At 37.1% G+C, this 267,626-nt stretch overlaps 2 protein-coding genes and 1 long non-coding RNA gene across 8 annotated transcripts; 2 read left to right on the top strand and 1 right to left on the bottom strand.

Annotated features, from left to right (window-relative positions):
* The first annotated feature begins 11,071 nt into the window (after positions 1 to 11,071).
* LOC132108179 (transcription regulator protein BACH1-like) lies at positions 11,072 to 16,439 on the top strand. Its single transcript, XM_059514782.1, has 4 exons — positions 11,072 to 11,821; positions 12,723 to 13,937; positions 14,125 to 14,331; positions 15,323 to 16,439. The coding sequence occupies exons 1-4, from the start codon at positions 11,582 to 11,584 to the stop codon at positions 15,674 to 15,676; spliced, it is 2,016 nt and encodes a 671-aa protein (XP_059370765.1). The 5' UTR covers positions 11,072 to 11,581; the 3' UTR covers positions 15,677 to 16,439.
* Positions 16,440 to 18,059: 1,620 nt separating this feature from the next.
* LOC132108471 (uncharacterized) lies at positions 18,060 to 19,476 on the top strand. Its single transcript, XR_009424457.1, has 3 exons — positions 18,060 to 18,349; positions 18,651 to 19,010; positions 19,107 to 19,476. It is a non-coding gene; the product is annotated as an uncharacterized LOC132108471 (long non-coding RNA).
* Positions 19,477 to 26,169: 6,693 nt separating this feature from the next.
* On the bottom strand, positions 26,170 to 256,501 carry LOC132108181 (cell adhesion molecule 2-like). Of its 6 annotated transcripts, XM_059514784.1 has the most exons (12): positions 256,181 to 256,501; positions 97,089 to 97,115; positions 79,111 to 79,260; positions 59,119 to 59,271; positions 57,556 to 57,693; positions 52,416 to 52,577; positions 51,530 to 51,620; positions 47,620 to 47,798; positions 39,466 to 39,492; positions 27,711 to 27,833; positions 27,487 to 27,592; positions 26,170 to 27,013 (listed from the first exon to the last, which is right to left on the bottom strand). In XM_059514784.1, the coding sequence occupies exons 1-12, from the start codon at positions 256,239 to 256,241 to the stop codon at positions 26,908 to 26,910; spliced, it is 1,323 nt and encodes a 440-aa protein (XP_059370767.1). In that variant the 5' UTR covers positions 256,242 to 256,501; the 3' UTR covers positions 26,170 to 26,907. The 6 variants fall into 6 exon arrangements, with proteins under 6 accessions (XP_059370767.1, XP_059370772.1, XP_059370768.1 ...); XM_059514789.1 differs by lacking the exon at positions 27,487 to 27,592; XM_059514785.1 differs by lacking the exon at positions 39,466 to 39,492 and having other exon boundaries at positions 256,181 to 256,500.
* Between the last annotated feature and the right edge of the window lie 11,125 nt (positions 256,502 to 267,626).

Below are 267,626 nucleotides of genomic sequence, written 5' to 3'. Positions count from 1 at the left end.
GTTATGAAAATGCCCAAAAGTACTTTTTAATTTTTTTTATATGAAATATACTGTATATTTTCCAAAACATGTTTTTTATTTACTCTAAAACTTCAACAAAATCAAATCCATACATTTAAAGTTATATTCCAAATTTGAAGTTGATATTTCAAAAATTTGCTTTCATTAAGATTTTGTTTATGTGCAGTACCAAACGTTTCCACTTGATTATTATTATTTTTTTAAATTCATTTCCAATGTGGTCATGTTTGACTGTGAATATTACAAGCATTTTACAAGGCTATGTTAGAAGCACATCTTTTAAAGATTAATTAGGAGTTTTATGTGATGCAGGTTTATTTTTCTTTAAATCGTGTCAATCTTGTTCTGTGACTTTTTTGTGATATTGTGGAGGGCTTTGGGCAACTTGGTGTTGTATTAACTGTGCTAAATAAACAAGAACAATACAAGCATGACTAATTTTTCTTGACCATTTAACTTTTTCGAATCATGTCCATGATTTTATATTTTTGTTTGTTCACATAGCAAGTGCTGAAAATTTTTCCCAAGTTTTGTGCCATTACAAAGAAGAAAAAACAACATCATCAACAACAAAAAGCTAAAAAGAATTACTGTCAAAAATGACCGAACAACTCCAGAGGGTAGTGGCTTTAAAAATTATGCATATGTCTTTCACAAACCTGTTGAGAGTGTCTTTATAGAAACACTACTTCCACACCATGGAGGCCACCGACTGTGACATCAGGTACGAGTAGTACTTCGCCCAATAGCCGACAAGATGACTGAACCTCAGCTGCCAGGCCTGCAGAGACAGGTGCAGGTGAACTAATCACAAGCTGCCACAGGAATATTCCTGTTACATCTCTGTAAATGCTTGCCAAGTTATTTCCTAACCTGGAAACATGCTGATGCTACCAACATTCAATATCTCAGCTGCAACTGTGACCCAATTAAATGGAAGAGTCTAGTTATTGCCACATCATGCCTTCGAGACCATTTTCATCACTAAATATTTACATTCCCAGAGCACAAATGGTGCAAAGCATATTCCCATGGGTACTTTACTCTGTGCTAAATGAAAGAGCATGATAATGTTTTGGGTGGGTGCAAGTTGGGAAGTATTTTGCTATTAAAACACAGGCTAGACTTGTTTTGAAAGAGCTCAGTAGTTCAAACACATCGCTTAGGGATGGAGACGTGCTTAGACACCGGCTGTTACCATTATCCCTGCAGGAAATGAACCGAGTACACTATGCTTGATATGACAGTAAATAGGGGCAACAAACCTGTTGGTATATGATAATATCAGATTATAGCTACTGCTAATCTAACTGGGTGTCTGGGTTCATAAAGTCAGCAAGTAAGATGGATATGAGTGTGATTGGTTTTGGATATACTGAACAAAGAAAGACATTCTTCATCACTGTCATTAAAGGTGTGATGAAGCCAGTGAATGTTAAGTGGATGCCATTCAAATCCACAATACCTTTAATGGTAGTTTCTGTTCTGTGGATCTCACATGCTATCTTGACACAGCACAAGCACTCATGCAGGACACGCATACCTGAATTTGAATAAATTTAAGGCAATCTCAAACCCCCACCCGCTAAAATTGTGTGACTCTCCACAGTATCTGACAAATAAAACACAAAACACACAAGTATTAACATTTAAATGTTCATTTCAATGTTATTTTAATATAAACAACCCAAACAACAACAGAAAAACACAACAAACCTAAAACACACCATTGAGAACCAATTAATAATAATAATAATATTCAAACCAGGAAAAAAAGTAAACAATGAACCAAGAAACAAAATAAACTAAGAGGCCAAAAAAAAAAAAAAAAAAACTAAACTAAACTAAACCAGCAAACAAACCAAACAACAAAAAGAAAAATCAAGAAACCAAACAAAACTAAAAAGCAAAACAACCCAAACCTGTTAACAAATAAAACCAAATAAAGAAACAAGCAAACAATCAAACCAGCCAAGTAACTGACCAAACAAAATATACTAAAATGTAACAAGAAAAGCTAAACAAGAAACAAACAAATCAAAGCAAAAAAATAAAATAAAAATAATAATAAATAAATAGATAAATAAACAAACAAACAAATAAATAAATAAATACAAATCAAGAAACAAAATAACAAACCCAGAGGCAAGAAACAAATCAAAACAAACCATTTAAGAAAATAAAACTGCACAACAAGAACCAAACACAAAAGACAAATTAAGAAACAAAGAAAGCAAGAAACGAACAATAATAATCAAGGTAACAAATCAAGAAACAAAAATTAAAAAAAAAACAGACAAAACAAATAAACCAACAAAAACAAGTAAATATGAAACAAACAAATCAAATAAACAAACATAAACATCAAAGTTTGAAACAAACAAAACAAATAAACAAAACAAAACAAATCAAACCAACAAACAGAATACCAACAAAAACAACAAAGCATGAAACAATGCAAGAAAGACAAATCAAGAAACAAAGAAAGCAAAAAATGAACAAACCAAACCAAGAATCCAAACAAAAACTTAAAAGGGAAAGAAACCCAATCAAGGTAACAAATCAAACCAAATCACACACACACACACACACACACACACACACACACACACACACACACACACACACACACACACACACACACACACACTCAAAAGTAACAAAACAAACAAAAATAAACAAAACAAATAAACCAAAAAAATCAAAGCATGAAATAAAACACAACAAGAAACAAATAAAAAACAAACCAAGAAATACAAAACAAGCAAAAGATACTCTAGATTCTAGAAAAATAAAAAAAGTAAATAATAAAATAAAAGTGAATAAGTCTCAAATCTGGTAAAAGTTACACATTGCTCTTTGTTTTTTGTTGTAAAATACATTATTGAAAAAACAAGTATTTATATTGAAATCTAAAAGACGTTTATTTTAAATCTATAGCACAGTCATAAAGGCAGCAATGTATCATAGATAGGACAGAACAATAAATACTACTAATAATCTTTGATTTCACAGAAAATATTATAATACTGAAGGCGCCCACATAGAGTGCCACAGAGCACTTATGCACATCATGTGCGCAGAATGATGAGCTTGAAACAACAGGGAGTCACAGTGCGCAGGCTGCTTATCCCTCAGAGTCCGCATAGAAAGCTGCTCGGCTCGTGTTCATCTTCAGTTCTCTCTTCACAACAGTTCAGTCAGTGTACTGTTTGAGTAAATGAATTACTTCATAATTTTATTATTTATGGTTTATTTAGAGTCCGAGGGAGTGTTGGCCACGTTAAAAAAGTAAATAAATTGTGGATTAATGCTTACTGGAGACGCGTACCGTTTCAAACGATTAAGTCTGATTTGGTTCAACCAGTTCAATAAAAAGAACCGGTCATATCAAACGATTCGATGCATCCCTAGTCTGGATGGGAGCATATATTGTTCTAAAACTTTGATATACCTTTCAGCATTGATGGTGCCTTTCCAGATGTGTAAGCTGCCCATGCCACACACACTCATGCAACCCCATACCATCAGAGATGCAGGCTTCTGAACTGAGCGCTGATAACAACTTGGGTTGTCCTTGTCCTCTTTAGTCCGGATGACATGGCGTCCCAGTTTTCCAAAAATAACTTCAAACTTTGATTCGTCTGACCACAGAACAGTTTTCCACTTTGCCACAGTCCATTTTAAATGAGCCTTGGTCCAGAGAAAACACCTGCGCTTCTGGATCAAGTTTAGATATGGCTAGGGCTGCTCCGATCACGCCCGGCCGATCGTTAATGCGCATCTCGTCAGTAAAGCTGGGTTCTCTAATCAGCGGTTAATTCCATTAGGTGCGTGATTTCACATAGAGCAGCTGTTACTACACAGAGCCGTTGTTAACTGAGAAGATGCGCAAATAAACGCTGAAAATGAAGTGGATTTGGTGATCGGAGCAGCCCTAGATATGGCTTCTTTTTTGATCAATAGAGTTTTAGCCAATGGCGAATGGTACAGTGGATTGTGTTTTCTGGAAGTATTCCTGAGCCCATGTTGTGATTTCCATTGCAGTATCATTCCTGTATGTGATGCAGTGCCGTCTAAGGGCCTGAAGATCACGGGCATCCAGTATGGTTTTCCAGTCTTGACCCTTACGCACAGAGATTATTCCAGATTCTCTCAATCTTTGGATGATATTATGCACTGTAGATGATGATAACCCTAAACTCTTTGCAATTTTTCTCTGAGAAACTTCTTTCTGACATTGCTCCACTATTTTTCGCCAAAGCATTGGGGGAATTGGTGATCCTCTGCCCTTCTTGACTTCTGAGAGACACTGCCACTCTGACAGGCTCTTTTTATACCCAATCATGTTGCCAATTGACCTAATAAGTTGCAAATTGGTCCTCCAGCTGTTCCTTATATGTACATTTAACTTTTCCGGCCTCTTATTGCTACCTGTCCCAACTTTTTTGGAATGTATAGCTCTCATGAAATCCAAAATGAGCCAATATTTGGCATGACATTTAGAAATGTCTCACTTTCAACATTTTATATGTTATCTATATTCTATTGTGAATAAAATATAAGTTTATGAGATTTGTAAATTATTCAATTCCTTTTTTAATCACAATTTGTACAGTGTCCCAACTTTTTTGGAATCGGGTTTGTACCATTGAGGGCATTTGCTCCTCTCGCAGGGCAACCTTCTCCACTGTTCCATTGTGAGTGCAAGTACATTTTTTTTTTAACAGATACAAGTTTCATATCTATGTACTTTTGTAGGTACCTTATAAAAGCATTGCTATCGTGCTACAGGATATAAAGGACTCGGCAAAGACATCTGGCTCTAATTTTTACAAAGGGACATGCTGGACAGTCTGCAGTATGTGTGCGTTAAGTGTTCCTCTGCAAAGTTATTGAAGAGAGCCAGGGTTGTGTAAACAGCATTATGAGAGACACATTATGGTTGGAGAAAGTGAAACTGCTGTATAATACAGAGCTAAGCCCTGGAGTATCAGCAAAACATAACCCATATGGCCCCTAATGACTTCAGTAAGCTCAAATGCACTCCTGTAGAGATGTAACATCTGAAAAATAAACCTCAGCAAAGCAGAGCAGCTACTTAACTATCAACACTCATCTAAAATCTGTAATCGCTTATGGAAATATTTTCACTGCAGATGGGTCCTTTCAGGCTGCTGGCCATAATATACTTTAAGGGTAGGTTTATATGAATTTCACCTTCACAGAACTTTACATAAAGACTTTAAATGAATAAATCTAACATAGTATTACTATGCTTTTTGAGCTTGCTCTTTGCATCCCACTCTGTGTCTAAGCAGCCAGAGGAATGTAACGCTGTGTGTGAATGTTCCCAAATATAAGCAACAGGACAAGAACTTCCATCTGGTCCATGTTTCTAACAGCTGACATTATCTTCCAGAACACTATTAATGCCCTAGTAAAACCAATCAACGTCAACGAAAGTCAAACAACTGTAAATTCAGCTCTTTCTGTGAATCATAAACCATCTCCATCAATGGCTGCAATCTTTATTAGTGGTCAGGCATCACTATTCTTACTCATATTAGGGGGAAGTGAGTCGAACAAACCCCAGTATGAAACTCCTGTGCCATTTGTGGTAAGACATAAATGATAAACACTTCAAATTGCAGGGCTTGTTGAGAAGGATGTTATTTTTGTAAAGCAATAAGACTTCCCCCAGGTGGATGTTAAATAAGGCAAAGCGTATACTTTATTAAATTTTCTTTTATTTAGCTTTATATTAATAATAATAAAAAAAAAAATATCACGATTTTCACAAAAACATTTAAACACTGTTAAAAAAATAAAAATGTGTCAAAACAGCTGTCCTTCTTCAACGGAGTTGCATGCGGAGGGTTTTATGGCCATATGTGTGCTGAGGAAGGCTTTCAGTTGTTCTTTAATAGTCACTAAAACATTCATCCTACATCAACGAAAGACATGCACGCATACTATTAGCTGCGTTCCCGTGAGAGGCAGTAATAACGGATAAAAAGGGGGAAGCTGGGTGATTTAGAGGATGGTAAAGACATTATGGCTGAAGCAATTAAAGAGAGAAGGGAATATTTAGAGTTGGGGGGGAGGCCTGATTCCCAGTGGCTCCACATAATTATAGGCCAGGATGACGGTTTATGAAGGCCATTCCGAAATAAAATATGTGTTTTAGATCGCTCCATCTCTCAAGCGGCCCTCTCTACAGCTGCCGAAGTGCTGAGAAAAGCATTTCAAACTATGTTTTCCCTTCCAAAGAGACTCTGAAAGAAGAGTTTCAAATATTTCCCCCAGGGAGTGCTTCTTCAAAGTATATCTCTGCTTTGTTATTGCAGAAAAGGCCACCGAAAAGGGCCGGAGAGCGGAGAAAAGCATTTTAATCCTTTAACCATGCAGTGTCTGTGAAAGCTGTAGAAATACACACGGCAGGAAAGAGACCAAAACTAAACTACCTTGGTGTGTTGATGTGTTTTTGTACTTCAGAAGCGGGAGTATGAGATGTTATTAAGGATTAGTCAAGGAAGGATTCCCAAACATTCATTAACTTCAATAACAGCAACAGATCACTTCATCTCAGGGCAGTAGACCACCTTTGGAGATGTGCTTTTAGTGAAATACTGATTTATAAGAAGCCCTTAATAACTAGCAAATAACTCAGTTATACTTAAGACCATGCATAATGTCTAAGAAAAGATTTCCTATATCTTAAACCTTATATATTTTTGTAGTTCTACTATATGGAATAACAACAACAACAACAACAACAACAACAACAAAATAATTATTATTTAATTTAAATAAATCACACTTACTGTGTTGGTGACTTATGGCAGGCCATAATACCACTTCTGCATATCTATCATGATATCTGTCGTTGATCGATTTTGTGGTTTTCCTTGATAAACTTGATCCAGGATTGCACAGAAAACCTAAAGAGAACCATTTATAGAATCCTTGAGTTTAGAACAAACCATTTATGAATTAACCATTTATGCTGGATTTGTTTAAATATAAACATTTTTATTTTTGTTTTGGGAAGACGGAAATATCAGATCATATTTTTTCCCCAAAACAATTCTTCCTAACAATATTTATTAAATTAACATTTTTTTTTAAAGTACATAATTATTACCTAAATTGTTTAGAATTAATTTGATTCAATCATTCAAATGTTTTATTTACTAATTTTACAATCTACATTCAAGCTTCACTGTGAATAATCCTAAAAAAAGTAAAAAAAAAAAAAAATAATAATCTCAGTGTGAAAGCTGCTATAGAAGTTAAATCGTTTCTTTCCTCAATGAATCAGTGTTTTTAAATGAATTAGTTGAATGAATGATTCAATGATTCATTTATAAAGATTGTAATTTCTTTCCTTAATAAATCAGTGTTTTTGAATGAACCGCTTGAGCGAATTATTCAATGACTCCCTCATAAAGACAGTAATTTCTTCTTAATAAATCAATGTTTCTGAACAAATTAATTGAATAAATGATTCAAAGGCTCACTCAAATAGATAGTAACTGGTTTCTTTCCTTAATGAATCAATGCTTTTGGATAAAATGTTTGAGTGAATTATTGTATAATGTCGTATAACAAATACTAATTTGAGTTGGAAAAACTAATGACACTAGAAGTACGTAGATGGCTTATCGGATTGCTTCTTTACTTGGTGAGGTTTGTCTGGTCTGTAGAAGAAGTCACAGTAGATAAATCCCAGCAGTACCTCTGTTTCATGCACCACAGCCTGAAGGAACTATTCAAAATGTCAAGTGACATTAGAAATGATGTTGGCTTGACCTGAAGATGAGCTCTCATTTAAGCCCACTGGGTTTGATAATCGAGCACAGAAGTGTGATCTTCACTCCAGACCTCACCCACACTGGGCTGCTCAGCCAGCAGTGATACAGCTGTGTTAAAAGACCATTCAGACCTTCCATACACGCTCCCAGCGAGAAGTACGGACTGTACAGACTTGGCTCTATGTTGAATCTGACAAGACAAAACACAACAATCCGGCATGCCATGTTAATAAAGGCTGAACTTCAATGAACAAATGTTACTCACCGAGAGCACAGACTACAAAAGAAAAATGTTGAGAATGTGCAAAGAAGCATAGAAATCTTGTATCAAAAAGCTTTAAAGTTTCAAAAACATTATACATACCCACTGCTGTTTGGGATCAGTAAGGTTTTTAAAAGGAGTCTCTTCTGCTCATCAAAGCAGCATTTATTAGATCAAAAACAGAAATTGTAATGTGAAAAAATAATTTTTAATCTAAAACAAATATTTTCTATTGAAATATACTTTAAAATATAATTGATTTCTGTGTTGGCAAAGCTGATTTTTCAGCATCATTACTCCAGTATGAAGTGTCACATGATCCTTCAGAAATCATTCTAATATGCTGATTTATTATCAATGTTGGAAACATTATAATACTGCTTATTATTTCATTTTTTGAATAACCTGAACCGGAACCTGTGATGCTTTTTTCAGGATTACTTAATGAATAAAAAGTTCAAAAGAACAGCAATCATTTTAATTAGAATACTAGAATTTGCATTTAATGAATTCTTTCAAAATAATTGTAATAATTAAAAAAAATTACAATCTTACGGATCCCAAACTTTTGAACAGCACTTGCAGCTTATTTTAAGAAAATTAATCTTCCTCATGCTCTTCTCAGATCTCTTACCTTTCTGCACGTATCACACCACTGAAATGTGGATGGTCCAATGGCATTAGCTCCTACAGAAAATGAGTTAATTCTGGTTTAATTCTTGGGCAATGGACTATTTCTCACTTAAACTTGCATGTATTAGAAAGTTTCTAACATTTTTCAAGATGAAAATTCATAGATAATTAAGTGCTTACAGGATTTCTGGGGTTGAGTTTTGTCTTCATTTCCCTCATCAATACAAAATCCTTCTGCGTCCTAAAGTTTACATAAATGCCTGTTCATATATTATATAACATACATAAGCATTACAATTTATATTATAAAATATGCACAGTATACAAGCATCAAATAGAGACATACATATATATATATATATATATATATATATATATATATATATATATATATATATATATATATATATATATATATATATATATATATATATATATATATATATATATATATATATATACACACATCTCATAATCATAAACAAATATCAATCCAGTTTCTCTATTATTGCCACAATGGCATATATAATGTAGTTGACAGTGACACCTAGTGGCATCTGCTAGAATAAGATTCTGACAATAGTGCAGGAGATTAATTAATCTTCTTAAAACCATTTAAACTTTTGCACATATATTCGTTATTATGTACCGGCGGCTTGAAGCAATTGGCAAAATATTGAAGAGGGAAATCTCAACCTGTCTGAGAGCTTGTCTGTGATCTGCTGTAAAAAACTGCCTCTGTGGAGAAATAGACTGTACAAGAATATTCAATTGAATTGAATACATTATTTATACAATATTAAATAGGCCTAATCGTTGTTATTGCAGTTTGTTGTAGCTAGTGGTAACAAAAACAACACATTTCAAGTTTAAAGGTAGAAAACAAAAATAAGTAAACTTGAAAAAATAAAAAATGAGAGACTCGGAACAGTTCCAGGACAACAGTTCCTCAAGTATGTGCATCACATTTGCATTCTGGTACAGGAAAACATTGTACACAACTTCAGTGACCTGAAAAATATGTGCACATACCAAAAACAAAAAACTGGTTACTCCACAATAAAGCAACCTAAAAATGTACATCAATGTAATCTAAATCAATCTTTATGCAACTTTAAAACAGTTTCTACTTATCAAGCAAAGCGATTTACCAGATCATCAGGTGCATCGGCATTCAGGCCTCCGATCTGAACATATTTCCCTTCTTTAATGAAGTGCTGGTGAATGTATTCAGGAAGAGCTTGAAAACTGTTTGTTATCCAGCAGGTCCTTTCAGCTCTTACACAATTAAAAATGTGTACTGAGCCTGTAGGACTGATTGAAAACCATAAAAAAATAACTAAGTGGATATAAATTCAAGGCCCACCTCTCCACCATAGTGCCAAGTCCTTTCTGCAGCCTCTCTGTACGATGGGTCATACATATTTACTCACAGAACCAGTTAAAAGTTGAAAATCATTAAGATTTTATTAATGTTTTTGAAAGAAGTCTCTTATGCTTTACCAAGGCTGGATTTATTGATTAAAATACAGTAAAACAATTATATTAATTTTAAAACAACCATTTACTATTTGAATATGTTTTAAAATTTAATTAGTGTCACATGATCATTCAGAAATCATTCTTATATGATTTAGTCAAAATTTTTTAGACAATTTTTTGATTAAAAGTTTTTTTTTTCAATGCTGATATACACTACAAAATCAAACATACCATTTAATTATTATTATTATTATTATTATTATTATAAATTATATATATATGTATATATATATTCAAATAGAAAACAGTTATTTCAAATTGTAGCTCACAATATTACTGTTTTTATGGTATTTGTGATCAAATAAATTCAGCCTTGGTGAGCTTAAGAAACAAAATAAATAAATAGATAATAAAAAAAAATATATAATATTGTGAAAAGTTCTTTTTTTCAAAAAGAGAAACTATAATATATATTAGAGACATTGAAAGTAAATCATTTCTAAAGTGTTTTTTTTTTTTTTTTTGGTCTGTTCTAGAAGTGGGCGTGTCTCTCAAAGACGTGGGTAGCAGATGCATGACGCAGTACGTTCTGTGCGTGCTGTGTGACGCGCACTCACTGCCGCACTGGACAGTCACATGACAGGCATACAGACGTTATGGAGCTGTTTCGCTGTCAAACTTGAATCCGATTTCACTTTTAAACTGCAAAAGCGATGGACGGAGTGCGACTTTTGACGGCTTCTGATCTCCAGTTCTGATATGTCAGGTCGGTTTCTATTCCTCTTCAAACAGACAAAGCCCACGTGTAAACACGAGAGTGTGTTAAAAAAAGAGTCAATTTCACAAGAGTCAATTTCACAGTAAACAACTATCTAACGTTAGTTCCTACTTTTGTTGTATTGTCTTAAAGATTATGTCATATTGAGAAAATGAAATATCCAGGTATTATACTTAAGCATTGTTTATTTGATGCCAGCTGAAAAACAAATGTTTACACAGTTGCTTAACACTCATTTTGACTTATGTTGACATATCCAGTGAAAACATACAGTAATAATAACGATCTTTTGTCTAGTTATTAACTGAAAACATGTTTTTAATGTTTTGCAGAGTCATGCACAAAGTCATTATGTCATTACTCAAAAGTTTAACCACTAAAAAAGTATTATTATGGTCCTTTTACATATTCCTTTCTTCATATTTTTGCTTGGTGTAATTGTAAATGTATCTGAGTACTCTATGTGTCCATCATCATCATGTATTAAGCCGGACATCACTCCACCCAAGTGTAACTTGATGCATCTATTTCTGTATTTCCTCTTTGTTACACTATGTATCTGTTATTTTGTAGCTAAACCGCTGCGTCATGTCTGTGGATGGCCCCCGGACCTCTGTTTTCACCTTTCAGTCCGCTGTTCACAGCCGTCATGTTCTGCGCTCGCTGGAGGAGCTGAGACTGAAGGAGCTCTTGTGTGACGTGACGGTTGAAGTGGAGCGCAGGAGCTTTCGAGCGCACTCTTCAGTGCTGGCTTCCTGCAGCGACTATTTTTACACCAGACTTACAAACCACAGCCGACCAAACCCCACTGTCAGGTTACCGGATGAGGTAATGCTTGATATGGTGGATGGCTTGAATCTGGAGGTTTTGAGAAATCTATGGTTAAGCCGTCATCCCTTTATGATTTGTTGTAATTATTAACAAATTAACACCCATACATACATTTATAAGAAAATAAAAAAAAGAAACATAGCTTGAGCAATCCCTAAAAAAAACAATATATGGTTCAACAAGGTCAATATGAGGGTCAATGACTTGATGTATTTAAATTTTGTAGATATATTTATTCAAAAATACATTAAAACTGATAATACATAGATATACTGATTTGAATACATGGCATGTTAAATAACATATATATATATATATATATATATATATATATATATATATATATATATATATATATATATGATATAGCTATCCAGATACCATGTTTTAGAAAAAAAAGGCATCAAATTAATAAAATGTTTGAAATAGACCTTTTTTTTGTATTTTTGTCTTAATATTTACAAAACTGTATTTATGTTTGTCAAGGATCCCTACAGACTCCCATAACTGTGTTTCAAGGTCTATACATTTCTTAAAATGCTAGATAATATGACCTTTTTATGACAAGTCAAAGTTAATAAAACATCATATCATTTATGAATTAGTAATCACGATTGCTGCACCACATTTTAAGCATCTTAATTTATTTTTGATGCATTTTTTTTGACTTTGATTTTATGCAAATTGTCTTTTAAACACTTTATTGAGTGTATGATGGAAGTGTTCATTATCGTGTGAACATGTTCCTTTAAAAATGGTTTACATTGCAGTGCTGTCAGATTAGGCTTTATATATTAATATTCAATTGAGTAAATGAAGTTACAGCAATAACCCGGTAATGTGATTTGCAGATGATTTATTCATGCAGTAATCGTAACTACATCATTAATCTCTCAAGGTCACGGTGGAAGGATTTGAACCTCTTCTGCAGTTTGCCTACACTGCAAAACTTCACTTCACGAAAGAAAACATCCTGGAGATCCACAGATGCGCCGAATTTCTCGGATTTCAAAACCTCGATAAAGCCTGCTTTGAATTCCTTGTCCCAAAGTTTTCCACTGGTGGTGGAACCTCCAAAAAAGTGAGGGGTAAAAGCAAGGGCCGTGAGAGATCCCGAACCATCTGCAGTCCAAATGACCAAAACCCTGAAACCGGAGAAGATCGCGTACCTCAAGATGCAAGCACTGTCATGCAAGCTGCATGCGCGACATCCTCTGAAGAAAGTCCTAAAGATTGTCCCCCCATCACAAATGACAAGGCAATGCAGTTAGATTTATCCACGCTTTACGCAAGAAGCACTGCATACCACATGGGTGACGGCCAAGATCAGTTTTGCCTACAGAACTGTGGCCCACCGTTGCCTTCCTCTTCCATGGCGGCCGCTGAAGTGTGTCCTTTCCTGTCTATTTCAAGCACCGGAGACAATGAGAAACTGCACTCTTCTGCAGCAGGGGACATTTTAGCAATGGAGGACGATTTCCAGAAGGATCTAGCAATGGATGTGCATTGTGAACCACCTACTGATAAAGACCTGGACATAGCCAGTATCACCGAGGGCCACTTTGACCAACGTGAAGGGCCTCTAATGTCGCCTTCCGACGCCAGCCACCTATGTCCTCTGAATTCTGCGCAGTCAAGCGGGGATTTGGACAGCATTTCTGGTGCGCCAGACCTCAGCAACATTGGCATCGAAGACAACCAGGTGTTTGATTCCAACGAACAAACCTTCTCTGAACAGACCCCCAAAGATTGCGCCACAGAACGAAGCACAGTGGAAAGGGAAGTGGCTGAGCATCTCGCGAAGGGTTTTTGGCCCGATTTGAGCGTCACGTTAAATGAGCAGCTACCTTTGGACTCTATCGACCAGTCATCTGCAGGAAATGGCTCGGACTTTCACTGGTTAAAGCATCTGGATCTGGGCGCCGCGCCTGATGATTGCCCCTTCCTGCGAGACCTGAGCTCCAATGATAGACAGACCTCTGGAGGAGACACTCTGTCCAAAGAGGACACTGAAGACAGTCCCTGCATGTCCCCCATTAACTCGAGGGAAAACTCGGAGTGCGAATCGGATGGAGACTGTGCGCAGTGTGACAGCAGTGAACAAGTGCAAGAGGTGAGCTTGCTTGTAAGTTTAAGTTTGGTTCCAAATTGCAGACCTTTATTTCAACCTCGACTGAGATTCCCTGACGTTCTTCAATTAAAAGTTTTAGTCCATACTGAAAAATGTAACCGAACTGGAGAATGAACACAGTTGCAGTCCTCCATAATGCAGAGTTGACATCTCGTTTTTTTCTTCCCAGGTGGATTTGCCATTCCCTGTGGAGCAAATTTCCAGCATGACCCGGAGAGCGTTCCTGCAGATGTTGAAACGCGAGCAGCTGACCCCAGAACAGCTGGAGTTTGTTCAGGATGTGAGACGGCGGAGTAAAAACCGCATGGCTGCACAGCGCTGCCGCAAGAGAAAGTTGGACTGCATCTACAGACTGGAGGGAGAAATTAAGAAACTGGTATATCCGTTTGTCAGATCTACTGAATCTAAAATAGTATTTTGTATTTGAACAGGTTCGAACAGTTTAAGTCTGATTTACTCCATTAAATTCGACTGAATCAGTGTAGTGTAGTGCAATCAAACCACGCGCAGCTTGATCATTGTACTCTCATTTATACAGAAAAACCACATGAAGTTCACATGGGCGAATCACGTGAAATATGTGAAACGCATGTAGAACACATATGAAACGCACATGAAACATTCCCCCTTACAGAAAAACCACATGTGAAAATCACGTTAAAATCACATGTGAAATTAGACTAGGCTGTAAAAAATAATAATAATAAAAAAAAAAATATATATATATATATATATAAATAATATTCTGCATACATAATTTGTACAGATATACAGAAATTATAAATTATTTCTTTTTTTGCAACATATTTACAATAAATTATAATTAATATTGCTGTCAAATCGATTAATTGCAATGAAATATATACATACAGTGTGTATGTATATGTATATATATATGTGTGTGTGTATACACACACACACACACACACACACACATAAATAGGTACTCTGTACACACATCTAGTATGTAAACACAAACTTTTATCTTGGATGCGATTAATCACGATCAATATTACAGCAGTATTGATTAGTTTTAAGTATTTGAAATGAGTTTATATGCCTTTTTAAAACAGATTATTAAAAGTTGGTTGTTCTTCCTCTAAAGTACGGCAAAAGTTCCCTAAGATTCCCATCCCTAACTATGACCACAATGTGTATGAGCATACAAGGTATACACGTGTTTCTTTTGACAGAGAATAAGAAAACTAATCAGACATATACTATGCAGTTTTGCACACATTACACAATGCTGCAAATCAACAGACACCAAAAAAATTTTTTTATGATTTGTGTTTTTCTCCATAAGGAATGTGAAGTCTGTAAACGCAAACTGAAATGTAATCTTCTTCTGTTTCCACATTTATCAGAGGAGCGAAAAGGAGAAATTATTGGACGATCACAACCAGCTGAAGCTCAGCATAGAGGATGTGCGTCAGAACCTCTCAGGCCTGTGTCAGAGTCTCTCTACAGATGCCGGGCCACAGTCCGAACAGCTGCAAGCACTGGCCAGGTACTTCTCCTCCGACTGTCCCACCTCCGTCCTCCTCACCCCCATGGCCTCTCCTAGCCTGGCTGGCCCAGACCAGGATGCCCATGCGAACTCCTCCCTGGACACCTTTCTTGCAGACACATGTCCTGAAGGAGACACTGTCGCACTCAGGTCGCCCACTGCCTTCCTGCAAGACAACGTTCAGAGCACTGATACAGATCTAGCTCCGTGATGTATAACAGAGCAAAGCAGCTTGGGAATGGTCTGATATTTCATTTTTACTCAGGAGTTTAGCTTTCCGCTGCCGTCAGTTTGACTTTTTAGCATGACTTTCTTATTAGGAGCACTTTCGTAATGTTTCCAAGTATGGACGTGACTAAATTTGCACTATTACCAGAAGTTTCATTATACAGATGCATTCGGATATGCCTTTCATTCCTTGTTTGCTGTTACGCCACGGGGTCATTCCTGTTATGCCACACGTTTTTAAAACTTAAGAAAATGAATTGTATTGTAATTAAGTATTTCAGAAATATGCTCTGCTAAGCTCAGGCTCATAAACGTTTATAAATTATAACTTGTATATAAAAAAGAACAAGATGTGTAACGGGGTGGAACATAATGGGGTGGAAATAAAGGGCTAAATGCTTTGTTTAATTACAGATTGATAGTTAGCTCAAGTTAATTAGGACATGTTTTAGTATTTTGATTCCATCATACCCATTTTTTTAAATATTGTACAACAGGGTGGAATATTTTGAAATGAGACAAACAAACTAAAAGCACAAGACACCTTTGAATTAATTGCTCATGCTTTAAGATGTATATGATGTATGTTTTCCCACCAAAAATGTCACTTCCGGGACGATTGTGTCATTAAGGAACTGGCTTTTGTTAGTTAAAGGGATTTTTCAGCAGACTAACAGGGTGGAAAGTAATATCGAAGACAAAGTAAATATCTATAAAACGATTAACAATCAAAACACTACAATCAAGTTTGGTTTAAATATTTTGAATAAAGAAAGAAAAGCACTTGGAATATTTCTTAATAAACTGACTTGTGCTTTTTAGTGCATTTATTGTAATATTTTCATAAAAGAAAATGAATGACTTCAATCTGGAACAATTGTCAATTTTATGTTTTTTATTCAAAAGTAGACTTATGTAAATGTACTACATAACAGGAATGACCTGGGGATTCATTTCCAGTCCTAGCATTAATTTCACGTACACTGCCGCAAAGGACAATCATTGTTATTCTCTTTATTATGTTTATGGATTATGATTTTTGTTATGCTATGTAGAGCATATAAGTACATTCCAGTGTAGCCTAATACGTGTTTGGCATTACCGGCATGAGAATTGTGCATTTGTGAAAAATACATAGAATCCATAGTCTCTCTTAAGGGAAAAGAAATAGTTTAGATATTTGTTTGTAGAGATTTGTTCACTTTTTGCTTGTGAAAGTGGAGTGAGTTTGGAAAAGATCGATTTCAAGGTCAACATAAAATGCAAAACTTGCTCCTGATTTTATTGAGCATGATTCTTAATTACACATAATTTCAATTAAATGTTTTGTATTATTTAATCAAAATGTAATTTTCTTCTGAAATGGCTTTCCTTTTTAGCTGATGATGTCATCAAGACCATGCACATAGTCTATTGGCTGTTGGATTACGAATAGATATAATGGCATTATTTTAACTCTAACCTACATTTTTAAAAAAAAATATATATCTTGATTAAATTATTAATGAGCTAATGTTCATTTCGGTATAACATTAGTCTAAACAACATAACCTGTTCATTTTGCCATGTAGCACCCATACAATGTTCTATTTTTACTTTTTTTGCGCCTTTTTTAACCCTGTAACCAAAATACTGTCATGTAAACCTGGAATGCACTGTATAGTTCACTATTTGATTCAGATTTAACAAATAGTTGCAAATAAAATGTCAATAATATTTTCTTTTTCACTCAATGTGTAAATGTAAAGGTTCTTGCTAATAGGAATGTGCAAAAAGATAATATACAAATCAATTTTTGTGTTAATTTACAATTGAAATTGAAATATATATATATATATATGTATGTGTGTGTGTGTGTGTGTGTGTATATGTACTGTACATATACTGTACATATATACATATTGCCGTGCATTAAAATGATTTTAAATGCACTACGTGAGGCCAAGAAACAATCGACGCGAAGCAGAAGTTGATTATCCCGCTTATTCCATGGTCATTTGTCATGTTAAAACTAGTATTGCTCTTTGCAGCGCAATGTTTGAGCGGAAGGGTAAAAATGACTCTTTGTCAGTTACAGTTCTCTGTATGCCTCACACTATTCTTAGTTACTGTCTTCCTCTAAACTGTGAAATTGAAAAAAGTGCACAGTAGCGAACCGGGTTCAACATAATGTTTCAAAAGAGTCCATCAATATCACAATACACGTCTAAAATAAGAACATTTTTATATTTATAGGGGTGTGGGTGTCTATATATATTTTAAGATACATTTGGAATTTTTTTTTTAAGTGGTTAAAAAACGTAACAAAATGTGTCAGCAATTGACTAATCTCGCCACAAGAGGTCGGGATAATCATGTATTATTCATAGGCCTCGTGCGTTCACACAAGAAGCAAGCAAGCACAACTTTAAGCTCCGCGTTTTAATAATTCCGTGTTTACATCGAAAAACATGAGAAAAGCACCGAGGATGAATGCAACTAACTGTGTGAACGTCCTCATTCCTGTTGTGTTGCTTGGACACTTCCAGTACGTGGAGCACCAGCGGTAGAGCTTGACGCATTATGACGCCATAGTTCAGTGGAATCTGTTCAGAGCAGTTCATCTGTGAGTGAAGTTGTTCAGACCATTTTAACTGTTCGTGATCGCAATGAAAAGGTAAGCACTATAGCACCAGTCGATTTATTTAATGAATGCCTCTATTAATATTTTTTTATAGCCTATTAATCAATAATTTTTCATTAGGCTAGCCTATACTCATTTGTTAGTCATTTTTAAATAAGGTCGATATGTTGTGTATTGTAAAAAAAAAAAAAAAAAACATTAAGAGTAAAAGAACAAAGTAGACATGTTTATGACTTTTATTCATTCGTGTAGCACGTTATGACTTTTCTGAAACTAAGGTACACTTTAGATATTTTTAACTGACTGAATAAAGTTGATCAAATTGTTTCCCAAGCCGAAAAAGCAAGAAGCTGACAAGGCCAAGCATTACTCCTGCTATTGAGAGCCCTTCCCAGACCCAGTTACCTCAATTTATACCTTCCTTGCCTGGCCCATCTTCTAACGCGAGGCCTCCATCCAGGCGCATGAAGGGAAGACAAAGAAACGTTGTATTTCCTGACATTGGAAATGCAGTGAATTCTGTGACCAGAAGAAACGGCACCGGAGACCCTTTACCCTCCGTCCCGGTCATTCCAGCCGTGCCAAAAGGTGACCAGAATGAGAAGACCATCTGCAGTGATGCTGCGACCTTTCTCTCTGCCACGGACAGGGCAAGACTTTTTGGCATCAACAAGTGGTATTAGTCTCCAGGTTAGTCATCTTCCACATCCTTCCAGTTTTCATATATGACATATTTGACAACTTAGACACGTTTGGTTATGTTTTATGGTTTGTTATTTACAGGGAGGAGATGAAATCATCAGAAAAAGAAGAAATCTGTTCAAAAAAATAAAACCATAAATAAATCTGTCTTTGTAAAATAATAACTGTGCATTAAAAACAGTTGTTTCAGCTTCAGTGTCATATTACTTGAACTATAGTCTATGGAAACTTATTTCAATCATGAAGTAACAAAATATAAACGATAATCAGGACTTTTTAATTTCACAATTCATACTCTGTTGATGCAGTTATGAGAAAAAATGGCCAGTATTATAAGATATATATACTGTAGTCAGGGCTTTGAAATATAAACTCGCATTTCTAAGAGAAGTCATAATTGAACGTAGCTTGTTTCCTTGTGTTTTTCTCGCAGTTTATAAAATGTATCTATAGAACTATGAAATTGCTCAAGATTAAAGATTAAAAATTAATGCCTTTTTCACTCTGAGTTATATCTCAGAATTCAGACTTTTCACCTTGTAATTTTGAGTTTACAACTTGAAAATTAGATTTTTTTTTTCTCAGAATTCTTTTACATCTTGCAAATCTGTTTTTTTTTTTTAACCATGAATTGCGAATTGTGAAATGCAAACTTCACTGGCGAAAAAATTTTAAATGCAAAAATGTAAACTCAAAATTGCAAGAAAAAGTTACTTTTTAGAAAAAGTTTAGGTCTCACAATTCAGACTTTTTTTCTCAGAATTGAGGGGTTTTCTCAAACACAATTCACTAACAATTTTTTCTCAACCTTTTTATTTAGCTCTTTATTTTGTGATTGAAACGAAAACGATGTGCAGTAATATGAGTTTGAAGATCTCATCACAAACATCTGAATTTCTAGCATGCTGTGTACGAAATAAGAGTACAACAGTCTTATTCTCTGCAGGAGGGTGAATCTCCATCTTCTGCACCACAGTCTCAGTAAACATATTTTAAATCTCCATATTAAGATAAAAGTTGTGTTTGGTTTGCCCTCTTTCACTGAATTGAAATAATCTTCTATGTCTAGGGAACACTGGTTTATATCAGTAGAAAAGCCCATTTTCTGTTGGTCTGCTCAAGGTCATCGTGCCAGTTGTCATTGCCATTTCAGCGTCCTTCATTAAGCTAAACACTGCCAGCTGGGTACATTTGTGGTCTTCTGTGAGTATATCGATTGTTCCTTGTTTTGTTTAAACTAACTCGATTCAGATCACCATTAAAAACTCAATCATTTATCTTTTAAGTTGTAATTACTCTGTGCAGTCCGGCAGGTTCTTAGCTCTCTTCTTAATTGTCCTTTCAAGGTGATCTCATTTGTTTACATCCTCCATGCATACTTAAGATCACCAAATTACTTGTTTAGTTTTGTTTTCCCCTCAAAGGACTTTAACGAGGTGTGCGCTTAAAAATATTCCAGCGGCGTAGCCAATATGCCATTCAATGACATGTTGGAAAATCATGTGATTAGAATCATAGATGACCGAACAATACCACAGCAGTATATTGATACAATGCAAAGAGAAATCAAGTGCTAATTTGGTTGTTGGGTTCATTTTAAAATATATATATTTTTCTCTGAACAGTTGTGTTGCTTTGAAGAAGTGGCATAAAGGGCCATCGATGATTGGTCTTCTCAATTAAAAGCTGACCGAATATACAGATGTTGTGAAAATAAAACAATATAAATAACCACAACACAGATATTGTGTATATATAGTTTGTAATGTGTATTTTTACAATAAATAAATAATAATCATATGATTCGATTCAAATCATTCTAGTAAATTGGTAAACAGGAAAATCTGATTCTAGTGAATCGGTTCATCTTAAACGTACCTCTCTCTCTCATATATCGCTTTGGAAATTTGGATTAATTTTAATGAATCAGTTTATCGTAAAAATACCTCTCTCTCATTTTGAGTTTTGGTAAGTTTGGTTTATTCTGAATCAGTTCATCCTAAATGGACTTCTCTTTCAAACAGTAAAAAAGTCAAATTCCTCCTAGTGAATCAGTTCATAGTCCTACTTTCATATGTGGGTTTGGAAATTCTGATTCATTTTGGTGAAAGAATCAGTTCATCCAAAATGAAGCTCTCTTTCATACAGTATTTAGCTTTGGAAAGGTTTGATTTCTAGTGAATCAGTTTGCTCTAAACATACTTCTCTTTCATATGTAACTTTAAAGAGTTTGGTTCTAGTGAATAGGTTCGTACTAAATGAACCACTCTTTTGTGTAGTATGTAGCTTTAAAAATTCAGATTCATTGTAGTGAATCAGTTCATTTTAAATGGTTCTCTTTCTCCCCTATTTACTGTAGCTTTGGAAAAGTTTGATTCCTTCTAGTGAATCAGGTTGGTCCTGAACTAACCTCTCTCGTGCAGTATGCTTTGAGAAGTCAGATTCATTCTAGTGAATCAGTTTGTTTTAAATTGCCCTCCTTCTCTTCTACATATAGTGTTGGAAAGCCTGATTCATTCTTTCCTGAACTAACCTCTCTCATACAGTATGAAGCTTTGAAATCAACTTGTTTTAAACTGTCCTTCTCTCATTTGTGGCTGATTCTAGTGCTTTAATTAATTCTAAATTGACTTCTTGTATACACAGTACAGTATAAAGCTTTGCAAAATCAGGTTCAGTCTAGTGAATGAGTGTTTTTTTTTTTTTTTTTAACAATTCGTATATGTATCTTTAGAAAGCCTGATTCATTGATTCTTTCAGATAGTTTTTGTAAATTAACAGATTCTGAAAAGATTCAGAATTTTGGGTCCTTACATGGCAATTTATGTTTTTTTGTTTGTTTGTTTTTTAATGCAGTGAATATTTCTCAGGGTGGGTTTGTTTAATGAATTACTACATTCCAGTGGAAAGATATTGACTATTTAACCAATGTTGTCCAGGGGAAAAGATACAGCTCATTAAACACTCACACAGTGTTTGTTACACTCACAACCTGCCATTAAATATCGAAATATTTAGTTTGCTGAATATAATTTGAATTAGAATGACTGGAATTATGATAAGTTTGAACTAGATGTTTAAACCTATAATTCAAATCTTTATAGTTAATGTGATAAATGTGTTTGTCAACTAGTAAGAACTTGTAACTAAACACCATGACAAATTTGCTGACATGACCAATATTTTGAAGATTATGGTGAATATTAGTAGTATTAGTGATAGTAATACGGTTACTAAACATAATCAACAACTGCAATAGCTCATGTTCTGTTTATAGTCAGTGAGATTTTTGATTCACTACAACTCCAAACTTGTCCATACATGTAAAAACACACCTGAAAATAGATCAGTTTCCATTGTTGTGTTGTCCAAGTCTATCTGTTTTTAATGGTTGATTCCATCTTCTGAAGTTGGCCAACCAGCATTAACTAACATATAAACACACAGCAAACCATCTTTGAGAGCGCAGAGAAATGTACTGGTTTTGTGTCGGTTATTCTGTTAAGCCTCAGTCTAGATTTAAGGCTGAACACACTGCTTTGCTCCTTCCCAATTTTTTGATCTCCTCAAATCCTTCCCTGTAATTTCTCTGCCAACTCGCACTATGGATTACGTAAAGCTGTCGCCATGATGGCACAGTGGAAAGAAAGACAGGATTTGAAAGTTTCAGAAGAAAGCCACTTAAAGTTGGAGACAATAAACAAAGCCTTAAGAGAGGAAGAACCTCCACATACTCGTGCACTGAGAGCGCCCGGCTCTTGGGGGCAGCATGTAGCCACAAATTTCATATAGTATAAACCCACTTCAGCATGTGTAAAAAAAAAAAAATAATAATAATACATAATTGCAACTCAATGATCTGATTTAATCACATATATAAAGCACCTAAACACTACATTGCAAATAATTTTACTGCTTGTAATTTATATATATATATATATATATATATATATATATATATATATATATATATATATAATTTTTTTATGTTAATTAATATGGTAATTATTTTTTTATATATTATATTTCATATAATGTAATGTATAATTAATTTACCATAAAAATACATATATTTTGTTTAAATCAAATACTATACTAAATTATGAATTATATGCCTTTTTATATTATTATTACAGGATATTTATTTTATGTATTATATAAGTCTTTATATTACAAATGTTTGTAAATGTATGTGTATATATATATATATATATATATATATATATATATATATATATATATATATATATATATATATATATACACACAAACAAACATATATATATGTATATGTACATTGTGTGTGTGTGACAGACTTATGTGTTGCATGAAGAAGGAAACACAAATCTTTATGTTTGTGCATATTTTACTCAGTACTCTGAGTTTTGTTTTCTTTTTTTTACAGAGGCATAGTTTGAAAAAGTCGGATATTTAATGTAAAAGCAACCTCACACATATTCCCAGACAGCAAAAAAACAATAAAGCAAATCAAAAGCTTTTAGAAAAATGTCTTCTTTCTAGCTGATGTTATAAAGAGTGAAATAAAGTATGAACACTGGACACATTTTTCATAAAAACGTACATTGAAGATTACGCTTCTCCAGAGCTTCAATGTGTGGTCGTATGTTCTGTTGCAAACACAAAGGCAATAATGGTGATTGTTGTTCTGACCTTCTCATGAACAAATGGTGCTTAGAAAAAGCACTAATAGTAATGTATTGTGTTTGTCCATCAGATTTACCCAATAAATTAGTGTTATTGACAAGTATCCATCGGGATGTACCTAGTATTGAGAGGCTAAAATGGAGTTGTACACATGTAGCATAAAACAGAGCAATAAAGAATTCAAATTCAATTAAATAAACAGCTTAATAAATGCTGAAGTATACACATTATATACAGTCGTGGCCAAATGTTTTGAGAATTACATAAATATTAGTTTTCAAAAAGTTTGCTGCTAAACTGCTTTTAGATCTTTGTTTCAGTTGTTTCTGTGATGTACTGAAATATAATTACAAGCACTTCATACGTTTCAAAGGCTTTTATCGACAATTACATGACATTTATGCAAAGAGTCAGTATTTGCAGTGTTGGCCCTTCTTTTTCAGGACCTCTGCAATTCGACTGGGCATGCTCTCAATCAACTTCTGGGCCAAATCCTGACTGATAGCAACCCATTCTTTCATAATCACTTCTTGGAGTTTGTCAGAATTAGTGGGTTTTTGTTTGTCCACCTGCCTCTTGAGGATTGACCACAAATTCTCAATGGGATTAAGATCTGGGGAGTTTCCAGGCCAAAATTTCAACATTCTGGTCCCCGAGCCACTTAGTTATCACTTTTGCCTTATGGCATGGTGCTCCATCGTGCTGGGAAATGCATTGTTCTTCACCAGACTATTGTTGGATTGTTGGAAGAAGTTGCTGTTGGAGGGTGTTTTGGTACCATTCTTTATTCATGGCTGTGTTTTTGGGCAGAATTGTGAGTTAGCCCACTCCCTTGGATGAGAAGCAACCCCACACATGAATGGTGTCAGGATGCTTTACTGTTGGCATGACACAGGACTGATGGTAGCGCTCACCTTTTCTTCTCCGGACAAGCCTTTTTCCAGATGCCCCAAACAATCGGAAAAGTGTCACGGTTGGTAAACCGTGATCTCTGGGTTTATGCACGTTGTGGTGAAGTCTGTGTGTTTCGCGTCGGCACTGATTAGTCTGTGGGCGTCTCCGTTAATTGTCATCAGCAGCAGCTGTCACTCATTACACACTCCCTATATATTGGCTTGTCTTGTGTTTTATCTTGTGTTTGTGAGAACGTTGTTTAATGTCACTTCCTCTGTCTGTTGGCTTCAGTGTTGTATGCGTTTGGATGTCCGTGTTTTCCCCGGAACCTCATCCACTCTCCGCACTTTCACTCAGCAACAAAGACTTACCTTCGGCTCTATTCCCCGCAGTTCCTGTGCCATCCTCTCCTGCTGCCTTCTCACCGTCATCACCCGGATTCCTCATCACCTCACCGCCTCGAGTCCAGAATACGATTTACCGAATAAGTCGGTTCCCCATCTACAAGATGCGGCGGCGGGGGAACCGGAGTAGGCGGATTAAACCCATGTTTTATGCACGTATTAATCCACCTACTCCGGTTCCCATTAAACAACGTTCTCACAAACACAAGACGTGAGACAAGCCATATATAGGGAGTGTGTAATGAGTGACAGCTGCTGCTGATGACAATTAACGGAGACGCCCACAATCTAATCAGTGCCGACGCGAAACACACAGACTTCACCACAAACCCAGAGATCACGGTTTACCAATCGTGACAGAAAGGGGCCTCATCAGAGAATATGACTTTGCCCCAGTCCTCAGCAGTCCATTCACTATACTTTCTGCAGAAGATCAATCTGTCCCTGATGTTTTTTTTGGAGAGAAGTGGCTTCTTTGCTGCCCTTCTTGACACCAGGCCATCTTCCAAAAGTCTTCGCCTCACTGTGCGTGCAGATGCGCTCACACCTGCCTGCTGCCATTCCTGAGCAAGCTCTGCACTGGTGGCACTCCGATCCCGCAGCTGAATCCTCTTTAGGAGACGATCCTGGCGCTTGCTGGACTTTCTTGGATGCCCTGAAGCCTTCTTTACAAGAATTGAACCTCTTTCCTTGAAGTTCTTGATGATCCTATAAATTGTTGATTTAGGTGCAATCTTAGTAGCCACAATATCCTTGCCTGTGAAGCCATTTTTATGCAACGCAATGATGGCTGCACGCGTTTCTTTGCAGGTCACCATGGTTAACAATGGAAGAACAATGATTTCAAGCATCACCCTCCTTTTAACATGTCAAGTCTGCCATTTTAACCCAATCAGCCTGACATAATGATCACCAGCCTTGTGCTCATCAACATTCTCACCTGAGTTAACAAGACGATTATTGAAATGATCTCAGCAGGTCCTTTAATGACAGCAATGAAATGCAGTGGAAAGGTTTTTTTGGGATTAAGTTAATTTTCATGGCAAAGAAGGACTATGCAATTCATCTGATCACTCTTCATAACATTCTGGATTATATGCAAATTGCTATTATAAAAACTTAAGCAGCAACTTTTCCAATTTCCAATATTTATGCAATTCTCAAAACTTTTGGCCACGACTGTACATTCCCTGGGTTGGGACAATACAAACTAACGAACAAATATTTTCCTTACTAATATGAACTAAAAGTATGGGACACTTGAAATAGATATTTTGACATTTGTTTTTCTCATATACATATAAATATATATACATATATGGGATCCTACAGTTTAACAATTTTCCACCAATAATCACTGTAGCAAAGTAATATACAGCAATATTAACAAGGGTCGGTCAGCGAATCGAAATTAAGCAATGGTGAACATCCATTCAAACGTCGAACAAATGGCCGTTTAGATCAATTCACAAAGCGAGACCAAAAATTCATTCACTCCAGTGATAAAAGACAAATTCAGTTAGGCTCTTCTTTTCATCCTGAGACTGTCTAAACCAATGACATTTTACATTGACTTTGTGCTTACATTTGATACATTTTCAGGGTTGTAATAAACGCTTGGGGGGGGAGGGGGGGGCTGATATTAACAGTGCAAGAATATACAGACAGGTATGATGGAGATAGAAAATAATCTTGCTTCTAATGGTTACACACCAATTCTCATTTGTGCTTCATCGAGTTCCTGCCATTTTCAATCGGCCGGCTTGTTTCGGGTCTCCGTGCATTACATAATTGTCCGTATCTCCTGGGCACATTCTTTATTACAGGGCGTACTTCAAATAAATAAATAAATAAATAACAAAAACACCCACTTTCACAAAGGAAAACAACAGACACGCACACAAAAACAAAGACAGTACATGATATTTACATTATACATCTCACGTACTCTTGTCTTAAAGCGTAATTATTGGCAAAGCCAAGGTTTTCCGACTTGAGATGAACCACATTTCTTGCCGCTCCCTGGTAATATCTGTAAAAAGGTATATAACAGGCACAGTGAGGGTGGTTGAGAAATCAGTATTCACTGGGAAATTAAATGAATAAACACAGCAACAAACATAACAAGCACATGTCTGTATATTTTGGCACTTGGCAAATCAAACGGGGGTCATTTTGGAAGGGTGGGATAGGGTGTTTTGGCCTAAATGGACCTGGTGTTACAGTTACAAACTCAACAGATTTTTTTTTTCGAAGTATTTAAATTTTTTTGTGTGTGTGTTTGTTTTTGGTCGATTAGGATTGGTTTAACCAAAGGCAACATTCTTTTGCAGCAGGTGGCGTGTCGAATTTGGCCTTAAAGAGGTTGGCGAAACGACTCCAGACAAACAGACAGAAAAGCCAGACCAGACTAGTGCTGTGAGGGACTATAACGCCTCCTCTGCTGGCTCGCAGTGTTGCCGTGAAAATACTGAACAGAAAAAACAGAGGTGCTAAATGAAGTACTCTTTCTTTTCCTCTGCATGTGCGTGGTTCCCCTCCGCATTGATGATGGCAGTGTCTGCGTCAGGGGCATCCTCCGCTCCTTTGGCCTCATTGGTTAAGTATGTCCCTGTCCACACAGTCCCACATAGGTCACATAGACACATACGGTACAACAGTGGACATGTTGAAGCATTTTGCACACTATAGGTGAGGGGGCGAGAGGAGAGGGGGGAGGGAAGCCGTACCTTTGTGCCTGGCCAGATATCGGCCCAGGACGATGATGAAGCACAGGGTGATGAAGACCACCACGGCCACCACTCCACCGATGAGCGCGTGGTCAGGGCCGGGCTGCGTCAGCGCATTGGGATCTGGAGGAGGAGGAGACGGAGAGAACGGTGTGAGAAGATGCTTTGGATTTGTGCTCTAAACACCAAAGGAATAACCGCTATAATTAGCCAATTATGGGTCGGTGTGTTAATATAAGACGCGCAGACTCATTACTTCCCACAGTTCACTGTGCTTCCCACAGTTTACAGTGCTAAGCTGGAGCAGGCAGTCATTTCATTTCTTTGTTGATACCACTCATGGTTTCACTGAGAAACAGCACAGCTTTGCTGAATTGAAAACATTGATTTAATACAATTTACAATCCAAGGGCCAGATTTACTAAACGGGGCACATTTAGCGTTAGAGCGCAATTCCATAAAATAGTCGAAGGGAAGGGAAAATTCTGTGAGTGATTTACTTACAATGCACCAGCAGCCAGATTATTGACAAAATGACCCAAGAGCTGCGCTAATTAACGTCTACTTTTAAGGCATGGTGTTCAATAATGACGCGAATACCAGTGACTTGACAAGCGCAAACATTGCATCATTCATTTCAATACTCTCCTTCCACAAATTTTGCGCCTGAAAGAAAAACTCCTACAAATGCATATTCAATGAGGTCAGGCGCAAAAATAACTCCACATCTTTTCAATGCTAATTCTTCACTGCGCGTCTGTAGTAAATCCTGGCAGTACTATTTTAACGTCGAAAGGCGATTTGCACTGGTGCAAGCTTTTAGTAAATCTGGCCCCAAGTATGTAGGCCTATGAACTGTATCCCAGAAATCATACTCTAGGCCACACCATTTGTGCTACATAACTTATATCTTAAATCATGCACATTGTTGAGAAGTGATCAGACTTGCTGCTTACTTTTGTCTGCTGGATGATAAAACAGGAAAACAAAGGATATTCAGTCCAGAATATCATAAACCAGGTTTCTGTTCTTTTTATGAAAACTGTGGAATATTGGATTTAAAATGCTGGCTGGAAAGACCAGGGTACAAATAAAATTTCTAAAATGCACATAAAAAAAAACAAATGCTCTTTTAAGGGGGATAAACATATTATTTGGAAAAAAGTTTATATTTTTACTGATTAACATCTAGTATTAAGATAGTGTTTTGGTCGATCGCACCACAAGTAGACACATTCCTGTTTACACCTGGTGTTTTAATCCATCTCTTTTTTTCAATTTTGACCAATTAAATGGCAGGTCTATAGGCAGGTATAATGTTGCGAAATAAGCATGCACAATTTATGTAAGAACAATATAGAAGAAAATGGAAAATGATACAGAGCAGCAGCTCTCAGTCTACTCTGATAGCCACAAAAGTATATGCCAAATGCTGTGGTTTTGTGTTAGAATACCAAACTATGATTTCAGTTAGCAATGTTTAAATACTGTCTGGTTAGCGCACTTCAATAGCACACTTCAAATTTGTAGCATATCATACGACTTTGATGTGCTTATTTTAGTAATCATGGTTAGGTTTGGGTTATTTGTTTTTGTATGACTCGACTTCGACAACTGATTTAGTAAAATCATACATTTGGCTTCTTGTTTTCTCTACGAGAATTTAAAGAGCATTTACAGGCATTTAGCGTATAAGTAGTTCATTACATATAATAAAGGGATGGAAATGCTGCTTTATAATGCCCGTTTATATATATATGTGTGTGTGTGTGTGTGTTTTAAATATTACTGCCATATTGCATCCGCATGCAGTCAAATCGAGGAATTTCAAACCGGTGTTTACACCATTCCAGATCACAGAAACATCCTCAGTAAGTCATGCTGCTTCGAGTTTTGGAGCCCAAGCAACATCAATTCAAAACCAATGTTCTATACTGACTTTCAATAGGCAGCAGGAGGGAGGGGGATTTATCATTACAAACAAATGTTGAACAGCTACCAAAGACCTGTCATATCTCACACAGCCCTGCGAGGACCAAAGTGACTCAATCCTTGGTGAATACAACAAGTTTAAAAACGGCAGGGGTTGTGGCAGGCTGATTTGTCTCCTGGGTTTAACTTTGAGTGAGCGAGCGCAGACTGGTGTGAATTCGGTCGCCTCTGAACTTCTACTGAATAAATCGCCACCTGGAGTTGTGCCCCCACTGTGGATAGCATAGTATGCTAGACAGCTAGTGCTGCCACTACCTGCCTCAATTGTGTAGAAGGATTAGTTCACCCCGAAATTCTCATTCTTTCTTCTTCACATTCTTAAAATGTGAATATTCGATGAATATATTGGCCAGTATTTTTCTTATAATGAAAGTAAATGAGGACTGCGAAAGAACGTTATGTTGTAATTCACTGAAAATTTGGTCCTAAACCAGATCAGTAAGATAACGAACAAATCATTCAGAATATGTTTACATGACAACGAAGGTTATCTTTTGCCCTTTTTTATGTACTGATGACAACTCTGTCAAAACAATTTCTGTTTATACGCATCTACAAAAATTGACCTAGAATGCTGTATTATCCATGCCAGGCCAGTAGTTGGCGATCATAATCATGACCATTTTAGCTAATCAACATTTTTGTAGTTCACATGGAGACGATAAGGCTGCATTAAAAAAAAAAAATTGTACCTTGAAACTGTTTTAAAAAACTTTGTTTTCACATCCCCCAAAACATTTTTGTTATGCAAATGAATGGCCAAAATGCATAAAAAGTTTTCTATTTCTAGTTACAAACAGTGACGTTTAGACACTCCCCTCAGATCCTTTTTGTGAACTGGAGCAATTGATTCACTTAAAAAAAAAAAACAACAAAAAAAAAACCCTGTTCTAAAGTGTTAATTCATGATAATTCTTACAAGATGATTTTCTGTGAGTAAAGATTTACATTTTGCATTGTGTCTCCACTTTTATGATACTTTGATGGGACTGAGCGATAAAATTATATCATATTGAGCAATAAAAATTATGTTGATAAAGACAATAATTTACATTCACTCTCAGGTCTAATAAAGCATTTCCTTCCCCATTAAAGGGAGAGTTCACCTAAAAAGTAAAATTCTGTCATTAATTACTCACCCTCATGTCGTTCCAAACCCGTAAGACCTTCGTTCATCTTCAGAACACAGTTTAAGATATTTTTGATGCATTCCAAGTGCTCTCTGACCCTCCTATAGACAGTACATGTTTAAAGTTTAGAAATGTAGCGAGGAGGTCACTAAAATAATCCACGTGACATCAGGGGTTCAACTGTAATTTTACGAAGCTACAAGGATACTTTTTCTGTGCATCCCCCTATATCGCCATTTTGAAGAGTATCACATACATAAACAACGTATGTTTACATATGTTATACTCTTCAAAATGGCGATATAGGGTGATGCCGAGGAGACGAATTGTAGAATAAAGTCTTTATTTTTGTTTTCTTTGCGTACAAAAAGTATTCTCTTAGCTTCGTAAAATTACGGTTGAATCACTGATGTCACATGGATTATTTTAACGATGTCCTTTCTACGTTTCTGTTCCTTGATCGTGTTTGGATTCTTGCTGTCTATGGGAGGGTCAGAGAGCTCTCGGAATGCATCAAAAATATCTTAATTTGTGTTCTGAAGATGAATGAAGGTCAATGTTGTGTGATATGCAGATAAATATAACTTAAAAATAACCTTTTATGTTAGGAAGAAAGTCATACATGTTTGGGAAAACATAGGGGTGGATGGGATTTTCATTTTTGGGTAAACTATCCCTTTAACCTCACTTGAGGGGCTCAAGACAAAATGTTTTTTGTTTGACCTGGAGCGATTGTGTCCTGACACAGCACCTTTGGCCCTACATTAGGTGCCATTTCAGTGCTTTTGCAAGGATGTAAACTTTAACTATATGTCTTTATTGCTCTTCGACCTTGCTCTTATTAGCTCATAGTGATGAATGGCTCACTTCTGCTGCGCTTGGCAAAGTGACCCTGGGAGATGTGTACACCAGGGACTTCTGCAGACCCATTTCTAACACATAAATGAACCCATTTAGTTCAATTAACATTGTGCTTTGTTTTGAGGCAAAATAAAGCCACGTGGAAACTGAGTTCAAAGTATAATACATGGGAGGCTATTCAGAATGTTGAACACTAATCTTGACTTGGTTTGCGAATTGTTATACTCCACTCCAATTTGGACAGACTAAGGTATATTGTACTGTTTTTGCTGCCCAAATACACATACAAAACACTATAATATAAAAAGTTCATACTTTATATAAAGCTAAAGCACTTTTTGTAAGTTGCTATGGATAAAAATGTCTGATTAAATGCTTTATATTGCAAATCTAAATACATTTAAGCAATCTGTAATGCTGGACCAAAATAATAGTAAAAGAGAAACTGTACTAGAAAACCAGCACCAAGTAGTAACTTGGCATCACCGTCTGATATAATCACTACTACACACTAAAAATATTCTACTTCTATTTTGTCAGACACTCTGTTTTCATAAGATCAATTGAACTATCTAATGTTTAAGTGTACCTTTTCATATCTATATCTACATCTCGCACTTGAATTCAATTTGGTGTGTTTGGCCAAAACATTGGGATTCATGAGGATGTGTACATTTATGAAACAATAAAACACTGATGTAGTGTTATTGAATATGGTTTATATTCAAATATTTTCACAATTTGGTTTGTTCAATTAAGCATATTTAACCTATTCTACCACTTTAACTTTCAACAAATACTTATTGCCGAGGAAGGTTGCTTTAATTTAAATTGTTATTTTGAGTGAATAACTAGAATAACTTTAAAAACAACTACATATTCAGAAGTTGAGACAGCTCAAATAATGCATTACAGCTGGTTGCTTGGTCTTTTTAAGTTAACTCATCTTTTTATTTTTTCACAGTTTAGTGCCAAAACAGTATTTAGGTTGTGGTACCCTATAATAAACATGGACATGGGCTACAAAATGGGCTTTAGTTTCCAAAAATAATACCAGAAAAGCCATTATTGCTGCAGATGTCTTTCATTTTCTCATGAATATGCAGTTTGATAATATAGTTCAATTTATGGACCGCATTAAGTGCTTCCAGCTCGAACTGAATAAGCTGTGTAGCGGTTACATGCTTTCATGCTGCTCTTCCAATTTCATTTTTCTCATTTAAATGAGCCCCAGGAATTATATACATTTACAATTTAAAAAGTTTATTTATTTTCTTGCAATATTGCTCTTTCTCATTTCGGCGTTGTAGTTGGCTGTTGCTTAGAAATGCAGAGTTTTGCATATCTCTTGATAATAAGGATATTGCCTGTTATTGCCTGTGCATCTTGTGAATGAACCGTTTTAAAGCATGGGGGGAAAATAATGATGTTTGTCTTGTTTTGCAATACATCGTCTTTAATTAAAGGCAGGATTCGCATTCTTAGCTAATGTGCTACTGTAGTGTATCCTTATTTATTCACATACACTAATTACTTAAATTATTTTCATAAAGGCCCTTTAATATTTTCATGATTTTGTATGTGGGAATGTACTGTATTTGACCTTGGTTGTGTCAAGCTAGAAAATAAATGACTGCATTTATTTCAAGAGCTTCCAGTGATAGATGAAAGAAAAAAAAAACATTTTATATACAGTATATATATATATATATATATGTGTGTGTGTGTGTGTGCGCGACCAATATCACCATAGCAACTATTGCTATCCACCATATTATCAGACTTTTGCTCATTTTAAAATAGATTAATGATTGTTCTGTATGTTGGAAATGTTGAATACAGAATGTAAAAAAATAAATAAACTAAATTTACAGTATTTTTTTCCTGTGGCACTTAGAAAGTGACAAAAGAATCTAGAGATGATATTCTCTATTTTTTTTATTATTTTATTTTGTTAAATACATTAAAACAACAAAATGCAACATAAAGTATAATCATGCAGTCCAAATATTAGAACATGTACACTACACTACTATATAGTTACACTTCACTACTATATGTCAAGGTAAAATATAAAATATTTTTGAAAAATATTTAAAAGTACAAAATATCTTTGAAAGAAGTATCTTATGTTCATCAAGGCTACATTTATTTCATAAAAATACAGTAAAAACTATAATATTGTGAAATATTATTACAATTTAAAATAACTGTAATTTTATTTGAACATATTTTAAAATGTAATTTATTCCTGTGATGCATAGCTGAATTTTCAGCATCATTACTCCAGCCTTCAGTGTCCCATGATCCTTCAGAATTCACTGTAATATGCTGATTTGATGCTCAATTTCGGATGATTATAACTGTTAAAAAACGTGAGGACAGTGTTGGACTGTGAAAGGCTTTTGTAGTTCACAGTAATATTAATACCAATTGCTTATTAAAAAAAATAAAAATAAAATACTAATAATAATTTTATCACTTTATAAACAACCCCCCCCCCCCCCAAAAAAAAAACAAACAAACATCCTGTAAAGTGAGTATCAGCAAAGGGTCGAACAGACATGCCAGAATAGAAAACACTTTGATATTTCCAAATGTATCTGATGACAGAGTGACAGCTGGCCAGAAGAGGTCAGAAGCATGTGCATCTCTCTGTTGATAGAGCAAAGACACACTTCACTCTTCTGGAAATGGAGCTTGTTTGTGGAAATAAATCAGTACTCAGTCAGTAGAAATTCCATTAGCAATCATTAGTCTCATTCAAGGATGGTGACATGTGGCCAAAGACGTACGTCATTTCACTTGAGCATTAATGAATTCCATTAAGATCTCGCATGTGAAAGGCCGGAGGCACAGAACGGATGTGTTTTATGGCACACACATACCCAATCAGAATGTTTTAAATGAACATTTGCATCAAAATAAATCACTGTGCAATTAATTACTGCTTGCTTTACAATTTGTGGCAAAGAATCTGTGAAATTATACATAGAAATGTCTGTGAAGATAAGAAATTGAGGTCTATACGCAGCACTTTCCATTTGCATCATTATTGGAATGTTTCAGATTCAAAACAAGTTAAGGTCTATTGACAGGATCTGTGGCACTTTGTTGATTAACACAGAGTGCAGTCTCTTTGTTCGGAAAAACACGCATAAATTGTGTGATGTACGACATTCTGTAGGGTATTTTGTAATTTTTATTACAAAGATACTTAATTATTTTATCCAAAAGTTTTAAATCATTCTTATAACTTTTAAAAAGTTAATACACTTCCATTATTAGTGTCCATACTATGGTGGCTCAGTAGTGCACAACACAACAAAATCCTTGTTTCCAAGGATTTTACTTCCTTCTGTTTTTTGTGTCTTGTTTCCATTGTGTTGTGTCTTGTTTCAATTTGTGTTGTGGCTTGTTTCCATTTGTGTTGTGGCTTGTTTCCATTTGTGTTGTGGCTTGTTTGCATTGTGTTGTGCTAATTTTGTGTTGTGGCTTGTTTGCATTGTGTTGTGGCTTGTTTGCATTGTGTTGTGGCTTGTTTCCATTTGTGTTGTGGCTTGTTTCCATTTGTGTTGTGGCTTGTTTGCATTGTGTTGTGCTAATTTTGTGTTGTGGCTTGTTTCCATTTGTGTTTTGGCTTGTTTCCATTGTGTTGTGGCTTGTTTCCATTGTGTTGTGGCTTGTTTCTATTTGTGTTGTGGCTTGTTTCCATTTGTGTTGTGGCTTGTTTCCATTGTGTTGTGGCTTGTTTATATTGTGTTGTGGCTTGTTTCCATTGTGTTGTGGCTTGTTTCCATTTGTGTTGTGGCTTGTTTCCATTGTGTTGTGGCTTGTTTATATTGTGTTGTGGCTTGTTTCCATTGTGTTGTGGCTTGTTTCTATTTGTGTTGTGGCTTGTTTCCATTTGTGTTGTGGCTTGTTTCCATTGTGTTGTGGCTTGTTTCTATTTGTGTTGTGGCTTGTTTCCATTTGTGTTGTGGCTTGTTTCCATTGTGTTGTGGCTTGTTTATATTGTGTTGTGGCTTGTTTGCATTGTGTTGTGGCTTGTTTCCATTTGTGTTGTGGCTTGTTTGCATTGTGTTGTGGCTTGTTTCCATTTGTGTTGTGGCTTGTTTGCATTTGTGTTGTGGCTTGTTTGCATTTGTGTTGTGGCTTGTTTCCATTTGTGTTGTGGCTGGTTTCCATTTGTGTTGTGGCTTGTTTCCATTGTGTTGTGGCTTGTTTGCATTGTGTTGTGGCTTGTTTGCATTGTGTTGTGGCTTGTTTCCATTTGTGTTGTGGCTTGTTTGCATTGTGTTGTGCTAATTTTGTGTTGTGGCTTATTTACATTTGTGTTTTGGCTTGTTTCCATTGTGTTGTGGCTTGTTTGCATTGTGTTGTGGCTTGTTTCCATTGTGTTGTGGCTTGTTTCCATTTGTGTTGTGGCTTGTTTGCATTGTGTTGTGGCTTGTTTCCATTGTGTTGTGGCTTGTTTCCATTTGTGTTGTGGCTTGTTTCCATTTGTGTTGTGGCTTGTTTCCATTGTGTTGTGGCTTGTTTGCATTGTGTTGTGGCTTGTTTCCATTGTGTTGTGGCTTGTTTGCATTGTGTTGTGGCTTGTTTCCATTGTGTTGTGGCTTGTTTCCATTTGTGTTGTGGCTTGTTTCCATTGTGTTGTGGCTTGTTTCCATTGTGTTGTGGCTTGTTTGCATTGTGTTGTGGCTTGTTTCCATTTGTGTTGTGGCTTGTTTGCATTGTGTTGTGCTAATTTTGTGTTGTGGCTTATTTACATTTGTGTTTTGGCTTGTTTCCATTGTGTTGTGGCTTGTTTGCATTGTGTTGTGGCTTGTTTCCATTTGTGTTGTGGCTTGTTTCCATTGTGTTGTGGCTTGTTTCCATTTGTGTTGTGGCTTGTTTCCATTTGTGTTGTGGCTTGTTTCCATTGTGTTGTGGCTTGTTTCCATTGTGTTGTGGCTTTTTTGCATTGTGTTGTGGCTTGTTTCCATTGTGTTGTGGCTTTTTTGCATTGTGTTGTGGCTTGTTTCCATTGTGTTGCGGCTTGTTTCCAGTTGTGTTGTGGCTTGTTTGCATTGTGTTGTGGCTTGTTTCCATTTGTGTTGTGGCTTGTTTCCATTGTGTTGTGGCTTGTTTGCATTGTGTTGTGGCTTATTTGCATTGTGTTGTGGCTTGTTTCCATTTATGTTGTGCTAATTTTTAGTTGTGGCTCGTTTCCATTTGTGTTGTGGCTTAATTCTATTGTGTTGTGGCTTGTTTCCAATGTGTTGTGCTAATTTTGTGTTCTGGCTTGCTTCCATTTGTGTTGTGGCTTGTTTCTTTTTGTGCCGTGACTTGTTTCCATTGTATTGTGCTGATTTCATTGTGTTGTGGCTTGTTTCCATTGTGTTGTGCTAATTTTGTTGCATTGTGGCTTGTTTTCATCGTGTTGTGCTAGTTTCATTGTGTTGTGGCTTGGTTCTGTTGTGTTGCGACTTGTTTCCATTGTGTGATTTTGTTGTATTGTGCACTACAGGGCCACACTACCATACACATATTTTGCAAAAGTTTCTGTGTTTACCATCGACTGACAGACCGGTAATAATTTTCTATGGTAATCAACATCTTGTCACAAATAAATCTTAATTTGTTTGGAACTGATATATTTCCTCAAAAGTATGTACTGCATTCTAAATAGAGATGACACCTGCGATACTATCTTTACGCGCTGTACATAATCGCTGTCATCTCCACACACTCATTTCGCAGCTCATGTTCACTGCACTCCCAGTAGAATATGGTGTGGGTGGCATAAAATATGATTAGGTTTTAAAAACAAATTACAGTTGCTAATTATTAAAATCAATTCCCTCATGGGAGAGCAGTCTATGGAAAACTGACCTAAGACAAATAGTTAGAACACATCGAGGTGGAACATTCAGCACAGAGACTGCAGTGAAAGAGACGATCAAGCTGAAAAATCAATGGTTCACAAAACAAAAACAGGACAGAAACTGCACATACAAAACAAAACATGTTTTCAAAAGGCATACCATGCATAGACTGATGACTTATAATATATTTTTTTTATGTCAGCAATTCGACAGTCACTGCTGCAACTCGGTTCTAGTGAGCTTAACAGGAACCTGAAGCTTTGTGTTTATGCCTTTTCAGATGTTCTACAAGGACACTGAGCTATCTTCTCAATATACAAGAGTCAGACTTGAAAATAAGCCCCCCCCCAATATGATGTTTTATCAGAAATGTGAAAGTTTTTTATATTTTTTGTGCTTTTGCTCAAATCTTTTCTGATCAATGGCATAATGAATTGAATATACAGTTATATATATACAGTAATATTTAATATACATATATAGATATATATTAGGGCTGGGCAAGTTAACGCGTTATTATCGCATTAACGCATTAATTGATTAACGCCGACAATTATTTTATCGTGCATTAACACAGTTTTTTATTATTACGAAAGTCCGTTACTCACTGGCTCTGAATACACATACAGACAAATCACAGGTCACAGAATGCAACGAGCTCGTAATCATGACTTTATAAGTTGGAAATAGGAAGTTTCCGATAGGACATGAAGACAGCAGAGAAGCGCTCTCGCTCAACAGAGTGAAGTGAATCATTTTGTTAGCTTTGTGGTTTGTTATTTTGAGTCGTATGGGACGCTGTAAACACCACCCTCTCACAATATATTGCTATACAGATCTATCGCTTTTGCCGCTCTGAAATATTCACGAAATCATGCAGCACGAATCAGAAGATCTGCACTCTGGTGCGGTTAGCACTCACACGCACTGATCTATATAGAACTGAACTGCGCTCTTGCCCTTCTCTTCCAAACAAGCCAGGGACTGCTAAACGGAACGATCACACTCCGGCACGGTTAAGATTGTCTAGTGTGAGCACACTCTAACTATTCTCCCGCATCCCGCACACATGAATCTCTACCCGCACATCAAGTGTTGTCCCGCGCCGCACTCTGCTGCGATGGGGCCCATAATCGTGCAGGTCTCTAATAGGATGGTGCCTGTTATAATGTTATGATCGAGGCTCTAGACTGTGAGAATAACTTGTTTTTCTATAACAAACCATAAAATATTTTCTATAAAAACGTTAATATCCTGGCAGTGACAAATAGCTTGTTTTATATTTAATTTAATTACGTTAATGTTGTGAGTTGAGACTTAGGCTACAATAAATATGTTAACTGCTACTATGTAAAAGGAAAACTGCTGTAAAAAGCGTTCGCAAACAAAATGTTATTACACTTTTGTTCATATAGCAGTAGGCCTACTTTTAAATGAAATAAAGTGGACAATATACTACTTTTGAGTGCATAAAAATGTGATTAATTGCGATTAATCATAGTCAATAATGTGATAATAATCGATATTAAAAATTGTAATCGTTGCCCAGCACTAATATACATATAAAGATCTAGAGATCTATCCTTGTGCCATTGACCATTATGTAATATAAACAGTATTTCTAACTCTTCTAGATTCTTCTTAACCATAATAAGATTCATTTCCTTTCACTGACGACAGTAAGCGGGCCAAAGGTTTAAGCATCCCTCATGTGAATGACAGCACCATAGAGCACCATGACATTTCACAAAGATCAGCAGTGCTCCCATGCAAGGCAATGGCTCCCAGCTCATGCTATGGAGGAGGTTAATTGGCATAACCCGTCACCCCACTCCACAAGCCACATTACAGCACCCTGTCTCGCAATGATGATGTCAGCACTCCAGCAAAAAAAATATTTACCTGTGGTTGTACCTGGGAAATCTTTAGCTGTTGCCATGGACGCAGACAGAAAGGGGCAGTAAGGGAAGACAAGGGTGAGGACATCACAAGGGGAGAGAAGAAAAAAAAAAACTGGCCACAAAACTCAAAACCATTAATGAAGACACCAACTGACTGCATTAACCTGCAGTCAGAATGATGGAACATGAATGACTGGGACGACATGATGGTTTCAAGTTCAAGTTCAGTGTACAAACATACACATCCTGCAAAACATTTCCATTTGGACATATTGAGAATAATACATCCCCGCTAATCTCCGATATCTACTACATCCTAATGGTTAGAGAGTCGGACTCCCAATCGAAATGTTGTGGGTTCGAGTCCCGGGCCGGCAGGAATTGTGGGTGGGGGAAGTGCATGTACAGTTCTCTCTCCACCTTCAATACCACGACTTAGGTGCCCTTGAGCAAGACACCGAACCCCCAACTGCTCCCCGGGCGCCGCAGCATAAATGGCTGCCCACTGCTCCGGGTGTGTGTTCACAGTGTGTGTGTGTGTTCACTGCTCTGTGTGTGTGCACTTCGGATGGGTTAAATGCAGAGCACAAATTCTGAGTATGGGTCACCATACTTGGCTGAATGTCACTTCACTATCCCGCTGCACTGCTCTGTAATGATGCTACTTATCATTTAAATCGCTCCGTATTTCAAGCCAGTGAAGCTGAAGATATTTTTACTATATTAATGCCAGTTTAGTCATTTGAGTTACTAGCCTCTTTATCTTATGCAGATTGAGAGAACCAGCATGACAAATTGGGACACTAGGTCTCATTCAGTGTGCGTACTTGAAATTGTGTGTGTGAAATCTGTATATGAATGTTTTCACAAACAAATCATGGTTCATCAATACATTTTGTACTCAAATTTATTCTGAATTTATGATTTTTTTTTAACTGTAATAATAAAAATGCATAAAAAAAGGATCGTCAATTAAATAAATAAATAAATAAATGATTGTCCATTTTTTTAAGAAAAAAAAAATTATATTAAGATTTACTTGGTCACACCACTTGATATTCGATTTAGAAAATTACCTAAAAGTTTTTAAACTGGCATAAATTTGCACAAAAATATATACTAACTAACTAACTAGCTAACTAACTCTTGTCCATTGTACGTGTAAGACAATTATTTTCTTGGTTACACCACTTGACATTTGGCAAAAATGCTTTTCATTTTATAAAATTTTATTGTTTGTATTTTTAACAACATTTATTGAGTTTTCTCCTATGATAGTATATCCTTGACCCTTTCACAATATGAAATTTGAGATCCCAAAGTCGGTCATTACTGACTGTTCCCTCCTTCAAAATTCATTAATATAATAACCATTTCATGCGTCCTGCAATTATTAGTAAACAAGACCTGATGTCTTAGTGATGACTTGCAGTGTCTATGGACATTTTTAAAGGTACACAATGTCAGTGTTGCTTGTCCCCATGTGCTTGTTTGTCCACACTGGAGTATTACATCTGCCCTTCGATTTACTGAAACAGAGCAGATGTCTGATTAGAAATGCCTTTTATCTCTCACCTCTTTGACAGCCTGACAACCAGAATTTCATCTTTGGCTAGCTTTTTTCCCCTCAACACAAAAACCAAAAACCTTTTAGTCCAATATGCACAATGAGGAAAAAAAGAATGTCTGATGTAAAAAGGTGGAGGTGACGTTAAGTGGCAGCGAGAGAGATGGAGAAAGACAGAGATGGGAAGATCAACATTCGTGCTGTAGTTCAAACGCAGCGTGACTGTTCCCGCCTCATTTCTGCTGCAGGCTGAGTGTGTTTACCACAGGGTTTCCGATCTGGGTGAATCTCACAAACCTGTCAAGAGCATGTCTAGGCCACGTTTCACTTCAAATTCAAAATATATACAAAACTACATTTTGATTAAAGAAAATTACGTTTTTAGTGTTGTTGATGGGGATTTTGCCAATAATGCTACCACAAGCTACTAGCGTTATTATTATTTGTTTAAGTATATATATATATATATATATATATATAGGTGCATCTATATAAATTAGAATGTCATGGAAAAATTAATTTATTTCAGTAATTCAACTCAAATTGTGAAACTTGTGTATTAAATAAATTCAGTGCACACAGACTGAAGTCTTTGGTTCTTTTAATTGGGATGATTTTGGCTCACATTTAACAAAAACCCACCAATTCCCTATGTCAACAAATTAGAATATGTTGACATGCTAATCAGCTAATCAACTCAAAACACCTGCAAAGGTTTCCTGAGCCTTCAAAATGGTCTCTCAGTTTGGTTCACTAGGCTACACAATCGTGGGGAAGACTGCTGATCTGTGTATTCATCTTTCACAAGGAGGGTTAGCCACAAACATTCATTGCCAAAGAAGCTGGCTGTTCACAGAGTGCTGTATCCAAGCATGTTAACAAAAAGTTGAGTGGAAGAAAAAGATGCACAACCAACTGAGAGAACCGCAACCTTATGAGGATTGTCAAGCAAAATCTATTTAAGAATTTGAGTGAACTTCTCAAGGAATGCACTGAGGCTGGGGTCAAGGCATCAAGAGCCACCACACACAGACGTGTCAAGGAATTTGCTGAACCACAGATAATGTCAGAGGCGTCTTACCTGGGCTAAGAAGAAGAAGAACTGGACTGTTGTCCAGTGGCTCAAAGTAATCTTTTCAGATTAGAGCAAGTTTTGTATTTCATTTGGAAACCAAGGTCCTGGAGTCTGGAGGAAGGGTGGAGAAGCTCATAGCCCTAGTTGCTTGAAGTCCAGTGTTAAGTTTCCACAGTCTGTGATGATTTGGGGAGCAAGGTCATCTGCTGGTGTTGGTCCATTGTGTTTTTTGAAAACCAAAGTCACTGCACTGGTTTACCTATATATTTTGGAGCACTTCATGCTTCCTTCTACTGGCCAGCTTTTTGAAGATGCTGATTTCATTTTCCAGCAGGATTTGGCACCAGCCCACACTTCCAAAAGCACCAAAAGTTGGTTAAATGACCATGGTGTTGGTGTGCTTGACTGGTCAGCAAACTCACCAGACCTGAACCCCATAGAGAATCTGTGGGGTATTGTCAAGAGAAAAATGATAAACAAGACACCAAAAAATGCAGATGAGCTGCAGGCCACTGTCAAAGAAACCTGGGCTTCCATAGCACCTCAGCAGTGCCACAAACTGATCACCTCCATGCCACGCTGAATTGAGGCAGTATTTAAAGCAAAAGGAGCCTCTAACAAGTATTTAGTACATTTACAATAAATAAACATACTTTCCAGAAGGCCAACCATTCACATTTTTTTTTGTATTGGTCTTTTGAAGTATTCTTATTTGTTGAGATGTTAATTGTGAGCCCAAATCATCACAATTAAAAGAACCAAAGACTTAAACTACTTCAGTCTGTGTGCATTGAATATATATATATATATATATATATATATATATATATATATATATATATATGTGTGTGTGAAGGTTTGTCAAGTTTCGGACAATCGTTAAAAAATTCTTTAGGGTTGAAACAAGACCTGGATATGTTTTTGTGCAATTCTCCCATCAGCCCTGTTATACACATCACCTTGCCCAAAACAGCTTTATTTACATGTTTATTTTCAGTTTTTCTTGTTGGTCAAGGCTTCCCTTTTGGTTCCCTAATATTTAATGCTTAACTTCTAGATCAGAAACGTGAGTGTTTGCTCGTTTCCTCTGCTTGGACTTCAAACGCGAGCTGTTTTGATCAGTCTTTGCCTCCTGCGCCCTTTCTTTACTCTTCTCCAAAACTGATTACCGATACATAATTAGCCATTTTAAATAAGACCTAAGACTGGAGAGGAGGAAAAAGTTAAAAGAAGCATAAATACAACTCAGCATTTTCAAGCTATTTGGCAAGGATTTCGTTTAGGATCAAATTGCCTCACAAGTGCCTCTGGAAGCATTTCATCTCCAGCAGCAGGGCGTGCTTCATAAAACACGTCAATTTTATGGATGTTTGCATGCTTTTCCAAGCAAGTAAACGAAACTCTTTTTCATCTGTTCTCATGGTTTTAATTGAGAGGGGGTTGGGATTGAACACATGCTGATTATATGAAGCAAGCAATAAATATTTTACATTTCCAAGCAAGCACCGGATTAAACCCACGAGACGTAAATGCTGATGCTCATTTAAAAGTCAGAGGAGAACTCGGGGCTCCGAGTAGCCAGAAGGAGTCTCGTCTGCTCAGACCTACTGCTGGGTACAATTAGACTATACATTACACTTGCAGGAGAGATGTCACAGGTCTCTCAGCAGCTCAATAACACTCACATAGGAGCGTGCAGACCAATACTTGGATTTTCCCATCCAGCGGAGCAATCGGATTGGTCATGGATGCTGCTGTTTTCTAGGCTCATGCTTGTCTTTCTGCAAACTCTCTGCTGCTCCAGGCTTGACTTCTGAGGTTTCGCTTTTGTCTTTATGGGCTTTTTAAACTTTGATTAATACAATAGCAGAGTGGAGAGAGTGGAATGTAAGGGGGAAACCTGTGAGTGCATGGCTCTATGAGTTATATTGTTACTACCTATGCCAGCACAACTCTAATGAATACACTATAGCAGTGGTTTTCAACCTGTGGTCCGCGTGGTATTCCGGTGGTATTGCAGGTGGGCCGCCAATTATTTTCTGTTCATTTCCAGTCCATTCTAGGGCTGTGCGATTAACAGAAATCATCATAAAATCACGATTTGAGCGTGCGCGATTTCTAAATCGCTTTATAGCACAATTTTCCGCGGCCCTGACCTCCCGTAGTATGCTGTCCAATCCAATCAGAAAGCATTGCGCCTAGCGCGAGAACAGAACCGACTGGGCATATGCCTTTAACTCCAGGTTTACACACTGTCTGTGATGCGCCTTTTTTCCGAGCCCATGTTAACGGATCAGAGCGTTCACACTGCACGCGGTAAAAGGCTAGAAATAAAAACGTGCGAAAATAATTAATATCTAACACATGAGCATAGAGAGAATTGTGAGTGCACAGGACGCAGTTTAAGTGAGAGGAGACATGTTTTAAGTGTGCACACTCTCTCCGCGCAGAGCAGCGGATCTGTATCTGAGCAAGCACGTCTGGTTTTGTGACAGAGCAAAGGAAATCTGCGTGCGAACAGAGAGATTCGCGCTCGTGCATTATTTTAATGTGCTTTCGCATTATATTTATGCGCTCTCGCTGCTGACCGCATACATATACTGTATAAACACTGCAAACACCTGAGGCACCACTACAATTAATGAGCTCTATGAACAATGCATGGCAAAAAAAGAAAAAAAAAGTCCCTGTACACAGGATTTTTTTTTTTGCCATAAGTCTATATATTTTGTTAGGCCTAAATAAATCTTTAGGCCTACTGTAGTGATAATTTTGACTTATGTCTGTTCTAGAGACGTTACAACTTTTTGATAAAGCTCTAATTGGTTTTCTTTTGGAAATATGTTTCAAATTAATCCTGAATGCATTTATGACTGTAAAAGCATATCGGTATGTGTCACAATCGCAAAATTTATCATAGAAATTGCGATAAGTTTTTTTTTTTTTTCTCCATATCGCACAGCCCTAGTTCATTCAATAAATACAGTTAACAATCTAGCTTCTGAGTACTAAGTTATTAACCCAACAATAGCGGGGTCAGTTCATTTTTTTGATGTGGGCCGCGCAAACATATGTGTGTGGTTGTGTGGGCCGCGAGTTGAAAAAGGTTGGGAACCACTGCACTATAGAGCTACCCATATACAGTATAGTGGTCTCCAGTGACTACAATATATATATATATATATATATATATATATATATATATATATATATATATATATATATATATATATATATATATATACAGTTGTGCTCATACTCCCCAGGTCTTAATGCATTGTGTTACTTGAGCATCAGTATGTTTTCACCTTATATAATAGTTATGTATGAGTCCCCCAGTGGTCCTCCATGTGAAAATATAATATGGATCTCAAAATCATACAGTCACTGTTGGAAAGGGTTCAAATAGGCAGAAAATGTTGGAAAACTAAAGAATGTGCAGGAGCTGGAGGATTTTTCTGAAGAACAGCAGGCAGTTGAACTGCTAAGGACAAACAAGGGACTCATAAACAACTATCACAAAACAGAAAGACAGTCGTGGATCATCCAGGAAACAACACAAAATATTAAGATTCATGGGTGTGTGTGTGTATATATATATATATATATATATATATATATATATATATATATATATATATATATATATATATATATATATATATATATATATATACTGTACTACATGTGCTGTAGCATAGTCAACACATCAAAATGTGTGTACTTTATTAATAAACCATGACAACAAATTTAAAGTAATTATCTAAAATGAACTTTAAAATTTTTCATAATATTACAAATTGCAGTTTTTATAACTGTACTTAAGTGTCTTAAGAAACATACACTAAGTACATTTAAGTATGTATTAAGGAGGGTGGTGTTGGCGAAGTGGATAAGACACATGCCTTTGGTGTGAGAGACCCGGGTTCGAATCCACTGTGAGACACCAATGTGTCCCTGAGCAAGACATTTAACCCCTAGTTGCTCCAGAGGCGTGCGACCTCTGACATATATAGCAATTGTAAGTTGCTTTGGATAAAAGCGTCAGATAAATGTAAGTAGCCTTTTAATTTCATTAATGTTATATTATCTGCAAGTGCACATTCAGTAGAATTAAGCACACTTTATTTTCACAAGGGTTAGTTCTATCTACACATATATATATATATATATATATATATATATATATATTATTTATTTATTTATAATAGTTCAGTTGAATCAGAACCGGAATCATTAAATTCCTTATGATACCCATTTCTAAGGATAAGACACGGAAAACAAAACTGAGTAATGTTACACATCACAGCCCGATTTGCCATCCTATTGAACATATTACTAACATAACACAATTTGCCATCCTACTTTGTTTTTTTTGCCTCTTCTAAACACCAGACATTCCCATTTCTTTCTGTCCCTGCAAAAAAAAAAGTGTACCTACCAGCAGACACATTAATACATGGGAATTAATATGGTAACTGGAGATGAATTGGGAGTGCGTGATTTCAAATGACATTTATTGCCACTCGGCAGTCATACCATTAGCAAATTAGGTTCATTCGAGAGCCGAGTTGGACAACTCATCCTGAAAGGAAGGGCTTAATAAATATCACTCGGGTGAAGTAAGACATCTAGATGAATTAGAAGGTAATGAGTCATGTGAATGAGATTCTCCCTCTCTTTTTCTCTCTACACCTGCCTGTCACTCGCTTCCTCTCGTCTCTTTAACCTGAGGGTCGAGGTTTGAATGGTTAGTTTTTGCTATAGTAAATATTGCAACAAAAAGTGTTCATTTCAGTCGAAGACTATTCAAAAGTAGTTAAAGTGTCACTATTATACTGTTATGCTAACAGATAACTCTCTGTAACCTGATTCATTCGAAGAGCTTCTACATGAGTCTTTCTTTTGTGTGTCTGTTTGTCTTGTAAAATTTTTCCAAATAAATCTGGGGTAAAGGAAATGCATGGAGAGCTTTGGGCTCGACTTTCAAAAGGCATCTGTTCATAAAGGCCCCTCCTGTTGAGACAAATCCCTTGTCTTTGTTTTTAGTACAACAAATGTGTACCTTCCAAATGATTTCAAAGATTGCTGTTTGGGCCTATTAAAAAGCGTTGCTACAAATCCATCTCTGTCCCAAGCGTTCTCTATCTTTCTTCCAATTTTAGCTTGACAAATGTTATCTGCATTAGCAGTGGACCCTTAATTGTGTGTTCTTCTCTTGCTTTACTTCCTGTTTTGAAGAACCAACTTATCATTTCTGGCTCTGGCTCATTTTGGTGGCAAATACTGCAGCCACCAGCAGTTTCTGCTGTATACCCTCAAACACACAAACCCCTGATAAACTAAGGCCATGAAGAGTTTACTGAGTGCGTATGTGTGTTTTGATGCGTATTACAATGGATATTAACAAACTTTCACAAATAAACTAAATAATGAGAACATATGAGAATATAAATAAATAATCTCATGGATTTATTGCCCTCCAGAGGTTATGATGATCCAGAAGTACTTACCGTACACATACAGTGTAAATTCATCCCTGTTGGTGCCGAGGTGGTTGCTGGCCTCACAGCGATATGTGCCGTTGTCTGTTTTGTTCAGTGTGGTTATGATTAGATCTCTACCCTCCACAATCATTCGTTCAACATCAGGAAGCTCACCTCCATCTTTTGTCCAAAAAACTGGCTCAGGCCTGAAAATGAAAGAGTAATATAGCTTGATGTCTCAGAAAATTCAAAAACTCTGAAAACACTGGTATGTCTGTACATAAGAAGGTTCACAAACCTGTGATTTTTTTATGCATAGAAATGTAATTTAATTACATTTTACTGGGTCATTTTAAGTTTTATTTTGTGTTCATACATGCTACTGCAAAAAACTATAGAATTTAACAAAGGATTCACGCATTCCCAAAACTGCAGGGAAGCTGTTATTTTATTAAAATATTATATTAAAATATTGAAATTGGCATGCAGTGCCAGGAAACGTCTCCGTTTACGCATGTAACGCATGGTTCCCCAGAGGGAATGAGATGCTGTGGCCCCTAGTGGGCACATTGGGGAATGCAGCCTGCATGACTGGTGTCTGAAGCATATGTGAAACAACTCCAATCTATTGGCCCACTTGGCCCATGCTGTCATAGGCGGGATGCCTGGAAGTATAAAAGGCCACCTGCTGAATATGTCATCCTCTTTAGTTGTCTGAAGGAGACATAGACAGGCCGAATGTGTGGCAAGGGGGCGCAGCGTCTCGTTTACTCTCGGGGAACCATGGTTACATGCGTAACCTGAGACGTTTCCCTTTTAGGAAACTCAACACTGCACCCCCTAAGGGGCACATTGGGGAACAAAATCCAAACACTGTGCCGAGGTGCATGCCTGTACACCTGGTGGGAGAGCTCCAAGGAAGCAACAGACATAAACAAAACCTTTCCTCAGAAAGGGGCCATGCCACTGACAACACAGGCCACTCATGCAACTTTACAGAAATGGGGGAACCACCCTCAGGTAGCTTTACTAAAGCCCCTTTCACACTGCCATTCCGGCAAATACACGGGCAAAGTGTTACGGCAATTGTTCCCGGGTTGCTAGATTTTGCACTTTCACACTGCCAGTGATTACCCAGGATATGTGCATGCTTTCACACACAACCCGTAAAGATCCCGTAACGACACCTGACATCAGGGCGTGACGTGTAATGTACAAGTCGAAAACGCTAGGCACGTTATACTTTCACTGAAGCAAGCGAACGATCTCGGCGTCAGCGCGGAAAGTGAGGAACTAACTGATCTCTGCTTCATTATAGTTTGCACATATTTATTCGTCGCAAACGTTGATCTTCCTTCAAAACAGCCGGTAAAAGAGTCGCGTGATAACGCGCATCATCACTTCGACACGGCATTAGATCTTGCTTTTGTTCACACAGCGCTCGTCCCGGGTTGAACCCGGCAATGTTACTAGGTCCCTGACCCGGGTTCAATGCCGGAATCAATCCCGGGACGTGTTTGCTTTCACACAGAAGGCGACCCGGCAATGTTCCGGCAATTTGCCAGGTCCGACGTGCAGTGTGAAAGGGGCTTAAGAAGGACCCTAAACCGTGTCAGTCCCAAGTAAACAATTAACAGCTAGCCTAGATAGCTTTCCCGCAGAGCTGCCCAGACCACAGCGAGTGGGCTATCTACTTACTACCCCAGCAGGGGAGATAACACTGTCTAGGCAAGGGCTCAAAGAGACCGCTACTTAAAAACCCTAGGAAGAGGACCAGTCACTGAGCTAGCACAGATATCTTCAGATTGGTATGCACCTAGAAAGGGTTACCAGAAGGGGGACCTACTGAAACTACCCAGACCACAAAGAGTGGGCTGTCTACTTACGACCCAAAGAGGGGAGACAGCACTGTCTAGGTAAGGGGGTCGATCACTGAGCTAGCACACAGCTATCTTCAGATAGCTAGGCTCTAGGAAAGGGGCCAACTCCACGAGAGGGCTCACTGCAATTACAGTAGAATACAGCTAGCCAGAAATGGCTGAAAGCCAAAAACAATGGCTGGAATATAACCACCCTCAGAAGGCTATATTAAGGAGGTCCCCCAATCCGTGTCAGTCTCACAGTAGGCTAGCAAAAGCATTGTGCTATTGACTAAGATCTCACAAGAGGGAGATCCACACCATCAGTAAATGATTCACTAAAGAGCAAACACAAACATCATAGTCCGAGATCAAGTCTGATGTAAGCAATAGCCATAGCACCAGAGGTCTGGACTCAGCTATCCTCAAATAGCAATTCTCTCAGATAAGGCTGAAGATTGCCCAGGCCACGGAAGTGGGCCATCTATTTAAAACCCCGAAGGGGAGACAGACAGCACAGTCCAGGCAAGGGGCTCGCAGAGACCAAAATCTAAAAACCCTAAAAGGGAAGCGGTCTCCACGCTGGAACACAGCTATCCTCGAGTAGCAGACTCCTAAACAAAGGCTTCAGCACTTACTCGAAAACTTGTGCCAAGGGGAACCCAACCTAGTTATTAGAATCTAGGCTAGAATATAGCTGCCCTCAGACCGCCATATTCCAGAGCAAAAATATATTCCTCATAACCACTCTAGGTGCTAAAAATCCTGGGAGAGAAACCTCGCAAGCCTCTCTTTCTGCAGAATATTTACATATATTCAGTGAGACTCTCCACAGAAAATAACATGCATATTAGAGAGGCATGGCTGAGCTGAATATAGCTCCACCCACGATCTCGCAGGATCAGGGCTAAAAAGACTCCGTGCTCAGACTTCATCGTCATAACAACCCAACAATATCTGTGGCATCTGACAACCCATATAGAGAGGGTGTACAGATGCCGCAGATCAAAACGATGACCGTGAGGTGAGATAAACTGTGCCACAGAAATGATGGAACCGGGCCCCAAAACACAGTCACTCTGCTCCATATCCCTTTGGGAATAGGAACAAACATGAGCGGAGCTTGGACATTGTGACTTATCACAATGAATGCGTAACTCTGAACGCATGTGCTCTTTGCTGAGACAAACGCAAAAGCAGAACATGCCCTTAAGTGTTAGAATTCAAACACAGAGGAACACATTTCCTAAGGCGTTGCTCGATTTGAGCACTATGCTCGGGATCTGATAACCCAAAAAAGGGCATCTCAACCCTGTCAATCCTGCGATCTGGGTCTCTGCCGTGCCTCGGCAACAGCAGGACCAAAAACATGAGATGCAAACACTTGTCATTCATCTCTCGAGAAGAGAGACAGACGCGAATGGAGCTTCTCATTGGATAACACTCACAACTCAAGGGCTCTGAATGCATAAGCTCCTGACTAAAACAGATGACAGATAGATTGTGCGCATCCTCAAGTGCCAGAAACCTCTGGAACGGAGACACACACTTCCACACTGCTCACCTGGTCTATAACACGCAATAGATTGGCGTTGTTTCATACTTGCTTCAGACACCGGTCATGCAGGCTGCATTGATTCCCCAATGTGTCAAGCTTTTTTTGAACACAAGAACACATCTAATATAAATGCCCCCTGTTGTACTGCCATTGTAAATATATGGAACAAAAACAAAGATTTTGTTGAACCTAATCCTTTAATCTGTTTAGGGAATAGGTTTAGTAGGCTGGTGCTAGAAAAGATTTGGCTCTCATTTTGTTATCATTTCTGTTCAAGGAACTTTTTATGGTTTTGTTCTCTACCTCTGGAAGGCCACTCTAAAAGAGTTGTCTCTAGACGATTATATGACTCACCAAATCCCTCCCAAATTTCACAATCTGATTTAGTATTATTGCTTTTTGTTCTCAGCATGCAGATAAGGGCTGCCTTTAAATGTGATGATTCTGCAACTTCAACTTCATAAGACAAACCATATTCAAACAATGTTCACGTAAGTGATTAAAAGAAAGCTGCACTCACAGTGGGTTGCCTTTGGATACACACTCCAGTTTGAAGTATTGTCCTTCCTGAGGTACTATTACTGAGCGCACAATCTGTACCTGAGGAGGATCTGGATTGAGAACAAAAAAACACAAAATAAAAAAAGCAAACCAAAGACAAACAAAACAAAGAATAAAAAAATAAAAATAAATAAATAAAAAAGTAAAACACAACCCCCCAAAAAACAAAAAGAAACAAACACAAAAGACAAGAAAAAAAATCACACAAAATGAAACAAAAGGCAAAACGAAATAACCAAAACATTAAAAAAAACACCAAACCGCAAAAAAAAAAAAAAAAAAAAAATGCGAAACATAACAAAAACACAAAAATCACGAAGCAATACAAAAACACAAAATAAAACAAAATCACAAAACAACCAAAGTAAAACAAAAACACAAAATTTAAACAAAAAGTCAAACAAAAACAAAACAACCAAAGCAAAACAATAACACAAAATGACCAAAACATAACAAAACACAAAATAAAACAAAAAACAAAGTAAAATAAAATAAAAACACAAAACAACCAAACCACAAAATGTTAAAAATGTATGCAGAAAAGGAATCTTCATTGTAAAAATGATATCCACATAGAATGAAACATTGTAAGCTACTAGCATTTTGTATCACACCACATCTACTTTCTGGACAAAAATAGCTTGTTAATAGAAATGTTTTACTATTTTTTAAAATTGTAACTTAGCTACTGTTACACTACTGCAAAACATTACTAAATTGTGGTTACTGTACACACAACCCTGTCTCTGCTGCTTTTTAAACTACAGTAATGCTGACAGACATCCTGTTTCGGCTAATCTGAGAGGGAAAGTCTGGAGGGAAACTGATCCAAAAATATGACTTACAGTGAACCTCCAGCACTTCTGTAACCTGGTGCGGCAAAGAGCCCAGAGCTATGTGCTCCACCACACAGGTGTAGGCTGCTCCATCGTCTGTCCTGTCCACCTTGAGGTGTATGGTGCTCCTGACCATGAATGACCTCCCAGTGGCATTTACCTCCTTCTGACCTGCCAGAACACAGACACAAGAAAACCTATCAGGCTATTGTTAAACATACAGCACTGTACATAGTATGTTCCATTTATTATATTATGCATTATGATAATTAAGTGTTCTGTGGTACCCAAGACTGCAACAATATATAGATATACAGGCATGGAAGGTTTTACGGGAAATTTTTTTTTTTTTTTTCAGGAGCACATTAGTAGGTGAGGGCAGAGGGGCAGTAGCGCTAGCCACTGGGCCACCCTCCTGTGCACTCCCCTCTATTCAGCAACTCAATCAAGGACACTTATTCTGCTCCTAAACAAGTTTCTTGAATTAATCGGTTGAGTGAATAATTCAATCATTTACTACTCATTTTCTGTCTTCTTAGGATGAATTGCTTGTTGTAATATGTATTTATAAGTGACATTGGATAAAATTCTCCACTACTGAAAATTTAACTCACTCATAAAAACAATCACTTGTGTGTTCCTGAATGAATCAGTGTTTTTGAACTAATTAGTTAAGTAAATCAGTTAATGACTCTGATAAAAAAACAATAACTTCTTCCACAATCACAACAACATGAAATTCTTCTGTTTGCAGAAAAGTTTTTGTTTGCAATCACACAGACAAAGAACAGCAATCCACCAATAGAAACTATCCTAATATCCAATACAGCTCAAAACATAGTCCCTTTCGGCCTGGAATTTATTGGAAAGCCTGTGGAAATGCGAAGATCAAAACATAATTTAAAGCTTGTAAGGAATCCTTATAATGCCTGTGAGAGGAACAGCACAGAAAGTGATACAGAATCAGTAACCAGAGACAATAGCAGTTAGAGTCATGTCTGCGTGCCGTGAAAGCCCTGGATCAGTAAAACATCACCCTGAAGGATTGCCTCCAGCAAACATCTCACTACACATATACATGCATGACCTGCCCAGATAAAACATGGGAGTAACTCTCTTTCCCTTGATGCGCACACACACGTTCAGAGCATCTGTGTAGTCTTTGCTTTTGATTTTTTTTTTTTTTTTAAAAACATCAGTATAGCACTGAAGAAAAACACTAAAATGGTAAACCCATTTTACTTCTATAATATGCTCAACTGGTAAAGCATTGCGCCGGGAACACAAAGGTTGGAGGTTAAATTCCCAGGGAACACTAGTATTAATAAAATGCATTTCCTGAATGTGCTGTAAGTCACTTTGGATTTAGCACCTGTCACATGTAATGTAATGTATTTCTGAGTGAAACAGGATGATGTGAGCCGAAAAGGAAAGTCATTTCAGAGGTGAAGCAAACTATTACCTTTTGATACAAAAGATGCGTGTTGCTTGGAAATAATGCACTTCTTGTATTCACTCACAGTAAGACTACAACTATTGAAGTCAATTGTTTTCATATATATATATATATATATATATATATATATATATATATATATATATATATATATATATATAAATTAATTACATCATACAATGAATGATTAATTGACTGAATCTGTCAATAATGTGTCAATATAATTAGTAAAACTTTAGAATTTTGATTAAATTAATTTTAAATTTAATTTAATTATTTACTATTTAGGAAAGGATAATAAATAATGATTACATTACCCCAAGCTTTTGAACAGTAGTTTACATGGAACTGTATGTTACAGTGTTCAGACACACACGTTAATACCATGATACAATTTAAGTTATCGTAATGATTTGTTGGTGAGTAAAGGATGAATATTTGGTGAACTATCCCTTAGTTTTAAAGTAGTTTTAAAGTGTCTCTATAACAGAGGGACATTTGATGCCAATGATGTAGTTGTATGAAGGATGTTTATTTTGATTACTCACTCTAATGAGTGTATGTTGTTTATCTCATTCTCTCAGAAGAACTGCAGACAACTCCAATCTGCTGTTTCTCACCCTCCTCCAGAACCGACCTCTGTAACTCTTCTGGTGTGTAGGTAAAACTCTAGCAGCCAAAAGCTATTACATTTCTCAGAGACTAGCTAAAAAATATATAATGTTTTTGATTACACTTTAATGTTGCAAGTGTTGCCAAGGAGCTGCTATGTGTTACTAAGGTGTTCTAAAAGTGCTTCTTGTGCATTCCGAAGCTGTTGCTAAGGCGTTCTGAGTGTCATGACACATGGTTTCTAGGGTATTCTGAATTTTTTCTTTTCTAATTACGAATCTGATCACGAAAACTAACAGGACATCTCTACTCAATAAGCCACATGACTGAAGTTATTTGTTATTCAATATGATTAATATTTAGTTCTTAGGCGTGATGTTTGCTCAAATCCCCTACAGTAAGCATAAATATACAGTAGCTCAACTGGTAGAGCAACTGGTAGAGCAAGGTTGTGGGTTCGATTCCCCGGGAACACATGATAGGTAAAAATTGATAGCCTGAATGCACTGTAAGTCGCTTTGGATAAAAGCGTCTGCTAAATGCATACATTTAATTTAATTTAAATTTAATATAAGAATGTAGGTGTGTGCGTGTATTTACGTATGTTAGTGTTGTCTAATGAATAATCATGATTAATCACATCCAAAGTAACAGTTTTTTAATGTAATATATGAGTGTGTACTGTGTATATTTATTACATATATATATATATATATATATATATATATATATATATATATATATATATATATATATATATATATATATATGAATATATATATATGAATATAAACACATGCATGTATATATTTAAGACAAATATTTTATGTTTATGTATTAAATATATTTATATAATAATATAAAATATAAATAGTTTCAAAACATATATTGTATGTGTGTGTATTTATATTTACATAATAAATAAACAGTACACATTTTATGTAAACAAAACTTGTATTTTGAATACGATTAATTACAATTAATTGTTTGAAAGCACTAGTTTATATACATATGTATGTATAAAATGTAAATTTTGACTTCATTTTCTCACCTCTTCATTTTTCTTCTGTCAAACATTACAGATATTTTGAGAGAACTTTCAGTTTGGTGTTGTTTCGTTGCACATATAATAGAAGTTACCAGCATTTTTCAAAATATCCTTTGTGTTCTGCAGGAGAAATAATTTTTGTGTGATCTGTCCCTTAAAAAACTAATGGTGCACCCAAATTAAGTACAAATTTAGGTACACATTAACTAGTAGTTACTAAACCCCTGCTGTGAACTTTATGTCCCATTTTAAGAAAGTCTTCAGGAACGGCTGGTGCAATCCCATCCAGATGTGGCAGAACAGCATAAAAAGCAAGTGAAAGATTGGCCCAGAGGAAATTAGAGTAGTATATTTAGCACAGATCTAGATATAGTAAACTGCATCTATCCCCGTGGTAGATAAGCTCTCAGGAGGTCCTCGATTTGTGCTGAAGTTTCAAGAGTTGCAAGCACAGGCCGCACTGGAAGTTCTGTCGACGGCAGCCAGGGTATCCATTAACATGACCTGTCCACAAGGCTTCGTATCTCCCTGACCATCCTAGAAAGAGTGGTATCGCACCGTGTTACATATTCTGTTTGGGCCTGTGTGCTGGTCTCCAGAAGCACATCCAATCCGTCTCACAAGATCAGATCACAGAGCAAGATTCTTTTGAATCAGAGTGAGTGACAGGCGGTCCGACTGTGATGCTCTGTTCCCGCGTGCCACTGGCCTTTAAGTGCGGCTTGCGTGAATGCCATCTCTGAGTCTGGCCTGTCTGATGGAGTCTCAGGCCATCAATCACCAGCACCAGATCAGCCGACTGAGGCTTCTGCCTGAGATGTGCATGTCTCAGTCCTCAGAGGGGTGTCTCGGGTAACATATTGGTTAAAGTTGAACTGATGTGTTACCGTATGCTCTGCTCAGGATTGACTCAAAAACACAATTCCTTTTTAAAAAAATCTTTCCTGTCTGATAAAGTACATTGTTCGGATAAATATGTAGTCTTGTTTTGCATCATAGGTTGAGCCAGTGAAAAAAAACAAAAACAAATCTAATTTATTTATCATGTAATCAATCAAAAGATTTGGTAAAACATTTACATGAGCACAATAGATTTGCAATTAAAATATATATATTTTTTAATTAAAAAAAAACACAACAGATGTTTCTTAAGAATTCAGAAGGATCATGTGCCACTGAAAATGTAGCATTGCATTACAGGAATAAGTTACATTTTTATATATATTAAAATAGAAATCGTAAATGCAAAATTTTGTCATTTAAACAAATTCATAATATTTCACAATGTATTATTATTATTATTTAATTGTATATTTGATTAAATTAATACAGCCTAGAATTAGAGACTTCTTTAAAAAACATTTTATATAATTTTATATATGTATATTTTTTTATACTTTGAAATATCTACTTTATTTTATTTTGAACTAGATTTTTTTTTAAAGACTTTTCAGTCATACGTTATTCTAAGTTCAAATTCTCAGTTGAACTCCTCATTTGCTGCTAATTAATAGTTAGTAAGGTAGTTGTTAAGTTTAGATATAAGATAGGATTAGGGATGTATAATAATGTCATGCAGAATATATGTACTTTAATAAACAGCCAATATGTTAATCATAGGCATGCTAATCAGCAACTAGTTAATAGCAAGAATTGGTCCCTATTCTGAAGTGATTTTTCTTTAAGAATTGTCTTTGTCATGCACACAGCCAGACACTCCCACCTTAGAAATGCCTAGACAGATCTCTGAATAATTGCATGAAGTCACATCATTTGTTAATAATTGGACCTCAGACATGGTTTGCAAAACGATATCTGTCCATGCACATTAAACTGGTAGATGACACACTTCACTTTTAATGCATAGAAATGCAGTTTTCTACTGTGAGATGGATTGTAAAGAGCTGAACAATTCATGAAGATGCTGGTGTAAAGATACACATTACGCACCATGTACCACTTGCACATTGACAAATTGTGCAACTGTTCATTGCACACAATCAGCTCTAGGCTATCGGGGGGGATTTGTTTACCTTGCACCTCCTTGTCGTTTCTGAACCATCGGATGTCAGCAGCCGGTTTGCTTCCAGATGTGGTGCATGTCAGTGTGACGTCCTCCCCCTCCTGGGCAGGTCTCGAGAGGCCTGTGATTTCTGGTTTTGCTGGAACACCTGATATACAAACAGAGGCGGAGGATTATAAGCAGCGCTGATGGAAACACGCGTCATTCTACGATTTCAGGGCTTAGACCCCGCCTGAACATGATGTGGTTCAGAAGAATATTTCTTGGCTGAAATTCTAATTTTGCTTGACTGACAATTTTTTTTATAGAAAACATGTTTGTCAGTTTATATATAAGTTTGTCAGTAGATATATATCAGTACAGTGACATTCTGCTGTATAGTATTTTGTGATTTTACTGGAAAAGGAAGCATTTGTTGAGCGATAGAGATAGAGAACACAAATGTGTTTTCGTTCCTACCACAGTCTTTTCTACATCAAATCAAACCACTTACAAAAACGGGGTTACAGTAAAATGTACAAATTACAAAACTGACTTAAACTTTTACGTTAACATGTAAAAGATTTAACGCATTATACAGAAACAAAAGCTTATTAGTCTATATAAATAATCCCAGGATTGCTGGATAAACAAAACAAAGAAAAAGTAGTCCCAATATTATTTGATGATTTAAAACAAAACAAATACTTAACAAAACAAAACTATTGTCTGTAAAGCTGAATATAAAAATAAGGTTAAAGTAGTCCCACCATTGTTTATGCATCACAACAAAACAGAAAATTGTTGTTTATAAAGTTACATGTTTAAAAAAGAAAAAGGAAAAAAGAAAAACAAGCAAAACAAAACAAAACCATTATAATAAAATACACTCAGAAACAAACAAACAACATCAAAAGCAACAACTATTGTCTGTAAAGGCACTTCGAAACAGAAATAGTATGTGCTTTACAAATAAAGCTGTGCATAAACATACATAAAATGTTTTCACACCACTGTTGATAAAAAACGTGTTTATAAACAAAGACAAATTTGTCCCAATATTGTTTGATGATTTAAAACAAAACAAAATAAAACTATTGTTTGTAAAGTTGAATATAAAAATAAGCCAAAAGTAGGCCCGGCACTGTCGGACAACACAAAACAACAACAACAATTGTCTGTAAAGGTACTTCTAAATAATATGCGTTGTGTAAAAAAACAAACACAACCCCCCCCTAAAAACAAGCAAAACAAAAACAATTTGTTTTTCAATGTACTTGAAAACAATAGGTATTGTGAAAAGCTGTATATAAAAATAAGTTAAAGTGGTATATGAACATACAGTGTACAGAGTGAGAACAGCAGATTCTAGCACAAGCTGATCATAAACCTATGCACACAGTGACACATCTAATGGCTCCATCAGCCAGAGTGAAATTCTCTCATTTACATCACTCCCTGTGCCACCAAAGTGCAAAAACAAGATCATGTGATGGGAGAGAACTCACTGACCCCAGATCAGTGATGAGTGTGTTGACCTTAAAAGCACAGATTGATGAGGATGAGAGGGAGACCGATCTACGAGAGGTCTTACCTAACACAGTCAGGAAGGCCTTGGAGGTCTTGACAGGCATGGTGAAGAGCGAGCATGTATACTGTCCTTCATCTGACAGAGTAACATCACTGATGCTTATGGTCAGCTCCTTCCAAGAGGCTCGAACCAGTTCAATCCGGTTGTCCCTTAATGCTGAGACATAAGAAATTTATCATTAGTGATCAATAACTAATCAGTAAGGTAAAAAGTACTTTTTTAAAAACATCCGGCAGTCACATTGCCTTAAATAGTGTTTGGATGGTACCATGGTAAAGTGATGGTATCAGAATATCTCAGCATGTGTACTGGAGCTGATTAAATGAAGGATTCGGGACACAAATATAAGCAGAAAAGGAAAGAGAATTTTATTTTTGTATCTTTAAATAACATACAGGGTTATACATTCAAAAATAATATCTCAAATAAAAAAGTTATGAAAGAAATAAAAATCTTGATGCAGTGAGCAGCTCATAAAAATAATCTACTGTATACCTCTAGATAAAATATAAATCCTGCTCCTGGGGAGACACGGCCAAATAACTAAAAGACAAAGAACGACACCCTCTAGCTCAAACAAGGATTATACAATAAATAAGGGACGTCACATTTCTTACTCTAAATATTCCTCAGTGTGGGTTTATTTTTCAAAGTCAACAAGCAGGCATTAAATATAGAAGAATATAACAATAACATATGCAAGTTTCTGCATATACTAAAGTTGATATGCTAAAGTTCTTAACAGCATTGCTTTAAAGCACTATGTTGGTGGAACTATTCATAAAAATAATTAACTGTAAATGTGCAATGCATTACACTTCTGTCACACAGTCAATAATGTTTTTACTTGGACACATATTGAAATCATCCCAGCTGAAACTGCTACTCTTCAGCTCAATGCTGGAGGATCAAAACAACATAGAACAACAACTAACTATTGTAAATGAGTAAGATAAAAGACAAAATTATTGTATGTAAAGTTGCATTAAAAATAGGTAAAAGCAGTTCCACTACTGTTAGATAGTCAAACAAAAACAAAACAAAACGAACAAACAATAAAAAAACCCAACAACAACTATTGCCTGTAATGTTACTTTAAAAACAACATGTATTGTGCAAGATGGTATATAAATATTTAGTGTTTCATCTGAGAACTGCAGATTAAATATCAAAGAATATAAGGAAACAAACAAAACAAAAGGAAGAGTATAACAAACAAAGTCTTGCTTATTTTCTTTGTTTTAAAGAGCAGACTTAATATTTTTCTATTTTGGGTCCTAATTAGGAAACAACGAGCACATGAAGCTTTGTGCCATGCTACGGGACTGCTGGGACATTGTTCTGCTCCACTTCATAGAGATTGCATGTAAATGTAGCAACTTTATGCACCATGGTGTCACATGGTATTTTTATGTACTTCAAAGAATATTCATCCTGTAACTCTTGCCGGGAGTCTGGTCAATACCTGAATGAGAGACCTAGAAAAATTAGGTTGCTTCTGGAGGACATGGTGGGCCAGCAGGGAGTGCCCAATCTGTGATCTGCATGGATCCTAATGGCCCAATATGATGTGGAAAACATATATTAAAAAAATCTTTTGGATCAAAAGGTAAATCGAGGTCCTGATACTCTTTAGGGAATTGAACTTCTAGGGTTTCTCTTGAAAACAACCCCTGGACCCTGACCAGATTTGAGAAAAGTACACAGATACTGTATACAAACATAGCAGTTAGTATTAGTGTAAGTGAATCACAGTGTCATTTTGTTAATATTAGATATTTTCGAGCTTGAAATACCTTGGAGGTAAAGCTTAGGACTTATGTTTGCTTACTAATTCATGGCATTGTGTATAATTCATGAGTTTAGTCACACAGTAGTGACACAAACATTTTCAAAACTCCCACTGTTCTGAATATAAACTGTGATTGACTCTCACCGTCAAACTGAAACCGTTTGTTGTCTCTTAACTGGAGTTTCAACACTTTCCACCTGTCTGCCAAAAGCAGCCATTCATCTATTTTGTTTGCAATTTTCAAGAAGAGTTCGTGGCAGCCTAGAGACTGATGAACAGAAAGGTCACCTTATACTCATCACCTCACTCCATCTAAAAAGGCACAATATACTTGTATTGTATCATTTGAAAAAAGTAATAGAGACTAAGATTTTTCATTCTAGAGTTCACAGACTTTATACAGTATTTCACCTGAGTCTGCCAATTGACATATATATAATCCATTTTAATTGCCATTGTAATTTTGGTGGCCTTAACTACTATGTACTTACATAAAAAATTGCATTGCATCAAATGATTCATTTAAATGTAATTACATAGTAGTTAAGGCCAGCTAATATAAAGTTGAACCCGTAATTTTTAAGCCAGTTAAGCAGTTGTATACAGATCTGCATCTATTCTGATATGCAGTGCTCACAATCCAAAATTAAGTACCACCCTTTTTCTTATTCATCAGGTACCTCAGGATACAGTTACAGTTACAGTTTTCTGTAACACTGATTTTATGTACCTTACGGCACATTTCGCTGCAGTTTCAAAGAGAAATGTCCACTGAGTGGTGCTAAAACACGAGTTACGTGAAACCTGGAATGTTTTTATTATGTTGATATACTGTAGGTATGTATTGCTGTGTTTTTATTATGTTGCTTCGGTTACATGGCATTTCAGAAATAAAATATCTCGGGACTTTCGCTAAAAGACGTAAAAATACATACAAATTAATGCTCTATCATGTTGGTACCCAGCCCTAAACCTACCTGATCGTGTAAACAAATTCAAAACTGATATAAAAATGCATCTTGTTGATACAACCATGCCATTTGAACTTCCTTATGTGCAGATTTGAACTGTTTTGACGAACCGTAGTTACACAGGATTGGGAAGGTGTTTTAAGTTTTACTGCATTTAGTGTTAACTTCTTTTGGAAACTGCAGTGATATGTTCTTATTGGTATGCATTTTGCGTCTCGTGAAAAAGTACCCCCAGGTACGTTTATGCTATGAGATTAGGTAGTGGAAATATGTCAAAGTACAGTAGTAAAGTCAGTTTTGTGGTCACAACAGACATCATGCTATGAATTGTATATGGTGTCCCAATATGGTTTAATTTAACCAAAATTGTCTCTGTAAACTCTGTAACACTGGGGAGTTCCTCATAGGCGTATACACTGCACTTTTGGGAACATTGTTACATGTAAACAATGACATGTCATATCAGAAAAATTGATTTACTTACATGTCAGCAGAGACAACTGTTTCGTCTTTTGAAGCCTTTTAGATGTACATTAATGTTAAAAAAGACGTGTCTCCAAACAATAAGATCTGACGCTACAAGACAGCATCTTTCTAGAGGATATGTCAAGACTGTTTAAATATTCCTTCTGAATGTGTGCTGAGTTATGAATTGAGAATGAATATAGGGTTTGTGGAGATGGCAAATGCCTTGGGGCTTTTTTGGCAAGGAGACACAGCGGAATTGGATAAAGGGAGGAAAGGTGATCAGGTCTGGGCTCGTTCTCACATGGGCCTGCTGATAGAGTCCAGTGAAACCCGGTGAGACAAGGACCATCAAAGCTTAGAAACAGATGACACATTTCCACCAGCCCATATCCCTCTATCTTCCTCAGACACAGAGGGAGGAACGGAAGAAAAGAGTCGCTCCCTTGTTGTTTACAGAAAAGACAAACACATACACACTCATACACTGAACATCACAAAGGTGATGATAAGCTGCCAAGACGAGGAACAGTCACTGTTTGTACCACATCCAAGGGTTGATGGTACAATGCCTGGACTCTAAAAGGCTTGTCGGTTTCCATTCAAGCCCTACAATGATAACATATAGGGATGTGGGCGTTGAAAAGAAAGACAGAGAGGAGAAGATAGATACTGAGAGGAAGAAAAAAGATTCACCCACACAGAATCTGAAATCGACTTCCTTCAGTGGTCAAATCTGTCTCTGCACTGGGGTCAAATGAAGAGGTGAATACTACACTCATAAAGAACTTGTTATAACAATCTCGTGATGCACTGGTTCATTTCACTTACGCTGAGACTTTGTGCTACGTCTTATTCTGACACAATGGTGTCAAGCTCGAAACATTATCCCAAATCCATTGACAGAAACAAGTACACAAAGGTTTGAATAACCCCAAAGACAACTGTTATCAATTCAACGCAGGCCAACAGGGGCTGGCACAACTCCGCATCCACATTTCCAAAAAAAGAATCGAAAGCCTGCCAGATGCCCAGAGTTAGCTCCAATCTGTCACAACCTCTGTGAAATGCCAACGTCTGACAAAGCTCTTTTTCCCAGAGCTTAAAGAAGTCGACTTGATGAAATGGTTGTTTTCCAACATCCCTCTGACTTCTTCAACGCAGTTTATTCCAGCAGCATAAATCCGTCGGTCTGACCTTGCGCCCTCATCTATCTTTTTTGGGGAAGAAGGCAACTCTGCATGGCTGACTTGTAGATGGCCTGACAGACATCCCAGGATTCCCTTGGGCTGGAGCAGTCTGACAACTGCCTAATGATTCGGATCCATGTTTTAGTATGTTTAGGTGGTGTTTTTCTCCAATAGCGGCATCGATTTAATCTAAGACTCTTACAAATAAAACTTGGCGAGAAGAATTACGGCCCGAATTGAAGAAGACAGCAGTGGGGAATAATGGAGCAGATTGTAATTGTTATTTTCAAGGTCCTAAGGGCATGTGGATACAGGCGTGTTTGGATAATATTGTGTGTTTAGATATATTTGGTGTTGTTGCTCTTGGAAGAAAGAGAGCCGCCGACAAAATGTCTTCGCACCTTACTTATGAACAATCATTTGGCAGTGCACTTTGAGAGGCTCCCAGCACTTTTCCACATGAGGCTCTGAAACCACATTTAACATCCAACTTTGGAGCAGAGCTTCTACTCTGACATAATCAGACCACTCCATCTGATGAGGAGACGGCGGCATGAGCGACAGGCCCCGCGGCTGTGACTGTCCCGCAGCTGGCAATGTCGGTCTTGGCACTGACACGTTTAGAGAAGCCAGAAGTCCCACTCTCTGCAATTAAACTGCTTCAATGGCCAGCTTTGATTGGTCACTATCTGGACAGGCTGAGATTATTGCAGGGATGTAAGTTTGTGCTTCCATCGCAGACAGGAAGCTACTTCCTAGCAGCTCTCAGGGGCCAAGAAAATGCTCTACTGCAGGTGGCCAATGATCAGAGGTTAAAACAGATCCAGGTGCAAGGGACAAACTGGGCAACATCTGACATGATAACATATGAGCACTTGTGGAATTATTAGAGACTTTTCTACACCAAGTCATATCAGGTCAAATTTGACATTAGACGTTTGCAGCTAACAATGGGGAATAGCTAGTGCGCATAAAATAATCTAATTATCTCTGACAGATCTCTAAGGTTTAGTTTCCTATGCTGCATCACAAAGAGTTAGCCTTTGTTCATCAAGCTTGTTGCTATATCAAAACACAAGACAAGACATTTTTGGGTCAGTCGAAGAACACAATGCTTTCATGTGCGCTGTGAGCATGTAAAATTGAGAAGCAGAACTTACAATATCCACAGCTTATCCAGAAATGCAACTGCACACAGAATATGCAAACATGCGGAGTTTGTTTCATCAGATAGGACTGGCGGCTGTTTACCCTTTGGAGGAGAAACACTGTTAAAAACATTCCAGGTAACTAAATTTAAATTAGACCAGAAGATTTAACGTTTAGACGTTTGAAGGTCACTATAGGTGTTTAACCACTGATCGTTCACTCTGAGAACATCAAGCTAAATGGTCATTGGTTAATAATCCAGCATACTTTAAGCTTAATCAACCTTTGTCTTTCTTCACATTCATAAACAACAAAGATGTACGACCTTAATGAGTTTAATACAGTCATATTAGAAACCATCTCTTATTTCTACCTACCCTTAATGTTAAGCCACAAATAGAGACTTTCTGAAATGTCACACAGCACTTAACATTTCATTTATCGACTGGTAATGCTATAATGAAAGGAGCCCATTAGAGGACCATTTGGCTCTATGTGAGGTGTTGAGCTTTAAAAATGACATTTAAGTAAGTGTGGAAATGTTAGATGGGGATGACTTGTTTCACTTGTTTTGGAGTCAAAATCATTTTTCGGGAAATAAGTAAAACATTTTATAACTTTTATAAAATTCACAACATTTACAGTCTGTAACTGTAGAAGCATTTTATTGAATGAAGCACTTAAGCTGGAGTTTGATTTCTTTTACATTGGAACAGAGATTTTTCAGTGCTGTTGATCCTGCTGAAAGCAGAGAAATGCCTAGAAGTGATATGCAACAGAAAGGGGAACAATGTTGCAAGCCAAATTTGATCCCACATTTCCCAAATGAGCACCATAACTCCGTATAACAGATTCTGTATTCTTATATTCACTTTTCTGCATATTGCAGACACTTTTATCCACAGCAACTTTTTCATTTATGTTCAATGTACAAATTTAATCAGTTCATGCATTTCCTGGGAAATCGAACCCATGACCTTGGCAGTGCTTTAAATAATCATTTAATATGTGCCTGAAATATGCCTGTAATGTAAATATAATTGAAAATTAAGAAATTACTTATAAAGTAATTCTCACTTTTTGTACTTTTAAAAAAATATCCTGGACATCATCCTTGTTGTCTGAGTTGAATGTGTATTGGATTTTTTCATCTTATTCCTGAGTAGGATTTTGCCCCACACAGATAATATCTAGTAAATGATCACATTCTCACATTTATTGTCCCACAGCGCTGAATGCTAATATAAATCATGATGGCCTCAATAGTACACAAGGGACAAACTGGAATTGACAAAGCAGAATGTGCTGATACAGAAAAACCCGAAAATACGCATTAGAGAGATGCATTACATAAACCCCTTCAAAAAGTGTAAGGAAAGACAATTTACTGATATAAACTTACAGACCTTTGTAGTCTTAAAAATAACCAGATGACTGTACAATGTCACAGCGCCTGATGTCGCTCCTCTGCATTTTGAATCTTCTTATCTAATGAGCAATTTAACAAGTCCATTAATGCAGTAATTTAGAACATAACAACATTTTGATTGCCGCAGGCCAATTAAGAGCCCACTCTGCAATTTGACCTTTTGCAATTTGAGCTGAACATCTCTAATGAATGTCAGGAATTATGCGCCAGAAGCATTTGAGATACCCACTGAAAAAGCAGTTAATAGTGCCGCAGCTAAAAAAAAAAAAAAAAAAAAAAAAAAAAAAACAATAAGGAAAGAAAAAAGACATCAATATGTATACCGTAAATGGCATAGACCTTCTCAGATTCAAAGAGTTGTATTTCAGCTCCAATTCATCTACCTTTCCAAACACATCTGGGAAAGATACATACAGTATGACACAACACAAGATAGAGTCCTAAATTATTCAGGATCTGTGAGGTTACATTTCACAATAAATGGTAGTTAGGTCTCTCATTATGAAGGGCAAAATGAATACCTTCTACAGGTTCTGTTTTCCCATACGATGGGTTTTACATCAAGTTACGGGGGAGCAATAGACATATGGACATATACACTCTAATTTATCCTGCTCTAGTATGATGAATCATCCACTGCGATCGCATTGTAATTACAATAATGCACGATAAGGGAGACATATGGTGCTTATCGATTTTTCAGTGGCGGCGACACATTATCGCAGCACTTCTCTCCTAATGGCCTTGGGCTAAAATGGATACACAAGCTCTTGAGGTACAGGACTGTACATCTGGTCAACCACACCAGTTGGACGGATGCTTTTATTCAAAGCAAAGTAAAAAGTACACTTATTGCAGTAACAGTCCCCATGGAGGGAAGGTTAAAGGTGCCATCTGTCATGTCAGGTAAAAAAATCAAGTCATACTCCACATTCCATACCAGATGGGGGCAGTATGCCTCAATAAAGTGAATTGGTCTACTCTAGAGTAACAAACGAGAAACGGCATAGTCTCTATGCTCCGCCCCTACCTTCACAACAACCCTACAGCCATAGCCGAAGCCTTGAGAGGACGTTTTGCCTCCAGAGGAACGTTGGGTGATGTTAAGTGATTTTGAAACATGATCTTCAAGCTACTCCCCTTCACCTTTACCAGTAAATATGTTCCTATTCGTTTTGTTCATATTACATTTTGAGTTGTATATACACATTATTTGAATTAAATTAATTTGACAGACAGCATTCTGTCAACATCATTGGTCAACATCAGACAGCTGATGTTGACCAAGCTAGCGCCAACCAACGTAACCAGAGCTGCCAACTCTCAAGCATTCACCGTGAGACACACGCAATTGACTCTTTTCACACGCTTTCACTCCACACATCAATTTTCTCACGTACAGAAAAACCACGAAGCAAAGAGGACACGTAGACCAACAGACAGAGTTAGTTAGACAGAGCAGGTTAGTTATGATATAAAAAAATGGGTAAGTTATAGCTAACGTTAGCTAATTATCAAACGCAGCTACGGTTAACCATCGCTAACATTAGCACGTTCATCGAACAGCCTTCGATACATTTCTATGTTATAACTTCCCGAAAAAAAATACACAAACATTTAAAGCAAACTTCTAGCGAAATACTAACAGCATCTAACTTACCAATCCAAAAGAAATGTTGGAAGTTCGGTGTCGAACCTCATTTCTTTCAGGTCCATCAGTTGTCTCCAGCGACAGAAAGCAGTGCCGATGTTTACTCTGGCTCGGCTCCTTTTCTTATCGGATTTGATTTGTGATTCCGAGCGCGGTTGTTTCCCTGTAGCGGGTGGTGGTCTCTTGCCAAGGGCTTAAGTCATCCTTCCACTCTCTTCCCTGAACTGAAATGAAGTAGTGGGCTGTACTTTCCACACGATTGACATCAGGTATTAGTACGCCCACAAGCCGTGTGAGTTATTCGTGTATTGCAGGTTGGCTGGTGGTTATGTTGCTCGCATACCGCCTCCCATGGCCGAAACTGGGATTACGACAACTGTCGGGCCGGGGCTAGTAATGCTAATGCTAATTAAGGTTGATATCTCTGCAGCACTATAACTTGACATTTTTTTAATGAAATCATAGCCCTTATTTCTTCTCATTCTTTTGATGTGTGTAGGTCATTTTTTGGATATTTTTACCTCAATTTTTGCACATGGCACCTTTAAGCACCACTCTGGGATGCTTAGGGCAAGGCAATTGTAATTTTGTATGCTATTATAGTACTATTCATATTTTGAATTCTAGTTTTTATTTGTATATGTTTTATATTTGTTTTTTCATATTTTCATATTATTTTAGTTTAAGCATCAGTGATTATTTTATGTGCATTTGTCATTTTTATTCGTTTTTATATTTCTGTATTGTTTTAATTTGTTTCAGTCAGACAACATTATTATATATTTTTTAAGTTTTTGTTTTTTACATTTATGTTTCACCTAATATTAATTTTTATTTAATTTAATTTAATTTAATTAAATTTTATAGTTTAGTATAGTTTAGTGTTTAGTTTAGTTAACACTGGGACTAAATATTTTTCAGTTACTGTACTTTAAGAACTATCTGAATCTTTAAATACAGTGAAAATGGTAATTTGAGTACAAAATAAAATTTTTATTTGATTTAATTATAAAAGCATTTTTTCCCACAGTTTTCAGTTAATAAATACAATAATTTTCATTTATGCCCACCAATATAACAATACACAGTTTTAGAATGAATACAATTGTCACACTTTATTTAAAAGTCCAGTTCTTACTGTTAACTAACTATTAACTATGACTTTTGCCTTAATAAACTTCTAATTACTGCTTATTAGTAGTTAGTAAATTAGTTGTTAAATTTAGGTATTGAGTAGGATTAAGAATATAGAATGTGGTAATTCAGATTATGTGCAACTGTACTGTATGTACTAATAAACAGCCAACATGCTAGTAATATGCACGCTAATAAGCAACTAGTCAATAGTGAGATTTAGTCCATATACTAAAGTGTTACTAATAAATTATATTTAAATATATAAAATAATACATACATTTTTACTAACACATTTCATATAAAAATGGTTCAACTGGGACTTCTATAGAAAAATGGAAAAATAAACTAACCGAATCTAATAGTGTTTATCTGTTGACTAATAATGAGTTTAAACAACTGAAGGATAAATTAATCTGTCTTAATGTTCTCATAATGACAAACTTCATTGCCAAAAAAAAAAGCACATTAAAACTATATATGTCAATATCAACGTCCTTCTATTAGTCTATTCAATTGTGTGTTGCATTAACAATACTTTTTTTCCCTAATCCTATAGTACAATGAAAATGCTCTGAAGAAAGTAAAAACAAATTACATATAAAAATAGTGTATAAAATAATTTGAAGCTGCCGGTGAAATCATAGCAATCAATCAGGCTTAGGCACTCTATCACACAGGCTGCACACAGGGCATTATTATGGATAAGCCACTAATATATAATTCAGAGGAGTAGTGGGTGTCTGTATAACGCAGACTTCCTGTGTCTTCACTTGGATACATGCAGAAGAGAAATGTATCTGGTAATCTAGGCGGGGTGGATTTAGGATTTAGCCCAGAATCACACAACCCCGAAGATTCACAGTGTGTTGTGTATGTGAATCACACACACATACACACCACCCTTCATATTCAGGCTCTACCAACGCTCTGTTTCACAGGCTGTTCTCAGATAAAGCCCTCATGTAGGAGTTGCCTCACACAAAGGATTGATGATGAGGCCAAATGACAATGAATGAGGGTTATCTACTCATCTCTCTTCTTCACCATTGTATAGTTAGTAAAAAATTGCAGGCTATTTCTGTTGTGGTCAGCAGTATCACTCCGGAGAACCAGAATGTCACTCCATCTGTGAACCTATAGGCCGCCCACTGGGTTGTTGGCATGCTGGGAACTAAAGTCTTGTTAAGGGTTTAGTGCAGAGGAGGAGAGTAAACTTGATCCACCCATCCTCTCTTGGTCTGAAGGCTGATAATTTGTAAGAAACAAGTGTAAGAAACAATGTAATTTCTGTTGTTGCAGGCATGATAACTGCTGCAAAGCATAAAGTCTATCCATATCTGTCGATATCTAACAGATTTTGTACATATTCTGAAGACGATATAAGTGAAACTTTCAGTGGTGCTCTAACCCAGGTGGAAGTGAAGTTTACTGGGGTGAATGTAACAGAGGCCAGCTAGAAAGAACTGTGTAGCAAGTAGGACCAGTTGCATTGGTGCCGTGACCCGGATAAGACTTACTGGGGTAAGTGAAACAGTGGCCAACTAGTACAAGTTATGCAGATAGTAAGGCCAGTTGCAGTGCTGCTGTGACTCAGATGGGAGTGAGGTTTACTGGGGTGAGAGTAAAGGAGGCCAGCTAGCAAGAGCTGTGTGGGTAAACCTGGGATTTTAGCATCCTTGTTTGTGTCTCCCATGTCCCTTGTTGGTTTACACTGGTAAGAATAGTGAGAAAGTAGTTATGTTTGTGTTATACTGTTGCCATGACCCAGATCCGGGTGTGTGTTCACGGTGTGTGTGTGTGCATGTTGGATGGGTTTAATGCAGAGCACAAATTCTGAGTATGGGTCACCATACCTGGCTGTATGTCACGTCACTTTCACTTTCAGATTGGAGTGAGGTTTACTGGGGTGGGTGCACAAAGTTGCTTTTTAGACTGGCATAGAATTTTTGGCATTTCCACCTTAAATTTATCTGTTTTGTAGTTTGATCAGAACAACACAATAAGGCTGTTTGCAAATATAATTCAAGCCACATTAATATATAACTTAATTTGTTTTTCAACGTAGAAGTATGATATTTCCTATGAATGAAAAAAAAACTTTCTGTCTAGTTAGCTGCTATATATAAATAGGCTAAATAGAAAGTTCTGTCACAAAACTCTAAAGTGAAGTGAAGTGAAAAAGTGGCGCAGGCCATAGGTTCTACCTCAATCTGTTTTAATTACATCATTCATTCACATGATGCAGCCACTTGGTTTCTTTTCACATCAGCAGCCAATGAGCTTGTTGCTCAACATTCAAATGCTTAGATAGCGCTTGCTGTAGCAGATGTAGCACACTTCAGAAACCCTCCTCTTTCCCCAGCTCCACCTGTATTGATGTGCTACGGGTTGATTTCAATATATGTTATATATGGGGGTTATTTCATATATGTCATATGTGCAGCAGCAGTATTTCTTACAGGCCCACAGCAGCATGTTGTGGATGTATTGGCAATAGCAGGTATTGGTACTAGAAGAACAGTAGGAGAATAACATAGTGAATGGCAAAACTATTTGCACCACACATAGTATGTTTACGATTGCAACATTTAATTAAAATATCACAAAAAATACCAGATTGTAATACCAAGAAGCAAATTGGCCTGTTAATAACAGCTCATTTTATGTCTATGCAATTTCACACATTTTAGTGTTCATCAGTTAAGAACCAAAAGGCTGATTTTTTTGAAAATGAATAGCACACCTTTTCTCAAAATCTGTATATGACATATCATTCAAGTGCAAATGATGCACAATGACTTCCAATCATATTTGTTCCAATCTCTAGCACTATAAGTATGGGCCATAGAAATAGTGATGGTTGACTTATCCTTTTCAAATCTGGTGTTTTTGCACAAACACAAGTTCCACATATTCCCACTTTCACAACTGACAGTCTTTTTCAAAGAGGATGTGCTCCTAGTTGCACAGTAACATTATAATTCCTTTGAATCTCTTTGAAATTCAGCGTAATCGCCCATAAGCAATCTTCTTTTCCATTTCCTCATTCCATTGGTCCAGAATCCATATATAATGGACTGTACCTAAGCACATCAGTAAAAAAATATATATCACACACCCTGACTGGTCTAAAGCCACATCTCGCTATCATTGTGTATGATTGAGGATTAAAGCCATTCTTCAAATGATGGTCCAGTGACATTCACTACTGTATCCTGCGCACAAAACAGCATAAACACAGAGCATCCAAGTTGTTTTTGATTCAAGAGGCTTTTCAATATATGGATAACGGACAGATTGGGATAAAAACATTCTCTGTTGCTTTACGGTGCAAAGGTTACGATTAACAAAGGTTAATCAGAATGACCGATTTAGACAATGGATTGAATCAAATATGAACAATATCTGATCAAAAGGAATATCAACCCACCAAATCAAACTTATTATAGCACACTGAATGAGACACCAACTCCTAAATCCTTTAATACTGATTGCAGAAAAGTCTCCAGTCACACGAGACCAGACCATTCATTTCCCAAGGCCACTGGAGATTCAGTCTCAGTTTACAGACCTAATTGTGACCACAGTCAATTTTCGCTCGACTCACTCTATGTCTTTGCCCTCTTCTCTCGTTCAATAGTGCACACTATTGCCCTGAATCTCCTGATGCCAAACGTGCTCCCACACACTGCTGACAATGACTGTTTTATTCCCTCTGAGAGCGCTGCGTTTAAATGATGCACTTTAAATTGTTCACCTTGCACGTTTCCCCCAGCATAATGACGTTCCCAAAATAACAAGCACAATCCTTATGAAAAAGGACGTATGCAAATAAAAGGTACTCAAATCAAATAATAAGAACTACATTATGTTGAGCCGTAGTGTTATTACAACAAATAGCATCTGCTAAATAAGCAGCAACTCCACAAACATAGTAAAACTTTTTTTTTTCTTAACCAAATTAAATGAAATAAATATACAGTCAAGGCCTAACTAAATGCCAGCCATAAATATAAATTATATATCATCATAAGTAAACATCATAAGCATCACAACAATTCATAAGTCCTTTTCCTTGTCATGAAAAATAACGATATCATTTTATGTTGAATATCAAAGTTTTTTTTTTTTTAATCTATTTGTTAATGATGGATTTGTGGACATAGTGTAAGTTAAATATAAATTAAATATTTGCAATTTAATATTTAAATATACATATGCCTGTATATACAGTAATTTTTAGATAAATCTCTAGGCACGTTTCCATTACAGATTTGCATAAAACTTTAGCGATATTTTATAAATGTCGATAAAAAATTATTACGAAATGAAAGCATTTCCATTAACCAATGTAATGCGACTAAAACCTAACCTTTTGTCTCTTGCAATAAGTCGTGACAACAGATTTTGGTGGGATTTTGACGGATTTCGGCTATATTTATCCAAAGGAGGCGTATGAGTGTATCTTTACAGAAGCAGCACAGAGAGGAATAAACACAATCATTGAGAGTGGCCACATCAGAGCCACACTGCACGGCAGTAGTGTGCAGTGGAAATTCTCTAAGCATTAATGGTAGGGGAAGCCCCTTATACAAGAGAGCGGCCATGTATGAAGTGTTTCTTAGAGGTTTTAGTACACTGAAGAAAGATCATATGACTTGTGACCTGTAAATGTGAAATTCTTAAAATTATTCCTAATTTTTCCTTTTTAGCGTTGCCTGAAAAACCACCTCATGCGAGCATAAAAACTTTTTGCAATATATGGTCATTTTTGCGAAATTGACTACTTCTATCTCCTGGTTATGTTCTGAAACGAAGTCAACATGAAATCAAAAATGACCCCCATTGGGCGTTTTTTAAATTTGCAATTTCAATTTGCGCAATTTGAAAGGTAATGGAAACGCACCTTCCTTTACCTACTGTGATTCGTCTTTGTCTTTCATTGGCCATAGCCTTTTTTTTTTAATTCCTGCCAACAACTAAATTAGCAAATGTTTCTATTTATTTTCATTAAACTCCTAATGCTGCTTATTAAAAGTTAGTAAGTTTAGGTATTGGGTAGGATTAGGGATTTATAATATGGTCATGCAGAATAAATGCTTTATAAATACAAATAAACAGCCAGTACAGTATGTTAATAATGTGCATGCTAATAAGCAACTAGTTAATAGACAGAATTGGTCCCAATACTAAATTGTTACCAATCATATCAACCTCAAACTATTAAACAGTAAAGTGCAGCTTTTCTACTCACTGACCGTTTTGCAGTCACAGATGGCTGGTGTTAGCAGCACACAAATTGATGAATGGTGCTGAAATGAATTCACTTTTACATAACACTAAATTTTTTATGGGTGCTTGAGCTCCTGAGCACCTATGGGAATTGGCGCCTATGTCAACTGCGATGTGTGTCCGCACCTTCAATCCACCACAACAAGTGCCAACACAACTTTTCCTTCAATCCCTAAATTCACATGCTGTTCATTCTATTATCATCATGTTCCAAACAATTATCTTAATTAACATCTGGCGTGGTTAATGTACAATTTGAAGCGGCCACTTCCTACTACAGAATAACCACCATTACTTCGCCCTCAACAACAGCACATCTGTCCACTCCAAGGGAGGTGGGTGAAGGACCGGTGCCAGGAGGGCATTATGTTGGCTGAACGCTGGCAGAATGATGGCTGATCTTGCCAGCTTGCTCACTTCCTCCAATCTGTATCAGTGTCACATCAAACCCCCTCGACTGGTTTGTCTGTCCCTCTTGGCGACTGCAGTGGCCGTGCCAGATTCAGTACCCGGGTGTTTGCAAACACGGAGCAAAAGAAAGTGCTCTACCCATATTCCTTGTAGTCGGGACAGCTTGCCAAGAACTGGCGCATGTAGTTCACTTGGGAGATGTGAAAAGAAAACATGACAAAATACAAATACGGATCGTTTAGTTTGACTTGTACATGGAAACCCTCGGAAAAGAACTGGATGAGGTCCAAGATGAGATCGGATCATTTCATCATTCAAACCACTCTGCCTTCATAAGAATCATGTGAACAAATAAAACTATATATATAAAGATGTGAAAGATAAGTTCACCTGAAAATAAGAATATTGTCATTATTTAGGCCTCATTTATTTTTTTTATCAACCATGCTAATATTAAAAAAGGGTTTTTAATGTTTTAGAAAGAAATCTCTTATGCTCAACTATGACAATACTATGATTTCTTTCTTCAGAATTTATATATTTTAATACAAAATTTAACATAACGGGAATAATCTGACAATTAGAACATTTTTAATTTACTTTAAAATTGTATACTACTGTGCTACAGATTTCCAGAAGAGGTTTTTTTTTTCCCCATTAAACTGTGGTGTGCATGTACAGTAAATCTGTTCTGAAGTGCTCCTGCACTCAAGGCCATGGGTTTGATTCCCAGGGAATGCATGAACTGATATAATGTATACCTACAAAGAAATGCAAGTCATTTATGTCTGCATAATGCATACATGTAAATTAAATCATCAGTTGGTGCTCAGTTAAGGTTAATTAATGCATAAGAATTCCTATGTTTGAATCATGGAGGGAGTCATCTTTGCTTTGGAAGAATTACAGTAATTGAGTTCTTGTGGTGTTTTTTACTGTAGATTCCTTCAAACATTTATAAGAAAAGGAAGTTTAAAATAATGTCATGTTCATGTAATGACTAATACTACAGACTAATACAAGTTCTGACAACACTAGATAGTACAGACTGACAGACTCATAGCATCCTGGTTATTAAAGGGGTCATAAAAAGAACATTATTTTTTTTGTATTTGGTGTAATGAAATGTGTTCATGCGTTTTAAGGTTAAAAAACCAGATTATTTTCCACATACTGTACATTATCGTTGCTCCTCAATGCCACGCATTGATTTTTACAAAGCCAGCTATTCAGTCCGTTGTGATTGGCTGAAATGTTACGTCCCTTAACATACTTTGATGCCATGTCCCGGTGTTCTAACAAATAATGCTACCTATCAGATTATGCTACCAACACTGCATTTATCCTACTGTAAGGGTAGGTTTAGGGTTGGGGTAGGTACACCTAAATCCCAGTCCTCGTGCCCCACATTTGAAATGTTTCTCTTATGGCTTCAGACGTGTGTTCTATTCGAACGTAAGTACCCTGTGAAGTGAACATCACAGGATATTCCACCATGATTCCAGTTTGAAGCAATCGCATACGTTCCATTCAAAGTGCATTGAAGTGTGCAAGATGTGAATTAAAATTTTATTTATTTAAAGAGCTATTTGATGTCACACTTCATTGCGTCTGAAGACGTTGTGCAGCGCAAATCTGTGAACGACTGTTCTGAAGTGAGGTAAACTTCAACAGATTTCCCCTGCTCAGGGAGTAGGGAGCAATGAACACTGTGTAGGGAGCATGTCAATGGGAACACAGTTCATGCACAGAGCTCAATTCTAATGAGCTGATAATCTGAATCACGTGTGTTAACAAAGAGAGACATGCAAAATATGCAGAGCAGGGGGGTGCGAGGACTGGAATTGAGAACCGCTGGTGTAGGTGTACATGTTAGTAAAGGATATTGCTTCCGAATTATGCTACCATCTGTTTTAATGACAGGTAGCAAAATCTGACCGGGTAGCATAAATGATCAGAACACCAGCGCGACAAGACAAAGCCAATAAAACCCATTACAAACGAGGCATTGGTTAAATCCAGTGGGGACATAATTACTGATTATAATGACTTATAATTTATTTTTACGCTTTGCGTCGAGTTGCGAAAACATAAAACCATGTCTGCATTTGTGATCAGAGAAATGACAAACAACAAATGCTACTCTAATACACTGCTCAAAGTCATCAGTGGCAAATCCTTTAAATATGAAAACATATTTACAGTTTGAAAGTCAGAACAGCTGGCATAGTAGTCTACTCTCCATGGATCAGGAAACAGTCGTCCATAAAATGTGCTGCACACATCTGAATATTTGGGTTGAACTGTTCCGGAACAGTGTTGTAAGTACAACTTAACCACTGATTTCTAGTCGTGTCCTCTTTTGGAAAGCCAAAGTATTTTCACTTTCACAACGAAACACACAGGGTTTCCACAACATAGTGGTGGCATTGGCAGAAACAATAAAGTTACGCATGAAAATTTTTTTGCATGAAAATTTAGGCGGCATTATGCAAATCTTAGGCGGCATTATGCAAACCTATGCATCATATGACCCCTTTAATGTAAACAGTCAGCTTGGCCTTGGAGTGTTCATTTTGCCTTATGCATGACATTTCAAACCCATTTGACTTTCACAAAACAGATGTTTAGCAGAATGTTCACGCTGCTCTTTTTTCTTCTAATAAAAAGTGAAATATTGCCAGAATTTTCATTTGTAGGTGAACTATTCCTTATGAAGTTGAAAGAATAGCTTGGAGCTCCTCACAAAGCCTCACAATTTCAAGATCGTCAATTACTGTAAAATGTGAATTGACATATAATCTCAGATCCAAGGAGAAACCAAATGAAGAGAGAAAAAAAACATTTCAAAGCATTGTGCTCCCAAAAATATGACAGCAGTTGTTTTTGCAAGAAAACTAGAGCAAATACCTGCACATATAGAGAGATAATACATTATTTCAAGACTGCACTCTCCCACACACGAACACACACGCAGTCGTAAATGTCAGTGATGGTACTGCTCTCTACTGCAGACTAATGAAGCGACTTATTTTCATCACACAAACTAAAGCCCTGCCGTTACTAATATCAGATAACAAATGAAAGCTCCTTCTATCTCCTGGTTATGTTCTGAAAAGAAGTCAACATGAAATCAAAAATGACCCTCATTTGCTTCCTAAACACATGTTAGTGGTCTTATTGTAAATGATTCATCTGCACATGTTATTTCCTAGAAAATTCCTGTCCTTGTCAATTAAAACATAACTTGCACCATCTCAGATATTCCTGTTTTTTTTCTCTATTATGCCACCAGTAATCCTTATTTCTCCTCTTAACACATATCATAGAGATTTTTTTGCCATCCAGTCCATCCAAAAAAGCCTTCCCTGTCTGAATAATGTGATTGTTAACACGTCAATCAATCATTCAATTTTAGCAATGCAAATGTGTTGCAATAGACAGACAGACAGACAGACAGACAGACAGATAGATAGATAGATAGATAGATAGATAGATAGATAGATAGATAGATAGATAGATAGATAGATAGATAGATAGATAGATAGATAGATAGATCATCAGTCTATCAATAGTTTATGAGTCTGTGCACTTGTCAGACTGACGTTGCATCTTCCTGATTTTTCGGAATCTTGCGCCATATTTTTAAGGTGCCATGTCAAGTTAAAAGTAGTTCAGCTTTGAAAATGCCCCCAGGGAGCCCTGATTTGTGCTCCATTCTGCTGTGCTTCATCTAGCAGTCTTTGAACACAAGAACACATCCTGTGTGAACAGCTTCTGCTCACAGTAAATGTGCTTTACATGGTGCCCGTAGCTCAGGTGGGACTGTGCTGACTGCAGACACAAAAAACACAAACCAACAACAAAATACCTTCTCTTTCATTATATATGTATATATATATATATATATATATATATATATATATATATATATATATATATATATATATATATATATATATATATATATATATATATATATATATATAATATTATGTAAATTAAACAATAGTTTTATTAAACTCTTTAATAATACTTTAAAATATAACAATTAAACATAGATAAATACCAGCCCAGCACTTCACAGTATTTATGTTCGCAATATGTATTTATGAAACTGGAATAAACCACTTTGGTTTGCATTAGGGAAGCCATAAAATCAGCTGTAAAACAAACTGTTGTGCAGTGAGTACGTATCCTTAAAGACTTGAAGTGAACCACTCCATCCTTCACCACTGGGGAACCTTTAATGATGCTAAATGGCTTTTGTTATTGCAGTGCTGATGTGGATGCTATGAATCGAATAAGTGATTGGTTTGTTTGTGCGCCTGGCCTGTCTGAGAGAGAGAAAGAGAGCGACACACTTGAATGTTAAGTCTCATTAGTCTGGAGCCCAAAATCATCCTTACACAGCAGATTTCCACTCGACCCGACCCAGTAACACACTCTGGTTCTGCTGCTGGCTCACCACACCAGACCGATTTACGGCTTATCCTGCCAACACTCACCTTTCTTGTCCCCGAAGAAGAGGGTCTGTTGTGCTGGATTTGACCACTGGAGGGAGGTGTTATCATTATAATCCACTCGGCAGGTCATGTTAGCCGTGCTGCCCTCGACCACCGTCACATTCTGGGTGATGGGGAACTGAGCCTGGCTACCTGCAGAGAGACAGACAAGGAGAGAGAGACAGAGAAGGGTCTATAAACAAAGCACTGTTACACAGGAAAGAGGACAGAGGAGGACAGAAAGCATTCAGGTACTAGTGGGAAAACCGATCTCGATATAGTGACTCATAATCATGCCGTAGGGTTGTCATGGGGGTATATTATTATAAAATAGACATTTTCATTCCTAGATGATGATTGGTTAATAAAGCATTCAAACCAGGCAGTGTTGAGAATGCTACTTTACTGTAGCTTGCTAAGGTAGATGCACTGTGCCTTGAATCTGTTTTAATCTAAAAGATGGAAAACAGACATTTTCCCATGCTGTGAGATAATAAAAAAACATATATGGCATATATAAGCACGTTCACACAACAAATGATAACTATAAAGATAACTGTAAAGATAACTAAAAATGTTTAACTCAAAATGATGGATAATTGCACACATTTAGCACAGCGTTTGGGTATAGAAAGTGAAACAATGGTGTAATTCTTTGCCTCTCTCTCATTCTGTTCATTCTGACTTGGGATCACCAGTAATTGGTAGCATGGCCTAATTAGAGCTAGTCATGTTCGGCAAGGGAGACGCTGCCACTGCAGCTGGCTAGCAAATTGACACATAATCCAGACTATGGTGGGCCTTCGATCCGAGTTAGCGACTGTCTCGTGTCTCATCAGGGAAAGGGGGATGGAAAGCATGTGTGTGTGTGTAAGTGTGTGCAAGGGGGATAGGGGACATCCAAGCCAGGCTTAATCACCCAGCATCAGTGGATTCTGCTCGGACTTATTCCACATTTGTTTTCCTTGTCTTGCTGAAAAGTCACCTAATTGCATTCCGCCTGCATTTCAACTCCGTCTTCCTTTGTTTTAAAGATATTTAACTTGAAAGAAAAAAGAAATCTATTTTTCTTACCAGTGTTTCTTACCGGTGCTGTTGTACGGCAGTATTTAAAAGTGAAGATTGTAACTTTTCACATTTATTATATAAAAATACTGTAAAATCAGTTATTCTGTGAAATATTATTACAATTTAAAAGAACTGTTTTCTATTTGAAGATATTTTAAAATGTAATTTATTCCAGTGATGGCAAAGCTGAATTTCCAGCATCATTACTGCAGTCTACAGTGTCACATGATCCTTCAGAAATCTTTCTAATATGCTGATGTGCTGCTCAGCAAACATGTCTTATTATTATCATGTATAATGATAATCAGATGTATCACACTCGCACTGACTCTTATTCTGCCTGAAAGAATGAAAAGACTGTGCTGAAGGTGGAGCGATTCGACCAATCAGATGAAAGGAGCGCTTCAGCGCAAGTGCGAATGAAATATTGAAGCCAATAACCAAAATGATCAAAACGTACACGGACCAACGGTCTTATACATGTTCTCTCACTTGAATCCTCTTCTTGAGATTTGAGTCTCTGACCTTCTGCAAGCCCCGCCTTGTTCACGCAGTGATTGACATGGCGCGAGGGGGCGGACACGTGATCGGCTCGGAATGCATTTTCATTGTGCACATTGAATTTTGCTACATTCATTGCGGGACACTGAATGAAAATGTAATCGAAGTGTTTTGACTGTGAGTGTTAATGCATTTAAGAAAAATAGAATTTAAATGATAATTTTGCCACAGTTTTTGCTTGAACATGTTATACATATCTAATCATTTCTGTAATACATTTTCATTTTAATTTTGCAACTTATAAAGCGTTAAAATTAGTATTCATTTTACATATTAAAACTGGTGTATGAAATGGCAAATGAAAATTATGTAATTTAATTTTTCATTTTCATTTTGCACCAAACGTTGCACAAATGTATTGGAAAATGTAAATTTAAATACAGAAATGCATTGCCATTTTACATATTGCATTGTCATTTTGCATATTACATTCCAAATTGAATATCGCTACCCATATGCTTCCATAGTCATCACCTGGGTGCTGATAGCCCGCTCACAGATGAGACCTGAACAGCACACGTTAATATGTGTTTAAAGGGACACTTCACCCATTTGCATTTAGCTTTGTATTGTTAGAAACCCAGTCATATATTATAATGATCATGGATTTTCCCTTTATTTTTCCCTGAGATGGGAGAAATAAGGATTTAAGTGTTTTACTTCCTTCTTATTATGACGTAAAAATCGTCATTTTGCGTCATAATAAGCAGGAAGTCAAAATTCATTGAAAAGTGTAGAGACTACAGAGACTAGCTTATTATTATTCCAGGGGGTGGGACCCACTCACCCTACAGGCCTATTACAGATCAGTGGGTGGGACTAAACTTACAGAAACGAAAATGAAAATCCGCCATCTTGTTTGGAAGCTATGTAGCTAAGCTAACAAGCGCTTATGGAGTCAGATTTACGAGAATGGCTGGAGGAACAACTCATGATACGGAAGAAGAGGATTTTCTGTTGCTCGAAATAGATGTTCGTGGCTATCTATATGAGCCACAATATAGCGCAGAGCAGCTGAGGCTGATGGAGGAACAGGAGGCGGCGGCTGCAGCCGAGGCCGGAGACCTGCCTGTCGCGTCCGAGGAGCCCGGGCGTGCTCGAGCTGGTGCGGACTGGTGGTGGCTGTGCTCTCGTTGTGCGCCTACGGACACAGAGCTCGAGTCCGTCTGCTGCAAGAATTTGAAAGATGCCAATTTCTCCTCGAAGAAATGTCTGAGGCAGACAAGGACACGGATGTTTGCGTTGTGAACCATCCTAGTTTCGCCCCGCATATGGACAGAGGCGTCCTGGAGACATACTTCAGAATTCCGAAGGTAAACTGGAAACGCCAGCCGAAGCCTGCACAAATGGACGTCTAACTGTAAAATAAGTGTTTCAATTTTATTTATTATTCATTTCGTGAAATGTACACAATTTCTTCAAGCATTATTATCACGAAATGATTCCCGGTTAATAAGTTACGTAACGTCAACTGTAAACTGTTTGTGCAGTACCTTTTTTAATGCACAAAAAGCTTACTGTGGCATTGTTTACTACTGTGGCACGTAAATACCATACATCGCTAACTGTGTCCTCAATGTATTGTAGACAATATCGCCTAACAGCCTAACAGCGGTGTTCTGGATTAGTGGGAGTGGCTTGTGGAGCTGTGCAAATGTGTTGCATTGTGGGAGTTGTGGTTTTACATACAAATGAGCCCTAAAGTTACTTTCTGTAATAACTCGGTCAAAAAGGCACCAAGTTCGAAAGTTTTAATAGATTTCGACTACATATATGACCCACTTTCAATGAAGATCAATGTTCCCACGGGTGAAATGCTCCTTTAAACTAAACTCATTTAAACAGTTCAGAGCCAGAGAGGACGCGAGCTCGCGCGCGCAGTGAGAAGATTTGTGGGTGCGCTTATACGAAGTGCGAAAAACCCGCGACTCAGAACCCGCGCAGATATTAAGCTCTCTCTGAAGTATTGTGTTTAAATGGACAAATTCAGACAAAAATAAAACAAATTATCAAAATGCTACAGCAGACAACAGGTGTCCTGACTTTGACCAACTGGATCAGTGCATTCTCTTAAAGTGACAGTCTTTATATTAATCGAACAGCAACAACAAAGAACTCACTCACTGCTCTTTATTAAAAAGCTTTTGTAACTTTAATGAAGAATAATCTTTAATTTATACAGTCCAATATGCAATGCTGTTTTACATTTGATTACTTTATTCAATTTCTGTAACTAAAAACTAATGCTAGACCTCCGTCAATAAAAAAATAAAAATCACTGTTTATTTTTTGTATCTTTACTCTATTGTATTTATTTGTGCTGTTGCTTGTAGTTGGACAGAATAATCTTTTTTTGTTTTTTTTGTTTGTTTTTGTTTTTTAGAAAGTATAGTTTTTCCATAAACATCCGAACTGTACCGAAACCTTGACTCTAAAACCATGAAACAAACTGAACCGTGAAAAAGTTGAACCGTGCCACCCCTAATATATATATATATATTGGAGCATTACTGTGGCCTTTGATCAATTTAATGCATCAATAAAGGTAATTTATTTTCATACAAATTAGCACGTTTAATGTGCATTTTACATAATTTAACATTCTGTCTAAAATATAATTTTTGTATTTAAATAATATAGTAAAATCAATTCAGATGTTCCAGATCGATTCGATTTCGATTCACAAGCTCTCAAATTGATTCGATTTCGATTCTCGATTCGATTTTCTATTTCGATTCGATTTTCTATACTCGATTCTCGATTCAACTCAATGAATATAGATTTAATACAAATACTATATTTATAAAAAAGAACAGTGAACATAAGTGTACAATTGGGTAATTAATAAAAATAAATTAAGAGCCACAAACCTGTATATTAAACTCTTTTATTTTAGGTACACTTGGGTACATTAAAACAGAACCCATCTCTAATTTTCAAATGCATACAATTATGTTAAATAAATACAATACAATTTTGACGCAAGATGAAAAATGCTTTGTCGTTCTTTGCTCTTTTCTTAAAGAGAAACTTAACTCCAAGTCCTCCAGAGTCGCGGCCAAAGCCGATTCAAAAGATCGTTGTTCGACAGCTGCAGCCGCCATTCTTTGTTTTCAAGTGGCAGCCGATGTCTATGGTCGCAACTCTCTGTCGTCATATGTTAAGCCCGCCCTGCCTGCTCTATACACGACGTGATTGGCCTGACCCAATCTGGGTTTTTGCTGCTAGAAGGTGTATTGAGAGTTGCTAGACTGTAATCTAGGCTGCGAAATACATTTTGCTGCCGCTAGGGTGCGTCTAGATTTCTAGGCTAATCAACGTCGACAAAGCACCTGAAATGGCCATTTTAAGCACTGAACGAATGAATGACAAGTTCGCCTCTCGCTCCTTGGTAACATCGCACAAGGCAAATAAGACGGTGACATCTAGTGGAGAAGACTTGTAATTAGATTAATGTTAATCGTACGTTCAATGTTTGCGGAAATAAATTTGGGAAAAAAATCGATTCATGGCCTTTGAAATCGATTTTGAATCGACCACATTTTTAAAAACGATTAATCGAAAAATACATTTTTTTACCCAGCCCTAATGGTGACCCATACTCGGAATTCGTGTGCCCGGGGAGCAGTTGGAGGTTCAATGCCTTGCTCAAGGGCACCTTATTCATGGTATTGAGGGAGGAGAGAGCGCTGTACATTCACTCCCCCACCTACAATCCTTGATGGTACGAGACTCCAACTTGCAACCTTTGGATTACGAGTCAGAATCTCTAACCATTAGACCATGACTTCCCCCAAAGGAAATGCGTTGGCCAGGAAACTATATATATAAATTTGTATAATATATTTACTAAATATAATATAGTAAATATATTTAATTTATAAAGTAATATATAATATAAAATAATGTTAACTATTAAATACATATAAATGTTTTTAGACCGAGGATCCTGTTCTATTTACAGCTAAATGGCAGGAACTGTAAAGAGGCTCGTAAATCAGCGTGTTAGCATGCATGAAATTATTCACAAGCTAATACTCCATCTCGTGGCAGTAGGGGATCACTGTGTGGGCTTCCCAAAAGCGCCAGGCACTGCTGCGTTCTCCTGAAGGTGACATTGGGATCTGTCTCATTCAAGGCCCACATGCTATGGACGTGTTGTACCGACCGCGGCGTCAACTGCCTCCTTCATTATTCTAGAACAACATGAGCACATGAGGTGTGAGGTGTGCTAGAAACTGACCTGGGGTGTGAATGTTAAATAGTGATGCTGGCTGACAAATCAAGTGATTAGACTAAAAGGAAGAAGAAACGAATCAAGAGGAAGGTCAGAACAGACACTGGGTTTATGGTGTTTTACTTTCATTACCAGCAGAGGAGTACTTTAAAGGAGAAGTGTGTGTTTTTTTTTTCAACTTGAAATAGATTCTCCTATCCAAACTTAACAGACAAACACCCATAAGTGAGCCAGCTGTAGGTTAATTTTCGCAAGAAGTGTATCAAAACATTCCGTCCCAACCAGACCCAGCAACGGTGACTCAGCCAATAGCACCAATTTGGGTGGGGCTAATTGTTTTTCCATCCAATGGCAGCAGGGGGAGTATTTAAAAAAAAAAAAAAACAACTATATGTTTTCGCAATTCCACAGGTGCTGTTTTTATGGTTGTTTAACAACTTTTCGCTGTGGTGGGAAATTGAGTAATTTCAATGTGAATCCCAAACCAATCTCACAGCAAATCGTGCACATTTTACAAGGTGGCTAATTTGTACAATTTATGAGAAATTGTGTGTATTTTATGAGGTAGCTAATTCGTAGAAATTTGTATGAAGGACCATGCCTAACCCTGCCCCTAAAACTACCCCTCACAGAAATCGTAGCAGTGAGGTCATATAAAGCTCATCGGAATTCTTGGCCCAAGTTTTTATTTTTATTTTTTACCTTCTCCCAAAACAGCTTACTATACTACTGTTTCAGCTATTAAGATTATTAGGTTCAGTTTTGTATGTAATGGTAAAGTACATAATATATATATATATATATATATATATATATATATATATATATATATATATATATATATATATTTTTTTTTTTTTTTTTTTTTTTTTTTTTTTTTTTTTTTTTTCGTTAATTATAAGTTTTTTTTTTTAATATATTATTGACCAAGTTGCCAGTGGCAGTAAGTTGATCATAGCTTATGTTTGATCAATTTAGAGAAATCCGTCATTTCAATGCTTTCAAAATTAGAGATCTTTTGGAAATGGAAGAAAGTTCAAATGAGTACTTTAACCCAAATATACTACCATGTTATTTATCCTAGTCCAAATCTTTTGTAATTACATTTTAAAACAGCCTTTTCCCAAATCCCATATTTCCTGATCTAAACAAAAAGTGTTATCCTTTGAGACAGGCTGCTGATGTAATACACTTACCCTAACTGAACTACATTCCACACAGAAACTGAGTTTTATCTAACTGTATAATAGTTGAGAAAGAACTTTAAAAGTACTTATAAAAGTCCATAAATCTCAAGTGTGAATATTCATGTTGCTCAAACTATAAAGCATGGTGCCAGTCATGTTTGATTCCCAGAACATGCCTTAAAGGGATAGTTCACCCAAAAATCAAAATTATGTCATTAATAACTTACCCTCATGTTGTTCCAAACCCGTAAAACCTCCGTTTATCTTTGGAACACAGTTTAAGATATTTTAGATTTAGTCCCAGAGCTATTAGTCCCTCCATTGAAACTGTGTGAACGGTATACTGTCCATGTCCAGAAAGGTAAGAAAAACATCATCAAAGTAGTCCATGTGACATCAGAGGGTCAGTTAGAATATTTTGAAGCATTGAAAATACATTTTGGTCCAAAAATAGCAAAAACTACAACTTTATTCAGCATTGTCTTCTCTTCCGTGTCTGTTGTGAGAGAGTTCAAAACACTGCAGTGATATCGGTTTAGTGATATCCGGTTCGTAAACGAATCACTCGATGTAACCGGATCTTTTTGAACCAGTTCACCAAATCGAACTGAATCATTTTAAACGGTTCGCGTCTCCAATAACCATTAATCCACAAATGACTTAAGCTGTTAACTTTTTTAGTGGCTAACACTCCCTCTGAGTTAAAACAAAACAATATCCCGGAATAATTCATTTACTCAAACAGTACACTGACTGAACTGTTGTGAAGAGAGAACTGAAGATAAACACAGAGCTGAGCCAGATAATGACTCGTTCACGAAGTCAAGAACCGTTTCTGTCAGACGTGTCCGATTCGAGAACCGAGGAGCTGATGATACTGCGCATGTGTGATTCAGCTTGAAGCAGACTGACACAGAGCGTCTGAACTAAACTGATTCTTTTGGTGATTGATTCTGAACTGATTCTGTGCTAATGTTATTAGCGCGGGTAAACCGAAGGCTTGAATCAAGGGCAATCATCGCCAGTGACGCCATTACGTCGAGCACAAAAGAACCGGTGAACCGTTTTCTTCAACCGGTTTATTGAATCGAACTGTCCGAAAGAAGTACTGGTGATCCGAAAACCGATGCAACCGGTTCTTGACTCGTGAAAGAGTCATTATCTGGCTCGGCTCGGTATTCATCTTCAGTTCTCTCTTCACAGCAGTTCAGTCAGTGTACTGTTTGAGTACATTAATTGCTCCGGGATATTGGTTTGTTTGAGCTCATAGGGAGTGTCAGCCACATTAAAAAAGTTAACAGCTTAAGTCTTTTGTGGAGTAATGCGTATTGGAGACGTGAACAGTTTCAAATGATTCAGTTCAATTTGGTGAACTGATTCAAAAAGATCCGGTTACATCGAATGATTCGTTCGCGAACCGGATATGACAAACTGATTTGTTTTGAACTCTCTCTCACAACAGACACGGAAGAGAAGACAATGCTGAATAAAGCTTTTTGCTATTTTTGGACCAAAATGTATTTTTGATGCTTCCAAAAATTCTAACTGACCCTCTGATGTCACATGGACTACTTTGAAGATGTTTTTATTACCTTTCTGGACATGGACAGTATGCACACAGCTTCAATGGAGGGACTGAGAGCTCTCGGACTAAATCTAAAATATCTTAAACTGTGTTCCAAAGATAAACGGAGGTTTTACGGGTTTGGAACAACATGAGGGTAAGTTATTAATGACATAATTTTAATATTTGGCTGAACTAACCCTTTAAATGCAGAGTACAGTATGTTGCTTTTGGATAAAAATGCTTGCCAAATGCGTGAATGTAAATGTCCTTCCATTTGATTTAAACGACATCCAATCAGTAAACATGATAGTCTATGCATTCAGAAAAATATCTAAATACTTGCTGTATTTTTTACTATTACCTTGATGGCTTTAACCTCAGATCTTCTTGATCTGTTTTTATTGTTGCTCTTATGCCATGAAAATAAAGAAAGCAGTTTGTGTACGGACTGTTAAACACTTGTCCCTGTGAGAGCAGACGCTGCTGTGCTGGTACAGGTGGACGATGGGTCAGCAGCTTACGTTTCACTTTTTAGTCCAAACCACTTAAAACAGATCCCAGATCAGCTATTTGCTCCATTTGGCCCTTTATTACAACAGGGCAAAGCTTTAGCATCAGTTAAATACTGCCTAAAGGGCCTTTGTGTAGTTGTGGCCTGTAAATGCAGTAAGCTGACCTGAAATCAAATTACAAAAATAAAAAATAAAATATATAAATAATAATACAAATGCACCATTATATGAAAGCTGTTAAGCGACTAAAAAATAGTCATTTATCAACTCGCAATCAATCAGACCGTAATATTGATTCTGCTCATAATAGATACACGATTTTCATAACTAAATTTTTTTTCACAAGTAGAGATGCTATTAAATACATTTTCTAAATGTTTGTATGGTTACTAGGTTCAAAAACCAATTCATTGATTCATTGTAAATCTCTATACAGAAACCGATGTCTCCTTTTTGTGTGTGTGCATGTGTTTTGTCTAGTCAGTGATTGTCTAGTCCCTTGTGAAAAAAAGGGTTTAATTGTAGTAAATATGCACTTGTAGTGTTATCTTAAAAGTAGATTCAAAGGCATTCAATCTTACATTATATATATATATATATATATATATATATATATATATATATATATATATATATATATATGAAACTAACACTTAATTAAGTGTCCTAAAACAGTACATTAAGTATATTTTTGAATTATGCTAAAGTGTACTTCTTTTTCAGAAAGCTGCATTTATTGTTAATTATCTGTTCAGTTAAATAACTGCACATCCACATTGTTTTTTTTTGTGCCAAATATATATTGCTTTAATGTAGTTAGCTACTTTTTGATAGCTGTTCTAACAGACTAGATTGACTGCTTGTAGCAACCGTTTTTCCCAACACTGTTCTTATTAAATAAACTTAAAGACTCAAATCTCTCAGTAGGGAATTAAAGTGATGACATATCTCATAAACACTTGTGCTTACTGTAAGTTTAGCAGGAAGCAGCAATGAATGAATGAATAAATGAACCACACATCCAGAAAAGCTTTTTTCTGTTTCAGCTGAGTGCACCACATAATGGAAATCACTCGTTGATGAATGACCAGAAAGCAGCCAAGCAAGCCACTGTAGAATACATTGTCTGCTTTGGGCACCATCAAAAAAGCTAACAAATAACCACATAGCAGCCAGAGGAACAACCATCTCAATTCATTACACAGCGATAACACCCCCTATCTGGACTAATGTGTCTGCCTTAGTCTTCAGCGTTAAAGCCAGCAGTAGCATTTGTAGTGTAGAAATGTTGCACAACAGGATTCAACGACAGCTCAGGGCGAATCTCTCTGCGGCAGCTGCTTTGTGATTCTCAATAACCCAGAGGAAAACAGTATGGCTCAGTGCTTGCATTTTCATAGCTCATGAGACGTCTCACTCATGTCTTATTATGTGAGACTAACAAAGTAAACTATACAAAACTTGGGTTAAAGGAATAGTGCACCTAAAAATGAACATTTGCTGAACATTTACTCACCCTCAGGTCATTCAAGAGGAAGCATTATATAGATTAAGGAGTCCATATTTCGTCCAGCTAAGCAACAGTTTTTTAAGTTATAAATAGTAAAAATTACTTTGTGATAGAGTTGTTTCTTGGAAACATGTAAACTGATGGACTGGAGTTGTGTGCATAACTTATGGATTAATTTGTTTTATCTTTTTATCAGCTGTTTAGACTCTCATTCTGACGGCACCCATTCATTGCAGAAGATCCATTGGTGAGCAAGTGATATAAAGCTAGATTTCTCCAAATCTGTTTAGATGAAGAAACGAACGATGGTGAGTACATTTTAAGCCAATTTTAGCCAATTTTTTTTTTTTAAATCATTAACCCAAGATCAAATTTATTACATTTACTTTGCCATACAATGGTGTTTCTCAATGATTTTGACCCAAACACCCATTATATTAAAATAATGTGACAAATTCAAAGGATTTTGAATCCCCTTGGCACAATCCTCCACTTCGAATTTTCTTAATGTCCCGGTTGAAAACCACTGGAACTTTAAACCCCATGTTCACCAAACTTGGCAAGGTCCTTAAGCTTGTTCTCATGTATTATACATCTTATTTTTTAACCAGTTGAACTCAAAATAACTTGTGCTCAGCTACACGTTGACAAAATTAATTTTTAGCAGACATTTTTATAATTTACAGTCTTTCTCTGCTGTAAAAATGGACCACAAATACAGATGGCTCATCTCTTGAATCTCAAAGACGCTCTATAAATGCTTAATGCTTCATAACCTTCAAACTTCAAAGCTTTGTAAAACTTTTCAAAATTCTCAGACGTTTCAGACTAGGCTTTGCCAAACCAGCTTTCAAAGTATGTCTTGAAAAACTTTCCAAAATCTTTTAACTCTTAGGAGACATTAAAACAATAGATACAAATGAGTCCTGCACAGCTCATATCATCATTTAGTTTTTGGAAGAATTTGTTGAGAAACGTTTACATTTGTACTTTAAATGAGACTTGTGAGTATTTTGTAAGAGTAAAATGTGAGAATCAGGATCAAGATCAAGTTCCCATTTTTCATCTGCATGAATGTGTGTCAATTGTTTGAAAAACTATTCTTTACATGAATTTAGAGAGACATTTATTCTATTTGCGTTCCACGACAGGCATATCAATGTCAAGTGCAAAACAATTGAAAATTTTAAATGATCCTGCTGTTTGGAACTGTAAAAGATTAGAATTGAAATACTTATGGCAATAGAAAGCAGTGGTATTTTCTGCAGACTAGTAAGATCTTTAATATTGCTGTACAATATATAGGGTCACAGCAGGGGTCAAAGACAGATCCATCAAGGTATTTCTAGCACATATTTCTCCCAGATCAAAAGACAACCACTGAAAAACAAGTCGTCCAGCTGTTATTTTTATTTATTTATTTTTTCCTGTGTGCACTTATGATTAGTGCCTTTGGAATGAAAAGCATGCTTATCTGATCAATTCTCTTTTCACAGCGAGTCTGTGGCTTTAAGCTGGCAGAAGATTAAATGAGAACTAATGCGAAAGGTAATATCTTTTTGAATGCTATGTGATTGGTATGTCTGTCAACCTTTGCTGGGCACGGGAAAATTAAAATTCATTACTTGTGAAAGAGCCCCCATGCTGAGGTAATAAGAGTGAGGATGAATTAGCTTTCATGCAAGGCTTCATTTCAGTATTAATACACGTGCGCCTACACAAGCAAAACAAGATCAAATGGTCCAAATGCACCAAAAACATCCCAAATTATTGTTTGAGATGTTGCACATGTGATGAAATTACATAAAATCTCATCTTGCAATTGCTACACTTTCTACTTCATAGATATTGCAATACTTGCATGGACATGTTTTCGACAGAAACATTCTCGTTTTTTTTATACCTGGCCATATTTTTCACTTACAAGTGATGTAAGCTGAACCAGAAATGGGAATTATGAGAATATGAGAATCAAGAAGGGCTGCATTTCATGTCCAAACCATGGTTGACACGATACCGTTTTTGATGAATGATGTTAAGATTCTCAATTTGGATCCTGCAGCTGGGAGTGCAAAAAGAGTATGCAGCACATTGGGATGATACATAAAAAATTATATTTTTAGGCTATATAAGAGACGTAAATATGAGCATAAAAACAGTAATTTCTGTTTCCGCCCTTTTGCATTTTTATTGCATTTTTATATGTATCAATTTGGTACTAAAATACCAATACTTTTGACATTCAGAGTCTGAATGTCTGCTGAGGAAGAAAAAGAGAACATAGAAACTACAGGGACACAGACGACCAAGTTGACAACCTAATTTTTAATCACTGAACATACAGCAACATCACATACTTTAATTAATTGGCTGACCATGAAAGTAACCATGGCCTATTTGCTAAGATGTTTGGGGAGTAAGTCTTAGTATATTGTGGGCTGTAGATTAATATATTTAATTAGGACTGGAGGCCCTTTTGTTGTGGCGGTCTACAATGGGATCGAAGGGTCTAATCATCCCGGGAGAGGAAGAGCTTGTGTAATTTTTCAGGCCACCCTTTCACGTACAACGGCAAATTCTTAGTTAAATCGGAAAGCACATGCAGAGCGAACGCTGAGCTGGCGGTTTCTCTGGGGACGCTCTGTTTTTGAGTCTCCAGCTTTTCTAGCGGAAGACAGATGCATTAGGGGCTCATTAAAACCTCGCCGTGTCTTTTGCTTCCTCCAAAGCAGCCTCATGTTCATTAACAACTGAGGAAGAGGTCAGAACAATGCAGAATGACACTTATCCGGACTTCAATGGAGCTTAAAAGCTGATAGATAGAGAGGAAGTAGAAGTTCTTCAGATATGATGAGGTGACCCAACATAGTACCTTAATTATTTATAGCTGAAACATCACCAAAATATCCATACATTTTGGACACATATTTTATATGACGATGACACTCCATATTCCTCAGTTTGAGGACCACTATAACATTCTACAACATCAAGGCTATTTATATCTAAGTACATTATGTGCCAAGGGATATTCATCTTACGTAAATATAATGGATTCTTGGTATGAACACTTCAAAGTGATGGATACTAGGACACAATTATGAAAAAAAACTCTTCACATATAATCTCATGGTGTCCTTCTGCTTGCCATCTTTTTCATTATGATAGCCTTTTGAAATTCAATTTAGAAAATCCATAGGTAATTATCATAAGAGCGGAGACTGGATTACTGTTGCCTATGATTACTGTAAAGTGAATCAATCCCTGTTACTGATTTGTCATAAATAGGCCTGAATCTTTGCAGGTTTAGAAACTGGATCCACATGTTCAAAATGATAAAGCAATCATGTTTTCTCTGCTCTGACATACATTGTGTCACTTGTGTTGCTTCGCCATAATAATATAGGATAGACAGGATGTTCTGTGCACAATTTTCCATGTTACATCATAACCATTGTATGGAATTACTATTAAAAAAATGAATGCAATGACATGAGGGCAGAATTGTAACTGTGGGGCGTACTGTTCCTTTAAAGGTGAAGTAAGTTTTTAAATGTTAATATATTGTTAAACAGTGACTTTGCGACCACATTAGCAGATGCCATTCATTAATACCTAGTAACTTGTGCCATGAGAAAGAGCCATTGAAATGTTTCCATTGCCGCCATTTTGAGTGCTACTGTATATTGCTCTTTCTATTCACAGCTAAGCCTGGCAGAGAGAAGATGAGTTAGTGTTGACTGCACCAGGAGCTAGCTGCTAAAGAATAACCAGCAACTGCTCAGAATTCTGTTTGCTCATACACAAATAGCCTGAAACTGGCTGGGTGGATAAATCCTGCTGCAATCACTGCTGAGCAATAATAGAAGTGTGATGTAGCCCATCCACACAAACACACACACACACATGCACGCACACACAAACACACACACACACACGCAGATACACCCCTTTTAATGGTAGGACCATGGACTACCTTTCCCACTAAATTATCACCATGGGGTGCGAGGGAACAGACAGGAGAACAGAGAATGGATTTCCCCTCTCTATGTTTAAAAGCCTTAAAGTGCTTTTCTTTTCCCTTAAAGAGACAGAGTGACACACCAAAATACATCTAGAGCAGAGAATAGCTCAGAACGCTAATGGAAAAGCTTAAAACACTTAAGCAGTATGATATTGCAAAGACAGTCAGGCACTATCGGGGTTACACCTACAGCTCTTTCACCTGAATCATTTGAAATATGCAAGAAAACCAAACATCTCACAACAAAAACTGCAGCTCGCTCTCATACACCCCTTTCGAAGTCAACCTGAATCCAAAATGGCCCTATTTATTTATTTAAAACACATTCCTGCTCTTATTGTGCATGATTCATCAGTGCATGTTATTTGACATAAGAAAGGTCTTTGTAATCTGTAAACAACATACTTTACTTGCTCCATGTCTAAAAGCATCACCTAGATCAAGGGTGTACAACATTTCTTGTAAAGCAGGGGTGTCCAGCCCCACTTCTATAAGCCCACTGGACAATCAAGGGCTTCGGGATTATTAAAAACTATCATGCTACTATCATACTATCATCAAAACAGTATGGCAAAAATGTCAAAAAACTGTAGGCGAAAAGTTCTCAGATGACTTACTGTACTACCTCAGTCAAGATTCTGGAGAGTGCATTCATGGACACTTTACTATCCCATGATGCCACATGAGAGAAGTTGTGACTAATAATAAATTGATGCAACTAACGTCAAATCTGGTTTCCATTCGTACTCCACATATGCATACTATATGACATACTTGTTTAATGCTTAGTAAGTTCGTTCTTCACCAAATGACACACTTATTCAGACTATGTGATTTTGGACGGAATTGCATTAGAAATCACATACTTCCCTACTATATTCAAAAACACAATATGTGTGGCATGTTGTATGTATGATTTCGGTAACACTTTAGAATAGGGAACACATTCACTATTAACTAAGGGGTTTCCCTCAATAAAGTTCTAATATGTTGCTTATTAATAGTTAGTAAGTTAGTTGTTAAGTGTAGATATTGGGTCTGGTTAAGAGATCTAGAACATGGTCATGCAGAATAAGGCATTTATATGTGCTTTATAAGTACTAATATACAGGGAGTAAGCTTTTAATATGCATGTTAATAAGCAACTGGTTAATATTGATAATAGACCCTTTAAAATAAAGTGTTACTCCAAATCCTGTGGGGCAGGATTTAGAGAGTTTGACTTATAACATGAAGGTCGCAGGTTCGAGTCTCGGTGCTGGCGGGAGATGTAGGTGGGGGGGAGTGAATGAACAGTGCTCTCTTCCACCCTCAATACCCATGACTGAAGTGCTGCCCGGGTGCTGGATCTATAGCTGCCCACTGCTCCGGGAGGTGTTCAATTCTCACTGCTGTGTGTGTCCACTTGGATGGGTTAAATGCAGAGCACCAATTCCGAGTATGGGCTACCATACTTGGCAAATATCATGACTTTCACTTTCAAAAAATAGTAGGCAAAAAGTAACCAGTTGACCTACTTTTTCTGACCAGATTCTGAAGTGCGCATTTGATGGACACTTTACAATCCCATGAGGCCATGGGAGAGGATTTATGAATGGCAGCTAGGTCATGTGACAGTAACAATACGGCGGATGTAGTCTCAAATTGCCAAATCTCACCAAAAATGAATGACTTCTGGTTGCCTTGTCGCAGCAAATCAGTGTCAGTGTAAATCCCGCTTTACACAAGATAATTCAGCCAGGTGCTTCTTTTACCACTGCTATGCTGACAACAATCTCAAAATGCCAAGGAACTCTGTATGCCACTCTGACATATCAAACTGGATGTCCACCCAGAACCCTGAGCTCCTCTACCTCCAAGCTAAGACTTCAAATCTCAGTTGAAGGTCAAGTCGCTGTTTCCCGTCATTCTAGATCACCAGCTGTACTTTGTAGACTATGACACCTGCCTGGGCTTTGTGCCATTCCATTTCAAGGAAAATAATGCCTTTCCTTGACTTCCTCTAAACTCAGCTCCTCATTTAGGCCAAAGTGATTTTTATTGCAAGACTATTGCAACTCAATCTTTGCCTACAAGCAAATCGTGCATGTTGCAACGTCACTCAGACCTCTACAGGTAATTCATGTAATCAACTTAAAAATTACAGTTTCTGAGCTTCTGAGAGTTAGAGTCATCTTTAAAGACTCATCTGTGGGAACTCTGTAGTATTATTCTGCTTATGCATTGCTTTAGCACCAACTAAATAAACAGTTAAATGTAACTGCATTTGCGTTTTGTTACCGTTCCATATATTTGATTAGAATATATGAGTTTCTGTAGGTCTGGGCCTCAATTTGTGTAGACGTAGTCTGGCATTGACATCATCTTGACCTCAACTTGCTATGAACTTCATGTAAATATTTTAGATTTTTAAATATTATGAATGCTAAGACAAAATTGCCTTGTTTTATTGCCCAATTCACTAATCAAATTATGAAAATCAGGTATCATCTCAAGCGGTAGCTTTGTGCTTTTTTAAGTGATATGCTATGGATGATACACCGGACTACCTCAACTTTACCAAACCTGTATAGTGATCTAGACACCGGAATAGGTCTTTTATAAAAAGTGCGTTTGACTCACACAGTTGAATATATGCTCTTCTTCATCACTGGATGAATAACTGCTGCCATGATCAATATAAAATGCGTGCAAACTCCCTTTTAAATGAAATTCCATTTTGCCGCCTACTTTCTGTGGGTGGTAATAGCACAATGTTAATTGCTTTAGGCAAACAGCACTGAGTTTTGTGAATAAGGTGCCTTCTTTAATAAGCATAATTCACAGGCCTTTATTGAAGGAGGCGTGTTTGCACTAAAGGAAATTACAATAACTTAATTTAAATACGCTACAGCATTTAGCACCTGGTTAAACTGGATTGTGGGTGGTTTGTGAATAAGACGCAGGATTTTAGGCTGAAATACCACGTTAACCCTGTGCTACATACTCTAGACAAAGCACTTCCACCTGAGCTGTACAATGCATCAGCAGTGGTGACCATAACCTGTACAAAATCCAACAGCTACATCTTTCTCCTAATTGTGTAGCACAAGTTTGCTCTAAACCCAGGAAGCATGTAGAGCGGATTCAGCTCATAATGGGTATTCCTAGGGCCAATTTATCAAAGGTTCCAGGTTTGCTTTCTCACAGGCAGAGGCTATGTAAATGCATCCAAGGCTCCTATGGGAGATAAGAGGAGGCCGAACAGCATATTGTTTATTGGGAGTTGTGTTCAACATAAATCATCAAGCTGCAAAGACAGAGAAGATAACTCACCTTTCACTTTGTTTTTCGTTGCCGCCTCTGAGAGCATAAAATGGAGAAGAGAGATGGAGGAACAGGGATGAAGGGGAACAAGAAAGAGAGAGAGAGAGAGAGAGAGAGAGAGAGAGAGAGAAACAGAGTGATTAAACAAGCCTCAAAGCATGAAATTCTCAGCATATACTCCTCAAGTCTTCCATTAATAAAGTAACAGTTTACCCATAAAAGAAAGCTTTGCAATCAGTGACAGCATCAACCCATGTGAACTTCTTTCATTAGTGGAACACAAAAGGTGAAAGACTGTTCCATGCAATTAAGATAAATGGAGGCTGAGGCTTTCAAGCTTAAGAATGTAAAGGCACCATAAAATATCATAAAGGTAGTCCATATGACTTAGGTACTAAATGACAAGAATACACTAAATTACTAAAATAGATTTCACTCAAAATTTAAACTTCATAAGTCAAGTTCATAAGAGTTCATGAGAAAAGCAAGTGTTCTCCACCAATTGTTCATTTTGAGTTCTTCAGTGATTCGAGTTCACAGAAACAATCTGAATGATGTGTTCACAAATCGGTCTGATTTGATTCTTTAATTCAATTCAGCCTCCATTGAAACTTACTGAATAAATAATAAGGTTGATACTGTTAATAGCTCACTGAAAGGTAAGAATATCAGTGATTAAGGATGTTTTTTACATAAAGTAATTGTTCGTCTTTGAATATATGACTTTAAACCTTGAACCCAGTCTCATTCATTGTAACTACATTGAAATAAGCGACTAGAACTTTGCTTAAACTCTCATTATGTTCCACAGAAAAAAGAAAGTCCCACATCACAAGAGCGTCTATTTTTAAGTGAACTATCCCTTTAATGCCTAGTGTGTTTACAGATGAAATACGAGGACTTCTATTTGTTCAGAGTTTAAAGTTTGCTCATGTTTCAATGCATAAGCTTAATACTTTCATTATGCCTGACCTTCTGCTTTGCAAGCCGCCTGCCATAAACATCGCCTTAATGAGGAGCATAACGGACGTATTTTATAGCATGCGCCATCTGTATAGACTTCTTTACAGACCCAGCTGAATAATAATAATATAAAACCTTTCATTGTCGATATGCATATGGAACATCCGTGATGAGGTGAGACTAAGAGCCGAGATGACACCGCTACCGTTTTTGTTGCATGATGGAAAATGACAGAAAAACCCTCATGAATGCATTTGCGGTGCTTGAGTTCGAATGTGATACATTCAAAGTGATGAATAATTTACAGGGAACACTTTTTCTGACAACTTTTCTGACTTTGACAGCACATGTGGGGTGAAAAGTTTACAATATTTGAATACTACAAGACAAGTATAAAACAGAAGATATCACAAATATGCTCTGTAAATAGATTCTGCACAATATGAAGAATGTTTAAGAGTAAAAGATGACAATGGGAAGACTCTAAGTGAGGGAAATCAGCTTTACCTTAATAATAAATATGCACATTTTTAGTCACAGAGGTCAGCTAATTCTCAGCACATAGAGACTCTATCACCTAGATATCACACTATAGAGACTGTGTCTGTTCCCCGAACTAGAAAATACAAAAAACATCCAAACCAAGTTAAGATTAACAATTTAATTGAGGTTCAACAAATAAAAAACAGATGCAATATGGATAAACAAATGATAAAGCTTGGCTTATTGAAAATCAGATCCCTTTCTACGAAAACACTTTTTGTAAATAATATGATCACTGATCATAATATGGATGTGCTCTGTTTGAAAGAAACCTGGCTAAAACCTGATGGTTACATTATTTTAAATGAGTCCACCCCCCAAGATTACTGTTATAAACATGAGCCGCGTCTAAAAGGCAAAGGGGGAGGTGTTGCTTCAATTTATAACAACGTTTTCAGGATTTCTCAGAGGGCAGGCTTCAAGTATAACTCGTTTGAAGTAATTGTGCTTCATATAACATTAGACAGAGAAATAAATGTTAATGATAAATCCCCTGTTATGTTTGTACTGGCTAATGTATACAGGCCACCAGGGCACTATACAGACTTTATTAAAGAGTTTGGTGATTTTACATCCGAGTTAGTTCTGGCTGCAGATAAAGTTTTAATATTTGGTGATTTTAATATCCATGTTGATAATGAAAAAGATGCATTGGGATCAGCATTTATAGACATTCTGAACTCTATCGGGGTTAGACAACACGTTTCAGGACCTACTCATTGTCGAAATCATACTCTAGATTTAATACTGTCACATGGAATTGATGTTGATAGTGTTGAAATTATGCAGCCAAGTGATGATATCTCAGATCATTATTTAGTTTTGTGCAAACTTCATATAGCCAAAATTGTAAATTCTACTTCTTGTTACAAGTATGGAAGAACCATCACTTCTACCACAAAAGACTGCTTTTTAAGTTATCTTCCTGATGTATCCAAATTCCTTAGCATATCCAAAACCTCAGAACAACTTGATGATGTAACAGAAACTATGGACTCTCTCTTTTCTAGCACTTTAAATACAGTTGCTCCTTTACGCTTAAGGAAGGTTAAGAAAAACAGTTTGACTCCATGGTATAACGAGCATACTCGCACCCTAAAGAGAGCAGCCCGAAAAATGGAGCGCAGCTGGAGGAAAACAAAACTAGAGGTATTTCGTATTGCTTGGCGGGAAAGTAACCTATCCTACAGAAAAGCATTAAAAACTGCTAGATCCGATTACTTTTCTTCTCTTTTAGAAGAAAACAAACATAACCCCAGGTATTTATTCAATACAGTGGCTAAATTAACGAAAAATAAAGCCTCAACAAGTGTTGACATTTCCCAACACCACAGCAGTAATGACTTTATGAACTACTTTACTTCTAAAATCGATACTATTAGAGATAAAATTGCAACCATTCAGCCGTCAGCTACAGTATCGCATCAGACAGTGCACTATAGACCCCCTGAGGAACAGTTCCACTCATTCTCTACTATAGAAGAGGAAGAATTGTATAAACTTGTTAAATCATCTAAACCAACAACATGTATGTTAGACCCTATACCATCTAAGCTCCTAAAAGAGGTGCTTCCAGAAGTCATAAATCCTCTTCTGACTATTATTAATTCCTCATTGACATTAGGATATGTCCCCAAAACCTTCAAACTGGCTGTTATTAAGCCTCTCATCAAAAAACCACAACTTGACCCCAAAGAACTAGTTAATTATAGACCAACCTCGAATCTCCCTTTTCTGTCCAAGATACTAGAAAAGGTGCTATCCTCACAATTATATTCTTTCTTAGAGAAAAATGGTATATGTGAGGATTTCCAGTCAGGATTTAGAAAAACTAATGGAATGCATAGTCGATATAAAAAACTGGATGACGAGTAATTTCTTACTGCTAAATTAAAAAACAGAGGTGTTAATTATAGGACCTAAAAACTCTGCGTGTAATAACCTAGAAAACTGTCTAAGACTTGATGGTTGCTCTGTCAATTCTTCATCATCAGTTAGGAACCTAGGTGTGCTATTTGATCGCAATCTTTCCTTAGAAAGCCACGTTTCTAGCATTTGTAAAACTGCATTTTTCCATCTCAAAAATATTTCTAAATTACGGCCTATGCTCTCAATGTCAAATGCAGAAATGTTAATCCATGCATTTATGACCTCAAGGTTAGATTATTGTAATGCTTTATTGGGTGGTTGTTCTGCACGGTTAGTAAACAAACTACAGCTGGTCCAAAATGCAGCAGCAAGAGTTCTTACTAGAACCAGGAAGTATTACCATATTAGCATGGTTCTGTAAACACTGCACTGGCTCCCTATCAAGCATCGTATAGATTTTAAAATATTGCTTATTACTTATAAAGCCCTGAATGGTTTAGCACCTCAGTATTTGAATGAGCTCCTTTTACATTATAATCCTCTACGTCCGCTACGTTCTCAAAACTCAGGTAATTTGATAATATCTAGAATATCAAAATCAACTTCGGGCGGCAGATCCTTTTCCTATTTGGCGGCTAAACTCTGGAATAACCTACCTAACATTGTTCGGGAGGCAGACACACTCTTGCAGTTTAAATCTAGATTAAAGACCCATCTCTTTAACCTGCCATACACATAACATACTAATATGCTTTTAATATCCAAATCCGTTAAAGGATTTTTAGGCTGCATTAATTAGGTAAACCGGAACGGGGAATACTTCCCATAACACCCTATGTACTTGCTACATCATTAGAAGAATGGCATCTATGCTAATATTTGTTTGTTTCTCTCTTATTCTGAGGTCACCGTAGCCACCAGATCCAGTCTGTATCCAGATCAGAGGGTCACTGCAGTCACCCGGATCCAGTACGTATCCAGACCAGATGGTGGATCAGCACCTAGAAAGGACCTCTACTGCCCTGAAAGACAGCGGAGACCAGGACAACTAGAGCCCCAGATACAGATCCCCTGTAAAGACCTTGTCTCAGAGGACCACCAGGACAAGACCACAGGGAACCGATGGTTCTTCTGCACAATCTGGCTTTGCTGCAGCCTGGAATTGAACTACTGGTTTCGTCTGGTCAGAGGAGAACTGCCCCCCCAACTGAGCCTGGTTTCTCCCAAGGTTTTTTTCTCTATTCTGTCACCGATGGAGTTTCGGTTCCTTGCCGCTGTTGCCTCTGGCTTGCTTAGTTGTGGTCACTTCATCTACAGCGATATCGTTGACTTGATTGCAAATAAATGCACAGACACCATTTAACTGAACAGAGATGAGATGACATCACTGAATTCAATGATGAACTGCCTTTAACTATAATTTTGCATTATTGACACACTGTTTTCCTAATGAATGTTGTTCAGTTGCTTTGACGCAATGAATTTTGTTTAAAGCGCTATATAAAAAAAAGTTGACTTTAGAAACATTTTTTTTTATTATTATTGCTCACATGTTCCTCTTTCATAGCTCAAGAGGTTTAATGGGGTTCCCACTAAGTTTTAGGAAACTTGAAGAAAATCATCTGATATCTGAATTAAAAAAGACGAACATACATCAAGTCTACAGTTCTATGAAATAATTCTGAGTTCAGACAATTTAGTTTGTTGAGAAACTCGACATTAAAATCTGAAACTATTGAGTACATTTCTCCAATGAACCTCCATTTAATCTCATGTTTAGTAGACACAATTGAGATGTTAGATCACATTTGTCATTTTTGTCCCCACACAGTGATCTTAACAACATGAGATTGACTTGAGGGCAAATACTTCACTCGTTTTCGGAATAATTGTGAAACCATTTTTTCCCACTGAATTATGTTCCTATTTACTAATGAAAGTATTAAAAGTTATTAAAAATGTGATGTGACATTAGAACGTCTGTGAACGTCTAAAATAATTTGTATGAAAAGCAAATTTGGGAAACTAAGAGGACATACAGTACAGAGTGTCAGTGACATAAAAGTGGAAAATCCCTGCTAAATACTAAGAAATATACTGAATTAATTTACTTGTGTTCATGTTGGTTTCATATGGGTTTGAACAATGTTTCCATTTTCAAAAGATCTTTCTAAAAATGTCATATGGTATAACAAACAGGCAAATAAAGGTAATGTAATATTCTTTCACGGATTGAATATATTTCTTAGTTTTAATTTTTTTTTTACACATGCACAAATGCACAAATGCACACACACACACACACACACACACACACACACACACACACACACACACACACACACACACACACACACACACACACACACACTTTTTACAAATAGTATGACTTACACTGTGAAACACAAATTTATAAAATGTATAAAATGTATAAAATTTTTATTTGTAATGTTTCACATTACATTACCCTTTGTGTATCGTTAGCAGTGCTCATGAAAACAAAAACTTCTCTAATCAGTTATTACTCATGCATAAACATGACATGGTTCACACAATGTTCTGGAATGTTCCAGAAAGCATATTATTACAGAATATTACAGAATGTTACAGAAACGTTTAGAATGTTCCCATCCGTGCAAAAGGAAAATATCTGTAAAAAAGAAGAAAAATTTGTCCAAAAACGAATCTGCACTAAACCAGTGTTTCATAGTTATTAACTAATAAACATCATTTGGGGAAGTCGTGGCCTAATGGTTATAGAAAGGTTGTGAGTTCGAGTCTTGGGCCGGCAGGAATTGTAGGTGAGGGAGTGAATGTACAGTGCTCTCTCCACCTTCAATAACACGACTTAGGTGCCCTTGAGCAAGGCATCGAACCCACAACTTCTCCCCAGGCGCCGCAGCATAAATGGCTGCTCACTGCTCCGGGTGTGTGTTCACAGTGTGTGTGTGTGTTCACTGCTGTGTGTGCACTTTGGATGGGTTAAACAAAGAGCACAAATCCAGAGTGTAACTGGTTTATTAGTGTAACTGGTCACCATGCTTGGCTGTATGTCACGTCACTGTCACTATCATGAATTTATGGTTGCCCCTTGCTTTTGTCGTACAGTACATGAACAATTTTAATGATACTCCAATGCCATGTCAGGTTTTTATCCAACACCTTATCTTGCCACCAGTTTCACAAGTACTAACAGTTCTCAGGCTTGAAAGCCATATTACTCAAATGCTGTGAATTGGCAAGTCGGTCTAGAGTTTAACGAAGAAGTCATTGTTTTTCACACTCGTTAATCTCTCTCATTCTTCTGTCTTACCCAACCACTCCCCGACCCCCCTGCCAACGTGGAAGTTATTAATCTCTGACTCTGCGCACAGTGTCAGAATCTAATAGTGTTGACAAAGTCAGACTCCGTGATAAGATTCTCCTTGCTGTAAGCAGAGAATGTTTGCCAAATCCTGAGAGGAATACCAATTGATACAAGGATACACCAGAGAGCAGGCACTCTTAATCGAACTCTATTTGCTCAGCTTTCCCTCTGTTTCTCCCTTTTCGTTTACAACCTTTTGGGTTGTTTATGGGAATTAGTGTAACTGGCAAATAAAAAGAAGTATGACAATGACATTCAAATAAAGAGGACAAATGCTACATCTTACAAAGACCGATTTGGAGGCTGTGTGTGAACATGAATTAATAATTGTCTTGTTTGACAGTTCACCTCAACCAAAGAAACATGAATTAGCAATTAAAGTTTATTGGATTTTTTTATTTTTTTTGTATGAACTGCCAATTCCCTTTTCATTCCTTTTCTATAGAATCCTTGAGCAAACGACACTGGGTTTAGCGCCATCATGAGAAGAAAGTTGAAAAACTGTATGTTATTTTACACACATGATATCAGAAAGTTTTAAGTCCTATGGCTGTACTTTTAAAATGTTTATAGTCAAATCCTGTTAATTGCTGTTGACAGAAATATTAAACTGCCATTTTTTTTTTGGAGAAATATTGCACCCAATCACCAAACTTACAGACTTCAAAAACATGGGAATGTGGGAAAGAAACAGAAGCCATTCACCCTATTAGAAGTCATCAGAAAAACTCTGAAACTGATATTTAAAGATAGAAAAAAAATACATTGTTGCTTTAAGTTGACATCACCAAAAAACTTTTTGAAAAGTATCTTTACATTTATCTTTTTAAGTAGCACTGTCAGCAATACACATTCAGAAATACATTTGGCATTTGACATTGCAGTTTTTGAGAAACTACCCACAAGCATTTTTTTCATTTTTAGATGGAGTGCCGTTAAAAAAGTCCAACTTTTCAAATCAGCATAATTACAGTCCTGAATTAAGAGAAAATAGTCCAGCTGAGACTCATTTATAAATATTTGACTCTGCATACATTTCTATAAACCTGAAATGCATTGCTTCATGTACATTTTGGTCTACTTTGCAGGTGACATGTCCACAGGTAGATTAAATGATATATTTTCGTCTCCATTGCAGGTACAGGTTTATTTAACAGTACAGCATGGCAAAAAATGGGCATTTGAATACAAATTTTGGTTGCAAATTGATATTGTGTTGCCTGTAGCATTGTATTTACAGTTTAAAAGTAAAATGTCCAGTAAGTGGTGCTAAATAGTGTGTCTAACTATCTTTGAAACAAAGTTAAACATGAATAGAAATGTGTTTATTATGGCTGTTGTATGTATCATGGTAGTTCGAAAATGGAATGTTCCAATAAGTGTTGCTAAAAATGTAATGCTGTATCGCATTTAAAATGAACATAGACTTAACCTTGAATCTGTGTATCATTTGTTTAACTAATTTCTTTGATTTAATACTGAAAATAGAACATTTTGAAAACGGCTCCTTTTTGTTTTTTAATTTCTTCCAAGAAATGAAAAACACAAATTTAGCTTAATTTTTGGTATTTTTGTTCGGAGGTAGAAAAAAACAGCGGGAATTAAACTGCCCTTTCTGCTGATTGGTCAGCTGAAAATCAAACTGTTCAAACATCAGTTCTTCTGCTGCATCATGCAACAGAATAATAGTCCTCCACTGCACTTATTGCAGCTACATATCTAATTTTTTTCTACTTTCAATATTAAATCAAAAAACGAGTGAACAAATGATACACAGATTACCCTGCCCTACACCTAATGAATAATGTTACAAAATAATAAATAAATAAAAATGTGAGAAAAAAAAATACATTTGCTGAAGCAACCATGCCATTTGAGCCTTCGTTTACAAGGCACTGAGCACTTTTGTGGTATGTTGTGACTCACCAGACTCAAACCAAAGCTCCCCGCATAGCAAGTTCGATGTTTTACCGGGTATGCTACAGAGCAAGTTTAGTAAAGCCATGCACATGGCTGGTTACGTGATGCCAGTGTCGAAATGTATTTATTTACAAATAATGTGCAACTGTAAAAGTGTTTTGAGGTCATAACATAATATTGTGCAAGGAACTACAATACAGTTGGGGTTTTAGTGCCTCTAGTGTTCATTTCAACTGAAAGCTAAAGTGAAATGTAAAGTTTTGTAGAAATGTTGGCAGATTCAGGTATTTCCAACGAGCCTGGGATGGATTAGTCATTCAGGCAACAGACCAACTAGTCAATTTGGAAATCTCTACATTACTCTACTCACAATGCAAAAAGTCTTTAAAAAAAAAAAAAAAGGCTTCAGCTTTGTATGCAAATTTTTTCCTTTGAATCTTGGGGTGAAATGTGACACGGACCATTTTTCCGTGTGACTCGCTTGTCTATAAAAATGTATTTTGTACAATGGCAATTAACTGGATTCTGCTTGTGGAGGTTCCTGCCTCTGGGGTTCTCTGCGGTGGGCTTTAATAACCACCGTATCACTTTCAGCAGCTCTCCTCCCATGTTCTAGAAGACTGCAATCCTTTCCCACACATTCATCCCTCTCTCTCCAGTGCTTTTTCTGGCAGGGCCTATTTCTGATACCTGCCTGCGGGCGATGTGAAGAGAAGGGGGAGTCGGTCCCCATGGTGATTAGTCTAACCAACCATGAGAAAGGGTTTGTCCTCCAAAGCAGAGAGAACGAGGCCCTCCAGTGAGCTCGCCAGGCGGCCGGAGGAATCATACCTCACATTGCCAAACAGCGAGAGTCCCTCAGGCACTATGGCTGCGACTGACCCCACGTCAAAGAGTAACCCATCATTCCCCGTCCAGAGGAATAAAAAAAGAATCCATCAGACAAGCGCAATACAGCTTGTTGCGAGTGTTTTGATTTCTGCCCATGACCCTTTGTGAATATTTGTATATCGCGATATCGGCCAAGGGTTTTCGATTAAAAAAATATAGTCATTAAAGAACATTAGTGATTTCTCTAGGTAAAAATGTCAAATGGGAATGATGTTTAAAACTAAACATGATCCTGATAACCAGAGCTGTTCTGCCTGTTTTCTATTCCTCGATACTTTCTGCAATGTTGCAAGATTTTGAAGCTTTCCCTGGAGAAACGACCTGCTAGTGCAAGTGAAATCAGCAGTCGGCGAGTGCCCACTTAAGGAGACCGCCACAGTCCTGATAAGAGGGAGAGTCTGAGGTAGGGAAGATAGAAAGCGCTCCATATGTTCCATTAGGGCATTAAAAAATACTTGAATGAGAGTTAAAGCTCCCATGTGTACAGTATGTATCGGTACATTTTTGTGTAGCGAAAACATGTTGCTTTGACATGAATCATGTATTTTATTTTTAAAGGTTGCTTCAGACTAACTTAAAAAAGCAAACATCAGCAATGATAATAAAATAAAACTTATTTATAATACTTATGACAACTGCTTTCTCATGCAAGATGAAGATATTGGAAAACGTTGCAGACAAATTTGAATAGCAACGATAATACGAATTAATTGAATAAAATAAGGAAAAGGTGAAAAATCTGGCAAATCATTTTAATTATTAATGATATAAAGATCACAAATTTAAATAGGAAATGGTGACAAAAATAATAATACAAATTTGATAAAATATAAAACAAGCTAAACTTTCTTAAGAAAATGTGACAGTTTTTTTTTCATGCAGTGACTTGGATATTAAAAATAAAGCATTTTATTTATTAATATTTGTACATTATCTTTCAAACATTAGCAATAATAATGATGAAAAATCATGCAAATCATACATTTTAATTATTTATAAGATAAAGATCATAGCAAGAATAGCAAACAGCAGCAGAAATAATTATTGAAAAAAAAATACAATAAAGTGAAATATAAAATGATAACTCTTCTGAAGAAAACGTTACTGGTGGTTTTCCAAAAATAATACTTTTTGTTTATATTTAAGACAAAAGTGTTTACATCAATTTTCACACATTTAAATAGCAAATAATAGCAACAGTAATAATCGTTTATAAGCATCATATATAATACATATATATGCATATACTGTATATATATATAATTCTGAAGGGGGGGGGGGGGGGGTGGGGGGTTGTGAATGCTCCTTTCATAATATGAGGCAAAATTAATTTCAAAAACACCATGAATTAATTTATCTAATTAATTTAATTATTTATTTATTTATATAAATTAATTCATAAATAATATAGAAAAACAATTGACAATAACTGAATAACAATAACTGAACCTTAAAATATTGCTGTTTTGGAACTCACTGACTTTTCTTTGTATGAATATAAACAGCTGATTATTCTGGTGGATCAACTAATTAATTTGCATTTGTAACAATTTCAATATATTAGTTAGTGAATTGAATAAACCCCTCACCCTTAATTATGAGCAATAGTAGTAGCGAATCTAGCAAGTGGAGCTAATAATAACATGAGATTTCTTTCTTTATTGGTTCCCGAGGGAAAAGCACCTGACATTCCAGGTTTGCCCACAACACCTGAAGCAGAGCAGCAGTTTTCCTCCACTGCATGTAGTGACAGTCTGCTCAATGTCACCCCCATGCTGTCCTCCTCACCTGTGGCCAACGGCATGTGAATAATTCAACATCTCTGTAATATTAATGAAGAATGAGCTGTAAGTAATGGCCGATGCCTAAGGCCATTTACAGTGACAATGCTGAACACAATTCCAGAAGCGAGGAAAAGCCCATACAAACAACTCACCGTTTCCCTCAGGAACATTTAATGCCATGTACGTTTACCATTTCATTCCCCGCATTATCATGGCTAGAGTTACACTTAAAGGGCAGGCAGGAAAGAATGAATTGGTAAAAGGTTAAAGCTAAATTACGTTAGCTGGGCAAAATGTCTGAGGTGCATTTAAAGGACAATAACATACTGGTATAAAACCCCGCAAATGTCTTTGTGTTTACCCTATGAAAAAGGAGCTGCATCCCAAATGACGCTTTATACACTAAGCACTCATACACCATGTACACTCAACCATGAAGTGTATGACTTATATAAGGTTATTTTGTCATTCATAATCAGAGTCTGATAGCCCCTCCCTCTTTACTACGTAATTAAAGCTGCGACAGTTAAGTGCATGAAGTGTCCAACATTCCACACACCGTTTTTTTTTAGTTTATTTAAGTGTATCATCCGGGTATTTAAAGTGCACTTTTTCTTTTGGGAATTTTCAGTGTGAATGCACTACTCACACTATTTATGCTATAGAACGTCATAGAATAGTGCATAAGTACGCAATTTGGGATGCACCTAGGGTAATATTTTAAACATATGGTAGGAAAAAAGAACAGTGGCGATTGAACAAATATGAGAACAAATATGCTCTGCATACACCACACAAATAAAAAAAATAAAGCATGGATGATAAACTACAAGTAAATCTTGGTAAATGTCAAACCAAATAACTTTTGTGGCAGCAGCATTAAAATTGGCATTTACCCACAAAGCTATGCTAGTTGCCAAAAGACTAAAATTATGGCATCAAGGACTATTTCAATCAAAATAAGCCTCACATTGGTCTGTTCTGTAGCTCTGGTCATTTTCTGGCAGCAGATTGTAATATATAATCTCACACACAGATTTCTGATTTCTGGTATAAAGTTTGTTCTACATAGTTGCTTATTCTGGTCAAAAACTGCCCAGAAATTCTGACTGACATTCTGAGTGACCAACCACAGTTCACTTTCTTTTTATGATCTGTTTGGGCCAAATAAATCTGAAATAAATAATACTAAAGTAAGTTACCAGTAATTCTTCCTCAAAAATGTCTGTTCTTAACAAATCACACAAAGCCATTTAATCCAAACCAGGCTCATTGGAAATGCGTGCCTCTAAATACATTTTTGCTACACTGTTATTACGTACCTTACTGGTCGTTTCCTGGCAGTTTCGAAGTGTTCAGTACGTGACCCTGGCACTTTTTTGTTATATTGATATAGGCAGGTATTGCTGTGTTTGTATTATGTTGCTTCAGGTAAGTATTGTAGCTATTCAGAATTCAAATATCCAAGGAGTGTCACTAAAAGTTAATGCTCTATCAGTGTTGAAAATATCCATACACCAAACCCAACCCTAAACTTAAATGCGAAACTGATATAAAAATGCATTTATTGATGCAGCCGTGCTATTTTAACTTCCTTATGCAGATTTGAGCTCTTCTATCGAACTGTAATTTCACTGAGTCCGTACCAGAGCTCTTCATAAATGCAATGCCGTATCACGTGAGCTACCGAGCAAACCTACTGAGCTAGAACACTCATGCATATGAAGCTGGATATGTGACACTAACATTCCAACAAACCAGTTTTCAAATCTCACAGCATGTTAAAATTGTATTGAATTCATAATATAATATTCCTCAGGTAATTATTCAAAATTTAGGATTTAATAATCGAAACTGTAGACCTGCAAATCATATTTTGTGTGAAAAGGAATACAAGTTGTGGGAGTTTTACTGCCTTTAGTGTTCATTTCAACTGGAAATTGAAGCAATTTGCATGTATAAGTACATTTTTTGAGTTTTGCAGAAATGAAGGTAGAGGCACGTATTTCCAATGAGCCTATGTTGATTTAATCAGATTGATACTGATGATTTTAGCCTTTTTTGTGTGCTACTACCTAGAGTGCTGCAGTGATGACATATTCTTTTAAAAAAGGAACTACACTACAGTCTCATGACTTCAGTGTCATCAACATTAAAGGGTTAGTTCATCGAAAAATGAAAATTATGTCATTAATAACTCACCCTCATGTCATTCCAAACCAGTCGTTCACGAACCGGATATCACTGAACTGTTGTGTTTTCAACTCTCTCACAACAGACACGGAAGAGAAGACAATGCTGAATAAAGTTGTAGTTTTTGCTATTTTTGTACCAAAATGTATTTTCGATGCTTCAAAAAATTCTAACTGACCCTCTGATGTCACATGAACTACTTTAATGATGTTTTTCTTACCTTTCTGGACATGGACTACTTACCGTTCACACAGCTTCAATGGAGGGACTGAGAGCTCTCAGACTAAATCTAAAATATCTTAAACTGTGTTCGAAGATAAACGGAGGTCTCACGGGTGTTTGGAACGACATGAGGGTGAGTTATTAATGACATAATTTTCATTTTACGCTGAACTAACCCTTTAAGCTTCTGACAACTCTTTCAGAATTTTATTTTAAATCTACAGGTTGAAAAGTTTGAGTTAGGATTCTGCAATAGTGTGAATAACCCTGTAAAAGTGGACTGTTGAGTAGATGAGTTTACCTCTTTGGTTTAATGATGTTTAATGTACTCAATAGTTCTGTTATAAGGGTATTATAACAAAAACAAAAGGTATTTTATAATATAAAATAAAACATGAAATGATTTTTGTTATTTCAAGCATTTAGCCAAAACCACTCTGATTGTGGGACAGTAGAACTTAAAGTTTAGAAATCATTCCGGCAGCATTCTATAAGAACCTCAAACAAAACAATTTCAAATATTTAGTTGTTCAAATCACATTTAATATAACTCTGTAATTATTAAATTGTTCCCCCCAGTGAACAGAAAATGACTGAAAAAAAATGACTGAATTTAAAAGACTGTAAATATAATACAGTAAAAACCTGTCAAATGGTTTATGGTAAGTTTGCATTTTTTGCATACTACTATATATGGTGAAAAACTGTATTGGACATTTCATGTAATTCTATGGTAGTATACCGTTTTTGGAATTGAAAAATAATGTATAATTTACAGCAAATACCCATAAATTGACATTTCAGATTTGATGTTCTTTTGTTGAAATAACTATGTTTCTTAATTTTTTTGTTATCATTTGTGTGCATTAGGGTTGTATGTTACATTTAATGTTGTTCAATTAATGTTTATTGCATTATTTCAGTTTGATGTGTGTTACCATGAAGGTGTTTAGTGTTTGTGTAAATGAGGCAGTGCACCTTTTATATATGTTAATATTTAAAATCTGCTTTTGATAGGCTTCGGTTCATCATGTGATTTTCTCATCACCACCTGCTTTTGGTGCAGTGTATTACCAAGATACAAAACATATTTCAGTACTTCAGTGGATTGGTATTGTATATCAACTTTATATCAGTTAATGAAATTATGATATTTAACTGTAATTTAAGTTAAAACCATAAAGCCTAAAATGCTGCTACCGTATTTTTTACAGTAACATTCTGGCAAAAAAATAAAATAAAAATAAAATTGCATTGTGGAATTGTCGAAATAGCTATTTTAGATAGAAGCTTTAGCAAGTGCTTTCCAGTTTTGTGTGCATTATGCATCAGAACTAGTCTAGTAAAAGTTGCCCAAATAACACAAAGCTCTTTCACTATGCAACTTTTCTTATCTTATCGAGTACAGCATCAACAAACACATACAACAAACCTGTTTTGGACATCTCTGTCACCAACAATGATTTCTGTGGATATACTGCATTTAAATCTCACTCAGATGGCATTAAATGTCGCAAAATCTTGTTTACAAGTTCTAAATATTATAAACATATATTCTTCCGCGTCATTTTGATTTATTTGTTCTTGTACTAACAGCTTAAAATGTCATTTAACACTGACACTCTATCACAGAGACACCATTGTGTCTCGTCACAAATATAAACACATTGCCACAACCTCAAACACAGCATCAGTGTCACATATAAATTCATTTAAGCAGAAAAAGACCTAAGTTGATTCAAATGTCTATGTCTTTCATGCTGCAATAATACACAGCCATACAGCTGGTAAACACAGTCTTTAGGGTCTAGCTTTAAATATAAGCACCGTTTATTTGGCACGTGGATGGAGCTTTAAAAAACGCTTTGACATTAAGCTCTCTTTGCATGGTTCCCCATGGAACACAGCATGCAGATAAGAAAGAAACGGCCTGCAAACTGCAGGTAAAGGAGTATTCAACCTTCTGCAGTCCTTATCTGACACCTCCCAAGAGGAAAGAGGCCCTGTCAACACTGCACCTCACGCTCACCCCTGACTTATGTCTACAACATGGATGACATTGGCGGCTGTGTGTCCGCACACAAATAAAACATCTTTAGAAGTGCTGATCGGCCAAAGTGAAAAAGCTGTGCTGCTTCCGCTGAGCTGTTGCGTGCACGTTTGAGTCAAGAACATGACATTTGGTGAAAAAAAAAAAAACTGGTGCAGTTTTGACTCAGAAACTGCTAATACATTTTCAGATATAATTAAAAAAAAAGATATAGCAGATATGGGACAAGTATGACATGTTTGAAAAAAGCTTGGCAGCATGGTTCAAGTTTGCTACGTTGCATCTGAACAATCCATAAGACTTCTAGAATGATGTCCTTTGAACAGATAAGACAGAAGGGGAGATGTTTGGCCATAATACACAGCAGCATGTTGAAAACCTAAAGAGCATATCAGCACAAACACCTAAAACAAAATGTCTCCATGCTGGTGGAGATTTCTTTTTTTTTTGTAACCACAGGACATGGGCACCTCACAGTCATTGAATCCACCACGAACTCTTCTGTTTACCAAATTATTCTAGAGACTAATGTGAGTCCATCCACCTGACAGCTAAAGTTGGGCCAGTACTGGATCATGCAACAGGACAATGATCCCAAACACACTAGCAAATCTACAACAGAATGGTTGAAAATAAAAGAATTAAGGTGTTTCAATACCCCAGTCAAAGTCCAGACCTCATCCTGACTGAAATACTGTGGAGAGAGCTGCGCATAAACTTGAATATAAACTGGAGCAATGTTGTAAAGAAGAGTGGGGCAAAATTCCTCCAGAATTATGTGAGAGACTGATAAAAGTCATACAGAAAATTATTATTACTGCTAAAAGTGGATCAACAAGCAGTTGAATCATAGGGTGTCCTAACTTTGACACACATGGTTTCCCATTTTGGCTTTATTTTTGTTAAATAAATAATGACCTGGTGTGATATGTTATGTGTTGTTGTTCATCTGAGGTTTTATTTTCCAAATTTTATGACCAGATGATTTTTTATTATGTCCTGATACAGAAAACCAAGGAATTACATAGAGTGTCCCAACTTTTTCACATCACTGTATATATATATATATATATATATATATATATATATATATATATATATATATATATATATATATATATATATATATATATATACATATATATATATATATATATATATATATATATATATATATATATATATATATATATATATACATATATATATATATATATATATATATATATATATATATATATATATATAATGTTTCCATTTACTTCCAATTCTACTACTACTACCTCTACCACTATCAATTATTATTAGCGTAGATTTAGTGATGTATTATTCTATTATTCTATTATTCAGTTTATAAACTGAATCCAAATTAATCTAAACTATATATGTAACAGCTTTGCAGTAAATGGACACTGTTTTGTGGAATGGGGTCATTCCTCATCTTCCCCATATCCATTCCCAGGCGCATTTTGCCTGAAAATTACTAAAATAATTAATCTTTTCTGTTCCACACACAAAATTAGAGCATACAAGGTTGGAACGATTTGTAAATAAAGACAGATTTTTCATTTCTGGGTGAACTATTCCTTTACTCTCATTCGCCACACCCCCTAACCCAGTCATAATAAACCTCGTCCTCTTCTCAAATGCCTAGTTCTTCGTTAATTTGTTTTTTAGCACACAAAAAAATCCAGCAGAGCATTGAATGACCCACATGCAGAAGGTACATGGCGTCTTTTGGCCCGTGGAATGGTAAGTTCAATCCATCTCTTTTCATGTTTCGAGCCGTCTCGTGTCATTGTGACCTTCTCAAAGTCAGTGCCCTAAATCGGTTTTCATCCGTGTAAGCTGTGACCTTTCCAGCTTGGAGGCTTTTAGTCTTACCTGCTGCACCAGCACCACACAGCTCCACCACCTGCTCCAACAACACAGCCTGATGGCGAGCTAATGCTTCAGAGATCAACCAATCTCATTCACATCCCCGACGCCAACCCATGGCATTTGTGTATTCAACCTTCTGAAATTCAACTTCAATAAACGGGAAGGATGTTATGACACCTCATGACATGATAGGATGATATGATGGCTCATACAGCTATATCACTCTGGTCTGCTGCTCGCATTTTAGAAGCTATTGGTTTTGCTTTTTTTGTATAGGGGACTGTCGAAAATGTAAAAAACAAAATTAAAATGAAAAAAAAAAATTGGAACGAGAAGGTTGGATAGAGTGATGAATAGACAGAAAGATAAAATGACAGAACAACAGAGAAAATGATAGATAAAAAATGATAAATGGGTGAAAATAACGATCTGAGTCAGACATATAGACAAACTGATATGAAGATAGATAGATAGATAGATAGATAGATAGATAGATAGATAGATAGATAGATAGATAGATAGATAGATAGAATGTCAGAACGATAAATAGAACGATAGAACGTCAAGTCGATATATAGATAGATAGATAGATAGATAGATAGATAGATAGATAGATAGATAGATAGATAGATAGATAGAACGTCAGACCGTCGGAACAAACAAACGATAGATAGATAGATAGATAGATAGATAGATAGATAGATAGATAGATAGATAGATAGATAGATAGATAGATAGATAGATAGATAGATAGATAGATAGATAGATAGATATAACGTCAGAACGATAAATAGAACGATAGAACGTCAGAACGATAGATAGATAGATAGATAGATAGATAGATAGATAGATAGATAGATAGATAGATAGATAGATAGATAGATAGATAGATAGATAGATAGATAGAATGTCAGAACGATAAATAGAACGATAGAACGTCAGACCGTCGGAACAAACGAACGATAGATAGATAGATAGATAGATAGATAGATAGATAGATAGATAGATAGATAGATAGATAGATAGATAGATAGATAGATAGATAGATAGATAGATAGAACGTCAGACCGTCGGAACAAACGAACGATAGATAGATAGATAGATAGATAGATAGATAGATAGATAGATAGATAGATAGATAGATAGATAGATAGAACGTCAGAACGATAAATAGAATGATAGAACGTCAGAACGATAGATAGATAGATAGATAGATAGATAGATAGATAGATAGATAGATAGATAGATAGATAGATAGATAGATAGATAGATAGATAGATAGATAGATAGATAGATAGAATGTCAGAACGATAAATAGAACGATAGAACGTCAGACCATCGGAACAAACGAACGAACGAACGATAGATAGATAGATAGATAGATAGATAGATAGATAGATAGATAGATAGATAGATAGATAGATAGATAGATAGATAGATAGATAGATAGAACGTCCGACCGTCGGAAAAAACGAACGATAGATAGATAGATAGATAGATAGATAGATAGATAGATAGATAGATAGATAGATAGATAGATAGATAGATAGAACGTCAGACCGTCGGAACGAACGAACGAACGATAGATAGATAGATAGATAGATAGATAGATAGATAGATAGATAGATAGATAGATAGATAGATAGATAGATAGATAGATAGAACGTCAGACCGTCGGAACGAACGATAGATAGATAGATAGATAGATAGATAGATAGATAGATAGATAGATAGATAGATAGATAGATAGATAGATAGATAGATAGAACGTCAGACCGTCAGAACGAACGATAGATAGATAGATAGATAGATAGATAGATAGATAGATAGATAGATAGATAGATAGATAGATAGATAGATAGATAGATAGATAGATAGATAGATAGAAAACAATAGTAAGGTGGCCACATAGATGGATGGATGAATGCATAAGTGAAATATTCATGTATAGTGTATCATACACAAATGTTTGAAGCACACAAACTTAATTTGATTAAAGCAGCACAGCAGGGAAACCAATCAGTCTGGCAGAGCAGTGTTGTCATTAAGGACGGAAGTGGATGAGTTTCTACACAAGTCCAGAAATACTGCAATTAGCAAAGCATAGAGAACAATTATAGCATAATGGATTCGATTATTGTTAATGGCTGACACATCTCTGCATGCCATCTAATAAAAATAGTGATGCGATATCACAGACACTGAAACAATGTGGACTTCTATCTGGACCGGAGTACTATTACGGATGCTACCTACGTATTTGTCATAAATATTACATAAATATTACATGTTATAAACGTTTCCTGTCTTCGTCTAAAATATTTTGCTTACAAAAATTACATCAAAACATTACAATAACATTTGCTTTTGGAGCACTATCCCTAAACAAGGCTAGCTATATAATTACTTGCATATTTTTATGAAAAGGGTCAATGATAAAAAATCCTCAGTCTGTTCATAAATAACACAGTCAGTCTAAAAATCGATGCACATATCAAGTAAAAAAAGCAAAATAAATTTTCTAAACAATAAATGTATGTAAGCCTTCAGAAGTTTAGCATTAGAAAAGACATTTTCCAAATAATTAGTAAATGACAATCTTATTTATTTATTTATTTATTTACAAACATTTACTGCATTACTTTTTTTTATCCACAATAGTAAGTGTATATATATATATATATATATATATATATATATATATATATATATATATATATATATATATATATACTTAGGATAGTTGCACCACTTTGACTTTTTACTTTTGTACATTTTTACATTTACTTAATTAAAATTAATTTACTTAACTACTGTTTTTAAATTTCAGTTTTTGTTTTTGACAATCTTAGTACAGTTACATCATCTTGACATTATACTTTATGCAGTGCATTTTTATTCATTCATTCATTCATTCATTCATTCACTCATTCATTTCATACATTTTTTTGTAAAAGTTTAAATTTACTTCACTACTTTTAAAATACATTTTGTCTATAACAATTCCAGGTTTTTACATTTTAGCTTTGGACATTATTAGTACAGTTGCATAATCTTGACATTTTACTTTTTAAGCAATTAAACAAATTGATGTATTGATTTATTTTTAATAGATCCATAAACCAAAAACAACAGTTATATATTTCACCCAAAGGTCAATATTAAAAGCACCCAAAATACGTGTAAAAGAGTGTAAAGTTTCTACCACATCTCTATAATTCATCATGATTTTGTACCTCCAGCTGTTTATTTTCTATTTTGACCAACAAAGATGTTGTTTCAGACTGAACACGACTTCACATGCCGACAGCATATCGTATTCCAGACGTGATCGCATCGCTCCATCGCTCATGTTTGGATCTACACAGCGTCGACCATAAATCTCTCATTTCATTTTCCTCAGAGAGACAAAATCTGAAAAGTGGTCAAAACACACATAGGTCAGTTTTTATGAAACCGATTAAACCGAGTACTAGAGCAAGCAGCAAATTCATTGTAGAAACACCATTGACAGTGCAATTTAATCCGGGACTAAGATTAATCTGTGTCTGGGAAACCGGCCCTCAGAAGTTCATGCACTGATGTGGACGTGTAGAGCGGACCGCCTCTTTCCCGGTGGGGTTTCTAGACAAACAATTTCTTATGTCATGCTTCTGTGAACACACATCTAATATGTACTCCTGGCATACACTGCTGGCTGCAAACACATTGAAAGGCAACCAGTGTCGATTCCTCTGAGACGGAGGTATTGGGGGAGCTGGGCAAAGTGAGCTGGGCCAAGTCCAAATTCAGGTGTAAGCACTTTTTTCAGGTAGTTTTCTGATTTTTTTTTGTGGAGGTGATTTATTTTGAGTGTGAAAAGAACAGAGGCTATGTATAGGAGCGGTTTGAAGCCCGCTCTTACATAAATGCCCTGTAGGTATAAAAGTCCTACACTAAACTGCAGTTTCTTGTGCTGCTGTGGACTGAAAGCTGATCTGTGATATTTCCTAAGATGGTGTTTTATGGGGTCTGTCAGGAAAAATCTAAGTTACATCTGCACTGATCATTAATCATGTCTGAGTTAGTAAATCGACACTTTTTTTTTTTTAGAAGTGTTCTGTATGAACACTAAACCTAAATCTAAACTGTAAAGGACATATTAACATTCAATAGTTGGAGGACACCAAGAGAACTGATTGGTGCTTTAAAGTGATAGTTCACCCCAAAATGAACATTCTGTCAGCATTCACTCACCCTGAAGTCATTCCAAACCTGTATGTGTCTCTCTTCTTCCGTTAAACACAAAATAAGGAGAAAAAGAAAATAATAATAATAATAATAAGTTGGTAACCAAACAGTTGTTGAAGATGCCTATTGACTTCCATAGTATGAAACAAACAAAAAACTATGGAAGTTAATGGGGATCAAAAACTGCTTTAGTTACCTGTATTTTACTATAGTACATACTATACCTCTATGTACAGTACCAACCTAGATTTCTTAATTTAGAGACCAAATATCTAAACTATCCTAAATCTCATATCTTTGACCAAGGAGATCTGTGTTAAGGAGAAAGCTGTCTGTTAGTGTTCTCAGTGATCTCAAAGGCAGCTGCTGGAAGAATGCAACCTGATTTCTGGCATCTTTGCAGCGGCATTCGGTGCTGGATATGCTTTGGTGAAAATCATACCTTTAAAAAGAGCACTTATTACAGAAATAATATACTTTCAACGAATGTATTTCAGTGCAAATTGAATTAAATGTATTCAAGTTTACATTTTTATTAAATTCAAATAGCTAAACTTGCTTCATTTTAGCCCACTCTTATGTCATAATTAACCCCCCGCCCCCTTTTTTCTCCAATAACTACTTTTCTATTATCTCTGGTTAAAGTGTATTGCAGAATGAACTGACAAGTATTTATGGTAAGCTAAAATAAACGTTAATGTCATTTCTAGTGAAACTCGTCACTAGAACACTTGTCATGCATTTACATATATTTCTTACACATTTTTAATGAAGCTGCAATTTAGTACTTTTAAAATAAATTTACTTTGTTAAATGTAATACTGCATAACAAACTACCGTTTAAATCATAATTAATTGTTTATTAAAAATAAAAATAAGTGTCTTTAAAGTATGGGAAAATCATAATGGTTAACAAAGTACATTCAAGTAAAAGTGTAAATATAACATTATCACAAAGTGCACTATTATTTCATTAACATTATAATCTGCCAGTGAATTTTTAAATATACTTTTAAGATTGAAGTACATGAAGTCCCCAAATACATCCACCAACACAATCTAGATCATATTGCAAATTATGAAATCATTATAATGCAGCCAACGATAGTTTATGAGGAACGTAAATGATCATTCTCCCTCCCGAATGTTTCATTCATTTATCACGTGATAGATGCATTGAATGAATCGTTCATAAATGACCCATCACTTTTACTGTACATTCTTCAATAGAACACAAAATTAGAGTTTTAGCTCAATGTTCAGGCTGCTCTTTTCCAAACATAAAATAACAGATTATAGTGTCTGTCAAAGTACTACTAAAAGAACTGACTAAAAATGTTCCTTAATGTGTTTCAAATCTCATGCACACTTCTGCATATTCAAAATGAGTCACATGACATGACAACAGCACCACTGACACTGCATCTTAAGCAAGAAAGTCTTACAGGTTTGGAACAACATGAAAGTGAGTAAATACTGACAGAATTGCAATAATTGTGCAAACTAGCCATTTAACATGGAACAGATGTGGTTCATCACTTGACACTTTATTATGTTGTGCCTGGTTATTTATTTATTTATTTTATATAGGTTTTTTTTTTCCAGGGGTCAGCAATGACTAGCTCCATTCCTCCAATTAGCATGCCAGATGACAGCAAGGTGAAAAGGTGATATCAGCTTTTCTAAAGTCGTTCTTATGCAATGCTCTCCCTTGCTCACAGGTCTCCAGAGAGCACACGAGTCTTAGCTCGCTAATCTGGAAGCGCAAACATTTAACAACGGCAAAGACAAAAAAGGAAACTCATCAAGACAATGCTGAAATTGAAAGAGCAAGAGTTCAAGAAACTCATCGAGTTTAACTCAAACAAGGTCAATGTAGTGCTTCCCTCCAAAAATGACTTCTATTCTCATTGGGCTCGCGGGCTGCATGAACTGAGCGGACGGCGGCTTCAGGTGAGTCTCAAGCTCGCCTATTTAATTGTCAAACCCACTGAGTACAAGACGGTCTGTCTGAATGTTCAAATAGCTCAACTTTAGGGCACTTCTTCTGACCCAGTTAAATAGGACTTAAGTACAGTATATATTTTTATGTATTTATAGTCTGTTTAATGTGTACTGCTGAATGCGCTGACAAGCATTTATAGGAAACTAAAATATGCGTAAACACAATTTCTATATATGTCAAGTATTTAAATAAGTTGAAGTCACAAATAATTGCATTTAAGATATATTAACGGTAATACTGAATATCAGCTACAGTTAAAATTATAATTAAGTACTTTACATGTTAGTCAACACATTAAAATAAATGTACTTCATTAAACATGGCAAACATATTATTAAACATATTTTTACATATTGCACTTTTTAAAATTATACTTGTAGTAAGTGTGTTAAGAAACAGTCATGAAATTGTACTTAAGTAGTTTTTTAATCTTATATTATAATCATTCTATTACTTATTTATTTTATATGCAGTTATCTAAAAATATACTACACTACAAGTGCACATTCACTACAATTAAGCACACATCTTTTTTTCACAAGGGTGATTTTTGGCATTAAATCCACAAATAGTCATAATTTATTCCCTTTCAAGTCATTCAAAACAAGGGTGACTTTCATTCTTCAAGTTAAAATGCATTCAATTTGTTAAAATTTACTCAAAAATACTTGCATTAAAAGTACTCAAGTACCTTACCTTTTTTTTTGCAATAATATTATTTAATATATATTAGTGCTGCCAAACATTTAATCGCGATTAATCACATCCAAAATAAAAGTTTTGTTTACATAATACATGTATGTGTACTGTGTATATTTATTGTGTATATATACATACACAAACATTCATGTATATATTTAAGAAAAATATGCTATATTTGTATATTAAATATATTTACACATTATATGTAATATTAACTATTAATATATGTAAATAGATGTAAAACATCTGTTTTTAAATATTTACTTTATTTGTGTGTATTTATATACATAATAAATATACACAGTACACACACATATGTTACATAAACAAAAACTTTTATTTTGTGTGCGATTAATCGCGATTAATCACGATTAATCATTTTAAAGTGCACTTCTTTAAAAATGCAGTCATGAAAGTTAGGGTTTGAGGTGCACATTCACTACAGTTAAGCACACTTCTCTTTTCACAAGAGTGATTTTGTCTATAAATCCTCAAATAGTCATATCCACTCTCATGTTGTTCTAAACTACTATGACTTTCATATTTACATAAATTAAGATAAAATGCATAATTTAAATACCTTACATGTAGCCTACTTCTAAAAAACATCAAAGATGATTAAAATGTAATGATTTCAAATGCACTTTTAATTCGACATGATTACAAAGTTTGTGTTATAAAACTATGCTAACAGAGAGGACGTTGGCTTCAGGTGAGTCTCAAGGTCACCTGTTTAATGGCCAAACCCCACTGAGTACAAGAGGATCTGTCTGCTAGTGAGCCAACAAACACAGCATCTGAAAACAACCGTTATTATTTGGCCCCAATGCGAGGAGGCTTGGTCCTGCTGACATCGGTCAGCCCATGGGCTCAGACGCATAGCAACCACTTAAATGGACCCTGGGAATCCAAGGCAACTGCACGCCTCGCTAACACCCCTGTTGACAGGGCGATTCCCAATAACTCAATTTCCGGCGCAGTAATTTACTCCCGGTCCCTGGTGCCTCCTCTGTTCAAAACAGCCGATATATCGCCCAAACAAGGACTGACAACTTTTTGTTTACATAGGCCTCTTTATTTGCTGTCGTGAATATTTATGAAGGTCCTGCGGGGTCAGTCATGCTGAATTACCGTGGGTTCTAAGGGGATCTCAAGTGCTTGTTTAGCTTGCATGCAGAGCCAAATTCAAGCATTTGCCGCCTCCAAACAAAAAGATTTGTCTTTTTAATGTTTCTCACACGTTCTTATGGGTCATTATAGATTTTTCTCCGCTCCGAGGCGGCTGTCTCGGATCCTCCCGGTCGCGGTCATCAATTACAGTCTGGAGATAAATTAAGGAGTGACGGCAAGGCTTGCCTTACACCGCAATTTGAGATATAGGAATGAGATTCAAGGTCAATAAAAAGCCAAGTGCTGTTACAATCCGAGCAGCTCACATAAGATGAATGTTGACAGCTAACAATTACAACCGCCATGCTACCAATACAGTGAAGTGTCAACCTGCGTCAGTCAGTTTGTGACGGATACAAGCCTTCGCATATTTTTTTTTTTTTGAATGCTCCAAATATAATAAAGGCCGGTTGAGAAGTGGATTTTCACATTGTTGTCTGAGCGCAAATTGATGAAGTACCATTCACATCAGTGAGGTAATCTGTCTATTATCTATTTATCTTTGTAACTGGTGTCAAAACAGTAGCATAGCGGTTAGCAAACTGAGCTATGCTACGCTCTCTCTCTCTCTCTCTCACACACAAACACACACACACACACACACACACACACACACACACACACACACACACACACACACACACACACACACACATTATGTTTCCATGTTTTTTAGGGACATTCCATATGTGTAATGGCATATGTGTAACATGCTATAATTTTCTATTGCCCTACACCAACATCTAGCCCTTATAGGACACATTCTAGATTTTCAAAAAACATCATTCTGTATGATTTATAAGCTTGTTTCCTCATGGGGACCTAAAAAATGTCAAAATTGACTGGTATTACTATCCTTGTGGAGATATTTGGTCCCCCATAACGTGATAAATACCAGGTATACACAAAACTATTATATATATAATAATATAATATATGATAATATAAAAAGTTTTTTGCAAATAAATTCATAAATAAATAGCAAACAAGAGGAAACATTTATGGTGCAAATAAAGAGCTACAGTAAAAGCATTAGGTAATAGTAAAGGTTTTTTTTTTTTTTTTTTGCTATTTTTTGACACATGCATATTGGATTTTGCCAAACAAGACAGAATATTTTTAAGTGGAAAAAGCTAATAATACCACAAATCATCACAGGCTTTGAAAGTGAGGTTAATATTATTCTTTTTTAACCATCTTTTTTTAAATAAGCATATTGGATTCTCTACTTTTACCAAACAATGTGGAATATTTTAAAGTAAAAAAAGCAAGGAATATCACAAGACATCAAATAATTAATCAAATTCATTGCTAATCCATTGCTAACTCCAATTTCATATTGACTTTAATTTACTATCTTTAAAAACGGATAGAAACAGGAATGACCGATGACCAACAGTGTGTTTTTATTTTCTGCTTTCAAGTACATCTTGAAATCTTGAAGTGTTTGCATATGCACCGAAAATCAAAAGAGTTCCCGCAGTGTGCCCTCACCTTCCCATCATCCCTTAACCAGGAAGCCGTCACACTCATCACCAGGCGAGTCTTTCACAAACCCTCCTTGACAGCGCGACTGCCCTGAGGAAGAATCGGCTCACCAAACCCTCTCTGAATGAGAAGAGGCTGTTTTAATGGCTCAGAGCGCTTAGCATGGCAGCAGATGGGAGTCCAGTTGGCACGGCTCTCATTACTGGAGCTCAAAGCCATCCTCCGTCCCACCACCACCTGTCCGGCAGGTCTAATGCCACCCCAGCACCTGGCCAAACCATTACATGTTATGATCAGGGTTCAAGATGGGCGGCATCGCAACTTCTTGCTTCATTTGTCTGATCACTGGAGAGAGGAAAGCACTAATGGCGGCATATGCAGTCACCTTACTGAAGAGTGATGTTTTTAGACTTCTTAGAGAATCTTTGCCAAAGTTTTTCTTTGTTGCATCATTCCCCGTCTATTTCGGCTTGTAATATCATACACGGATCCTCAAAGACCCAAATATGTCTAACACACAGATGAGGATAAAAATGGACAGCTCAAACCGCGATGTTTCTCTAAACATCAGACCGAACACATAAACCATGTCTAATGGTGATTTTATGCCCTGTGACTGGACATCATATCAGCAGACGCTGGAGTTTGATCATTGGGTTTAGAAACAGCTGATTCCAGCGCTTTCTTCCAAACTCCAAGACTCTTAAATGAGGCGCTTTTAAAAAGCTGACAATGCCCATCCAGCATCCAGCGTAATTACCTCCTCATCTAGATCACTAAACAGTCCTGGAAAAAAAGCCAGACTTTCTCTCTGTCACTTAAATATACTTCACTTCTTGTCTACGCGAAAGTTTTCGGAGCTGTGCCGCACTTTTGCTCGTGACGTTTTAGAGCTGTTGGCTCACAGGGAGCCATGTTAACATGCTTTGAATGAAGGTGACATCATATCATTTATTTTAAAAGTGTTGTCTTTGTTTGCAAAAGGGTTAGTAACAGGCTCATTTGTTTAAAAATGCATAGCGAAATCAGACAGACAAGGCTTCACTTCAAATGTGTGGTTAATGTGACTTTTTTTAAAATTACGAAATAGTTTGATATTTTTTATGGGGCACGAAGAAATAAACTTTGATATAACTGTCATAAAATTATAATGAAGACAAAAAAGAGTCTCATTAAAAAGCTGAAAATCTTGAAAAAAAAGTGCAATACTTTGAAAATATTTTATTTAAAAAATTTCATAAATGCCATGTATGATTAAAACATGATATTAACAAAACAAAACTAAACAAAACAAAAACAGTAAATCAGCACAATGCTATTCAGAAGTTTGGGGCCTGTAAGATAATTTTTTTTTGTTTTATGTGTTTTCAAATATTCAGTCAAACTATAGTAATTCCAAATATTATTACATTTGAATAATATTTCACAATATTACATTTGTGTAGTATTGTTATTCCTGTGAGGGTAATGCAATGCGTATTTATTTATTTGTTTGTTAAATGTGTTTGTTTGTTTGTTTGAATGTCCAATCTTCAGTGACACATGATCTTTCAGAAATCATTCAAATGATTTTTTTCTTATTACTAGTATTAATAAAAATTGCTTATTATTGTCAGTGCTGAAATCAGTTGTGCTGCTTAATATTTTTGTGGAAACTATGATACTTTTTTTTTTTTTAAGATTCTTTGATTAATAGAACTTTCTGAAGAACAACATTCATTTGAAATAGAACGCATTTGTAGCATTATAAATGTTTTAACTATCAAGTTCAAGTGCATCCTTAAAGAATACAAGTATTAATTTATTTTATATATATAAATATATATATATATATATATATATATATATATATATATACAAAAAACTATTGAATGTTATTGTAAATAATAAAAATAAAATGAAATAAAAGTATTTTGAAAAGATTTTTCCTTGTCATCATTTCTGAATTGTATAAACATCTAAAAGAGCATAGTTTTGTGCATTCAGCTGAATTCTGATTGCCATCAAGAGCTCAAACAACAGAAATGATGATCTTTCCCTTTAAGCTCATATTTGCTGAGGTCCTCATAACCAGGATTGTGTTTGTGAGTTAAAGAAAATCAGAAGCGAATATTATTGTTTCCTCTGGGTGTCTCCAGGGATTAGCCACTATATACAAGATGCATTCTTTGTAGTTGAGGACACAATGAAAATAATACATTGGGCATTTATCTAATAAACAAGAACAACGCAAAACAAATTGAGATGAATGATGCAATTTCGTTCTCAGCCCCTTTAGGCTTGAAAGTTCCTTTACTTAATTAGATATTTAACATATGCCACTTGCAAATAAACCCAAGACGCACAATGTATTTATACGTATAACACACACTGCTTTCAGATCGGTTCGAGTAAATAAGTACAGCCTGAAGCTTCTATGAGCTGAAAATATATCTTGTAAAGTGCAAACTCTAACATTCAGGTTATTACAGAAGGGCCATGTGATGCAACGACTGCGACAGTGGTGCAAAGCGTCTTCATCCATCACAGGAAATCTGCTGCTTTTTGCCCAGATTTGGGGTGATATCCGGCACCTAGAACAAACAGCCCATCTGTCACAAAGACTCTGCCTCAGCACCGCCTCTCTCGACCTCACGGAAGACTACCCAAATATCACTCCAATATCAACATCAGTCCACAGTCATATAGTGCAGGAAATGAAGGAACACCTATATTAGGATCTGCCAACACTCAGATGACCTGAAATGCATGGAGAGATCATACAAATAAAAAACTGGGCTGGGCTGGGTGTGATGGTATCGTAAGTTTGCAATCTAATTTTCAGGATCTGGTAAGTTATTAAAAAATACTTATCACAAATTATTCAGTTTGAACTGTTAATAGACCCCAAGGTTTTTAATATCATGTTTTGGACCCTAACACATCAGTGACTGAGTGCTTTGTTTCTAATCTTTTTTTTGCACTGATGATAGACACATTATTCATTTAACTGAAATAATCTTATTTTTTGTCTTATGTTCATCAAGTTCCATTTTTTCCATACCCTGATATAAGATACTGGTCTGTCCACATAAAACCCAAGCATTTCTGTTAAGAATTGAACTCAGTTCACTTATATTGTAGCTGTTTGGTTGCTCTCAACAGAAAAAAAAAAAAATCTTGACTAATGTTCTGCCACTAGAAGCAAAATTCATCTGTACCACCTTTAGGTTTTGAGGTTTTAAATCCACTGGAGTCTGAAGGATTTCCGAGGATGAGGGTTTAGATTGACAGAGACAAACAGGACGCCATTAAGGCTACATTTACACAGCAAAACCTAATGCACAAATCTGATGTTTTGAATCATATCAGATTTGTTGTCCTGTCAGTTTTATGCCAGCTTCTGACATATCTGACTGTTTACATTAACATCATATCAGCTTGTACTACTTCCATTATCTCATAGCCTATGTGTTATGTTACAATAATAAAAGTAAGAAAAATCACAAAATAAATAAAACGTGTAATGTGGTTACAGTAAACTGAGATGCAAAAGTAGCAATCCTGTGATTTCCATAACACTCCTCTTGCATGTCATTGGTTGGACATACAGATAGCCCCACCCCAAATTCACACCATTGGTTGAGCCAGTGTTTTAGGGAAATCAACCTACCAATGAGCCAATACTGACTTGCTATCACTACAAATAAAATAAAATAAAATAAAATAAAATAAAATAAAACTCAGAATATCATTAACATAATTGAGAATTTAAAAAAAAAAATTAAAAATAAATATATAAAAATGTTATAAATATTGAATAGTGTATTCCTGATACAGTGAATGACTGTATTGGTCACTGAATCAGTGTAGATTATGATTGTTTGGGCCTTTGCCGAGAAGAAAATGGTGAGATTGAATCTCTAAACTACAAGTGAATACTGATGTACTGCGTTTGACCACCGAACAGCACATTCAAATAGCTGTAATCTGTCAAACAGCTTGGGAAGTGAAGTTCTTCATATATCGCAGCTATTCTATTCCTGTCCTCCTGTATTCATGTGTTTACCACCTACATCTATCAGTATTACCAAGTTGAAACTTCCAGTGAGTGACTGTGTGTGTGTGAGAGAGAGAGAGAGAGCGAGAGAGAGAGAGAGAGAGGAAGAGAGAGCGAGAGAGCTGTGAGAGAGCGAGAGAGAGAGAGAGAGAGAGAGAGAGAGAGAGAGAGTGTGTGTGAGAGAGAGAGAGAGAGAGAGAGTGTGAGAGAGAGAGAGAGAGAGAGAGAGAGAGAGAGAGAGAGAGAGAGAGAGAGAGAGAGAGAGAGAGAGAGAGCGAGTGGGAGCCAGGGACTTGTCTGCATTTGTTTATGATCAATCAAACTAATAGGTCTCCTTGGGCATGTTGTTTACAATGGACTTATTTCCCCCAGTTCGATCATGAATTCACTGCTTTTCTCTCCACTGTCAAGAGGAAATATGACTCTTACTGCACTTGATTCCATCAGTGAACTCACATCAGCAACTTTGGCTAGTTACTGGCATTTCAACCCTGGTTTTTTCTCTCTAAACCAGTGTCTTTTTCACTCGTCTCGGCGAACACTCCAAAACATGCAATTTCTAGCTGTCCGAACTGATGGCCGTGGCAGCCTGCCCACCCCTCAAGACTAACAATCATCAGATTTGCTCATGATCCATGCAGAAGGAAAAACAGCTGCCTGTGTTTGATGGGTCCTGTCAGATCCTCTGTCCTTCTTCCATTCATTTATTCATATCTCCTATAAAGATTATAGCTCACACTTAACGGCATATAATAGTTTGAATATACCCAGAAAACTACTTTGCTGTTAAAAAAAAAAAAAAAAAAAAAAAACTGTTAATTGAAATGTAATTCGAACAAAATATTCATAAATGCAATGAATATGCAAAAGAAGTGAATGGTATATAAAGCCTATCAAAATTAATTTATAAAGAGTCTAAAAATGTGCATTTTAGTGAAGGCTTTATGTAAACAGAAAAATGTTCTTCAATTAAAGCCTTTCAAACACACACACACACACACACACACATATATATATACATGCATACATACACACATATATATATAATGTTAGGGATTAATTGATTAAACAATGCTATTTATGCTATTTATAAAATACATTTTATTATTAATATATTGATTTATTAAATGTATCAATGCATATAAAAAACCATTATTCAGTAAATTACAGCATTGTCAATAAATAAATAAATGGAAAAAAGAATAAGAAAAGAATAAACAAAAATAATTGTTCAAATAGCATTTTTTAATTATTATTTTTTCTGCTGTCATTTTCGCTTAATATCAAAGCAATCAAAATACAGTCACAATGCAAATAAATAAATTAATTAATGTCCTAATTCTATTTAATTCTGTGTGATTTTTGCTTAGTATAATTTAAATTAAATTTTAAGGACAGATTCTTACCATTAACTAGCATGCTTATTACTAGCATATTGGCTGTTTATAAGTACATATAAAGCACATATTAATGCCTTATTCTGCATGACCATATGTCATATGTTAGATCCTACCCTGTACCTAAATGTAATAATTACCTTAATAACTATTAATAAACTGCAAATTAGGAGTTTATTGAGGGAAAAGTAGTGATGAATAGTTAGTTAAAAGGGAGATTTGAACTTAAAATAAAGTTCCCTTATTATTTCATATAATTATGGGGTTAATGCAACCTGGATATTATCAGTGAGATTTGCTCCAGTGTTCATTTTGGCAGGCATTTTTGATTTAGTCTTAGTCTAAAGCCAACGTTCACACCAAGAATGATAACTATTAAGATAACTATAAAGATAACGATATTGGCATCCACACCAGCGAACGATATCGTCTGTTTATTCTGAGCGCACGTGCGTCTGCCGCTTTAAATCCTCGAGCTCGTTACAGCAGGATGGATTCTGATTGGATGTCAATGTTTATATCGTTCATCAGCTGGAAAAAAATCGTTCTGAAAATGATTCCAACGATACCGTTTCTCTATGCCTTTATCGTTATAGTTGTGGTGTGGACTCTGCTATTCTTTAATATTGAGAACGATTTTTAGAACTATATCTTTATCGTTATCTTTATAGTAATCGTGCTTGGTGTGAACGGGCCTTTAGTCTTGAGATGAAAATGATCAACAGTCTCAGTCACATTTGAGTCATTTGAGTCTTTCATACAGTGGCGGCTCTAGACATTTTACTAGGGGGGCCAAGGAGGGGCCAGTGTTTAACCAGAGGGGCATATCAAAAATGGCAACATATTTTATTTAAATGTAATGCAAATAAATACAAAAAGTAATTCTTGAAAAAATCTACACAGTAATTTTACACAATCTAAACATGTTAATAAAAACAAATTACTATTAGTACTCTTATAAAATTCAATCAGGCAATCATACATTTCACAATTTAATATTTATATATGAATGTCAAGAATTTAGAAGTGTATATATTTATAATGCTTACACTACACTACAACGAAAAAATATACAATTAAATTATGCTTATTTTAAATGTATTGTGCAGGCTAAAAATATAAAAAGCTTTTAATAATCTTCAGTGCGCAAAACCATGATGATATGAAACGCTTCAAAACTGAGCTCACAAAGTGATTTTAAAAGTTTACGGCTTTTAAAACATGTGTGTGATCTAGGGTTGTTACCTTCAATACATAAAAATAAGGGACACCTGGGGGGGGGGGTGAGTGGGGGGACACCCCTCGGGGCTACTATGACCACAGGTCCAATGACGTGCCAGTGGGGCTAAATCACAACTTAAAACATGATTTCATAAAAATATTAATTGCTAATGAACTTTAGTAATTAAGGCAGCGTGAACACAGATTTTGGATAAAATATTTGTCATTGTTTGCAGACAGTAACACCATCCAAACAGTGAAACCACATAATAAATAACCGATCTACAAACATTTCTAAATTTTCACATTTCACATTTTTTTATTATTATTGGTAAGTTAATCTATTTTATATAGTCTATTGTTAATTCTACAGTAGCCTATTGAATAATGCAATTATTTAAATTTGTTACGTTGTTTATTTGCTTCACTTAGGCACTATATTTTTATTATAAATATATCTGTCTTATCTCTTATTAAAATAATGCTTATGTGTCTGACTGTACACCTTAACCGTAATAAACAAATCGCTAACACTTTGAAATAAGGTTCATTAGTTAACTACTTTAATTAACATTAACTAATAATGATCTGCAATTGTTCATCTTTGTTCATGTTAATTTCCACATTTAATAATACTTTATTAAAATCTTGTTAATAGTAGTTAACGCACTGAACTAACATGAACAATGAACAGCTTTATTTCTATTAACTAACATTAACAAAGATGAATAAATACTGTAACAAATGTATTTCTTACTCATTGTTAGTTCATGTTAGTTCATACACTAATGTTTCATAAATGAACCTTATTGTAAAGTGTATGAATGTTGTTCTCCCGAGGCATGCTGTCGCACATCTGACAAGCCACCGTGCACAACAGAGAACCCTCGCCGACAAACTGTGCTTGATACTTATTTTCCGCTGACACTTTCCAGCCAAGTATTCGATTCCTCCCTCTCTTGTCGGTACTGCATCCGCTTTCGTTTCAGCACTGGATGCGGTGTGGCGGTATCTGGAGCAGCCTCCGCCATTCTTTCAAATCGACTCTCTGCCAAGAGACCCGCCCTCCTCTGACTCTGATTGGTCGTGAACCTGAAACAAACCAATCAATCCAACGATGGCAGCGAGTCTTACCCAATTAGGGGCAGAATAGGACGAGTCTTCACAGAATGCCGGTGGGATGATCTGCATGAGATGCTGCATTGAAGACAACTCCGAAAATACGGGACGATTCCGTATTTTAAGGGACGGGTGGAAACCACACTGTGATCTAACAGGCACAATCGAGTCTTTTAAAAACAGCAACAAATATAAAATACAAATACAGTACACAAAATAAAGTCATTTTATGCAAATCCACAGCCTTTTTATCTACAGATCAAGCATTATAATGTGAGTATATAATATTGGAGAGAGTTTTACCATGCATCCTGCTGTAAATGGACGAGGTGCGCGCTATTTGAATACTGAATGGAGAATGATTGACAGCCGCAGAGGAGGGAAAACAAGGTTTTCGTAAACTTTAATTTAATGATCTAAATAGTCTTCTGTCCATAACATTAAGCTATGGAATTGCTTCAGATGACTTTGAGAAATTATAATCAGACCCAAGTCACCCAAACTGAAAAAAACGGGAGGCGTCGAAAAGCGCAATGTTTTCATCCCTGAATATGATTAAGTTCCTAAGTGTTTGGGTGCGTTGCACTAATTTAACCGTGTAGAACGTTGCGTCACATTCGTTCCGCTTTTTTCCCACTTTTTTTTTTTCAGCACGGGGGTGGCCACAGGGGTGGCCAGGGACATGTCTACAGAGGCACGGGCCTCCCTAGGCCTCCGTGTAGAACCGCCACTGCTTTCATAGTTTTAGTCGACGAAAAATCATTGCATTTTTGTCAACTTTTAGACATTACTTTTAGTCAATAGTTTTAGCCAAACTGGAGTTACCAAAAAGTTTATTTTGATAGCTATTTTATATGTAGTTTTCAATTAAGCTTATGATAAATTTGAATCAAGGACTGAATTTGGAAAATTTTGAATAAATTATGACAATTTTCATTTTTTCGGTGAACTATCCCTTTAACAGAATTGAAAAAGGAGCAACTCATACAAATATGATATATATATATATATATATATATATATATATATATAGGCTCGTCTAGTTAACGAAGACGCGGCATAAATTTTGTGATAATTTCGTCATCAGATATTATTTTTAGCTCGTCTTCGTCACAGAAAACTTTTTCGTTAACAATATTTTTCGTCATCGTCTTCGTTAACGAAATTAACACTGATTTGCTCAGTGCTAATACTATTACAAACTATAGCTAACATCACAGGGGAGATAACAGCTATAAACCCACAGTGCTGTGGGGAACAGCAGAGAGTGAGAGAGAGAAGAAAATGGAAAGTGAGAGAGATGCCGGGGAGTCCAAAAATGTCTCATCTTCAGCCCTCTATCAGACAGCAGGGGAGACGGACAGTCCGTCGACTATCTCTCCGAGGAGATTGATTGCCTGGAGTTGGCTGTCGGTGGAGATTAAGCTTTGTGGCTTCCCCAAAACACATCTGAAATGATCTTTGTAAAGCATCGGCCTGCTGAAATCCTACCCATCCAGCCCAAAACAAACTCTTACCGCTGTAGAAAGGGCCTGCAGTAATGCCTAGGGAACAGTGAAATCATTCACTGACATGAGGAGCGATAACACCAATACAGTGAGGTCCAAAAATCAGAGACCACTAGTTGAATGCGCTTCATATTTTATAATAGTTTTTCAAATTCCAGCTATATGGTCTTCAGTCACAGCCTGTGCTATAAAGAGATACAATATAAAAAACGTTAGCATCTGTCTAGCCACGTAGAGCGGCGCTGACAGGTCACAGCGAGACAAAAGCACTTAACTCTGACATTTTGCAAGGCTGTAACTTCAGTTATGATAGAATGAGAGAAGGACGGAGGTCTGTGTTTATCTGACTCCTCAGGTCAGGCTACTTAAAGGCAGAAATTCCTCCAGGCGCTTCTTTCCTTAACATACACAGGGACGGTCAGTCTCAGAATTAAAGGACTTTTCCCCACAATTCACCTCCTGGCTCGGCGCTGCTGCACACCAGCGCTCTATCACATCACAACCTGGCGTTTTCATAGCCTGCTCAACCTTGTAGAAGCATCTTGAGAGATGAGCTGTACTGCAGACACAGGCAGCATTCTAACCCTCAGGAGTGAATCATTTCCAACCCTCTCTATATAGAGAGAAATATCACAGACACGACTTAACTATTGAATTCTATAGAGTCTGATATTAGCATGTTGCTAAGCTAATACTCCAGTAAACAATGATGGTTAGCACATGTAAATTCTTGATAGAGTACAATAGTTGGTTTCCAGAAGTAAAAATCCTGTTTTATTCTCTCAGGGGAACTGATGTTGAATCATATTAATTCAATAATAATTCTAATTTGTTTAAAACAGACCTACTGTGAGCTACAAGGTTTTTTTTTTTTTATTGGATTTAACAGTGGAATTCCTGGGGTGTAACTACATTACACATGAAGCATTCTCCCTCACTGCACTCTCAAACTATTGAAATATTTGAGTATATATATGCATATTTTAGTGATAACTGTAGAAGATGTTGTTCCTATATATTCAAATATGTATATCTGTCATTTTACTTTTTTTTTTTTTTTGGTTTAAACAAACGTGTGTTATGTTGCAATTCACCTCGAAAATATATTAGGCAGATTTATTTATTTACTGTATTTATGGGTCAACAAATTTTTTTTTTCATTCATGAAAAATACATTAAAAACTGTTCAGATGGACAATGACTTGCAAAACAAAATATGAATTTTTATTATTTATTTATTTATTTTTTAATAATTTTTTTTTAAAAGGCTCATTAAAATAATTCAATTGGTAGAAGCATTTGTCCACCATATCAAAGTCATGCAGAAAAATCATCAAGAAGATTCCATTTACTGTCTCTGAAGGTCAATTAATATCTTAAAATAACAGAAAATATGACCTTTTAATAACAAAACAAGGTTAGTTCAGGTTGTGACACATCAGGTACAACTCCCCAAAAACATAATGATATTTAGGATTAAATAAATAAATATATACACACACACACACACACACACACACACACACACACACACACACACACACACACACACACACAGTGGTGGACAAAGTACACAAATCAAGTACTTGAGTAAAAGTACAGGTCCATATAATAAAAAAATGTAAACGTAAAAGTACTGTTTTCAATTTTACTCGAGTAAAAGTACAAAGTACGAATAGATGAATGTTTATTTTGTACTCTTATCCTTTAATTTTATGTTAGCATACATATATATATATATATATATATATATATATATATATATATATATATATAATCTACTGATTTTGCAAAGATCTGAGATTAAAAGAGCGATTAAAAAATGTTCTCTGTAGGCAGCACACTAGGTTTTGCTTTCTCAAAAGCAGCTGCCAAAGAGCAGCTTCCATAAAAACATAAAAACCTGATCAGAAAGCCCTGAGAGAGCATATTTCTTTCATGTGAAAACATGATATTTGAGATTTCATTACCACATAAGATGAGATGAACACACTCAATGAGTTGCTAGCTACGCGATTAAAGCTAAAACGTAAAAAACAGAGCCGTGAAGTACATCGAGTGGGAAATCCACCATAAATCATACATGAGGCAGACATTAATAATTCAGCGCGTGCCATTCAAATGTTTGTATGAGATGTATCTAGCCACAGAGATTAGAAACAACTGCTTTTCTCACTCAGAATAAATAAATATTATAATGCACAGTCAGGACCCCACTCGTCCTGGTCAAACCCTTATTGGCAACAAACCCGACGCATTAAACAGAAACTGCCTCGCTAATTCAATAATGAATCTGTAAGTATTCACCCATGGCTGTAAGACTGCAGATTTACAGGAGCATTCAGTCGTGGTGAGGGCTGAAAGACAGACTGTTTACCCGCTTTGACCCTCTCTAAATGCAAACACGGCACTTGCACTGTCTGCAAACTGTCCCGAGCTCTTGTTGAAAATCTTTCAGCACAATGCTCTGTCAGAAACACAATCAAGCATGCCATTTAAAGTTTGCACCACAGCAGCGAGTACACTGATTCTTTTCGCCTGGGTAAACAACCATCTATCTTTCACAGGATGTATTGGGACGCTGTGTCTATTCAGGTGATTAAAAGGACTGACTAATTACACTGAATTATTCTAATGATGAGCTGTGCCGTCTACAAGAGCTGATTTGTTGACATGCCTAACAACATTTCCTGTGCAGGGGAACCGTGCCAGCAGACCCGGTAAATTCATTACCGTTTTCTTCTTCTTCTTTGTTTATTAATTTACAATGAATCACGAGTAAGCTTTCGGTCTAATGCCTCCTGTCACACCAGCGCTGCAAACAATCGAGGGCTATGGTTTTTTTTTTTTTTTGGTCAAGTTGTGACTCAGGTAAAGAGAAACAAAATATATGACTCAATCAAGTTGAAATTTTGGCTGTAACATTTTAGCCATTTTCTGAAGTCTTCTTTCTGACGTGAATTTCAAGAATTATTCAACAAAATTAGAAGTTTCCTCAGCTGTTATGAAAGAGCTAACCCGAAAAAGTGCCTTCGGGCATAGAAAGGGCTTGCTTTGGTGAAATGTTGGATTGGGATCTTCTTTAAAATTAATGCAGAAACATTACATCAGACATTTCCATCTTTCTTTCTTTTTTTGTTTTATAAAAAATAAAAAAAATAAAAACTTTAAATATTGCTGTAGCTTACAACTAAAAATGCTGTGGTTAAGCAAAAATTATATGCAGTATAAAGTATTAATTTTGTATACAAATAATTTGAATGCACCTCTTTTTTAATTTCTGAAATTATATAGTTGCATTTAGACGTTTGACATTTTTTTCTGCTTTCAATATTAAATAAAAAAACAAACAAATACAATGCACTCAGAAAAGCAGTGTGTTTGTAATGTCACACCCAGGGGCTGGCTATGCTTTAACTAAGCCACACCCCTTCTCAACTTCCACCTCGAGGAGGTCCCCAAACCCGACCCAATGGCCAAGCAACACGAGAACAAGTAAGTGATAAAACAATCTTTATTTAAATATTTAAAAATAGCTTAGGGAATAGGGAAAGGGCAATTAAAACTAAACTCTGACTCGGCCCTCCAGATGGGCTATGGCCGGGAAGAGGTCAGGGAGCAAGGGGGCCACGGGGATCCGGGGCGTGGGGCTCGGGCCCCGGCCTGAGTCTTAGGTATCCGTAGCGCCCTCCGTCTTCCTCCTCTTCGCTGAATACAGCTCACGGTAAGTACTGGTTCACTCAGTTCGTTCTCGAGGTGCCCACTCTCTTTCTCTTCCTCCACAGGCAACAGCTCTTCGCCGATTACAGCTCACAGTAAGTACTGATTCACCCAGTTCGTTCCTTGGGTGCTCACGCTCTTTCTCTTTCTCCACAGGCAACGGCTGGGACACACAGGCACAGTTAGTTCAGCTTGGTTTTGCTCTCACCTCTTCGCTGATTACAGCTCACAGTAAGTACTGGTTCACACAGTTCGTTCCTTGGGTGCTCACTCGCTTTCTCTTTCTCCACAGGCATCAACTTGGGCACAATAGCACAGTTAGTTTGCTTTGAATGGCTCTCACCTCTGGGCTGGACACAGCGTACTGTAAGTACAGGGTTCGCTCTATTCCTCCTCGTGTTATTCACTCTCTCTCTCCTTTCCTCTCCACAGGTATCAACTTGGGCACAATAGCACAGTTAGTTTGCTTTGAATGGCTCTCACCTCTTCGCTGATTACAGCTCACAGTAAGTACTGGTTCACACAGTTCGTTCCTTGGGTGCTCACTCGCTTTCTCTTTCTCCACAGGCATCAACTTGGGCACAATAGCACAGTTAGTTTGCTTTGAATGGCTCTCACCTCTGGGCTGGACACAGCGTACTGTAAGTACAGGGTTCGCTCTATTCCTCCTCGTGTTATTCACTCTCTCTCCTTTTCCCTCCACAGGTATCAACTTGGGCACAATAGCACAGTTAGTTTGCTTTGAATGGCTCTCACCTCTGGGCTGGACACAGCGTACTGTAAGTACAGGGTTCGCTCTATTCCTCCTCGTGTTATTCCCTCTCTCTCCTTTTCTCTCCACAGATATCAACTTGGGCACAATAGCACCGTTAGTTTGCTTTGAATGGCTCTCACCTCTGGGCTGAACACAGCGCACTGTAAGTACAGGTTTCCTCTGTTTCTCCTTGTGTTACTCACTCTCTTTCCTTTCCTCTCCACAGGTATCAACTTAGACACAAAACACAGTTACTCTGCTTTGGATGGCTTTCACCTCTGGGCTGGACACAGCGTACCGTGCTATCTCCGGAGATCTGAAGCACGCTCACAACATATACTGTACTGAACTAGGCCAGGACCAGCAATCTCCTTGTCCTCCCACGCCGAAGTGCGTGAAGGCGGGGGTTTATCTGACAGGACACACGGCAATACACAGCAGCCCACAGCAATATACAACACCACGTCAAAATTATAGGTTTTCACAGCACGAAGACTCACCCACCACACTCAGTGTACGGAAAGGACACCCGTCTTCCTTCACTTCGCTTGGTTCGGATCTGGCGATGGAATATGCGGCCTAGCTAGTGATGTCGTCGTTGCGACTACTTCAATAAGTATTCCTTCGGCTCTCCCACCACACTATATTAGGGGTAGGGCCACCCTCCTCCTCCTGGAGAGATCTACACAACGCCAGGTCAATATACAGGGCACTTTCGACTGGCTCTTAGTACTCACATCAATGCCACTTCCAATCCCCTTTTTCACGTCGTCTCAGTTCGCCGTATAATCTGTTCACTTCTCCCTTTTAAGGTTCGCGATGTCTTCACAATCATACAATTCCAGCCTGAGGGAGAGAGAGAGTTAGACAGCTACCAGCAGCGTACCAAGACGGGCACAACCCAGTGCTTCACACACACCAAAGAGAGCTTCCCAGACTGTAAAATAACTTGGCCTTAAGTACTGCCTTGTCCAGCGTATCCTCCAATCACCAACCGCTGTCCCTAACTAGGCACAGGTGCATCGAATTCCCTGATTTTCCTTCTTACGGCGCTACCGGAAGTTCCGGTGTTCTGTTTTTCCGGTCCGGGCGGAAACACTTCCGGGCGGAACCAAACTTCCCGAATTTTGGTTCCGCCCCTAAAGATCGTCACCTTGTGACATCCTCCCCCGCCAATCCGTTCTAGTCCCTAGAACGTCCTCGGGCTGTCCACTCCCCATAGCGGGCAGGGGGTCGGCCTCGGTTCTCTCGCTGGGATCGTCTCACTGGTGAATCGGGCTCAGCTTGTTCAGGGGCTGCTTCTGGTTCTCTCGGGGCGATCGGGGGTGGTGCCACCACGGGTCTCCCTGGTACCACAGCCCAACCTTCAATCCAGGGGGCCGCTGGTACAGGTTCCGTGGGGACTTCTTCCACGGCTTCAGGGTAGTTAGGGCATGGGCGAATCATGTTCCGGTGCACCACACGGTCGGGGCCTGACTTCCCTTCTGGCCGGATGGTATAGACCGGCTGCCCCGGCCTCTGCTGCCGGCAGACTACATAAGGGGTGGCCTCCCAACGGTCACTCAGTTTCCCCTTCCCCTGCCGCCGATTATCTCTCACCAACACCCTCTCTCCTGGCAGTAGAGGGGCTTCTCTAGCAGTCCGATCATACAACCGCTTACTTTTCTCTCCTGCCGTCTGTATCCTTTTCGACACCTGCTCGTAGGCGAAATGCAAGCGCTGGTGATGGCGCCCCACCCACTCCGTTACACTTGCTTCCTCTTGGTCGGCTATCACTCCTAGGACCAGGTCAGTAGGCATTCGTATGTGTCTGCCAAACATCAGGTAAGTGGGAGCGTAACCCGTAGTACTATGTATACTGTTGTTATAGGCCTGTAGGAGGTTTGGCAAGGCACTCACCCAATCGTCCTGCCGTTGTTGGTCCAAGGTCCCCAGCAGCCCCAATAGGGTCTGATTGAATCTCTCACAGCCGCCGTTCCCCTGAGGATGATACGAAGTGGTGTGAGTTTTCGTGCAACCGTACAACTGGCATAGTTCTCTAATTACCCTGGACTCAAAGTTGGCTCCTTGATCGGAGTGCAGAAACTCCGGGCATCCGAACGTCTGGAAGACGGCCCGCCATAAAACTGTAGCGGTGGTGGTTGCAGTCTGGTCGAGGGTGGGGATAGCCCAAGCGTACTTTGTGAACAAATCCGTTATTACCAAGATGTTCTGGTAGCGATCTCGTGGTCGGCCCAGTGTCAAGAAGTCCATAGCCATGATATGAAGGGGGGCCTTCGCATGGATGGGTACCATTGGCGCTCGGACCTCCCGTCTGGACTTAAACAATATGCATCTCGGGCAAGCTTGAATTAGGGCGTGCACCGATGCCTCTAGCCCGGGCCAAAAGAAGAATCTCCTAAGCAGGGACACGGTCCTCTCCTGTCCCTGATGCCCCAACTGGTTGTGGTATGCCGAAACTAAAGCCGTTACCTCATCTGCGGGTACCACGATCTGGCGTACTTCTTCGCCCAACTTCGGGTCACTGACCCTTCTGCACAAAACGCCATCTCTCAGCTCCAGCCTGTCCCATTGCCCCAGCAGCCTCCTCCCAGTATCCGTCTGGGCTAACCTCTCCGCTGGCGTCAGCCGTCGGCCCTGTTCCAGCCATTCTCTTACCAGCCGCACATCTTGATCCCTGGCCTGTCTCTCCCTCCACCGACGGGGATCCCATCCCCAGTTCTCAGGCACGGCCTCTTGTCTGCTGCCTGGTGCCTCTACTGCTCCTACCATATAGCCCTCCTCCGGGCTGGCCCCTCCGGGGCTTTCCGCTTCGGGCAGCCTTGAGAGGACGTCCGCGTTCATGTGTTCACGCCCTGGTCGGTACTGTAGTTGATAGTCAAAGTTGGCCAGTTGGGCCACCCACCGCTGCTCCACGGCTCCCAGCTTCGCCGTCTGTAAGTGTACTAATGGGTTATTGTCTGTAATGATCGTCACCTTGGCACCCCAGAGGTAGTCTTTAAATTTCTCACTTAGGGCCCACTTCAACGCCAGCAGCTCCAATTTGAAAGAACTATAGTTCGCATCGTTCCTCTCGGCTGGGTGGAGGCTCCGGCTGGCGTACGCGATGACCCTCTCAACTCCGTCCTGCCGTTGAGCCAACACCGCTCCCAGCCCGAGATTGCTGGCATCTGTATACAAAAGGAATGGTTTTGTGAAATCTGCGTATGCCAAGATAGGGGCCTGTAGCAGCTCCTGCTTCAATGTCTGGAACGCCGACTCACAATTTGCATCCCAGTCTACGTTGGGCGACCCCCGGCCCCGGTTACGACCTGTGCCAACCAGCAACTGATTAAGGGGTTTAGCAATTTTTGAAAAGTCCTTTATGAAACGCCTATAGTATCCCACAAATCCTAAAAAGGATCGCACTTGCCTCACTGTCCTCGGGGCCTTCCAGTCCTTCACGGCCGATACCTTTCCAGGATCTACGGACACTCCAGCCGCACTGACCACGTGGCCCAGAAAGTTGACTTCTCTCCGTAGTAAGTGACACTTATTGGGCTGTAGTTTCAATCCGTACTTCTCCATGGCCCGAAAGACTTCCTCGAGGTGCCTCAGGTGTGAATCAAAATCTGGGGAGTAGACAATCACATCATCCAGGTAAACTAATACTGACTCCATTAACTGACCTCCCAAGCACCGCTGCATCAGCCGCTGGAAGGTGGCCGGAGCGTTACAGAGCCCGAAAGGCATCCGGTCCCATTCAAATAGTCCAAACGGGGTTGTAAAGGCAGTCTTCTCCCGGTCTGCTTCGGCCACCTGCACCTGCCAGTAGCCACTGGCCAAATCTAGGGTAGAGTACCATGCCGACTGCGTGAGGCTGGCAAGCGAATCTTCGATCCGTGGCAAAGGGAAAGCGTCTTTCTTAGTCACGAGGTTCAGCTTACGGTAGTCCACGCAGAATCTCCAAGCCCCCGTCTTCTTTTGCACCAGCACTATGGGGGCCGCCCACGGGCTGCTGCTTTCCCTAACAACTCCTTGCTTCAGCATGCCTTGCAGGAGTGTACGTACCTCGGTATACAAAGTGGGCGGAATTGGGCGATACCTCTCCCGGCTGGGCCCTGCATCCCCGGTAGGTATATGATGTTGTACCACCTGGGTGCATCCGTAGTCTTCATCGTGGGTGGCGAACACATGCTGCCATCTCCGAAGGAGGGCCTGTAACTTCTGTGTCTGTGCCTGCTCTAAATCCTCCCCTTGTAACGACTCACCCGCCAGGTGGCTCGGCACACTCCTCTCCATACCACCCCATGGGGTGTCTACTTGTGTCAGGGCCACCTCGATGACAGTGGGGCACACCTGACGAAAACTAATATCCCTCTCTTCCCTTACTTGGTGGGATGTAACCGTTGTCAGACGGGCTAATCGTTGGTGCCGATGTAGTTGCACCGCGTATGGATGTACATTCCGTATCCTCACGGGGACTCTCCCCCGCCGGACCGTCGATAGTCCTCGTGCCACTTCCACTTGTGGACAATCCACATGGGGCTCCACCAGCACCCACTCTTCTGGGCCCACTCTTCGGGGCGGTACTCGCGCCCACACAACAGCCTCACTTTTTGCGGGGACAGACAAAGCAAAACGACACATCACTCTTCCTACCTCTTCCTGTTCCCTGCGGACTTGGCTCATTTGCACCCTTCGACAGTCAGCTACCACACACTCCCACTTGGGCCTCTCTGCAGGTGGTATCTTCGATACGGGCCTAGCCCGAAATAGCTCTTCCCAGCAATCAGCGAGGACATTCATGCCCAACAGGGCTCGATGTGCACCCAGACAATGGTCTTGCACGATAATCACACCTTTCTGGGGGACCATCACTCCGTGAACCTCTAGGTCCGTCAATCGGTAGCCAATATATGGGATGTCGAGGCCGTTTGCGCCCTTCAGAGTAAGCCAGGGGGCCTCCGCCCCTGGTGCCCCTTGTTTCCCAAACACTTCTTCGGATAAACTCTCAGCAAACAACGTCACTTGGGAGCCTGTGTCTACCAGGCATTGAATCTCCTTGCCGCACACTCTCACCTTCGCCACGGGGCTACGCCCAATCATCTGGCTCCTAGAGCCATATCCTCTTCCAGGGTCTTCTCGAGGGGTCCCGGCCACACGACCCACAGTGGCCGGCCGACCTAAAAACCCCCTTCTGACGCCCTGCGGGGCCCACACTGGCGGCTATAGTGACCTGGTTTGCCACAGCGGTTGCAGATGGGTCGCCCTTGCTCGTCCCATTCGAAACGGGGCCGGTTAAAGTGGTTCGGGCGCCTGAACGGCTCTCGGCCTCCCTCTGAGTACACTCGGTCTCGGGGCGCCGGCCGTGGTTCCTCCCGCGCCCGTCCTTGGCGCAATTCTCCTACGAGGGCTTTAGACAGTTCAGACATCTGATCGCGGACATCTTTCAAAAGTTCAGCCTTCAGTGCTTGCTTCCAGTCAGGGCCTCCGGGTTGTGCTGGTGCTACTTCACTGACAACCGCACACACTGGGGAACCACTCACCTCAGTCTCATCACCTTCCAGGGCCAGTGCCTCTTTCTTCAGATCTTCGAACGTAAGACCCGGGTCCCTTCGAAACTGGATACGTAGGCTCTGTCTCACCGGACCCTCCTTCAACCCCAGAAGAAACTGGTCCCGCAATAGAGTCTCTCCATCTCCCAACCCGTGGTCCCGACGGGTCTGTAGTCGGGCGAATTGCTCTCGCAACCTCAGGGCGAAAGCTCTAATCGGTTGGCGGGGGCCCTGCTTACAATTGAAGAACTGGGAGCGAAGGACAGCTACGGGGGTGTGGTCACCATACTGTTCAGTGAGGAACTGGAACACGGTTTGGGCGTTGGCTCTAACGGCTTCGGGGGCGGCATGCACCTCTCGCCGCGCTTCTCCATCCAGGGAGTTTAACACAAATTGAAGCCGCTGGGCTGCACTAAGGCCCTGTAGGTCGGCCAAGTACTCTAGTTGAGCCTTCCATTCAGACAATCGTACCTCGGATTCTGTCCCCCCATATTTTTGAATCCAGGGGCTCCCCATAAAAACGGGCATGGCACGGGGTTGGGCTGAAAGCCCCGCGTTGTCGGTCATTGGACGACCTTGGTTACTCAACTCGAGGTGGAAACCCTGCCGACTACGCCAAATCTGTCACACCCAGGGGCTGGCTATGCTTTAACTAAGCCACACCCCTTCTCAACTTCCACCTCGAGGAGGTCCCCAAACCCGACCCAATGGCCAAGCAACACGAGAACAAGTAAGTGATAAAACAATCTTTATTTAAATATTTAAAAATAGCTTAGGGAATAGGGAAAGGGCAATTAAAACTAAACTCTGACTCGGCCCTCCAGATGGGCTATGGCCGGGAAGAGGTCAGGGAGCAAGGGGGCCACGGGGATCCGGGGCGTGGGGCTCGGGCCCCGGCCTGAGTCTTAGGTATCCGTAGCGCCCTCCGTCTTCCTCCTCTTCGCTGAATACAGCTCACGGTAAGTACTGGTTCACTCAGTTCGTTCTCGAGGTGCCCACTCTCTTTCTCTTCCTCCACAGGCAACAGCTCTTCGCCGATTACAGCTCACAGTAAGTACTGATTCACCCAGTTCGTTCCTTGGGTGCTCACGCTCTTTCTCTTTCTCCACAGGCAACGGCTGGGACACACAGGCACAGTTAGTTCAGCTTGGTTTTGCTCTCACCTCTTCGCTGATTACAGCTCACAGTAAGTACTGGTTCACACAGTTCGTTCCTTGGGTGCTCACTCGCTTTCTCTTTCTCCACAGGCATCAACTTGGGCACAATAGCACAGTTAGTTTGCTTTGAATGGCTCTCACCTCTGGGCTGGACACAGCGTACTGTAAGTACAGGGTTCGCTCTATTCCTCCTCGTGTTATTCACTCTCTCTCTCCTTTCCTCTCCACAGGTATCAACTTGGGCACAATAGCACAGTTAGTTTGCTTTGAATGGCTCTCACCTCTTCGCTGATTACAGCTCACAGTAAGTACTGGTTCACACAGTTCGTTCCTTGGGTGCTCACTCGCTTTCTCTTTCTCCACAGGCATCAACTTGGGCACAATAGCACAGTTAGTTTGCTTTGAATGGCTCTCACCTCTGGGCTGGACACAGCGTACTGTAAGTACAGGGTTCGCTCTATTCCTCCTCGTGTTATTCACTCTCTCTCCTTTTCCCTCCACAGGTATCAACTTGGGCACAATAGCACAGTTAGTTTGCTTTGAATGGCTCTCACCTCTGGGCTGGACACAGCGTACTGTAAGTACAGGGTTCGCTCTATTCCTCCTCGTGTTATTCCCTCTCTCTCCTTTTCTCTCCACAGATATCAACTTGGGCACAATAGCACCGTTAGTTTGCTTTGAATGGCTCTCACCTCTGGGCTGAACACAGCGCACTGTAAGTACAGGTTTCCTCTGTTTCTCCTTGTGTTACTCACTCTCTTTCCTTTCCTCTCCACAGGTATCAACTTAGACACAAAACACAGTTACTCTGCTTTGGATGGCTTTCACCTCTGGGCTGGACACAGCGTACCGTGCTATCTCCGGAGATCTGAAGCACGCTCACAACATATACTGTACTGAACTAGGCCAGGACCAGCAATCTCCTTGTCCTCCCACGCCGAAGTGCGTGAAGGCGGGGGTTTATCTGACAGGACACACGGCAATACACAGCAGCCCACAGCAATATACAACACCACGTCAAAATTATAGGTTTTCACAGCACGAAGACTCACCCACCACACTCAGTGTACGGAAAGGACACCCGTCTTCCTTCACTTCGCTTGGTTCGGATCTGGCGATGGAATATGCGGCCTAGCTAGTGATGTCGTCGTTGCGACTACTTCAATAAGTATTCCTTCGGCTCTCCCACCACACTATATTAGGGGTAGGGCCACCCTCCTCCTCCTGGAGAGATCTACACAACGCCAGGTCAATATACAGGGCACTTTCGACTGGCTCTTAGTACTCACATCAATGCCACTTCCAATCCCCTTTTTCACGTCGTCTCAGTTCGCCGTATAATCTGTTCACTTCTCCCTTTTAAGGTTCGCGATGTCTTCACAATCATACAATTCCAGCCTGAGGGAGAGAGAGAGTTAGACAGCTACCAGCAGCGTACCAAGACGGGCACAACCCAGTGCTTCACACACACCAAAGAGAGCTTCCCAGACTGTAAAATAACTTGGCCTTAAGTACTGCCTTGTCCAGCGTATCCTCCAATCACCAACCGCTGTCCCTAACTAGGCACAGGTGCATCGAATTCCCTGATTTTCCTTCTTACGGCGCTACCGGAAGTTCCGGTGTTCTGTTTTTCCGGTCCGGGCGGAAACACTTCCGGGCGGAACCAAACTTCCCGAATTTTGGTTCCGCCCCTAAAGATCGTCACCTTGTGACAGTAACAACAAGTCTATCATTAAGACATTCCAGCTTTTAACTGTAGCTTCCCGCCAAAATACCAGTCAATAATCCATAATATTGATTCCTGTATCTCCTGTATATTTTAGACAGAAGGAGCTTCCCAAAAAAGTTCTTAATAATGTCTTTGTTTCTTATAAACACATTAATTGATGGACTGGAGTCGTAGATTACTTGTGGATTATTGTGGTTTTTATCAGTTGTTTGGACTCTCATTCTGACGGCACCCATTCACTGCAGAGGATCCGTCTGTGAGCATGTGATGCAATGCTAAATTTTGGCAAATTATCAATTTTTTTTTTGTAAATAATAAATCAGTCAAGATTAATAAAGGAAGTAATATGACTCTGCAAATTAGATCAGACTGTAAAATGTCATGCGGTGCCACTCCCCAAAAACGTAAATGTAATGCAAAGTATAACTTGACATTGTATTCATTAAATCAGACTTTGTAATTTTAGACTATGAAAATATTGACTTTAAAGTTTTCGTAAAAGTTTTTCAAAACCATACATACGAAGAGTTTTGCATGCTTTTTAAATCAGATTATCAAAAGTTTTTTCCTTTTTTATTATAGACTCTTATTTGTCATTGATCCAGTAAGCCATTTCGGCATTACCTGGAACGATGAACAACAGCCATCGATGTCACCGGCTTGCTGGGTGTTTCTAAGTTTTATTTTGAAGTTATTAATAAAATAATTGCTGATTTGTTTTCAGTGTTTGTGACATTGCGCCTTTATAATGTCATTGCAAGATTCATAAATTGCCAGACTTGTGTGTTAAAGTTTGCCAACAAACTCCTCGAGCGGAATTATAAGTAGCTACATTTCTAAAATATTGATTTTGCTTCTGTTTCTAGGAAAATTCTGATCACTAAAGGACTTATTCTCTAATTTCGTGTGGTAGATTGATTATTAATCTTTTTGCAGATGATTATAAATCTGTCTCTATTGGATTAATAAATTATCCTTAACAGGGTTTTACATTTAATATTTACATTTAATCATTTAGCAGAAGCTTTTATCCAAAGCGACTTACAAAGGAGAACAATATAATTTTTTTTTTTTTTTAAGAATAGAATGGAATACAATAGAATAGTAAAGGTAAGTGCTAATTTTAGTGGTCAGGTGCTGGCAAGATTCTGCAAGTTTGTCATCTCAGTCATTATCACATCAAGCCAGTGTACTCCAGGAAAAAAAAAAAAACATAATTAAATCCAAAATAAAATGCTCTAACAGCTTGCATAATGTCAGATTAATCCTGCCAATAAGAACAGGGCAAAGTAACTCATGTTCTGCTCTGTGGAGGATACCAGAGCACATCGCAGTCTGGCGAGTGGACAAGCCAAAATTATGAGTCCCCTGGAAAACACAGCCTTTCATTATTCTGCTTTTGACCAGAAAAAAGATTTGTCGCCTAACTTTCCCTCACACACACTCATTACACTGCTGGATGGTGATAAACACACACACACACACACTTCTGAAGCACTGACTAGATCCTTGTAAAAAAAAGAAAACTTTAGCTTTACTGAAAATAAATACTTGAGTGTGAACTATAACATTATTGAATGCTAAACTGCATGTTATTTATATAAAACAACTATAATATATACTATAAATATATTTCCTTACGCTTTTTATCTATTCATCAGAACAGATTTTGAGAAAAGTACTTGCTCACCAACTGCTCCTCTGCAGTGAATGGGTGCCGTCAGAATGAAAGTCCAAACAGCTGATAAAAACATCACAATAATCCACAAGTAATTCACATGACTCCAGTCCATCATTTAATGTCTAGTGAGAAGAAACAATTTCACCATTTTTAGTTTTAAACCATCACCTCTGGGGCAAAATATAAGTAAATAATTCAGAATATTTCACCCCTGATTTAGATGAGACAACTTTTGACTAAATAAATAAATATTATGTTGAGATTTGAAGTTACATATTACTAACAAAAAAAACATGCAGTTTTTCCCTTCACAAGATGTGAATTGATATACTGGAGTCATGTTTTTATCAGCTGTTCTGACTTTCATTCTGACGGCACCCATTCACTGCAGAGGATCCACTGCTGTGCAAGTGATATAGTACTAAATTTCTCCAAATCAGTTTCCGATGAAGAAACAAGCTCATCTGCTTCTTGGAGTGCGAGTGCATTATACATTTTGGATGAACTGTTCCTTTAAGTGCACTTCTTTTTCACAAGGGTACTCTTGAGAGTCTGGGATGAGGACAGTTTTAAGTGATGTCGTGACATTTTCCTTGTTCATTTATCCATGGAGAAAATGTAAAAAAAAAACACATTGTGACACAAATGTCAAAACGAAAATGTTAAAAGAATAGTCATAAAATATGTGTATCCCTGGCATTAAATACAAAGTAGATGCACTTCCAGACTGGGAAACCTCGCAGGAGCGCAACGTTGCATTAGTCACTAAAATGACTTTACCTTTTGCCTGCATTAGTCAGACAACACAACAAGAATGTATCCTCCCCAACAGTGACACAGACCTTACTCTCAACATGAAGTCCTCTAGAAACAGGAAACAGGCTTACCTGTGGAGACAAAAGAAATGGATATGAGACGCAATCCAGGTCATGATGCATATTTTGGTGTGAAAACAGTACATAAGCATAGCTCAGCTTGAATAATTAATACACAAAATAGAAAGAGGGGAAATCAGTTAAATCAGTGTAAACGCCTTAAAGCTTTGATTCTTCTGCTTGAATTGAGATGGTATCACATTAAAGATATAAAAACCTCGCACTTTAACAGGTTTACTGAACCATACATTCAGTTTATGACACAGCCTCCAGCCGAACACCTGCTAAATCCAATTTCACCGTCTCAAAACACATTTCAACATGCTTGAATATTTACATCATGCACACAATGTGTTGCACTCTTATAAAACTAACTCAAAGAAGCTGAGTTTTAAAACATGATCTGAAGGACGTTGCTGTGTTTTAGTGTTATGTTAGTAGAATAGTGACAATTATAGTATTCGTTCATATATTAACATTTATTTTTACATTTTCAGTTTTCATAGTAATTTTAAAAATATATATAAGTTAGTTAGTTAACTATAATAACACAACAAGTTAAAGTAAACCCTACACACAAGTAAAAGAGTTCTCAATACAGTTTATATAACTACATATGATGATTCTGTCCATAGTGCAGTTATTATATATATCTTACAGTTCTAAATAAATGAAGATACAGTACAGTTATCTAAGAGGTAAAGATTGTGTCAACAGATAGGAGTCTGTCTGCTGCTGTCTTCTGTAGTGTGTATCAATCTAGGAATTGAAATTGTAAGTATTGTTGTCAGTCTCAAACTCTGTGAAACAGACACAGGTAAACGTTAAGAGCTCTGAGGGGTCTTTCATCTCTCGGAGCTTTTTATCAACGTCAGGTCAAAACTGTGCTAGAACAAGCCATTTCTGACAGAAGAGGAACACTGTGTTCAGTATTGCTGGACTCCATTCTTGGCTTGTGATGTGCCTATACTAGTCGTGAAACTTAACACACGTTTAATCTCATGCTGTCCTTTGTGTTTTTATACAGTCGCCATCAGTTAAGGTCACACACACAGACACACACTGATGATCTTACAAAGCCATCTAAAAGAAATGTGGCAAATGAACTAGAGATAGGCCAAAATGGTTGACTGACAAAATATAGCATACTTTTATTCAGCAAAGACACATTAAATTGATCAAGAGTTAGTAAAGACATATAAATAAATAAAAAAAAAAAAATATATATATATATATATATATTAACAAAATATTTATATTTCAAATAAATACTGTCCTTTTGAACTTCTATTCATCAAAGTATCTTGAAAAAAAGTATCACAGTTTAAACAAAAAAAGGCAGCACAACTGTTCTCAACACTGATAAAAAAATATTAAAGACTAAAATAGTGTCTGCTGAAAATTCAGCTTTGAATCACAGAAATAAATAACATGTTAAAATACATTCAAATAAAAATGAGTTATGGTAAATAAAAATAAAATAAAAATAAAACAATCTAGCACATGGTCTAAAGGTGCACAAACTTTTGCTAGTTTAACGACGGGAGAAACAGTAGGCGCACCCGGAGCATGGTCTAAAAGGGTTGTCCCTATTCCAGTAATAAGTAATGGGTGTGTTTTGGGCATAATGTTTAATAAACCAATCAGAGTCTCATCTTCCATTCTCTTTAAGAGCCAGTTGTACTTGGGCCATGGCGGATTTGCTATTTACACGGCGGAATTTGCAAGCGCAAAGACTGAACACATCTCCAGAAAGGAAACAGATCTGCACCATTGACTTTAGACCTGGTTTTAGTTGGTCAATGCTGCAGTCTATTTCAGTTGTCTCAAAATAGCAACGTGCCAACAATGCGCCAGAACACACTTCATTTTCAGACCAGCACGCCCATGAGCGCACAAATGGGTGCAAATGCATTTGCTGTTTAAACAACAGGACTGAAACTAGCAAAAAACACTTGTGTCGTGCCTGGTGCAATGCACCGGGTGTATCCCTTTTTTTCGTTTCTTATTTCTGATTAACAAAAAATATATATTTTAGGAATGATTCCATGTTTTCGGTTAATAAAAAGCAGCATTTCCATGTAGCCAACAGAGCGGATCGTTTAAAGTGAAAATATTTGGGCCACAGAGCTTCAAAATTGAAACTTCAATGAGAAAATGAACAATGGCTGGAAGACACAGACAGAGACAGAGAGACCGAGTAATTAGTGAATATATACAAAGGGGAGCGACTTTTTTCTGTGGTGGAATGTGACGCTACATTTAGGTGCCAGTATTACTTAACACATCGCATTTGGACTCATACCCACCATATGGCATCTCTGAATATGATCAATTACAAACATGCTGTCTGAAAGCCGTACATAAATAAGCAGTATGCACATTCATCACGCTCTTCAACACAGAGGCAGAAAACCAGAGGGGAGAATGAGAGCACTAGATTACGGAGTATAATTACCATGACACACTGTAAAATTATATCAAATCTACATTTCGGTGTAAATATGATACAAGCTGCCATGCTTGTTTCCAAGACAAGCAACATATTACCACTAGCAATCACGCACAACATGGAGATGCATAAGGGATTTATAACCCATGTGGTAACACATTCATTAACACCTGTATATAATGCATAAACACATAAAGAAATGCACAGATAAGTACATTTATTTCTATTACTTTCAATTGAATCTATTAAGGTATTGAATGGATTTCTTTTCTATTACATTTATATAATCGAAGCATTTCGATTTTTATGAATATAAAGTTAAAAAAGAACAGGATTCATTTGAAATAGAAAAGTTTTTGTAACGCTATAAAAATCCCTTTTTGTCATTTTGTATTTGTTTGGAAATGTCACATCACATAAGATATAATACATAAGACTGTGAAATTCATTATTGCTTTCCAATACATTTCCCCATTAAAAAAAAAATAAAAAATACATAAAATAAAAAATAAAAAAAGACAAAATACAGGGAGAAAAAATATAATTTTCAATGCATAAATAAATAAGTAAATAAATACATACGTACATAATTAAGTATGAACCTTTCTTAACTCAAATCTATCTATCTATCTATCTATCTATCTATCTATCTATCTATCTATCTATCTATCTATCTATCTATCTATCTATCTATCTATCTAAATCTTAATATTTTTTAAATAATATAAGACTACTACATACACTTTATGTAAATGCATAGTGTGCAAATTGTAATGAAACTTAAAAAATGAGATCTCGGTTCCTCTGTTGTCTATAAGAGCCCGTAGACAGATTTTAATGTGAAGGACTCGGGGCGTTTTTGCTGGAAAAAGCAAAAGGGTGTGACATTTACATGCGCTCCCGAGAGCCTCTCTTTCATTCTATGACACATGAAATGAAAGTTTTTGTTCAGATAAATGCTGAAAGAGCTATTCTGTACTCTGTCTGTCACATTCTGAATTTGTTTGTGCTTGTTTGTTTCTGTTTTTGATCTTTTTTCTTGTCCTGTGAGCAGATTTCTAGTTTGGTAATTAGTTCATGCTATCATTTGTTCATTTAACTACTAATTAATTGAGTACTCTGATCAGGTGCTGCTTGTTTAGTTCTTGTTTGGTTCTCTATTTAAATCTTCAGTTTCTCGTTTGTCGGGGTCTGGTATTAAAATCATTGTCTAATATTAGTGTAGAAATATTTCTTCATCTACTGCATTTATGTTGATGAATTTAAATAAAGCATCTTCTTCATTGAGTGCCTATCTCTGCACAAAGAAAATGGATTAATCTGAACTATAGTCTCACATATCCAAATGTATAGTCAATACTCTCAAATATAATTAATAATATGTTAGTAATCATAACATAATTTTAATTACCTCATCTGTTGACGACCATATCCACATCTCTATGATCAAATGCTTTCTTAACTGCTGCTTTCTTGTTGTCATGTTTGTTGTGTGTTTACTGAATGTTATTTAGACAAACATATTTACAGAAATAAAAAAAAGGGTTTCTGAATTCAACATAATTATGCAATCCCCTTGAACAGTGCTGGGTAGTAACTGATTACATGTAATCTGGATTACGTAATCAGATTTTCCAAAAATATAAAACTTGTAATTGATTATATTACATTTTAAAGTTGTCATAATTCAATTACAGTTACTTTTCATAGATTACATGACTGCACATTGTTTACACAATGGCAGTAAATGATTCATAATGTATACATTTGCACTAAATCTTTTTTTTTCTCTTAAATTTTCTATTCTTAAAAACAAAACAAAAAAACACTACTTCTACTTTCAGAAAATCATACACCAGCCACAACGTCAGGAGACTATAAATTACACAGAAAATTAAAAAAAAAAAAAAAAAAAAAAAAGAAGCCACACGATTAGTTTAATTTAACATTTTCATGATTTCATTATTACACACACAAAAAAGAATTAAAAAAAAAAAAAAAAATATATATATATATATATATATATATATATATATAATTTATTTATTTATTTATTTATTTATTTATTTATTTATTTATTTATTTTTACCAAAAATGCTGGGTTCAGCATATTGGGTTGTTTTATTGGGTTATTTTTAAATAATTTTTTTTACCTAGGTGCTGTGTAGTTTTACTTTAACTAAAGCTGCTGCATCATTTTTAAAGCTGGGTTCTTTTTTTCTACCCAACCCTGTCTCCTACGAAACAACCCAGCTGCTGAATTACAGTCAGTTGCCACCACCACTGCTGATTTGGTGCACTTCTTCAGAGAAATCAAGGTTTGTGTACATTTTATTTCATTTATAAAGTCTCTACTGTCCTGTAAATTATATCATTTTACGCAACGCAACATACAAGGATGAGATGTCAGTCAGCTGCATAGACAGCGGTTGCTTTGCACAATGGAAACAACTTTTGCATAACATAAACTGATTTTATTTTCGTTAAAGTTTAAATATCCGTAATATCTGTCCAGTATTTACCCAGCGCCGGGATACCAAATAACCTAAATTGGGTTGTTTCATTTAATCCAGCGTTTTTAAGAGTGTACCTCTTCATCACATCACAAGCTCCCAGCAGTTCTTGCGGGAACCCTGGTTTGGGAAACATTGGCATAATGTAATGTTTAACACGCTGAATGATGTTTAACAAAGAATGGGAAATATTTCTTACGAGTTAAGTCCAAAGTAATCAAAAAGCTAGTCTGAATATGTTACCCAATATGTGTAATCCAACAGATTACATTACTAACTACATATAATTTGTAATCAGTAATGGACTACCCAGTACGATTTACTTAACACTGCCTAATAAAAACCTGTTTTGAACAGCAGCCAAAACCACTTAATCAATATGGTGAATCAGGAGAGGGTAAAAATGACTCACACAAGAGTCAATGAACCCTGTACATGGAGATCAATGCGCACTGGCAAATCTGTGTTGGGCGGAACCCAATACATCTGCTTCTATTGCCCTGAACCTTAACTTTCTACTGATAATAGAAAAAGAAGATCTGATGGCTAGTGGTGCATCACAATACAGAGGCTAACAAACCAGACGCGTAAATTAACTAGCCTGCTGGAGCGCTATAGCTGCTTCACGTAACCTTAACCCCTATTATTGCACGCCAGCATGTCAAGGGTGGGAATTCTATTCGATGTGATATCAGTGATGAGAGCTTACTCTAGTTTTGACAGAGTGTAAAAGTCAATTTGGCCTCTGCCACTTTTACCGTGCTCATTTCGGAGTAAGCGATGCATGCACTGGCGCTTCAGATCCGCACGCGTAAAGCCAGCAGACAGAGGTATTGTGTGCGCGGGAGAGGAGCTTTGGTATGAATAGAACAGAAGTACTGTAGGCACAGCCGTGTGGGGATCAATCCGGGGAATTACAAAAGCGGAGAAATGAACAAGTGAGCTAGAATAATGAGGTAATTCATCACAGCTTGTCACAGTTCTGGGCTAAAGGAAGAAGGGAGGACTACAAGGGAGAAAACTTTTTCCCTTATCCCTTCGCTTCATAATATTCACGTTCTCTAGTCTAGGACATAAAAAAATGTCCAAATCCCTAAATAATTTCACACACACACATGCATGTTTGTTTTTGTGAAAAGTAGGGACATCCCGTAGGTGTAATGGTTTTTATACTGTACAAACTGTATATTCTATGGCCCTACACCAACCCTACACCTAACCCTAACCCTCACAGGAAACTTTGTGCATTTTTACTTTCTCAAAAAAAAAAAAAAAAAACTAATTCTGTATGATTTATAAGCATTTTTGAAAAATGGGGACATGGGTTATGGTCCTCATAAGTCACCCTCTCCTTGTATTACCTGTGTCATACCCATGTCATTATATAGAGTTGTGTAAGGTGGAATGGTAGAAAAGTGCTTGTACAATATATTTCTGTATATACTATGCATATACATGATTAATATTTAAATTTAGTAGGTTTGTTTGTTTAAAGATATATTGCAAAATATGTCAGAAAGGTAGGACATTTACCGTAATGTGCATGTTAAAAAAGTTCATATAGTGATATATTCAGCATAATTATATTAAAATACTATTAATAATACATATAATTAAATATTACAGTATTAAATAGAAATAGAAAATAGAAAAAAAAATGTGTGTGCGCACATTTTTAATCAACAGTATTTATATTTATATTAATATCTAATATCTTTATAAATATTCAATAATATTGTCAAATTAGTGTTATAGGTGACCGAATTGTTTAATTTATTTATATCCACATTATGTTAATGTATCTTATATACTTGTTTGATATTATATATATATATATATATATATATACAAAATATATATATATAATATATATATATATATATTATTTATTTAAGTTCATGTTTTATATATATATATATATATATATATATATATATATATATAATCATGTTTTTTTTTTTTTGTTAATCTCTCTCTCTCTCTCTCTCTCTCTCTCTCTGTATGTACATAATATATCTGTGTGCGTGTGTGTGTGTGTGTGTGTGTTAGTGGTGGGCAACAATTGCATTTTTAATCGTGATTAATCGCATTGTTATGCACAAAATTAAACAATTAATTTAAAGGTAGTGTATTGTGCACTTTTTTCATTTAAAAGTTCTGCTATATGAACAAAACTCCAATAAAATTTACTTTGCAAACAAATAAGGTATTTTTTTTACAGCAGTATTCCTTTAACATAGTAGCAGATAAAATATGTCTTGTAAATCTCAACTTATAACATTAATTTAATCAAATTAAATATGAAAGCTCTTTGCCACTGCCAGGGAATTAATGATTTTATAGAAAATATTTTATAGTTTGTTATAGTAAAACAAGTTATGCTTAGAGTCCAAAACCTCGATCATAACATTATAACAGGCACCTTAGAGACCTGCACCATTGCGAGACCCAAAGCAGCAGAGTGCAGCACGGGACAACACTTGATGGGCGAGTGAGGTTCTGGGTTGGTAGAGACTCATGTGTGTGGGATGCGGGAGAATAAGTGTGTACTCACACTAGGCGATCTTAACCATGCCCGAGCGCGTTTGACCCCCAAAGACCGGTTCTTTTGACTAGTGTGATCGCAAAACGATGCACTCCACTGTGCTGAACGAGAACACTTCTCTATTGTCTTCACATGCTATCATCGGAGACTTCCTAATTCCCACTTATGAAGTCGTGAGCGCTTCATTTGAGTGCTGCTGCAGTCTTAGCACCCCCCCCCCCCCCCAATGATCTTATTAGTTGAGACGCATGATCATCCCAAGCCAGTACTGATCAACATCCCAGCCTCCTGTGACCCATGGTTTTTCTGTATGTGTATTCAAAGCCAGTGAGCAACAGACTTTCATAATAATAATAAAAAAAAAAACTGCATTAATGTGCAATAAAATAATTGTTGGCATTAATCAATTAATGTGTTAACAAAATAATAACACGTTATTTTGCCCTACCCTAATATATATATGATGATTAGCCATTCAATCGTATCCGACTCTTGGTGAGCCAGTGGGCCAACTCTTGCCATGCTCTCCGATTTTCTACTTTCTTTTTCAGCTGTTCAGTGCCTAAGTCTGTGTCACTTCTATTGATATCAAGCCAACGTGTTTTTTAGCGGCTTCTTTTCCTTTTTCCACTAACTATCCCAAGCATCATTGCATGTTCTAGTGAAGCTGTTTGCATAACATGGGAAAAAAATGTAAGACACAGTTTTGTAATTTTGCCTTCAAGTGATCTGGTTTTTATACACTTCAGGACCTCTCTATTGGAAACCTTTGCTGTCCATTGTATCCTCAAGAGCCTTCTACAACACCATAACTCAAAGGCGTCTAACCTCCTTCGATCTGTTTTTTGTTCAGTGTCCAGCTTTCACATCTGAATATTGATAGGAAATACAATTGCCTGGACTAGTCTACATTTGGTTGTAAGATTGATGTCTTTACTCTTCCAGATTTGTTGCATGCTTAGCATTGCATTACGATATTCAATGCTTTAGATTTCAATGCTTTTCAGGTTTACAGTCTCTGGTTTGGTCAATCATAGATCCAAAGAAGCAGAACTACTTAAAGCATTCAATTTCCTCCCCATTAATGGTAAGGTTAATTGTTCTAGATCCAGCTGTATTATTTAAGTCTTTTTGATGTTTGATGTTTTTGAGACCCATCTTTTCACTTTCCCTTGGAATTGTTATTATAAGGTATTTCAGATCATCCTCAGTTTCTGCTAATAAAGTTGTTTCATCAGCGTAACGAAGTTGACTGTTGATATTTCTGCCTCAAATCTTCATACCTATGTCAGAATTCAATATGTTCAATGATCCATCGCAAATTTGCTATGTGGTCACGTGTGCCAAGACCTCGGCGGAAACCAGCCTGCAAATCTGTTTCTATGAATGGGAATGGGAGTTGCAGAATGATTTTTAGAAGGATTTTGCTTATGTTGAGGGATCAAGACTATTGAGTGATAGTTGCTATTATTGCATCACCTCTCCTTGGTATTGGTATAAAAACTGACATTTTCCCATCGTTTGGCCTCTTCCTGGTTCCCTAGACCTGTTGGCAAATTGCTTTAATGCCTGCAGGTGGAATTGGCCTCAGCAATTCCGCTTGGATACAGTCAAACCAAGGGGCCTTGTTTTTTGATAGTTGCTGCATCGCACATATAATTTCTTCATTCAAAATAGCATAGTTCCAGAGTTCATTTGGATGTTTTCGAACCTGTTCTTCACTTCAACATTATAAGATACAGGAATCTTGGAGAATTCAAATCATTTTGGTGGAGCAGTCTTTTTGATGTTACAGAATTTCACTTTAATGGTAGCTACAAGCAGCTCATGGTCGGAGCCACAATCTGCACCAGGGAATGTTTTGATGGCACTGACTGAACTTTTCGATATATATCTAAAGAGGATGTAGTCTATCTGGTTCCGATGTAGTCCACTAGTGCTTGTCCAAGAGTACAAGGTTGTGTTTTGGTTGCATGAACATTTTATTTGCTACCCACAGATGGTTTTCATTGCAGAATTGGATCAGCCGGTTACCAGCTTCAATTTCTATCACCTAGTCCAAACTGGCCTGTAATGTTTAACTCTTCTTGATTACCAACCTTTGCATTGAAATCACCCATTATATAATTCTGTCTTTTTTGGGGAACCTGATCTAATGATTCTTCAATTTTGATGTAGAAAATGTCAATCTCATTTTCTGAGGAATCTGTTGTTGGAGCATAGATTTGAAAGACTGTAATGTTCAGTGTCTTTGGACATATGCAACTGGTCATTATACTCCTGGTTCCCAAGGGATTTTCCCCATTTGCGTCATAACTTCCTGGTTTACTTGCAAAGAAACATTGTTTTCCCCCAAATTCAGGTTGGGTACTTACTGGCCTGGGGGGTCCACCATTCGGTACCTTAATCACATTCCTCAAGAGACTAGCCATGCATTTTCTTGGTGATGGCTTTCCAGGGTAGGTCACCAGGACTTTCCCCAACCCTCTCCATTTATATGGTTTGGGACCCACATAAGATTTTTTAAAGCTGCTATTGTGTTCAATGAGATAGTATCGAGTAGCAACATACAATTTACTACACAAATGTTTAGCTACAATGGCCTAACATAAACTATGGAACATACAATAAGAAGATTTGAGAAAACAGTAGGGAAAAAAGGTAGGAAATGCACCATGACTTTCAAAAACCCCTTTCCCCTGGCTTATACTGTACAAGTTGAGCTGTACATACTGAAGATACATAGGTGAGTTCAATCATTAACTCCCAACACATTTCCACTTGTCATTTATGTCCTATAGGTAGCAGGAAATTTCATATAATGCCACATCCATTTTGTAAGGAAATTGTTCAACCCCCAGTGAAATAAAGTGGAGAGATGGTTCTGCAGTCTTTTATACACTCCACTCTCTCTCTCTTAACCCTCCAACATTTCTCATATCCTGCGCCTTTATGAAGCCACGGGTCAAATCTCTAGAGCCCTCTGCTATCCCTCATCCTCACAATTGCAACTCTTTTGTCTTCACTTTCCCTCTTTCCCGTACAAAAGCAAAACACTGGTTATCGAAACCCCAGAGATTCACTTCATGCTAAGGCAAATAGCACAGTCAAACATTAATCTCCCAATAATAATTCTGTACCTATCCACTCACGAGTTTTTCATATCTAGTCCCAACTCTACTTTCATACAGTTTCCTCTGTGGAAATGCACATAATAACATTTTTGCAGGACACACCATAAAAAGCTCCAGAGTGGATTCCAGCAGTGTTCTCTTTTCAGATCAGACATAGAATGAGGATGTGCATGCATTTGCTTCATATTATCTTGACAAATGTTGATGAACTGTTACAGAACACTAAAGAACAACCTTAAAAAAGGCCATTCTCAAAATACAGTTCCTGACTTATTTTTGTTGTTAACCATTAAGGGGCTTTTTTATTTTATTTTATTTTATTTTATTTTATTTTATTTTATTTTATTTGTGAAGTGTTGCAACATCAGTGAAAATATTGCCAGTTACGAATTCAAATGGTTTCCACAAACTGCATCTCAAAACACTCTCCACTAATGAGGCTCCACTAATAATTTAATAAAAACAATTATATAATTTAACTTTTGTAGTTGTTGTTTTCAACAGACTTTTAATTAAAAGTAATTATTAATTTATTTATTTATTTATGTATTAACAAAATGTAACACCAATTACACTAGTAAATTATCCAAGTAAGATAATTGAAGTTAGAGGTTCTTAGTATTGAAGTAAGAAATAAAAATTTTTTTTCAGTCTGGTGGGCAACAAACTGTCAGAACTATGGACTTGTCTGGGTCTATTTTTTTCCCCTGTGACCCAGTTTCTGTCTCTCCTTGATTGCTGATTAGTTCCCGGGTCTGTATCCTTAGCTCCCTCATTAGCCTGTCTTTATAAGCAATGTCCTTTCAGTTCAGTTTTGTTGGGTCTACAAGTCAAGTATGTGTGTCTTCCTTCTGCTCTCCATGTTGGATTTACCCCTGTGTTAGATCAAGAAAGACTCTTTCAATTATCCTTGGCTCTGTGTTCCTTCCGGCAGTGTAGTGTGGCAGAAGACCCAAACTAAAAAAAATGTATTGCGTGTCTCCCGTCCATTTGTTTTCCATTTTCTCCTCAGTCCTTTTTCTTTCTGCTGTTCTATGGCTCCCTACACCCGCTCGGAATTTCTCCTTCTCCTACTTGAGCAGGGGTGCATTCGCTCGAAGACTGTTTCTGGCCATAGCCAATCTTACCACCTACCCGGATAACGTGCTCATATTCCCAGTGGCTCCACCTCGGCTCCTAGCTCCCTCGCCTCCACTATCAACCATCGATCCATCATCTCGGGCTCCACCTGCTCTGTCACCGTTGGTCGGCCCCCCTGGAGTTGGCGGCCATTCCTCCTCCATGGCTCCTCCCACCAACGCTGTTATGGCTGTGGCTTGGGTCCTGCTGTGCTCTTCCTGCTCCAAGCTCCTCATGTCTCCTCCCTGGCTCCTCCCTCTGTTGTCTCCTTCCTGGCTCCTCCCTCTTTGGTCTTTGCCTGCCGGTCCCCTCCTGGGGGTCCATCCTCCACCAGAGCCTCCTACCAAGCTCCCGCCATATGCCTCCTCCTGTTGTTGCTTACGGTGCAAAGGATGCAACTTCCGGGAGGGGGGCGAAATGTCAGAACTATGGACTTGTCTGTGTAGTGTGACACACACGTACATGTGCTTGTTTTAAAAGTCCTTTCTTCCTCCAAACTTTGACCTTAAAATATATTTTAAACAACCTTTTGCTTTTTCCAGAAACAGGTTTTATTACAATGAAAACTAATTGTTTTTAACATGTAATTGTTTTCCCTTACTTTTGTAAGACCTTATTTCAGATTTTTTCACACACCTGACAAATTCAACATTAAATATATACAGTTGTGTTTGCGTGTGTGTCATTGTTATATTTCCTAGCATCACTGTTATCTCTAATATACTATTAGTTTTTGTCAATATTGTGAATTTGATTTTATTTTTTTTTCTTCATTGTCATTTCAGAAAAGCTTTTGTATTTTGTATTTTTTTTTTCTCAAACACACACACAAGTTAGTTGGTAACTCGGTTCTTCTAGTAAACATTTCTAAACATCTACAAATGTTGAATAGTTTCAGCTTTAGATTGGGTGCTGCAGGAACATGAACCTACAATTAGTAAATGATTTGTATAGATGTGTAAGGAGAATAAGTCTGCATACACATCACGAAATTAATTAACTTATTATTAATTAGTAAATGTAACTTTTAGTTATTTAACTGAAATGAAATAAAAATTAGAAATGTTGTTGAATTGTTTTAGATTAATTAAATAATAATAACCCTGATATACAGTATATTGGGGGTGTTAAGAATGACCCAGTAACTGTACTTTATGCCGACGTTTGGCGAAGTTTTTAACAGGTCATTGGCAGAACTCTTTGAACTCCTGGAAGGCAGGCAAGCGGATATGGTGGTCTAGCTCAGCACATGACGAGGGCATCTCTCGCTCTGGCCCCTGCTGCTGTAATGATTCTTACCCAGAGCTGTTCTACAGCACCATGGGGTTTCGCTGTGTGATGAACAGCTAAAGTCAGAGCCAAGAGCTGGAGGTGTTATTTCACGTGGTTCGGCATCACTCCATCCAACTCATTTTCCTCATATAAATATTTGGCCTTGGGGAAGACACGACTCTTAATTATGACACTTAGGATATCCTTTAAGCATTATTTCCTTCTTGAAGAACTTTAGCCAAGTTGAAAGTCAAGTTGTTTAAAAAGACACCCACAGGGGGGAACCTCGCCAAGTGGGAATCTTAAAAGATCAGTCCACACATTCTTGTTTTGTAGCTAAATTAAATGTGTAGACACATAAGTTTCCTCTGAGAGGTGAATTAAATATTCATGTGATGGTTTCGAATGTGCATAAAGATCCTGGAAGTTATGTGGATGTTCTCTGGCCGCTGTCACTGGCCTTTCATTCTCATTACAACAGAGACATGGTGTCCTGCAGCCTCACTGACCTTGTTCCTCTCGCCCTGTTTCTCTTTTTAATGTTCACCTCTGCCTGGCCTTGGCTGCCGCATGTATTTATCGCTGCCCACTTCACTGACATGCAGAATGGAAAGCGTTTGATGGATGACATTCAAGAAAAGTGGAGATGAGACATGCATTTAGATCTGCATGTCTGAATGACCAGCATGGCCTTACCTACAAATAACAGTTTATGTACATGCTATACACAAACACACATTTAACATGGCTAATTAGAGTAGTTCGAACATGTATTCATTACACTTGGTATCTTGGTTCTCCTGGTAAACATTTACAAATGATAAATAGTGTCAAATGATGAATATGAAGAAATATCTCATTTGAAATAATAATAATAATAATAATAATAATAATAATAATTAGCAAATGATTTGCAAATATGTGCAAGTCTGCATATTGCTAAATAAATAAATAAATAAATAAACGCATTAATAAATACAAAAATGTGTTATCCTTACAGTGCTTAAAATGACTAACATTACTGCGTTTGTTTATTAGCAAACAATAACAAGCACATTATCTCATTTTATATATATATATATATTTTTTTTATATATATATATATATATTTTTTATATATATATATATATATATATATATATATAAAACATTTGATAACATTTGTATGCATTTTAGCCATTATTTTATGTTCATTAAGTTAATTAGTAAACACTTACAAGCACAAGTTTTCATATTAGCTATTTGAATAATAAATGATCTGTTGAACATTATAAAATGTGTTAATGATGAAAGTTATTATAGTATTTTTCATATTTCAAATAACATCTAAATTTCTACTTTATCTACATTTATTATATTTTGTAATTACCAATATATTTAACTACATGACAGACAATTTTCCCAATATAAATTATTAATTCTCCTCAGTACATGACACTTTAAGCATTTTTCAAAGACAATTAATTATGAAATGGCATACAAAGATGTAGTTAGGCCCTTATTTACTTCAGAAAAAGGTCAGCATTTAAAGGGGTCATATAATGTGATTAAAATTTTTCCTTTCTCTTTGGAGTGTTACAAGCTCTTACAAGATCTGTAAAGTTGCAAAGACTAAAGTCTTAAATCCAAAGAGAAATTCTTTATAAAAGTTATGAGTCAACCACACACCCCTAAAACTTCTCGTTCTAACACGCCCCCATGTCTACATCACTATGTGGGAAGTTTTGCATAATGGTGCCCAAATGTTCATGCAAAGAAAGAAGGAGTAACTTTTATACTTATATATAACAATTGGGTGTGGTAGCATAGTTCAGACAACAGAAATCATATTGTAAAATTTCTAAATAGAGTATAAATAGTTCTTTCAGGATGAATTGGTAATATTGGTAATAACACGACTCACTAGTGTTCTTGCTAGTAAAGCACAGCGCTAATACTCTGCTAGCAAATCGGATTGACCTGTTCAGCCGTTTGTACTAAGATTCAAAAGCCGTAAAAAGCTGTAATTCAGACAGTTGCAGTCAGGCTCATCACACATCCTCACTGCACATGTCCTCCTCGTCTGTCTCTATTTATATGCTAGTCATGCAGTGAGAGAAAAAAGTGAAAAGTTTAGAAGAGAGGTCTGCACACTTATATCGATATTAAATGCATTTAATTCTGTCCTACCCTCTTTGAACTCAACGCTCTTTCAATTCACCCTTCTGAGCAGAAGTTTAAATGTGCCTACCAGGCAGGTGAATATATGCAAACCTGGAGAGAGAGAGAGAGAGAGAGAGAGAGAGAGAGAGAGAGAGAGAGAGAGAGAGAGAGAGAGAGAGAGAGCGGCAAGCGCAGATATTAAGAGCAAAGGGCAGTGGGAAATATTGAGCACCTCATTCTCCTTGTAATTGTGCCATGTCACTAGACAGCATAAGATAATGGTGACTGATATGAAGGCAGAAATTATTAGGTGTCTCAGACTGGGAGAGAGATACAGGAAATGCTGCCCTGCGGCGCTGATTTCCTATGCTAGTATCTCACACTATCAGAGGTAGAAAAATAGTGTCAAAATAGCCCATGGGTTATCTACTGGGATATACCCATGCAGTATTATAGTTAGACAAAACTGAATAAATAAATAAATAAATAAATAAATAAATAACAATTGAAGTGAATTAAATGTATTTATTTATTTATAGTTAATTGAATGTTTTCTGAAAATTGACTACATAATACTGAAAAATTTGTATTTTTAATCTTAAATTACAAACTTTAAGAAATTTAAATGACATCAGTTATCATAATAATAATAATAATAATAATAATATGTCTGAATCTGTCTGAATCTAAACTAAAAAAAAAAAAATTGAAACATTTTCCACAGTTTATACTGCATATGACACTTTAATTAAAATACCTTTATTTGCCATTATTGCTAAAACATTATAAAACAGTATAAAACAACTGAACAATTGAAATTAGATTGAAAAAAAAAAAACACTGACAAAACAAAACAACAAAAAAACATAAATAAATAAATAAATAACAACAACATAAAAAAAATTATACATTTTTTTTATGTTATAATAACAATAATGATTATTTGGGGGTTGCTATGATTTAATTTGGTTTAAATTTGTAATTTGAATGTAAACACAATTAAATGTCCCTAAGAATATCTAGTGCCATTTTCATGTTTACTAATATACATTTTTGCTATTTATCAAGAGCTGGAACTATTATCTGTTAAAATGGCTGATAGTTTATCTTCAGCACCACATCGATACCCCCCAACATCTATAAATCAGTTCACCCGCACCACAGGGACAGGCTGTTGCTTTAACTAGACATGAAAAACAGCAGGTTTAACCGATAGGGAATAATCTCATTTAGATTTGTTGCAATTGTGTGTATTTAAACTTTAAGGAGACATACGCATAAAGGTATGTTGTTAACTTTGTACACTAGCAGCTTTTTCAGTCAAACTGCACGTCCATTTGCAGAATGCAGCCGGTGATATTTAGATGGTCTGTTATGGTTGAGATGAAAAGGTGGCCATTAAGCTTTAATGGAGAATGGCGTTTGATTTCTTTTTTGCTTCACAAAGTGTAATGGTCCATTTATAATAACAGATCAGTCTTCACAAGTAATGATTGGGGCCATCTGTGAGTCTCATAGTCAGCTTGTATTAGCAGACGGGAGAGGAAAAGCCACACAGATTCCAATTCAGCAGCCTGTGTTAAAATGTGTTTTATGATAAGGACGTGTGTGTTGTGTATTTAACTGTAAATGAGCTTATATCTTTTATGTACACAATAGGGTTGGCAGTATAGATTATGAAACAGTTGTGAACAGAGCACCCAGTTCTGCCAGTCAGATCTATGATCAATAAATATGTCAATTACATTGTTTAGACTCAAATTCTAAAGTTGCAAGGAATGCATTAAATATTAGGGTAATTTAATAATTTTATAAATGAATAAATAAACCTATCAGTTCAATTTGACCAACTAGTAGCACTTAACATTTGTTAATACATTAACAAATATTAACAAACAATAACCAATGCATTTAATACAGTATTTATTCATCTTTGTTAATGCTATAAAAAAATATCAGCCCATGCTACCTCGCATTCATTAAACAATATTAATAGTTTTTAATAGTACGTAAAATAAAGTCAATTTGAATAAAGTTAGTTGTAAGCAACTAATATTAACATATAGAACCATATTGTGAAGAGTTATCGTCCACCTTTGCTAGAACTGAAAATAAAGCTTCTGTTACATTTTCAGCAAAACTGAGTATATAACCAGAGATAAACGGTATAAAATGTGATATTTAACAGTATTGTGATATAAAATGGGATATTCTTATTCATCTGGCACACACATAAACACACACACATTCCCAATTCATAAAGAGCATCACATACACATACGCACGTAAATAACTAGTCTCTCTAGTGTTAATTAAAGTTATTGCAGAAAGACCTTTGTTGTTGCAACACACCGCTGAGACGGAGACCTCACCGTGCGCCGTTTCAATTAAAAGCCAAATCACTCTGAAAAGGCCGTTCCATTAACCCAATAATAGAATCCTCTGACCTTATTTTTACAAGATGAATTATAGTAGGCAGGCAACTCCATCCATTTCCTGTTCCACGCTTCCTCCTATTCATCCCTACACTCAAGGTAAATCCCGATGCCATTAGCAAATGAAAAGCGGCCCTGTTCTCGCATTTCGCTATAGAGCGCTCCATAAAAAGGATTTAATTCCGGACATGGCTGGCAAAAGAGCCATTCCCACGCACCGGCGCCTCTCCATCAGGCCCGATCCCAACACGATAAAGATGGATGAGAGCCACTGTCAGCCGCGGGACCGCCTACTTCTTAATATTCATGCTGCAGGCCGGCAGGGGCCTCTTATCCTGACTCTCAGAGCATGAGAGTCAATGGGCAGGATCAGGCAGGGCTGATGAGTGTTGCTGGGGTGTAATGGCCGCTCTCTCCTTCACCGGGGCTCAGGAGGAGTGCCGCAGGCCATCAGTGAGGGATGAACAGACTGGCACTTGTCACAGTCCCTGATTAAAAATCACTCTGGGAGCCAGCGCCACCAGCCAGGGTCCCCACAGACCCAAGGGAGATGCAAAGTCATCTATTTTTCAGTCCTCTCTTAAAGCTTACCAGCACTTTTGCCTTTAAGCTTCTGACTGTATCTTTCCATAGCAGGTGGCTTCAGAGGTCAGAGACAAGGGGTCATGTGAACGCTTTCATCCCGTGGCAAGTTTCGTTGGGTTATGTTAGCACTTGCACTCTGAAGTTGTTAAAGTGCTTTCCTGGTTTGGACATTTTTATGGGATTTCACTGAATAAAACAGCAAGTGCTGCCGTAAAAATGTGACTATGTGATGTCAAGTTGACCCAAAATAGCTTGGTAACACTTTACAATATTGTCATGTTGATTAATGTGCTTCTTAACATTAACGAACAATTAGCCACACATTTGTTACAGTATTTATTAGTCTTTGTAACTTTAGTTTATAAAAATGAATTGGTTCATTGTTAGTTCATGTTAGCTCAGATCCATTAAATAATATTAACATATACAACTTGTGATTTTAATAAACTAAGAATAATAAATGTTTTAGAGGTGTTTTTTTCCTGCATTGTTAGTTATTGTTTCCTAATGTAAATACATAGTGTGTTAACATATGTAACCTTAATTTTTTGGATACAATCATTTAATCGCTTTCTAAAATGCTAAAATATATGCAGCTTTTATTATAAATGAACTTCGTTTTTTAAATGTAATTTAAGCACACCTTTTCCCCAAGGAAAAACTAGCTTTGCCTAAACACAAGTCAATTAACTTTCACATAATCACATCAGTCCTTACAACTTTTGATCGGGCATAATGAAGGGCTACCCAGTGAGGTCCACATTTACTCAATTCAAGGACTGAGAACTCCTACCAAAGAAGAACTTTATAGCAAAGCACAAATGACCTTAATATTAGACTAGACATAAAATAACACTTTAATAACATATTTTACATAAAGCATCCACATACTGTACAATGGTGTGAATTCCATCCAGAAAGACTCACCCAGACCGTGCATATACTGTACAGTAGCAGCATCCTGGCAAGCACCCGAGCACTGCGGTGCGGAGGCGAGTTTTACACATTTACTTTGCCACTAAACAACCCTTAAATGCCAATATATGTGATATAATTCAAATGATGTAATATAGATTTAAAAAAAGCTCACATCTGTGTATGGGACTAACGGGTTAGACACACCAGGCATCAGAAAAGAGATGAACTCAGATCAGCTCCAGAAGGTAGCTGTGTATGTTTCACTGCCAGAGCTGACAGGGGTTAAGTGTTCAGAAGAGCTGCTGGGAACAGGATGGACTGGGTCTGCTTGGAATTTCATCCATGCCGCTGATAGATTCTCTGCCCAGTCTGAGTCAAATGTGCCTCCAGCCTCTGTCCTCAGGCAGAAAGACTTTCTCTCTGCTCCTATCTGTCTTTCCAACTTGCCCTTCCCACTACCACTGTGTGTCTTCTGAAGGCCATCGTTATTTTATTCTAACATAAAACATTGCACATGTTCTGAAAAAAGTGCATTTTTAGTATTTCCTTTGTGGTTTGCTAGGGAGTTCTCAATAGGTGTTGAGTAATTTAAGTTGTTGGTGTTTTCTTGGTGGTTTTCAGGGAGTTGCAATGTGTTTGTTAAGGTGTTATGAGCACTTGTTAGCACATTGTTCCATTGTTATGGTGTTCTGGGTGGTTGCCAGATGTTGCTATGTGGTTGCTGAGTTGTTCTGAGTACTTGTTTGTAGTGCCGTCAACCGATTAACCACGATTATATTGCGATGTCCAAACAAGTAGTGCTGTCAAATGATTAATTGCGATTAATCGCATCCAAAAAAAAGTTTATGTTTAAATAATATATATGTGTGTGTACTGTGTATATTTATTATAAACACAAACACATGTATGTAAACAGTTAAGAAAAATATGTTGTTTATATAATAAAAATATTTATATATAATATAAATTATATGAATATAAATATATACATGCTTATATTTACGAAATGTACACAGTACACACATATATTATGTAAACAAAAACTTTTATTTTGGATGCGCATAATAGATTTTTATAGATAGCATAATCACATATTATGTGATTATTACAGCAGTAAAGTATTCATAATATATTGATTTGCTTTAATTTTTTCCTTAAATTAATTTAATTTGACATTTGTATGACTTTGTTCATTATTTGCTTTTCTTCACCCAATGAACCCCCAGCAGTTCTTTTAGGAACCCCAGTTTGGGAAACCTTACTGTAATGTAAAGTTTAATGCTCTTCATTGATGTTAATAACAAATGTTGTACTATATTTACTAATGCGTTAAGTCAAAAGTAATCTAAAGGTAATCAAAAAGTAATCAGAGTAAATGTAATCCAACAGATTTCATTTCTAACTACCTGTTATTTGTATCAGTAATGGAGTAGATTTGTGAGTAATTTCCCCAGCACTGTTGTTCACTAAAGGAGCACTGCAGTCCTTTCAGAATAACAAGGTTCACAGCTGCAAATATTGTGCTGATGCAGACTGTTAAAGGAGGACAAGGCAGATAACTCATTGAACTTCAGATCATAACCCTCACGCACCAAAGAGACGAGGCAAGAAAAATTCAATTCAAAACTCAGTAACTTCAAACACAGACAGTGTCTGAATGCAAATTTTCTCACCGCTTTGGTTGTCCTGTGATTTATGAAAGAGTTTAGGCAGGTATTTTTCCGAAAGTGAACACATGGACAAACAGCCTGGCAGTGGAGAATAGAGTGAGACTGAGCGATGACCCCTCACGAGCCCTTTCTCACTACAGGTAGAAGAATGTATTTGCCGAGCTAATTGTTCGTGGAAAATTGAGTTGTCATTTCACAGTGAACACCCCCCACCCAGCCGTTCGTGCACACACACCGCAGCTAATACTCTAATGAGCTTTCTGAACTCAAATTATACAGAAAGTCTGCGTGGTACATTCCGTACAGTTACACAGTCGCACAAAGCGCTCTGTTTAAATAAAGAGCCCAACATCAATACCTACATAGGGTACGCAGTCAAAGGAACAATTGATGTGACACATTCTACTTATCTTTCTGATGTGGGAGAAGTTAAGAAAGAAGAAACTGTCACTGAGTTTCCAGACAGCGCTAATTATAAAGAACGATTGTTGGCACAAACTGCAATCCTAACCATTTATCCCCAGCAGAGACTGCGAGTCTGATTTGACGGTTGTGAATGTAGTAGAGTTAATTACACTCCCTGTGTTAAATAGACACACTCAACAGAGCAGAAATCTGCTTCTCTAGCTGCCGCTTGTGGAAACATCTTATACCTGATGCAGCAAATGTCATTTTATTTTAACACGAAGGCCACAAGAAGTCAACATCAAAAGAAAATGAGAGAAATTGACCCTATTTTCAATCTTGGTCTTATTGTAGCAGTTCATGTTATTGCAAGGACATTGCTTTGAACCGTCTTTTTCTTTTCTGTTGTGGCCCACGTTTCATGTTACAGTACATTCAGGTTTTGGTAGATATTGTAAAATCAAGTATTACCCTACATTTTTTAACATTCATTATCCTCTTTAACTAAAATATGTCAGATTAAATGAGATATAATGGAATTATCAGCTTCTCATTTAATTATTAACTTTGTCCCAGGTGTTTTTCATAAAAGGAGAAATAAAATTAGCACACATGAAACCATTTGTGATCTAATGGAGAAGTCCAGCCTACATTATCAGAGAGAAATCATTTTGAATCACACAAACACAAACACAAACACACACACACACACACACACACACACACACACACACACACATATACATATATATATATATGTACAGTACAGTACAGACCAAAAGTTTGGACACACCTTCTCATTCAAAGAGTTTTCTTTATTTTCATGACTATGAAAATTGTAGAGTCACACTGAAGGCATCAAGGGCTATTTGACCAAGAAGGAGAGTGATGGGGTGCTGCGCCAGATGACCTGGCCTCCACAGTCACCGGACCTGAACCCAATCGAGATGGTTTAGGGGTGAGCTGGACCGCAGACAGAAGGCAAAAGGGCCAACAAGTGCTAAGCATCTCGCGGGGAACTCCTTCAAGACTGTTGGAAGACCATTTCAGGTGACTACCTCTTGAAGCTCATCAAGAGAATGCCAAGAGTGTGCAAAGCAGTAATCAAAGCAAAAGCTGGCTACTTTGAAGAACCTAGAATATGACATATTTTCAGTTGTTTCACACTTTTTTGTTATGTATATAATTACACATGTGTTAATTCATAGTTTTGATGCCTTCAGTGTGAATCTACAATTTTCATAGTCATGAAAATAAAGAAAACTCTTTGAATGAGAAGGTGTGTCCAAACTTTTGGTCTGTACTGTATATATAAATACATATACACACACATTTTAGTATTCTTTACTACTAAGAATAAACAAAAAGGAGAACAAAGATCTAGAAAAATTAGTTGGTGAGATAATTTGATTGCAGACTTTGTTATCTTGGCAAACCTAAACAGTCTCAGAAACTAAATGCCGGTCTTCATTAGAATCTCTAGAGAAAACATGTGATTGTCATTTTCTTGAGAGGAAACTCTAAAAAGCAGATATAATTTGCTCCCCGTTTAAGGATATATAAATAATTAAGATATTAAAGAAATCTCAGAAGACACTTTTAAGTGTCTTTTTCCTCAGGGATGAATACACTCTTCTTGGTCTCCAAACATCTCCATTTGCTCTCCATTTCAGTCGCAATGCTGTCTAGCAGAAATAACTGAGATTTAATTTATGATTTTTCAACCCTATGTGTTTGCCTCAAAGCATTGCAGCGTGCATTTGCAAATATTGGCCGATGTAAATCTGAGCCATATGGCACCAAATCGCAGCTAATCCAAACAAACGCCCAATACATCCTTTGCCAGTCATGCTAAACGGAAAAACACCAATCCGATTGTTCCACAGAGTAATGTGATGACAGGTTGATAAGATCTCGCTGAGCAGCACGGGGGGAAAAAAAGTTATGCTTAGAACACCATATAGATATTTTCCTCGTCACATTGACTGCACAAAATTAACTGCAGAACGGCTGCTGTGCAGTTCTCGACAGGCCGCCCTATTACAGCTCCTTTTGGGGCTGTAGATCACAAAGTATATTCAAGAGTTGGGGGTGGATTTGTGCTGAAAAAGCAAGTTGTGCCGATTCCTTACCCTGCCTACCTCTATCTTTAGACAGAGGAGATTTCTGCCGTCATATATAGCAGTGACCTGCACTGCATTTGTCTCACAGTGTCTTTGGTAGGAGAGACAATGTGTGCCAGCTTAATTGGGATGCACAAACAATAACAAAATGTCAGAACCAGAACACAGAGGAATAAGCATCTCCCGAATAAAGGTTACGGTCCACTGAATGAATATTGTTAGACTGTATGACGCAGGGAATCTTTCAGAGACAGTATGTAGGGTCAAAACTAGTGAGGAAAAAGTTGTGATCCATTTTAGAGACCCACAGATCAAGGTAGACCGCAAACGATTTCTAAAAAATAAAAACAAAAAGGCAAAGGGACTAGACAATTTATTTATTTATTGGAATACTATATTTTACTGTAGAATACGAATGAAAGAAAGATGAACCTGTGTAATATTATTGAAAAGGTGTCATGCAAAAATACAACATGTTTAGTAAAAAATTATTAGAAAGGAAGACTTACAAGCAAGGGTGTGTATAGTTTTCCTATCTCTCAAAACCCAATCTACGCATCTAAAATGAAATCCCATCAGAGACGGCACAAATCAATCCTACAATCTCCTTTAATCATGCATGAGACTGTAAAACCTGCATGTGCATATTAAAGGGATATTTCACTCGAAAATGAAAATTCCGTCTTTACTTACTCACCATCATATCATTACAAACCTGCATATGCATTTATTTCTTCTGAAGAATACAAAATAAAATATTGTAAAGAACACTGAGTTCCAAACAACATTGGAGACCATTGATTTGCTATGAAGAAACTTTTGCGGATGAAGAAACACTGAGACATCTTTTAAAATATTTTCTGTGTTCCACAAAAGAAAGAATGTCATAAGTATAGAATGACATGAAGGTGAGTAATGGTGACTACACCTAATATCATGCATCATAAAAAAGTATTTCTCCTTTTTCTAAAATAATGTAGCATGCATGTATGCATACAGTGGGTAGTTTGTGAATTTTCTGTACAGTATATCTAAATGGATTTATATATTTATATATATATATATATATACATTTTCACTTCAGAAATTGCTAGTAGATTTCACTACAAATGAAATGTAAAATTTTTGAAGTAGAAAGACTAATAATCTAATTTAATTGAAATGCTGCTCTGTTTGACATGCAATTGTTTTTTTTAAAGGAAATGTGAACTATGAAACTGTAACATTAACTGTAAACATCATGTGTCAGTAAAAAAAGAAAAAAAAAGAAGAAAAATAAAACGTAATTTTCAAGAGTGTGTGGTGTTTTTAAAACAGTTGTCTGTTTGTGCATCCCAGCCAGCCCGGCAACTGTTTCAACCAATGCCATTAGTTTTGGGGTGTGCTTATCTGTTAGTTCAACCAATAGCAAATGGGGCTGGAATTGTTGGGAAACCTGTTTGAAAACAATCATCACTTCTGCTATTCCGATTTACTTCAACAGGCAGCCAAAGGCACACTTCACCTCTTAGTTATGATTGTTATCATGTTTTTTTATATATTTTTTTTTATTCTAATCTAAAGAGTCTCATCCACTTATAATGGCGTGAATACATTAGAATTTGCATCTGAGTTATCCCTGCCTTACAGAGAAGGGGTCTAAGCTCAAATGAATTATCATGAACAATTATAATGGAGTCCTAATGAGATCTGTGGTCCCTATCGGCCCAGCGCTTTGCTCAGTCAGGGGAAGAGAGAGCGGATTAGCGCTAATCCTGCCAGATCGCTCGATCCGAACATCTTAATTTATGCCATGCCCTAAAACTAAATGACAAATATGATATTAGCATAAGAACACCAAATGTGCAACCAACCCCTGTGATAGCGAGATTACAACCAAGACCTTTTAGCACTTTGGTGCGGTTTGAGCTGCGAGCATTGAGAGGAAATTTCTGGAAACCTGTGCATCATGTATAGACACTCGAGTCTGGGGGACTACAGTTCAAGGAGATCTAGAGGGAATGAGTTGTTTGGGTGAGACACATGATGAATGCAAAATAGAACTATCAGCCTGACATTTATTCATGAGCTTAAAGCATCTTATTTAATGTAAGGCATGCAGACACAAATCAGACGGCAAGTTTCTTTTCTCTGTGAAAAAAAGGAACCTTGGTTCTGAAGTTGGGCGGTGGAGTTTTTAGTGCATTTCCAACCATCTACTGAATGTTTGGAAACTTTTGCCCCAAAGATAGGCTGTTTAGTCTGAGACAACTAATGAGTAAGTTTCTGTGAACATAATGCATTCGATTCCAGCAGCGTCACCCTGGTGCTTTGATTGACAGGAAAAGCTGTTTCTTCGGAGCAATTCAGTATATGAATGTGGCAAGTAGTGTTGAGTAGTAGCTAAGTAAAAGTAGCTAACACTGTCCTACAGGTCACCACAGGAGAATTTTGAGGCAATTATGTTATAATTATATTATAATAAGCGTTATGAGACAAATTTACTAAACATTGAAGCAACAAATTTAAAGAGTGATTGCACAGGATTTTAAATGCTGCACAAGGGTTGTCTGAACAGAGAAAACACTATTGCGAGAAATAATGCATCACACAGTCAAATGTTGATTATTGATTTATGTGAGTGACAAGGGCTGACTGAAGTGACGGAGCGGTGGTGTAGCTTCAGAAGACTTTGACAGTTCGCCTGCGTTCCTGTAATACGAGGAAGTTGTCAGACTGAAGCTCGGTTCTTGAAATCGCTTCCCTGTCATTTCTGTCACTGTCAAATGTTTCCTGAGTGGTTTAAAATTTAAATCTCCAACACTAACTCGCTAGCTGCTGTACACCACCAGATTAATACTTTCTAGTTGACAGAAATGTAGAGAGATGCAAAAATATTTCAGCACAGAAGAGTTAAAACTGTAAAGAGAAAAGTGTTTAAAGGCATAATTCATCCCCCAAAAAAGTAATTTACATTTATCATTTAGACTAGTATTCATGATGTTCCAAACTTATAATACTTTCTTAATCTTTGAAAGACAAATTAAGATATTTTTAATGAAGCTGAGAGATCTCTGTCCCTTCATTGAAAGTCCACGCAACCAAACCTTTGACAGTTCAAGAAGTGCATGAAATTACTTTAAAAATATCCATATGAATTGGACAGTTTAAGGGCGCCATTCCATAAAAGCGCCGATGGGAGGGAAAAATTCAGCAGGTGATCTACCAACAATGCGCTCAATAACTAACGGGTGCAACTAGATCATTTCCATAATGACCAGCGTAATCTACCAAGGGCAGTGCAAATTACTGTCTGCTTTAAGACATGCTTTTTTTTTGGCCGTTAAAACTCTTCTTCCATACATTTTGCATCTGAAAGGGAAACTCCTCCAAATGCATATTCAATAATTTAAGGCGTAAAAATAACTGTGTCCAAGCCTTGTCAGTGCTAATCCTAATCGTACTGTAAATCCTTACAGTACTATTTTAATGCAAAAAGACAGTTTGCGCTGGTGCAAGCTGTTCGTAAATCTGGCCCTTCGTCCTCTAAAAAGACTCAAATGGTTTTATATTTGCTTATATTCTGTCCTATATTCAAATCTAAACTTTAAATCAATGCAAAAATATAGAACACATCAAATATGCTCATCAAAAATTCTAATTCGCTTGCAATTACATATTAGGTTTGTCTTGTTCATCAAGCCAGTACACCAATAGATCGAAAAAGTGTTAGATGGTATTATGCACATAGCTTCTTTTTAGGGAACTGATTAATTTAAACAACTCATATGAATCAATCGGTTCAAAAAGAAGTGATTCACTGAGTCAGTTCCCTGTTTAATGTAAATTTTTATTTTCAGATTTAATGAAGTACATTAAACAGTTACCTTTATTTTTAAGAGAAATACTGGTAAATTATAAGATATGTGTTCTCAATTATATGATCCGATCTACATGCCTGTATACAGATATTGCAACCTTAAATTAAATATTATCGGCTTCTTATTGTTAGCAGCTTGTAGTGCAGCTAACTCCGTTTTCAAAAGACTAGCTTGATTGTATCTTGTAGCTTGGCAGGCTACACTTTCAAAGCAGAGTGTTGCCGAACCATTCGTTTTTTTTTTAAAGCTACAAGGAGAACCTCAGAGGAAACATTATTAATTAACACCCACGCCACAGATCTGCCAAATAAAGCACAGCACTCTTCTCTTTCGTATTCTTTCTTCTGCGGATCACCCACAATCACACACCACACACACAGAACTGTCTTTGTTAGCGAGTAATCTACCTCCAAAAATGAATACCTACTCAAGTGCACTTCAAGGTCAGACCTTTTCAAACGCCTCTTAAAACATCTCGGCACGATAATCCCTGCACGGCTCAAATTTTGAAGGGCTGTTATCAATATATGCAAATTTCCACTGGAGGCACGACATTTTTTAGCCGCTAATTACCTACTTGTCTCTCACCGTACCTGCATCCAAGTAATCCACTATCTGTGAGGGGAAAGGAGAGGGCATTCTAATATTCACAACTGATAATGATGAGAGGTCATCTTTTCATAAGCCCACATGCCTTGCCAGCAGTATTTGTGAGTAGGAACAATGCTATAGCATACAGTATGGTTAAATGCTATATGGTATCTCATCAGGTGCATCCTCCTTGAAATGTCCTATTGTGAAAATGTGATAAATGGTATGCTACTCTATAATTTTCAATTTCCATTTTAATTTAATAGAAGGATTACCAGAATGCAGCAAATGCGGATTACAAATGAAACAAATAAATACATAAATCAGCAATGAAAATCAGTGAAAAAGAAAATGAGGAAAAGCATTATGGAGATTTTGAAATGAGAAATATGGTATTTTGATATGTGTTATGTTATATAATATGGTATATAACTTGTATAAATTAGTATTATTTATATGAAGACTGTTATTACATTGTTATTACATTGTAGTAACATATAATTGTGTGTGTGAGTGTCATACATGTTGGAGTGATTTTTATTTTTTTTTATTTTTTGCACACTTGGTCAGAAAGTTATTTTTTCATATTGTCTCATTGGAAAAACAACAACAACAAAACTTTGTATTTTAATATTTATCCTGCTGTAATTTTATGCCCCACAGACTTTCAATTATAAGTGCATTACTATAAATTGAATTTTTGTTTGTTCTTTCAAACTAAGGGACTGATTATTGTGTTACATACGTAACAAATAACTAATGTTATTATAATTTATTACATAAATGTGTATTTTTTATTATATAAATAAATAAATTTATCAATTGTATGCAGAGTATGCCATAGATTAATTTCTGTTGAACCTGGAGCATTCCCTAAAGGATAACCAATGTTATTTTGCAAAGATCTTCTTCTCCGCACTGTTTTGATATCAGAATGAGAATTTAATTTGATGCAGCAAAGATTGAATCTCAAAGAACGTTTGGATTTAATTAACAGTTACAGACTTTAATAGAATAAGTTTGCACTGTGCGTTTCTGATCCATTTTCAGTGTAGTAATGACTTCTGTCACTCCCCACATGGGGTAATTACGATCACAACTCTGAGAAATTTGGAGGCAACGTTGTTTCTATTCAGTGAGAGACAGATTAAAATTTAGCTTCGCTTTGATTTGTTGTGATTATCATCATGTTGTGAAATGTTTCTGCCTGATGCTTGTCTAATAGCAAATACAGCACATTTGGAAATGTACTTTGAAAAACAAACTTGCTTGGACTATAAAACAGCTCTAGAGAGCATCATTGCAACAAGTCAACAAGTCAAGTAAGGTGCACCAGTCAAATGGAGGTTTTCTATGACTTAGTCCGACTTATAAATTAAAAGAGCAGCAACACCAAACATGCTTTTATCCTCAGTAACTCACTTTTCATTAAAGAAATCTGACACAATTTTGGTGTCAACCAGCAGTGATTTCATTTCAAAGACATTTTTTGTGGTATAACTTGTGGCATATTTTGGTGGCTTGCTGTTGGATGTTGAAAGAAATGTTAAACCCAGTGATACAATGAATAAATAAAAAAACATCTCTGAGAAGCTGACACTTCATGGTATTTAATCATGTAAGGATTAACTATGACATGAGAAGTTGGACTAATACAGACTTGTAACACAGAAACGTCCAGATTTCTAAAGCCTTGTCGCCTTTCCATGTTCTCCTTCTGCAACTTGTCTGCAACAAAAAACCCCAGATTATAGCCAAGTTGCAAAATGTGCCAGTCTCCGATGCTCTTTTTTCATGCATGCTTAAGGCTCACTCTGCATTAGTTTCACAGAAAAAACCCATTTATAATGTGTTAAAACAATGCCCACAATTAAAATGACGCAATATTGTATTAAATATAAAAAATGTAATAAATACAGAATTAATCTTGTTGTGAGTGCTGTCAAAAAAGAGAGCAGCAATGAGTATGAGAATTATTCTTGTGTCTATGTTGTGTATTCCAAAAAGAAGGAAAAAAAAATGTTTGCCTCTTTGACAACTCCAGCACAGTCTGAAAGAACAAATGCTGCCATCCCAATGAAAACAAACCAATAGAAATGCATCTTAAATTCAACTGTGACTGCTGACTGCTTCTTATTTGCAAAAAAATTAGAAAATAAAACAATAAAAATAAAAAAATAAACCAAAGTAAAACTCCTTTAATGCTCTTCCAGAAAACAAATGTTTTTAACTATTTTTTTTTTTAAATAAAATACACTTTTAGAGCAAAACCCCTTTAATGTGCTTCCGATACATAAATAAATAAAGAAAATGAAACTTTAAAAAAAATAAAAATAAAAAATAAGACGAAAAGTTGAAGAGCAAAACGTTTTCTAACACAAGCATGAAAAAAAAGAAGAAGAAAAAAAAAAAACTTTTGAGACAAAAACCTTTTGATATAAACAAAAATAAATAAATAATTTGTTGGCGTTGCTTACAAAACATTTGTTTGAATGTACAATAAAGACAACTCCATAAACGAGCAACAGCCAATGAGTCAGCAGCAAGCTTTTCTGGCTCTTATTTTCCAGTCCTTACAGTATTTTACAAAGATTCCTCCACGTTGTTTGTTGACATTTCAAGAACCGACTCTCACGTGGCCATGCACATGAGTTTGTGAGAAGGGAATTTCAAGCATAGCTATGGGGAGGATAATGAATCATAATTGATGTACTAGTCTGCAATTAGTGCAAGCAACACTCTTTAAATGTACGCAGGGCAACAAGCTTCCATCTCTTGGAGTGCGCCAGGCATTACTCTCACAAACTAGACATCTTTATGTTTGGAGGAATGTTGTTGTTTATGGAATTAGTGCTGGACTGTTTGTTCCACCCACAGAGAGTTCAATGTAATTTGACTTTAAGTGAGTTTAGCTACAGAGGCCTGTATATTTGTGGCTGAAAAGCAAATTCCCTGCAATAAACTTAGTGGGAGAGTAATAAGAATGGATTAAACTGCCCCATACCATAATCCTCTTCTTCCGCCTCCCTCCAAACTTTGAATTCAGCCCAACCTGAATATGTCTATGCTGACATAATTATCTCGAAACTGGCAACTGTACAGTATTGTGTGTCTAAACAACAAAGTATAAACCCGTAGTCTAGTGTGTGAATATCCAGAAAATCAGACAAAGCTTGGCTGCGGCCCCAGAACAAGCATCTGTCAAAACAAATGGCTCTCATTGGGAAATAAATAAATCAACAAACTTTGCAATGCATGGAAAATCAAATCCATAACAAAGAGTGGAGATATTTCAGCAGAAACAGACAGGCCGTGATGCGAGGGCCGAGTTTATTTCCAAATTAATCTTTCAACTAATGTCTGCTGCCTGCATTATTTAGTTTACAGCCGAAAACTGGAATTAGGGACCACAGATAACGTTGCGGTCCTGTCAAAATGCAGAGCACTTCAATGAGCGGCTTCCTTTTAAATAATGACTGTTTCCGCTGTTGTTTTGAGCCCAGTTAAGCTTTTAGCTCGGAGTAAAATCCACCAGGTACACGTTTAAAAATCATAGTCATGGATCATACTGATTTACCAAACTAAATCTGGACTTTTTGCTATACACTATACGCAATAAAACTCTGACATTTTTTGTTCCTTTTCACAAAAAAATTATAGAGTTTTGATTAATAAAGTGTCATTTAAATATTTGAATTTATTTAAATACTTGAAGAATATTATGTTATGACTTCAAAACTATTTTAATATGCTGGGAGATTTGAAAACTGATGCTTTTGAATGTTAATGTCGCTGATATCCAGCTTCATATCTATCTGTTTTCATAGACACTAGCTTTGTTCGGTAGCTCACATAGTACGTACGGAGACATATTTAAGAGGTGAGGAGCTTTGTCAAAACACTTCAAAACTGCATATAAAGAAGTTTCAAATGGCACAGTTGCATAAAAAAGAAGTTTTTATATCAGTTTTGCATTTGTTAACACTATTGGTAGGTTTAGGGTTGGGTTTAGTGTAGGGCATATTTCCAACACGATAGAGCATTAACTTTTAACGACAGTCCACAGATATTTGAATTCTGAACTGCCAATATAATAAAGATGTGCCAGGGTTCATGTATTGAACCCATTGACTTTTGTTTTTCTTTCTTATAATGCAGCACATACAGCACAAAAATTCTCATTATCATAATGTCTCTCAATTTAGTTGCTGAGTCTCCCATCCTTATAATAATACAATGATTCCCATCATTATTAAAGTAATGAGAAAATAATGAGAATCAGCATTGAGTTAAAGTGAAACAGGACTGTGGAACTACTTAAGTTAACATAAATTGACTGCATGTTTATATATATATATATATATATATATATATATATATATATATATATAGTTACAGACACGCCAGGTTCCACCTCCATCCAGTCACAGTGCACGCTCTCACATGAGTACTGAGCACTTCCACCTGACCCTCATCAACATTCAATCACCTCTGCACTACAAATACTACACACACATGCACTCAGTCAGCGTCTGGTCTCGTTCGCAACAAGGTCTTACCTTTATGCTAACTCTAAGGACTAACTCTATCTCTACTTACCTCTCTCCAGCGATCTCCAGAAGTTCCCAGTCATCTCTGTGCGTGTGTGTGGTACACCTCCCTTCTTTGACGTCTCTACCCCTCTACTACGGATCCATTCATCACAGCCTTCCACCACATCACTTTACCCAGCACTACCCGCTCCTCTGCTTGTGCCTGAATAAAACTGTCTTTCTGTTATCCTCAGCCTCCTGTGGTATTCCGTAACACACACACACACATATATATATATATATATATATATATATATATATATATATATATATATATATATATAAATTTAAAGCCCTATAATCACCAAAACATTAATTTATTTTCAATTTAGGATAAAATTAACCAACTGAAATCACATGCATGCAAAAATAACTCTCGTTGAAATACTAAGCTTTTGTTTGTTTGTTTGTTTGTTTATTATTATTATTATTGGAAACTGAATATTAAAAATACTTGGAGTAATGAAATATTATAAAAATGAAATACTAAAGTATGGTAACACTTTAGAATAGGTAACACCTATTAGTTGCTTATTAGCATGCATATTACTAGATTATAGGTCATGCATTAGTGCTAATTAAGAACATATTAATGCCTTATTCTACTTAACCTTATTCTACATCCCTAATCTTACCCAGTAGCTAAACCTAACAACTACCTTACTAACTATTAATAAGCAGCAAATTAAGAATTTATTGAGAGAAATGTCACATTTAATAGTTAACAATTGAAACCTATTCTAAAGTGTTACCTTTTTTGTAACACTTTAGTATAGGGACCAATTCTTACTATTAACTAGTTGCTTATTAGCATGCGAATAACTAATATATTGGCTGTTTATTATAACTTTATTATAACTTTTATTATAACACATAATGCTTTATTCTGCATGGCTATTTTTCATATTTTAAGTTCCTTATCCCTATCGCATACCTAAACTTAACAAACCCCTTACTAAATATTAATAAGCAGCATATTAGGTGATTATTATTAATAGTCAGTTAACAGTGATAACTAGTCCCCAAACCGAAGTGTGACTGGCTTTCCAATCATAAAAACACATTTCCATGTGTAAGTACCTTTTACAAATCTGGTAAAATTTTGAATATTGAAAATGGTCACATTTTGAGCTAGAAGTGTTCACAAATCATTTTACACACTGCATTAGTTTCCATTGGTTGTTTGAACTGTTAACAGTCAATTCTATATATTAACCGTCAATTTAGTAATATCTACAGAGTGTATCAGAATAAAAAATTCATTTCTGAAACTGTCCTGAATGGATGTGATGTAATTAGGCCACGGGCTCCATTAGGAGTCTTGTTTGGAGATTAAGCTGCTCAGTCCAGCTGGATAATGACTTGATAAGGTCTCAACTCCTATTAAAATATCTGCCACTGAGGAAAGCAGAATAGCCTATATCAAATTCTATTATTGTCATACTTCTTCTAATTACTTCAAATGTCCTGACCATTTCTTATGTGCAATTAGATTAAATAATAAAGCATTTTTGTGCATCTAGAAAATAAGATAAGATTATTATTATATTAATAGAATATTCAGGATATCTATGGATATTGTGAATGTTTTCCGTAAACACTTCTGTAGCAATTTTGTGTCTTGAAACATTAGCAAGTCTGAATAGAATCAGTCTGAATAAATGCTCATCCTTTCAACCCTGTTACACTGAATACCTGTTCATACAATGCAAATGGATGCATAAAAGATGTGTCTCCTGTGGAATTTCATTCATCTGTACATCTAGTTGTGTAAAAAATCTAAAAGCATAGTCTACAATGTGTGCTTTATACCTGAATAGTGTGAAATAGGACTCCTGACAGACAGCTGACGGTGTGTACTAACTTGTCCTTCTGGGTTTGTACACGTTTAATATTCCTGGCAAAGATCTAAAGCTCGGTCTCTTTTGTGGTACAACTGTCTGTATTAAATTGCCAGAGACCTTCCGTCCTCTGAATGCATGCAAGGATTGAGTTGAGAAGATTCTAGAGGCAAGTCAAAGCCCAGAGGCAAAATTAATCAGTGAGGCCCTTCTAAAAGATTTTTGTTGTTGTTGTTGTTAAGGTATCTTTGTTAACTAGTGATATAATTATACAACATGTGAAATGTGGACAAAACACATCTAACAGTAGGCCTATATAATGCACAAAACAGGACGTGCACTCTCTCACTCGGATGTCCACTCTCAAACCTGTGCACTCAGACTTATTAAATTGTCTTTTCTCCTGAAATTAATGTTGCCAGAAGCCCATCAACCACCAGACTTCCATGACTGACTGATGAAAGAACAGAGTACTTTTCAATTGTAAAAATAAAAAATGATAAATTACGGATCCAAGTTTGTTAGCATTTTTAAGCTGATTCTGGTCATTGAATTCTCATTATTTATTTAGTTATAGCCTAATAGTTATTTGAACTAAGTGCCTATTCTAAATAGGTATTTATTGAATTATTTTATTTATATCAGCAAGTGAACGATTTATGGCGAAGCTCATGAAAAGAATAGTGAAATACAAATAATATTTTTGTGTACTGTAGACTTATGAATTCAAATGCAATATCGAACAGATAATTTTTTTTTTTTTTTTTTTTTAGCATCTTTAATTAATTAGGTTGCAAAAATAGGAATGTTAAAATATTTAAGGCACAGTTTTTGCATTGATAACTTAGCCCGTTATCGTTTACTCATTGGAAACTGATAAAATGTTTTATATTTGGTTTGTAGTGGAATAGAGTGTGGGCAGAAACATAAATTGGTGCCTATGCTTACCGTTCTCCTGTTTCCTCTTTTCCTCATTTTTTTTTTTTTAGATTTAGATTTTCATTATGTGTTTATGTGTGTGTGTGCAAACTTTTTTCAGTTCATTCTTTTAAGTTGCACAAATTCAATTTCCATATGAAATGGATTAAAACGCTCATTTCCCGAGTTCTACTCTGCTACAGATCATGCATTTTCTAATCTACAGCACCGCGAGGACGCACTGCACCTATAAAAGGTGCCAATTTTCACGTCATATAGTTCAAATGCAGGCCGGGCCTCGAGTTTGTTTTAGGCTTCTCCTTATTTTTATACTTTAGACATCAATCAATTATTGATGACAAAATTGCCATGATGGTGGAAGCAACATGAGACTGTGCTACCGCGACTATCAAGATCAGCTTGACAGTGTTTATTGTCCTGCCAGCAGCGATATTTATGGTGCGTGCCGTCATTGCAGCTGAAGAGTTCTGCATTCAAATGCATGCAATAGGCTTAAGCTTACCGCAAAGCATCGACAAAAGTGTCAGGTGGAAAGAGGAAGAAGATATTTGATTTATTTACTAATAAATAGAGTTTTCTGAGTTGGTGTTGAAAGGATGAAGTTGCCGATCCTGACTCGTCATCTCCTCATTAGACGCGCCTTTACAGAGAAGTGCATTTTTACGGATTATGATTATAATAAAAGAGTTTTTGCTTTTTATTTATTTTATTTAGTTAAGTAGTAATTTAAAGTTATATATATATATATATATATATATATATATAGGGATGTCCAGATCCGATCACGTGATCGGAAATCGGGCCCGATCGCGTGGTTTCAGACTCGATCGGAATTGGACGTTACCTCCCGATCAGGACTCGGATATATATATATATATATATATATATATATATATATATTCTCATTAATTTTTAACACATCTTTTGTTATGCGGTGGCACAGAGTTAGACCCTTTTGACTCCACACAGAAACAGCAACGCGTGCGGCATGACATCACTTTCTTTTCAAGAGCTGGTGTGAATAAATATAGATTCAAACTCAAAGAGACATGATAGTTTGCGCATGACCTGATATTTCATTCGGACACAGGATACAGCGAGATGAACATCACAGAGCGCTAAACTCTCATGCAGTGTGTGTTTCATTCATACTCGAAGCCGGAGCGCGCTCTCGCGCTGATATCAGGAAATTCCTAATATGGACAAAAGCGTCCAGCTATGCTGTGGTGCGCACAGGAAAACAGAAACTTATGCAAACACGAAGACGTTAATATACGATCACGACAATAAATTGTTCTTCAAGTCATCTCCAGCAGGTGATAAATAAAGTATGAACAATGCAGTGCTGATTGACATAGTATTTATTACAGTATAGAAACTATTCTGCATTATTATGTGATAAACAGTGTTTGTAGTATATAAACAAATCTCATTATTATTTGTTATTGTCCAGCATTTATAGATTTCTAAGCCAACTAAAAGCTAGAAATTAGAGAAAAAAATAAAGTTAACTATACTACCAGTCAGAAGTTTTTGAACAGTAAGCTTGTTAAGGTTTTTTTTTCTTTTTTAAGAAGTCCCTTCTATTCACCAAGCCTGCATTTATTTGATCCAAAGTACAGCAAAACAGTAAGATTTTGAAATATTTTTACTAGCCTATTTAAAATAGCTGTTTTATATTTGAATATATTTCAAAATGTAATTTATTGAACATCCTGGATCTGTTTTTTTCGCTCTTCTTTATTCTTTTTTTATGTATTATAGAAGTATCGGATCGGGACTCGGTATCGGCAGATACTCAAAATCAAATGACTCGGACTCGAGGACAAAAAAACCTGGTTGGGACATCCCTATATATATATATATATATATATATATATATATATATATATATATATATATATATATATATAATGTCTGTGGGTTTCGGTTCATTTTTGTGAAGTGCATTTGCTCAAGATGAGACAGAAGAAAGTGCATCATGTTTGTTTTCTTTATTTTATAAAAGCACAACGTTTGTTTATATTGTGAGTGCACACAAATAAAAGTAAATCCTTTACAATTATGAATGATGCATCACTCTTACCTTTATGAGCAAAAATGACAGCGTTGCCACTAAAAAAAAGGCAAGTGATCACGCTGGCGCCTCCTATCCTGCAAGGCACACTTTAGCTCCCATTCTCGGTGCAAACTATTGGATATAGTGGAAATGTATCTAGATTTAACATTGAAACATGTATGTTCAAATATGATTGAACTGTTTTATATATATAGATTTTATTTTAGGCAAGTCATGATGATTTGAGAAGGCTAAATTGATCAAACATAGGCTCACTGTCTGCCGCATATTGCTTTTTCTAAATTAATTTAATAACAATAATAATAAAAAAATGAAATAAAATATAATCACTTTGACATTACATACAAAACTATTTTAATAGCTGGAACAATAGTATACGCTGTTTTGGGAGAAGGGGTCATAAGACGGGCTCGGGACGTAATTCTGATAAGCTGTCGTACACGGGCCTGGCTAGGGCCTGAGCGTCTTGGGCCAGGGCCAGGCTAGGGTCTAAATTTGAGGCCCGTGCAAGGATCTAGTACATTCCTTATGGTTTAAATGGTCGGCCATCAGGGTCCCCTTAAAATGCGGGGCCCCAGGCATTTGCCTGCCTTGCCTGCACAAATGCTACGCCAATGTCAAAGTCTGACAAAGACATAGCTACAGGCCCCAGTCTCTCTAGTCAACACCGGTGGATGGTTTCCCTTTTCAACTTTGCTTATTAGAAGAATTCAGAATGGTCTACAGGGTAGCACAGGTTCAAAGGCTTCAGAGCCTTCTCCTAACCCACCTCCTTTAAATGAAGAGGGAAATTCAGACTCCATAGAAGTTCTGCTATAATGTCTGGTCTTTCATTCCTTTTTAGACAGTGAAATGCACTACATATGGTTTGCTATGTTATCTTAACCAAGTATTAAGTCAGTGATGAATTTGTTATGAGGAAATGGTGCCATTCATGTGTCCTTGCTGCTGCTTTAACTAGGAGAGTACTGAGCTTAGCCACATTTGATATTATGTATTTGATAGATTTAACTGCATTTAATGTCGCATGCAAAATAATTTTGAAAACATTTATTAAAAAAAAAAAAAAAAAAATTATATATATATATATACTATATGTATAATTCAAATAATTTAAACTCTACGTTCTAATAATAATATTAAATAACTTTAACTGAAATCAAAATTGAATTTCATTGACACCTTCTAGTTAACCAATAAAATAATAGTTTCTAATTTATTTTTATCTAATTCTGAACGAATGAACGAACAAACAAACAAATAAATGCATAAATATAGTGATTTTTCTTTAACCATGTTTTTCAAAATTTGATTTATTTATTTATTTTTACAGTTATTATCATTATTTCATTATTTTTAAACTTGTCAAACTCTGTTATGAGGGGAAAAATGCATTAATTCATTCATTCGTTTTAATTAATTAATTTATTTGATTTGTTCTTTGCACAAAGCACAAGACTGTAGGTAATAATATATATTTTTTAAGTTAATGGCAAAAATATGTATATATTTTGCAATATTTTTGTACAATTATTGATAGAAAACATAACAAAGAGAAATTACGTGTTAATGTTTTAAAATTATATATTGTAAGGAGCACTGAAACCAATTTCCTCTGCTATCTATTCAAACGAAGTTAATGCATTCCAAACTGAAATAATACAGTGCTTTATGTTTAGGCTCAGGGTTATTACTGATAATTAATAAAGCAATTTTTGGTCATTTGAAAGACTGTAAGTACTTTTTTTAGGATGGAAATTTACAGTTTAAAAACCAGCCATGTAAAAACTCACTCGGTGACCATTACAATTCCTCTGTCGTGGGCTCTATTGCTTATTTTATGTATAGTTCATTTTATATATTCTTAGTCCTGCTATGCCTGATTTGTCTTTGTTCACTACTCTATGCTGTTATTCATAATATTTCAAAATGCAATAAAAACTAGTGAGCAGTACATAATCCTCCATACACACAGCAAGCACCTATCACGCCATCTGCTCCATCAACCTACAACATACACATATCCACATCAGGGCTGTGAGAGGTGGATTGACCTCTGACAGTCAATCCTTGTTGAATCACAGGCTAATTGGCACTTCCATTGCAAATTGTTCTAAGACAAGCGCTAGAAAACAAAATGATGGATGGCTGAATCACTTGACAGGGGCTTGATGAAACAACAAAGATGTCACATTAGAGTTTATCACTGTTAAGAAGTTATTTTCCATTGGGAAGATATTAGTCTCAGCCTCAGAGATCACACACACAGCACCCACATCCGTCCACTCACCGTCTGATGCATATTGCACACTAAACTGCAAACTGGTATAGTACAATCAGAATGGTTGGATTTATGCAAAATCCGGTAGGTGGATACACAGGGTTTTTGCCAGTCTTTGTGGAAGCTAAATCTAAAATTGGTTTTGAATAACTATAAAAGAAAAAGTGCACCCCAAAATAGAAATATAATGTACTTACACTCAAGCCATCCAAGATGATTTTGTTTCTTTATCGACAGATTTAGTCAAATTTATAATTTCATCCATTGCTCACCAATGGATCCTCTGCAGTGAATGGGTGCCAATAGAATGAGAGTTTAAACATCTGATAAAAAAATACCACAATAATTCACACAACTTCATTCCATCAGTTAAAATCTTGCAAAACAAATCCATCTTTAAGACATTTTATCTATTAACGTCACTTCTGGGCAAAATATGAGTGCATGAACCATAATAATGTTTTTTTCAAGGGAAAAAGTCAGTCTTCCTCTCACATCAATTTTAGAATTGATTTAGATTGTTAACTAAACAGTGTTTAAACTGTGTATATTTCTCTCCTGATTTAGACAATGCATATTTTTTTTATTATTAGTAAAAAAAAAATGCAGTATACAGTATTATGAATAGAAGATTCGTATTTTAGCCTAAAGCAAGTGTTAAAAACATTTTAATGATGGATTTGTTTTTAACTAACATGCAACATTTTACTTTACAATACATTAACTGATGGACTGGAGTGGTGCTTATTACTTGTAGATTATTTTGATGTTTTTATCTGCTGTTTGGACTCTTATTATGATGGCACCCATCCATATTCATTCATTCAGTCAGTCATTCATTTCTTTATTTGTTTATCACTACCACACTGCCACCTGTAAATTGAATCTCAGAATCTCTCCTTCTCCTTGAAAAGGTCATTGGGGAACTCAAAGAAAAAGACTTGTATCATGCATAAAATGAGCACTGGATTCTCTAGTGAACTAGATCTGGGCTGTTAGCTGCTGAGGTCAGCCGTTCCTTTAGTCCATCCATATGTGCGAGAAACCTCACAATCTACTGCTCACTGGAGGAGATTAAATGTGCTGTGAATTGGTTGGATTTATTGAGACGGATCTGTGTGAACTCCTCATTAAGTGCCCAGAGGGACCTAAATCGCAGTCCCTCAGATTAAATATTACCCATGACTCCAGGGTTAATCAGAACTAAAGCCCGACTCTAGATAAAAATCACAGTGTGCACGGAGCACACAGTCTTCCCAATCCAAAATTAAACCAGCAGCTTTTTCAGGAATGTTTCAGATTAATGCCAGTGGAGCAGGAATTGCCAGAATATGCCGTCAGATACAGAAACATGGTATATATTAGTTTAAGTCTTTGGTTCTTTTAATTGTGATGATTTTGGCTCACATTTAACAAAATTAGAATACTTCATAAGACCAATAAAACATTTTTAGTGAATTGTTGGCCTTCTTGAAAGTATGTTCATTTACTGTACGTGTATTCAATACTTGGTAGGGACTCCTTTTGCTTTAATTACTGCCTCAATTCAGCGTGGCATGGAGGTGATCAGTTTGTGGCACTGCTGAGGTGGTATGGAAGCCCAGGCCTTCAGCTCATCTGCATTTTTTGGTCTCTTGTTTCTCCTTTTTTTTCTTGACAATACCCCACAGATTCACTAGAGGGAATCTGCTGGAGGGAAGTCGTGGCCTAGTGGTTAGAGAGTTTGACTCCTAACCCTAGGGTTGTGGGTTCGAATCTCGGGCTGGCAGTAACACGACTTAGGTGCTCTTGAGCAAGGCATTGGACCCCCAACTGCTCATTGGGTGCTGCACCATAAATGGCTGCCCACTGCTCTGGGTTAAATGCAGAGCACAAATTCTGAGTACGGGTCACCATACTTTGCTGAATGTCATGTCACTTTCACTTTTTTTTTTCTTTTGACTATGGGGTTCAGTTCTGATGAGTTTGGTGACCAGTCAAGCACACCAACACCATGGTCATTTAACCAACTTTTGGTGCTTTTGACTGTGTTGGCAGGTGCCAGATCCTGCTGGAAAATAAAATCAGCATCTTCAAAAAGCTGGTCAGCAGAAGGAAGCATGAAGTGCTCCACGATTTCTTGGTAAACCTGTGCAGTGACTTTGGTTTTCAAAAAACACAATGGACCATAACCAGCAGATGACATTGCACCCCAAATCATCACAGACTGTGGAAACTTAACACTGGACTTCAAGCAACTTGGGAAGAAGACTTTGGACCACTGGGCAACAGTCCAGTTCTTCTTCTTCTTAGCCCAGGTAAGATGCCTCTGACGTTGTCTGTGGTTCAGCAAATTCCTTGACACGTCTCTGTGTGGTGGCTCTTGATGCCTTGACCCCAGCCTCTAAATTGTAAATTCTTTAAATCGATTTTGCTTGACAATCCTCATTTTCTTCAACACTTTTTCTTTCCACTCAACTTTCTGTTAACATGCTTGGATACAGCACTCTGTGAACAGCCAGCTTCTTTGGCAATGAATGTTTGTGGCTTACCCTCCTTGTGAAGGGTGTCAATGATTGTCTTCTGGACAACTGTCAGATCAGCAGTCTTCCCCACGATTGTGTAGCCTAGTGAACCAAACTGACAGACCATTTTAAAGGCTCAGGAAACCTTTGCATGTGTTTTGAGTTGAGTTGATTAGCCTGTCAACATATTCTAATTTGTTGAGATAGTGAATTGGTGGGTTTTTGTTAAATGTGGGCCAAAATGGAGACACGTTTCTTTGAATTACCCACACATTTTTTATCGAATAGGCGTTTCATCCACACGGATCCGGCGTTTTCGGGAGGGTGAAACCAATATTTTTTTTAAACTGGGTCCCAGAGTGGATAAATCTGAAATATTTTCTGAAATGATGTCATCACCCCACGTGTCAACCCTAGTCAGACACCGCTACGTCACATAAGAGCAACAACAACAATGGTTTGTATACAGCACACAAGGTTTATGCGCATGCTCCAAGTCTTCTTCTTCATTTTTAGTGTATCTCTGTGGTAAAATTAGAGTGCCACATACTGATCTGACATGTATACTACATCGTTTTCAGTCAGTTTCACTGGTTTTGTGTGGACGCAGATATTTTTTGATACGAAGTGAAACAAAGATCGGATTGGGGTAGCTCTGGCTTCGTGTGGACCTAAAAGAACCAAAGACTTAAACTACTTCAGTCTGTGTGCATTTAATTTATTTAATACATGAGTTTCACAATTTGAGTTGAATTACTGAAATAAATGAACTTTTCCATGACATTCCAATTTATTGAGATGCACCTGTATGCTGCGCCACAAATAAACATTTAAATAGACAATTATTTAAAATTGTAATATATTACAATTTAAAATAACTGCTTTGAATTTAAATAGATTTTACCACGTTAGTTTAAAATAAATTTCAGAAGAAATTATATGAAAACTGTTGTGCTGCTTCATGTTTTTGAGTAAACCATGATTCATGTTATTCAGGGTCCTTTGCCGAATACAAAGTAAAAAAAAATATATATATATTTTTATTTTTTTTTATTTTTAAACACTTACAAATTGAATAAAAGTATTACATTTAATAAATAAATACATTTCCCACCCAAACATTTGAATATATTAACATAGTGTACTGTAAATCTTACATTATTATTAAGTAGAATATATAGTTACCATAAAAACAAGGTAAGTTTTTGCTAAGTAGCTGCCAAAATTAATCGGGGGGTGGGGGGTGGGGGTGATTACACTGAACACAGGTTACACTGCACCACATAAACAAAGTCAAGCTTTTTGAAAAAAGATGATCAACCACTCCTTTAATGAAGACCCAGGCAAAGTGAACTAGACAGCGTCATTGAAAAAAGCTTTTCGGTTCCTCTTAAATGCCAAATTTAACCTAATCAAACCTGACAACCCGAGTGTGCCTCCTCCTCGAGTGTAAGCACACCTCACACAGAGTAGAAAGGAAACAAACTCATCGTCTGGCACCAGCAAACAACCTCCAATTACGAGCATCGAAAACAGGTCTCATTCGCTTTCAGGAGTGTCACCATTAAGTAATGCGTCCTCCAGCTAAATCCGTGCTAAAGTGGCTCGGAGAGGAGATTTTACAGCTACCTGCAGAGTGATCCACAAATGAGGAGGGGAGCAGGAATGGGGCTTTGTCATTACCTGAGACTGTAAATGAGAAAGGCTCATCAGCCACGCAGACTGGCACAGAAGCATCTCCCGAGCTCCGCTACAGCCCGGCCTGGCTCTGTCTCTAATGATAAACACCATTAGCCATTGTGCACAACACTAATGCGCCTATCTGGGGAGCACAGGCTGCCACCAGGATGAAGCAGCCCACCTCTCTAATCACTGGGTTTGTTCCTCCTCAGCGGCACGGCGCAAATGGCGGAGAAGGAGGGAGGTGGGCTGTCTACGGGGCAGCCAGGTGCGACCCTATGACCACGGCTAGGGGGATTCTAGGATTTTAGTCTACTGAAGCAAAATGGGTTAGTCTAGCCTAAGATGGCCTGCTGGTCACCTTGTATGATCAGCCTGGTTTTAAGATGGGTTTTGGGTAATTTTTTTAGCTGGTCAGGCTGGGAGACTAATTTGTCAGCCAGCTAAACCTGCAAGGAGAGCACCTTACATTTGTTGCTTTATTCAGTTATTAGAAAGTTTCATACATAAAATGAACAACCTACTACTATGATAAGCAGGTTGCGATTTGTGAAAAAAACAGAGGGGGGGATGTTTTGAAACATTTTAATTCATAAAAATAATTCATGATAACATGAACTAGATGACGTCATATGCTAATTAGCATATTTATGACGTAAGTGCGTCGTATTGTATGCTCACATACTGCAATTTAATTTAGCCATTTAATTTAATTCTCAATAAAACTGTTTTTATTACTATATTTTAATGTTTCTGTTGTCAGACAACGGAATGAATATTATAATGACTGAAACGCGGTCATAAGGCTATTTAAAACATTAATCTGCACTAATGAAATCAAATACACATACGATAAAGTCAGTGGTTGTGCTGTGACTGATGTCGGCTATACTTGCTTGTAAAATTGAGTTAGAAGCAACAGAATATCTTTCTTTTTTTTAACCGAAAGTGCTGCTGCAAGTGTTGATAGGCTATTACTCGTGAGGTGTGGGCGGGACATTGAGCAAGTCTGCAGAGTGGTGAATACAGAGAGGATGAGCCAGCCAAAGTAGCGCATTTTAAAATAAAATTGACTTTAATCAAACTACGGATCCGTGATAAGTTTTGTGATTCGTCTCGCCACTAGTGTAGTAGCACTGATCACTTTGGGGGGGGGGGGGGGGAGGTAAATTTATAAAAATAATTAAGCAGAGGCAGGGACATTGACATTGATTCAATGACATACATACATTGAATAAGTAAATGTTCACCTTTCATAAAATTTAAACTAAATTGATATGAAACAAACAAACAAACAAATGTTTAATTTAATTTAATTTTATTTTATTTTATTTTTAAATTTTTAATTTAACTTAGGAAAAAAGTCAAAATGTCATGGTCAGACTAATATGGTCTACTTTCTTCATATCATAATGAAAAAAAAAAATGAAAAAAACAGAAAAGAAAATTGTTGTTGTTCTTCATTATCATCATCATCATCATCATCATCATCATCTTCTTCTTCTTCATCTGTTACATTAATATTATTATTTGAAAAAAAAGCATGGCATGGTCATGAAAATAATTACTGTATTTATATTTATTTTAATTAGGTAAACAATATTTTTTCTTGAAATGTGTATTTATTTTTATTATTATTATTGTGTTACATCAATATTAATATTTGAAAAAAAAACATGACGTCATGTGGTGCTAACAATAAGCAGATAAAATATTTTCATGATCATTCAACTGTCCTAATATGATAATGGTAAAAAAATAAATAAATAATAATAATAACAAAAAAAAAGCAAAAATGTAATGTCCTTAAAAATTTAATTCATTATTATTATTTTTTTTTTTTGATGGCTACACCACATGCATATATATACAGTTTGTATTTTTTGAATAGGCTGCATTTCTAGATTAAGCGTCTTGTACATTTGGAAAAAAATTTTGATGAGCATTTACCCTCTACTTTGGGGAAGTCGTGGCCTAATGGTTAGAGAGTCGGACTCCCAATGGAAAGGTTGTGAGTTCGAGTCCCGGGCCGGCAGGAATTGTGGGTGGGGGGAGTGCATGTACAGTTCTCTCTTCACCTTCAATACCATGACTTAGGTGCCCTTGAGCAAGGCATCGAACCCCCAAATGCTCCCCGGGCGCCGCAGCATAAATGGCTGCCCACTGCCTCCGGGTGTGTGCTCACAGTGTGTGTGTGTGTGTTCACTGCTCTGTGTGTGTGCATTTCGGATGGGTTAAATGCAGAGCACAAATTCTGAGTATGGGTCACTTCACTTCACTACTAAATTGCTACTCTTGTCATCTATGAACAGGTCCATCATTGACTAGCAGGAACTATAATGCTTAACTTAACACACTTTTTTTTAATGACAGTTAAGAGGAGGGTTCAGAATTAAACCCCAGACAGCTAACTGCCATCCCTGTTGTCAGCAAACGTGAAGAGAGATCACATACTGTAATCACAGATTTTTAAGGGTGCTGACAGCTCATCACTGATTTTTAGGGCTGCTTAGATGTAAGATAGAGGTCTGGCAATGCCTATGAGGAGAGACGAGAAGATAGAAATATAATACTTTCTTTTTGAAAAGAACAGCAGTCACGTTTTGTCTCCTTTCAAGCATAAACACTTCAGGACTTGACGACATTGTAAGGCAATTTAAGTTTCTGAAATGTGCTTTGAAAAGCATGAATCACTATCAAATAATGTAGTCCAGCATAAACTACTCAAATGTGAATGCATTTCCTCTTTCTGATCAGCTGCTCATCATTTTAATAGACAAGACCTACTGAATCAATTTTAAATTACGGGAGCAGAAAAGGAAAAAGATGTTCTATTATGCTTTGAAATTCCAATCTAAATAAAAACTGGTCCATCTTGCCTCCATTTGTGACCTTTAATTCAATGTGCCGCAGCGAATGACGCTGCAGATTTTTTTTCTCGCATTTCATTCACTTTAATTGGGCTGTCCAAAGTCAAGCCATAAACCCCAAAAGAAAATCAATAATCTACAAAAGCAAAAGCCCTACGGTACCCATTTTCGTCAAATTTACTTTGTTTTCACTAAAAGTGCCATGGCCAGCTGCATGTTGTGTGAGGAACAGCCACTGGTGATGCTAAACACGAAAGCAGATTCAGTACTGGCACTAAGATGTTTTACCATCCATCAGAGCAATCACAACCAATCAGATGCAACACCATTCAAAGCTGCAAAGCCAGTGGAGCGTATTCAGACATGAGTGCTGAAATCATGATGGCTGAAATGAAAGCCAATCTCTGAGAAGAGTGTTTAATAGATTTACCAGTGAGAAAATTCACCAACAACTCAAATATCTTCGGGTTTCTGTTTTGTATTGGGCTCACAAAAACATTGTGAACTTGTCAAAAACATGTCCCGGTCATATTTTATTCCAAAACTCAATGAAATTATTATTTTTTTGCACCTTTTACACAAATATATGTATATACTAATGGGCCGGTGAAGAGTGACAGGAAAATGAAGATGAAAAGGGCTCAGAAATGTTTTATGATGCAGTGGCAGTTACTGCTTAAATGTATAAAATGGCATTTTCTCCTCACGCTAGTAGGTTAAATATACTGTAGAAAACGGCAGGGTGATAACACAAATGACAGTCTAAATGTTAAAAAGAATCTAGAGCAAGTTACCATCACACAGACGAGTTAGCACTTCATGCAATCAAACAGACACGCATACACATTTGCACAGTTACCTAAATGAGGATGCATTATTATTAAAAATGATTAGTGATGTTTAGTCCACAAGCATCTGTTTAATATTTTAGTAAATTATGCGTCATAATGAATATAGCAGGAGCAAGAGCGTGTGGGATGTGAAGGAGATTTCATCGATTAGACCTACTGAGCAAATATGGCTCCTTGACTGAGCAAGTCTGTGTTTTAGTTTGTGCGAGACTCAGGGCAGTGCTGAACAAGATTGTTATGAAATAATGAATCAATGAACAAGGCATCTCGATCATGAACTAACTGGAATAATTTGAGACATGTTATTCATGAATGAAATCAACATGTGATAATAAGACTATCGGTCGAGTAAGTTTTTTGAGGGAATTGGTTGAGTGAGTGATTCAATGATTATTACAATATACTTCAAGTGAAATTGCCAAAGAACAGGTATGACTTCATTTTAAATAAAATGTGTGACACCACCTTCTTTGATGTAGAAATCTCCTCTAGTCCATTTTCAAAATCATAAAAATATGAAAACCCTGGAGCGCTACTTTGCAGAAGAAACTTAAGTTGTAATTCTAATTGAACATTGAATGTTTAATTCTAATTGAATGTTTAATATTGTAAAGCTGCTTGCTTTGGCGCAATCTATTGTACAAAGTGTTATATAAATAAACATGACGTTACTTGACTACAGAGAGCCAAATTGCAGAGCTTGTGCAAACATATCCATGTCCTTATGATCAGATGCTTTTTTAACACCAGTTTTCTCACTGCTGTCATTTTGTAGTGTTTATTTTGTTATTAGAAGGAAACTGTGTTTTGATAGAATGTATTTATTAATATTTTCTTTCCTAAATGAAAAAGAGACATATTAAGTAATTTAGATAATTTAACAGAAAAAAATATTAATAAATACTATATATTTTTGTTTATAAAAAAAAAACTATTATTATGTAGTGTGCACGATTAAGTAAATCGATTTACTAATTAATTAATTTGTTCCCTTGGTTTACTAAATCATATTCACGATTTACTAATAGGTTCCCTCGTTGTGTTTTATGTTATGTTATGTTATGTTATGTTATGTTATGTTATGTTATGTTATGTTACGTTCCTCTTCAGGATCTCGAGCTGCGTCGAACAACGCTTTGGAGGAAAACGCTTAGCGTGAGCGACTCTGAATATCGTGTGTAATCAGTCCAATGGAAGAGCTTGACGTCACAGGCGGTGACGTAAACGACCAGGAAGCTATAAAAGCACGTGCTGCGCAGCTGGCGTCAGCCTTCGCGTCTTCAGCAAGCGCTCTGTGTGTGAATGTCATTTGTTTGTCTTGTGAGTCTTATTTACTGTTGTCTGTCCAGTAGAGCTCCAAGTCATGTTGAAGAGCAAGGCGAAATCAAAGCATATTGAAGGCGAATCCATTATAGGTTGTGTGTTCCTCCCTGCCCGCGATATATAATGAGCGGGGATACACACAGCCTATGCGTGGTCTGCCTCGAGGGGGCCTTCGCCAGTGTTCCCCGCGGTGCTGGTCCCGCTTCTGCTGAGGCAGAATGGCGGCTGCACTCGTGGGGTTCGCAACTGGATTTGGCAGAGGGAATGGAGACGGGCGAGTCCCTATCTCCTTCCACTTCCGCCAGATCCGGCACCCAATCTCTGGAGTCGGAAGCATGCTCTGCGGTTCCTTCCACCCAGGGAAAGGGATCGACACTCTGCCTCTCTTCCTCCGAGGAGGTTGATGTGGAGTCTGTCAACAGGGATTTGCCACCCCATTCGCCGCAGTATGAGGAGCTATTGGAGGTGGTGACTAGAGCAGGAGTCAAATTGAGTATTGATTGGCCCACCGAGAAAACAACCAAACCGCAGCGAAGCAAGCTCGACGAACACTTCCTGCGCGTGAGTCAACCACCTCCTAGCCGGGGCCTTCCATTCTTTCCCGACCCGCATGAAGAGATCATCAGGTCGTGGAAATGCCCATTCTCTGCCCGCCTCTACATCCCCTCGTCTGATTATTATGGCAACGTGGTGGGGATGGGAGACCCTGGTTCCTCGAGGGAACGAGATGCTGCGTCTTAGAGCCATACCCCCGGAACCCCTGCCGGCGCTTGCTGGTACTCGAAGCTGACGCCAGCTGCACGGCATGTGCTTTTATAGCCTTCTCGTTGTTTACGTCACCCCGCCTGTGATGTCACGCTCTTCCATTGGACTGATTACACATGATATTCAGAGTCGCTAACGCTAATCGCGTTCCCCAAAGCGTTGTTCTAGAGACAATACGTTACATTGCGTTATGCTATGCTATGCTGTTATGTTATGGACAGAGACACTTTAATTGGGTTTTATTTTGAGTTTAAGAGTTATAGAGATATTCTTAAAAACCTTTCAGCATTGCATGAAATCATTTTAAGTGAGAGGCATCGACTTATGAGAATGCGGATAGGAAGTAGAACAAATTATTTTATGCACACAATTTATTTCTTTGTCCCTGCATTGCTCCATACTCTTCCATTTATTTTTTTTTTACTTTTAAAAAAATATTTTTTTGTCCAAAACTATACCCTAAACCTTTTTATTTTGTTTGTTTGTTTTAATTATGGTCCTTTCCTTTGACTTTTAGCACATTTATACTGAGCTAATAATAGTTAGGATCTTTTGGAAACTAATCCTTGCAGAAACCTTTCTGTATTTTTACATTTCTGTTAGGACCGTTGGCCCCCACAATGCGATTTAAGGTTTTGCTATCCTTTTGGGGATATTTGGACCCTGCGCCGATAAAAATACACACATTTGTGCATAGTAACAGTCTTTTTCTCTGCTCTTTCACTCAACTGTCTCCCTGCTTCTCAGTAATTTTATTTTTTTTATTTTTTTTTGAGCCGTCTTCTTCTCACCCACACACAGCAGATAACCACAACCTTCATTTGTATGCAAGCACACAAGACACACATTTTATCTCTTTTGCTGACACAGTCTCACACACACACAAAGGCATGCAATAACTGTCTCTGCACTCTCTCTCTCTCGTTCCACACACACCTGCGCCCTACAGATCAGGAGTGTGTGTGGTTGTAGTCGGGGAGGGATTAATCAAGCCAAGCAGCGTGAGCGGGGCTAAGAGACTGCCATCTCACTCAGTCTCTCCTTATCTGTCTGTCTGCCTGCCTTCCCTGCCTATCCAACGCTTGCCAAGTTGCTTCCCTGCCCCGTTCCCTGCCTCATTGTTTGCCTGCTTCCCTCTGAGTCTCCCGCCGGTTACCGTAGCTCCACTGGCCCGCTTTGTGGGGAGCCAGATAATCAGAATCTAGTCTTCTGTGAAGGAGACATTTGTCTTGCCTCCATCACAAGCTCATGTTCGCCCACTGAAACATCGCTGGCATTTAGAGCTTGCCAATCAATGAATGTATGAGTGAGGAGATGCATTGTGCATGGAAAATGTGTAAGGATAAATCCATCTATTAAAGAAGCCTTGAGTGTAGGCATGGCTGCTACACATCCTGGGGTTTAGAAAAACTGTGAGTAATGGGCTTTTTGAGGTGAAGGGTACTGGCTTTCCTTGTTGAGGTTGTATTTCGGCAAACGGCTCATGCATGCGCTGACAGAAAGTCAAGTCAAAGCTAACTTTCCAGACTGAAAATAATGCTATTAACCAAAAATGTCAGGTTATTTTATGCCAATGTTCAGAACCAGGAAAAAACAACAACCATTAAGCACAAAAGCACAGCAATCTATTTTAAGCATGATGTCTGCAGGGTCTTAAATGAACCATTTGCCTCACCTGCCAATGCGGGTGAATTGAGAAATAGCCCTTACCAGTTATGTATTTTATTTTATATTTTTTAATTTATCTTGTGTAAAAATAAAGGCAGTGTATTTTCATGTATAAATACACATTTGTATTGTCTGAGGAAAACAATATAAAACTTAATAATATAAAGAGCACATGTTGTATAACATTATTTATTTCAAATTAATATTATGTATATATTTTTCCAAACATTTAAAGCAACTGTACACTTTTTTCTCCTTGAAATATGCATTCTGATATTACCCTAATAATAACCTATATAGAGTCACTTTAAAGCTTTTATAGTATCTTGGTAGGTATGTCAGTGAATGAATGAATAAATATTACATGCAGACTTTCTAATCGGTTTCTGGTATTTGAGAATCTGTATATCAAATTCTGACTGTAATGCAAATTAATGAGATCAGTAGACATGTGCACAAATGTCAAATAAAGTCACTCTATATCTCCCTATAATATAAAATAGGGATAGTCTTAGTAACATGATATATTTAAATGTTTAGTTTTACAATCGAAACTGCAGTTTTTATTGTAAGGGCAATACATGCATGCAATACAATGATGACTGGACATTTTTACACCTATTTTTACAATGCTAAAAAGCTGTTTTCATGCTTAAAAGTATAAACTATCAGTTACAGTAGATGACAGTAGGCATGTAGGTTGCGTACATCAGGTTTTTCAGCAAAGTTTTACTGATGTTGATAATTTAAAAGCCTTTGAAATGTGCATATATCAGACATGATACAGTAGGCTTTAAAGATCCAATCAGTTTGCCATCCTGCCTATAAGCTAACATTATCGTTTAAGGTGGCCCGTTTTTTTTTTTTTTCATCGCAGTCTACAGAGTCCAACATTAACACCATAAAACTTAATTGGCTGCATTTAATATGAGTGTAATGTGGCTAGTATTGTTGATGTGAGCAGTTAAATGCAGTAATGTACATAGTTAAAACAGTCAGCAGTTTTAAATACTTTTCGAGTAATCTTGAAGTGCAGTATGCAGTTTAGCAATCCTGTGTGATAAAACAGCAGATGGAAAGGCAGACAATTTGTACTCAACCATGTCAAACACCAGGAAAAAGCAAGAATTCAGCGCATTGCTAATAGAGCTTCGATCTGAAAACATCACTGACAGAGACTTTTAACACGTCAAAGTGGATAAACAGCTGCTGTAAAATCATAGGCATGCATCCAGATCAAAATACTATTTCTATCCATATCTAATCTAAATTAATAAAAGCAAAAGTCAGCATGAAATCAAACTAGGTTTTATATACTATTTTCCCCGGCTAAGAATATTTAGCATTATACAATATAGGAAATCAGAAATAAAGTTACATTCCATTTTATAATTTTGAAACCATTCAGAAAACATTACTTCTGGATGTTTATTTTTGTATTACTGTTATCTTGTCTCTTTATTTATTGTTATTTTGTCTATAAATGTCTATTCTAGTTTTCCTGTCGAGTATCTTGTTGTGATTTAACCTACATCCACTGTATCTTGTTTTGGCACCTGTTAACAGATTACAGAGAGGGGGTGGATAGAAGACACTGATAAGCACAGAAAACGATTATTTCAGCAGTCCTAAAATGATTTTTCACAAAAATGTAGCTTTTGATTGATTTCAAAGCACAAAGTATTACCTCTTTATTCCAGAAGATATTGATGCACACAAACATGTGATGACAGCTGAGATTCAGAGTGTGCTTCGATGCCTGAAAGGATGTATTTACTGGACCAGTACTGACAATCTCTTTGAACCTTTCATTCACTCATTCATTCCTTCTTTTTTATAATCTCTATAAGGTTCATGTTGAATGTGGGTACAAGACACTGATAAGCATGGACAATTATTATTCCAGCACTCCTAAAATGATTTGTCATCTGTTTTTTTTCTTTCTTTCAAAACATGTATTAATACTTTGGTCAGATTTTGTGCCCCGATATATATTTTATATATATATATATTCTTTTTTTTTTTTTTTTCTAAAAGAGTAATATTGTATAGATATATTAGACGGATATAATAACCACAGAAAATTATTTTTCCAGAACTCTTTTTTTTTTCTAAAGTATTCATTCGTTTGTTTGTTCATTCATTCTTTATTATTACTCAGATAATATTATTTCTAGCATGCCTAAATTTGTTAGTTTATCTATATTTCTATGATTATATATATGTGTGTCTGTGTGTGTGTGTGTGTGTGTTTATATTTATATTTATATAAAACATTATTATTCCCATAGAAAATTATAACTTTGTTAGTATTGCAAATTATGCATAAAATATTTATAAGTCTTTTTTTTACTTGTTGCAGTCTAATTATCATAATATTTGTTATAGTCAAAAGTTTGATTGTTAAAAATAAATGTATTTATTATTATTATTATTACTGCTACTACTACAGAATATTATTCTAGCATGCCCGATTTGTGTTTGTCTATATTTATATGACTAATATAGAATACATTATTAGTCCAATATAAAATTAATACAATGACATTGGCAATGACAATAATTATTACTAAAATATTTATTAGGTATATATATATATATATATATATATATATACATTAAAAAATATACATATATGTTACATTAAAAAATTTGATTGAAAAAAATATTCATTTGTTATTATTATTGTTATTATGTTTTTATGATTAGTATAGAATATATTACTATTCCACTGCTACTATTATTCCAGAAATTATTTTTCACAACAAAAATAAAAAGCAGCTACTTTTCTTGATTTAAATCAAGCATCACCTCTTTATTTTATGCACATATTGATGCTTACTAACATGTGACGACGGCATGAGAAGATGCTGCTAACAACAGATATGACAGATCGTATTGACTGGCCCAGTCCTGAAAATCCCTTCGAGAGCAATTCACAATGTCAGGCAGACAGCTGTCAATTCATGTCATGACAACATCTGGTGGAATCTATACAGTTTCAGTGGTGATTTCATCCAATGAAGTCCCCTAGTGGCAGGGCAAGCCTGTCAGCGACTCTCACAGCGTGTTAGCCAGACTATTCCTCAAAGCAGCCCTTGTTAGAAACTGCAGCCTAGACAAATCCTCCCTAAAATGAGCATGCAATTTGCCTTCATTTGTTAAGTGAAAATACAAAAGAGAGAAAACAGAAAGTCAGCAGTAAACAAATACGCATGGCTGCCTGTGGTGATGGTGCAGCAGTTTGCGTCTGACACCCGTTTATTTCTACGATGCAGAGGAAGCTGGAGAGACCAGTCAGGCAGAGAGCAAACAGCAAGGACACAGACTGTCTGTGTCATTAGCTCTGGTCTCAATCCTAGTGAGCTGTCTAGCTGTGTACTTGTTACATAGACAGTGGCTAAGAGTCTCTTTTCACAGTTGATTTAAGCAGTTAGACATTAGCAACTGATTGCGAAGCTAATAATGTCAGACTTTTATAAAAAACAAAAATACATAGTTAAATAGTGTGATTACAATGACGAACAGTCGGTTTGGCCTATGTTTCTTCATAAACATTTGCACTTTCAACGTGATTTGCATAATTGTCAGGTGTTTAAGTTAAAACTTCATTTCATTCGTTCATTCATTTATTCTGTAATAGGGAGCTAGCACTGCGCTAACATTAGGCCAGGCCTTGTGTCCGCTAACCCTAGGATGACTGTCTGAGCTAATGTGTAAAGCTGAAAGGATGTAGCCTACACATGATCTAGAGTTGCTAAGCTGCACTAGCAGAGAGCGGATCTAATTGGACCACAGGTTTCCATGGAGAGCAATTTGTTCCTGTTCTCAGCAGCGACCTTCATTGAAATATAATGTGTACTGTGGCTTCACCTTAGAAACTATTCAATAATTTGTCCATGTGTTTCAACGTACTGTATGAAGAAGAGACAAAGAATGAAGGAAGAACCATGAACAGAAAGGGCAGAAAACTTATTCACTAACTCCTAAGGCCATTTTAGACACTTTCCATGGTCTTTGTGGCCTTTAGATTATATTGCAGTTCTGTGAATATAAAATAATTCGTTGCAATAAATGGCGCGAGGGGCAAGAACTCATTATATTCCTTGCTGGCTTTGAGACAAAATACTTAAAAAAGGCTCAATTCTACACACAATGTAATAATTAAACACATTTCTTCTGCATTATTGAGGTGCAGGGGATGTAAAGACCTTCGTTTCCCAGCACAAGTCTCATGCTGGGTCTGTGGAGACCAGGGGTCAAGGTTTACGCGTTAGTTTTGCAAATGAGTCCCTGCTGGTAGATAAGCCATTGCAAGGGGGGAAAGTGTCAGTGTCTCAATTGATGACCATTCAAATGTAACTGCATATTGAAACAATTATTTATTTATTTATTTTCGAAGGGAACATGTAAATATGTGATTTAACTGTTTTTTTGTTTTTTTTTATAAAATAAGTTTTATTCTGATTCTGATGCTTTGAACTTCAGCAAGTCATCTTCACAACATCTAGATGCCTAAATGTATTGAGTTGCTGCCATGTGATTGGCTGAACAGCAATTTGTGTTAACAAGTAATTGAACAGGTGTACCTAATAAAATGGCCGGAGAGTGTATATATCTGCATTTATGTATAAACAGTATCAATATGGGTATTTGCAAAAGCCTGGAAAGCAGCAGCACCTTCATGAGATTCATATATGTAACTCTCTATGTGCCCCTGAGTGGTATCATTGATAGTCCAGAGACCACAGCCACATGCTGGATTTCATTACGTCCCCTCCAAGAGACCGAATGTGTTACAGAGCCCCGAGTGCTTTATTAAAACCCTGTGACCTTCACATCATATTCACATCCTCCATAAAAACAATCCATGAAGACACAAGTTCCACGCTGACAAGGGCACATGAAGGGCAGAGCCTGGAGTGGCTCTTCTTGGACCAGTTTGTTATGCTCCAGTCATATGTTCACCTATTTCACCCCTGATTCAATCTAGATTGACCATGGTGAGCACTTTTCCAGTGGGCAAGTCAAAGTCTGAACTTGCTGTTAAAATAAAAAAAAATTAGAAAAGTTTACTAATTGAACTGATTAATGAGGTGAGATGTCTCTGTGAATTGTGCTCATGGTAAAATTTTCAACAAAACTTTATCCATGTAGTGAATTAAAATGCGTTGCATGTTAGATACCTATCTATCTTATTAAACAGCAGATTAACCCTTGTGGATTGTTCTAATTCACTACCCTTTCGGTATGTTCGGGATGAAAACATCCACTCAATTAAACTACTGTAAAAATGTATCAGATTCCTTTTGTTTTTTTTATTCAATTTTTTTTGCATAAATCTGTTAATCAACTTCAGTCCTGATCAAAACTACCAAATGTTTTAAAAAATTTTAACTCTTTAATTGCCAAGTTCATAAATGATGTCACTGATTTGGGGAAAAAAACAGACAAAATGACTTATTTTCAATATAAAAGTAATTGGGGCTGGATTTTTTTTTTACTTTTTGACTTGGGCATGTCAAAGATTAGTAGCAACATTGGCGTTGATGCATTTTTAGTTTTTGTGCAGGATTAGATTTACATTTTTTCTCCCTCATTTGTTGTTGGTGGCTGTTTTTGCCCCATTGACTTCCATTATATCGACATTTTTTGAGTGCAAAGCCATGACACCATATAATCATGCATTCTTGATTGTTTGTGGTTTTCCCTTTTGGGAAGAGGTAAAATTTTTTATTTTTACAGTTGATCACTAGGTGGGACCATTAACCCTTTAGATAGGCCTGTGCAAAAAAAGGCTTAGTTTCTGACTTTTATATGGAGTTATATGGAGTATAACAGCAAATTATAGTGTTTGTGTGTGTGAGAGATTCTTGATTGTTGGTGGTTTTCCCTGTTGGGAAGAGGTAACATTTGTTATTTTTACAGTTGATCACTAGGTGGGACCATTGACCCTTTAGATAGGCCTGTGCAAAAAAGGCTTAGTTTCTGACTTGTATATGCAGCTATATGGAGTATAACAGCATATTATATTGTGTGTGTATGTGTGTGTGTGTGTGTGTGTGTGTGAGAAAGAGAGAGAGAGAGTGTGTGAGAGAGACCTTTGCACACTTACCTTGATGTATTTCAGAAAATCAAAATGTACACCTCAGCTCTCAGAACTACATGGAGTAAACAAAAGTGTATTTATGCACCTGCTGCCTTTTAATGGTGGTGAAAGTGTTCGGTTGTTAAGTGATGACGTAAGAAGCGCTGTTTCCGGGACCAGGCCTCAACTCGCTTCACTTGAGAATATGACCTCAGCAGCCGTTTATGAGCACTGTTTATTCATATTGATAATTTAAGCTAAACGCTTTCAAACTTATGATATACACTACAGTCTCCGTGCTCACAGCGTCCCAAACACAAATAAGTTGTATATATTTTTTTTATATTTATATTTTCATTGTCTGGCTATCTGGGACTTCGGTATGATGTTAAAGGTTAAGATTATAACTTTTTCACTAGTATTCTATCACATTGTGAGTTTATATTAGCACCTTTTGTTGTTTTCTCGTGGTTACTGATAGAGCGTTTGGACACGGAAGCGCTGCTACGTGACGTCAGACTTAACAAGCGAATAGACTAAACAAAAGCAATGTACATGGATTTAAACACTTGCATGCCATCGTGCTGGTCATTTAATGGTGAGAAGAGCAGCAAGCAACACGAGAAAGGGCTTGACTTGTACCAAAGTTTTAGAAATGATTATGTAGCTTGACCCCTCCAGCGAGCTGCAGCTTATTTGAAGTTGGTATTGCATTTTGGTTCATAATACATTATGTTCATAATTTTGATGCAAAGTAGATTTTTTTACAGGACTTTAAGGTTTTAAACTGGCTTTACCATCAAGAAAAGACGAGCATTTCACATATAGGCCATCTGTACTTTTCACCATCAAAAGGCAGCAGGTGCATAAACACACTTCTTTTTTTATTGTTTACTCCATGTAGTTCTGAGAGCATGAGGTGCATATTTGGATTTTTTCAGATACTGTACATCAAGGTAAGTGCACAAAGGTCTCTCTCACACCCTCTCTTTCTCTCTCTCTCTCTCTCTCTCTCTCTCTCTCTCTCTCTCTCTCTCTCTCTCTCTCACACACACACACACACACACACACAAACACACACACACACACACACACTATAATTTGCCATTATACTCCATATAACTCCATATATAAGCCAGAAACTAAGCCTTTTTTGCACAGGTCTATCTAAAGGGTTAATGGTCCCACCTAGTGATCAACTGTAAAAAATAACAAATGTTACCTCTTCCCAACAGGGAAAACCACCAACAATCAAGAATCTCACACACACACAAACACTATAATTTGCTGTTATACTCCATATAACTCAATATACAAGCCAGAAACTAAGCCTTTTTTTTTGCACAGTCCTATCTAAAGGGTTAATGGTCCCACCTAGTGATCAACTGTAAAAATAAAATTTTTTACCTCTTCCCAAAAGGGAAAACCACAAACAATCGAAAATGCATGATTATATGGTGTCATGACTTTGCAATCAAACAATGTCATTATAATGGAAGTCAATGGGGCAAAAACAGCCACCAACAACAAATTAGGGAGAAAAAATTTAAATCTAATGCTGCACAAAAACTAAAAATGCTTCAAAGCCAATGTTGCTACTAATCTTTGACATGCCCAAGACTGTGATAAAAGGTAAAAAAAAAAAATCCAGTCCACAATCACGTTTAATTTGAAAATATGTAATTTTGTGTGTTCTTTTTCCCAAATCAGTGACATCATTTATGAACTTGGTAATTTTTTTTAAAACATTTGGTAGTTTTGATCAGGACTGAGGTTGATTAATAGATTTATGCAAAAAAAAAAATTATCTGATAGATTTTTACAGCAGTTTAATTTAGTGGATGTTTTTATTTGGCCAAAATAAGACTCAGCTTTACCCCCTAGTGGACGAAAACGTCCCCAACAACGCATAAGGGTTATAGTAGGCAATAGACTGATGCAGATGCGTATGTGATAGTCAGGGTTGTGATGTTAGTTTCAGTCCATTCCTGGGTTCATCTGAAGCTCTGTGCCTTGTGCCGCCCATCTCTCCCTCTCCAATTGCGGAACATGGTGCCTACAGTAATCAATGGTGATGAATGAGAGGGAAGGCTTTCTTTATCCTGCTCCTCACTGTATAGAAAGTTTCCATTATCTCTCACAATGTATTCACTCTATCAAAGTGACAGGGTTCAGGGCAGCCACACTCCACTGCCCTCCCCCGTACCCTACCTTTCCACATTGGTAGGCTCCAGAACAAGGCAAGAGTTACAAAGGGCAACTTCTAATGTTTCGACACGTATTTGAGCCATGTGGCTTGTACCGTCCCGAACTGATGCTGCTGAATGGAGAGGTTTAATTTGACCTAAAAGGTTAAAGCCAAACTGCTTATTTCTCGGCACAGTTGTTATTGGATCGTTGTAATTATTAGTACTGTAGCCCGTCTGCCTCCTCGGTTCTCCAACCATTTAGAAATAAAGTACTACCTGCTGTGAGACAGCCGTCCATGAATGTGAAGTGTTGGCCCTCTGGCAGAAGAGTCTGACCTCCAGACAGAATCCAGAACACCCCTGAGGGTGTAAGCATGAGCTTACCATGATCTGAATCTTCTGTTTTGTTGACATGCCAATATTGTAACGATAAATGCATAGTTTTAATTTCAGTCCAACTTTAAAACAAATTATGTGCGTAAGATATTTTTTTACTGTAGTAAAAGTAAATGTAAGTGGACTGCATAAATACATATTTAATTAAGTTTCAATGAATGAAATACATACAATTTGGAGAAAAGTTTCATGCTTTCATGCTCATTTACATTTTATGTGCATGATAAATCAGAATTACAACACTGATTATTGACATTTTAAATTAGCTTTTATTTTAATATTTTCAGTTTTTGTTGTAAATTTAGTTTGTGGCTAAACCTGGCAAAGAATGAGCTTCTTGTCTTCCCTGCCACTCCAACTCTACAGGATGATTTCACTATCCAGCTAGGTTCTTCTACAATTACCCCATCAACTTCGATCAGAAATCTTGGTGTAATCTTTGACCTTTAAAGAACACATTGCAAAGACTGCATCTAGCAGGCTTGCATTGCACAACTTCAGAAATATAAGGCCCTTTCTAACGGAGCATGCTGCACAATTCTTGCCAGGCACTTTGTCATTTCATGTCTGGACTACTGCAATGCTCTTCTGGCTGGACTTCCATCAATCAAAATCAAACCTCTAAAAATGATTCAGAATGCAGTGACATGACAGGTTTTCAACGAGCCCAAAAGAGCCCATGTTTCACCTCTCTTTATCTCCATGCACTGGCTACCAGCTGTGGCTCGCATCAAGTTCAAGACATTGATGCTTGCATATAGAAAAAACACAGGCTCAGCACCCTTCTACTTCCACTCACTATTACAAATCTACATCCCCTTCAGAAGTCTGAGATCCATGAGTGAGCCACGCCTCGTGGTAGCATCACAGAGAGGCTCAAAATCACTTTCCAGAACATTCTCACTCACTATTCCTGGCTGGTGGAATGATCTTCCCACCCCAATGCGGAATACTGAATCCCTGACAATTTTCAAGCGACAGAAGAAAACTCATCTCTTTTGATGCTACTTGACTTTATACTTCATGTATTCCCTGTAAGTCGCTTTGGATAAAAGTAATTATTATTATTATTTATTTTTATCTTTTAATATTTATTTTTTACAGTTTAAGTAATTTTATTACTTCAACTTTAATTTTATTTCAGTTGGACACCAAGGTAAAATTTTCATAATTATATTTTATTTCAGCTCAATTTCAGTTAACAAATATGATTTTTAATAGTTTTAGTTTTTAGTTTTAATTTAGCAATGTTCTTTCCCTATGTCCTTTCCAGCAAGGTGAATTACCCTCCATTAGTGGTATTTACCATGCCCACATTGACCTGAAGGCAGCTAAACCTTCACAAGCACAAACGACGCATTATAACAGGTGTGAATCTTGCAGGGCCGTGCCAACTCCCAAGCCAAATAGCGACGGAGTTGCTAATAGTCACTGTGCGGCTTTACTTCCCGTATATTACATTACCTTCAGCGTTGGGTAATTTCTCGCTTGGCTTACAAGCATTAGCTATAATATCCTTGTCATTCTGCATAAACCTATTACCTAGCCAGACACCAAAAAGCCATTCGTGGATCTAAAAGCTTTTTCAAGGCGACTGCACCTTAAAAGTAATAGGATAGTAGGCAGCCTACGCGTGCAACTAATAACGTGGGAGACTTTCAGATCATACTTTGCTTTCTTGTTCAGTCTATTGAGAAAATGTCTCCATTATCTCTGGCAATAGACGGCGTCTGTTTGGAATTGGTGGTTAAGCACTTTTTTGGGCAGCGTTCTATCAGTGATGTCATGAAATGAGTTATCCTGAGGACATAGAAGTGTCAAATTAATTACTAATATTAACACAAGTGAGGCGTTCAGTTATGACTAACTTCAAACATCATTTCAAATGAGATGATACATCCAGTCAAATCTGCCTTCAACTGCCATTTGGTCATATCACTTCCCATAGAGTGAAATTATGATCCCACTGCTAGTATCTGAATGCACAGTTTCACAAATCACTGCAGTGATGGATGGCACTTGTCAGACTTGCCATTGGTCTTCTTTTTAACAACAAAACAGCCCTTTACAGTCTCTAAAACACAGTAGAGAATGCAAAACTAAGGGTATGTTCACACTACAATGATGTGCTAAAGACTGAAATGTTGTTCCTTTGCGTTTTTAAGAAGTTTTGGGTAGACAAAATCTAAATAATGTGATCACACCAATGTCGTTCACACAGATCCCAAAAAATTACTGAAACGCTGTATTATGCAAGCCAAGCCAGTGGTTGAAAGAACTACAATCATATGAACTATTGCAAATGACAATCATATTTTTAAAAAAAAATTATGAAACATAAAAGAATTAATTTTAAGCTGTGATTGGATATTTAGAAACAATATATAAGTTTATTGCAAAATACACATTACAAAATACACACACACACACACACACACACACACACACACACACACATATATATATATATATATATATATATATATATATATATATATATATATATATATATATATATATATATATGAAGAGCTAAGACAGCTTATTTACATTGTTGATGAAGTTTCATGGGAATGGGCAGGGCTAAAGTGGTCTTGAACTCACTATGCCTGATTGGTGGAATGTTCTGTACAGCATTATGGGTAATGTAGTTTTTCACCACAAATTACACTATTAAATGATTGATTAAAGAAAATTAGTTGAGTTAATGTGAACAGATGGCTAAAAAAGCAAAAGCACAGACCATTGATTAACACCCTCTGTGCTCAGAGCAGGGGGGGTATTCCAGAAAGCAGGTTATGTGACATACCCGGGTATGTTTAAAAGTGTAAGTTAGCGGATAACCTCAACTTTCGGTTACAAAAACAGAGGTAACTTTCAGGGTATGTTAGTAGTCATAGCAACTCACTCTCTGAACTTGACCTGCTCCGGAGCAGGTTATGTTCCAGGGTTAGTTAACTTCAGCGAGCCTTCAATGGGCGTGACGGATAGCACAAAACATTATATAATATTACAATATGTAATATAGCCTATTTTATATATATATATATATATATATATATATATATATATGGTATGTTAATGAGGAAGCGCTAATATAAGTAAAAAAATAAGGTAATGTATTATTCTAATATGATTATTTCTTTTATTGGCATATATAAAAGTTATCTATAAATTATGTATTAAGAGTTATGTATAAATTATAAAACACCATGACAAGGTAATGTTTAACTTATATATATTTGTATTTTTTATTTATTACATATTATATTTCACACATGGAGTGGCATTTTCTATAATGTCTAAAGTCTAAATCAATATACATATCTGATATGACTTAATGTATAATTAGCATAAAACAAACAATATAATTCACATTCTCAAGGATTAAAGATTAAATGAAAAAAAAAAAAAGATTGCACAGTCACCAATTAGGTGGCGATATGCACTAGGCATGTAAACAACTAATGAACAAAAGAAGAAGAAAGAAACAGCATGGCGCGCTTTTTCTTAGCATCCGTTTCTATAGTGACTCGTCGATTCGTCGCTCTGTTGAGAATGTCTTGAGTCTTAACCAGGAACATACTCTGAGTTGAATGAACTTACTCCCGGACGCGTTTTTGTAACCACATACCTCGAGTAAGCAAGGTTTGGGGTTAATCAACCGAGAGTTCAGGGTTTAGTTCATGGTAAGTTAACCCTGCTTTCTGGAATACACCCCAGGTCTGTCTTTCAAGGTTTATCTTTTACCATTAAACAGTTTTTTACTTCTGTAACCCAACTCTTGCACACTAACTGCTGCAGAAACATTTTATTCACAGTCAGACATAATTCCTTGATCATGTGACCCAACAGGGACACCTACATGTAAAAAAAAAAAGTTGTTGTTGTTGTTATTAATGTTTTCTCCAAAAGTACTATCAATTTTTTTTTTTTTTGCATATTGAGATTTACTCGAGAAGCTAAACTGCAAGATATTAAAACTTGTTTCAGAGAAACAGAGAAGTCCCATCGGCCATTTTTAAACATACTAAAATATGTAGTGAGGTTAAAGCTCAAACCAAGTCTTAATATCATTTGCAGTTTTGCCTCTGAAGTAAATATACCTTGTTTCAAGATTTGTTGAAAATTTATTTATTTATATTTTATTTATTTATTTATTTATTTATTACAGGAAACGGGACAAAAATAGTGATTAAATATTATTTTGCAGTGCATTTCCCAGGTGTAGCCTACTTTGCGAACACTACTGTAACAACCACACGCAGAGTTAGTTCTCAGTTTCATCCTCTTTCATCATTGCACTCTTTTTCTGACTTAAAACCAACCCATCTTATGTTCATTTCCCATTGGACCCCTCAGAGATTTTCGTTTATGAGGTTCTCTCATATTACATCCTTAAATAAAATGTGGGTTGGTGATTTGAGGATGGATCCCATCTCAGGATGTAGATAAGGAAGCGCACTGCCTCAGTCTTCCTCACAGGCACAGTTTCCAATGTGAAATAATGTGTCAAAGCACGAACTTCTGACATTAAAAACTGTAAGAAGAACATGGCAAAAATGTGTGAAAACATTTATTTTTGTATATCTAAATTAGCACATTTCAACAGTTGAGCTCATTATCTCCGTACAACAAGTGATGGACACGCAGTCTCTTTGTGAAGAAAGCACATGATAGAGGGAGAGAGAAAAAAAAACAGCATGAAGGTTCAAATCAAGAGTTACTTAGAATAAAACCAATGGGGTCAATTCATAAAAGTAGTACAGCGTCAAGACGTAAGCAAATCAGGTTTTATTACATTAACATTTTAACGTAATACAACTGCTTACTTTTTTTTTTTTGAAGTTATATCTAATTTTGTAATTCAAGTACATTTCAAGTATAAAAATAATGCTTAAATTAACCTAATAGTTCACTTTAAGTGCAAATATAATATGCAAATAATGTTGTTAACTTAAAAACTTAAAACGTACAAGTAAAATTGCAGTATAATAACGCTCTTGCAAGCATACTTGTAAATAATAACTAGCAGTTTATTTAGAGTAAAACTTAGTGTGTACTTTTGTAAACTAAAGTGGGCTAAAAGTATGTAACTAGTAAACTCTTATAGTATAGTTCACAGTATAGCTGCAATAGAAAAGAAAAACATGGAAGTAAACTGTGTCAATGTTTACTGTTGTTTCACTCTATCCTTAAAAGTATACTTTTATGAACTAAAAGTATACACTAATAATATTTTAGTATACAGTAAATAAACTAAGTTCACTACAACTGGTACATTGATTTTATTATACTTACTATTTAAAGTATATTTTGAAAATATGTTAAGATACTTACTACATAAAGTATACTGGATCCTCGGCAGTGAATGGATGCCGTCAGATTGAGAGTCCAAACAGCTGATGAAAACATCTGAGTAATCCATAAGCAATTCATATAACTGCAGTCCATCTTGTGAAGCATTACCATCTTGTGAAGTGAAAACGGTGTCTTTGTACTAAACGAATTCATCATAAAGACGTTTTCAACATTAAACCGTTGCTTCCAGCTAAAATATGAGTCCTTTGTCAATGATATCGCTTTCTCCAGTTAAAATTAGTGCTGGTAAATGATTATCCGAGATTACTCGTATCCAAAATAAACATTTTTGTTCACATAATATATGTTTGTGTAGACCTACTGTGTATATTTATTATGTATATTTAAAACGTATATCATTTGACAGCATAAATACACAGTTTTTCACTTAAGATGTAAACTGATGGACAGGAGTGGTGTGGATTATTGTGATGTTTTTATCAGACTCTCATTCTGACGGCACCCATTCACTGCAGAGGATCAGTTGGCGAGCAAGCGATGTAATGCTGAATTTCTCCAAATCTGTTCTGATGAAAAAAACATCATCTGCATCTTGAATGGCCTTAAAGTGAGCAAAATGTCAACAAATTTTCATTTTAGGTGAACTATTGTTTTAAAATAATACAATCAAGCGAGCATAAAGCCATAATCACTCAAATGATTGTGAGAACAATTTACAGCACAACTAATATACATTTTAACAACAGTTCAATATTATGTCTCAAAGTGCTGTCAATTGAGCATAATTTGTACCAAATCTGTTATTGTTTGATACAATTTCCCATGCACTTATTTTAGCTAATGTGGTTCGGACATCCTGCTATTTATGTAATACAGAAAATTAGCATACTAAGTGCAGTATTCCTACTAAGAATAGTATGCTAGCATGCTATTGTGATCATAGCCTTTGTCACAACTCAAGGAACAATAATGAAGAAAATGAGAAATTTACAAATATGGATAATATAATGACCTCCAGCCGAACAGGTACAAGAACAGAACGATGACGCAGACAGAAATCTAGCACAGGCAGAGAAGTACATCTGAAATAATTAGCTAATTAAAGGTGTGAAGCCACAAAGTGCAGTTCGTTTGAGCAGACACTCAAGGTCAGATACATTTGAATACTATTATAAATAAGCAATTGCTCTGTGATTACACACACACATGCAAATTAAACCATCTGCTGCAACATTCTCTATATATCTTTTTTTTTGTCTGGAAAAGTTTCACATGAGGTATAAACTTGCATTAAAAAAGAAACACTTAATCAGAAATACCCATGCTTCATATCTAATTGCCTTGGACACTAATTTGGATCACAAAAAAGGCCTAATTCATCATTCATTAAGTAAGTACAGTAAATAGTTTGCCAGAGTGCTAATAAATAAACAATTAATAATGTGGTTCCTTATGCAAATTATTCAATTCATTTCAATTACAGATGGATAGTTTTATAGCGACTCCCGCTCTTGAACCATATGGCAGAGAGCCGCATTCGTCCTTTCTAGCATTTCTTAGAAAGTTTTCCTTCACTGATATTGAAGAACATGATAACATTGTCTAAATAAGGCTGATATTTGTGCAGGAACTTTAATTTCAACAAATATGCAGGCGTCTCACTAAACAACTATTAAATCAATTTCACAAACTTTGCATGAGAGGACCAAATAACCACACACTGTTTGCATTCAAGTGCTGATTATGGGGATTTAATTAGAAGCTTCATTTTGCATCACCCTGCTAATACAAACAATATGGAAATGTGTGTCAGGAACCGTGTGGACTGACACTACCCTTGTGCATGCATGAGAGATGGTTAAGAGCTGAGGAGAGGTGCTTTTTTGGAGATGTTGTTTAGTAGTTTCCAGACTGTGAGATGGTAAAAGCACATTTGAACTAATTAAGTGCCTGCAGAACACCAGGATCTGGGTCGGTGATGTAACACAATTCTATAATACAAACGTGTTCAGAAATACATCAAAAACGAATTTCTTGTATATAGTGAACAACAGGAATACACATATTTTATGATAATTGGTGGTTTGTTTTGCATTTTATTGTATTTCAATAAAAATACAATAATAGTAATATTAACTATATACAGTATATATATATATATATATAACCAGCCTTTCCAAGAACTTGGAACATGTGTTTGTTTTTTGTTTATCTTTCATTTGTAAAAGATCCTTACCTTTATTGTCGACATTCATTCACACTGGTTTTGTTGTTGTTGTATTTTTTTTTCTTTCTTTCTTTCTTTCTTTTTTAATTGCATGTAAAACAATATGACCATGTCACATGGGCCTCACTGAACCTCTGCACCACTCTTGCTAACGCACTGGTTCTAATATGTTGTATAGCACTGTACAGTGTCTGGAGTGCTTGTAGGGATTTTATTCCATGGTTGTCTGAATCGAATGGTAATTATAGCTCTTAAATAAAAACTTTTACCGACAGGCACAGTCATTGTCTAAGAATACTGCCACCAACGATGCAGCATTCGAGGGCACCTTTAATGAGATGCTTATTTAAGTTAGTCGCCTCAGGATCCGTTCAAATAAAAATGTGAACAGGCAGCCATATTTTACTCTAATGAATGCATCTCTGACGTGGGCATGAAGAAATTAGAAACGTGCCTTTTTCTTTTTTTGAACTTAGACGTTGCTCATTTGCATGATATATTAAAACTGGTATAGCATGGAAACTCCTGTAAATAACCCCATTTAGATGCATTAAATCAAAATGCAAATGGGAACTAATTGCATCTCGAGGCTGAGGTGTAAGCATTTTTCATGTAATTACACTGAGAGAGTTCACCTGAAAATCTGACTGACGCAAAATTCTCCTCACAAAAGTTGCTATCTAAGGAAACCAGACGACTGTAATTTTTCAAATGAGGGAGAATAAGGCGATTTCATAATACAAAAAAAAAAAAAAACATATACAAGTCATTGCACAAAAATGTATGGGAGAGTGGGGGTAAGATGTGCCAGAGGGGTTTTAATATATATATATAATCATGGACAAAAATGTGCACTGGCCTGAAACCAAAAGACAAAAAGATTCAAATGCAAATTTCATTTTGAAAGGAGTCAGAATGACTGAAAACATGTTTCGAGGATCTGAAGGATTTAGCCTCTGCACCTACGTATGTTTAATTTTAATTTTCCATAACTCTCAATTAAAGAGAAATATTTCAGGTTTTCAATCTGAGAAACATCGCAAACTCGAATCACAAAATAAAATAGAATAAACAAACAAACCAACAAATAAATCAATAAATAAAAACAATACATATTTTAATGAGTGCATCTCTGAAATGGGCATGTACTGTAGAAAATAGAAGCTTACCTTTTATCTTTTTTTTCTTCTTCTTCTTCTTTTCTTTTTTTTCTTTTTTTGAACTTTAAAGTTACTCATTTAAATGATTTATTAAAAACTGTGTTGTTTCTAGTTATTTATGTTTCTACTGTTCAGTCTGATAAACATCCCACACTCAAACGTCAGACACACTTATTAAAATAAAATACAATAAAATCCTTACATTAATTAAATTAGGTAATAGAATAAAGTCTTTAAATTGATGAATCATCCTAATTAAACCTTAAGTCATGCAAATGTGAAATCAGTGTACATCATATATTTGTACATATATATATATATATATATATATATATATATATATATATATATATATATATATATATATATATAAAACGTGGCTCATTAATCAGAAATATGTATCACTCCACTTCCAAATGACTTTCCTTTCCAGATGATGTCACCGAGTCCACATCTTTTAACCCATAAAACTATGCGACTCCATTCTGGTGTGTGACACCCACTTTTTACAACCATTTCATTTTGACTTTTAGCACTTACACATTTAGATTAAACATATAAAACACCAGCATTTATTTTTTATTTTTTTTTGCTCTCCTGTAAGATGGACCAACCGGTTTAACAGCAGTCCTGACCTTCCTCTTCGTTTTATATGCTTATATTTTTATGAACGTTTGTCAGCCGACACTCAAACTGACAAGGTTACGATGAACCCCGATGGACCGCTTAGGTCAAACAGGGCATAAAAACAGACATCTGTGCAAACTCATTTCCAGCTGAGATCAGGGATGGCATGTAGGAAATGTTCCACTCAAGAGCTCCTATTAAGGGTCCATAATGTGCAGGAGTGTATGATGCATTAATTATGAAAGCGCCTGTGCGTATTGTATAGTCTCTAATGTCTATATACATGTGCTGAATATTAGATTGTTAAGAATAGCCTATTAGGTGTATGAGATGAGCACAACAAAGCATGGGTGGGAGGTTGAGGGGGTCCAGATCGATGCCAAGTAAATCAGCTTTCCTGCAACAAGGTCACAGGATATAATTCCCAACCGGCACAACTACTGTAAAGGCCAAATTGATTTTTTTTTTTTTTCAAGTAAATCTACTCTACTTAAAAAAAAAGTAAAACATCCAAGAGCTGAATTACTTCCCTGGTGCTTATTAGAACCACAAAAAGTCTGAAATATGTTTGGTGGGGAGCCTCCGGAAAGCAAATGTGCATCATTAATGCAAACACGCATGTGGTATTGTTCCGCTCGCCGCTGAATAGACAATATGATTGCGGCGAGATATTATAATCTAGATTTGTTTGACTTTCAAAGCACAGCGTCTAACACAGCCTGCCTTCCTAATTGAAAGTGGGGTAAATAGGGATGGTTTAATCAAAGAGCGGCACAAACCCTCCATTTTCATCAATGCGGGGCTGTACTACGTGCAGAATAGCACTGATGATGTGCCGACATCCCAAAAGAACATATACAAGTCATTGCACAAAAATGTATGGGAGAGTGGGGGTAAGATGTGCCAGAGGGGTTTTAATATTTTAATAAGGTCTGTTATGGGCACCCAGGCTGCATTTATGTGCTCAAAAATATAGTAAAGTACTATTATTGTGAAATAGGAGACAAAAGTATTAAAATACTTATTTTAAATTTGAATGCATTCTAAAATGTTATGTATTTCTGTGATGCAAAGCTGAATTTTCGACAGCCGTTGCTCAAGTCTTCAGTGGCACAGTATTCTTCAATGTAAAACCATAAATAATATTACAACATTATGTTTTAACTGCATTTTTTTATTTGATTGATAAGAGATTTTGTTAAAACAATCGAAAATCATAATGTTCCCAGACTTTTTACAGGTACTGCACAGTCATGTGTAATAGCATTTATTCATGCTTAAATTATTTTCTACATTGCAGGTAAAATGAATTTTATGTCAAAGCAAATTTATCTAGATCTAAAAGAATATAACTGCACATGAAAAAAAAAACATGTTATTTGACTATGTATTTATTATCATAAATATAATCACATTTTAATTATAAGATAATTCCTCTTGCTTGAAAGACAAGTTAAATTAAAAGAAATGGCACATCTTACCCAACTCTCCCATATTATCATTATTTGTTTGTTTGTTTATATATTTTTTCCTCAATGAAATGATCTAAACATTTGGGCCTGAACACGACAGGATGTTAATGAACTATGGCTTCCATCAGATTGAATAATCAATATTTGTAAGTCAACTGAATATCTAATTACAGTCTCCAAATAGACAACATTATATATCAAATTCTTAAAAAGAAATGTATTTCTTATGGCATTTTTATTTTATTTTATTTTATTTTATTTTGATTTATTTTATTTTATTTTATTTTATTTTATTTTATTTTATTTTATTTTATTTTATTTAACCCAGTAACATTAAGGCAGTTAAGGATATATGGCTGTTTATGCAAACAAAACCATCATCTTGAGCACTTATAATACTATTTAAACCTTAGACTGTAACCCATTGATATTGGAGACTATACTGTAGATTATTAATTGCACTGAAATTAACAGTTGTCAGTTCAGGGTTTCTGAAAGCTACTTACACTTTACAATTATTTAAACTGGATTCGAAGCTTCATTCAAGGACACACGGAATAGCTAGCAAAGAAATCTAAGTGCTTCAGACGTTTCACAAAGTAGCATCATTTATCCAAGCTTTCAATAGATATTTCCATCAGCTTCAATTCACTTTCTGAAGTAGCCTCACTTAGGAAGTCAATCTAAACCTATTTCCACGTTTTCAGAATTGCATTATTGTATGTTTGCACTTCAAAACTGTAGAATTGGAGAATTTGGAGAATTTACACCCACCTGGCTCAAATTTTCGTTATTGTCAAGTTGACATCTGACCACTTTTTAACCAGTTTTCCTAATACTTGCACCCTATTTCCCTGACTGCAATTATCTGTAACATATTAGTGTTCGCACATAACAGATCCATCTGTTTCAGTCATAGACAAGCTCTCTCTCATTAGTTCGATTCACCTCCTCTTTTGTCGGTGCTGAAGGGCGGCTCACCTCTGCTGCTGCGCGTCTGACTCAGAGGCCTAATTACCGATGGGAAGTCATCCCCTACGAAATATGTCACACTTCATTTAATATGTTAATGAGAGTTTTAGCTCCTCGATGTGATGGTTTCGCAAGAGCTCGTTTGAAAGGTTTCATGTGGGTGAACTTTTGCTCTGTCCGTGTCATCTGTGGGCTATGAAAACCAAAATGGGATAAAGTGGAAAAACACTTCGTCAACTTCCACCTTAAACCACAACGATCTGATTAATACGACTTAAAAGAATCCCCGAGCTTTGTTGAAGCACTGCAAGCAGGTTGAATTAGCTTAGTGGGAAGTGGAAGTGTTAGTATGAGAGCGAGGTGATCTGAATGAGAAAGAGAGAACTGTCTAACACTTTATTTGTCAGTTTCGGTCCCAAGCAGTTATATTTTAACTAGTTCCTGTAGTAAAACTAATGCTAGGGTTTACATATAATCAGCTTCACAAAATATTTACGTTCTGTAATTACGCAGAAACACTCGTAGTAAGTATTACTCGGAAATTAGAAATTGATCATGCTAATGCTAATGCTAGTGTGGCTGAAAATTGCACTTCATGGTTAAAAAGAAAAACAGCTAGGTGACAACAATTGAGTGAGTCATTTGAACGCTCGATGTCATGCTATCCTTGCTACTTTTTATAATGTGGGCGATGATTATACTTCTGTAACTGCTGAGTTGTTGCTGCTTTATGCAGTAATTTGCTCTAGGCTAAGAGAAAGAATAGGCATGTGTTGATCTGTGATGTATCTAACTAAGAGTCTAAGTCAAAACTCCAGATTATAGAGTGAATTTAAGATCCATACAACACAGTGGGTGAAAACTCTTAAGACATCCTGCTGCACCAGTAACCATGTTGTAATTCTGTGAAAGCTTGGCTTATTCCTCTCTTCTCTTTCACACAGAATACATAACTTGGACCAGAAGAAAAAAAAAAACTGGACTGCAATGAAGTGTCCAAGATCACCAGGAGATGAAGATACCTCACTAGTGTACATTTTAAATGCACCAAAGACATTCTCTATTTATATAAACACTAATCAGGTTCTCTTCTGGTCGCAGGCCTGTTGGAGTCACAGACAGCAGGGAAAACAATGCTAAATACAAAGAGCAAGATGCATAATGTGAAATGAAACTGATAAACAAATCATATAATTCCGTACAGTTTGAATAGCAGCATAAATGTCAACTTTGAAAAGGAAAGACTTGAAGTTTTTGCCAATCCAATCAAACACTGGGGTACTTTGGCACAAATTCGTATGTCACCTGTTAGACGCTGGCCAAAGCAGACAAATGCCAGAATGGACAGGTTGTGTGACATGCCCTCATCTTCAAACAGCCATGAACAAAACAAAACTACCCAAGTAAGAGAAGAAAAAAAACGACCACAACTACATTTGATAAGGATGGATTTACAGCTATTTAAATATTTAAAGGTCTGTGCTGTGAATTACGGGTTGCACACTGAATTACAGTGTGAAATTATTGAAATTTAAAACATTTAGAAACCAAAAATCAACATTTTCCTGTTCTGCTATTGTCATAATAATTTCCATATTTTTGAGGCCAAGAAGTTGGTAATTAAATGTAATACATATAAGGTTGTTTTATATATTTTTGTCAAGTATAATATAAAATATTATTTTAATTTCTTTCTTTCTTTCTTTCTTTCTTTCTTTCTTTCTTAATTATTTCCCCAAAATCTCTGTAATTGGTTGCAGTCCCAACAGAAAATAATAATAATAATAATGTAAGCAAATATATATTAAAATGTAGTAAAATAAAATAAATAAAATTAATTAAAACCAAGATTAATAACAAACCACATAAATATTATTTCAAATATAATAAGATTATTTAATTACATTTATTTTGAGATAGATAGATAGAACTATCACTCCTAAAGACGAGATTTGCAAAACAGATGAGATTTCTGGGTGGTGTGAGCAAGGCCAAATGCTGTGTTTATTAGGACATAACTTCCAGCATAAGGCCATCATCCTTGGTTTCTCAAGCTTTAGGGGTCGTATTCATCACAAAATTGCCTCCACGCATGCAACTAAATCTTGGTGGGTAACCTGAGTGACACTGTAACCGAGATGGCCTCCATGCCGCGGCCCACGCTGGCCTCTGTCGGCCTGGTGTTTGTAATTACTGCGTGTGTCACAGAGGGAAGGGGACGGGGCCATGCAGGAGACGACTGAGGACAGATGGCTGGAGGATCAGCCCTACGCAGGAGACGTGACAAGCCACAACACTGCTCACCACAGAAAGCTGACAGTGAAGGAGCCTCCTGCCGGGAGCCTGGAAGCTCTTTCCAGTGCTGTCCAACAAGCTGCCATCGCTAACGTGTTCATACGGCCAAGACCGCGGGGACCGGAGGAACAGTGCTGTATGTTAAAAGGGATGAAGAGCAGGAAACAGGTGCAAACACAGAAAGCTAGTGTTTTCAGGGCAGAGATTCAAACAGCCTGTTATTTTGTCTCTATCACTTTAAACTTTAAAGTGAATAACTGAAATGTTTTTATACATTTAGAGTTATGGGACATTTAATGCAGGGCCAGATCTAATCAGCCCAAATGAAAGAGATTTTAATTACACCATCTGACTGCTAAATGCATTTATCTCCACTGAGAGCTATTCAAAAATAGCCGCATATTTTGACCAAATAGTTGTTTTCCAAGCAATATATTACTAATAGATCATTATAGCTGTTTCACCAGGGACTTTTTTTTTTTAAACTGTTAGGGATTTACAAAGAAGTGTTTTTTTCTGTTTAAATGGGAGGCATGGGGCAGTAAAATAATTAAATAAAAATAAAAAAGCAACACCGTACCGGGTGAGCTACAGAGCACACTTACTTTATCGGCTGAGCAGTGCATATGGCTTTGGATGTGTGATGCAAAGCTTAAAGGTTTTATTTTAAAGATCATGCACTACAGTAAAAGTGTTTTGAGGTCATGAGATTATAGTGTGCAAGGAACCACGCAAAAAAAAAAAAATAAATCTCTCTCTCTCTCTCTCTCTCTCTCTCTCTCTCTCTCTCTCTCTCTCTCTGTCTCTCTCTCTCCCTCTCTCTCTCCCTCTCTCTCTCTCTCTCTCTCTCTCTCTATATATATATATATGTGTGTGTGTGTGTCTCTATTATTTTGATAATCAGCCCCATAATCACTGTGTGAAACTGTATTTTACTGCCTCTAGAGTTCATTTCAGCTGGAAACCACAGTGAATTGCATGTAGAAGCATGTTTTTGGAGTTTAAAAAAAATGTAGGTAGAGGCATGTTATCCAAGGAGCCTGGGTTCTTTTAATCTTGTGTTTTTAGATCGCTGTGTCATGCATGAGACTCTGCAAAAGATGCAACACTCAAAAAACGTCAACAGGCATGTGTTTACATAGAAAAACTATGTATTTTGTAATGCCTAGCACATATATTTTGAGCAGATGTTGGTGGCAATAATATATATGTATGTTTATGCACTCTATGTTGTCAGAGTTGGGTAGATTACTTTCAAATTGTAGTTCAAACAATGAAAAACAATATATAACCCAGTATTTATTATTACATATTATGTACATGTTATTCTCATAAGTTTTGCATCGCAAAACTGTACATATTACATATGTACATATTATTCTTGTATAATGCTCATATCAAACACAAAGATGTGTTTGGGTGAGTTAATTAAGCCACTAGCAAAGCACTTACGTTTACCAGTATTCATTCTCTGCTCAGATTCAGCTCAGGCAGGTCAATCCACAACATTGGCTATGATTCATCAATCATATTCTTCCTAGATTTTTCTTCTTCAAAAATGTTGTTAATGCATTGTTAATATATTGCAGTGCTATGTTTTCTAGTTCTATTTTTGTTAACAGTACAATAGTTTTAATTAAAACCGTGTAATTATCATCATGATGTGCATTTTTGTTACTGTGACAATACTGAAAAACCATATGCAAGCAATAATGTTTGTCATTAATTTCGTTGATGAGGTTAACACTGACTGCAAGTCTGCCCTCAGGCATCTGCTGGTAATCCTGCCCCGATTCATTGCCTGGTCAATAAATGACCGCTGGTATGAAAAATATCAGAATATTGAGCATGTGAAAGTCACAGATAATTCAATATTATAGATATAGAATTTTTGCAGTTTGAAATCAAACTTCTTGCCCTTTTCTCGGATATCTGAACTCAGAAGGTTGAAGAAGCATTGTCAAAACTGAATTTCCGCCGCTGTCCATTTAAGTGGACCCCTAACAAGAAAAAAGTCGGTCCAGTATTAACATGCAGGAAGCACCGTTGTCTTAGGTCCTGCGTATTAAGCATATGGCACTTAGTCGATGCAAAACACTGAATTATTTATGGGAAAAAAATAAATTCAAGTCATGAAAGACAAACCCCAAGAGCCCTGGCCAGACTGGAGATTAAGGCAGAGTTGGCAGGGAAAGTTAAGAGCCTGTAACAAGCTGTGAATCTGAACACCTTCATGAGAGAATTAACAGATTGAATTACAGCCACCAAACTGGGAAGTGGCCATGAGATGCTTAGACAAACACAGGTGCCTTTGTTTCTTGCAAAAACAGAGCTTTTCACTTCACAAGTTGGTAACTGATAGACTGAAGTTGTCTGGATTATCTGTGGATTATTGTGATGTTTTTAGCAGCTCTCATTCTGACGGCACCCATGCACTGCAGAGGATGAGCAGAGATAAATCTGTTCTGATGAAGAAATAAACTTATCTACATCTGGGATGACCTGCAGGGGAGTATTTTTCAGTTATTTTTGATTTTGGCCAAACTATTCCTTTAACTTTATTTCAGTATTTAGTCCTTTGATAGCACATTTGTTTACCCTTCAACCAAAACAGACACCCTACTTTGATGTCTAGTCAATGTTTAGTCTGGTGTCCTAACCATTGTCTGCTCATCCATGTTTTGAACTTTTAGTCCACAGAAATGGATTGGTTTCTACTTGTTGTTAGGACCTGGTTTAAGAGAAACCTTAACAGAAAACAATTGGATAGATATTATATTGGCATTAATCATGCTAGTGTCTGATTGGATGGCAACAACAAAGATTTGGCAGCCAATACTCCAGTCTACAGTCTAATATGCTGATTTGCTGCTCCTTTCTAAACTGTTTCACTTATTTATTTATTTTTGTGGAAACCATAGAACATTTTTTTTTTCTAGATTCTTTGATAAATAGAAAGTCTTTTTTTAAACATTATAAATGTCTTTACTGTCACTTTTGATCAATTTAATGCATTCGTGCTGAATAGAATTATTCATTTATAAAAAAAAATAAAAAAATTAAAAAAAATCACTGACCCCAAACTTTTAAATGTTAAGTCTCACAGAAAATTAACTCTGATAAATTCTGAGTTCTGACAAGCTATCTCCAGTTGAAGTCTCACATAGTTCACATGTGGTGGAAAAAGCTTCATTTTAATGTTCTTACTTGGCACATGGCGAAAAATGATTTATTTTTGAAAAATATTCCTTTTCCTGCAGGTATTATAAGCTCTGACCAACCCGAGATTTATGAATAAATGCAGGAGTCGTAAGTTGTTTTGCTCTGAGAAACAGATATCTGCATATCCAATTCCTTTGGGAACAGATTAAAAATAAGTTTCTTCGAGGAATCTGATACTGGTTTTTCTTGTATGAATGTTTGAAGCACTGCTTCTCATTTAGCACTGAGGTCTTGGCTTTACATTGATAAATATTGAGTTTGACATTTCATTCTTCCTGGTGATGCAGAGTACAGTGTGCCTGCTGTCTATAAGCTTGTATAAAGCGTGATGGTGATGCACTGTAGCTCATACACTGACTGTATTGGACTTGCAATGCATTCTCGCCTATATATTTCGAACAAATCTCTGTTCTAAACAGTTCTTTTGGCTTTTTATGAGTAAATGAACACTGTGGTCCCCACCTATCATACGGAAAATATTGACCATGCTGTTTGTACTTGCTATGCATAAGCTGACAGGTTAACACACAAAAAGTTCAGACAAAAGAGAACCTTTATTCAGTGTAGAAACCTTTGCCTTCCAAACTGTCTGTGGAATTATAGAGGCAGATGTCGGGTTACAAAACGGTCCTGTAGCCGTTTGCATGCAAATCCCATGATACATACCTTCTAAACACAGGAACGCATTTCAAAGAAGATTTCACAGATATTAGGAGATAATATATATACATTTTTGTGTGTGTGTGTGTGTGTGTGTCTGTGTATATATTAGCGTAAACACATCTCTTCCATCTTTATTTGACTCTCTAACTCTAGCAATCTCTGTTCTTATTATATTCGTACAAAAATCTTGCCTTTTAGACGTGCACTCTATTAATTTACTAACTGCTTGTTTTCATAAAAACATAACATTAGCTTCTCAGTTTTTTTTCTATTCTATCTATTCCTTTTATTTGTATTAATTATACAATTAACAAAAGCAAAAAGGCCTCTAAGACTAGCTAGCTCTATTATTTTTCTATTCAATCTGTTTTATTTTTATTTATTATAAAAAAAACTTGCTCTGTGCACTACATTATATATATATATGTGTGTGTGTGTGTGTGTGTGTGTGTGTGTGTGTGTGTGTGTGTGTGTGTTGAAAACTTGATAAAAATGTCTCAAAAATAATGATATAGAATAAGTTTAATGCATCATTTAATGAATCATTAGATGTAACTGACTCTCTTACACACTTGTTCATCTTAAAAAGGACACACAAGACTACACAAAACACCCACTGACCATTGATTAAAAACAATCGAGCGATCGATCCATCAAAGGGAGATCTTTCCCCTTAGCCATTAAAAAATGTATGGCTGATCAAAGGCAGTTAACAGATGCTTTAGGGGGTTTTCTCTTTAGGAGTCCTCCTTCCATCTGTTCTCAGCTGGCATTGCCATCATGAGCCTGCTTACAGGCTCCTCACTAAAGCACTCCATAGGAACCATTTTGCCTTGAGCAATGGGGAATGAAAAACAAGTGGCCAAGAAAAGCTTTTAATTTTCCATTCATTAATGGCTTGATGACTTTATTCTGCATGGAGAATTAGTGCATCTAACTAATCAGTGTCGATACCGATACTTTTTCTAATACTTCTCCAACAACTAAAGAAGGAAAGGTTATAAAGAGACGCATAATGATTCCCAGAGGGATGCAGATAGCACCCTAGCAGACTCTCAAAAGTCTTTTTTAATCATCTTTGCCTGAAGTCATTTTTTTTTCTGTGCAAGTTTATGTGCAACTTTGCATCTTATTTTTTTTCTTCAAAACTTCACACACAAATCCAAAAATGGCACACACATATGCCTCACATCTCTTGCAAAATGAAACACTGCATTCAAAATATCACAAACCCATTTGCAAACACCTTTCACATAATATTATTTCCTGTTAGATTTTGTGTGTGTTACATAGAGAATTGTGTGTTGTGTTTTGCAAAAAAAAAATTTTTTTATGAAATTTTAGGCCTAAAAAGTCCAGCCATATATTGAAAAGACCTGCCAAGATTTTATTTAAAAATGCACTTTTCTTGTTCAACAAGCTTAAGTAATACAGGTTTGGAACAAGACGCAAGTAAACAACTCCCTGAATTGGCTGATCTATTCCTTTAACTTCAACCAGTTTTCCTTGAAAAGGAATAATATAAGCAAAAAAATAAAATAAAAATGTGTCAATATGATTCATACACTAAATTTCAAGTCCATCTGATAGCGTTGTGTGAGAAACAGACTGAAATTTAAGATATAATGCACAAAATCCTAATGTCGTAATCAACTCTCATTGGTGGTTTCGAGTCGAATATTTTCTTTTGTTCAAAGTGATTCATTTACAAATCAGACTGATACTATCCTTGAGTTCATCTCACTAGCTCAATGATTCAGACTTTATCAACAGATTGGAAAGGATGTTTTAGTCTGTTTCTCACAAAAATATGGTGTACACATAATATGGCCCACTGTTATGATACTTTCAAACTCCTGTTTAGCCTTGACAGTCCCAGGCCCCGTTATACTGAAAAGAGCAGGCAAGATTTTCTTACAGGTTTGGAACAATGTGTGAGTGAGTAAATAACTCCCAAAACCAGCTGAGCTATTCCCTTACCTTCCTTCAGTTTTTCTACACAAGGAATAACAAAAGCAACAAAAGGAAAGAGAGAACTTGGGCTCTACAGAGGGAACCTCAGGCATTCAGACCCAAGCAGTGATGTGATGCTTGGCCAAGAGTTTGCTCAGACTCTGCGGAAATGCAGCAAAGCCATCCATGCAGATTATGGGAGCTCTGCAGCCTGGCACATCGTTTTGTTGCTGCCATCCTGTCTTGAGGAGAGAGAGAGAGAGAGAGAGAGGGAGAGAGAGAGAGAGAGAGAGAGAGAGAGGGAGAGGAGAGGAGAGGAGGGGAGGGGAGGTAGCAGAGGAAGCTTTTCTCTGCGGCAAATTCTCCAAGCCCTCTCATTCCCGACTCCGCGAGGCATGTCTCTTAAACCAGAGTTTTGTTTTTGCACATCTGCTCTGAGGAGATTAAAATTACATCAAAATATCACAAGAGACCATCTCCAGAATTACTCGCATGTGTACATTCCAAATGAAAAAATGTTGCTCTGAGGCTAAAAGAAAGGTAGAAGAAAAAAAAAAAGACTCCGGTGTGTTCAGCAAAACTATGCCCATCACAACAGTTAGTCAGAATGGGTCAAAATCCTGTGGGCTAAAACAAGGAAAGCTGAATATGTTGGAAAGCCATTAAAGTTTGATCATATCAGACTGCAGCTTGCAGGAGTCCGGTTGCTCAGGGTTTTATCAGTCCTATGGGAAACCAAATTATGTTTATAAGGTATCAGGATGATATTGTGAGTGCTTTAGAGGATGAAATAATCACTGGATTTGCCATGTCTGTAGCTTCAAAACGTTACAATATATTCAGGGTTTTCTTTGATGCATTCGTGACTAGTAACTCTGCTTTGTTTTCTGTCAGCAAAAATACGTTTGGATGCATTTTTCACTACTTTTGGAACACATTTGTTTTATTCTGCTGTCGGAATAGATCAGGGATCCTCAAATGTGGCCCACGGATCCACTTTCCTCCAGAGTTTAGCTCTAACCCTAATCAAACACACCTGAGCAAGCTAATAAGTGTCTTTGGGATCATTAGAAAGTCACAGGTAGGTGAGGCTGATCAGGGTTGGAGCTAAACTCTGCAGTGCATTGACCCTCCAGGATAAGATTTGAGGAATCCTGGGATAGATCTTAACCCTCTACAGCAGGGGTGTCAAACTCAGTTCCTGGAGGGCCGGAGCCCTGCAGAGTTTTATTTCAACCCTGCTCCAACACACAAACAATCAAATTCAAATAAGCCTGAAAGACTTGGTTAGTTGGATCAGATGTGATTAATTAGGGTTGAATCTAAACTCCAGCCCTCCGGCCCTCCAGGAATCGAGTTTGACTCCTCTTCATCAGTGCTTGGTCATAAACTACTATCCCTTTCTTGCTTATTGAAAGCACTTATGCTAATCAGTTAACGCTATGCTAAGCTAATAAGCTAAAGCTCAGTGAAGTGACTATACTTTGAGCTGCTAGATTGATGGCTAACTGAAAACTCTTTTTAATAAGACCATTTTAGCTTTGGTAATGTAATGTGATATGTCATTTAAATGAAATTCAGTAACATGCTGTCATTATAAATCACATAAAAACAAAATGAGCTGTGCATATATATATATATATATATATATATATATATATATATATATATATATGATTAATAATGATTTGAAAATGTTACACATTTATTACATTTTAATATAAAGTATTTGGATATAATTCAGCATTTACTTTTGGCCCACAGACATCAATCTAACTAGTAATCTGTCAGAATAATGTTAGCTAGCTGCTATGAATGCAATTTATGTCTGCTGTGGCAACATATGTCACAGTATAATTTACCGGCTACTTTTTGTTATATTATTGTTGTGCAAGTGTGTTTGAACAAAAGAAATGTTACTTAAAAATCCAGTCATAACAATTCAAATTCACACGCATTTTATTACTTGTAAGATTCGATTAAACTTAAGGATAGTTTGAGTGCTATAGTTTGACAAAGAGAAGCAGAAATATGGATATGGTAAACTGGGTGTAAGTATTAGGGCTCTGGCAGGAGGTGTAAAAGGCATGCTGGGTAATGATATACTGGTTGCAAGTGTAACTTTTTCAGGATTATTTTCAACCTTATTTCTACAGATAGCATCTATGGCACGATTAATACATTCAGGAATATCTATTAATTTACCATTATGTATATATGAACAAGAAACACATTTACAATCATAATATGTACCTTCTAAGCTATAAACATGATTTTTGGGGGCATAGAGTTTTCTTTTTTAGCTACCTTTTGCCATGATTTAACACTCAATTATAGTTATTGAGAAACAATATTTTTGTATTATTATTATTATACTGTTATTATATAAATCTCAAAATGAATATAATTTTTCGTACTGTTCATTACAATTTTGTGAAACGTACCTATACAAACAATACCCTTTTTCCACTTGAAATGAATACCACTGACACTAAATCAACAACAAATGTTAATTTTTACACAAATTATGAATACAGGGGCAGATTATTGATCAAGAGACTTAAGTGGAGTGGTTCCAGCACCATGGCTTTTCTGACATAGTAAACTTGCTTGTTAGCTCACCTGGTATAGAACGTTGAGTCCCATGAAGCACAAGCCACGACACAGCTCAAAGGCTTTAAAGAGTGAAAATTCCATTGCTTTTTTTTCTGCAAATATGTATTAAGCACATGTTAGATTACCTGTATGGTTTAGTGTAGGTGGTATGTTATTCTTAAATGCTACAGAGCATTGACTTTTTAGCACCACTCATCAGATATAACATTACTGTATTGCAGCTTTATGTACAACAACCAGTGTAATAAAACACTGACAGATTCTTTTTGATCTGTTTTCATAAAACTGAGCACTCGCATATTTAAAGTGTTTTATGAAATGTACTACAAGAAGCAACACAATATCATTTTGCAGAAACGTCAGCAAAGGCACCTTTTCCCAATGAGCCTGGGTTGAATTTTGGCTTCATAAATGCTTCATTAATTTATACAAAATTGTATAGAAAGTACCGTATTTTTACCGTATTATAAGTCGCACCTGAGTATAAGTCGCATCAGTCAAAAATTACGTCATGATGAGGAAAAAAACATATATAAGTCGCACTGGACTACAAGTCGCATTTATTTAGAACCAAGAACCAAGAGAAAACATTACCGTCTACAGCCGCGAGGGGACGCTCTATGTTTTCAGTGCAGACTACAGGAGCACTGAGCAGCATAGAGCGCCCTCTCGCGGCTGGAGACGGTAATGTTTTCTCTTGGTTCATTTCTCTCGGTTCATGTCAAATAAATTTTGATAAATAAGTCGCACCTGAATATAAGTCGCAGGACTAGACAAACTATGAAAAAAAGTGCGACTTATAGTCCGGAAAATACGGTATGTAACTTATATAAGTTAAACACAGAGAAAAAAGTAAAACAGGACAGTGAGTGAGTGTGAGTAAACAAGATGATTTTCACATCATTTAGAAAGAAAAATTCTAGGCTACAAGCTCCAGTTCTCAAAAATGTGTGAGTGTGAGTGAGTAAACAAGATGATTTTCACATCATTTAGAAAGAAAAATTCTAGGCTACAAGCTCCAGTTCTCAAAAATCCCGGGAACCATTGTTCTTTATGTGTTTTTTGCCTTATTCAAGCGTTTTAACATTTTTAGTTTTTCACTAACCACGCATAATATTTTTTTTCTCAAAATCACAATCATGTACATACATGCATTTCACATATTATTACAGCCCAGTTTGTGCTGATTACAGTGAGATTAGTCTTTACCCATTTAGATATTTATAAGAAACTGAAAAAAGCACAAATTTCAGGGCATGACAAAACTTCTCCAGGCCCCAAAAATACCCTTAGACTCCAGAGGGTTAACCATCAGCAACTGCTGATCCATTTGACCAATACAGTTGAAATGTTCTTCAGAATCATATATATATATATGATTAATAATGATTTGAAAATGTTACACATTTATTACATTTTAATATAAAGTATTTGGATATAATTCAGCATTTACTTTTGGCCCACAGACATCAATCTAACTAGTAATCTGTCAGAATAATGTTAGCTAGCTGCTATGAATGCAATTTATGTCTGCTGTGGCAACATATGTCACAGTATAATTTACCGGCTACTTTTTGTTATATTATTGTTGTGCAAGTGTGTTTGAACAAAAGAAATGTTACTTAAAAATCCAGTCATAACAATTCAAATTCACACGCATTTTATTACTTGTAAGATTCGATTAAACTTAAGGATAGTTTGAGTGCTATAGTTTGACAAAGAGAAGCAGAAATATGGATATGGTAAACTGGGTGTAAGTATTAGGGCTCTGGCAGGAGGTGTAAAAGGCATGCTGGGTAATGATATACTGGTTGCAAGTGTAACTTTTTCAGGATTATTTTCAACCTTATTTCTACAGATAGCATCTATGGCACGATTAATACATTCAGGAATATCTATTAATTTACCATTATGTATATATGAACAAGAAACACATTTACAATCATAATATGTACCTTCTAAGCTATAAACATGATTTTTGGGGGCATAGAGTTTTCTTTTTTAGCTACCTTTTGCCATGATTTAACACTCAATTAAAGTTATTGAGAAACAATATTTTTGTATTATTATTATTATACTGTTATTATATAAATCTCAAAATGAATATAATTTTTCGTACTGTTCATTACAATTTTGTGAAACGTACCTATACAAACAATACCCTTTTTCCACTTGAAATGAACACCACTGACACTAAATCAACAACAAATGTTAATTTTTACACAAATTATGAATACAGGGGCAGATTATTGATCAAGAGACTTAAGTGGAGTGGTTCCAGCACCATGGCTTTTCTGACATAGTAAACTTGCTTGTTAGCTCACCTGGTATAGAACGTTGAGTCCCATGAAGCACAAGCCACGACACAGCTCAAAGGCTTTAAAGAGTGAAAATTCCATTGCTTTTTTTTCTGCAAATATGTATTAAGCATATGTTAGATTACCTGTATGGTTTAGTGTAGGTGGTATGTTATTCTTAAATGCTACAGAGCATTGACTTTTTAGCACCACTCATCAGATATAACATTACTGTATTGCAGCTTTATGTACAACAACCAGTGTAATAAAACACTGACAGATTCTTTTTGATCTGTTTTCATAAAACTGAGCACTCGCATATTTAAAGTGTTTTATGAAATGTACTACAAGAAGCAACACAATATCATTTTGCAGAAACGTCAGCAAAGGCACCTTTTCCCAATGAGCCTGGGTTGAATTTTGGCTTCATAAATGCTTCATTAATTTATACAAAATTGTATAGAAAGTACCGTATTTTTACCGTATTATAAGTCGCACCTGAGTATAAGTCGCATCAGTCAAAAATTACGTCATGATGAGGAAAAAAACATATATAAGTCGCACTGGACTACAAGTCGCATTTATTTAGAACCAAGAACCAAGAGAAAACATTACCGTCTACAGCCGCGAGGGGACGCTCTATGTTTTCAGTGCAGACTACAGGAGCACTGAGCAGCATAGAGCGCCCTCTCGCGGCTGGAGACGGTAATGTTTTCTCTTGGTTCATTTCTCTCGGTTCATGTCAAATAAATTTTGATAAATAAGTCGCACCTGACTATAAGTCGCAGGACCAGACAAACTATGAAAAAAAGTGCGACTTATAGTCCGGAAAATACGGTATGTAACTTATATAAGTTAAACACAGAGAAAAAAGTAAAACAGGACAGTGAGTGAGTGTGAGTAAACAAGATGATTTTCACATCATTTAGAAAGAAAAATTCTAGGCTACAAGCTCCAGTTCTCAAAAATGTGTGAGTGTGAGTGAGTAAACAAGATGATTTTCACATCATTTAGAAAGAAAAATTCTAGGCTACAAGCTCCAGTTCTCAAAAATCCCGGGAACCATTGTTCTTTATGTGTTTTTTGCCTTATTCAAGCGTTTTAACATTTTTAGTTTTTCACTAACCACGCATAATATTTTTTTTCTCAAAAACACAATCATGTACATACATGCATTTCACATATTATTACAGCCCAGTTTGTGCTGATTACAGTGAGATTAGTCTTTACCCATTTAGATATTTATAAGAAACTGAAAAAAGCACAAATGTCAGGGCATGACAAAACTTCTCCAGGCCCCAAAAATACCCTTAGACTCCAGAGGGTTAACCATCAGCAACTGCTGATCCATTTGACCAATACAGTTGAAATGTTCTTCAGAATCTCTTATTTTGTGTTCAACATAAGAAAGAAAGCCATTTGGGTTTAGAATGACATGTAAGTGAGTAAACGGTGACAGAATTTTTATTTTTGGTTAAAATGTCAAGGTCTAGGGAGGACAGGGAAATGTGAATTCTGGCAGAAAATGTCGAGTTCTGCTTGATATTTTTTGTGTCTCGAAAATACTTTCATCCCTTTTCTCTTTTCTTTCCCTCGGCATGTGTGTGTTGTTCGTGTGTTTGTTGACACTTCCCTGAACTGTTCCAGTGAAAGGTGGAATCCTAAGCCTTTAAACCAATGCCTCCACAGAAATTCAGCGGAAGCAGCACAGAAAAGTCTGTGGCAATCCAGCCCAAAGATTTCCATTCCCCTCCCTCTCTGCCTATCTTCCCGCACTCAACCCGACTTTCTTACAGGCACCCAGACAATCCTTTCTCCTGAGATAGATACTAATTACCAAATACTGTCTATCCCCGTCAAGACGGCCAGACAGAGATGGCATTGTATTTGGTTCAGCTCGCCTTCATTCCAGTGGTGAACTCTGACCGTGCTGCTAACGGACATATCATATGCGATACTGAGCGGCTATAATGTTCTAGACTCTTCCGTCCTCAGAGCCCTGCTCTTCTTACGTTTCCATGGTTTCAGCTCATTCTCACTATAGACAATTCACTCCACATATTCTTAATTAAGGTCAAACATGTATTTTCATTGCTCACTGTTTTCAGGGCTAAACCCAGCCACCGTTACATAAAACACACTGACACAACTGGAGCACATGTGTGCAGAACATCTGTCTCTTGTTTTGTGTGTAAAAGCTGGGCAGCTCTATATTTAGAAAAAAAATATAAAACAAATTAATATATACCTATTAGCTTAATTTGCAGGATTACTTATAAGTATTTAAGTACTCATACATTATAATTTTTTTTTATTAAAATCTTCACCTAACCCTAACCCTATAAACATATTTATTTAAAACAAATACAAATAATCAAATTCTAATCTAAATTACACACACACCTATAAAATCAAGGTTTTATTATAATTATTATTAAAAAAAATGATATTTCTAAAACGTTGGAAAAGTTTAAAGATTCTGTATTTCTCAAACTTAATTGAAACACAGAGGAAATGCACATTTGCAATAACTCTAAAGTGAAACAATTTCCTCACACTTTATGGATGTGATCTTACGTATGCAAAGATACAGTCCTCTGCATTAACATTTCTATGAATTCACTCATGGGTGATATTTCAGTTGTTGAGCTTCAATGGTAATTCAATTTCACCATACAAAGAATGCAAATGACTTTTGTTAAGTGTCCCGTCTGAGTTTGATTTATAAATAAATTAATGTTTATGTAAATTAAGGTACTGTCTTTCTCCATTTACTGATAAAAGACTGCTCCGTTAGGGACTTGTGGTATGTGGACACAAAAGGGCACAGAATTATTCTTATTATTATTTTAATAAATATAATTAATAAAATAAGGCTGGGTATTGCAAACTAATCATCGCTACAATGCACACCACAAAACATATGTCACAATTCACTACACTGTTGCATCTCAATATTGTCTGTGATTGTATCATGGAAAGTTTTGACCAGCATTGCATCTCATTCGGCTCCATTTAACTGAACCTTAGGAAGTAACAATAATGAATGATTGAAAAACATATACATAAAATAAATAACAGATAAAAAGACAATATCATGAGAAAAATAGTTGTGAAACTTAATTTTAAGGTGTCCTTGTTACAGTGTAATTATACATTTAAATGATGACTATTGTTAATTAACTACAGTGTACTTAATGTATAGGGTTGGGGTTTGGTTACTTGCATGTAATTATGCATAATTAATTATTATTATATTAGTAAGAACATGTAACAAGAACACCTTACAATAAAGTGTTACCCATAGCTGTGATGCAGGGCAATGTGGCTTATAGAATTCTGCACTAAATGTAAGATACTAGTATGAGATTCGGTCTCATATTTATAATAATATGATATGAAATAATATGAATAATATAGTTAAGCAATTTCACATGAGCAATGAGTGCTGTTTTGTCTCGAATCACCCAAGCACAAATATGACTGATATTACACAACAGTTAACTAAGAAATTACTATTGTGTTATATTTTTTAACATATTATTGCCTGGTTTTGCTCGATTTTGCTAATGAAAACATTACCTAGAACTGTTGTGAATATCAGCACATCGGTGTTTCGCTTCTGAATGAATTCATGTTTTGAATTAATCTTGTGAACCAATTAATTGCCATTCATTAACAGAGCCATGTAAATTCCCTAATGAATCAGCCATTTGAACGAATCAAGTGAATGAACTAATCATCAAATTAGTGTCATTAAATGTGTATAAATGTGTAATTACATGCTATTAATATGTTAACTATGCCATCACTATTAAAAAAAGGACATTATAAGCATCATAAAAAAGTTAAAAAATACTAAGTAAATCATAAAATAATTCAAACAGAGTTATACTGTGAAATTCTATTATAGAAATAAAGTCACAATTGCAGGACCTCATAAAGTCTGATGAATGTTATGTTATGTAACATGATACATATAAATCAACTCATATTATGTGAAATAAAGCTGTGATTACTTGTTGTGTTAACTCTGAGGCAAAAATGAGGCAAAAATGACCGACGCAAGAGACGGACAGTGAGAAAAACTCCTCATCATTATCTAGGAGAACCAGCAGTTGAGATAGTTCAGGTAATTTAGTGGAAAGACTCCATGGCTGAATACATAGTGACTGCATGAGATTAAATCTGTAATCATTGGAGGGTTGGCTAGCACATAGATGGAGAGTCATTAGCCAGCAGGTGCACAGAGTGCTTGTACCATTATCTGACATTACTGTGCCGCATCTCAGCTCTGAATATCACATTCAACAAGCACAGGAAAGGTTAAAGCAAGAGGACCAGAGACCTGACAGCCGAGAGAAACTAAACCATTGGTTTCAACACTCGCTCACTCACTCCAAATCTCAAACATGCACAGACATGCATTTAATCCGGAGTCACAATAATTATGTGCGACAGCCGAACTGCTGCTCTCTGCTAGTGGCTGTTCTGTCATGACCATATTTCATTTCAGTTTATCTCAGAGTTGGCAGAGTTTCCACTTACTCCTCTGAAATGTGTCTTGTGTGTGCGTGTGTGTGCATGTATCTTTAATAGTCATGTTTACTGATACATAGAAATTAGTCGAAACATATTCCATCTAATAAAACTCCCACACAGTTTGTAGCGAGGTGGAAATTTGCAGATTTCTCACAGGGACTTCATGGGTCAATATGGCATATGAGTTTTAATCAGGGGCTGATTAGTTTTAATCATATGTTCTACTTACTGTTAGAGAATTTTAAGTTAATCTAACCCTCCCTTTGAGCAGAAATCATTATATTTAAGAGGTTAATCATTTGCTTGCCTGCATCGTGAAGATAAAACTGTGAAAACAATGCCTTTAAGACCAAGTTGAAACTTCTGTAAAACATGAAATGGGTGAACAGTAACATAAAAGTAATATTTAAAAAACAACAACAACAAAAAAATGTGTCTTATGCTTATTTTCATGTGTTTATTACCGCACTAAAGCTCATGTAAAGTACTTGATTATAATTCGGTTTTATATTACTTTTAAAGCTAAAATGTTTAACATGAACTACATACAATACAATACACATTGTACTACATTGTAATTACTAATTTGTTATACACATTACAAATGTGTAATTGCAAATATATTTCAATAACTTCAATAGAAGTAATTACAAAATTAAATCTAATTAAATTGGGAATGCAGTGGGCATTTAGTAAAACTTGTCTGTCTATGCTGTAGAAACCTAAAAAAAAAATAATAATAAAGAAATATTGTCCGTGGGCGGGAATACAAACATGTGCAAGTTCAATTGTTGTTTTAACAAGAGCCTTTGAGCTCTCAAAAGTCTGTCAGATGAAACTATATATATATATATATATATATATATATATATATATATATATATATATATATATATATATATATATATATATATATATATTCTACCCACATTTCTGAATGCAGAATATTTATGCAAAGAGACAAAAGTTAATCTAAAACTTTGCATCAAGGTCACAGATAATGAGTTAAAGCACAGATGAAATATATAATTAAACACCTACTGTTAATGCAGTTATGTTATAGGAAATGTCAAAGTTTTGTGTAAACATGCACCTGAAAGATAGCTTAAGAACAAATTAAACAAATGTGTGACTTAAGGTGATGAGTGGGAGAAATTAAAGTTTGAGGCGACAGCAAACTTCATGAGAAACTTCTGGTTATATCAGTCTCAGAGCCTTAGCTGTTAATGGTCTAACTGCAAACTGATATCTGCCCATCTCTAAATAAACTGCTATTTTTAGGATTATCTGCCCATCTGTCACTGAAAATGCTCCAGGCTTCTTCTTACCAATTACTTTTCATTTGGTGAAGGAACAGGTAGTCATCCTCAAACCTTTGTTTCTCGTTCACACCTCCTTGCCTTAATTTTCATCTTTCCTACTGTATGGATCGACCACAGTCCATTTACACACCTTCCATTTCCATTCACCTTCTTGTTGTAATTGGTCATGTAAGCATTGCCATAATTGCACTGAATATGTTTTGTTTAGTTATTTTCGCTGCATGTGGTGCAATATTTTCAGTGACTTGTGTTTAAAGCATGTTTAATCTTCCATGAAACAGATAAACATGAATGTGGCAATGTTTTATGTTGGTTGTTATATGCACCGCAGCAGTTCGTTGAATGAAATGTCTGGGAGTGGCGCTAAAAGTTTAAAGCTCTGTCACTTTTAAAAACACACATACCACCTAGACTAAATTCTAACCTAAACCTAGGCCGATACCATTAACAAAAGCAAATGTGAGATAAAAATGCAACTGCTGAAGCAACCATGCATCTATGTGTGTTTTTGTGTTTCAGGGGATTTGTACCAGAGTGCTATGTATCACAAGCGCAACATTGTACCGGGAGTGCTACCAAGCAAGTTTACTATCTCAGAAAAGCAACAGAAATGTTTTTTTCTGACGGACCAAGGTGCAAGACACTGACAAAACAAGTATATGCACGTGTTCATGACAACAGGGATCCGACATAAGAACACATTAAATATAACGAGCGATAAACATGACGAGCACAATAAATATAACAAGACAGAAGTGCTAAATGAGGTAGAAATGTGAAATTGTAGGAATGTAAGAAATATTAGAGTTTAAGAATAAGAATAATGTGCTTGTGCACAACTGAGGTGGCTCAGAGAAGATATTAAGTTAGAATATGTGTATTTGCATAGAGGGTCTTTAGTGCACATTGGGTGAGTTGAGTGCGGATTTATGTAAACTAATCATTGGGCAGTTGTGCAAGAGTTTCTATAGTGCACAGCTAAGTGTAAATGCAGAATGCAGATGTATGCAAATGTATTTTTCTGTATACAGTACATGGGGTAGGAAGGCAGTTTATGATGAGAGTAGGATGTTGAGTGGTATCAATTTACTCAGGATTCTGACAGCCTGGGGGAAATGCTGTTGCAGAACCTTGCCGTGTGGGTCCTGATGCTGCGTAGTCTACTGCCTGATGGCAGAGGGTCAAACAGATGGTGGGAGGGGTGAGATAAATCTTTCACAATGGCAGAGGCTCTGCGTTAACAGCGTGCCTGATAGATGTCCTGGCTTGAGGGGAGGAAGACCCCTATGATCCTCTCAGCTGTCCTCACTATGCGCTGGAGGGTCTTCCGTTCTGTTGTTTTGCAGTTTCTGAGCTACACAGTAATGCAGCTGGCAAGGATGCTCTCCGCAGTTCTTCCATACCAGCTTCCGCAGGAAGTCAAGATGTTGTTGAATCTTCTGCACAGTGGAGTTGGTGTTGATCGACCAGGTGAGGTCATCAGAAATGTGCACACCAAATAAATTGGTGCTCCTGACTCTCTCTACAGCAGAGCCACTAATGAGAAGGGGGAAGATGATCAGTTGAACTTCTCTGGAAATCCACAAAGATCTCTTTCATCTTGTCCACTTTAAGAGACAGATTGTTGCTGTAGCACCTGCTTACCAGTTATATGGTGTTTCTTTATTGTTGCTGATGAAGCCCACTACTGTCATGTCATCAGCAAACTTGACAACGAGGTTGGATTCTAAATTGGCTGTGCAGGCGTGTGTGAACAGCATGAACAACAGTGGACTGAGGACACAGCCTTGATGGGCACCTGTGTTTAATGTGATGGTGTCTAATTTTCTGCCACCCATGCACACTGACTATGGTTTCTCTGTCAGGAAGTCAAGAATCCCGTTGCAGAGTAGCGTGTTGAGACCCAGTAGAGAGAGTTTACTCACTACTTGCTGTGGAATGATTGTATTGAATGCTGAGCTAAACTCAATGACATAATTCTGAAATATGAGTCTTTTGTGTCCAGATGTGATAAGAAGGAGTGCAGTGTTTAGGAGATAGCATCATCTGTGGAGTGGTTGGGGCGGTATGCGAATTGTCAAGGGTCTAGTGAAGAGGGCAAAGTGGAGTGGATGTGTTTTTTGACCAGATGTTCAAAGCACTTCATTGTGTTGGTAGTCAGTGCTACAAGGCGATAATCATTGAGATATGTCACCACTGACTTATTAGGCTCTGGGATGATGGTGGTCTTTTTGAAGCATGCAGGGACCATAGCCTGGCTCAGGGAGATGTTGAAGATGTCAATGAAGACATCTGCCAGCTGCCCAGCACAGTCCCTGAGCACTCTTCCTGGAATGTTGTCTGGGCCTGCAGCTTTCAGTGGATTGATAACGATAACGTCCCCCTTACATCAGCTGAAGCCAGACAGAGCACCTTCTCCTCAGGAGTGGGTATAGATTTAAGTGCCTGTGTGTCATTCAGAGCTTCAATCCATGCATAGAAATCATTCAACAAGTCAGGGAGGTGGTTGTTACTGTTGTTGGCATGTGGATTGATTTTAGAATCTGTTAGGGCCTGGATGCCCTGTCACAGGTGTCTGGTATCCTTCATATCACAGAAGTGGTTGTTAATTTTCTGTGCATACTGGCCTTTGCTTTCCTGATGGCTTTGGAAAGCTGAGCTTTTGCTAACCTGAAAGAAGCCCTTCCTCCCCCAGTTTAAAGGCAGCATCCTTTTGTCTGAGCAGGACATGGACCTCCGCTGTTAGCCACAGCTTATGGTTGGCACACATAATTATGGATTTTTCAACAGTGACATCCTCAATGCACTTCTCTATTTATCCAGTCACACAGTTTGTATATTCTTACAAACAGACATGCTGGTCATAGGTGGCAGCTTCCCTGAACATGTTCCAGTCAGTGCTCTCAAAAGCAGTCTTGCAGGGCTGAAGTGGCTCCTTCTGCCCAGACTTTGATGGTGCTGCATACTGGCCTGGAGCGTTTTAGCAGTGGCCTATATGCTGGGAAGAGCAGCCCACAGCGGTGGTCTGAAAGTCCCAGGTGGGGGTGAGATAGGGCTTTGTGCGATTCTATGTTTATTTCAAATAAATCCAACATATTGTCTCCTCTTGTGGCAAAGTTGACATGCTGGTGAAACTTTGGTTCAACAGTTTTCAAGTTTTCATGGTTGAAATTTCCGGTAATAATGAAAAAGCTATCTGGGTGGGCCATTTGTTGCTCACTGATGGCGTTGTGCAGCTCACGCAGCACCTTGTTAGCATCGGTACTAGCGTTAGCACTGGGAGGGATGTACACTGCTATTATGATAATAGAATAGATAGATAGAATGGCCGGCATTTCACCACCAAAACCTCTCTATGTGGTGAGCAGTGGGTTGCGATTGCCAAGGTATTAACACACCAGTCATTGTTTATAAAACACAAAATCCGCCATCTCAGCTGTTACCAGAGGTCTCAGTGATCCTATCTGCACGGAACAATGTTAGCCCCTGCAGCTGGATGGCTGTGTCAGGGATGTTGCTCTGCAGCTATGTTTCCGAAAAATAAACACACAGCAGTTTTCTGTTTCAGACTGGGTGGTCATTCAGAATCTGAGGTGGTCCATATTGTTATCCAGAGAGTGTACATTATCCAGTAGTACTGAAGGAAGAGCTGGTTGGCTATGATTATCTTTTAGCCTTCAGTGCACACCTGCTCGTTTGTCTCACTTCTGGTTTCTCTCACACTGCTTGCAGTGCCTCTGTACCCGGATAGCTGGATCGTGCAACTGTGATGAGCTTTAGTAATCCTACACCATTCCCTTTAGTAATCCTACACCATGTAGTAATTATCTTATTGATTCCGGTATTCCAACGTTGTTCTTTGAGCCCAGAGCCATAAGGGTTCTATAGTTGTAGCAGTGAGAGAGACTAACTGAGCTGAAGCCTCGATTAAAGTTACTACGACAAACATTTACACAAAGTAGCACCGTTAGCTGGAGCCATAGAACCAGCTGCGTCTATGCGCGCTGCCATCTTGGAAGTAAAATCTGTTCGTTTTTACAAAATAAATTAATAAATAAAAATAAATAAATAAATAAAATGTGTTTACAAATCATGCACTGTGGTAAAACTGTTTCAAGGTCAAAATGTAGTATTATGCAAGGAGTTGCATAAATAAAAGTTTTTATTAATTTAAAATCTGCCCCCGTAATTATAATTTCTTTGAAAGTTGTTGGTGTTTTACTGTTGCTAGTGTTTGGTATGTTCATGGAGGAACATGCAACAAGGTGTCTGTCAAATTAATACGTGTCACAGTGTATTGCCATTCCTACACTGCGGCAAATCTATTTCATCTCTTTATTTTGCCCTTCACCATTTGCCCACCACCAGCCTTCCTACGACGCCATGCACAACCTCTCCGGTTTTGCTGTATTTCTTTTTTTTTTTATGCTTTATGGTTATGTCTTAGTCAAATCTTCCAGTCTTAGTTGCTCAGGCCTTTACTCACCTTGCTATCGGCATGCAGTTCTCATTCCAAGCGTTGATGCTCCTTTACGAGGTCATGGAGTTGATGCGCTTTTATCCCGTCCCCCCGTCCCCACACACAACCTCAGCATTCCCTCTTTGCTTCTCCCACCAACCTCCACACCACCTTCAGTTGTAAATCTGTCTGTATTCAGCTCTGCTTCCCTCGCCTCACACACCCGTGGGAAGCTTTGTAAAGATCAAATCGATATCATGACATAAACATGCATCAACCCAAGTTCGCGCTTTTCTCTCTCTCACTTTGCAGAAAGTTCGCAAGCATAACGTCTCACTTATGATTGAAGCAAAGGAATTTAACTGACATATGGTGTGCCGGTCAAATGACTTATGGCATTTTAATGATGTTGACATCTCTCTCCTTGATAATAACGTCATTTCCATGCCAAACAATTTTTTTTTTCCTCAAACAGGTTTTCTGAAGAATCCCCCTGTCTGATATTGGTCTAATAAATATATAGCTACGCCCCAAACTCACACTATTGGTTGTGTCACTGTCGCTGTGTTGGGCTGGGCAGATTCTGTGAGAACACCACTTACAAATAGCTTGCTTGTAATTGACTCTTAATAAGTTAAATTTGAGCATAAAATCATCTTTAAACAACTTTAATCTGTTTTATTTCTGATAACCCTTGCATTGGTTTTCTGCTATGAAGCCTGCCAAGAAGATGTACTCTGCCATAGGCCCCCTCCTTCTCTGATTAGATTAAATTGTCTCCTCAAATGAATTAAGGACAGAAATAAATTATTGCGCATCTCCACGCCTGTATCACAGCAATACCCACTTATTAAATAGCCCTTGCCTTTGCCTGTTTAATCTTTGATTAGGCTTTCAATTTGAGTTGCTGTTATCTCCATCTGCCACCATTATGTTGCCTCACCGGCATCATTGAGATGTAGTGCCACACGCTTTTGATTACTCTCATCGTGTAGCTTTCCTTTGATTTCTGTTTTGACTAAATAGATACTATCTCTTTATAGTCTCTCACTACAAGTATTTGAAACGACTCTCTAAGTGAATGACAGACAGGATCTTTTTACTATCATTCTGAGGTTGACTGTCTGAAAACTGAATGTTGCAATGTTATTCACAAAGAGGAAAGTTTATTTTTTTATTTATTTTTTTGTGGTTAAATAATTAGGCGGCAATAAGTGTGCTCAGTCTGTATTTGTAGCTAATTAAACGCCGTAGACTCAAGCTCTAATCATACAAATGCAAATCTTAACCAGAGTAAATGAAAACATTTCACAACTAATATGTAAAACCTACAGAAATTTAACAGGAAAATAGTCAACAACAAATGTTGTTTCCGATTAGTGTGGTTTTTGTGTCGTGTGTGGTAAAATCATAAAATAAAATAAATTGTGAAAACCTCTTTATAAAAATAAAAAAAGAAGAGGCCACAGAGCTAGAAATGCAGAGGAAGGAAAAAATCTGATAAATATTTTAAGTATAAAATAGCAGTGATTAAGTGAAAGTACAGGTACTGATGCAATTAGATTACTTAACCTCTATTAAGTATAAATAGGCCTATTTTCTTATTCCATATTTTGAATATTATTTCATATTATTTCAGTTGAATTTTTAATGTTATGTGCTTTTGACATTTTTTATTGTAATTATATTTTATTTATATAAATATTTGTTATCATAATTTTATATATATATGTATATATAGTTTATGGACAGGTCTTGACTTCTTTATTTCAAAATAATGTGAAACAACATTTTTTTTTTTAAATATAATGGAGTAACATGTAACCTATTTTGTTTATAATGTACTCATATGTACATTCTCCCAAACTGAAAATATATTTGTAAACATATTATGTACTTAAGGAAAGTAAATACAATCATGTGGACATATTCAACACTACTCTTGCTGTTTAATTTGACTGAGAAGGTCTTTATTTAATTTTTTTATTTTTTGCTATAGGCAAAACTTACATTTTAATATTACTTTATTATTATTCCACAATTTCAGTTATACAAAATAGCAAAATAATAATTAAATGTTAAACTTCAAATAAAGTATTTGTCCTAGACCTGCAAATGTATCTACAACAGAAAAATTAAGGGCAATCATTTTGATCAAAACTATGTTTTTCCTTTTTTTTTTTTAGGTTTTACATTCATGATACTTAACTGAAGCTCAATACAAAGAGCATCTGCATTATAATTAATGAAAAACTCATATATCTCATTGCATTTCTTCATTACAGGAAAAAGTAATCAAATAGTTTGTTGCAGGCCTATTTCATATTATTAGTTTCACTTTGCTGCACAATAATAAGTGAACTGCTGATATATATAGCTGGTCAGATGGGTAAAAACAGCTCAGATGGGTATTTCTTTACTTTATGTCGAGGCCACAGAAAGAAAAAGCAGAGCAGCTCGGTGTAGCAGAGTAAATGAGATTCATTGTGTGGTTCTCATCCGCAGGCAGTGTGAGGACATTCTTAGAAGAGTAGAGAAGGTGAGGGACTCTGTTTAAAGGTCAGTCAGCAGATGAGATGAAGACTCGGCTTCATTCTCAGCCAAATATTAGATTCAACAGAAGAGCCGAAAGATCCCAAAACAACCCAAAAGTACGACTGCTTGAGTACAGTAGTGTTACTGATGCAGCACATACTGAAGCTAAGGTACAGTACGTACAAATTAGAGTACTGGATTGTTTTCATATTATGTTTTCATATCAGATTTCATATGATGTATTTCTGGCAGAGTGGCTTTATTTCTTATTAAAATGTTTTCAAAAATTTTCATTTCCATATAATCTCGACAAATTATACATTGCAGTTTCAGTGCATGCTTAGTAACTGGATAACACTTTATTGTAAGGTTGTAATCTATCTATCTATCTATCTATCTATCTATCTATCTATCTATCTATCTATCTATCTATCTATCTATCTATCTATCTATCTATCTATCTATTCAACTCTGTGATAAACAAGTTAAATCAAATGTAATCTAAAAGTTATGTAAAAGTAATCAAAAAGTAGTCAGAACACATTACCTAAAGGCAAGACAAGTAAATTTATATAGCACATTTCATACAAAATCGTAATTCAAAGTGCTTTACATATAATAATCATTAAATAATCAACAATAATCATTAAAAACCTTTAATTTGATAGATTACATTACTAACCAAAATTTTTGTCATGTAATTTGTAATTAGTTACAGATTACTGTACAATTCGTAAGCAATCTACCCAGCATTGTTTTAACATGACTAAATAGGCACTGAATTTGATGCATAATGAAGAAGTTGACCTGGGGTGTGTTTACTGATGTAACTCGCTCATAACCACCACAATGCTTTTTTTATGGAAACAAACTAGCTAGTCACGAATGTTTCCCAAACACAGTCGCATCTGTGTTGTTTGAACCACATTAGTTCAACAGTATAGGGCCTTTGTTAATGATGTCACATGCATGTTGTGGATTAATAACTTCTGCCATTTAACTGCTTAGAGATCTCTGAGATCCTGCTGTATTGAACATGGCACCTGATGGATAATTTACTATTTTTCATTCCCTGGCATTTTGCTTTATTTGATGTTTGATTCATCACGGGTTCCCTCATACAGTATGTAATAGCTTACCTCGGCGCTCATTTATTCACATGTGCACTCTTCAAAAACGGCACTTGTTGAGGACGTCCAAAAATACATATATTAACATGCGGTTACAGTATATTTAGATAGAATGGAATATATAAATTGCACTGCATGTTAGCTTTCTTATTTTCCCAAGAGCATAATTTATTAAAACCCATATTACTTACTAACAAGAAACTACAGGTTGAGAGCTTTAGTTCTAACTACGTAAGTTTGACACGCTCAACGCTCATTAAGAATGTTAACTTGAGCTATCGTTGAACTATGTTAGTAACGCCGAAACTTGAGACTATAGTTGGCTAACGATGCTTTTGGGAAATGCACCCCTGATTGCGAATGTTCATTTGAACTATGGTTTTGGGGAAAAACAATTCTTTGAACTATGTTTGGTAATGACAAAACTTGCGACTGTAGTTGGTTAAAAATGCTTTTGGGAAACGCACCGCTAATTGCGAATGTTCATTTGAACTATGGTTTCGGGGAAAACCAATTCTTTGAACTATGTTGGTAACGACAAATCTTGCGACTATAGTTGGTTAAAAATGCTTTTGGGAAACTCACCTCTGATTGCGAATGTTCATTTGAACTATGGTTTCGGGTAACACTGATTCATTGAACTATGTTGGTAACGACAGAATTGCCTTTTGGGAAATGCAACCCTGATAAGACTCTGCTTGAGATGTAGACTTTCAACCAAGCGTGTTTTTTTTTTGTTGGTTTTTTTTTTTTTTTCATTACAACTGTTTTTAAGTGCTAAAGGCAGAAAAGAAACAGGTAACTTGTCTTTATATAGCTTAAAGAGCTGGGATATGTTCAGAAATGAATTAATTAACCGATGCAAAGTGTCTTCCAAATATAACAAAAGGAAATGGCAATGTCAGTGAGAGTTTGCTGATAATTATTCTGTAGTACTAACAGAAATGCAAAGGTGACAATCAGGAAATTTTAGCATGTGAAGCTTTCGGTAAACAACCAATTAAGTCCTCTGCATTTTGTGCACATCCGGTATTCATGCTGTGATTCTTTTAACGGCAGCCGCTTTTATGTTACTTCTCTTTTAAGAGACCTCTCCTATTAGTTAACCAGTTGATACATACAGTATGAGATGGTACTTAATAAATCAAATAGTCGAGTAAATAAAAGCAGTCGGAAAAGACACATTAGTGTGCGGAGGAGTTTGTATGCTGTGCCTCTTTCAGAACCTTCCCCTTTATCTCCACTTAGAGATAAAGAATAGAGAATAGAAGTGATATTAAATGTCCAAACTTCAAATATAATCTTTATCTCAGCTTCTGTCTGTTCTGTGGCCAATGGGTCGCCAACAGAAGCTAATTACCTTGTCTGTTTGCCTAAAGGTAGGTGATCTTATTAATTGTACATGTCACAGCACCATTTATCAGTAGAGTTATTATGGTCTTTTCAAGCGAGGAATATCGGTCCTTTCATTACGGAAGTCGTTCATAGGCATGCTACTTTAATTGCACTTACATCTGAATCTGTTCAGAGCAACCTCATTACAGCCTACAGGAACAAACATGTCATTACGACAGCTGTCGTGTCGAGCTATAATGGTCACAGTTAGGACTAGACAAACCAAATTACTCCACAATCTAGATTAATCAGCAGTATTGAGCCAATAAGCATGAACCCGCACAGAATCTACATCCAACACATCTGTAGCTGAACATGTGCAATTACATAAACGTAATGAAGATATTCACCTGCACTGAAGGCTTTACTATGGGCCTACAAGACGCTGCTCTGGGCTACAGCCAATGTCACTTTAATCATTTGACTAAAAACAGGTTCAACTCACAGTTAATCGAAGCGACCTAATATTCAGGTCTGAGGCTAAAAGAAAAGCTTTGTGCACAAAATGCAATAAGAATGTCATACTTGAATCATGTGCAACAAAAATACAAAACTAAAATTATACATAAGTATTCAAATATTAGAATACAAGTAGTCTACGACTGATGCATTACATTCCAAGTTTTCTGAAGTCATAAAACATTATTATTTGAGTGACTAAAGCCGAGTTCAGACTGCACGATTTTCAAAGTAGTCAGGTCACTGTTCTTTTCACACTGCATGACTATCTTGGCCAGCATTCAGTCACTAATGTGTTCAAACTGCACGATGGATCGGCGACAGAAGGTTTCACACTGCATGACTTTACAATAGGAAGAATCGCAGACAACTCTGTCTGGCACGCAAACTATGTTTCACAACCAAACACACGCGAGATGTGACAAGGAAACAACGTGATATCACACGTGCAAGACCGGAGTTTTCACATGAGACTGGGATAGCTCAGATGAAACGTCAAACAGACACGGGTGCTCCTGCTAAATTTATACTAATTTATCTTCCATTTCATGGGTCCAAATAGACCGAGAAGAAAGCTTTTTTCTGAAATGAAGCCATACTTGCTGATATTGTGGTCTATAACTCCTCCCCGAACTCCCCGCTGCTCTGTATCTTGCTCTCTCATTGGCTGTCGGTCATTGCCGATGTAGTTTTCAGTCAGAACACTTTTCAGACAACATGATTTTGAATCGCCGACAGGTACAGATATTTAGCATGCCAAATATTTCACGGGCATCGGCGACTCATCGGCGATTCTCTCAGATCGCGTCTTTGCTCATTCACACTGCGTGATTGTCACTCGTGTGAACGAGCTCAGATTTGCCTGTGATTTCTGGCATTTGTCGGCGATTTCTCAAAACATGTCGGCGAGCCAAAAACTGGGCTAAAATCGTGCAGTCTGAACGCGGCTTAACAAAACTTACACTGAAACATCTGGCCAGTGTAACTAAAACTATTACAAATCGTTATTAACATAAAACATAATATGTAAATATTAGCTGAAAAACGTTAAGGTAAAAAAAAAATATTCCAATGTTGAATTTAATTATTATTATTAAATTAATTGGTTGACTCTTAACTTTTATAAAGAATATCTTTTTGGATTTGAGTTTTTGCATCTTTACAAATCTTCTTTATGCACCGAGAGCTTGTAACACTACAAAGAGAAAGGAAAAATTTTAATCGCATCATATGACCCCTTTAAATCTACTGTATACATAAATATAGTGAAAAAAATTAATGTTAACTATTAAAAATTGGTATTGAAATAAAGCTAAAACAAAATATAAAAATAGATGAAAAACTGAAATAAAAAAATATTAAATAAATAAATATGACTTGTACTAAAATTAATAAAACAAAACCTGAAATAAAAATGTATTTGCACTATATAGAAATCTAAAAATCTAATCTTGTGAAAAGTAAATAGTCGACAAATAAAATATCAGATAAAAAAAAAACTTTTAATTAATTAATCCGAAATAATAAATTACAAAAATTATCCAAATAAACATCAATAAAATTATAAAAAAATACAAAAACACATAATAAAATTACAAAACCTTAAAAAAGTAAGCTTAAAATGAATCAAAAAACATAAAGACAAAAGCTAATTTAAAATATTAATAAAACTATAATAGCAAACAACATTAATGCTGCATCTAGAACAATTTACCCCACAACTGCAATTTTTGTGAAAATGCCTCATTTAATCATTCATGTTTTTAGGCCAAAAAAAAAAAACATCATAATGTGACAATTCGATAATACAGGCTATGTGTTTTAGTCCAAGGTAGCACGTCTTACCCCACTTGCCCCTACAGATGTCATTATGAAACCCCATTAGCAAGAGTATTTTTTATTTTATTTTTGTATTCCCAATAAACAAATACATATTCTTTCTCCTTGGGTTGATGATGTACCTAAAAATACAGACAAAAATACCTCCTCCTTGTTTAAGACCACAAAACACTGGCTGTCATCTGGTCCTCTTCTCAGATGTTTTTTCAATGTCTCTTTCATATCATACATAAAAAAATAAAAAAATACAATTATATATATATATATATATATATATATATATATATATATTGTTTTTTTTTTCTCACAGCGTGTCTGTGTAGATCTGTCAACCAGCATAATGCAGAAAAGCTTGGCTTCTCTCTTCACACAGCCTGCTTTCCTTTACTGGATTACTGATACGCGGCGGTACACAGCGTAGCTCCATGGCCTGCACTCAGCAGCTTAGAGCCCATTCTGCTAGGATAAGCTAACCCTCCGTAGTGAGAAGAGAGCATCTTTAAGAGAGAGCATAAAGCATTCTCTCCATCACACCTCACGTCAAAACGCTGTGATGCGCTAATGCTGCACTTCAGCTGCAGACACACTACCTTAAACACTCAGCTGACACAGGATCTATCCGCACGTTTAGCTGGGCCCTCGGGCGACTGAGACGCGAGGTGTTACGGGGGCTTTTTGGTCCCTCAGGCCCAATTTGTACGGCACATTCACAGAAAGCCAACTACAAATGTCTTTTTTTGTGAATTGTTAACTAAGGTGGGAAAGAAGCCACTCTAATGGGAATCTGACTGTAGAGGTGCTGTGAAGCTCTGACCTAAATGTCTGGTCACAGATGTAATTGGAGACCTTGAGTTTTATATAGCTATTAAGACACCATGCAGCAGTGTTTTGAACTGTGATGAGCGAGATTCTTGTGGACGTGTAGGGGACTACAAATATCAAGTGCACTTTAATGCTCTGGGTGAAATGTAGGAGACGCAAGATGAGGTTTAAAGAAAGTGCTGACCCCTCAGACCTGTGGTGTGGTAGTGCGTGTGAGTCTTGGTGCTCATGTGGGAGGTGTAGGATTGATTTTAACCCCTAAGTCTCTTCCATAGGTCCCATCTATCAATAAAAATGATTTTTTTTTTTTTTTTTACTTTTTCTTATGTGGCTAGATATTTTTTAGTCTTTTGACATTCCAAGCTTTTTGTAAATACAACAGTTTGTAAGCAGCTTTATTATTATTACAGCTGACATACCAGAAGACATGAGTTTGATGTTTTATTAACAAAGTTCGGGAGGAGCCCGTTGAGATAATCAACCAATTCAGCACAGGAATCTAAAATTCAGACTTCCATGAATTTCCATTTGGAGTTCAACACAATACATTTCTAGGATACATTGTTTGATAATCAGCAGTAGTTTAATGAGATGATTTCTCTTTCTGACCCCTGCTGATGCTCTTGATTTCATTGTTTTATAGCAAGTGAACAAACACAAAAAAATCTTCAGAGAACAATGATTCAGTCTTGAAGCATCCCTGCATGAATGTGACCCTTCAGCCACAGATTAGCTATCACTTCTTATCAAGCCTTATAAGGAAATCTTTCCATCAAATTGATAAATCAGCTGAGTGTGTAACTCCATTCAAAAATATTCATCTAAGCACTGTCTTTTCTTCACTGAAGGCACTCAGACTGTGAGCCTAAGCTACAGCACAGTCATCAGTTCACATTTTAAGAAGGGATAAGAATCAAGCTGCTAAAAAAAAAAAAAAAAAAACTGACAGCTTATGGCACGGATCCTTGGGATATAAATTATTAAAATACTTTTCAGAGTCACCATTTTGAATGTGACGCATATTAAACCGGAAAGGTTCTGGTATAGTATTTAACTTCACAAGTCAAGCAAGCAGCAAGTTGACTGTATATAACCAACAGAAGAAAGAAACAGCGACTTCACTGTCTTACATGAATCCAAGACATTAAGAAATAAACCAACCCTTTTCTCTATATAAAAATAAAGTAAAAAAAATTATTCTTGATTGCTTGAAATGCACTATTTATATCACTAAAGCATATATATGTGTCCACATTAAAACTCATAAAAATGTCATTCTCGTATGTGGCCTGCAATATTCCATCACTGATAAAAAAAAAAGGTAACATCTTAAGTAACTTGTTTATTTTTTTTAAATATTATTTCATATTTCTGAAACAACCTAAATATATTAATTTATAAACCATAATTAGCTTTTATGCGTTAAAACAGGTACAAATGGCTCTTTAAGGCATACTTTAGGCATTTACTGCAGTCACTTGCACCTTTAGTCAGTATGTTATAATCTTGTACTTGTGTATGGTGTGAACTATGCAATATTACAGACCTGAAACATCAGAAATCAGCAGCTTTAATACACGTTTTTCATCTACAAGTTGAAAAAACTATACACACACACACACACATCACGTGACCTTTTCCTTACAGCCACATATTTATGACCATCAGCAAGTGAACGCAACCGCAGAGAATTAAAATACACCTGAGAACCTATATCAAGAAAAAAATCGATCATTGGTTTTGATCCACACCAAGTTCCAGGAATAATTATAGAGATCTGTACGTCAGCACAGACAGTGCCAAACCTAACATATGCCGACATCTACATACCCACAGTCCATCTTTGGGAATGTGGGGGCTTTGAAGAGTATAGAAGCACACTGATAAATCTCACTTTCGAAAGTTACTTGTATAACAATACAGTACATTTGACAATGTCCTTACAGTGTACTTATTAGAGTAATAACAGTAAATTATGCATAATTGCATGCATCAAACCCTTAACCGAACCCTAATCCTTAAACTATAGTAATTACACATTGTTAAATTAAAATTAAATTAAATTTATGCATTTAGCACACGCTTTTATCCAAAGGAACTTACAGTGCATTCAGGCTATCAATTTTTACCTATCATGTGTTCCCGGGGAATCGAACCCCCAACCTCGCGCTTGATTGCGCAGTGCTCTACCAAAGTGTTTTTTTGCTCACTGCATGTTTATTTATAGACAGGTGTCATGAATAAAGCTTGTGCAAAAAAACATGTATGGTTATTGTTTCAATGTTGTCTTCAATACATTATATCTGTTTGATTTGCTGTTTTAAATTCAGCTGTTAAAACTGTATTTTTATATATAAACATATGTGATTACCACAGTAAATTAATAATAAAAATGTGTGACGTTCATGTTTTCAAGTCATGTTTTTCAAGCTCACCCCACCTGCTGTTACAACTCACAATCACTAAAGGTAGTGGAGTAGTTTGTAACATCAGCACTTTATATTATGACATGGTAAAAAAAAATGCAGTAGGTTACAAAAAAAAAAGTAGACAAATATGATGATGATTTGATAATGATATATCAAAATTTTAGACATTTATTGCAAAACAGCAACAACAATAAAAGTGATATGTGTTACAACACTCCCCCGGTCTCATCTACATGGTGTTGTTACACAAAATATATACTGTATCTACTTAGACATATACCGCATCAATAATCAGTATTAATATTGTAACAATAATATTGCAACCAGCTGTAGCTCTCTAGGATGACCTAATACATATGGACTACGAGTCAATAAAAGTCCAACAGCAGTGAGTCATGCTTTTGCAGTGGCAGTAGGCTATAGTACATCTAGAAATGGTTATTATTTATTTAATTTATGCGCACATCCTTTTGCAAACTCGTGCGGAAAAAAAGACAAAGGTGTGTAAATGTTGACAGACTACTGTGAGATCCGTGACCCGTGGGGCGCGGCGGCGCGCGATCCGCTTGCAGAATTCGGTGAGAGTCAAAGTGGGACAGTAGTGCGCACCGACTCGCTGTAGTCTGACCGCCTGGGCTCCATGCACATCTGTCTGTCCTGAGACATCCCTGCTATCTGTACACTACACGGTTTAACACAATCTGTTATCGCTACTGTAGATACATGCAGAAGCTGTATCTCTAGCCTTTTCTTGCACACTGCGTGTTTCGAAAAGAAAATCTTATGCTACGACGACCCCAAGATGTAGAATCTTGCAAATACCCGAGCGCGATGCGCTTGGAACGTGCGTACGTCCGACTTAAACCAGTGCTGGCCGTCTAATATTCAAAAAAGAGCTTGCAATTAAAGCATCCATCACCCGTGACGAGACAACTTCAACTTGTTTTGCGCGTCAAATCACATCCTGAACAATGAACAAATTACATCGCAGATAGCAGAACCATATGAATCAGTTCGGAATAAGAAGGTGGTTACTGACTCCAAAGTTGGTTATTTAATAAACACAAATCATAAGACGCGTAAAATCATTGAGCAAAACTGCGCGTAATTGAATTGTTGTGCTTCCTACGTGAACCCTACGAATCAATTTGGAACGAGCACATGCTCACTAAATCGTTCTGCGTCTGAAGTTGCTGATCTGATAGATGATGGGTCGCAAACATCACTGAAACGAACTACAAACAACTTCCCACGCGCGTGTAAAAGAATGTGCGCTGAACTCAAATCTGCACTGTCATCATCATGCCACCAAACACACGTACTGTATATGACCTGTCCAAACGCGCGAGCTACTTATGAAAGATTATCCCTGATGTAATTGAGCACGGGGCTTATGATAATGTGTGCTTAAATCACACTGGCATTTCCGTTCACCCTGCCAACTCCCACCACACCCAGAGGGCATCACACTGTGGCCACACATCACAGGGTCCTTACCTGTAATGGCAATCCCACAGAAGCTGTAGAGCACAAAAAGCAAGTGCTGTTGGAGCATCATATTCTCGTGGAGATGCTTGCGTCCGCGTTCTCCCTGCACTGATACTGATGCCGATGCCGCTTATCCAGGTGGATGGTGCGCTCTCAGTCGGGCTCGGATCGCATGGATGGAGCAAACCCGAATCTCCTGTCCCGATCTGGAGGATAGGTCGCCTGCAGCAGTTACTGTAACCGGGCTGGGAGAAGATGCTGCCCGCACTGACAATGCTGAGAAAGTGGCACTTCAGCCCCAGCCTGAGTCTCTGCCTCTCCAAAGCGCCGCAGCAGACGCGGGTCCCGCCCACTTCGGATTGACACATGGAGACGCCTTACCGATATAGGCTACAGACGAGCCTGGATGCGCAGTTGATCACGCTGATTGATAACTTTCAGTCAGTTGGGATTTTTGGTTACACTTTCGACAACAGTGTTGTCTGTCCGGTATTAATTAAGCTTCTATAACGTGCAGTTTCTCAGTTTAATTGAAAATGCTGTCCATGTTGTTCAGGGAACATCTGGGATGTTGTAACACGGGGTGAGGTGTAACACCATCAATTTAACCAATTAGGAATGAACTACAGGGGTGAAATCGCTGTGTTGCAGTACAATTGTCACGGTTGTAATTTGATTTGTGATCGTGATAATGGGTTTTAAACGACAGAATTGAAATCTGAATCAGCAATTTAATTCGATTTGTAACATTCACAAACACACACACACATGCATGTTTGTTTTTGTGAAAAGTGGGGACATCCCATAGGCGTAATGGTTTTTATACTGTACAAACTGTATATTCTATGGCCCTACACCAACCCTACACCTAACCCTAACCCTCACAGGAAACTTTGTGCATTTTTACTTTCTCAAAAAAGGAAAAAAAAACTCATTCTGTATGGTTTATAAGCGTTTTGAAAAATGGGGACATGGGTTATGTCCTCATAAGTCACCCTCTCCTTGTATTACCTGTGTCATACCCATGCCATGAGTTGTGTCCTGATATGTCACAAAAACATGCCCACACACACACACACACACACACACACACACACACACACACACACACATATATATATATAAAGTAAAATAATTGTAACACTTCTGTTGGGACAGTGTATAGACCTAGATTGGTCATATTTATTAATGCACACAAACTGGGTTATAATAGGAAGCTCTCACAAACTCACAATACATTTAAATGAATATGTAATATACTGGCGGCTAGAAGTTAAGAATATTTAAGACTTTGGATGTTTTTGAAAGAAGTTTCCTATGCACACCAAGGCTTATTTATTTACTTATTATCCCAGGGAACACTTGGTAGGAGAAAATTGTTAGCTTGAATGCAATGAAGTCGCTTTGGATAAAAGCGTCTGCTAAATGCATGAATTTAATTTAATTTAATTTAATTTGATCAAACACTATAATATGATTACAAATTAAACAACTATATTATAAACTATATTATAAATGTAATTTATTCCTGTGAATCAAAGCTGAATTTTCAGCATTACTACTCAAGTGTTAATAATCCTTCAGAAATCATTCTAATATTCTGATTGGATGCTCTAAATATTTATTGTTATCATTGTTGAAAACAGGTGTGCTGCTTAATATTTTCTTTGTGAAAACGTACTCGGTTACTAACGTAACCTCGGTTTTCTCTAGAAGAGGGAACGAGTACTGCGTCTTAACTAAAATGCTACGGGAAAAGTCTCTTTTCACGAAATACTGAAGCAAAAAATTATCCTTAATTTTGAATTTTTGTAAAGCGCATTTGCAGCAGCACACAGCCATAGGCGAGATGGCTCGCTCGCTCATTGGCTGCTCTGCGGCAACTGCACAGCCTATCGAGCGCAGGCTGATGCAACATCAGACCAATAAGGGCGCTTCGCGCCCTTCATGCCACTTCCCGCCGAAACGGGTGTGGCCCAACCCTATAAAAGGAGCTCGAAAAGGCTGACTCACCTGATTTATTTCATCGCCGAAGCGAACCAGAGTGAATCGTACGCACGGCAGAAAACGCAGTACTCGTTCCCTCTTCTAGAGAGAACCGAGGTTACGTTAGTAACCGAGTACGTTCTCTTACGAGAGTTCTCTCGTACTGCGTCTTAGCTAAGACGCTACGGGAACCCCATGTAAAGCGCCGTGCGCGCAGGGATCACACACCAATAAACCTGGAAGCAACGCCCAGGATTTACAGTGCACAGTCACCCGAGGGACTCACAGAGAGTCCAGGACAGGAGGGGGGGGGGGGACCCTCCGTCCCATATCTAGCAGCACCCGTAGATGCGGCAATATGACATCACACAGTCGAGGCAAGGCCTGACCAATGTGGCAATGCGGGTCTTACGCAATACTGCCCATATAACAGTCGGCAGCGCATAACGCTCGCGATCTCAGAGTTCGAATCAGGGCCCTGATTCGACTATACCGACAGCAGCCTTGCTTGCAAGGCGGGAACCTCCAGGTTATAGAACCTGATAAATATAGACGGCGAGGCCCACCCTGCCGCTATACATATATCCTGCAAGGAGATCCCTGTAGACCACGCCCACGACGAGGCGACGCCCCTTGTGGAGTGTGCTCTGACGCCCAGTGGGCACTGAAGGCCCCTGGAAGCGTAAGCTAACGCTATGGCGTCAACTATCCGTCTGGATAGAGTCTGTCTCGAAACAGCCATTCCCTTGGAACGTCCACTGAATGAGACAAACAGCTGCTCAGTCTGTCTAAAGACAGCGGAGCGAGACACATAAGCTCTTAAAGCCCTAACAGGGCAAAGAAGACTCGAGCCTCCATCCTCTCCTGACACCGACAGGGCAGACAGGGCAATAACCTGAGCCCGAAACGGCGTGTTGAGGGATTTCGGCACATAACCGTGCCTAGGTTTGAGTATGACCCTTGAGTCATTAGGCCCACACTCCAAGCACGACTGGCTCACAGAGAGCGCGTGCAGGTCACCCACACGCTTCACTGAAGCGAGAGCCAACAAGAACACTGTCTTGAACGACAGATGCTGGAGGCTAATCGTTTGGATAGGCTCAAAAGGGGGACCCTTCATGGCCTCCAAAACCGTCGCGAGGTCCCATATAGGGACTGACGGGGGTCTGGGAGGATTCAGCCTCCTAGCTCCTCCAAGGAAGCGGATGACCAAATCGTTCCTTCCTATTGACTGACCGAGCGCTGTCTCAGAAAAAGCTGCGATGGCCGCCACATAAACTTTGAGCGTGGATGGGGCTCTGCCCTCATCCAACAGCTCCTGTAGGAAGGAGAGAACCTCCGTCACCTCACAACTAAGGGGTGAACATCCCCGAGCTGTGCACCAGCTGGAGAACACTGACCACTTCGAGGCATACAGCCGTCGTGTCGACAGAGCTCTAGCCTGAGTGATGGTATTTAGCACTCCCACTGAGAGATCAGCAGGTAACCGTTGAGCGCCCACACATGGAGGGACCACAACTCCGGTTGAGGGTGCCAAATCGAGCCCCTGGCCTGCAAGAGGAGGTCCCTCCTCAACGGCACTGGCCACGGGGCGGTGTCTGTTAACTGCATCAAATCTGGGAATCATGGTTGGTTCTTCCAAAATGGTGCTACAAGCAGTATTGAACATCTCGTTTCTCTCACCCGTTCTATCACCTGCGGAAGGAGGGAGACGTGGGGGGAAGCATAAAGCGGGCAGCACGGCCATCTCCGTGACAGCGCGCTTTCGTTCTTGGAAAAGAACGCGGGGCAGTGAGCGTTTTCGTGGGATGCGAAGAGGTCCACCTCCGCCCTGCCAAATCTCTCCCACGACAGCCGGACTGTTTGCGGGTGTAGAGACCATTCGCCCGTGGGAATGTTGTTTCTGGACAGCCTGTCTGGACCCAGATTCTGTAGCCCAGGTACATGAACTGCCCTCAGCGAGCGCAAGTTGCGCTGAGCCCAAACCAGGAGGCGTTCCGCCAACCTGCACAGGCTTCGGGACCCAAGACCGCCCTGGCGATTTATGTAGGACACCACAGACATGTTGTCCGAACGGACTAAGACGTGGTGGCCCTTGATTCGGGGACGAAAGCGCGTCAGCGCGTTCTCCACTGCCAGCATTTCCAGACAGTTGATATGTTGGAGCTTTTCCCATTCTGACCACAGGCCAAAGGACGGTCTGCCCTCGAGCAGCACTCCCCATCCCGAAGTGGAGGCGTCCGTCGACACCATCTTCACTTTCGAGGAAGTCCCCAGGCTTACACCTGATTGGTACCAGTCGTTCGCTGTCCAGGGTTTCAGGGCTGTAACGCAGCTCTGATTGACCCTGAGACGCAGCCGACCAGATACCCACGCTCCGCGCGGTACCCGCGCTTTCAGCCAGAACTGCAGGGGGCGCATGCGGAGCTGGCCCAACTGAAGAACTGGAGATGCTGAGGCCATGAGACCCAGCATCCTCTGAAATTCTCTGAGCGAAACGGTCGCGCCGCAGCGGAGAGAACTCGCTGCGCGCTGAATGCCCAACGGTGACAGCCGCGCCGTCATGGATCGTGAGTCCAAAGCTATACCCAAAAACAGTATCGTCTGACTGGGGTTCAGCGAACTCTTCGTCCAGTTGACACTGAGACCGAGTTTCTCGAGGTGATCGAGTAAAATGGCCCCGTGTTCCACGAGCTCTGCTCGTGATTGAGCCAGAATCAGCCAGTCGTCCAAATATTCAATTCAATTCAATTCAAGTTTATTTGTATAGCGCTTTTAACAATACAAATCATTACAAAGCAACTTTACAGAAAATTATGTTTCTACAATATTTAGTAGTAGCTAGTAGTTTGTGCACGTTTAACAGGATTTTAGAAAAATAAAAATAATAATAATAATACAAGACGTAGTCAGCTAGATGATGAACTATCAATATTATTAATTAATAGTAATTATAGGATGCAGTCACACATGTAGCAATAATTGTTAGTTCTGTTTGTTGATTCAAGGTTAGGATCATCTGGGGTCCTCTGAGGGTCAGCATCATCTCTTCTCAGGTGTTCTGGATCCAGACTGGAGCTTGTGTAAATCCTAGTTACCACGGGATGTAAATCCCGTGGCAAAACATAGAAACAAAATAGAGACATCATTAGCATAGCTGCTGATCCAACAAAGTAAAATTAGTTTAACCCAAGCTAAAGAATAAAAATGCAGATGCAACTACACTCACAATTTAAGAGATACATTATTCGAATGCTTGGCGAAAGAGATGCGTTTTTAATCTAGATTTAAACAGAGAGAGTGTGTCTGAACCCCGAACATTATCAGGAAGGCTATTCCAGAGTTTGGGAGCCAAATGTGAAAAAGCTCTACCTCCTTTAGTGGACTTTGCTATCCTAGGAACTACCAAAAGTCCAGCGTTTTGTGACCTTAGGGTGCGTGATGGGTTGTAGCGTGGTAGAAGGCTAGTTAGGTACGCAGGAGCTAAACCATTTAGGGCCTTATAGGTAAGTAATGATAATTTGTAACAGATACGGAACTTAATAGGTAGCCAGTGCAGAGACTGTAAAATTGGGGTAATATGATCATATTTTCTTGACCTGGTAAGGACTCTAGCTGCTGCATTTTGGACGACCTGTAGCTTGTTTATTGACGAAGCAGGACAACCACCTAGAAGTCCATTACAATAGTCCAGTCTAGAGGTCATGAAAGCATGAACTAGCTTTTCTGCATCAGAAACAGATAACATGTTTCGTAGCTTGGCAATGTTTCTAAGATGGAAGAATGCGGTTTTTGTAACATTGGAAATATGATTTTCAAAAGACAAATTGCTGTCTAATATAACACCCAGATTTCTGACTGTAGAGGAAGTAACAGTACATCCGTCTAGTTGCAGATTGTAATCTACAAGATTCTGTGTGGTGTTTTTTGGTCCAATAATTAATATCTCTGTCTTATCCGAACTTAATTGGAGAAAATTATTTGTCATCCAATCTTTTACATTTTTAACACACTCTGTTAGCTTAGATAATTGGGAAGTTTCATCTGGTCTCGTTGAAATATATAGCTGAGTATCATCAGCATAACAGTGGAAGCTAATTCCGTATTTTCTAATAATATTACCAAGGGGCAACATGTATATTGAAAATAGAAGGGGACCTAGGACGGATCCTTGTGGCACTCCATATTTTACTGATGATAAATGAGATGACACCCCATTTAAGTAAACAAAATGGTAGCGATCGGACAGGTAGGATCTAAACCATCTTAGAGCCTGCCCTTGAATACCTGTATAGTTTTGTAATCGATCTATGAGTATGTCATGATCTATGGTGTCGAACGCAGCACTAAGATCAAGTAAGACTAGAAATGAGATGCAGCCTTGATCTGACGCAAGAAGCAGGTCATTTGTAATTTTAACAAGTGCAGTTTCTGTGCTATGGTGGGGCCTAAAACCTGACTGAAATTCTTCATACAGATCATTTTTATGCAGGAAGGTGCTCAATTGAGCAGACACAACTTTTTCTAAAATTTTAGACATAAATGGAAGATTTGAAATAGGCCTATAATTTGCCAGTACACTAGGATCTAGTTTTGGTTTCTTAATAAGAGGCTTGATAACCGCCAGCTTGAATGGTTTTGGGACGTGACCTAAAGATAACGACGAGTTAATGATATTGAGAAGCGGTTCTTCGGCTACAGGTAACAGCTCTTTTAGTAATTTAGTGGGTACAGGATCTAATAAACATGTTGTTGGTTTAGATACAGTGATAAGTTTATTTAGCTCTTCCTGTCCTATATTTGTAAAGCACTGCAGTTTATTTTTGGGTGCGATGGATGAAACTGAAGTGTTAGACGCTGTAGAATCTACATTCGCTATTGTATTTCTAATGTTATCTATTTTATCAGTGAAGAAATTCATAAAGTCATTACTATTTAACGTTGGTGGAATATTTGAATCAGGTGGCGTCTGGTAATTTGTTAATTTAGCCACTGTGCTAAATAAAAACCTTGGATTGTTTTGGTTATTTTCAATGAGTTTGTGGATATGCTCTGCCCTAGCAGTTTTTAGAGCCTGTCTATAGCTGGACATACTGTTTTTCCATGCAATTTTAAAAACTTCCAAGTTAGTTTTTCTCCATTTGCGTTCAAGACTACGAGTTACTTTCTTGAGAGAGTGAGTATTACTGTTATACCATGGCACAGTACGTTTTTCTCTAACCTTTTTCAATCTGATGGGGGCAACAGCTTCTAATGTATTAGAGAAAATAGTGCCCATGTTGTCAGTAATTTCGTCTAATTCATGTGTATTTTTGGGTACAAATAGCAGTTGAGATAGATCAGGCAGGTTATTTGCGAATCTGTCTTTGGTGGCTGGAACAATAGTTCTGCCCAGACGGTAACGCTGAGACATATAGTTAATATCAGTTATACGCAGCATGCACGATACAAGGAAATGGTCTGTAATATCATCACATTGGGGTACAATATCTATAGCAGTAAGATCGATTCCATGCGATATAATTAGATCTAGTGTATGATTAAAACGATGAGTGGGCCCGGTGACATTTTGCTTGACTCCAAAGGAGTTTATTAGGTCAGTAAACGCAAGTCCTAATGTATCATTTGCATTATCAACGTGAATATTAAAATCTCCCATGATTAGCGCCTTATCAACTGTAACTAGAAGGTCTGAGAGGAAATCTGCAAATTCTTTTAGGAATTCTGTATACGGCCCTGGTGGTCTATACACAGTAGCCAGAGCAAGAGATACATTAGATTTCTTTTGCATGTCTGACAGTGTAACATTTAGCAGAAGTATTTCAAAAGAGTTAAACCTGTATCCTGTTTTCTGGGTAACATTGAGAATATCACTATATATTGTTGCAACACCTCCTCCACGACCAGTCTGACGGGGCTCATGCTTATAACAGTAGTTTGGTGGAGTAGACTCATTTAGACCAAAATAATCATTTGGTTTTAGCCAGGTTTCAGTCAAGCAGAGTACATCAAAACTATTTTCTGTGATCATTTCATTTACAATAACTGCTTTGGGTGTGAGTGATCTAATATTTATGAGCCCAAACTTTAAAAATTGTTTTTGTTCATTTACTTTACATTTTTCTGGTTTAATTACGATAAGATTTTTTCTAGATCCTACATTATATTTTGACCTCACTATTCGGGGAACAGACACAGTCTTAATAGTTTTTACAGCACAAGTACTTTTATCATTTAAGCGGGTGGAACAAAACTCATCATAATAGTTATTAGAGAATTGTCTTACTAGTCACATGGAGCGAAGTGTCCTGGAGATGTTGTCAGAGAGCAGCTCCGCTCCGATTCTGCTGGGGTGTAATCCATCAGCGCGAAACAGCCTAGGACGCTCCCAGAAAAGATTCCAGTTATTAACAAATAGCAGTTTCTGTTCTTTACACCATGACAACAACCATTCATTTAAAGCAAAAAGTCTACTGAACCTTTCGTGTCCTCGTCGATACGTGGGCAGTGGTCCTGACACGACGATCGTCGCCGCGGGCGTCGTGCTGCGAACCGTCTCGATCAGGCTGCTGAAGTCCCTCTTCAGCGTCTCCGTCTGCCGCAGCGTGGTGTCGTTAACCCCGGCGTGAAGCACGACCGCTCTGGGGCTCTCGTCGACCTTCAGGATCGCGGGTATCTGCGCAGAAACATCGAGAACACGAGCACCAGGCAAACAATGAGTGTGCACTTTACCTTCGGCTAACGTAGCACTTACGTGTCGGACGATGGAGTCTCCGATGATCACAGCGTCGCGTCCTGTCTCGCGGAGGGGAGCGAAGCGGTTCCGGATGGAGATGTCGAAGGCAGGAGGGGGAGAAGTCGTCGCCCGGGACCCGGCTCGCGTCCTCCGCTGTGGATGCACCCAGGGTCCGTGGTGTCCCGGCGTCGCAGTGAAGGACATCTGGGAAGATCGCGTCCTGGGTGCACCGGGCCTGTGCAGAGAAACACACGGAGTAGACGTGGTGGGACTGTTAACAGATCGCTGTATACTTACCCCGGACTTGTGAGCGTCAGCCCGGGATGATTCCAGCGCGGTTCTCCGCTCTCTCAGCTGGGCCTGTCTCACCTCCAGGTCGCGAATCTGCTTTCCCACGGCCTCGAGCTCGAGCTGCACAGAGTGGAGACATTCATCCGCCATTAAAGCAAGTAACAGTGAGTACAGCAGTGGTAATGTGTGTGAATAGAGTATTAGCAATGTTAGCGCAGTTAGCTGCAACCACGCCGCTGATGCTAATGGGCTAAAAGCTAATAGCGGACCCGGGAGATCAAAATAAAACTAGTGATAGCGAGGCGCTCTGATTGTTTTTGTTGTAGAATACAATAGAGGATATATTCACACGTTATATAAACGGAAACGATGATGTATACAATTGATTTTTGAGTTAAAAATAGTCAATGAAAAGAATATAGTGACGGAGCTCAAACGCAGTACAGCCGCCAACAACAAACAGGAAGTGACGTCCAGCGTCACTGAGTGCTGAAATAGTTCAGCACTCGCATGCCTCCGAGTCTGAGAGGAGCGAGCGCTGCGTCCATGCACCTCGTAAACGTACGAGGAGCTATGGACAAGCCGAAAGGCAGGACTGTAAACTGGTATGCCTGGCCCTCGAAGGCGAATCTCAAATATCGCCTGTGACTTGACGCTATCTGTATTTGAAAATACGTGTCCTTCAGATCTATTGACATGAACCAGTCTCCTCTGCAAATATGCGCGAGGAGCTTCCTGGTCGTAAGCATTCTGAAACTGTGTTTCACCAATGCCTTGTTCAGCTGTCTTAGATCCAGTATGCTTGTACACCTCGTACACCGGCGCTTCGATGAAGCAGCAGGAGGCGGGGGGTGTGGCTGAGATCTTTGCGAGGCCGGTCTAGGATGACTCGCTGCAGAACCGGAGCGCTTGCCATGTCTGAGAGCGTCAGCCCTAGATGCCTCTCAGCCACCGTAGCGGAAGCCATAACTCGTCCCATGGCTTGTGCAGCGGATTTAGTAGCGAAGCACTCCTAAAATCCGCGAGACAGATAGCCTCAGGTCCCATCTCGTCCAGTTTACAGAGGAGATCACCCTGGAATATCTGCAGCCATCGTGTGTAGTGCAGACGCAGCCTGCTCAGCAGCAGAAAAGATTCGCGTGAGCAGAGATGAAGTCATGCGGCAGGCTTTAGATGGCAACACCGCTTTCGTCCGCCGTCCAGCAGAGGGCGGGCAAAGGTGCGTCGCTATCGCCTGTTCCACCGGCGGAAGTGACTGGTAGTTCCCTGTTTTTAGCATCATCCAGTGCGGAGAATGCTAGTGAGACAGACGAACGAGTTCGCGCTGAATATGGAGCGTTCCAAGCCTTTGCCACCTCTTCGTGAAGCTCAGGAAGAAATGAGGCGGGCTTTGAGAAGTACGCTCATCCGAAAGGAAACTACCATCCAGCCGGGAACGAGAGGGGGGGCGCTGGTGCAACCCAATCGAGGCCGAGACTCGTCGCGGCCAGCGTGAGTACTCGACTCGGCCCCTTTTCGATGTCAGCTCGTTTGCTGGGCTTCTGAGCAGAAGGCGCGAGATCCCCGGAGCTCGCCCAGCCCTCACTGCCCGAAGCTAGCAGAGAGCACGTGTCCTCTTCCCCCGACGCGGCCCTGAGATCGACTTCCTCGGACGACGCGACACGCTGAGCGAGCCGTCTCACCTATGGCTGTGTGCTGCTGCAAATGCGCTTTACAAAAATTCAAAATTAAGGATAATTTTTTGCTTTAGTATTTCGTGAAAAGAGACTTTTCACGTAGCGTCTTAGCTAAGACGCAGTACGAGAGAACTCTCGTGAGAGAACCATGATACATTGCAATTCAAAAGTTTGAGGTAAGAATAATAAGAGAGGGAAAGAGAGAGAGAGAAATTCATTATTTTATATTTAGCAAGGACACCTTTAACTGATGTTACAAAAAATTAATTCCAAGTAAATACTGTTAGTTTGAACTTTCTATTCATCGAAAACCCCTGAAAAATTGTATCATAGTTTACAAATAACAATAATAATAATAATAATAATAATAATAATAATAATAATAATAATAATAATAATAAATAAATAAATAAATGCTTTCAAATTATTTCAACATTGATGATAAGAAGAACCATTAATAATAATTATATATTATATTATATTATATTATATTATATTATATTATATTATATTATATTACACAAATTATTTATGTAAGGGTGTGGGAGTGCTAAAACTAATGGTTATAATGAATCATTAGCATAAATTGCAATCTTATTAAAAAAACAAATCATAAAAGAATCATATCACACAAACATGTGTTGAGTGATGTTAGTCTGTTTGAATAAACAGTTTCTGTTTGTTGCTTTCTTTTTTAAAATTGTAGCATTTTACTAATTTGGAAAACAACCCCATGTGTACAACATACAGTACCTTTAGTCATCTA

The sequence above is a fragment of the Carassius carassius genome, chromosome 28, assembly GCF_963082965.1.
Source record: "Carassius carassius chromosome 28, fCarCar2.1, whole genome shotgun sequence".
In the NCBI taxonomy this organism is placed as follows: domain Eukaryota; kingdom Metazoa; phylum Chordata; class Actinopteri; order Cypriniformes; family Cyprinidae; genus Carassius; species Carassius carassius.
Note: the sequence above shows the minus strand (reverse complement) of the source record. Positions and strands in the feature narration are given on the sequence as shown.

Bases quoted from the DNA above. Each gene is read 5' to 3' on its own strand.
- LOC132108179 (XM_059514782.1), top strand. From the start codon at position 11,582: ATGTCTGTGGATGGCCCCCGGACCTCTGTTTTCACCTTTCAGTCCGCT. The intron at 13,938-14,124 runs GTGAGCTTGCTT...TTTTCTTCCCAG, and splicing joins GCAGTGAACAAGTGCAAGAG to GTGGATTTGCCATTCCCTGT. The intron at 14,332-15,322 runs GTATATCCGTTT...CACATTTATCAG, and splicing joins AGGGAGAAATTAAGAAACTG to AGGAGCGAAAAGGAGAAATT.
- LOC132108181 (XM_059514784.1), bottom strand. From the start codon at position 256,241: ATGATGCTCCAACAGCACTTGCTTTTTGTGCTCTACAGCTTCTGTGGG. The intron at 51,621-52,415 runs GTAAGTCATATT...TTCTCAATCCAG, and splicing joins AGAAGTGCTGGAGGTTCACT to ATCCTCCTCAGGTACAGATT. The intron at 39,493-47,619 runs GTAAGTACTTCT...CCATGGCAACAG, and splicing joins ATTTACACTGTATGTGTACG to CTAAAGATTTCCCAGGTACA.